At 41.1% G+C, this 238,988-nt stretch overlaps 1 protein-coding gene across 1 annotated transcript; it reads left to right on the plus strand.

Annotated features, from left to right (window-relative positions):
* The first annotated feature begins 64,026 nt into the window (after nucleotides 1-64,026).
* On the plus strand, nucleotides 64,027-221,962 carry BTRC (beta-transducin repeat containing E3 ubiquitin protein ligase). The gene is made up of 15 exons (XM_069459999.1): nucleotides 64,027-64,047; nucleotides 110,529-110,636; nucleotides 144,203-144,280; nucleotides 156,450-156,539; nucleotides 191,993-192,224; nucleotides 195,639-195,825; nucleotides 200,715-200,811; nucleotides 201,467-201,604; nucleotides 202,054-202,172; nucleotides 203,863-204,112; nucleotides 204,603-204,721; nucleotides 205,903-206,013; nucleotides 207,560-207,638; nucleotides 218,528-218,720; nucleotides 221,253-221,962. Exons 1-14 carry the CDS (start codon nucleotides 64,045-64,047, stop codon nucleotides 218,687-218,689), a joined length of 1,773 nt encoding a protein of 590 aa, XP_069316100.1. The 5' UTR covers nucleotides 64,027-64,044; the 3' UTR covers nucleotides 218,690-218,720; nucleotides 221,253-221,962.
* The last annotated feature ends 17,026 nt before the right edge of the window (nucleotides 221,963-238,988 follow it).

Below are 238,988 nucleotides of genomic sequence, written 5' to 3' on the forward strand. Positions count from 1 at the left end.
CTCACGCAGGCACACTCTCGCACATTCACACCCCCCCACACACAGCGGTCCTCACTCATCATGCACACACATGCACCCGTGCTCAACACATGTTCCCTCCTACTCCGCCACCCGTCCGCGTACACCCAGGAGAATCGCAGGCAGCTGTTCACAATAGTCCTGGATCGCCAGGAGTGTGTTGTGAGTACCTGCTAGCAGAGATGAGTGGCTCCATAGTGTGTTGTGGGTGTGTCTTTGTAAATAAAAGATGCAATTTGGAGGAGTGCCGTGAGGGTGGGTGGGGATGGGGGATATCCCAAGACATGATGTGTGTGGCTATGGGGATGAATGTAGTGATGTGTGCATTCGTTCATTCAGTCGTTCACTCAGCCCGGCTAAGGAGGAGGCACTGTGTTCCAGGCACTGTGCTCAGTGAAACAGTGAACGACATGGACACCGTTACTGCTCCAAATCTAGTGGGCTCCAGAGAAGCCATGATGGGAGCGCTGTGTGCTATGGGAGCTGGCAACAGGCAAGGTGACCCAGAGAATTTCTGAGGACGGGGTGCGACCTTAGTGGGGCGAGTATAGACTCTGGTCTGGGGAGCACCCCCAGGACGTAAGCTGCATGTGAGCTGGTTGGAATGTGCCTTGTGGGGTATGTGGATTGGGATGTGGGGGTGCGATCTGTGCGTATGTGGATGGCCGTGTGTGCACAGAAAGGGGCGGGGTGTTCATCATTATCAGAATTATCAGAGCAAACCAGCTCTTTATTACGTGTATAATTTCCCTGTGTCCCATCAGGGCCCTCCGTGCGTGGGGAGCTGGAGTGGAACTAAACCAAATAGGGGATTTAGCAACTTTGAGGGGCTGCAGCAGAGCTTAAAGTGCCGCTGATGAATGATAATGGCAGGCAGGGGACCAGAAGGGTGTCACCAGCAGTGGAGAGGGAATGGAGGAGGGAATGTTAATTGGGCTAGGGGTAGGGGCCAGTGCCTGGTGCCCACCTTCAGCGAGGAGGTCTGTGGACAAGTCCAGGGACTGGCAGGTTCTTGCAATAACCCAGAAGAAGAGAAGAGAGAGGGAGAGGGAATGCTCCGCCCAGTCCTGACTGGAGTAGGAGGTTCAGGCCTGAGGGCCTGGCCTCACAGCCTCCCCTCCTTTAGGGGTATTTTCTGCATCTCATACGTGGAAAATGGCCTGGAAGTTTAGTGGAAAGAAGTCATCTCAATGTTGAGTTCAAATCTCAGTTTCACAGTAGGACTTTGGGCAAGTTACTCCTCTGAGTGATGTAATAACTGGGGTAATAATATCCACCTTGCAGGGTTGTGGTGATGATCAGTAGTAACATTTAAAAACTGAGGCCCCTGCTAAGCACTCAATGAATCATGGTGTTTTATTTAAGATATTAGATCTGTCTGTAGGTCTAAATCACGTACCTGGCAAACAACCCTTGCCTCTCCCACTCTTTAAGATTCAAACCCACCACCCTGAGCAAGAGCGAGACCCTGTCTCTACTGAAAAATAGAAAGAAATTAGCTGGAAAACTAAAAATACATATATATAAAATTATCTGGGCTATTCGGGAGGCTGAGGCAGGAGGATTGCTTGAGCCCAGGAGTTTGAGGTTGCTGTGAGCTAGGCTGATGTCACGGCACTCTAGCCCGGGCAACAGAGTGAGACTCTGTCTCAAAAAAAAAAAAAAAAAAAAAAATTCAAATCCAGCCAACTCCTACCCAGTTCTGCAGGGACACCCCCTTCTCCCTGCTCTGAGAAATGCTTCTTTCTTTCTTTCTTTCTTTTTTTTTTTTTTTTAGCAATCCTTTGGAGAAATATTTCTAAATAACAGTGCCCATTCCTCTGGCTACCCCTCCAAATATGTTTCTATCACCAGTTTCTTTTTCTTCTCTCTTTTATTTATTTTTTCCTGCTTAGCCAAGTAGAAAATAAGTCTAAAGAAACAGGAAAAAGAAAACCTTTAATCCCACCACTCAGAAGCAATTATAAAAATTGCTAACATTTCTTGAGTGCTATATCAGGCATTATTCCAAATGCCTGGATGCCTCATTTCATCCTCACAATAACTTGGGGAAACAGGTACCATCATTATCCCCACTTAGCAGAAGAAGCTGCGGCACAGAAGGTAACTTGCCCAAGATCGCACAGCTAGTAAGTGGTAAGGAAAGATGCACACTCAGGCAAACCACACTTTCCTTCCAGGCTCTTAGCTGTTCTGTTTCTGAGGACTTTCCTTCAGGCTTCCTGTAGCCACTTCCTGTGTTGGTTGAGCCAGACCTCTAGCCTTCACTTTACACATATTTATTACTCGCCTTCTCTGTCCTGAGCATAGTGCCAGGCAGGAGATAGGTACAGGCACTTTCCAGGGCCCAGCTGCCAGCGGCTCGACAGGGCAAGGACCAGAGCACAGTGTTCTTGCCCAGGAATAAAGCAATGCAGAAGCAACAGCAAGAGATGCCCCCAGCAAGGGCCTGGGAAGGAGCCTCCCCGAAGACTGTACCCTCAGCTGAGCCCTCTCCTAATGCCCAATTCTCCTGCCAACTCGCATCACTGCACTTTGGCTCCTCCTGGGGCATGGTCCTGCCACCCAAAGGGCCTGAGGCCCAGGATCTCACAACCCTGGGGCTGTGACAGGCCCACAGACTCACTAGCAGGATTGTTGCAGCAGCCTAAACGCCATGGTGCCCCGCCTTTCTCCCCTCCATCCAGCCAGTCTGCTAGAGGCCATATGACCACCTCAAGCACACTCATGCTAATCTAATCTCAAACTGCCTTTGCAGCCTCTCTTCTCTTACCTCCTTCACACAATTACACCCCAGCTGGAACACTCCCCCTTCTCAACAGCTCTTTCATCCTCTGCTTATCAATACCTCACCTTTCCTTGAGTCCTATGGTAAAAGCCTCTTCCTACAAAATCTTTCCTGACCACCCTTCCTAAGCACAATGGCCACCAGGTCTACCTCTTCCTTTGGGTTCCAGAGTCCTTCTTACTCCCCTCAGGGCATTGATTTTAGGCCGCGTGAAAGCACGATTACTTTTTTGAACTGAAATATAACTTTATATACAGTCAAGTACAATAAGCTTAAGTGAATTTTAAATGAGTTTTTACATACACACGCTAATCTCTAACCAGATGAAAATATAGCACATTTCTAGCATCCCAGAAGGATCTTTTTGCCTCTTTCCCCAGTATCTCCTATTCTAATTTATATTAGAGATTAACTTTACTTGTTATTGAAACTTTTACAAATGAATAATATAATATATACTCGTTGTGTCCAACTTATTTCATGTAACATTGTATCTCTGAGATTTACCTAAATTTTTGCAGTCCATTCTTTCCCCTTGCTTTGTAGTATTCCATTGTGGGAATATACCAAAATGTATAGAAGGGGTAACAACTTCTATTGTTGATAGACATTTGGGATTATTACAAAATCACTTGTTGTGAACATTCTTGTACATGATTTTTGCTGAACATAAGCATTTATTTGATATGAGCCCATATGCAGGAATAGAGTTGCTTAGTTGTAGGATACACATATGTTTGGCTTTAATAAGTACTTTCAAAACCTTTGTTCAAAGTGATTCTACCAACTTACATTCTCATTAGTGCATATGAGTCTAGTTGCTCCAGTATCATCAGACTTTTAAATTTTAGCCATTCCAGCAGATTTCTTTATATTTCAGAATAAGAATGTTTAGCACCTATCGATCAGATATGGCACTAATATCTTAGCATCCATCGCCTCTAATTCTAACAACTCCAGAAAATAGATATTATCTCCATTTTACAAGTGAGGCTCTGAATGACTAATGAGTTGAACAAGATGACATGGGTAATAAGTAATAGAACCTGAATACAAATCCAAAACCATCTGACACCAAAGGCCTGTTTGCCCAAATATATTACGTTGCCTCTCTTCTGCCACTGCCGCGATGCTCTGTAGTGCCTGAGTAAGACTATAAAGCTTTGTTAAATTAGATGAATTGATGTCCATGAAGAGGCTGTGCATGGAAGCAGACAATGAAATGAAGGGAGCTCTTGCTCCCTTTTAGCCCATGTAGGTTCTCTAAATCCAGGGACTGACTACATTCAGTTCACATTAGGAAATCTTGTTCTAAGGAAGGAGAGAAGAAGGGAGGAAGGGAAAGGAAGAGAAGGGAAAGGAAGGGAGGGAGGAAGGAAGGAAAGGAGGGAGGAAGGGAGGAAGGAAGGAAGGAAGGTCCACTATTAAGTAACTTGGACCTCAGTTTCCTTATCTGCAAAAGAGAGATAACAATACTGCCCTGGCTAATGAGAGAATGAGAGGCAGTGCTTTGCCATTCGTAAATTTTGATCTTTTAATTGATAGAATTTTCTAACTATGGCCATTATCTGTGAAGCTTTATAAAATATATGGATTCCTGGGACCCATCCCTAGAGATCCAAATTGGCTTGATCTGGGGTGGGGCCCAGGCATGTACATTTTTAAAGAGCTCCTTAAAAGGTGATTTCTCTTTTTTCTTTTTTAGACATGGGGTCTTGCTATGTTGCCCAGGCTAGTCTCAAACTCCGGGCCTCAAACAATCCTCCTGCCTTGGCCTCCCAAAGTGCTGGGATTGATTACAAGCATGAGCCAACACACCCAGCCACTCTCTGGGTGACTTCAATGCTCAGCTAAGGATGATAACTGCTGGAGGAAAGAAATGTATTATCATCGTTCTTGTTATCTTTTGGGGGATGAATTTGGGGAAACACCTTTCAGGGAAGTCTGTAAAGCACTTAGGTCCATTGTAACTCCTTAAATAAGGACCACTGTCAATGTTTTCATACCCTGATCATCTCTGGCCTGGAGTCTCAGGAGGCAGGTTCATAAGTGTGTGTATGTGGGTGTGTTTAATTTCATGAATACATGCTTGGAAAGGGAAGAGAGAAGAAAACAAATTACAAGGGGTTTCTGTGCTGAGAGAAGGGGGCTAGGGCTAAGAAGAATGAGTAGTCTCATTCCTGGGGGCTCAGGCCTATGCACTTAACCTCAAGAAACAAACAAAAGCTTAGCTTCTTGAGGAAAATGGCAGTTCCTGTCACCCTGATTTGGTCACAGATGTGTGGGAATGGTCAGCTCTTGCCAGCCCCTGACTGCTAAGCTGGTGTGGAGCCCCCTGGAATCTGGCCTGAGAATCTAGCAGCCAACTCTCTTCTTCCTGCTAGTCCCCTGCCCCACTGTAGCCTGGGCATCCCAGGATATTGTCCTTTTCTGAGAGGTCAGAGACGGTCAGAGCAGTGCAAAGACCACCCCCCCCCATTCCCTTTCTGCCCAGGGTCCTCAGTCTCACTGGGCTGAGATCAAGCTCGAGGTCACTTCCACTGTTTATACTCAGTAGGGGGTACCTGGGGCCCTGTGGGGCTAAGCTAGGGCCTCTGCATGTCCTGGAGTGTGAGGGAGCAGAAGTCCTGCTAGGGCTCAGGAAAGGATGTGGGAAGAGAAAAGGGAAGATAAAATAGAGGGCAGGATTAATGAAGTGGCTTCTAAAGCTAATAGCGCATTTACCAACATCTCCTCCTCCGACTCTCCCATCCCAGGGGGACCTGGCCGCAGCCCTGAGGCAGCCTGTCCAGCTCTCAGTTCCCCTCTTTGGGATCCCAGGAATGGAAAGAGGCAAGAAGTTTCTTGGGGGTGAGGGCGACAACCCCTCTTCTCTTTCAGCCCAACCTCTGGAGATGAAAGCCCAGATCTTAGCCCCTCCTTTGAAGCACAGGCCCACCCCCAGACCTGCCCAGCTTGGAAACAGCCAGCGGGAAGTGCATTATCTGACAGTGCTTTGGGGACAGCTCCCCCCATCCAATGCCCAGACTATCTTCAATAGTTTCTTTCAGCTCGTCCCTCTCTCATGCCCTCAGCTCTCCCAGGCCTCCTCCCTAGAAGCTGACCCGGAGCTGGATCCCCAAATAAACAGTAACTAATTGGATTAGGAGCTGATAATATTGTTGACCTTTCTTAATGTGTGCTGGCTGTCTTTTCACCACACTGAGGCTTAATTGTATGGGGTGGGGAGGAGGGTGGGGGACTTCCAGGAGTGAAATGTGACCCCTGTTAACCTCAGATAAAATGGGCTCAGTGTCTTCCCAACTGCCTGTCATCCCCCATGGAGCAGGAACACACACATGCTCCCACTCTCATCAAATAATTACACAGATGATACACACATGCATAGGCATGCATGCAGAGATGCAAACACATCCAGAGGCACATGCACATCCATACATAGTGCACACATGACTTTGAACATGGATCATACAGGTACACAAGTCACACACAGATGACACACGTGCAAAATTACATATATGTTAGACAAGTATATGCATATACACAGAAATGCACATTTGCAAAATCCAAATACAGAGAAACACACAGACAAATACATTTGCCCCACATGATACAAATTCAGAATAGACGGATTCATGAATGCACACAGATACACATGCAAGTAAAGATACACTGACATGCACGCACATACTCATATACATGATGCTTAAGTAAATGAGCATGCAAAATACATGATACATGTGCATACACACATATGCATACCATGCACATACCTTTGCACGTTGGCGGACATCAGAGAAACACACACACTTCAGTGTGCCCCATTCCACACTCCATGTCTTTCACAGTCTCTGCTGCTTCCACTTTCTATTTGTTCCCGGGTTCCCTGGCTGTGTTCCTGAGTTTATGGGTCTCTTGGAGTTCTGGCCCAGCCCCTCTGAGTGTCTCCAAATCTCAACATCTCAACATCTCTGGGGTCCTGTCTCTGGATCTCTCTCATCCTGGGATGCTGAAGTTGAGAAGGACCTGGCTGGAAGGATGGTGGGAGGACATGAAAAGAGAAGCAATTAGAAGGAGAGAGTTGAAGAGGGGGTCCAGGAGGGTCGGGGGAGAGGACGGGGAAAGAGGGGAGCGGCGAGGGGCGGGGAGCGAGGGGCGGGGGAGGGGCGCCTGCCTGCGCACAGCAGATGTTGCCGCTCCTCGGATGGAGCTGTTAATGTAAGTGGAGTTTCTGCAGTGGTAATTAGGAGGGCCCCCATTACCCTGGCGGAGCCGGCTGAGAGCCGATAAAGCCGAGGGGGAGAGGGGCCGACATCAGGGTAATGGGGGAGCAGGGCCATTGAGGAGCTGGAGCCGAGCCGGGGACCGCTCCGCGCGCAGCTGGAGCCCGGCGAAGAGGGCCGCGGAAGGGGGGGGGGCGCGGACCGGGCCTGGAGCCCTGGGAGGGGCCGGGATGAGAGCGGCGAGGGGTGCGGCGCGGCTGGGTCTGCCCTGGGGCTTCGCACCGCCACGCGGAAGAGGCGACCCGGGAGGACGAGGTGCCGCGCGTGGGCCCTATCTGCAAGACGAGGGTGTCAGGGAGGGCTCAAGGCCGGCGTGCCTGCCGCGCGTGCAGCCGTGGGTGGGGAGATCCACGGAGGCCTCTGCGCCTAAATTCAGAGACCCCTGGTGGCCGGACAGAGATGGGGCGTCAGGGTGGGGACATGGATAGAACACCCTTCCCCTCTACGGGCCCGCCCCCTGTGCAAACTCGAGGAACTACGACATTCGTTCAGCGTGACCAAGACATGGACTCCAGAGTAGCCAAGACGAAAGTTAACGTCCAGATCAATAGAAGGCTCCAGAATGTAAGGTCACGGACTTTGGAGGAGACCTGCACTCAGGGGTGGAGGTATAAGCCTTAACTCTTGCCTCGCTGGGGTGAAAGACCAGTCCTCTCTCCACCCCTCACAGGTCGTCTCTCCCTCTCATCCTCCCCTGCACCACCACCCACCCCCGAGCAACGCAACGAGAATGCTGGAAGCGAGTCCAAGCAGCTCTAAGCACCTTGCTTCCCTTCGGGGCTTTTGTAGGAAGAGGAAGAGAGGCAGGGAGGAGGACAGTGACAGCTGGAGACACCTGCAGCTCTGCTCCCCACCCAGGAAACCAGGAGCCCCTCCCAGACCTCCACAATGGGAGACTAGGGTGGGGAGCTCATTCTGCTATCTATGCTCCTCCCGCCTGAGTATTGCAGGATGAGCCCGCGGTGCTTTCTGGGCTGAGAAGTGAGCGAGCCCAGTCTTCTCAGTCAACCGAGAGCCATCTTTACAGAGCAGATCGTGTGGACCCGGGGAAGACTTCCAGGGGCCAAAGAATCTGCAGCCAGGGCAGAGAGAAGGGAATTGTGGGGTCTTTGCAGGCAACTTGCAGCGGAGGGAGCATCACCTCCTTTTCTCATCCCCTCCTCACACGGCCCCCCACCTGCAGCTGCCTTCCAATGCCAAGGTCATTGACCCCTGCTACTCTGCTTTGCCAACTCCCCAAGGACCACATAAGTCCCTCCGTTATGGAAGGGTGGGACAGAGGAGAGGGGCTTCTTTCCCTTCAGGCTTTGGGGAAGGCAAAAGAAAGTCCTGCCACTGCCGACCCCAGAGATAGCCACATCTCCCAGATGACTAAAGGGATATGGTGGCTCTGAAGAGACCAGGGCTGTGGGGAGCTCTAGGCCTGGGGAGAGCCCCGGATGCCCCTCCTCTCTTCAGCTGCACAGCAGAGCAGGGGTTAACGGGGGAAAGGCTGCCAGGATGGAGCAGGCGGTGGCTCCCGCCTCCTCCCCCCCAGCCCCAAGAGTTGCTGACTCTTCTTTTTTGTTCGGGCTGACAGCGAGCACCTGGTGTGCTCGTGCAACAATATTGTTGCTGCCTCCCTCCCCCCAGGCCCCAGGCTCCCCTCTCTCCCCCTCCCCACCCGCCGGCAACCTTCCCCTCTGCCTCCTCTTCCCCTTGCCCCCTCCTGCCGGTGGCCTCCTAGGCGCCCCCCCTCCTCCCACCCACCACAAGCACCGACCCTGCGGTGTCAATAAACACAACATATGCTGCCATTAATGTGAAAATCGTGCCCTCTACTCCATTCATCTCCTCAGCCTGCCCGCCCGGTGGGGGTGGGGGAAGAAAGGTCAACTGGGAAACATTAACTACCCTCTTTTTTGGTCTGCTCCGTCCCCACCCCCACCCCCAGACTTGAGAGAGTGTGGCCGGGATAAGGGTGGGGGGTTTCTGAGACCCCCATTCTCAGACTTGCCCACTGAGCTGCCCCACGGGGAAAGAGGTGAGCGTCCTCATGCAGCCCATCCTGCCTTCAACCGCGGGGTGTAGGGTGGGGCCGGCAGAGTGAGGCAGCTGGCCCTCCCACGGACAGCCATGTTGCCCACGTGGTTCTCCTGGGGGCAGAGGTGGTCATGGGGGGAGGGTCTCCTTCTCCGGCATGTCGCACAGTCATCTCAGCTCCTGGAGACTTTCTGTCTGTCCACACGATTATAAAAGAAACACCAAAAGTATTCTCCAAGTGGGGTTGGGCGTCAGCAAGCCCTTCTGATGGGAGCCAATGCCTCAGTGGCTAAGGGAGTGGCCTGGCCTCAGTCTCCTCAACTAAATCACCGGTTCCAAGACAGCAGGGAATAATAAAGATAAAAATAATATAATAACAACAACAGCTAACATGTATTGAGGCCTTATTTATGTACCAGGCATTGTGCTAAGCACTTTACAGGCTTTATCTAATTTGCTCCCCATAAGACACCTATGGGGAAGTTGTAACAGATATCCCCATTTTACAGCTGAGGAAACAGGCTTGATAAGGATAGCTAGCATGTATTGAGTGCTCACTGCATGCCAGGCCCCATGCTGAGTTCTCTAAGTACCATGTCAATGACCTTGTGAGGTTAGCATCACTTTTAGTGTCATCTTACAGAATCAGGAACTGAGGCTCAGAGAGGTTGAGTAACTTGCCCCAAGTCACACAGCCAATAAGCAGAACTTGGCCAGGAACCCAGGTCTATCTGATAGCAAAGGTTGTGATCTTAATCCCTATACTTTCCTGCCTCCTTTTTCTATTTTTCTCCATCTCCAGCAGTGCCACAGCACAGCCCCTTCAAATCCACCCTGTGTGGGGTTGGACATACAGTAGGGCAATGCAGACAGAAAAGCCAGAGAGTGGCCTGAGCATGAGACAGAGCTGAGACTCATTGTCTGCCCAGCTCCTGCCTTGTTCCTTTTTCATTCCTTGCTGCCCCTGAGTTGTGCCCACCGAGAGCCTGTGTGCTCCCTGTACACCTACCCCCATGCCCAACCCCATTTTGAGGATTCATTGTGGCCAGGCAAAGTGCCCCTTTAGGCTCCCAGAGTACAAAGACGTTGTGCTTGGCTCTGCAGCTCCTCACTTCTGAGACTCCAGTTGCTTTATTGATATTAACTTAACACTCCCCCCAACACTTCCCCACCCGCCCCAACCCAGCCTGACGGGCAGAAATCTGCTGCCTGGGCACCACCCTGACCTCTCTTTTCCTCTTTCATTATCCACTCCAGGCACCAGGGAGCCAGCACCAAAATTAAAACAATAACTAAGCCCGAAGTGGACCCAGCAGCCCCCACTCCCAACCCAAGGGAGGAGGGAAAAAGCCACAAAAATACCTGGAGAGGAGAATAATCAATGGAAGGAGAGGGAGTGACCCAGTCCCATGCCAGCACCCCCTACCTGCCTTAACCCTTTGTCCCCTGCACAGTAACTAGATTCCCCATTTCATCCCTCCCACCCCATCCTAAAAATAAGCAGCAGATGCTGGCAGCTGCTTGGCTATTTGGTGATTTGGAGTTTGACTAAACAAACCTGGAACAATAAGGTCCCCAGAAGCCCCCAGTCAAGGGCTAAGACCCCTACAGGACCTCAGTCTCACCATAGCAGGAAGTTCCTCCATTGGCAAATTCTTAGAGAATTGGCTGATCATTTACTTAGTGACCTGTGCTAAACACTTTATAAAGTACACAACCTTAGTTTGTCCTCACAACAACCCCACAAGGTAGGTATTATTATTCCCAATTTTCAGATGAGAAAACTGAGCCTACACAAGTTAAATGACCTGCCCAAGTTCGTACCAGCTAAAAAGTGACAGAATCCAGCTTCAAATTCAAACTCAGGACTCTGTTTCCAGAGCCTACAATCTAACCATTTGGCTGAGCTGTCTGCATGGATCTCTCCTGAGTGTTACTGGAGTTTGGTTAAACAAGTAGACTTAGTTCAAGGATTCTCTGGCCTTCAGTATCCCAGGCTGTAGAATGCGTGTTGTGACCTCTCCTTTCATGTCAGAGCTGCTGGAAGGAAAGGGCCCAGGTTCTAGCGCTGTGGAGGCCAGCAGAGGGGGCTGCTGTAGCTGAGGTCAAGTGGCGGGAGAGAAGGGAGCTTAGAGAGGCCCGTCCCAGGAAAGTGAAGATTGACAATCCTGTGGCGGCAGGCAGCCCTCCCTTGCAGCCTCATGGACGCCTGTGGGCTAGCACCTCTGGCAGGGGTGCCTCTCCAGGAAGAGGGGGCAGAGTTAGCAGCACGGAACTGTCCTGAGTGTGCTGGGCTCTGCACAGAGGATCTCTCTCGCCACCCTGTCACCTGTCTGCCCTATGCCTCCTCAGCCCCACCTGAAAGAGTCCCTCTCCCTGCTCCACTGGCCCCACACTGGGATCCCCATATCCCCCAGCAGGCCTCTTCCCTGCTTCTCCTCCCCCAACACTCCAACCTCACAAGGACTTCTAACCACCGTGTTGTCTGGTCTAAGGTATGAATAAGTCCTTTTTCACCTTAATTCCACTGACACAAGAATGAGACTTTCCAAAGGCCCTGCACTAGAAAACTGAAGGAAAGACTAGAAGAGCCAACACTTAGGTTACCGTGGCCAGATGCTGTTCTAAGGACGTTAACAAAAATTTGCACTACAATCCTAAGAGGTAGGTACCCCTATTCTATAGAGGAGGAAAAGAGGCCTGAGAATTCATAAGCTCTAGCTGGTAAATGGCACAGCTGGGACTTTAATCCAGGTAGTATGCTCTTATGTAACAGTACTTTTTCCAAAGCAAAAAAAAAAAGACTTTAAAGTCTTTGAACTCTTTCTACATTAGACTGTAAACTCCCTGAGGTCATTCTTGCCCATCATTGCATTCCTATAGGGTGAGGCAAAGTGGGACATCCATAAATGTGCACCAAAGGGATTCAAAGACAACTAAAGGCTTCAGAGAACTGCCTGTCACTCCCCACTGGGCACAGAGGACATGATACTTCCCCTTGCCTCAACCTTGGCTGGCTTGGGTGCTAGACTCAGCCACACTGACTGCTGGCCAGAGGTAGGCTCGGCCAGTACCAGAGCCAGGTCTAATGAGGTCCTCAGGCCTTTCCAGAACCCTTCCCATCTTCTTATTGGTCTCTCTTGACCCAGTCTCAGCCCCTCAGCTGGTCCTTATAGCCCCCCAAATGTCTGAACACCTGTCTCCCAAGACTAGTCGGCCCTCTGGCTGTGCCCTCCAGAGGCCCCCACTCCCCCAGTCCGTGCTCTCGGCCCTGCCTGCCCTCCTGGAGCATGTTCGTGGTTAGGGCTGGCCCTGCCCTTCCGAAGCTCAGCTCCCTCACCCCACAGCCTGGCGTCAAGTTGTTCTGAGGACAAGCGCCCTGGCCCCAGGAGCCCCTTTCCCACAACCTGCCCCCTGCCCACAGCTGACCAAACACTCTCCTTTGCCACCCTCTCCACACAGCCCTCTATTGCTCCTGTTTCTGACTTGAGAGTTTCCTCCAAATCCCCACACTGCCTCCTGTGACCCACTTAGAGTCCTAACGCTCTGGACTTAAAATAGAAAACACTCAACACAAGCTTTTACACTTCCCGCTACCAGCTGAATAAAGGTTGCGTCTTTAGCAAAAACAACATAACCACCTAGTAATAATGATAGTTGCCCGCCAATTCAGAGTGGGTGGCCATTCATTTTGCCCAGCCCTCCAACCCACTTACTACCTGTCCCCAGGCTGTATAAGTGCATGTGGGTCTCTCGGGGTGTGTGACACATGTGGCTATGTACTGTGTGCTTTTGCCTCCTTGGGAAAAACTCCAAAGTGACTGCTTGCCCTGGGCTCATCTGTAATGTGGGGCATTGATCGGGGCCCATTGATAGCTGATTGTTTTCACACGTGACTCGGTCACATTCCTCTAATCTCCATCCTTCTGCTCGGTTTGCATGACAAGAAGTGGCCTCAGTGGAGAGAGGTCACTCACCTCTGACCAGGATATAATTGGAAAAAGAAGGTCATTGCCGCCTTTGCTTCTGGGGCAGATCAGCTTCGTTCCATTTGTGTCACAAGCTCTCGCCAGCACACCCTCTCAATGACATGGAGACAATGGCTGTGCCCCACAATGGAGCCCACAGAGATGTGCTTGACACAACACAAACACACCATGGGACCGGCACTCGCTCTTACTAGGACAGACATGTACAATGACACAGACACAATAGGTGTTCTTAATAAATGCTGATGATAGCACCAGTGATACAGAGGACAATGCATAGCCAGTGACATCCTTGCACAGAGGATGCACAAAGAGATACACAAAGCAATGCTTACCAGGTGACACAGGAACCCAAGGACATATGCACACAGTGACACACAGACATATCCATGAGGGCAAACAGCCCAAGCTGAGCTACCCAACATTCAGAAATATGCAACGGTAAATACCTCTCCTCAGGCAATGCCCGTATGGGAATATATCAGAATTATCTGGGGAGCTTTGACAAAGTGCATGAGTCCAGGAACCCCTGCCTATACATACATACTCCTTACAATGAGTGCACGTGGGTAAACAGGCTTGTGTTGAAAAGCTCCCCCAAGTAATTGATATCCCCTCCAAGGGAGAACCCTTGAACTTCCCCCACCAGGTTTCCCTCTCCAGGGTGGCAGAACTTGCTGGCAGGGGTGTTGGGCTGTATTTTATTTTCTTACTCAGTTTGGGAAGAGACAGGCTCTGGAGCTGGATATGTCAGTGGCCAGGAGATTAGGGTGTCAGACAGAGGCCAGGAACTGAAAGAGTTAAAACTGGGCCGTAGGACATTGATCCCTGGGGGCTTTGGCTGGCCTCATTAGCACAGCACACCCAGAAGGACCCTTCAGGCAGGGACCTTTCATGTCCAGGAGACTCTCCTGCGCCTCCTCACCAGGGTAGGAAGGCCCAAATCCCACACCTCCAATGTCACGTCTGCCACAGCCTTGGGTATCTTCAGGGGGAACATTAGCCAGCCCCAGGCCAGGTGACCCAACCCTTGGGCACTTCCCCACGCCGGGGTCCCAGGGCGCCAAAGCCAACACCATGAAAGCTAGACGGTTCCTTCTATTCAGGGCAGGGGTTGTGGGGAGCCACCCAACACCCACCCTGTCAACGCGGGAGGCCTCCGGGAGCAGGCAGAGGGCACCACGCAGGGATCAGGCTTTGGAGGCGACCGGTCACTCGAGCCCCACCGAGGAGACCCAGAGATCCGCGTGGAGAGCACAGGGTCGCGCCGCCCCCTGGCGGCTCAATGACAGAGTTGAGGCCCGAAGGTGGGCGGCTGTGGGGTCCGGCAGCTCCGGGACAGATTCCTCCTTCCTGGCGTTAAGGGTGGGAAGCATGTTGAAGGGACGCCCCCACGAGGACTGTCCTGCCCTGTCCCTTCCCTCCCGCTTCCGCTGTCCTTCTGTTCCTTTCCTTATTTCTTCTCTTCCTCCTCCCCCAACCTCTTCCACTCTTCCTACCCTTCCCCCTCCTCTGTCCTCACTCCCTCTCCCACCCGCCTTCCTTTCTCTCGTCCTTCCCCCACCCCCTCCCGCCCCCGCGGGGCAGCGCCTCGGTGCGCCCGCTTGGCAGTTAGCCCATTAGATCTCGTACTATTGATCCGCTTCTGAGCAAAGGCTGACAGCCCCCCTCCTGGTCTCCCCAAGTCCCCATTCCTGGTGCCCCCCTCCAGGCAGTCCTGGCCTGCGCTTCCCCCCGCCCCCCACGCGGGCCGCGCGGAAGTCTCGCCCTCACGAAGGACAAGAACAAATGTAATTAAAGCGACTGGCGAGGGGGGTGCGTCCCTACCAGCACTGGCGCGAGCCGGGGTCCCAGCGGCCCGCGCTTGGCCTGTCACCTCTCCACCCCCCGCCCCGTCCCCGCCCCCCGGCGCGGGAGCATTTGGGTTGAGCTGCGCCTGTCCTATAAATCCACATATAATTCTCGCCTTTCCTGTTCAGCTAAGGAAAATAAACGTGTAAGGCTGTTTCTGGGAGCCCAGCTCAGGGACCGCTCTAAATTCTCCTCTTATTGAGTCGGGGCTGGAAATCATTCAGCTCGGCGGCGCGCCCCAGACCCCCCTCCGGCCCGCGCCCGCCGCGCACACGCACGCGCGCACACGGAAGGCAGGCGCTGGGTATATAAATATCTCCAGCTCTCCCCATAGCCGGGCAGATTTATTCCGCTGCCAAGCCTGCAGAAAATTGACTTGTTCATGGAGGCGGCTATTGACACATCACCGGGGGGAGGGTTAGGGGAGAAAGCAGTGGAGCCGGCGCCCCTCCATTATACGTTAATGTAATCAGCAGTGTGCGAAATGACTGCGCGGAAAATAGCATCACTGACATTTATATTAGAGGATATTGATGGCAGGAGCTGTGACCGCATCACTCTGCCTCCCGTTTCCACGGATTGACACAGGAGCCTCTTGTTGGCTCCATCCACGCTCGCCTCCCCTCCCCCTCTCCCCCTCCCGCACTCTCTCTCTCTCTCCACCCACTCTGTGTGTCTCTCCAGCTCTCCCCCTCTCCTTGCCTCATCCCCACCCTCCCTATTCACTCATTTCCCAAATAATTCTTGAGCACCTACTGGGTGCCACGTGCAAGGGTCTCTCCTCCGTGCCTCTCTTCCTAGGTTTCTCCCTCTCTTTCTCCCCCACCGTGCCCTTGCCCTCTTTCTCCCTCCTCCCCAGCGTTGCCTCTCCCCTCCCCGCTGCCTTGGCTCGGTGGCTGGACCGCTGCTGTCACAGCAGATAGATAATTGAAAAATGGGCCTCACCTTTGCAGCCAGCAGGAGTGGTTCAGGCAGTTACCGCCGGGGTTACCTACTCCATCTCAGGCCCAGGCTCCAAAAGAGATTCTGAGGAAATTGGATTTTACATGGATGTTTTATTCGAGCAGAGGCTTTAGTGTATATAAATACAGGCGAGGAGGCCTTGGCGGCAAGGATGAGTGAAGACAGACAATTCCGCCTGGAGCCTCCGGCTCAGGGGAGGCAGGCCAGCCATGCGCTCAGCTCCGGGTTCCAGACCTGGACACGCGTTCCCCTCATCATCCGGAACTGAAAGAGGTTAGTGCCTCTGCACAGCTCCCTAAAAGCTGCCTTGGGAATAAAAAAGCGTGTGGTTGTTGGGGGCTTGGCAGGACTGTATACTGAGAAACAAAGGAAATACACTGGAGAAGTTTGAGGACTGATTTCTTCAATAAATATTTATTGAACCTTTAACTTTTGAATTACTGAGTTTGAGGCACAAGAGTAAGTTAGGCATGGCTGTCGCCTTCAAGAACAGTAAAATAGTTTGGACACTGACGACCTCGGGTTTCTTTCTTAAATTTTTGTTTTGTTTTGTTCTTTTTTTAGGGGATCTCGCTCTGTTGCCCAGGCTAGAGTGCAATGGCACGATCATAGGTCACTGCAGCTTTGAACCCCAGGGCTCAAGGGATCCTCCTGCCTCAGCCTCCTGAGTAGCTAGGACTACAGGTGGGCACCACCACACCAAGCTGATTTTTTCTTAATTGTTTTTAGAAACAAGGTCTTGCAATGTTGCCCAGGCTGAGCTCAAGAGATCCTCCTGCCTCAGGCTCCCATCTGGGGTTTCCAGTTGGGGATAAGGAAAGGGAAAGGTAAAAAAGTGGGTGCTGAGATTACTTTTCTAAGGACCTGAGCAGCTGGGGAGCTTAAATGTAGCAGCAGAAGGGAAACTGGTGGAGTTGGGGGATGAGGGTCCCCCTAACTCCATTCTGCTCTCTGGGCCTGGTTAGCAGAGCATCTGGGGAACTTTTGGACAATGGTGGCCAACAAATCTCTAGGCAAGATCACATCCAAGGTGTTTTCAAGGAATCCTGGTGAAAGCCTCTGGAGGATCATTGAGGACCAAAGTGAGGCCTTCCAGAGAGACCAGGTACAAGGTGGGAAGAGGCCCTGAGTGAGGAGCCCATTAGGGAGGCCTAAATTGAAGGCATATGGGCAAATGAGGGGCATCAAAAGACCAGGGAGGTGGGATGTTGGGGCAGGGGAGAGGAGATGCTTGGGGACCCAGGATAAAGAATTTTCCAGGGTCTGAATGTCCCCTTCCTTGTAGGAAAGCCTCCATTTCATTCCTGGGCAGGGTCTTTTTTATGCCCTGTCTGATCTCTAATTAGAGTCTATGTGGCTGACAGGTACCACCCAAATAATTACTGTTCCTTGGAAGGAGTGTCATGAGCCATCCCATGACCGAAGACTAGAATTAAGGTGAGTGGAGCCAGGCTCAGACTGCTCACTGAAGGGGCAGGGGCTGTTTCTGAGCTCAGAGCAGAGACAACAGCTGCCTTATCCCAGCTACATCACTGAAAGCCAGACTAGCCCTCCCCCAGAGCAACACTACAAAGCCCCCCTTGTCCTCTGTCACATTGTTATACTGTTACATCACCAGCCTTCGGGGGCAGGACAGGTGCTGGATAGATCATGGCCATCCCTCCAGCTGCCCCTTGCACATCCCAGGCACTCCCAGATGGCACTCTGGAAACTCCAATCCAGCTATAGGATGGGAATATTCTGGGGTAACTGACTCCTCTCAAAACTCTCCCTGTCTGACCCCATCAGCATCTGCCCTCTCCCCTAGAGATTACATTCATCCTGACAGTCCCACACAAAGGGAGTCCCTTTCCGGCTCTCAGGGAGCCAGGCCATGCCCACTTGCCTTAGTTACCTGTGCTGCCTCCTCACCTCTGCCCTCGGAGAACCACTCATGTGGTTCTCACTCTTCACCACCCAAATCCATTCCTACATTTGTCTCCCCACATTGTCTATATGTCACTCATTTGACATATAGTCTCTGAGTTCCAGTCTTGCTGTTAGCTTAGGACCCTGCTATGGTTTGAATGTTTGTGTCCATCCAAAATTCATGTTGAAACTTAATCCCCAAAGCAGTAGTACTAAGACGGGGGCCTATAGGAGATGCTTACGTCATGCCCCCACAAATGGGATTAGTGCCCTTTTAAAGGGCTTGAGGGAGCTTTTTGGCCCTTTTCCCCTTTCTACCATATGAGGATGCAGCAAACGGTGCTGTCTATGAAGAAGAGAGTGAGCTTTTACCAGACACCAAATCTGCTGGCACCTTGATCTTGGAGTTCCCAGCCTCCAGAAGTAGCAGATATGATTTTCTATTATTTATAAATTACCCAGTCTCAGGTAATTTGTTATATCCACAGAAACAGACTAAGACAGACCCCTTGAACAGGTTGTGATGACGACATGAGTTCATGCATATGCATGTGTGTGCATGCACATGTGCTCACTTGGGCCTTGTCACCCAGGGCACAGGGGACACCATTCAAGAAGCAGTACTTGATCCTACCCTGCCATCCAAATTAGAAAACTGACATTCAGAAGAAAAATGAAGGAGCAGCCAGGAAAGTGGCTTCCCACAGTCGGAAGGACACCTCTCACTCCTCCAGGCCTTATGAAGATGGGATTCTGGGAGGTCGTTCCTCCAGGATCATCCACCCAGTAAGGAATCAGAGAGGACCCAGGGAAATGGGGGGGGGGGGTGAAGGTACTGGGAAACAGCCACATATGGCTCCCATTTATTGAGACTCAAAGCCTGTGCCTTCTCTCTCCGTATGTGAGAAACCAGTTAGAGGCAGGGTTCAAAGCAGAATGAACCTTTGAAAGGTAGCTAGCCTGTTTCTGGGGGGCAAAAGAAGCTGTCAGGAGCTGGAAGGTTGAAGGTCTGGGTGGAGAAGCCAGGCATGGCAAAGGAAGCATTTCCAGCCTCAGCAACAAAGCCATATTAGCTGTGTGACTGTAGGCAGAGTCACTTGGCCTCTCTGGGCTTCAGAATCCTCATCTGTAAAATGAAAAACTTAAGATTTGTGTCAGCTCTAGTTTCTAAGAATCTAAACTGGTGAGTGAATATGTTTGGACAGCCCAACTTGGGATAAAATAAGGAATTTCAGGGCTGAAGATCCAGACCATTCCAAGAGGGATGAGAGAGGTAATTGAGGGGCCAATGGGCCCTGAAATTTCTCAGAGGACACTTGGTGGCTGGGAACCTGCCACGGCCAGGACAAGTACAGAGCAAGAAAGCAGCCCAACCCTAGGGCAGAGGAAAGGCAGGGATAGATCTAGAAAGAAGTGCTACCTAAATTGTCTCTGCCTCAGGGTCTCTGCTCAGAATCTCATTCTCACAGCCCAGAGACGGTGAGTGGAAACTCCAAGTGGCCAGGCAACAGTCGATCAATCCAAACGAAAGGAAGACTGTGCTTAGAAATCTGTACGCTCTCACGTCCCGTGCTTTGGAAGGGAATGAATGGAAGGGTCTTTGCTTGGTTTCTGCAGAGTTTCTTAGTAGTTTCCTACCTGAGAAATACTAGCATCACTTCGGCTATTCCGATGGAGAAGGGATCACAGCGCCCCTAGTGGTGGAGACTGGCGGTTGGCAGAGGCGACACCAGGAGACTTGCTAGGAGCCAGAGTGTGAAGCAGCTGCAGGGAGGCAGTGGGGGACACTCGGTGTAATGGAGACAACCCCTCCCCCCATCTTGACTCAGAGCAAGATGAAACAGGGCAGGTGACCAGGGAAACTTGGAGCAGAAAGCCACGCTGAAGGATAATCCCTAGAGGGAAAAGGCTAGAAGCCCGCAGCAAAGGCCGCCAGCAGGCAGCAGGCAGGGGAGGAGAGGTGAGGAGAAGGGAGGGAAGATATCCCTTTCCACGGATGTGCCTTGGCCCCTGCCCAGGCAGAGAGGGGCATATTTTCTGTCTTGTCCCAAGCCCCTGCATCTGCCACCTTGTTTACCTCGTGCCTATTTATAGTCTCAGGCTCTATGCCTGGCATGGGACTCTGCAATTTATATGACTATAAACCTCCAAAGGGCACCAAGGGCTGGCAGAGGATGGATAAAGACAGGGGCAGGCCTCCCAAGGTCAAAACGCCCACCCTCCCACCCACACTGACTTTACATCCTGTTCAAGGGCAAGAGGTCATAAGGCCAGGCTCAGGCGAATGAGAGATGGGCAGGAAGCCACAGTCACCTCTTTGACTCTTCCCACCCTGAGCTTGTCCAGTTTAGAATTTGGAGCAAGATAGATTGTTTTTGGTTCCCCCACCCCCAGACTTTGGGAGGGGGTAGGAAAGCTCAGTGTGGGACAGTGGATCTCATCAAGGGATAATCAAATTTGGAGAGAGGGGGTAAGTGCAGCCTTTTGAGGGAGAGGAGGAAAATGGGGACCAACATCCCAACTCCCACCTGACCCACCTCTTAACAGCAGAAAGGAAGAACTATGCCTGGAGCATACCTGGCCCCTGGCTTCCTTCTGGGAGTGACTTTGTTTTTTATTTGGAGGGGGTGACTTTGGAGGCCTGAGAGGGCCCACCTCTCAGGACAGGCAATGCTGGTATGCCCCATGCCTGGGCCCCCAGTCACCAAGGGATTCTTCGAGAGCAGCTCATTCCCTTTAGAAGCAGCCTCTTCTCCGCCTCCAGCTCACCCTCTACTGCAGCTCATCACCCTCTCTGTCGCTTCCAGCCCGCCAGCCCCTATGGGTCCTCACCTCACTGTTCCCCACAAAGTGTCCCATGCTGTGCCTGCTATGCCTGCCCCTCAGCTCACCATCAGGGGGCATGTCCCCCACCCAATGTCTCCACACTAGTCCCCACCCCAAGATTTATCATGTGTGCATTAAGGCTGGACATAGCTCAGCCCTGTGTGTGTGTGTGTGTGTGTGTGTGTGTATGTGAGAATGTGCTAGTAGGTGGGTTAGTCAGAGGCCAAATAGGCATGAACACGAAGGAGGGGAGAAACCCAAAATGACTTCCTTTTTTTTTTTTTCTTTTTGAGACAGAGTCTCTCTCTGTCACCTGGGCCAGAGCGCAGTGGCACCATCATAGCTCACTGCAACCTCAAACTCCTGGGCTCAAGTGATTCTCCTGCCTCAGCCTCCTGAGTAGCTGGGACTATAGGCACGCACCACTATGCCCGGCTAATTTTTCTGTTTTTTTATAGAGATGAGGTCCCTCTCTTGTTCAGGCTGGTCTAGAACTCCTGGCCTCAAGCAATCCTCCCACCTCAGCCTCCCAGAGTGCTAGGATTACACGTGTGAGCCATCGTGCCTGGCCCGAAATGACTTTTTCCTTCCTTGGTTGTTTTGTTATTTTCCTGTCAACCTCTGGTCTGCTAGAGTAAGTCTGAGGACTTGGGGAGGGGCAATGTCTCTCTAAGAGCCCATGTAACCCAGTGGCCATTTCTAGCCCTCTTTGGGCCCTCCACTTGGGTCCACCCACCATCTTGGGTCTCAGGCACCGGGGTCTGGGCTAAACCTGGTGGGAGGCAGACAGAGCTGGGGGCCAGAGATTGCCCAGCTGGAGTCAATCCTCTGGGGGCAGGGGCACTGGAGGACGCTGAACTATCAGTCAATATAGACTCCCAGCTGGGTTTGAGCTTGGTCTTGGCCCTGGGTAAAGCTATACTCCAGGGAAAGAAGGAGGCCACAGGGGATGGGCCCATTCTCAGGCACACACCCCTCTCCCTGCCCTCTGATCCCAGCCCATCCTTAGGGTGGGGATGCAAATGAGTAAGCCAAGTCCTGTCCTTCTCTGAGGAGGGGAGACAGGGAATAGAGAGGATTCCAGATTCTGAGTCCCTTTTGCTCACCTACTATCTGCTTTTATCTAGTGCCTTCTCTGAGGTGGGGGTATCAGGGAGACATAGTCAGGCGTGAAGGTGATGTCTGCAATGGTTAATTTTATGTGTCAACTTGACTGACTTAAAGGATGCCCAGATAGCTGGGAAAACATTATTTCTGGGTGTGTCTGTGAGGGTGCTTCCAGAAGAGATTAGCATTTGAATCATTAGACTGAGCAAGGAAAATCCATCCTCACCAATGTGGCCGGGGTCTAATCTGTTGAAGGCCTGACTAGGACAAAAGGCAGAGGAAGGGAGAATTTGCTCGCTCTGCTTGAGCTGGGCCATCCTCTCCTCCTGCCCTCGGAGCTGGTGTTCCTGGTTGCTGAGCCTTCAGACTTGGACTAGGACTTATACACCAGCTCCCCACATTTCTCAGGCCTTTGGGCTTGGACTAGAACTACACCACCCACTTTCCTGGGCCTCTAGCTTGCAGACAGCAGATCATGGGACTTTTTAGCCCCCGAAATTGTGTGAATCTGCCCATCTGTCTATCTTTCTCCTGTTGGTCTGTTTCTCTGGAGAACCCTGACTAATACAGCACCCGAGGCCCCGGGGAGAAATCAAGGGCCGAGGTGGGGGTGAGGTGCAGTGAGGAGGAGCAGGAGGAGCCAGAGGGACAGGGAGGAGGGCAGAGCTCACCCTCTTGCCCTCTCCCAGAGGGAGGCAGCAGAGGGCCATGGGAATTGCCCCATCCAGCTGTTAGCACTTCACTTTCCTTCATGTGCCCTGTCCACCACAGAGCCCGTATGGAGGGACTCACCTGGTTTGAATGTTTTTATACTTTTAGTCCCTGCTCCTCTGATGGAGAGAGGCCTTGGGGAATCAGCCTGCTCTTAATTTAGCCCTCCCTTGAGCCCCTCTATTCATTCCTAAGCAGGGCTCTCTCCATATCTAGAGCTTAGAAAATATACTTTTGTCTACTCCTCCATCTCCAGACATTCCTCAACCTCCCCAACGCCCTACCTCCCACATGCCCTTGGAGGCCATGACCCAGCCCTGAGCCACCACTCTGGGGAGGCCCAGTCTGCCCAGGGGAGCTGCCTGTGCCCACTGGGCCATAACCACAATGACTAGACATTGTTAGCATCTGACCCCCAGCGCTCCCCAGGGAGTTTCAAGGGCGGGCCCACACTGCTGATGGCTCCTTTCCCCTGCCCCATTTAGGCACTCAGCAAGCCCACTTCCCTGGATATGAGGCCCACGTCTGGCCCTGGAGATGTACAGGAGGACAGTCCTGTGCTGGGGGTCAGGCTAGCACAGTGGCAGCAGCTACATGGAGGAGATCTGAAGTGTGGCCTCTAGTGAAATGGAAAACCAATGCCTTGTAGCCTAGAAACATCCCCTCCCTGCCAGCATGGCCCCTCTGTGGTCCCTTGGCCTGATTGGAAGTGGGGTGGGGAGGGCAGGGGGACACAGGCAGATGGGGAAAGCGGGGAGGGGGTGGGAGGGCACAGATCACAGAAACAAATATGCCAGCTGCGGTGGCTCAAAGTTAGGAAACTGGAAGGAAGCTAGAGACTTAAAGTTAGACCTAGGGCAGAGAGAACATCTCCTGGGTATGGCATGGCGGGAGCTAGGGAAAGAATGGCTTAGTTTGAGGATGATCTGAGCCAAAAGGAAGGTAAGAGTGACCAGAGTTTTAGAGAACAAAGAGGGCCAAGGAGTTCCTTGAACTCTTGCTGGGGTGGAAGTAGCTGAGAGAACCATGGACCTGAACCCCTGGGAGCAGAGCTGATATCCCAACAGAAAGGAGCCCACATGTTAGTAACCAGTATAGACACAAGAAAGGCAGGGTCTGGGAGCGCTGCATTGGTACCTGTCTCTCTTACCCAGTCTCCTGTCATTGGCTTCAAGAAACCTGGGGCCCAGTGTCCACGATGCAAGGCAGACAGGTCCCTTACAGACCATCTGGCCCAGCACCCCTTTTATAGATTAGGAAAGAGGGGAGGGAAGGCCCTAGGTCCTTGACTGTGCCCTATTCGAGTCATCCACCAGCCTAGTTCACAGACCCCAATTTGGCCTCATCCTATAGAATTCCAGGCAGATCTGTCTGCCCCATGGATTTGTCCCTAGATTAAGTGTCCCCTCATACCCCCATTGCTACCTTATGTTTGGACTCCTCCAGATCTGCCTGACTGAGGAGCCCTGGTTGGGAAAGCTCCCCTCCTCTTTCCTATCTCAGACTGGGCTTCTTAGGGGCTCCCTTTGCAACTTGAGATGTCACTGTCTTTCTATTAAAATGTCTTTCCCGCTCTGCCTCTGCCTCTCCCTTTCTCTCTCTCTCTTCTCCAACCCTCCCCCCCACCATCCTTTCTTTAGATAGAGCCCAGAACTGCTGAGACAAATCTCTGAAGCTTCGTGGTTCTGGGCTGTGTTCCTGGTAATTGAGTTGTGCTCCCTGGTCATGATGGGGGAGGGTGGCAGGCAGCTGGTGGGTCCGGTCCTTCTCCTGCCAGCTTAGCCGGCCCCACTGTGATCTGCAGGGAGGGTGAGGAGGGGAAGGGATGGGAGGGGAGGCTTCCTCACCCCCAGCCTTCCTTCTCCGGCTCTCTATCTCCCCCCTCCCCCTCCCTGCTTCATCTCCAGCACAAATCACATGGTGACAGCCCCATCCAACCTTTGGGGAAGGGTTTGTAAATGTGTCTTCCTTAGCTGTGATCTCCAAATTGTTCCTTTTATTGCATTTGTCACGGTGAAGATTAAAGTCCCTGGGTGGCCTGCACCACAAATCACAGAGTCTGCTCAGGGAGCGGCTGCAGGTTGGGAACTGACGGAGGAGGGTCTGGGCCCTGTTACGGGGTATGCATGCATGTGCACACTCGCCAACGCCCAGTCCCGGGTGTGGTGTGGACTTGTTCCCAGGAACAGGAAGATGTGCCCCTGATATTCTGAACTGCTGGCCCCCTTTTAGCACAGTTTGTGACCTCTTTCTCCAGGCTGTCTTCCAGGATCACTCTGCCCGTTCTGTAATTGGCATCACAGTATACATTTGTCTCTCCTGTCTCTTCCATCAGGCAGGAGGGAAAGCTGTGGTCACATCAGAGATATTTCAAGATATCCCTGTGGATCTCTGATCACATTGATCCTTGATCTCATCCTGGCAGCACTCATAAAGGGTCAAGGGCAGCTTGGGTCCAAAGCTCCCAATGGACCCACATCCAGGGCCCAAAAGAAAAGCTGACCTTAGCCTGCTCCAACACCCCCATATCCTGACTTTCTTTCTCATTCTGGAATACTACTGAGTGCAGAGGGTGCACAGCTGAGACAGAGGAAACACAGCTGAGGAACCAAGAGGACAAAAGCTCCCTTGTACACACGCACTGAAAAACAGTCCCTTTCCTACCCCCTTATGAGGTGGGCTTCCTGCCTGTCCCTTATGCACATTCATAACATTCAAATTTATGCTGTAATCTCCGCCGCTCCATATGTATGAGCCTTTGATGGGTGTTTGGGTTTATGGGATGCACCCAGCCCTCCGTTCCCTCACCCGCCCACCGCCTCCAACCACTGCAAAGACGCTCGTACATAATTGACATCGGCAGATTCTTTCATTATACAAGATTTAGCATCTGCTCGGGGATCGCTCGCTCCTCACTCACTATAGATGACTTTTCCCCGCGTTTCCTATTATCAATTCAAATTAGCCCCATTTCCCCACCCGACCAGTGCAGCGTTTACACTTGACAGTGAGGAAACAGCAAGGCTATAATGGGCTCCTCAATTATTTAGGCCCAGTTAGGCCAGGACCCAGGAGGCCCCAACAAGGGGGTATGCTGGGGTGGGGTTATCATGGGGGGAGGATAAGACAGCAACTACTTGGTCTGTTTGGCCTTGAAGCCCCCCCCACCCTCTCATGTTCTCCCCTGCCCCCCCCCACATACCTGGGTCTCTAAGGTGTAAGACAGTCCTTTCCTGTCCTCACCCTCAGCAGCAGCTCTCCCTCTCTGAGTCCCCATCCTGTGTTTGCTCCATGTGATTAGTGGGCCACCAGCACAAACCAAAGAAGAGGTCATTAGCACCTGCCAGGCTGGGCCCTCCCCTTAAGATGTCCCTCTGTGTTAAGGTGTGTCTCCATGAAGATGTGAGGTGGTGCCTAGGGTCTCAGAGATCAGTGGAAGAGACTGAAACCCAGCCACAGTGCCCCAGGAAGAGAGAGGAAGGCAGACCCAGAAATAGAGACACAGGAGAGCCTGAGGGAGCTGAGAGGTGCCGCAGGGGCTTTGGGAGAAGTCACAGGAAAGCGGAAAGTCTTGGGCGAGGCCCTTTCTCAGACCACACGGGTTGTGCAGAGCTGTAATTAGGTCAGTTCTGCCCACCCACTGGTCTGACTAGTCCGGGCCCAGCCTTCCGTAATAACTCTTGGGCCCGGTGGCTATTCAGGAATCACGGGCTCTCTGGAGCCCACTAAATGGCCCAAGTACAGGGGCAGAAGCTCCACATCAACACTGAGGCCCTGATTCCAGTCAACCCTCAGCTCAGCTCAGGCAGGGCCCCAGGCAGTCAGCTGGGCTCTGCACAGCCCTGCGCCCCCTCAGCCACCCTCCCCTTCCCCAGCTCAGATCAGTTTTCAAGGGCAGCAATGGGGGTGTGGCAGGCAGGGGTCCGAGGGGCTCTGGGATTAGAGGTGTCTTTCCCATGCTCGGCTTCTCCAGAATCAAAGAATTCCTCCGTCTGATTGGATTTACCCTAAGTCACAGGCGTGTGGGACCTTTTTTCCCTCAGCAACAGCTGGAAACAGCCCTAAATATGATTAATTAACGCTGTAAAAAGCCCTGGACACAATTAAGATTTATGCGTGTGAGTGTGTGTGTGTGTGTGTGTGTGTGTGTTGTGGGGGTGGGGGGATATGGGGGTGGAGGGTAGAGGCGAGTGGATTACCAACCACCTACACGGCCCTCTGGGAGAGTGGAGTGACATTTCCTCAGAGACATTCCTTCAACATCCATCCCAGGCAGGGGTCATTTTATCCAGCCTCCAGCTTTTGAGCAGATTAGCCCCTTTCTCTGTCCCAGGGGTATGGGGCTATTTTCTGCTCTCTCTTCTCTGATGGGGCGGGCGGTTTCCGGAGTAGATGCCTCATCTCTCTTCTCTCTACCACAGCAGAATGTTCTCTGTTAAACCTCAGTTCCTCCTGCTGGGATTGGGAACACATGGGCAATGCCCTAACATAGCTGCACAGACACAAGCCCAAATGGGACTTAAATAGGCACCTCAAAGAATCTGAAGAAGTGAACCTCCAGTCAAGCCTCCTGCCCTTGGAGATATCTCACTTTAATCCTTAAAGACTCATGTCTCCAAGACAAGACAGAGGTCCCTGGACTCTCCCCTGCACCTCTAAGATGACAAAATCTTATTCAATGGGCCCTCTCCTGCCTCCTGGCCCAAACCCCTGTGGCTGGGTACTCATTCCCTAAGGTGTGGACATCCCAGCTTTGATAAGATGCTGGTGATGTTCACCATTATTTATAATCATGAAAAGGAAGGGGATAGGAGCACAGATAATTCCAGTGAATCATGTGAAGATCAGTTCTTAGGAATCTGAAAGAATACTGGATTTTAATTCATTTCCTTTCATTTATTGCAATTGATTGACCTACTTCTGTTTTGTTGAAATGACTAAGCCCAGGAAGAGACTGGCTAGGTTCTAGCACAGATGGCCAAAGATGAAATGTACCAGAAGAAGTGTGGAAAAGCCCCAGACTCTACATCCCCTCTTGGGACCCTTTTAGGATCCATGCTCTGAGTGCCTGGGGCTCCTGCTGTACCACATGGTCCCCTGCGGAGGAACCCTGGAAGGCTTGGGGATACCTATGGAAAGGGTCTTCACCCATCCTGATGGAGTTCTTAACAAACTTGGACTTAACTCACTGGGACTGTAGTTCAACTTCCTGAAATCAAGGCCAAGTAGGGCCAAGGGAATGTGTAGACCCTCCTTGTCAGTCCCTGCCCCTTGTCTCCCATGAAGAGGATCACCTTTGCCTGGAGGCAGGAGAATGGCAGAGACGAACCTTCAATGACCTCTTCTAGAAACCAGAGCTTTTAGGAGCTTTTGTAGAATTCCTGAATTTTTAGGTGGTGACTGAATAAAGGAGTTAAGGCTCACCCCAGAGCTCTAGAGTGAAAGGTGAGTCTCTGAGAGAAGGAAAGAGAATGAGAGCCCCAATATGGGCTTGTTGTGAGGATCAAAGCAGGAGGGCATGTCCAGGGGTCCCCAGATGCACATGTGATCGCTCTATTACTCAGATAAGGAAATTGAGGCTCTAGGAAGTTAAAAACCTGTCCAGAGCCACACAGCCATGAACTGGTCAATCTGGCTCTTTCCACTCAGGGGTACTGCCTTCCTCGGGAAATCAATACAAACCTGAGGTCACAGGGTAAGGTGTGGGGAGGGCAGGGTTGCCAGATTCAGCAAATAAAAATACAGGATGCCCAGTTAAATTTTAATTTTGGACAAACAACAAATAGTTAAATGTAAGTCTATCCCAAATACAGCATGGGATATATTTATACTAAACATCTATTTGTTAGCCATCTGTATTTTATCTGGCACTTCTAAGGTGGGGTCACAGCCAGGTCCAGCCCCGTCCCCTCTTCCTAAGAAAGTCCTGAGGGAAACAAGTGTCAAGTATGGGATGGTCTGAGCTCAATTAGATTGCTCAGGTGTCCCTGCCAGCCCTTTTCTCCTTTCCTGCAGGGCCGAGAAAGAGCAGGGCTTGGAGTCTGGGCTGCCCTGCCCGCCTCCCAGTTCTTCGCTGGGGAAGTCAGAGATCACACCCATCCACCCATCGAAAGGGATTGGCCCTTATTCATCTCAGCACTGGGCTGCTCAAAGGGCAGAGCAACCCTTAAGTGGGGGGGGGAGGGGCACCAGCACAGCAGGGGTCTCCAAAAATGAAATGAGAAATTAAAGAAAAAAATCAAGAAATTTGAGATGTCAAAAAAGTGTCAAGTAGTCAGTCATCGTGGGAAAAAATGAAAACTTCCTGACATTCACTGTACAAGCTTGAGGGTGGGGTAACTTCTCAAGGTCTAGCCCAGCCCTGCCTTTGGGGCTCCAGCGCCTCCTCTTCGCGTCCCCGGTGAACGTAATCTAGGCGGGTCTGGGAGGGGGCAGATGGTGGGAGCGGCCCCCTCGGACCCTGTAGTGCCCAAACTCTCGCCCCTCTGCCACCCCCCACCTGGTCAGGCCCCTGGGCTGGGCCCCGGTCCCAGGCGCTGCCCTGGCTCCCCTCGGGGTCCCGGGCTCCGTCCTCCGCATCTGGTCCCCTCGGCTCCAGCCGCGGCTCCACCGCCTGCTCCATCGCTCGCTCCCCATCCGGCTCCGTTCCCTCTCCCGGCCCGGTGTGCTCGCTTGCTCGGGGCGTCTCCCTACTGAAGAATTATGTTGCATAAAGCAGCCGCCACCATCTTGAACTGGCAGTGAACTTTGCTTTCTACATATAAATACAGATAGCAATCACACCCCAATCAGCGCAGAGGCTTCAGGGCATCATCTCAGCAACTCTAACTTTCCCATTACGATAATGTGATTTTCACTCAGTCTATAATATCACCAGCCATGAATAAAGCAACTGGCTCTTTCTGTCTCTCTCTTCCCTTCCCCCTTTCTCTGCCTCTCTCCCACCGCCTCAGTCTCCTTTCTTTTCCTCCCTCACGCCCTCTTCTTCTGTCTCTCCTGCAGCCCCTCCTGGTGACTGTCTCCATCTCTGTCGCTGCATCTCTGAGCATCTCAGCCTTCCTGTCCCACTGTCTCTTTCTCTCCCCTATCCTCTGGGACGCACATTCCCTAAATACTAATTGCAGGGATTTGCTGTGCCCCGAGGGCTCAGTTAAGTTCTGCTCCCCAGATCTGCGGTCAACTGCGTTTGCCTGAAGGTGAGAAAATCTGCGGGGTGGGGGTGGCGTGGGGGCAGCCAGCCTGGCTTTCCCGGAGGGGGAGGGGAGGGGAAGGGAGTCTGCTCCTCCCCTCTTCTCTCCCTCTTTCCTAAAGTAGCAGAATGGCTCTCTGCAAGGATTCCCATCAATAATGCCAAATCCAGAGGCTTTGGAACCAAAGGATCCAGCTGGGAAATCTGAAAAATTCCTGCTTAGGGGAAGGTCCTCGAGGCTCCAATTCTGGACATTGGGGAACCCAAACTCAACCAGATTCCAAATGCCAGACTATTGTGAGTAGACACAGCCAATGACAGGGTGCCCTGGAGAGGCCTGGAGAAAAGGAGGAAAACTGACCCAGTCTTCTAGAATCGCTTCTGAGTACAGGTCGGCCCTGAGCCTGGCGGAAGAGTCCAGGCTGAAGCCGCCTTTGCCAGGACATCTGATAAAAGCCTGCAGATCCTTGACCAAGGGGTTAGCTACCTTGTCATAGCTCCTGGAAAGGGCTTCTCATTCCTTCAGGGACATTCCCCAGGTTGGTCGTGGTGCTGGTAGGGGGATTGTCTGTGTCATTCACTTATCTGTCCCCCTGGGTTTGTATCCCCATTCATTCACCTGCTAGCCAGGACCATGGCCAATGCTCTTAACTTACCTAAGCCTCAGTGTCCTCATCTACAAAATGGGTATAGTAATAGTACTTACCTACTGAATAAAATAATGTATGTAACATGCTTAATGCAGTGCCTGCTGCATTGTTAAGTGTTCAGTATATGTTAGCTATTATTATTACAATCGACAATTATAAACACCTGCTGTGTGTGTTAAGCAGGACACCATGGAGATTAGGAGCCTGGAATTTGGAGTCAAACTATCTGAATTTGGCTCCTGGCTTAGCCATTTACCAACTTTGTGGCCTTGGAAAAATCACAGCCTCTGTGAGACTCAGTTTCCTCATCTGTAACAGGAATAATAATAGTCGTTACTTCATAGGGCTGTTGTGAGCATGATTCGGGCTCACCTCGAGCTTGGCACAGTGCTGGCATATGGCAAGACCTCTGGGAATATTAGTGAGTAAGGGCCAGTCACTGGTGGATCCAGCCATAAATGAGGCAAACACTGTCCTGGGTGTCCTGCAGACCACACCCTCTCTGTGGGTTATTGTCTGGGCCCCTGACTGTTTCTATCACACTAGTCCACTGATGACCTTGACATTTCACTCCATGGAAGATGAAGGCTTCATTTCCCCTGGCTGTAAGAACTGTACCTTCTCAGATGCCCACCTGCCTAGGGTGGAACAAGGACTCCTGCCTAGCTCCTTCCCTGGCTGAGGATGAGGACAGAAGTGACCCTTGAATGTACTCTCTTAGGCAGGGGTGGACATCTTTATTCTGTCCGCTCCTGTATTTCTAAGTGGTGGTGGGTCTCTTGGCCTGCCTGCTAGCTTTTAGTTTCTCATGGTTTCTCTCTGAAGGTTCCTTTGGAGGCTTTCCAACCTGATCTCACAGGAGACAGAGGAAAGAAGACTCGACTCACCTCGGCCAGGCCAGCAAGGGGCTCCAGGAGTTATGACCAGCAGAGCTCCCAGCTCTGGGGCCTGGAGAGCTGGTATCACTGAAGCAAACCCAGGGGAGGAAGCTAAGGGCACCGTGTTGGGTCAGTGGCAGCTTTGGGTCTCTTCCCTAATACTTAGCCTCTCTGCCTTGGCTCCAGGAGCAAGGAAGCCACCCTTCAAAATCCAGAGCCATAAGCCTGGAGTGACAGACTGGAGAGAGCCTTCTGAGAGAACTGTCAGGATTTTGTGCCTGATTGGATGGAGGAGATGACTGAGGGGAAGGATTCCTGGGTGACCACCAAGTTTTGCCTCAGGCAGATGGTTGTCCGGTGACGGAGACGGAGAGTAGAACAGGTGGCGTAGGCTTGGGAAGAGTGCAAAAAAGCTGAGTTCTGAGTGGGACATGGATTTAGGGGGCCTGGGGTATGTCTCAATAAAGATATCCAGGAGATTAAGAGAATATTAGGAACAATTTTATCTCCATACATTTCTAAATTAAGATGTCTGGGAGAGAGCTGGAAACACATGTGTGGCGTTCAAGAGAGTTTTGTCAGGTACATGGATTTGAGAGATGGTAATCTGTGGGCGGTAATCAAGGCCACGGGAAGGAGATCAGTTACTTGGGAAAGACAGGTGAGAAGAGGCCCAAGAATGGAGTCGGAGAGAGTGTCAACACGTACAAGAGTGGTTCTCAACCTCGGCAGCACATTTGGACATAATAAGGCGCTTGAAAAACACCAGTGTCTGGGCACCACCCCAGACCAGCTAATTCTGAACCTCTGGGAATGATCTATAAAAGTTCTTCAGGTGATTCTAACATGGAGTTGGGGTTCAGAATCAAAGACTCAGGGAGAAGGCAGAGGAACAGGGCTAGCAAAGGAGACTGAGCAAGAATGTTCAGGAAGATAGGACGAGAAACAGGAAAGCGGGGCATTATGGAGTAAAGAGAGGAGAAAGTTTCAAGAAGGGAGGGTTCAAAAGCATCAAATGATGTGGAATAAATAGTGGTTAACCCCAGTACTTAGCCCATGTTAGGGGCTTCATGTGAATTCACTGAATCCTCCTGGAGACCCCGTGAGGAAGGTATTGTTATTGTCATTGCCATTTTTTTTTTTTTTTTGAGATGGAGTCTCACTCTGTCATCTAGTCTAGGTGCTGTGGCATCACCCTAGCTCACAGTAACCTCAAAGTCCTTCGCTCAAGCAATTCTCCTGCCTCAGCCTCCCGAGTAGCTGAGATTACAGGCACATGCCACCACAACTGGCTAATTTTTTCTATTTTCAGTAGAGACGGGGTCTTATTCTTGCTCAGGCTGGTCTCACACTCCTAAGCTCAAGCAGTCCTCTCTCCATGGCCTCCCAGAGTGCTAGGATTACAGGTGTGAGCCACCGCGCCTGGCCTATAATTGCCATTTTAAAGATAAGGAAACTGAGGCACAAGGATGTTAAGTACTTGCCTAAACTCACACAACTAGTAAGCAGAAACTAGAATTGAAGCCCAGGCAGGCTGCTACCAAGTTTGTGCTACACTGCTGCTCTTGCAGAGGGCCGAGTGAGACATCGTCCATGGGCTTTAGCACGTAGGAGGTCAGTGTAGCCCTCCAAGGGCCGGCTCTCCTCTTCTCTTCCTTCTTTCTGTCTCCTTCCCTATTCTCTCACTGGAGGTCACTATGGCAGCTGCCCTCACCTCCCTGGCCTTCTCCTGGTGCCGGGGCTAGGTGGAGCTGGTTCTCCTTCCTCACTCTTGATGGGACAACAAAGTCTCCCCCTTAAGAGGTGGCCACAGCTGAGCCTTCATCCATGAGCCGGAGTGGGCAGGCACCCTGTGAGTCTCTAGAGTCAGGGAGGGGGGCTTCAGAAGAAACAGTGCATCTGATCCTCCTGGGAAGTGAGTCCACCAAGAAGTAGATTCAGAGACAGACTTTGAGGAGGAAAGAGACTGGAATCCACATTCACCTGGAGGTGATGTCAGTGTGGCCTCCAAGTCCTGGAGCAGTGGTTCTCAACCTGCCCACATGCTAGAATACTTGGGGGCTTTAAAAACATACCACACAAGCGCCACCTCCAGAACAATTGGATCAGGATCTCTGGGAGCGGTGCCCAGGCATTGATGGGTTTTAAGAGCTCCCCAGCTGGTTCCAATGTGTAGTTGGCCTGAGAGCCACAGACTCAAGAAAAGAGCTCCTGATAAGTACAAAAAGACTCTGGTTCTAAACTCTAGCTTTGTCACTTCCTAGCTGGGTGTTCTCGGGCAACCCATCAGACCTCTCTGAGCCTCACTTCCCCTATATCTGTAAAATGGGAATAATAATCTCTGCCCTACGTACCTTACACAAATTGTTATGATGCTCAGGTAGACTGTTGCATGTTGACGTATTTTGTCAGTTATGTAGTGTACTATGTAAAAGTAAGGTGGAATTAACCTATACAGACAAAAAAACCAGCACATGGGTTCACCTTGCACAAGTAGGTGCACTTGAATATGTACACACACACACACACACACACACACAAATATATATACACCACAGAGGGCTGCTGATTATATTTGAAAACAGAACTACAGTTTTCTAGACATGGACTTTTGTTTTTAGCCTTCAGAATATGCCATTAAAATATGGAGAGATGATCTGGGGTGTGTGTGTGTGTTTAAATGATTGCTAAAGTGTGGCATCATTTGAGTCTGCCTGTCAGCCTATCAGAAACGTCATCTATAACCTTCACTGTTTGCAGTTTAATCTCCCCTGCCTCCCCGCGGGCCCTGTTCTGACATTTTAAACCCCATAAATGACAGTAGTGCTCTAAGCCATTTTGAAAAAAGCCAAGCATTTGGAAAAAACACACATAGAGACATACCCCTAAATTCCCCTTCCCCTGAACACATGCTCACTCATGCTCATAAGTAGAATCGCACACACGTTCACACCCCTACACTGGCCAATTTGAGAGAAATCACAGATACTGGCACTGGCCAACAAAGTGCATGTGTGTGACGGCAGGACACAGGTGCACAGAAGCATGGCTGTGTATCTGGCCCATGCACAAACTCTAGTGGACACAAAGCAGGGATACCTTTCTGCCCCCTTCCTTGAGTTGCATCCATTCCTCTGTTCTCTGGCCTTGAAAGGGAAAGGGGACATCCAGGGTCCTTGGAAGGCTTGCATTGGAGGCTATTTCCTATACTTTGGACTCAGAAACCAGTGGGGTGACATGGGAGGCTGAGGGGCCCCAAATCTTGGGATTTAGTGTCAAGCAAGGATGTGTATTAGCAAGCTCAAGGTTCTTCACTCTTGGAAAACCCATGAGTAGAGGGGATACCAAGCAAGTAGCAACCCCCTACGCTGACAACCAGCTCTCCATGTTTGGGGAACCAGAAGGAAAAAGAAAACCTAGAGATACTTAGGAAAGGGATAAACATGTGAGCATAGAAGGACATGGTATAAGATGTTGATTGTGGCCGGGAGTGGTGGCTCACGCCTGTAATCCTAGTGCTCTGGGAGGCCGAGGCGGGTGGATTATTTGAGCTCAGGAGTTCGAGACCAGCCTGAGCAAGAGCGAGAACCCATCTCTACTAAAAATAGAAAGAAATTGCATGGACAGCTAAAAATATGTATAGAAAAAATTATCTGGGCATGGTGGCACATGCCTGTAGTCCCAGCTACTCGGGAGGCTGAGGCAGGAGGATCACTTGAGCCCAGGAGTTTGAGGTTACTGTGAGCTAGGCTGACACCACCACGGCACTCTAGCCTGGGGCAACAGAGTGAAACTCTATCTCAAAAAAAAAAAAAAAAAAGATGTTGATTGTGAACTTCATAAGGACAGGGCTCTGTCAGCTCCCAGATCTATCCCCAGGGCCGACATAGGGCCTACAACATAGCAGAGGCTTGTAAGAATAATGCTTGTTGAATGAATGACTGAAAGAATGTGTAAGCTCTAAGTGGTAAAGGGTGTGTGTGAGAGAGAGAGAGAGAGAGGAAGAGATGGAGATGGGGGTAGGAGATTGGCTAATTAAGGACAGTTTCTTAGAAAAGATGACTTCCGATTTGGCACTGGAAGAAATAGGCCTGTATCACAACTAATATCTACATGTTCCAGGTTAAGTGGCTGACTTTTTTTTTTTTTTTTTTTTTTTTGCCTTAGACCACCTCTGCTTTTGCAGTAAGATCTCCCCACTCACGGACAACAAAAACTCAAATAAAGTAGGAAATGGTAGGCATGGTGAATTAGGATTACCTTTGTGTAGTCCCAAGGACTTTGCAAGCTAAGAAATCTGGGAGCCAAAGCCTTGGACATTTTTCTGAGCTGGTGAACTTTGTTCCTTATGTGCTAGGCATGTGTACCAGCAGAGGACAAGGACTCCAGGCAGCTCTGCTTGATTCTGAGGGCTCTGGGGCTTCTCTGTGGCAGGGCTGGCTCCTATGGCTCTCCCTCCCACCACCTCAAGTCATCATGCACTTTAAGGAACTTGTTTCCAAGGCAACCAATTAGTGTCAGAAAGAGAGGGCTGTGACGTCAGGCAAGGATGCAGGGAGGGGTGAGAAACTCCACCCCCCATATCCCTGGCTCCCAGCTCAGTGTCTGCAGCGTTGAAGGGAAAGCTCCTAAGGAAGGGACGCAGGCCATGGCCCTCCTGAGGAGCACAGTCCTGGGACAGGGCCCAGGAGGAGGGACTGGGTTGCAGAACTGATTCCCCCGGCAGTGCCCCCCCCCACTCCAAAATGCTGATAAGGCTGTGGGCCCAGTGGTAAGACTGTGGCATGCTTAGAAGGGAAGCAGTAGTCTGAGGCCATTGCCCATGCTCCACCCTAGCCCCTAGGAGGGAGAGATTTTAGACTTTATTTGGGAGACCTGTAAACAAGGCCCAGAATGAAGGAGGTCTTGGTTTAAAGGGGAGGAGACCCTGCTATCAGGCCTCACTTGAGACCTTTTTGTCTGCCCCCCGGAAGGGTGGATGTTTCCGTTTATGAGAGAACAGTATATGCTTTAAATAAAAGAGTAGGGCACCAACTGGAACAAATTTGGAGAGTGTAGGAGAGATAATCCAATGGACACATGGCTTACTGATTCTTTCTTAGAGCAGAGAGTAAGATGTAGGGAAAAACTGCAGCAGTTTGAGCTCCTAGATCCTTGGGACGGCTGCTAGGCTTCCTGGGGGACAAGTCCTGCCAATTTGGGAAGGTCGGTCTAATCAGAAGATACAGGGTAGAATGCAAAGGACTTGTCCTTAGGGTAAAAAAAGAAGACTTACATTCATTTATTTGACTTCCTGGCCTAAGTATGCTAAACCCATCACACCAGCTGGGTAAGCCTTCCTGTGAAGATGATGAAGATGACAACAATGATGATGATGATAAACAGCAGCAGCTGTACTTTCCTGGCACTATACTTTACAAAACACTTTCATCCTTGTGGTAGTAGCCACATTGATAAGTAGGGCAGGAATTATCTGCAAGTGTGGTTCAGGGAGCAGACTCAGAGACGGTGACTACTGGGCCAGACCTTTACCAGGATGGCTCTGGGAAGGTGCTGGAAAATGCAGGACTAGGCAGAGGGAGAGACTGGGCTGGGCTGGAGTCTCAAAAAAGGCCTTAGCTAACCGCTGAGGGACCCTGAAGCCGGCATGGCCCTTCAGAATTGTCCTGAGTTGGGGAGAGGTGTCTGGGCCTCTGTATGTCTGTGGTGATCAGTCACTGGATACAGGCTGCCCTGGGAAAGGGACGTGACCTCAGGCAGGGCAGCACTCTTCAGCAGAGGCAAATCCGAGGAAGGCTGACAGGCAAGGGCAGCAGCTGAGGGGAACTGTCCTTCAGTACGGCAGAACGGCTGCACTGCAGCATGGCACCCCTGTAGCAATTACCACTCCCGTTTTGGAGGTGAGGAAACTGAAGTTTGAGAGAGGTGATGACCAGCCTCTTACACAGCTCTTATACAGGCAGAGTTAGAGTGTAGCTGTGGCATCGAGGACTTGCAGTGCAAAACTTCCTCCAGTGTAACCACAGGAGTCAGTCACTGAGGGACCCTCTGCCTCGGCCCCAAGCAGGACAGGCAGTTGCAGCTGAGGGTGCTCTGGGTGGGGGAGCTCAGCGTGCTGTCCCGCTGCCAGATGGGTCAGGGTGCAGAGAGCCTGTGCCAGGCCTCCAGAAGGCCTGCTCAGCTCTGCAAAGGTCCAGGGAGCCCCCTCCTCCTCTGGAAAGTGGAGACTGTGACCTTAATCCCTCCCAGCACAGAGGCCACAGCACTGGCTTCTCCAGGCCACAAGAGAAGCTTTCCTGACAGATGTGTTGGATTGACCAAAAGACAAGGGGCTTTGAGGAGATTAGGCTGTCTGCTCAGTATTTGGCCCATAAGCCCCCAAGAAATGGAAGCTTGGAGGGTCTCTTCAGTGGCTTCTAGAAAGGGCCAGAGTGTTCAGCAGGGGCCCAGCAATGGTCAACCTTCTTGGCCAGCCTCATGGGCAACAAGCAGCCTCAGGCAGGTGTTTGCTGAGGGGGTCAACAGAGGTGAGGGAGGGAGGGGATAAGGTGACAGAAGGCGAGAGACAGCTATGCGCAGGCTGGGAACAGGGAGGGGCCTGGCTCCCTCAGCACCAGCCACCCCACAGAAACTGACAGAAGGAAAAGAGTCCGGGCTTGTTTGCAGGCCGCTGGGGCCAGGCCGTACAGGTCTGTCAAGGATTTGGGAAGTCACTGAAGACTGTGACATATGTGTGTGGGGGCTGCGGTGGGGGCAGTGACACAGTCAGACGTGTGTGGGGAGGGAGGGGAGGAATCTACTCCCTGCCCCATCTTCACACAGGAGTTGCTGGGTTCCCAGGCCTGGAGCAACAACCACTCTTGCTCTGGTTTCTCTCAACTCTCCCTGACTAGGAGGTGAGAAAGGGAGCCCCAGCCGTCACAAAGGAAGGACCCAGAGATGCAAGAGGCAAAGGGACAGGGACCTGATGACAGCCCCAGAGTCTCTGCTGGGAAACTCACAAGGATCTACCAGCTCCTGCCCACAGGGGCACGGTCCTCCTTGCCCTTTTCTAGGGGGCAAGAGTGAGTGGCCACAGCTTCTGTCCCAGGACCCTGATCAGAAAGGGATTGTTTTGGCAGTTTTTTTTTTCTTTCTTTTAGCTCTGCCACCTTTCCCCTCCCCCCACCCCTACGTTTCCCTTCATGACCTTGTGACTCCTCCATTAGGTCTCCTTTCTTCTTGCTTCAAGAAAAAGCCAGGCGGGGAGGGCTGGGGACGGGGAGGGCGGCGAGGCGGGCGAGAGGCTGAGCCAATTGCAGGGCTGCAAGGTGCAAAGCAATCAGCGGAGCGGCTGGTGAGCGGGGTCACTCAGTAGTGTGCACATCAGGGTGAAATCCTTTCAGCTCTTCGCCAAACCCCTAGTGAAAGACAATCAGGCTCGCTGTCACCGAGCTAATTCTGTCTATATAAAAGCAGTAATGAAATTCACGGCAGGATTACCCTCTCCATCCAATGGGCCAGCGTCGTGGTGACATATCTCTCTTATTGCCCGAATGTAACACACCATCTAATTTACGTCGTGTAGCGAGCAGGAATGAAATGTTCATAAAGAATTGCTGCATCTCGTCACCTTAACTGCGGCCCGGGGCTCTGAGGCATCTGTCAGGGAGAGGAGCAGGAGGAGGCAGGGCGGGCGGGGCTCAGGGAGCAGCAGCCAGGGGCAGGGGTTTCTGTGGGCTTGTTGTTTCTTAATAGGGTGAAGTGGAGGCAGAAGGAGGTAGGGGCTGGGCGGGGGTCTACAGAGGAGAGGGAAAGGGAGGGGCACGAAGGGCCTTGGGGAGTGAGGATAAATAAGGGTAGGATGAAGTGGTCTGCAGGGAGAGTTTGGAAGTCTGTGCGAATCTGTGGAGCCAGGGAGCCGGAGAGTACGTGTGCTTGGGTTTGGGTGAGTTTGGGAGGATGAATGTGACTGCCTATGTGGCAAGGGGTTGGTTGGGAAAATGCCCCTCCCAGATACTGCAGGACCCCTGGTAGTCTCTTCCATTCTCTGGAAGTGGAAACCCACCCACCTCTAAAGACTGTCAGAACAAAACTCTCCAGTGAACCAGAGAGGAGCCCTTTTATAAAAGTGAACAAGGAGCAGACAGACGCTAGGAGCAAGTTTTACAAACCTATGAGCTGTCTGTGGGTCCTCCCTCGCCCTCATCTGCAATTGCATGACCCAACCAGCCATCAGCGAGCCTTTTCAACTGCATGCTCCAATATTTTTCTCACCCATTCTTTTCTCCATTGCCATCAGCACACTGAACCCCGCCTCCCAGCCCAAGGTCACTGCTGTCCGTTGCGTGGATGCCTCAGAACCCTCCTCACTGGTCTCCTCATTAGCCCTCTTGCCCCCTCAACTCAGCCAGGTAGTGATCATGTCACCACTGCCATCTCTCAACCTAAAACCTGCAATGGTGCCCACTTGCCCTAAGGATAAAGACCAGACCCTACCTCCCCAGCTTCTTTACCTGTGCTCCCTGTCACAAACTGTGCTCCAGCCACATTGGCCTTTTCCCGTGGTCTGGGTGTGCCATGTTCTAAACAGCCCTGGGGGCTGTGCTCACACCAGTCCCTTTCCTTGGAAGGCTCCCACCAGGGACAGCAGCACCACCCCAGCATGGTCTTAACCCCTACTCCCACTTCAGACACCAGCTGAAACATTGCATCCTGGGGGAAGCCTTCTGTGACTACTCAGATGTGGGTAGCTCTCTCTTAGCATCCTTTACTTCCTTTTGTGACTACTTGATTACAGCTTGTATTTTCCCACTGGACTCTGAGCTCCATGAGGGCAGGGACCATGTCTATTTTACTCACCATTATATCTCCAGCACCCAGCACAGTACCCAGGGACATTATAGGTCTATAAATATTTGTTGGATGAATGAGGGAATGAGGGGCCTGCACAACCACTACAAGGCTAAGAGCCCTGCCCCTTCCTTCCTCCCTCCCTCCCTCCCTTCCTTCCTTCAGCAAACATCTACTGAATGCCATTTGTGTGCCAGGCACTGTCAGAGGCACTGGGGCCATAATGCTGAGCAAGTGAAGACACTGTCCCCGCCCATGAGGAGCTCAGCAGGGGAGAGAGACAGAAAAATAAGACAACCGTGGTGATAAGCCTGTCCTGTGCAGCTTCACTCTGGGGAGGAGCCACATCCTCACCCACTGGCGGAGTCACCCACAAGTGGCTGATCCTCTAGGGTCACTCTCCCCAAACTTCCTCCAGACACAGCTCAGCCACCTTTGGGGGAAAAATACCAGCAAATGAAAGAAACCTTATCAAAGAGTCATAACTGGAATTCTCTTACTAGTGATAACAACAGCAAGAAGCATCTGTTGAGTATCAACTATGTGCCAAGTACCTCATCTCATGTAATCCTCACAACTGTGACATCTAGGTATCTTATCCCTGTTTTAGAGACGAGGAAACTGAAGCTGAGTTTAAATAACTTGCCCAAAAAAAGGTCACACACTTGGCATACAATGGGTACTCACCATTATTTATTGAGTGAATAAATGAATGAGAAGCTAAGTAGAAAAGACAGGACATAAACCTAGACTTTCTAGCTCCAAAGCTCCTGGTCTTTCTACTCCTCAGTCCAAGCAATTAGTTTGGACTCTCAGGGTCTGTATTGGAAAAATGACCTGATGTTGAGCTTTGGATTCATGTTTCCCCAGCTCTTGGCCCTCATCTATCCACCTATGGCTTCCCACAGATACACATGTCACCTCAGATGCCAGATCTAGCCAGGCAGGAAGATTAGGTCTAGAGAAAAACCAGACCTTAAGCCCTCTGGGAGATGCCTATAAGGTGAACCTTTCCCCATCCTGCCCAGTCTTTCTTCAACACCCTAAGCTTGGGGTAACTTATCAAAATGTCTGGGAAAGAGTCTTGTGTGAGATATGGAACATCACTCCTGCATACATAGACTCAATCATGTCTTGTAATATATCCTTTTGTGCCTAAGCTATGTGGTCCTTTCTCATGAATTTAGAGATGTTTACTTACCAGATGGTATGTAACTATGTGTGCATGGTATATGTAGACATGTGTTCATGTATGTATACATATGTATTAATATTAGTAAATCCATCCTTTCATCAGCTCTCTCATAGCCCAGTGGTGTCTACTCCATATATGCAGACACCCGAATCTACACCCTGAAGTCCCCTCCCCACAGACATCTGCCTTGTAGCTGCCTTTTCCATTTGCTTTTCTCCTCCTCTCCTAGAAACTGCATGTGAACTTCCAGCCAATGCTCACAGGCCACAGAGTGGGATTCTGTGCTATGTGCTTCCTCTTATTTTAAGGAAAGTTCTACTCCCTGGCAGTGGGTAACTTTTTCTTTTTATCAAAGCGCTAATGCAAACATGTGTCATCAAAGAGATAATATATGCCTGGCACACAGTAACTTCTCAATTCGTGTTAGCTATTAACATTATTATAGCTCATTTGTCCTCCCTGACCAGAGGGCGTCCCTCCTTCTACCACAGCCCTCCTAGGGCTGGAAGTACGAGTGCCCATATCCACTCCTGCCAGGGAGCTGTGTGAGGCTTGGTGCACTTGTAAGGACCTCCTGGGGTTAGAGGGCTTTTGGCCATTGTCATCTATATTTCTCAGTAGGACAAAAATCTCACACATCCCTGGCAGGCAGGACTCACTCATATTTTTTAAAGTCTCCATAAAATAAGTCTCAGGGGTCTCTGTAGACATTGCATCCAAAACCTTAAATTGCTAAGACACAAATTGTTTCCTAAACCCATCTTTCTGCAGCTGACATGTTTTTTCTTAGGCCAGGCCTGAGGCCAAAGCCACTGGCCAATGCCCACCAGAGAAGTGTAGCTCCAGTCATGACACGTGATAACCCTAACTTCTTTCCTTTGGCCCACATGGTCTAGCCTCCTAGCTAGTGATCAGTTCTGTGGCTCTGCCAGGAGCTGACATTCCAAACCAGATCCACTTCTTCAGGTGAAGCAAGATATCATTCAAGTTGGACAGATATAGAACATTCAGTGGGCAGGTGGAAGGGAGGAGGGAATGAGAGAGAGAGAACACAAACAACCAAAGAATCAATAAGGATTCTCCAGACAATATCTGTCCTTAAATTGGCATAAGGTACTTTTTTCAGGGTCTGTGTAAACCCAGGATTCTGTGCCTAGAGGTATATTAAGATTTAGTTTTATTGGATTGTCTTTGGACAGGTAAGAGAGGGAAGGGAAGATTATAGGAACAAATAAGTAAGAAGAGGTTGGTAATGGAGTAAAAACTGGAATCCAACCCTATCCATGTGTTCATTCGATTCCCACATTTTCCTACCCTCTTTATTCCCACTCCCCTTTCCCCTATCCCTAGACTGACATAAATGATACCTTGATGGCTATTTCAGCTACAACCCCATATATCCAGAGAAGCCTGAGCTCCCCAGCTGCCAGCCAACTCTGATCCCCTAATCCCAAACAGACCAGCTGGTCAGAATTCTCAGGCATGGCAGACCCCAAGTGCAAATTTGGCTTCTGCTACCAATAGTCTCTGACCACGGTCAGATCACTTAATTTCTCTGCATATTGGCCTTAATATTAGCCTCCTGCTCCCTCTACACACACACCACCCCAGATGATAGTAAGAAGCATGCTGAATTTCTTGAAAAACTATTACAGATAATCACCTTCCCATGTCCCATTATTATGACCAGGTCAGAATATAGTCCTCATGAGGATTAGCTTGATCTTGGGTGGGCCAGTCGGCTTTACTGCTGGCCTGGACAGCTGTTTAGTCATCGGTCACCAGGAGAGAGTGAGGATGGATCAGTGCAGCTCAACCTTGCTGCTGAGTGCATGACCCGTTATGATAACAGCAAAGATAATTTTCCAGCCTCCTGGCTTGTCTGGGGGTTTTGTGAGTGCCTACGGATACTGCATGGTTAAAACTGTATCAGCGGAAAGCAATAGCCAGCATCCAACCTGCTTGGAGCTCGGTATGATGGCGAGGGAATGTCTAGCATGGAGATAAAACTGAAAGGCCCCGCAAAATGGAGACTAATTGATGATCTGAAGAAATAGCCATAAATTCCTGTTAACTGTGGGTCAACACTCTTGCTCACCAGGCTTTCCCAAAGCCAGAAACTCAGTTTGGTGGTCACTGCCTGCTCAGTGCCACTAAATTCTCTGGTAATCTGCAGAGATGTGTAATTATGCTGTAGTTAGTGATTGTTCACTAAGTAAACCCTTGGTGTAGTTACCATGTAAGTCAACAGTATTTACAGGATATTTTTTCTGCCTGTAACTCAAAGCCTTACCGAAACAAATTGGAATTGCCTTCTGGAGGCCGTTGTTATAAATTACAGACCCAACATCTGTCCACATCTGCAATGTCTAGACAGCCTGTCTCAGCTACAAGAGAGAAGAAAGACGAAGGAGGGAAAGCGAGGGAGACGTGAGGACTGGCAGAGGGAAGTCTCAGATTCATACAGTTTTCTCTTCAGAGGTTTACCCAAATGCATGCTGTGCTGACTTCTGAAATGCACCTGAATCATTCAGCAGCCCAACACCCAGCTCTGGAGAGTTTGGGGCCTGGTCGTCACCCCTGGATGTGTTGGCCATGCAGCCACTTCTGTTGGGCCACACCTCTGCCCCTACAGGCTCTCAGAGGTCACAGCGGGGCCCGGAAGGTGGAGTTACCAGCACAGAGACTGATCAGGAGAGCTGGCTGCCTTTCCACACCTCCCCCAACCCCCTCCGGCTCTCTGACTCTCACCCCCACCTGGCTCAGCTTTGCGGAGTGGGGCGCGGCATTCATTTGCCTACCTTTCCTGTGGTCCCTCTCCTGCACCCATGATAAGGAGCCTGCCCGTCAGCTGAGTGATTGTATTTTTTTACAGTTCCTAGCACAAACCTTCTCATTTATATGTAAAGCAGCCATTAGTCATAGCTCCGTTCCCACACACTGCCTGATGTACAATCACATTTTGCAGCGGATGAATCTTTCCACACAGCTGCTCTGCTATGAATAATCCGTCTCCAGGCCCATAAATCAGAAAAAAATCATGCACCTCGTTCGCCTGATCCTTACACAAAGTCATATATTTTACATGAGGACGAGCTAAATATTCATGAGTCTTAAAGGCTTTTTTCATAGGCACTTGTTGGGGTTGTTTTCTACTATTGGGGGATACCAAGGTTGTGTTTAGGAGAACTAGGGATTTTAGAGAGGAAGAGGAGGAGGGAGAGAGAAAAATCTGTGTGAGCCTCTGTGTGTGTTTAAGAGAGAGAGGAAAGAAAGAGAGAGAGAGATCGATTGAGATTCCAAGCTAATCTCTCTTAGTCTAGGAGTCATATGGGACAAAGGATGCTCATGTGAGGTCTTAAAAACATGATAAATACTTGTTTACCTGAGCTTCCCTCCTGCTCAGAGCTGTGAATATTGCCTCCCTGACCTTGAAGGTCATTTCATGAATCTTTGCCCTCTGACCTGCAGAGCAATGAATTTGATCCTTCTCTATCTGTGCAGGGAGGTGGCTAGGAGCCCCACCTGAATTTGATAAAAGCAGAATTTGGGATGAGGGAGAAGGGATGGTGGGGAAATCAGCAGATGCAAATGAAACCACTATGGTGCAAACTAAGCTTTCTATCTACACATAATTTAAGGTCTCCAGCAGTTCCCAGAATTCCCTACATGCCCCATTCTTGTCCCAGAGTGCGTTTCAGGTGGCTTTCCTCATCCTCTGCTTTATCCCCCTCCCCTGGTGTGTCTCCTTCCATTCACCCTCTCCAGCATCCCAGGCCCTCATCTCTGCACTCTCTTCTCTCTAAGGCTTCTTCTCAGACGGCCCATGTGCTCTGCCACGGATACTGTCCCTGGACAGCTCCTCAAACTTTCTCTTTCCCTCAAAATGCAAAATCTGACCGCTCCCAGAAGCCTTCTTCCACTAAACAGAGGAGGGAGAGTTACTTGTCTTACTGTGCAAGCCCCACCCTCCCGCCTTCCCTGGCTAACCCACGCATCACACCAACCGCTCTGCTGGCAGGTGCTTTTTCATCTTATTCTGGCGTTCGCTCCGCATTTGTCTGTGTGCTCAGTGGCACTGTCTGTCTGACTCATTAATGCCATGGTCTCCAGGGGTGATGATGTGTCCTCAATTCCCTTGGAAGGGTAGAAAATTCTTCCTAGATTTCACTGACAACATGAGGAACCTATTTCTGGGTAGACATTTCTCGGATTTAGCTCTAGATCTGAGCCCCCAGACCCCTTTAACCTTCAGTGGATCATGATAACACCTTGGGTTCCAGTAGTTGTCCTCAGATGCGGAACTGTATCAAAACTGTCCTGGCACTTCAGTGGGTTACTTCTCCACTTAAAATCACTTCTCTGTTTAACAGATCAGTAAATGAAGGCATAATCTTGGCCAATTACTTTCTCAAAGTCAAATCAAGGAGTGATAACAGGAAGCTGCAATTACTGCTGAGCTGTCTTTGGTGATTTTAACTCTGGCATCAAGCTTTTTCTACCAACTTCCAGGGCCAAAGGCCAGGGATCCAAGCCTCTCCCCATTTCTCTGAGTTCTGTGGGCTTACCTGTTGTTCTGCGGCCTCTTGCTCCTCCTGCCCTCAACCCACTTTTGCTAATGTTCAGAAAGAATTAAGTCAAAGAACTGCCAGAGAGGAGGAAAAAGTCCAAACAATCACAGATGGCAGACTGGCAAATTTAATTTAAAATCATTCTTTATTATCCAAAATATTAAAATTAAAGCTATAATGCCCAAAGGAAAACACAGATTAAAACCCCCAATGTTTCACGGCCTCTTCCTCAGGGGGTCCCCAAAACACTGAGTGAAATGCTTTTGAAAAGAAAGCAGGAGCACAGCAGCAAAGAGCCAGCTGTAGATCACTGAGCCAAACACTCGGTGACTGACCCAATCAGCTTCCCTTAGAGCCAAACACCAACTGTTTCATATGCAATTAATGATTGCCCTGGCAAATTAAAGTGCATCAAGTCATCACAGGCATCGTTGAATGAGAAGACACACAGCAGTCACAGGTATCTCATCCCTGGCATCTACATAATGATCTTACCAGGCTAATCTAGGCTCAGAGATTTAATTCTGCAAAACACCACACACTAAATATTTATATTCATAAAAGGGCTAAGAAAAAAAAATGCCCACATGCTACCTCTAGGCTCCTCATTTATCTAGAATAGGCTGCTAGCTCATTTGCTGGGGTCTATGGTTGGGGGTGAAGGGCATGAGTGAAGTGTTAGTAGAATCCCAGCGTTCCTGGCCCCCAACTTCACCTTTCAAAAGGGGCTCACTGCTGGATGAGCCCAAGAGAGGGCAAAACCCCTCCTTCTCTGGAGATGCCAAAGCAGAAAGGAGGCCCCTTCATATGTCAGGGTCAACAAAGGGGCAGTAAGGGTGTGGTGAGTGGCATGCACCTGTAGTCCCAGCTACTCGGGAGGCTGAAGCAGGAGGATTGCTTGAGCCCAAGAGTTCGAGTCCATTGCGGGCAACATAATGAGACCCTATCTTCTATCTCAAAAAAAAAGAAGAAGAAGAAAAGAAAAGGGTGAGAGATGGAGAACATTTGTTCCCCATTCTTTGGTGCAGAAAATCAAAGTCCGGAGAAGGACCTAAGATGGTTACAGTCCTCCTTTACAAATTCCAAATTCTCCATTGCAAATATAGTTCTAATTTTGGATGCTACTGAGCTTGAACTGTAGAACTGAACAAAAGGGCCTCTCCAAATAATCATAAGCAAACCAACGCTGATGGAAAGGAAATGTGTTTTCTTTGACATTTTGGATTTGTCTGGATTTCCTCTACTGAAGCCTACTTCTGAGCTTATGGCCCTTACTCAAATATTCTCATTTCAGCACACTGCTGGGCCCGAGCACCCCAGCATGTAAGGGACAGGACCTCAGCTGGCTTAGCCTAACCCCTATCCTCATTGGGTTGCCGGGATCACTTCTGTGTCCATCCTGGAGACTGCTCTCCTCCCTCCACTGGCATCTCAAACCCAATTCTTTCAATCTAGCCCCCTCTGCCCTTTCTCTCTCCCTGGTAGAAAACACAGTTGATGGAGCCTGTTTCCTGCGCACACCATGACTTGGAGCCTTCAGCAACTTTTCCAGGGCTCTGCATATTATAATCAAGATGGGATCAACTAATAAAAATTACATTGGTTACAATCCAAAAAGATTAACCAGCCTTAAGGGTTTTATGGCTATGCATTACACTTTTCAATTTTCCTACAATTAAGCTAACAACAAATAATATTGACAAATAAACTGTCAGATCCGCTAGCTGAAGCCCCGCTATGAGAAGGGAGGGTGGTTCTGCATGTCTGGCCATTTCCTACTCATAAGGTCCAGCCTGTGAGTCCTAGCATGCTGGGGTGCTGGCGCTCAAGCCAATCGGGTGGAGGGCTGATGATGAATGGTTGTTGGCCTTGCTCCTAAATAAAGAATTTTAAAAAGATAACAATCCTGACTCCTGCCTTCCCGCCACCTGCAAGGAATTTTCCTGGTTTCTACTGATTTCTCAACTTACAATCCTGGGTAAGGAGACCTATATTCTCAGGCACAACTATATCAACTCATTAATTAGTTTGGAGTCACAAATCCAGGCCCTAAAATAAATTAGACCTAGCACTAGCAAAATTTTGGGCAGGCAAGACCAAGAGTCTCAGTGGAAACCCACTCACGCACATGTGCTGATAGAGGTCTATGGCAAGACAGCTCCCTTCCTGGCTGCCTGGGCACTGGGGAGGGCGAGCAGGGCTGGAGAAAGGAAGAGTTTGTAAGAGGAAAGGGGTTTCTGGAGGCTGTAAGATGTTTTGGGCCCTGTCTGCAAAGCTAAGGCCCAATCACTTCTCCAGTTATTTCTATTACTCAGTGTTGGGGAAGAAGCCAGTGGGAGGAGAGTTTGGGAGACGACTACAGAGGCAACAACAAAGACTGATAATTGTCATGGCTTAATCAGAGTTACTACAGGCCAGGCACTATGATGAGTACTTTCAAACATTAATTTATTTAATCTTCATAGTAATCCTATGAGGTAGATCCTAGTATCTCTCCCCATTTTACAGACGAAGAAACTGAGGCTTAGAGAAGAAATTCAATAACTGATCCAGGAATTGAACCTAGGTTTTGATTCTAGAGCCTGTACTCTTAACCACAAAACCAACGAAAACTGCCAAATGGTTTTCAGTACAAAAAGTGTCTTTTGATAGCAGGATCTATAGTAAGTTCTGATTAAGCTAGAAACAGGACTTCTAGCATCAGAGTCCTGCTTTCTTTGATACTGCATTTAGTTTTCATTTAAATCAACACATTTTGATGAAATTCTAGGCCACATAGGGGAGTGAGAGGATGCTATGTGTTTCTCAGATTATGGCTGGAGGACAATCTTCTTTTTTTTTTTTCTTCCCAATGGCCAAACCCAAGGAGGACAATCTTTAACTAAGTCATCTGGGAAGCTTGTTAAAATGCAGATTCATGGGTCTCACTCAATCTTCTTGATAAGAATCTCTGAATATGGGGCTCATGAAATTCTTGATCAGAATTTCTGAATATGGGACTGTTTAACAAGTTCTCCAGATGAGTCCTAGGCATCTAAAATTGGAAAGCCACCAGTATAAACTACGAACACTGCCCTCAAACAGTTCCTAAGCAAATCTGAACTCCCCACTTTGGCGTGCAGGTCCTCACTAATCTGACTCTACCCAGCCCTTGCCTCCATGCTCCTTGTTCTCTTCAGTCTCATGCACGCCGCCGCCCACTGCGTTGCTTTCTCCTTTCTTTGTACTAATTCACTCTGGTCCCTATGCTCACCTATGCTGCCCACCCCCCACTCCGCCCCGTATTTGCGTTTTACACATCTGGGTTTGGTATGGCCTTTTTCTCTCCTTCTCCCTCTCTTTTTTAATGTAATTTTTATTTAAGTATAATATACATACAAAAAAGTACATAGAATAAGTAAGAGAACAGCTCAATGAATACATCCATGCAACCAGCATGGTGCGTCACTCTTTCTGTCTCTCTCCCCAACACAAATTTGACTCTAAATAGCACTGACGAGTAATTTAAGTTGTTCACCTCTTAACGGCGTAGCAAAAAGGAGAAATTCCACCAAACATCACTCCTTAAAGACTTTTCCTCATAGAAGCTTCTCCCCACCTAAATCTTTCTTCCTTCTTCCCTTCCTTTCTTTCCTTCCACAAATACAGTCAACTTTCCATATCTTCAGGTTCCTATCTGTGGATTTAACCAACTGCCTATTGCAAATATTTGGGGGAAAAAAACAATAAAAATAACAGTACAACAATAAAAATAATACAAATAAAAAACAATATAGTATAACAACAATTTATATAGCATTTACATTGTATTAGGTATTATCAGTAATCTAGAGATGATTTCAAGTATGTGGGAGGATATGCATAGGTTATACGCAAATATTATGCCATTTTATATCAGGGATTTGAGCTTCCAAGGATTTGGGATCCCCAGGGTCCTGGAACCAACCACTGATGGATACTGAGGGCTGCTTGTGTACACTGAGCACCCACCACATTGGGTGCTGGGGAGATGATGATGAACAGGATGAACCTGGCTCCTGCTTCCATGGGGCAGGATAAGTGAAAGACAAGTAAGCAAACAGTAATCACGCCTTGTAATGATTGCTCCGAAGGAACTCACTGGGTGCTGCGGTGCCTAAGGGGTGAGGAAGAGCCAGCCCTGAGACGAGAAGAGAGCAGTGTAGACAGGAGGAACAGCAGAGGCAGAGACTCAGAAGGGACATACTTTGGCCCTAGGGAGGCATTCTCTCTCCTCTGACTTTGATGGCCTCTCTTCAGCCCCCTTCTCCCACCTTCTGAATCTCTTCATTTTTTTTATCAGAAGCTTGTTACCCTGTCTGCCTCTTTTTACACAGAATGATCTACCACCTTCTCTTTCAGCACAATAAAAGTTCAACACAAACCCCAGCTCCTTAGTGAGATACAGAATATGAAAGAATGTGAATTTGTACTTTGATTTTTTTTCCTTTTTTCTTTTTTTTTGTCCCAGAAATGTTTGAGTAGGATTTATCCAACCTAGTCTTTGAAATCAACCCTCAGTCTGTCCTCGGTGGAGTTGTCCTTGAACTAAGTCTACAGGAAGCCTCTAAGCTGCTTCCTTTCTCTGGTTTCTCTCAGTTATCACTGGGAGAATCACAAAGGAGCTCTGTTCTAGAGCTCAGAGATTTAGAATCAAGAGCCGCGTTGGTGGTTTTAGGAGCTGTACTGCATTGTTTCCAAGGGAACACTGGCGCAAATGTCCCTGCATTGAAGGGAGGGGCAGCGCAGTCCATGCCCCAAAGGGTGTGGTGGTATGTCATTTTAGTTCCCACCTAGTGCCAAGGAATTGAATACAACGGTTGACCTGCTGTAACCACAAGCAGACCTGAAGATTCAGGAGGGGCTCCTTGGCCCTGCAGTCTGGCTTCGCCTCCTGCCCAGTGAGAGTGAGGCCTTCGTGCCCGACCCTACTGGGAGGCAGAGCACGTGCTTCCACTTGACTCTTCTCTCTCTTTTCTCCTGGCACCCCTGTCCATCCTCGGATCCTCTTTTATTCCTGTCTCCCTGGTCTGGCCCCTTCTCCAAACGACGCCCTTAGTCGGATTTCCCGACACTGAATAGGGGAGAACGGTGGCAGGTAAAGCCCCGTAAGACAATAATTAGTTCTTTCAAAAGCCCAGCTTTACATACAGTCCTTGGCACATCTCCATATTGTGCAATAACATGGCTTCTTCCTGTTAAATTCTTTATGTCTGGAGAAGGTGATTTCAGACAAACAAACAAAAAATTACTCTGCCGCACTTGGATTCAGGCTGAGGCCTCAAAGCTGAATTCTGGCAAATGAATCTCTGTTGTGTCGTCTCTGGGCTGAGTCCTTGACAGGATTCTCCATCAGGTCCTTGTCATCATCATGATCACCACCACCGTCTAATGTTTACTGAGTCCTTACCATGAGCAGGGGCCTGGTCCAGCTAAATCTGGACTGCTAGCCCGAAGCTGAGGCTCAGTCTCCCCGGCCGTGAATGAAGCAGACCCTGGGGCCAGCACTGGAACCAGCATGGGAGAACCCATCAATAGGGCATGAAGTATGGACAGGTTGTTCTCTGACAGTTGGGACACATTTGGGACAGTTCTCTGTCAGAGACTGGAGAGTGGCATTCAGTCACGTGTCCATTTGATAAGTATGTAGAAAGGAGCTCACTTAGGATAAGGGAACTCTACACTCAGGAAGGCGCTGGGATCAGAAATCCGCACAGAGCTTTATGACCTTATATATTGTAAGCTACGGATATGTTTATGGCTCCAATGATATGATACCTAACATTTGCATCAACATAATCCAGAGGAGGGGGAAGGAGTGGGTGGGGGTACACATGAAACAAAAGCGGTCATAAATCAATATTTTTGAAACTGGGTAATGAGTAAAAGGAAGTTCATTATATTGTGCTCTTTACTTTTCTATATGTTTGAAAGTTTATATAATTGAAAGTCAAAACATTCATGCATATTCTTCTATGCTTTTTTTTTTCTTTTCTTTGAGAGTATGTGTGCGTGTGTGTGTGTGTGTGTGTGTGTGTGTGTTTAATTCTAGGTGTTTTCTTTTCTTGGTTGTTTTGTTATTATTTCTGAATTAAGGTGCTTTTTAAAAAAAATATTTTAGCTGTGGCAAGGACAAACCAAGTCAAATGGGTTTTATTTGCATTTGAGCCAGTGAGAAAAAGACAGTCATGGGCTCCTAGGATCCAGGTACAGTGATGGTAAAAGGGACAATCATAGGAGAATCCCAAGAAGACAGATATTCTGGGATGGGAATCCAGATCTCTTTGGACAGTTGTCCTGGCTCGCTCCTTCCTACTGCTGCCCCTTCTCAGAGTAGTTCCTCTCAAAAAATGTTTCTTGATGCATGGAGGAGATTGTGTTTAAGGAGTAATTCTCTGACATTAAAGTCCTGCCTTTCCCCTACTTCCTGTCCCAAAATGCTCCCAGTCCTCCTGAGGCTGCCAGCCTGGCTATGTGGATTTCTCTCCGGTTGCCTACTGATTTCTGTGTTTGCCTACTAACGTGCCTGCCGTGCCTGCCGTGGAAGCTCCTTCCTACTGAAAGCCCCCCTGCAGTTTTTCCTGGTGCCTGCTTCTGGGGCCTCCCTGAATGACGCGCCCTGCCCTGTGGGTCTGTACACCTTCCAGATCTTATCCACCCCTAAACTGGTCCCATGCCGAAATCTGCCTTTTGCCTTTCCAGAAACACTCTCTGTCCTTCCCCACCTCATTCTGGACCCCGGGAGGCAAACCCAAATGGACAGTATCAAAGGCTCCCTTGCCCTCAGGCTTCTATTTATATTTAGCCAAAAGAACACAGAAGAATTGAGGGCAGGAGGATGCTGGTGTATAATTCTTTCAGATCCCTCCCTGCTGGGTTGCTGTGGAAGTGCTGTGTCCCTTTCTGAAGGCCATAACTATTGTCAAGTGGCCCCCTTCCCCCCGACTACCTTCTCAGGGTCTTGGTAGCCATTCCCTTCCCTTGGCCCTTCAGGTCTAGGAGTGGTATGGCTCCCTGCCTTTGCTAGCCCAGGGGTGTGCACTGCCCCGTGTTGGACTCCCTAAATTCTGCCCACACCTTTGCAAATATGTTCTTAATTAAACCCATCTCAAATTAATCAAGTTTACATGTGCCAGGACTTTGATACTGGCCCATACTGTTGTAAGAAAGCCCTGGTTGGTATATATTTTTTTATGTTTTTGTTTCCTCTACAAAATAAAAAGCTTCTGGAAGGCAGGGCTCATCTCTTACCTATCTTCAGAGTGATAGACGCATAGTGAGTGTGTAATATTCACTCTTAGAACTAATCCCAGCCTTGATCACATCTTCCTCAAATGGCATTTTTGGGAGGGAATGGGGATCGAATGAAAAAATAGCTTCAGATGATGTAAATGTCTGGGAAATTATAGCAGCCAAATAAAAGAATCCACCAACTTGAAGGAATGGTAGTAGGGGAGTCTGGACATAGGTCAGTTAAAGAGAAAACCTGTTCAAACTTTGACTAAAGTATACAAAATAAAGTATGGTAAATACCATTGGTCAAACAGTGCCTAACAAAGCCAATCACAGAAGTCATGGGAAAAACAGCTCTGTCAGCACAAAACTCATTGATTTCCCAAATTGGGAAAAACATATACCAAATATATAAAGTATATTTTTATAACCAAGGTAAATAGTCTTTTTGTTTGTTTAGGCAAGGGTTTCTGCTTTGGATGCTACTGTTAATAAATAAGAGATGTTGTCACTGCATTTAAGCTCTGGAGTTACAGTACCTGTAAGGGAATCCTGACTCCATAAGATATTGCAAGAGTGATTGAAGGTGGCTCCCAAGGCTAGGTCGTACAAGATATTATGGCTTCCGCCTTACTCAGTTGGATTCTCTGGGGGAATTTAGCCACCATGTTGTGAAGACTCTTAAGCAGACCTGGAGAGGTCCGCATCGCAAGGAACTGAAGCCCTCTGCCAACAGTCAGCACCAAATTGCCAGCCGCGTGAGTGAACTGTCTTGGAAGCTGATCCTCTGGCTCCAGTTAAGCCTTCAGGTGACTACAGCTCCAGCTAACATTGACTGCAATCTTGTGAGACACTGGGGTAGAACACTCAGCTAACCTGTTCCTGAATTTCTAACCCATGTGAGACAACAATTTTTCTAAGGTAGCTATGGGTTTGAACTCCTGGGCTCAAGTGATCCTCCCATGTTAGCCTCTCAAGTAGCTGGGATTATAGGTGTGTGCCACCACACCTGGCTAACAAGTGTTTATTATTGTTTTAAGCTCTTAAGTTTAGGGTTACTTGTTATGTGACAATAGATAACTAATACAAATTTATAACCTGGATCTAGTCATGAAGAAATATCAGATAAATCCGAATTAAGGAACATTCTATACAATAACTGGCTTATAATCTTCAAAAGTGTCATGGTCATGAAAGTTAAAGAAAAGATTAAGGAACTGTTCCAGATTGAAGGAGACCAAAGAGATATGGTAATCAAATATAATGGGGGATTCTGAACTGGATCCTTCTAGTATAAAGGACATTGTTTGGGACAATTAGCAAAACTTGAATGGGATCTGATGATTAGATGGTAGCTATGTATCAATGTTAATTTCCTGATTTTGGTGGTTGTATACTAGTGGTGTACAATGTACTTGTTTGTAGGAAATATACACCAAAGTATTTCGGGGTTCTGGGGCTTCAGGCTGGCAACTTACTCTCAAATTGTTCAGGAAAAATCATTTTGTACCGCACTTGCCAGTTCTCTGGACGTTTTAGATTATTTTAAAAATTTAAAAATATACCCCAAATGGACTTAGCTGATAAAAATTACTTTGGTTACAATCCAAATATATTGATTGGCCTTAAGAGTTTCATGGCTACAAATTACACTTTCACAGATCATGTCTGAGGTGGGCATTCCAGGCAGAGAGACTAGCTTGGGAACGGCCAGAAGAGCAGAAGATGGGCAGATGCAGGGAGCGTTAAGGGTGAGTAGATGGGTATGACTTGAACATTCAATACAGAGGAAACAAGAAAGTAGAGAAAAGGTTGGGAGAGTAGGGAGTTTTAATTAAATCCAGCTTGATTATATGTGTATTTAGGAACATTCTACTGTAAGTTTTTTATGGGTATGTAAGCTTTTTATTAATATAAAATATGCATATAGAAAAGCATAAAAATCGTAAGTATGCAGCTCAATGAATTTTTACCCAATGAACACATCTGTGTAATCACCACCCAGACCAAGTAACATCACAACTCCAATTCTCTCAATCCCACCCCCTCTGCACCCCCTTGCCCCATGGATGGAAGTGCAGGTGATGGAGGCCAACTGGCTCCTATGCACACCTGATAGCATCTTCAGCAACTTCTCACATACTTGCATTTCTTAAAAATGGGCTGCCACTAAAAGCAAACAAAACAGAAACATGTACTCCCACCTATGAAGACAAAGTGGTAACAATGAAATAGCAAACAGAGTGTAAAGTAACTAGTCTTTATCCTTTAGAATCCAGTTCAAATATTATTGCTTTTGTAAGTCTTTCCCTATTCCCCAAGCAGAGCTAGTTAACATCCTATATTTGATGCTACTATAGGACTTCCTGCATTCCTCACTTATAGTACTTACTATATGTATTGTATTAATAGTCTTGGTTTTAGTTTTTTCCAGTCTTCTCATAAACAGTGAGGAAGTGAACGTCTCTTTATTTCTCTGTATACCCTTCATGGCAGGGAGTTAATCATCACAATAATAATGATTAACACTTACTGAGTTCTTACTATGTACCAATGCTCTAAGTGCTTTATATGTGTTAATTGACATGATTCTTAGAGAAACCCTGTGAGGTTACAATTAAAATTCTTATTTTATAGAGAAGGAAAATGACACACAAGGAATAGAGGCCAGATTTGAACCCAAGTAGTCTGTCTCCAGAGTACTGTTAACCACTGTGGTATACTGTACTGTATAAAATAAGTTTGCAATGAATGAATGGCTAAGTGAATGAATGGTAAATCATAATTACTCAATTTGTTAATTGAAGTCACCTGGGGCATGAACAGCATTTCGGTTTAAATATATGATTGATAATTTTTTGGAAAGACTTAGTCTAGAACAGGGTTTCTCAACTTGAGTATTATTAACATTTTGGGCTGAATAATTCTTTGTTGTGGGGGCTGTCCTGTGCATCACAAGATGCTTAGCAGCATCTCTGGGCTCTACCTGCTATATGCCAGTAGAAGCCCCCACTCCCTCTAGTTGTGACAACCAAAAATGTCTCCAGACATTGCTATATGTACTCTGGGGGACAAAATTGCCCCCAGCTGAGAATCACTAGTCCAGAAAAACATTAACTTAAGAAAAGCTACTTTTTGATCCAGCAATCACACTTCTAGGCATATATCCCAAGGAATTGGAAACAATATGTGGAAGGACATCCACACTCCCATATTCATTGCAGTATTATTCACAATAGCTAAGATATGAAATCAACCTAAGTGTCCATTAATGGATGAATGGATAAAGAAAATGTGGTATACATACACCATAAAATACTATTCAGCCTTTAAAAAGAAGGAAATTCTGTCATTTGTGAGAACATGGATGAACCTGGAGGACATTATGCTAAGTGAAATAAACCAAGCACAGACAGACAAATACTTCACGCTCTCACTTACAGGTGGAATCTAAATTAAAGTGGAACTCATAGAAGTAAAGAATAGAATGGTGGTTATCACAGGCTGGGGGTGGGAGGAGGAAGGAAACAGGAAGTTGTTGGTCAAAGGGTACAAAGTTTCAGTTACATAGGAGAAATAAGTTTTGAGATCTATTACACAGTAGGGTGACTATAGTCAATAAAAATATATTGTATATTTCAAAATAACTAAGAGTAAATTTCAAATGTCTCACCACAAAAAAGGTTAAGTGAGGTGATGGGTATTGTAATTAGTTTGGTTTCATCATTCCACATTGTATACAATATCAAATCATCACACTGTACCCCATCAATGTACATAATTATGGTTTGTCAATTAAAAATAATATTAATTAAAAAACAAGAGCTACTTTTTGATGGTGCTAATGGAGGAAAGGGAATAAACATAATTCAGAAGAGCAGAAAATGCAAAAATCTCTTCTTTGTGTGGTAGAAATTGCTAGTTGCCTATTGCAACAACTACTAGAAGGGCACTAGCTCAACCTTTCTCCTCCAATTCTGCATTCGCACCTATACGATCCTCCTCCTAGTCTCCCTCTGAGGAGACCAGTCCCTCCGTCTGTCCCAGATCCTGTTCTGTCCTATTTTCTCAGGAACTGGCTCCATCATTATCCCCTCTCTTTTATCTTCAATCTTTCTCTTCTTAATAGATCTTTTCCATCACCATTTAAATGTGCTTAAGTCTCTCACTTTTTTTATTCCCCAAGTTTTTATTTTTGGAAAATTTCAAACCTTCAGAAAAGTTGCAAGAATAGTCCAGCAAATTCCCATAACCCTTCATCTAGATGGACCAATTCTCAACATTTTGTCACATTTGCTTTGGTTTTTTTTTCTCTCTCTACCTTCCTCCCTCCCTCTTTTTCTTTCTCTCTCCTTCCCTCTTTCTCTCTCTCTCTCCTTCCCTCTTTCTCTCTCTCTCTCCATATTAATATATATATACTTTTCTTTTTTCCCAGACCATGTGAGCATTAGCTGCAGGCATCATGATGTTTCACCCTAAATACTTCAGCATGTGTCTTCTGAGAACAGAGACATTCTCTAATACTCTTATTCTCACAATTATCACACTCAGGAAATTTAACATTGATAGCATACTATTATCCAATATAACCCCCTATTCAGTTTCCCCTGATTGTCCCACTAATGTCTTTTACAGCTGTTTTCTCTCTTGTGTGTCACTGTGTGTGTGCATGTGTTGTTCTAGCATCCAGTTGGGGTTCATTCATAGCATTAGTTGTCATACCTCTTCAGTTTCCTCTAAAGTCTCCCTTCTTTCAAAGAAAACAAGGGATGCTTTCCTTAGACCTTCAACTTCTACCCCTAACCACTGTGATACCTCTTCCCTCCTTTCCTTGACAGCCACAGGTTTTGTAAGAAGAGACTCAAGAATCTTCATGTACTCAGCTTCCTTTTTGACTTGCTGCAGTATGGCATCTCTCTCCCCCCATGATCCACACTCACTGGACTCTCCTCCAGCCTCTCTGGTCACTTCTAGAGCTGCTTTGCAGGTTCCTCTTCCTCTGCTCACCCTGTAAATCCTACAGTTCTTCAGGACTCTGTTCTAAACCTGCTGCTCTTTCCACTGTTTGTACTTTCCTTGGGTGATGCCATCCTTTCCTGGAGGAGCTTCAGTTACCACCTGCATGCTGGGGATCCCAATCTGCAGTCCAGGTCTTTCTCTCCGGCTTTATTTCCAAATATCCAATGGCCTCCCCGATGTCTGAATCCATATGGAAGTCTTGCAGGCTCCTGGAAGCAATATGTCTGAAAAAGAAATGATTATCCTCCTACCACCTGCTCCTTCTATTATGCTCCCTGTCTCAAAAAATGGCAACCCTCATTCATCCAGTTTCCTGAGCCAGATACCTAGAAGTCATCTTTGACACATCCCTTTGACATCATCCATAACGTATCTAATGAATCACCAAGTCCCACCAATTCTATCTCCTTGGTATCATAGGAATCCATCTACTTTTTTCTGTTCTCACCACCTCCCTCATTCAGGCTGTCACTGTCTCTCCCAGGAAGATTCCAGCAACTTCATAATCCTTTTCCCAAGCTTCCAGCTGTGCTCCTTTCTAATCTATTCTCCACCCTGGACTCTGAGTGATTTTCTGAAAATACAAATCTGACCATGCTGTAGCCCTGCTTAAAATTTTTCTGTCATTTCCCACAGCTCTCAGGATAAAGTCCAAATGCCTCAACATGGCCTTAAACTGGGGTGAAAGTCAAGATATTTTATAGCTGATAAGTAAGATACAGGGATTGACCCCATTTAGAAAGGATATCAGCTAGTTCACCTAACCAGCTTATGCCACCTAAATCACGGCTTGCTCATAGAGCTTCATGCTATTGTCCTCTGCAATCTTGTCTAGGCCACTCTTCCACTGAAGTCCCACGGATCTTGTTTTTGTACCCAGAATGCATCATGAAAAATGCAGTTACCTTTGCCTGGAATACTCTTTCCTGTGGCTCCACTACCATCCCAACCCAATCCCCAGCCCCCAGAGCTGCCCTGAAGGGTACTGACTGCTTTATCCAGATAGAATGGGCCTTGGCCTGAGGCAGTGGGAGCATCTGAGGAGGGAAGCTAATGTGAATTACAGTTTGCTGTTAAAAATATCTCCTTCTATTTAGGCACAAGAACATAGCGCCTCAATGGGGTCAGCAAATTTTCAGAAGTAAAGAATTAACTCCTGACCTTTTATGAGAACACAGAAGTAACGGGAAGGGGGAAAATCTTTCTTTAACACCCAACTATAACAGTATGTCTCCTGCCAACTAAAATACAAATACCCTTTCCTACCTCCTTTGGATTTCTTGACCCTAGGATTAAGTCCATAAGATAGTCAAAAATTAAATAGTTGTTGGGTTTTTATCAGTGAGTTAATCACTTTTGCTTCCTGTTGACCTTGAGCTTTGATTGGCTGTCCTTGGAAAACGGAGGTGTTTTGGTGGGGGGAGGAGGGGAAAGGGGTAATTCTAGAGTTTGGAAGGCAAGTTAGGCTAGAGGAGGACTCTGGATAGCCAGAGGTCAGCAAGGAGGCACTGGGCATCTAAACTCCAAGGCAGTAGTCTTAAACCTGGCTGCAGATTGGAACCACCTTTTAAAACTACCAGTGCTCAAGGCCTACCACAGATCCATTAAATCAGAATACCACAGAGGGTAGAGTTTGGACATCAATATTTTTATAAAGCTCCTCAAATGACTCTTATTTACTATCAAGGTTGAGAACCCAACTGGGTATGAGAGAGAGGGATGCTATTGGATGAGAAAAAAGCACACGCATATGTGGACTATTTCTGCCTCCAGCCTGCTATGTGTTAAACACTCGTCATACACCACAGGAACGGGGGTTAGAAGAGCAGCTTAGAGTGCTTAAAAGGCATTGTAGGTTCGAGGTTGCTTAGAGAAGTTAAACTTTACAGACTGGCAAAAAAGAGTAGCAAGCTGGAAAAATGCCAAATGTGGTGCAGGTGTAGACTTGTGATCTTTTCTGTGCTGTAATTTGGCACTACATAGTCCAATCAAGTGGCCTTAATAGTCTATGAACCAGGCCAGGCTTGGTGGCTCACACCTGTAATCTTAGCACTCTGCGAGGCCGAGGCGGGCGGATCGTTTGAGCTCAGGAGTTCGAGACCAGCCTGAGCAAGAGGGAGACCTCCGTCTCTACTAAAAATAGAAAGAAATTAGCTGGACAGCTAAAATATATATATAGAAAAAATTAGCCAGGCATGGTGGCACATGCCTGTAGTCCCAGCTACTTGGGAGGCTGAGGCAGAAGGATTGCTTGAGCCCAGGAGTTTGAGGTTGCTGTGAGCTAGGCTGACCATGGCATTCTAGCCAGGGCAACAGAGTGAGACTTTGTCTTTCAAAAAAAAAAAAAAAATGCCTGTGAACCAGCCAGTATGATCTTAAGTATGTATTCCCAAGAGCTTTCTCTTTCAGGGGGTATGTAGGAGGTTAATCATTGCAGTCTTATTTGGGGTGACTAGGAGCTGAAGCCTTTCCTAGGAGAATGGATAGGTAAAATATGGGGATATACACCATCTGACTACTAATATAGCAGTTAGAAGCAACAAGTTAGACATACACAAAGCAACAGGAATGGATCTCAAAATCCATAGGTTCTGGTGCAAAAAGTATGAGACATAATGAGATACATAAAATAATATTATATTTGTGAATTAAAAATATAATTAGTGTACAAAACAATATCTATTTTTCAAGAACCACACAAACAAAAAGATAAACATTGCCTATGGAGGGAGGGAAAAGGGATTGGGCTATGGTGATAAAAAGTAATAAATAATTAGGTAAATATTTTTTAAAAGTAAGATTTAAATCAAACCTTGAAAGATGAGTAAGGAGCTGCAAAATGTCTAACACATGCCAAGGCCAAGAGGCAGGATTATGTTGAGTACATGTGGATGGGAGAAGAATGCGCTGATTGGAGCAGAGGAGTATATTAAAGCAAAATGGGAAGTAAGGCTGGAGAGAGAGAATTGGGTAAGATTATGAAGGTCTTGAAAGCCAGACAAAGGAATTTAAACAAAACTAAAGGAGAAAAGAGAGCCATAGAAGTATTGAGCAAGGAAGAAATGTGATGAAAGTGCAGTCTAAAACAGATTATCAGATGAGATAGAAGGAGAGAACCTGGAGTCCCAAAACTGGATTGGAGGTGTCTATGGCAAACCAAGGAAAAAGGTGATGGTAGCCTGGCTCATAGGTATACATATTTTAGAGTTGCCAGAGACCTTTGTTTCCCAGATGACAAAAGTAGGGCCAAAAAGATTCATTTAAATTGCCCAGTCAGCCCATGAACTGGTAATAGGATGAGCTAGAACTACCTCTTAATTCGCAGACCAATAATAAACTCTCCTAAACCATGTTGGATAGGAGGGTCTTGAAAATCAGGGCAATTCATATTTGGATTTCTCAGTTTGCCTGTCAATTTTCAACAAAGAGGATTTAGCCTTTCTGTGGCCAGCCCCTGCCAGCTCAGTTTCAATCCATATGTATATGGACTGTTTAGCTGGTTGGGCTTTGAACAAACACTCCTTGAGTTGGTTACTAATCCTCACCTCTACATGACTGGGCACAAAGAGAGGACTATCACTGACTGCCCCCCTTATCAGGCAATATTTTCATACTCCTCTCTGGATAACGAAGTTAAACAAGTGACTTTTCAACAGTAGTGAATCTTAGAGTTTAAAAGATCTTATCCCAAAAGGTCTCCCACCCAAACTGAAACCCCCTAGACAATACCTCTGACAAATAGTCACCCTGCCTCTATCAGTTTTCAGGTATGGGGCAGTTCACTCCCTTGTCAGGACAGCTCTAAATACTAGAAAATTCTTTTATATCTTAATCTGAGGCCTATGTTGGTTCAGTGAAAATAGCATGAGACTTGAAGTCAAGCAGATTTAGGTTAGGATCCTGACTATGTAATTTGCTGTATTACTTAATCAAGTTATTTATCTTCGATTAGCCTTATTCTCTTCATCTGTATATTAGGGATAATATCTATTTCACCGAGTTACTATGACGATTAGAGATCATAAATGCAAAATGGCTAGTACAGTGCCTGGCACAAAGAGCTAATAAAGTGATAGCTGTTATTATTATTATTATTCCACCCATTTGTCCCAGTTTGCCCTATGGAGCTACCTACACGTCTTCAAAAGTCTTTCAGATACTTGAAGTTGGTTGTCATCTTATTTTTAAGTGTTCTTTTTTTCAGAGTAAGCATCCACCAATATTTTCTTTCTTGGTCTTCCTGCCCTTGCCTACGTTTCTCCATATGATGTTCATAGAACATGGTGCCCGTATCTGAACCAAATACTCCAGGAGTGAACTGGGTGGTTCAAAACAGAGTAAGACCACAAGCCTCTTTGCCCCAAACACTACTTCTCTTCAAGCTGCCTAGGACTTCTGTAGTTTTTTTTGGTAACCATGTCACATGCCTGCCTTAGTCCTACGAAAACTTCTAGGTAGTTTTCGTACAAATGAGTTTTAAGTCTTCTCTATTTTGCACTTGTGTTGAACTTTTTTTAAAAATTCAAGAGCAAAACTTTTTATTAAATGAAAGTCTATTATGTATTAAATATTATGCTGAGTTCCGTGGACATAGGGATGATTAGGACAAAGTATCAACAGATTAGATATGTAAGATCCACAAGAAAAGGGACTGGATCTGTTATGTTCACTAGTGAATCCTAATTTCTTGAGATGACGTCTGTGTACAGTTATGTGTTTTTATTTATTGAATGAACTAAAGTAGTTACAATGGAGATTTTTCCTATAAGTGAAAAGGCACATTCCTAATTCACTTATTTTATGAATTTAGATATTTTGTACAAGGCTATCATAATCTATCTCATTTCTTTATTATTATTATTACTTTTTTAGAGATGGGGGTTTTGCTCTGTTGCCCAGGCTCAAGGGATCCTGCAGCCTTAGCCTCCCAGAGTAGCTGGGATTACAGGTGGGAGCCACTGCACCAGGTTTATAATCTACCTCACTTTTAACCCAACGCTAGTGCTTTTCCTCCTAAAGTAGACCCGATTTCCAAAATAAACTCATATTGTCACTTTCAAGGCCAAAGACAATATTTACATGCTTTATTTGTTGGATGGTCATTATACTCCACCATTCAAAGTCTTTTGTAAATGCCTGTTTGACCCTTAGAGCGGGGCTTACGTCCCAGGGTTAGCAATTGCAGGCTATGCTGTCTGAGTTCTAAACACCAAGAATTTCATGAGCCGACTTCTATCAGGCTCTTACTCGCTGTAGGGGAGAAAAGATTACTTGGGAGAAGTGAAGGGCGATAGTTTAGGAGGATCTTGAAATTCTGCATGGGTCTGTGAGCTGCTCCCAGGTGCCCACTGGCCCAGCGCCTCTGGGTCACAAACTTCCTGCAGACGCCAGACATACGAAATTTGGGGATGTCCAGCTTTCTAAAACCACAGTTAGGGAGGCCCTAAGACTCCTGATTCCTCTCACAGTTTTTCCCAGTGTTTGGACTACAGGTGAGATACTGGTCGCCATCTTGATAGCAAACGCCAGGAAAGCCGCCACTGGCGTCGCTCGGTAACCACGGAGACACCCGTGCCCCCTCCCGTTTCTCAGCCGTAGAACCTGTAAACTACACTTCCCATCAGCCTATTTCCTCTACTTGACCACGAGTTGTCCAGGTTTGGCTTGTCCGCAGCCGCTGCGCTGCCGCAGTGAACTGCGGGAGTTGCGGTTCGCGGCGTGGCCTCGGTTTTTCCTGAGGGAAGCTCCCGAACTACAAATCCCGTGAACCAGTGGGCTCACGCATGAGCACGAAGCAGCTGGTTCTCCTTGGCCCCCCTGCCAATGCCTGAGAGGTAAGAGAGGGCGGGGGGAAGGAAGAGGAGGCGGGATCCGGGCTCTGCGTTGGCTGCGGCCTGGCATCAAAGGGGCGGCCCCGGCGGAGAGCAGACCCAGTGGCCCCGGCGATTATGGACCCGGCCGAGGCGGTGCTGCAGGAGAAAGCACTCAAGTTTATGGTGAGGGAACGGTGTAGGCCGGGGAACGGCGGAGGCGGGGGCGTTGGCGGCGTCTCCTGAGCTCAGGCCTGGGCCGCCCGCCCACTGCGGGACTTGGCAGCGGGACCCTGGGCCAAGGCCCGTGACTAGGGCGGCCGGAGCGACGGGATGAGAGCTCCGGGAAGGAGGCTGGGGGTTGCGGAGCGGACCCAGGGGTGGGGGCAGCAGCTCCGCCATCTTGTGGATGAGAGGCCAAGTGACAGCGGGAGCTTAATCGAGGAGGGGGCACCAGGCGGCGCGCGGGGCCCAGGAGGGAAAGGGGCGTGGGGACAGTTAGTGAAGAGCGGAGGAAGCCAGTGGAGAGACGCCGTGAGGCCGCTGGCAGGGCCTTCCCGGTGTCAGGGTTACTGCAGGTAAGGCCCGGGAGAGGAGTTGCATTCAGGAGTAGGGAAGGGGAGCACGGGATAGTGGGAAGACAGATATTGTGGGTAGGGGGAGAATAGGCAGGGCTGGATGCAGATGGATTTAAGGGTGGAGGAGGGAGAGGCTGGTGGGAGGCTAGTAGTTTTGTGAAATGAGGAGGGAAGATAGGCTTTGCTTTGAGGGTGGAATCTCAGCTTGGCCAAACTAATGTTGACAAACTGTGGAAGGGAAGAGGCCTTACCTAGGAAGATTAAGGACTGGGAAAGAGGACCTAGGGCTATGGGGACAATACGTTGGAGAGGAAGAGGGTGTTGACTATGAACCAGAATTAAAAATGTCGGGAAAAGGGATATATACTTTGAAAGAAGGTAAATATTATAGTAAGGACAAGTTGATGAAAAGTAAGAGGCCGATTGGTCAGGAAAACATGGGTACAGGAGATTGGGGGCAAAATTAATATCTAATAGGGTAAAGCAAAACAAAACTTAGAGCTAAATTGTGGAGGTAGTAAAATATGGGGCCAGGTGCTGTATCACTTTCTGGGAAAGGAAAGGCCATGGAGATTAGAGTTGCAAAGACCCATAAGAAGTGATGAGATCTGTGGAGAAATTCAGAAGATGAAAAGGGTGACTGTAGGTAGTGGGTTATGTGAGATTAAGTCAGGACTGGTGGTTTACCCGTCAGTTTTAGGTTGAAGCACAGTGCGAGCATGGATTGGACTTTGTGTGTGTGTTTAAACCCATTGAAACCTATTTAACTGTATCATGCATTTCTTTTGCTATGCTTATCTTTGGCAAATTTATATGGTCTGATATTTGATGCTTTTGATCTGATGCTTCTTGTATATCCTAGGTGAAAACCAGACTTTGTGATTACAACTAAAGGATGATGGAATGCGTAGACTTTTAGTTTAACAGGTGGCCTTAGAACATTAATATTATTTTCATTCAAGTCTTGCTTTTTTCAGAAGCAATGGTAACCTGTTACTCCAAATCTTATTCCTTTGTTAAAAAATAGTTATTTTGTGTCTTTGCCTAAAATACCATGACAAATCTAAAAAAATATGGATACTAATCTAATTGAATTTAGGCTGTAAACTGCCCCATTTACAAGAATACTTTTTCAGAGACTGGTCAAATATTAAGAAGAGATCTTGAAATTTTTTTGGACTTTAAAAGTAAATGAAAGTTGCTTCATCTCTATAGCCAGCTTCTAGATTTAAATCAGAGAAGTTCCTTATTTTTGTTTTCCTACCTAGAGGGTTGATTTTTAATCCTGATCCTGACATGTGTCAGATTTATGGAATAATGTGAGTTGTAGATCATAAAGAGACATTATGAGATCATCCTTTTTGCTCCCCATTAAGAAGACCTCAGCCTAGGAATATCCTTAACCACTTCATCTCTGCCTTGTACCAGTGAGTTATGTTTTGATAATGGCCTCCTGATTGAGTTAAGATGAACTTGGAGATGACCATGTAGTAGTTTGCAGTGTTTAGGGCACCATACGTTATTAAATGTTGAATCAGTTTCTATATGGAGAAGCCAATTTTTTCTTTAATTTTAGTTACTTTCATTTTTGACCTTGCCTGCTATTGTGGCTGCTGTTTGAGAAAAGGTCAACTGGAAGAGGGTCACCAAGAATGACACCTTAATCAGAGAAGCAGAGAACAGAGAGTTAGAGGTTTTGTATTCTCTTTCAGCTCAGTAACAGTCTGATCATGAATCTGAGTAAGTTATAACTTCTCATTGGTCCCCTTTGCCCTGCTATAGCATGTTTATTCAGAGTCAGTTTTGAGATAGGAATATATTTTATTTGAATTTGCATCAAGTAATTAGTGCACAGTACACATGGAAAGACTATCCTTTTAATCAAATAGAAAATTTTGTTCAGTATTTGGCTTTGCTCTGGCTTTACCCTTTCCCTCAATTGTGAATCATTAGTGACAACTTTTGTACAGATGCCCTGATATCTATAGTTAAAAAAAAAAAGTAAAATTGGTTTAAAATGCCAACATGAAATGGATACTCTTATGAATTTGCTCATTACCACATTAATGTAGTGCTTTGATTAGGAATTTTACAATAAAATCTTATTAATGAGACTGCTTATTTAGAGTTGACCAGAGTTGCCCTTGGATACTTGTGAAAAATAGTTTAAGCATAATGTTTAATTTCTAAAAACAAAAAAATGATATGAAAACTATAGTTTACATTAAATAACTTGTGTGCTAATGTCTCACATTCAGCGTTAGCAGGTCCTCAAGGACCTTTCCTGATACTTCTTTGGTCAACAAAAGTATAAGTATAAACCTCCGAAAAGATAAGTAGAACTGGAAGAAGACCCGGAAGAGAAATGAAAATGATTGAACATAGGCCTCATATATATATGTAATGTATGAAAGATGAACTGAGGAGGAATTTGAGGCTTATTTTTAAAAATAGACAGGATAAATATATTCTTGTCCAACTAACCCCAGAATCAAGTAGGGGAACTTGAAACTTGAATGACATAATTTTAGGACACATAGAGTTTCTTATAGAACTGATAGATATAAAAGATAATTATTGTTGTGTAACAAAGCACTTCAAAATTTAGTGGCTTAAAAGAGGCAATTTATTATTTCTCTCAAATTTGATGGTTTTTCTGCTTCCTTTGGTGTTGGCTGGGGTGCCAGCATGACTGGAGTGTTCCAAATGGCCACATTCACATGGCTGGCTACTGGCTGAGAATTCAGGTAGAGCTAAATGCCTTCAGTTCTCTATTATGGGCCATTCCTTATGTGGCTGCATGGATTTCCTTAAAGTGTGGTAGTGGCTGGGTTCTTAGAAGGAGGAAATAATCTCTACCAATTGATAGGAAAAGTGGCATGGGTAAACAGGGAGGGGGAATTACTGGGGGCCATCTTTTGAGACTGGCTACCAAAGATGCTATTCTAATTGGATGTTCAGGCTAAAAATACAATTGGGATCAGCCAAGTTTGTGGGTAATAACACTAGAAGTGCTTGGAAGGCATCTCTTTTCTGAGGTTAACTTCTCAAGGAACTAACATGATCTCCTGCATGACTTGCCTTAATGACGTCACTGTAGACATAATACTGGTTGAATTAATGTGATTCAGTAACTTTTCTTATTTACTTGAGAAACATAGGTATTTAAAAACAAATTACATTTTTAAATAAATTTTCAGATTTTTCACTATAATGGACTTTTCTTTTCCTTCGATCATTGAGATTGATTACCAGCTGGTTGGATGGACATTTGAAACTGATTCTTAGTTTAAGTTGTCAGAGTTTCTATGTGTCCTTTGTCTATTTCCAATTTAAATTAGCTTTCAAACAGTTTCTTTTCTGGATACTCTTATGTAGATGTTGGGGTATGAAATTACAAATTAGTAATAATTCTTTTTGCTTATTTTCTAGATTTGTGTTTGTAATAAATATACATAGTAAATTATTGAAAGTGAATTATTAGATGTGGAGTAAAAGCTCTTCTACTTTGAATGGTTTTAGAAATTATTGCTAAATTAGAAAATGAACTTTCTTTTTTTTTTTTTTTTTTTGTTGAGACAGAGTCTCACTTTGTTGCCCAGGCTAGAGTGAGTGCCGTGGCGTCAGCTTAGCTCACAGCAACCTCAGACTCCTCGGCTTAAGCGATCCTACTGCCTCAGCCTCCCGAGTAGCTGGGACTACAGGCATGCGCCACCATGCCCGGCTAATTTTTTCTATATAGATTTTTAGTTGTCCATATAATGTCTTTCTATTTTTAGTAGAGACGGGGTCTCACTCAGGCTGGTCTCGAACTCCTGACCTTGAGCGATCCACCCGCCTCGGCCTCCCAGAGTGCTAGGATTACAGGCGTGAGCCACCGCGCCCGGCCTAGAAAATGAACTTTCAAAAGAGACCACTTGTTTAAATCCTGAAAGAAAGGAAGCAGATAAGAATTCTTTTCCCTTACTGAAGGGAGAACAGGACATTATGTAAGATCTTGATCATATATAGATAAAATTATTTTATGGTAAATGGCATTATAATGAGAAAGGGAAGAATGAGTATCGAGGAAAAAAATCTTGTATTAAAATATTTTAAAATTCCATCTATTTTCTAGCAATATTTTAACACAGCACAGAAGTCCTTTCTAAATGTGTATAGTGAGACTCCATTGAGGATGAAATAGAAAATATTTAACAAAATTTTGCAACTTAGTCAATAAAAAGAAAACTTGCCCCTTCCTTAATAAATTAATCTCAGCATCTTAAAATTGGGAATGGAGGGGGAAAAAATCTCCAGGGATCTTAACAGTTTCAGGTAGTATTCCACAGTATTTACCTTGTACTTGGGGATTCTCTGGATAATTAGAACAGGCTGAAGCATATTTCCTTTAGTTTCCCAAAGCCCAATTGAGAGAGAGTGTTTTAAAGAAGACTCAAATAACAGAAGTGGAAAAGATATTGAGATTAATGTAGAGCTAAGAATATGATTGTTCTCTGAGGCACTACCATCTGAATACCTGGATTGCTTTTATATGTGGCCAGGACTGGAATTGGGAAGCAAGGGAGCAAAAGCCCCGGACCTAGGGGAGAATTCCTGCCTGCCTAAGAAGAACCTTTTGAGTTGGAATTTCTTTCTGGTCTTGCTCCTTCTGTGATTTGGGTCTCCTCTGAGGACATACTTGCCTTCCTACTCCCAGGCTTGTGACCTGAATTGATGCTATGTCAATAACAGGATAACAGTAGAAGTGGGAGAAATTTTTTTTTCTCTTTAATTTAGTCAGCCATGAATAGCTAACAGCTATTACAGTCAGCCCCCTGTATCTGTGGCTTCCACATCTGCTGATTCAACCTAACTTGGGTTGAAAATATTCAGGAAAAAAAAACCACAATAAAAAATAATACAGGGCCCGACGAGGTGTAATCCTAGCACTCTGGGAGGCCAAGTGGGATCACTTGCTTGCTTTAGCTTGGGAGTTTGAGACCAACCTGAGTAAGAGCAAGACCCCATCTCTACTAAAAATACAAAAAATTAGCTGGGCATGGTGCCGAGAGCCTGTAGTTCCAGCTACTCAGGAGGCTGAGGCAGGAGGACTGCTTTAGCTCAGGAGTTTGAGGTTGCTGTGAGCTGTGATGACACCACGACAGTCTAGGCCGGGCAACAAAATGAGACTCTGTCTAAAAAAAATAATAAAATAAAATACAACAATAAAAATAATCCAAATAAAAACTAATACAGTATAACAAGTATTTACATAGCACTTATATTAGATATTATAAACAACCTAGAGATGTTATATGCAAATTCTGTATCATTTTATATAAGGCACTATAAGGGACTTGAGCATCTGTGGATTTTAGTATGGGGGGAGAGTTCTGGAACCAAATTTCTTGCAGATACCAAGGGATGACTGTATTTATTTAGTGTTTACTGTGTGTTGTTCCAAATCCACTGTTCTAAGTTCTTTACTATGTTATTTCACTTAATTTTCCCAATAATCCTGTGAGAGAGATTCACTACTACTATTACCACCATTTTTCATATAGGGAAAATCATTCCAGAGAGGTTAAGTAACCTTGCTCAAAGTTATTCTGCTGGCAAGGAGTCTGAGATTAAACCCAGGCAGTCTGATTTGAGAGGCTCCCTTACAAGTATACTTCATCTTTAAAGAGCAGGAAAACAATGGGATATGATGGCCTATTTCCTTGCTGTCTGGTGGTGGCCAGAGTGGAAGAGTTACCGCCTAAATTTACATATAGCTTTTCTGATATTTGAATTACTGATGAAATACAGAAAGACTTTACAGTTGTCACAGTATCATTGTATCAGTTAGCTATTACTATTTAATAAAGAACCACAAAATATCAGTGGCATACAATAACAGATATTTATTCTCATGAATTTATGGATTTGCTGGGTATTGGATGATCCAGACTGGGCTTAATTGGGTGACTGGGAACTTGGTTACACACTCAGGACTGTTCTGTATGTTATTTTGGGATTCAGACTGAATAGGCAGTGACTTCCCAGGCATAGCTCTTCTCGCAGCCACCACAAAGGCAGGAAGAGAGTAAGCTCTGTTGTTCAAGTGCCTTTCAGTCATTGGTTGTATCACATCTGCTAATATTCCATAGACCAAATGGAGTCACGTGGTCAAGCCCAAAGTTAAGTGGGGGAGAGAATAATTTGCACAATAATCTACTACAGTAGCAATAGTCTACTACAATGATCTAGTACAGTTGATTTATAGAAGAATGGTAAGATGCTTACTAGGATAGCCATTGTTTTTCTTTCTGCTCTTCTTTGTTGGCACTGTCCTGACTAGCACTTTTTCATTTGGTTATTGAATAATACTTGTTGGTTCGATACTCCCAGAATCACAATTTAATGCAGCAGATATCTTTGCATCATGTTATGTGGAAAAAACCATAAATAAACAGAATCTTGACTTTATTCCATAGTGATGCTCTGAAACATTTAACAAGTTCACGATACTATTCTGTTTTGCGGAAGGATAAGGTTGATGTCACTCCAGTGGTATTTGTAACAGAATATGAACTGTAACAGAATTTGTATCAAAGTCATACATAATGTCCGGACAACTCTCTTGGTAGTAGGTTTAGAGTTTTTCAATTTCTTCTCTGCGCCTAAACTTAAAGTTGCAGAGATTTGGTGCTGATATTTTTAGATGTCTGGGGAACTTTCATGCTTTCACTAAAAAGTCATAGAGAATTGTAGCATGTGGATAAATGTTTTTGTAGCACAGATGCATAAATCCTTGTACTGAGGAAGTAGTACACTGAACTGTTAAATGTGGTTATTTGTGAATTATTGGATTATGGGTAATATTTCACAATATTTAATGGAATTCTAAAAATATACTAGTAACCACACAGAAAGAACATTACTGTGGTGATTTTTTTTCTTTAATTCTTTAATGATGTTTTCCAGATTTCTTTCTTTCTTTCTTTTTTTTTTTTTAATATAGACAAGGTCGTGCTCTGTCAGGCTGGAATACAGTGTTGCCATTTTGGCTCACTGTAGCCTTGAACTCCTGGGCTCAAGGGATCCTCCTGCCTCAGCCTCCCAAGTAGCTGGGAGGGCAGGCATGAGCCACCACAACTGGCTATTTTTAAACAAATTTTTCGTAGAGATGGGATCTTGCCATATTGCCCAGGTTGTTCTCAAATTAAAGCTATCCTCCCACCTTGCCCTCCCAAAGTGCTAGTATTATAGGCATGAGTCACTGTACAGATTTTCTACAGTGAATATAAATCATATTTAATCAGAAAAAGTAAAATTGAGCATATCGAGTGTATGTATTTCTAAAACAAATACCTGAAATGAAGACCTGCACTTGATCGTGGGCTACAGTGTAGCAAGTGTACTGGCTATAGTAGGCTGACAGTGGCTGCTTGAACAGACTGCTCGCTCTGAGCTCCAGTTTTCTTAACTGGAAAATGGGCTTTTGTTAGTGTTACCTACTTAAAAAGGGTCTCTCTCTCTCTCTTTTTTTTTTCCCTTTCAGTTCAGTTTAAATTATAAATTGTCATGTATAAGTAAGGTGTTACTTGCTAATTTACACCATAAAATCACTATATGTATCTAATGTTTTCATAGGAAATTTAGGACTGTATGATCCTAAATTGTGCTGAAGCATTGAATTCTCTGTTAAGTAGAGCTTGGCAATAAAGTCTAGAAAAAAATCAGTGGGTTGACAAACTGAAAGTCAGATCACAATAGTGTGCATGTAATGTGATTTGATAAGAAACTGACTACAAACTGAGTGCAAAGCATTGTGTTACATGGGGAGAAGGGGTGATGAGGCAGAAGGGCATGAAGATACAAAGTTGAATAAAACTTCTCTAGAACTTCACAATCTAATGAGACAGGCATTTATAAATATCTCGTAAGGCACACACTTTGGTAAGTGCTAAAATAGAGGTGCTATAGAATTTAAGGGAGGGGAAATTAGTTTTAACTGGAGAGATCTTTAAAAACTTTATAGAAGAAAGCTTCATATTAGATCTTGAAAAATAGTTTTTGACAGCCTTGTGTCTGAAGGGGGCAGTTCCAAGAAAAGAAAGTAGCTTGGGTAAAGGCCAGGAGATGGGCAGCCACAGGATGAGTTACAGGTGGTAGATAGGTATGACTTGAGCATAAGGTGCATAGCAGATAAGAAGGAAAAGATAAATTAGGGGGCTGGGAGTTTGGACTGAATCCAGTTTGATGAAGTCTGTATTTAAGAAGAATATTCTAGTGTACTTTGTGTATGTATGTGTCTATGTAAGCTTTTTATTGAAGCAAAATATACGTACCGAAAAGTATACAAATCATGTTTATATAACTCAGTGAATTTTAACCCATGAACACATCTGTGTAACCATTATCCAGATCAGAAATAGAACATTACCAGTACTCCAGAAATTGCCTGCATGCCCCCTTTGAGTTAACTAACTCCCTACTCCTGAGGAAAACCACTATCTTCTAATACCTGTAGATTAGTTTTACCTTTATTGGTAATCAGCCTTATATAAATGAAATCATTCCAGTATATATTCATTAATGTCTGGTATCTTTTGTCCTATATTGATTGTAAGAAGATTCATTCAGGTTGTTGTGTGTAGTTTGTCCATTCTTGTTGCTGTATAATATTCTACTGTGTGAATATATTTCAGATTATTTAGTCATTCTGTTTTTGATGGACATTTGGGTTATTTCCAGTTTTTGGCTACTTTAAATTGTGCTGTTAGAAATAACCTTGTACCTGTTTTCCTTGAACATGTACATATTTCTGTTGGGTGTATACCTAGGACTACAATTGCTGGGTCATAGGGTATGAAAATTTTTGGCTTTAATAGATACTATGAAACTATTTTTCATTTTACACTTCCTTTAGCAGTGTATGAGAGTTCCAGTTTGCTGCACATTCTTGCAACACTCACTTGATATTGTCTTCTTCATTGTAGCCATTCTGGTGGATAAATTGTACTATCTCACTGTTTTAATTTGCATTTCCTTAATGACTACTGTAAACAAGCACCTTTTTAGGTTTATTAGCTATTTAGACATCCTCTTTTGTGAAGTGTCTATTCAAGTCGTGCCCTTTTTTTTCCCCATTGGGCTGCCTGCCTTTTTCTTATTGATTTTTTTCCTTATATTTTAAAAAATACAAATCCTTTATCAGATATACGGTGTCTTTGTAGGAACAGAATGTTTTGTCTGTTTTCACACTTTTTCATTTAAGGGATCTATAAAAAATTTTAAAGGATTTTGTAGTATCCACGAAGAGTTGACAAGATTTGCAAGTTTGTTTGTTATGTGGTGTTTTTTTTTTTTTTTGGTTAGAGACCGGGTCTTGCACTGTTGCATAGGTTGGAGCACAGTGGCATGATCATATCTTACTCCTGGGCTCAAGCAATCCTCCCACCTGAGCCTCCCGAACAGCTGGGACTACAGGCGTGCGCCACCATGCCCAGCTAATTTTCTTACTTTTTGTAGAGATGAGGTCTCACTGTGTTGCCCAGGCTGGTCTCAAACTCCCTGGCCTCAAGTGATGCTCCCACCTAGGCATCCCAAACCACTGGGATTATAGGTGTGAGCCACTATGCTTAGCCAAGTGAGTTTTTTTCTTACATATCAATATGTAAAAAAGAATTACCACTATTAGCACCATGATTGTAAAAAGAAAGAAAGGACACTTCAGTGCCAACAAGATGGATATAACATCTGAATAAAGGAAACTCTTAAATGTTTTTGTGTTAGGTGGCATAATGGCCCTCTCCCGAAGAAGTCTACATCCTAATTCCATGAAACCGTGAATAGGTTCAGTTATATGGCAAAGGGAAATCATGGTATGGTAGTGGATGGAGTAAAGGTTGCTAATCAGCTGACTTTTAGCTACTTGGGAGGCTGAGGCAGGAGGATCACTTGAGCCCAGGAGTTGGAGGCTGTAGTGAGCTATGATCGTGCCACTGCGCTCCAGCCGAGGCAACAAAGGGAGACTGTCTCAAAAAAAAAAAAAAAAAAAAAAAAAAAAATCACAGGAGTTCCTGAATGGGTAAGAGGGAGGCAGAAGAGGAGATCAGTGATGTCATGTGAGAATTCGCCCACTGTTGCTGACTTTGAAGATGTGGAAGAGAGCCATGAGCCAAGGAATGTGAGGAGCCTGTAGAAGCTGGCAAAGGCAAGCTGGAGCCTTTGGAACAGAACACAGCCCCACCAACATGTTTTTAACTGAGTGAAGCCCATTACACACTTCTGAACTACAGAACTGTAAGATGATAAATTTGTGTTGCTTTAAGCCACTGAGTATGTGGTAATTTGTTAAAGCAGCCACAGAAAACTAATACAGTCTTTCTCACTAGAAGATAGTCACCTTAATTGGTCTGTGTGTGTGTATGATTTGTTAAGAAATAATATATATATATATATTCACTATGTTTACTAGCCTTATTTTTTTTCTCATTTTACCACAGACCCATAACAATTACTTAACAGACTGGTACTGGTCTGTGGATTAGTGTTTGGTAACTACCAGTTGCAGTTCTCTCTTTATATTTTATTTTGAATCAGTCTCAGAATTCAGAAAAGTTGTGAGTGCAATACAAGAGACATTGTTTCCTGAAGCAATTTAGAGTAAGTTGTTTCATCACCACTAAATACTTTAGCATGTATTTTCTACCAGCGAGGACATTCTACACAACTATAACATAACCACCAAAATTTGGAAATTAGCATTGATACAATACAGATACAGATCTGATCCTCAGGCCTTATTCAGATTTTTTTTTTTTTTTTTTTTTTTTTTTTGAGACAGAGTGTCGCTCTGTTGCCTGGGTTGGAGTACTGTGGCATGATTATAGCTCACTACAGCCTCCAACTCCTGGGTTCAAGCTATCCTACTGCCTCAGCCTCCTGAGTAGCTGAGACAACAGGTGTATAACACCACGCCTGGCTAATTTTTTTTCATTTTTAAGAGACAGGGTCTCTTGATGTTGCCCAGGCTGGTCTTGAGCTCCTGGCCTCAAGTGATCCCCTGCCTCAGTCTCGCGAGTCTCTGGGATTACAGGTATGAGCCACCGTGCTTAGCCTTTTGTGAATATTTTAGAAAGGAGTTTATGCTACTGAATATTCACAGTTTTTCTGTGAAGTGCAAGGGATTCTGAAACCTATCCACAAGGTTTCAAGCAAGCCTTGTGACAGTGAGGATGGGAGAGTGACTTGGGAGCATTTTTTTTTTCTGGTGTTCTTTTGTCTTGTGTAGAACATTTGTGGCTTTTAAAAAACTGAGGAGATAGGTAAATGAAAAAATCTGGTTATTCTATATTTTTTTCATAATGCCGAACTAAGTGAGAAACACGGTCATCGTGATGGAGATTGTGATCATGATCAACATTTACTGATCTCTTGTTCCCGGTGGCATAGATCAGTGGTGTGATTTTGAATAACATACTTATTCAGGAAATAATTTAGATAGAGGCAAAGAAGGCTTTCCCTGGAGTAATATATTAATTTGGCCCCATCTATCTGTTCTCCCATCTTTGTAAATCATCCCAAGCAGCAGTCTGTATTACAAGAAGCAAACTAAATGATTGCTAATTAAATGTTTAGTGTTTATTTTAGTTGGTTATTAGCTTGAGGTTAAATTTGTTTAGTGAGTGAATATGGAAGAATTATGTTTTTTACATTTTGAATGCATGCTTGCTGATCATTGGTATGTTACTTCCATTTTATGAAGCTGGTACATAATTTCCTTCTTTTTAATGATTGTAGAGTTTTACAGTTATTGAATCTTTGCTTAGATGGTGTTATGTCAGTACTTTCTTTGCTACCAAGTTCTCAGTTAGGAAATAGTCTCTTGATTATAACTTGTTTCCATGGGAAAATATAGTCCACTTTGAAACAGTTTTCAGAAATATGTTGCTGTAGAAATAAACTGTCAAGTAGTGATTCAGGTTTCGTGTTCAGTGTAATTTAGAAAAGGTGACTTAAGTAGAAGAACATTGATGTATCTGTTTTTAAAATTGCAGTTAATTATAATGACAGCTTATAAGATCTATATTCTCTCTTGGAATGTTGCCTAATTTTACAAATTTTATACAACTTGAGTTAAAAACAAATAATTTAAAAGTGAGTCAAATGAATTAATTGAAAAGAATCTTGCCTCATCAAATCATGCCTCTAACCAACCATATTCAGGCATGGCATTTTGAAAATCAGAATGGATTGCTTCAACTTTTATCAGAGTTTGAGAATAGAAACTCTTTTTATGGAGGTATGTGTCACCCGTGATTATATGGTAGTCTTCTGAATATGGTCCCTTTACCTGACCTCATCAACAAATTGTATATAATCTTTATGTTTATATATGGTCATATTAAAAAGTGTTTCTTAAGTATTCTTATTTATTTATTTATTTTTTTTGAGACAGGGTCTCACACTGTTGCCCAGGCTAGAGTGCTGTGGCCTCAGCATAGCTCACAGCAACCTCAAACTCCTGGGCTCAAGCGATCCTACTGCCTCAGCCTTCCAAGTAGCTGGGACTACAGGCATGCACCACCATGCCTGACTAATTTTTTATATATATATATTTTTAGTTGTCCATGTAATTTCTTTCTATTTTTTTAGTAGAGGCGAGGTCTTGTTCTTGCTCAGGCTGGTCTTGAACTCCTGAGCCCAAACGATCCACCCGCCTCAGCCTCCAGAGTGCTAGGATTACAGACGTGAGCCACCGTGCCCAGCCCTTAAGTATTCTTAAATGTGTTATACTATTATCTTATAGAAAAATATTCATAATCTTTTTGGAAAGCATTCATGTTAAAAAGAATTAGAAATGAGGTTTATCTCATTTGGACCTGTTATTTTTCAATGTATCCTTAAAATGTAGGCATGGTACGTAAGAATTCATAGTATAGGATCAACTGAGAGTTTGATTTAAATATAAATTATACTATGGAAGCTTGCATAAGATACTACATATTTATTTTCCAAAGAAGCTTCTTTAAATGGTTCTGTTAAGTGTAGGAATGTTCTGATGATTATCTTTTTAATTAAAATGAGAAATCTTTGTTTAAAGTGACATTCGTTTTTTTACAGCCTGTTACAGTCTCTGTAACAATCATTTCTTAAGTCTGAACGTTTTATTTCCAGGAATCCATTTATATAAAACTATGTTTAGACTTAATTAAGGAACGATTCTTACAAAGCTTGTAAATAGCCAGGAAAAAAGGGACCGAAAATAAAACTGACATTCACATTTAACAAAATGATTGTTACAAGGTATGTAATAAGCTATAAAAATACAATAAAGCCCTTTTTATAAGAGTTCATATTTTTTGATCCTTGTTTTCAGAGGTATTTAAGAAAAATATCAAAGCTCTGCAAAGTGACATCTGTTGTGCTGAATGGACTAGTAATAACTTCTTTTGCTTGTAACTGACAATACGGAGTTCTACCTGTCTTGTTAGTATGTTTTCTTTGAAACACCTTGTAATCAGTTTAGTTTGGTATGTAAATTTTACATTGTGGTATAGTGAAAACAAGGCCTGGTTCTCTGGTTCTACTTTCTAGAAGTCATAAGATGTTGGGCAAGTTGCTTAACCTCTCTGAGTCTCATTTTGCTCATTTAAAAAGGAAAAATAATAATACCTGCTTTTGTACTTTGGAGAGCTATTGTAAGGACTAAGTAGAATTACAAATAGTGAAAATATTTTGGAAATTATAAAGAACTTTAAGTATCCATCCAGATTATGTTTCTCTTAAAGATGAACTAGGTATAACAACCTTTTTAAATCAGCAAACATCCTTCTATTGTTCACACACCCTGTCACGTACACTTGCACATCCTTTTTGCAATGATGTTTGCTTCTGTTATTTTTTCTGTTTTCCTATATAACTGTAAATTATTGAAACACTGTTGGCATAGTGGAAATTACACAGGAGTTGGAGCCAGAACTGGTCTCCGGTCCTGTCTTTAACTACAGTCACACATTGTTTAATGACTGGGATACTCCTGTTAGGTGATTTTATTGTTGTGCGAAATCATAGAGTGAACTTACAAACTTACATAGTGTAGCATACTACACACCTGGGTTATATGGTATATTCTGTTGCTCCTAGGCTACAACCTGTATAGCATGTTACTATATTCTGAATCCTGTAAGCAATTGTAAGAAAATGGTAAGTATTTGTGTATCTATCTAAACATAGAAAGGGTATAGTAAAATTATGGTATTATAATCTTATGGGACTGCCTTTGTATATGTGGTCCATTGTAGACCAAAATATTGTTATGAGGTGCATGACTATATTTGCTTGTTGTCTCAGCTTGAGTGGTGGTATTAATAGTTAAAATAAAATAACAATGATAATGATGGTAGCAAACACTGATAGCTTAGTATATACCATGCAGGAATCCAGACACTATATAAATTAACTCACTTGATCCTCTTAACTTGTTAGGTATGTATTATTATTCTCGTCTTGATTTACAAATGTGAAAACTGAAGTCCAGAGAGGTTAAGTTACTTCCTCAAGATCGTACAGTTTATGAATGGCACAGCTGGTATTCCTAACTTAGACATTCTAGCTCCAGAGCCATTGTGCTTATTAACCCACTTAAGCACTATCTTGTACTGACCCTGTTCCTCAGTTGCCTCATCTCTAAAATGAAGATAACAATAACTGTTCTATCTCCTTTTACTAAATTTTTTTGTTTTTTGATACAGGGTCTCTCTCTTTCACCCAGGCTAGAGTGCAGTGGCGTCATCATAGCTCACTGCAACCTGAAACTCCTAGACTGAAGTGATCCTCTTGCCTCTGACTCCTGAGTAGCTGGGACTACAGGTGCATGCCACCACGCCTGGCTAATTTTTCTATTTTTTGTAGAGATGGGGTATCCCTCTTGTTCAGGCTGGTCTCCTGGCCTCAAGCAATCCTCCTGCCTCCCCCCGCCACCCCCAACAAAGTACTAGGTGTGAGCCACTGCACCCAGCTACTCAGTTATTTTGACGATCTAGTGAGAGAGTATACATAAAAGCACTTCAATATGTGGGTTTTTTTTGACTGTTATCTTTTGACTTATTTTAGAGAAATATGTTTTTGAAGAGGGGTATGGATGGTATCAGTCTTTTTTCAAATCTACGGAAAATTTTGAGAAAAGCACAGTGATAACTCAGTACCTGGATTGTCAAATTGTTAACATTTTGCCACATTTGGTTTTTCTTTATATATAGTTATAATTTTCTTTCTCAGTCATTTGAGAATTGCAGACATGGTATTTCACCTCTACTTACACATGTATTTTCCAAGAACAAGAGCATTCTCATTTGTAATGACAATACAAGATTCCACTCAGGAAATTAAACACTGATAACATTTTTTTAACTTAATATACAACTCATGTTCAAAACCCTTAGTTGTCCCAAAAGTGTCTTTTACAGCTTTTTTTTTTTTTTTTTTAAATCCGGGATCCAATCACATGTTACATATAATGTCTCTTTAGTCTCCTTTAATTTACAATAGTTCATTAACATTTTTATTCACAAAATTGACATTTTTAAGATTCTAGGGTAGTTCTGTAGAATGTCCCTAATTTGGATTTGTCTGATTGTTTTTTCATGATTAGATTCAGGTAAACAGGTTTTGTCAGGAATATAATACATGCTGTGGTTTCCTTCTTAGTGCATTATTTCAGAAGATACATGTCAGTTTGTTCCATTATTGGTGATATTAAGTTTGATCATGTATTAAGGTTGTATTTACCAGATTTCTCCAATATACAGTAAGAGTATATCGTAATTAATAAGTATTCAGTGGCAGGGGTAGAAAGCAGTGACATCATCACAGCTCACTGCAGCCTCAAACTCCTGACTGAGCTTAAGACGTTCTTCTACCTCAGCCTCCCAAGTAGCTGGGACTATAGATGCATGCCACCACACCTGGGTAATTTTTCTTTTCTTTTCTTTTTGTTGTTGTTGTTGTTGTTGCTCAGGCTGGTCTCGAACTCCTGGGCTCAAGCGCTCCTCCTGCCTTGGCCTTCCAAAGTACTGGGATTATAGTTGTGGGCCACCATGCCCAATGGGCTTTCAGTATTGATGTGATCTCTGTATACACTTCAGCGACTTTGTTCTGTTAAGTCTGTGCAATTAGTAAAGCAAGTGGCAAATTTGTTATGTCATAGAGATATTTTTACTTTTACAGAAGTTGGCCAGTCAGTCCTCCTCCGTTGCTTCCCCTATTAGCAATACTATAAACATCAGATAGGAGAATGACCTTAATATTTGTTTCCCAGAATAAATCACAGCCTTGAAGCAGCTATTTCTTTCTGAATAAAAAGTTTAATTTCACGTCCTGATTAGTGCCAGTATGTGCAGGTGGATATTTATTTTATGTAGCTAAACTGATCTGCCTTTGCCAATTACTTGCCAGTCAGCTGAACTATAACTTCTTATGAGTAGTTGGTGATAAATTATAATTCTCATTAGTAAATTGTGTGTGTGTATGTGTGTGTTTTGTTTTGTTTTTGTTTTTGTTTTGAGACAGAGTCTCACTCCGTTGCCCAGGCTAGAGTGCAGTGGTTTCATCATAGCTCACTACACGCTCAAATTCCTGAACTCAAGCTATCCTCCTGCCTCAGCCTCTCCAGCAGCTGGGAATACAGCCAAGAGCCACCATGCCTGGCTAAGTTTTTGTATTTTTAGTAGCGTTGTGGGGTCTTGGTCTTGCTCTTGCTCTTGCTCATGCTGGTCTCAAACTCCTGAGCTCAAGAGATCCTCCCTTCTTACCCTCCCAGAGTGCTGCCATTACAGGCATGAGCCACCACGCCCAGCCGATGTTTTTTTTTTTTTTTTTTTTTTTTTTGAGACAGAGTCTCACTCTGTTGCCCAGGCTAGAGTGAGTGCCATGGCGTCAGCCTAGCTCACAGCAACCTCAAACTCCTGAGCTCAAAGGATCCTCCTGTCTCAGCCTCCTGAGTAGCTGGGACTACAGGCATGCACCACCATGCCCGGCTAATTTTTTCTATATATATTTTTAGCTGTCCATATAATTTCTTTCTATTTTTTTTTTTTTTAGTAGACATGGGGTCTCGCTCTTGCTCAGGCTGGTCTGGAACTCCTGAGCTCAAACGATCCGCCCACCTCGGCCTCCCAGAGTGCTAGGATTACAGGCGTGAGCCACCGCGCCCGGCCCGATGTTTTTTTAAAAGTAAATATTAATGAGCTGGGGTGGGAACCAGTCACTAAATTTTGGCCACAGTAGGATTTTATTAATAGCTTTTTTCAAAGGCTCAGGTTTGGACTAATAGCCCCAATTAATTAGCAGTAGGAAAGAGTAAGATCTTGTTTTCAATTGATTTGAAAATGTACATAGGACTTAGAAAGAGTAGTTCCTGGTGGAAAAACCCTAAGCAGAGATTCTTTTTCATATTGAGAAATAAAAAATATTATAGTTAAAATTTGAGTGTTTAGAGAGGCTTAAACAGGAGGGAGATAAACTGAAGATAAGACATAGAAGATTTTGAAATTGGAGGGCACTATTGAACTCAATTTTTAGTTGTTTAATTGAAGCCATGGAGTTTTTATAATTTTTTTTTTTTCTTTTTCTTTTTCTCTTTTAATTTCTAACAGTTAAATTTTTTAAATAAAGACAGGGTCTCACTGTGTGGCCTGGGCTGATCAAAACTTTATTTTAAAGTGAAACTGACTTTTATTGAACTTGTATTAAATGTGATGAATTAGAAGGAAGCAAGGTCCTTTTTTCTTAATAAGTAGATCAGTTATTTGCCTTCTTATCTAAAATGTCACCAGATTTTTGTGGGGTCATAGGGTTTAAGAGATCCCTCCAGAGATCATCTAATTCAAGGGTTCTTAACCTTTTTTTGGTTATGGACTGAAAATCTTTTGTATGCCACAGGATTTTCTCCTTGACATGCATGCATGTGCATGCATTTTGTTCACAATTTCAGGAGGTTCAGAGATCCTTGAGTCCTATCTATAGCCCCAGGTTAAGGAACCCTGATTTAGCCTTATGTTTTGGATTATTTTTATTAAAAAGCCTTTGTTGTTGATAAACATCATTTTAATATAACTAGTTGTGATTGTTTTAATAAGGATCTGACTACAAGGTCTGAGCTTCCTCATAAAATCTCATTTTGAGAAGCTAATGAAATGTTGAGTATGTTGTTTGGTTGTGTCAGGAAAAATGGTACAGAGATGACTTGCCTGATGGTTATCAAAAATCCTACTGGAACATCTTGTTCTTAATATTTTCATTCCCCTAGCTACTCAGGCAAGCAGTCGCAATTTATTGCTGTCGATGATGATGGAATTTTACTTGTCAGGGATATATGGATAGATACACTTAAATCCTTTGATTACTATCCGGATTATTTCCAGGATCTTTCTACTTTTATCAGTTTTCTTAAAGAAATAGTATGACCAAGTAAATGCCCAGCAAGGTCAATTTACCCTAGCAAGTGCACTTTACATCTAGGAACATTTGGCATAAACTATTCTATCAAGGTCAACGTTAAACACTGTCAGCATGTTCAGTTATTTATGCTCCGCAGTTGTGGGAGGCCTGGGAAACATTTATCTTCTTCTCTTTTTCTTCATCCTCTTAAGGCAGCGGTCCCCAACCTTTCTGGCACCAGGAACCAGTTTCATGGAAGACAGTTTTTCCATGGATGGTGGTGGGGGTAGGAGGGTGGGAATGGTTTTGGGATGATTCAGGTGCATTACAGTGCATTACATTTATTGTGCAGTCAAACCTCTTTGCTAATGATAATCTGTATTTGCAGCTGCTCCCCAGTGCTAGCATCAGTGCCTCAGCTCTACCTCACATCATTAGATTCTCATAAGGAGCACACAACCTAGATCCTTCGAGTGTACAGTTTACAGTAGGGTTTGCACTCCTATGAGAATCTAGTGCCGCCATTGATCTGATAGGAGGCAGAGCTTATGTGGTGATGCTTGAGATGGGGAATGGCTCTGTAAATACAGACGAAGCTTCACTCTGGCCGGCTGATCGCCTCCTGCTGTGTGGTGTGTTCCTAACAGGCCACAAACTGGACTAGTGCCTTGCCAGTATGTGGTATGCAGCTGGGGGGGCGGAATTGGGGACTGCAGTCTTAAGTTATCAACACTGGGAATGCTATCTATCTAGTTAGCTTATTCAAGAAGGAGTAGCTTGTGATCATTTTAGATCAGCAGTACACTTTGGCCAAAAGACCTGGTTTGGATTTTAATGTATCCCGTATGCCATGTAGAAAAACAATTTTTATAAGGTATCATTAAAAAATATTGTGGAGTACTCCTTCCTTTTAAAAATGAGCAGATGAAGACCCAGAGACTTGTGTGACTTGTCCAAGGTCACAGTTAGATGAAAGCCTGGATTAGAGCACACATTTCCCAAGTCTAAGCCTGGTTGGTGCTTTCGACTCTTTTTGTTTTGTTTGTGGTTCAGCTTGTGTTTCTTCCACTGGATATGATTGATAGATGAATTTAGGGGTGTGTGCCTGTGTGTTTAATTAGTGCTTTTGTGGCTTGTTTAAGAATGCCTTCCCTACTCTAAGATCATGAAAATAGTCTCACATTTTCTACTAGAAGCTTCTTAGTTTTGCCTTTTACATTTAGAACTTTAGTCTTTCTAGAATTGATTTTTATTTGATATGAGGAAGGGATTCCATTTCATTTTTTTCCATATGGTTTTCAATGGCCCATGGCATCATTTACTGGAAGAATATGTATTCTTCACCGATCTTTCTAGAATTGATTTTCATTTGATGTGAGGAAGGGATTCCATTTCATTTTTTTCCATATGGATTTTCAATGGCCCACAGCATCATTTACTGGAAGAATATGTATTCTCCACTGATCTACAGTGCTACCTCCATCATAAATCATGTCCTTAAATGCATTGATCTGTTTTTGGACTCATTCTGTTCTGTTCTGTTCTATTTATCCCTGTATCAGTACCATACTATCTTATTCACATAGCTTTAAAACAAGCCTTTGTATCTGGTAGTTAAGTGCTCATACCTTGTTTTTCTTCTTGGCTATTCATGGCTTTTTATACCTTCACAGGAGTTTTACAGATGCTTTTCAAACTCAGTAATAACAAGTATCTAAAGGCAAACAATAATATGCTTGTTAGCATTCAAGTTAGTTATTGATAGAACCAAAATATGAAGTTATTTCAAAAACTAAATGCTAAAATTTGAGAACTTTAGGCTAGGGAAGATAGCTTTGTTTTGTTTTGTTTTGTTTTGTTAAGAGACAGTTGGATACAGTGAAAGAACACTTTACAGATTACTCTTAATAAACACTTGACCCTTAGACAAATCTTTATTTTTGTTGGAGTTCTTAGCCTTTGGGCCTGGGCCCTCTTCTGTGTCTTGTCTATACTTTGTTCCTAGGTGACCATCTATTCCCTTGGCTTTGAAATACCATTTGTGTGCTGATGACTCCTAACATGCCTGTAATCTCTAATTCAGCCTTCTACTCTGACCTGTAGCTTTGTATATTCAACTGACTATCCACTTGAATGTTGCATAGTCATGATTTTTTGTTTTTGTTTTTGTTTTTTTGCTGGTCTTCCCATCCTAATAAATGGTGTCACCACTTACACAGTTACTGAAGCCCCAAACCTGGGATCACTCTTGAGTGCTCACTTTTCCTTACCCTGATATCCAATCCATCATCTGATTTTATCTGTTCTCCTTCTCAAATTGCATCTAAAATTCATCTACTTCTCTCTGCCTCCACTGCCATCAACTTACTATGGGTTATTATTTCTTTTATGGACAAATGTAATCGTTTTCTAACTATTCTTCTCTTGAAATCCAATCTCCATATAACAGCCCAAGTGATCTTTCAAAAATCTAAATTTAAAACTTTTCACTATCTTCCTTTTGCACTTAGGCCAATGGAAATTTGTCTTCATTTCTTAGCATGGCTACAGCTTTCTTAGTTCAGCCTTCACAAAGTGCTGCTCATTCATCAGGAGCTGATTCAGAGACTCTACAGAAATGGCAATGTTGGCATGTGCCTTAATTTGATAAGCTCTTTTAAAAATAAATTTGAGACATTAGCTATCCAGAACAATAGCCTCCCAACGCATCATAAAAAATTTTTGAGTACTCCTTCCAAGTATTTTTTTTTTTTTTTTTGAGACAGAGTCTCACTCTGTTGCCCGGGCTAGAGTGCTATGGCGTTCAGCCTAGCTCACAGCAACCTCAAACTCCTGGGCTCAAGCAATCCTACTGCCTCAGCCTCCCAAGTAGCTGGGATTACAGGCATGTGTCACCATGCCCGGCTAATTTTTTCTATATATATTTTTAGTTGTCCATATAATTTCTTTCTATTTTTAGTAGAGATGGGGTCTCGCTCTTGCTCAGGCTGGTCTCAAACTCCTGACCTCGAGTGATCCTCCCACCTCGGCCTCCCAGAGTGCTAGGATTACAGGCATGAGCAACTGCACCTGGCCCCAAGTATTTTTATTTTTATTTATTTATTTTTTTTGAGACAGAGTCTCACTCTGTTGCCCAGGCTAGAGTGAGTGCCGTGGCGTCAGCCTAGCTCACAGCAACCTCAAACTCCTGAGCTCAAGCGATCCTCCTGTCTCAGCCTCCCGAGTAGCTGGGACTACAGGCATGCGCCACCATGCCCGGCTAATTTTTTCTATATATATTTTTAGCTGTCCATATAATTTCTTTCTATTTTTAGTAGAGGTGGGGTCTCGCTCTTGCTCAGGCTGGTCTGGAACTCCTGAGCTCAAACGATCCGCCCACCTCGGCCTCCCAGAGTGCTAGGATTACAGGCGTGAGCCACCGCGCCCGGCCAGTATTTTTATTTTTTAATTTACAAATTATAAATTGTATTCATGCTCTATCATTAGTTGCTATATTAAGGCATAATATATACATTTAGGGCAAATATAAATATTAAAAATACATATACAAATGAATAAATATATATGTATAAATTGTGCCCAAATAGTTACATTGATACTGTCTTTGGCTCACTTTTTTCACATACGGTTAGTTCAATATTGTTTTTACCTTGTAAAGTGTCTAATGAAAGGCTATTTAAAGTTTATTTAAAACTATGTAATCTTAAATCCTGAGCATACTACAAGTTTTTGCAATATGCTGAAAGAGAATGAATGAGGGAAGGCACCATTGCTAACTCCTTTATGTTGTAGAGCTTCCAGTCTTCTATTGGAACACTTGGTTCATAAGTGATATTTGACCATATATAACATCAGATCAGGGAATCAAGTGTCAGTTGATATCACAAAAAGCTAAAAAGATTAATCATGTTTTTAACTGGAAAATTAATTTAAAGTTCTAATATTTTCCCCTCTACACTCCAAAGAATCGGCTTGCTTACCTCCTGGCATGTGCACAGCCCATTTTGGAAACCAGCTTGTCTCATACAAAGGATGAACATGCATTGTGGCAGAACTGAGTTCTTTGTCTTTTCTTATTTTCTCTTCAGATTTCATCTATCTTTGAAAGCATCTCGACTGAGAAAATCCTTTGAACAGCATAGCCAATGTAATGCAAACTTCTTATACTGTATAGTATGCCCGTCTAAAACAAAGTGCATGCCCAGGAATCTGGATCTAGGACTTCCAAGGCTTTAGTAACTAAATTACAGATTTTATAGAATATGAACATTATTTAGCTGGGGGAAAAAAGGAGATACTTTCTTCTCAGTTCTATTTAAAAGAACTTACTATTTTTGTAGGGTTACAGGTAGAGATCTGTGACTAAAGTACATTAAATTTTTTTTTATAAAAGAAGGAGACTCTTTGGTAATTTATTTTTTATGATAATGCATTCTTTCCCTGTGGAAATGGTTTAAAAAGCAACTAAATTGGCCGGGTGTAGTGGCTCATGCTAGAGTAATCCTAGCACTCTGGGAGGCCGAGGTGGGTGGATCGCTCGAGGTGAGGAGTTCGAAACCAGCCTGAGCAAGAGCGAGACCCCGTCTCTACTAAAAATAGAAGGAAATTAGCTGGATAACTAAAAATATATAGAAAAAATAAGCCAGGCGTGGTGGCGCATGCCTGTAGTCCCAGCTACTCAGGAGGCTGAGGCAAAAGGATTGCTTGAGCCCAGGAGTCTGAGGTTGCTGTGAGTTAGGCTGACGCCATGGCACTCTAGCCCGGGCAACAGAGTGAGACTCTGTCTCAGAAAAAAAAAAAAAAAAAAAAAGTCAGCTAAATTATTTTTAAATATGAATATTGGAAATTGAATATTTTTAGATCTAATTGCCAATGACTGGTACGGTGAATCTTTATAAAGATAATATTTTGTATCTTGGAGAGTGAAAGACATTTAGATGTCTTATGTATATTGGGATTTATACCCCTTAAAATCTTAGAAAAAGTACTCTTTTTGCAGCACGCAGCTTGCTTGGCTTGTGGATTTCACATAGCTTCTATTGGGGAATTTGGTTTATTCCTGAGATAAGGTTTTTTGGTCCATTTAAAGACTCAACTATCTAGTTTCAGAGGTAAAGCTAAAAGTGGAGTCATCTTCCACTTCTCCCCCTTCCACAAAATACACAGAGTCACAGACTGACTAGTTATGAGTAAAACAAAAGCAAATCGTCTCTTAATCTAGGAACAGAGGGGAGAAATAAAGAAGGCCGTAGCCCAGAAAGAGTGAGGGTTAAAATAATTAACAATCTGAACAGGGTATAACACACTCTTGAGAAGAGTGGTAGGGGCATGTCCCAGTAGCTTGCGGTTCCCTGTAGAGTACATGGCTAGACATGGCAGGAATAGCAATTTGACCAGTGAGTTCCAGGAGGTGTTAACAGCAATAGCATAGATCTGAATGCATGTCTGCTTGTAGCATACTGCCTGGAGATGAGGCCAGAGCTTTTCTTTTAAGGAGCGTTCTGCATGAGTCATAGCAGTTACCAAGAATGCTAGGACACACATGCACAAAAAATTCATAAATTATCCTGTCAAAGTTCATCACAAAAATCCAGTTTCTTGCATGATTCTAACAGCACTAGCACCTAAATTTACATTATCGCACTGTAATAAGATTGCATCATCTTGCTTACAGCCTAGGATCTGTCAGCTTCCGCTAATTTAGAAGTCATTGCAAGGTGGCATTTGCTTGGAGAGTTTAGGCCTCCCAAAAGGGGATCAATAGAACAAATTAAGGAAATAGGATTGTAGAGAGATGGAATTTTGTACATTATTTTAGCCCAATTGGCTGGTTTAATTTTCATGTCTGGGTCTAGCCAGGTAGCCCAGGATTGGAATCCTTTTATTCAATTTTTTTTTTAAGAGACAGGGTCTCACTCTGTCGCCCAGACTGGAGTGCTGTGGCGTGGTCCTAACTTACTTTACTGTAACCTTGAACTCTTGGGCTCAAAGGATCCTCCTGCCTCAGCCTCCTAAGTAAGTAGAGGGGACTACCAGGCATGCACCACCATGCCCGTCTAATTTTTGAATTTTTTGTAAAGACAGGGTTTTGCTGTGTTGCTCAGGCTGGTCTCAAACTCATGGCCTCAAACGGTAACTCCCACCTCACCCTCCCAAAGTGCTAGGATTACGGGCATGAGCCGCTGCGCCTGGCCACTGTGGTACAAAGTATGTGGTATAGAACCATCTTCATTCTTGATCTACTTGAGACAGGTTTTAATGCACACTTTCCTACAGCTCATAATCATGATGGTATTGATATTTTTTGCTTGGAGAAGTCTGTACAAAAATCAGTCACTGCTAATGGTAGACAGTCTTTAGATTTCAGCAGATATCAGGGTTTGTTGATGTTTTTTGTTTTTATATGATGAAAGTCCCTATCAAAGTAATTCTTCCTCTGAAAGATTTTAAAGTTGGGTATTATATTATTTAAATAACATTCTTGTATATAGTCTGTTATTTGCTTTTTCATGGGGAAATCCAGAATCTTTAAGAATACAATCCTAAAATAAAGTTGTTACATATTGGAGAAAGGCAGAATGATTGTGTCGTTATGGCAACTCAAATGGGGAAAATGAAAACAGCACAGAGAAGCTGCATCCTGTTGTCATAGCAACTATAGTTGTGAAAATGATTAAACCTGGTCTAGAAAGGATGTATTGCAGCTTTAGTCCATTGAAAGTATATAATGTAAGAAAAGACAGGAAGAATTGGTTTTAGACAAAAGTTAAATCCCTCTGGTGCCACAAGTTGCTAGTACCACTGTGTATAGACAGTTCTCTGTCCATTGTAATTATAATTTTATTCCTGAAAATTATTTAAAAAATAATATAGGGTGTTTTCCTTTTTTCCTCCTTCCCCCTTTTCTCACCCAGTGCTTAATTTTCGTTCTTTTCCATACCCTCTTGCTGTATCATTTTAGTCTTAAGTATTGAACTGTAACATAAACATCTAATGTCATGACAATTTGTAAAGCATCCAGTGCAGCATCATGGTTGTGTATGAACAGATGGATTTGATGATAAATGATAAGCATCCTCTAGGTGTGAAGAAATTTATTTTAGCTGTTGTCTTTCAAACTTTCTTTGTAATCAGAGCTTCTTAAGTGTTATTTTAAATGCCATTATTCTACTTGCCCATCATAGCAAAATATTTCATCCCAGTGCAGTGGAGACGTGTTAGGAATAAACCTGATGAAAGCTGTGCTCTTTGTTCAGCAGCTGGCTGCTTGCGCAGGTTTTTGTGGTAATGGAATCGGCATCTCTGTATAAGAGTATTGATCTGCTGCTTGGTAGGTGCTGTGTAAAAGAAGTATCCCTGTAACAATGTATTAAAGTGGTTTAAGAGCAGTTTATATTACAAATGAGTCAGAAGAAGACAGAGTTCTGCAAGACTGGACATGTGCTATAAATATCCATAAAACTGAGGATTTTATCTAAAAACTTATGTTGAAATTCCGATATTTTCATCCACATTTAATTGCAAATAGTTGAACATTACCTGAGCATGAGTTGCCTACACGAATGGCATTACCCTTCTTTGCCCTTTAGTAGAGGTTTTTATATTTAATGTTCTTGTGTTGTAGTTGAAAACTGTGGTGTGAAAACAAGTCAGTTAGGAAAAATAATATTGACTGACCAAAGAACAGCATTTTAAAATAATCCATTGAATATTTCCAGTCAGAATCCAAATATAATATTAATGTTGATTTTGCTTATGCATAAGTCAATTTTCATAAATAGCCTCTTAATGTTAAACATTGCCTGGTTTTGCCTGGCTAACCAAAATCTGTTCTTTCATATAGGTATAGAGAAGAAACCTCTTTTTAAAAAGCAGAAAAACGGCTGGGCGCGGTGGCTCACGCCTGTAATCCTAGCACTCTGGGAGGCCGAGGTGGGCGGATCGTTTGAGCTCAGGAGTTCGAGACCAGCCTGAGCAAGAGCGAGACCCCATCTCTACTAAAAATAGAAAGAAATGATATGGACAGCTAAAAATATATATATATAAAAAAAAAATTAGCCGGGCATGGTGGTGCATGCCTGTAGTCCCAGCTACTCGGGAGGCTGAGACAGGAGGATCCCTTGAGCTCAGGAGTTTGAGGTTGCTGTGAGCTAGGCTGACGCCACGGCACTCACTCTAGCCTGGGCAACAGAGTGAGACTCTGTCTCAAAAAAAAAAAATAAATAAAATAAAAAGCAGAAAAAGATGGGGGAGGAAGAGAAGAGAAACAATGATTTTTTTAAAATGATTTGTAAAAAGCTCACTTTTTTCCTTTTATTTAGTATGTATGTGACTTATGACTTATCACACAGCTTAGGCTTTTATTTTTTTTTTTTTGAGACAGAGTCTCACTCTGTTGCCCAGGCTAGAGTGAGTGCCGTGGCGTCAGCCTAGCTCACAGCAACCTCAAACTCCTGAGCTCAAGCAATCCTCCTGTCTCAGCCTCCCGAGTAGCTGGGACTACAGGCATGCACCACCATGCCCGGCTAATTTTTTCTATATATATTTTTAGCTGTCCATATGATTTCTTTCTATTTTTAGTAGAGATGGGGTCTCGCTCTTGCTCAGGCTGGTCTCAAACTCCTGAGCTCAAACGATCCGCCCACCTCGGCCTCCCAGAGTGCTAGGATTACAGGCGTGAGCCACCGCGCCGGGCCAAGCTTAGGCTTTTAAATGGTTCAGATACCCAGCAAACAGTTCAAAGATTGCATTAACAAGTTAGCCAACATTTTGTAAAGGAGTTTGAAAATGAAAGACCATCAGTGTTTATATTCTATTGTGCCAAGATAGGGTAGTGTCATTGGGATTTAACAATATATGGATGTGAATCTCCCTGTCTTCTAACTTATCTTGGAAAAGAAGATTTTATAGCTACTTTGTAAATCTGTTAAAATGTTTTACATTAAAATCTGATCCACTGATTTTTAGATTGGTGTCTAAAGTGGGCAATATCATCAGATTGTACATTTGAGATTTACTATTTTGCATCTTGGCTTATGATAAATTGGATTGGAAAATCAGGTACTTTATTTTCCTGGAAGAAAAAAATTATTAGGTATACTCATCACTCCCCATTTCACAATTTCTTGTCATATTTCACTTGCTTCAGAAATATTCATTTTGTGTCCTTCTTGTGAATATGTAAGTCTTAATACTAATGTCCTGAGAGAAAGGAGAATTTCTTATCTTACCTCAATAATAACCATACCATCATAGAAAATGTCCTCACAACATACCAAGTAATCAAATACCCAATAAACTTACTCTGCTGCTATATTCCATAAACTGGATGGGGAAGGTAGATCATGTTCATTTTTTGTTACTTACCAGGGAACATGACACTTGGTCTTTGAAATGGTTATTTATTTCATATATTGTAGCTGCCAATCAGTCAGTGATTTGCAAACAGTGAAGTAAACACACTGCTGAAAATGAGTTTCTTTTCTCTGCTAGTCTGTGGTGCCCAGGAAATCAGATGTAATATGGTTGCATTTATTTATGTAGGCATTTATTCTCTTTCTAATGAGCAAGTAATTTTCTTTTCTCTACTCCTACACAAAAGTTAAATTAAGGAGTACTCAAGAGGGCTGGGAAACTTGGTTTGCAGTCATTGAAATATTGTTAGATATCAGGGGATCCTTTCATGAGAGAGAGTTTCCTTCTCCTTACGAAAAAAGCTCCCTTTTGAACTCATTGTTAGAGCAAACACATCTGTAGAGGAGGATGATCCGTAAGTTTAGTGTGAGGGTTTGTCTCTTCTCCCTATCAAAGGATTTTACTCTGTGGCTTCTTTTGCACTTTTTGCCTGGGAAGTGAGGGAGAAGAGCTCTGATCTCTCATGTGGCAGCCAGCCTGTCCTTAATATGTGGATTATTAACATGACACTGGCCTTTTTTGAGTCATAGCAACTCCTTTGAACAAACATGTAAATCCATTTGGGGAAAAAAAAGTGTGGCAAATGCCGAGCTTTCTTTTCTTTTTTCTTTTTTGTTTTTCCTCTTCCCTTCTCTTTTCTTTCTTCCCTACCCTCCATCTCTCAGAAATACATAAAGCCTAATCCTCCCAATGAACTCTGTGATCATTTGAAATTTGTGGATAGGCCAACTCCACATCATCAAAAATTGTTGTGTAACCCCATGATTCCCAGGCCTCAGCTGGTGGCCTAGTTATTTCAAATCATATTTAATGCAATAAATTCTAGGGCAATAAAAGAATTTGGACAGTCCCTTAGAGCTTATTGCAGTGGGATTTGACTTGAATTTAATGCAATGAAATTCTAGTGTAACCAAATAATTTTTTTGTGGCATGATTTAAAAGGTCTTTAAGTACATGTGTAGACAATTGAGTGTGTAAAAACTAATCTGAGGTAATTGTAGTTTTATTCTTACCAAGTGAATGAGCACTTAAAAAACAGGAATTCTCTTTATTTAGCATAAGGTTACTTTTAATAATGTGTCAAAGAAAGTGTAAGTGAACATCCTTACTTCTTGTTCTGTTATGAGGAGAATAAAGATACTACCTGGCTGAATGCATAAGTTTGTTTATTAAGACGGTTTCCTATTGATGGGTATTAAAAATGACTTTTATTGGCATAGAAAACATGTGGCATCTAGGCATTATTATGATGCCCTGCTTCCTGCTAATGTTGAATAATTTATGTGATTAAAAACAATTTTTTATTTTATTCTTTCAAATTCAACGGTCTTACAGTAAATTCAGTCATAGACCAGATATTTAGAACTTATGTTGATACAAACGAAAGAAAAGTAAAACACAAATACTGAGTAATTAAGAAAAACAGAACATTGATGTTAGAAAAATTTGGTCATTTTCTTATGCTCTGGAGTTCTTATCTCAAGCCAGTGACTTTTAAGATCTTTTGTTTTCTGCACTGAAGCAGAATAGTGAAAGTGTTTTTATCGAAAGTTATAAAAAAAGTCTACATATTAATTTGCTTTGGGTCATTCTAGTCTCTCTGGTAAATTCATAATTAGGAAGGGCTTTTTAAGACTGTGTTCTAGTCTCCCAGGTACACAGCTACTCCATATCTGGTAAATCTAAATTCATATGTGAGGAGGTTATGTTTTTTTAAAGCATATTATTTACACAATTCACTGGAATGGCTCCTTTGGAAGTTGGGTGGCTCTCTTATGTAATTATGTACTTAGTAACCCTGCTCTACAAAGCAGTAGAAATTCAAGTAAGAATAATTTACTGCTTATGCATAGTTATTAGAATTTTAAAGCATTTGTTTGTTCAAAATTCTAGTTTATCAGTGTGTTATATTTGACTAATTGCCTACTTAATAATGAATTTAGAAGGCAGCCAAATTTTAGCAGTTTTAAATAAGCATCAGGAGCCATTCCCTCTCCCCACTTCTTGTTTAAAAGGATTTCCATCCCTTTTAGTCCAAGTTTTGTGGTGAAACTACTAATTCCTATTTTTTAAAAAATCTATATTAGAAGTATTGTAGATGGACTTAAATCACAGAATTTGGGAATTTTATTGGTGTTAGGCACCACCAGAAATATTTTAATCAACACTTTACCAACAGAGAAGCTGAGGTGCATAGAAATTAAGTGAACTGCTCAAGCCTGCACCAGAACCTGGTGACTTAATTCCTGGATTAGGGTCATGCCTCCTCTTAGTTGTCATGATAATTCAACAATTCATTTCACCAGGGATTTCTTGAACATTTCTGCTATGGATACAACTGTGGGCTAGGCATCTAGAGGTTATAAGAATAGTATGAGTTAATATGGCCTAACGGTAATATCATACTAGTAACATTTTACATTTTAATCTTAATTTGCCTAGTGTTTTCTAGTGTTTGTAAATGTTAACTTGTGGTGGCTAAACCTTTAAATCTCATTGTTTCTACTAGATTATAATCTCTTTAAAAGCAGGGACTCATTTAGCTCTCATAAAGTCAATCTAGTTTTATTTTGGAAGGCTTAAATTAAAAATTTTTTCCTGAGCATTGATGGCATTGTTGGAATAAGTATAGCTTCCCATGGTGTCTACTCTGGGGATAATACTCATTTTAAAATTATATTTCTGTCTTCATCAAGTACTTTTGGTTTCAAGTAACAGATTGCTTCATTCTCCCCGTGAGCAAGAAGGGGCAGGTATTTTAAGGAAACAGAGATAGTTCATGGAACTAAAAGGAAAAAAATGTGTGGTCAGGCCCCACAAGGACCTGGAGCTAGGTATTAGAATACCTTCAGGACTCAAAGCATCGGCTGTTAGCATTTCTGGGATAAATCCCACTTGGTCATGGTGTATGATCCTTTTTGTGTGTTGCTGGATTTTATTTGTCAGTATTTTGTTGAGAATTTTTGGCAGTATGTTCATAAGGGATATTGGTCTGTAATCTCCATTCTGCTATTGAGCCCATCCAATGAGTTTTAAAATTTTGGTTGTTGTCAGTTCTTACATTTCCATTTAGTTATTCTTTATATCTTTTGTTTCTTTGTTGATTCATTCTTTCTTTCAAGAATGTTTGCCCTTAGTTATTGGAACATTTTAATGCTAGCTATATTAAATTCTTTGTCTTTAAAGTTAATTTCAGCATCTGTTTCATTTTGGTATTGGCATCTGTTGATACCAGTTGAAAAATTTCTCCCTTTTTGATATCCTGAATAATATTTGGACTGTATCCTTGACATTTTTAGTATTATTAGACACTGAATTTTGTTTAAATCTGATTAAAAATTTGATATTTTTATTTTATCACTCACTCAACCCAGTTGGATTCAGCCTGCAAGTTTAGCTTTCTGTAGGATTGTGGTTTCAGTCTCTATTACATTATTTTTTTTTTTTTTGAGACAGAGTCTTGCTTTGTTGCCCGGGCTAGAGTGAGTGCCATGGCGTCAGCCTAGCTCACAGCAACCTCAAACTCCTGGGCTTAAGCGATCCTATCGCCTCAGCCTCCCGAGTAGCTGGGACTACAGGCATGCACCACTATGCCCGGCTAATTTTTTCTATATATATTTTAGTTGGCCAGGTAATTTCTTTCTATTTTTTTTTAGTAGAGACGGGGGTCTCGCTCTTGCTCAGGCTGGTCTTGAACTCCTGATCTTGAGCGATCCACCCGCCTCAGCCTCCCAGAGTGCTAGGATTACAGGCGTGAGCCACTGCGCCCGGCCTCTATTACATTTTGAAAGCCTTTGCAGTACTGTTGAGATGTGTTCCATGTGTGTGCCACTCATTGGCCAGTCTGGAATCTGGATGGTGGTCCATCTTGTAGTTTGGTTCTCAAAGTCTATAGCTTGCTGTTTTGGGTTATATTCACCCATGTACAGTTTGTTGGTGAACACAGGAGTTTATTAACCACTTTAAAGGATTGCTTTCTTGAGTTCCTACCTCTTGATTTCTCTAGTACTATCTGGTTCCCTGAGGCTTCCTTATTCAGTCCTCCAGCCAGAAAGCTAGGGCTTTATTTAATCTTGTGTATGTTACTGAATCTGGGGCTAAGTGATGGGAGGATAGAGGAGGGGAAAAAGCAATGAGGTTTTGCTTCACTCTTTTAGGATCACAATTCCTCTGATCAGCAGATTTCCTTACTTCAAAGTGTTAGGCTTTGGTAGGTCTCTCCTTTCGTCATGGGATTGCTTGGAGAAAATGGAGAGGACTTTAAAGAAAAATGAGAGATTTTTACATTCTGTCTGAGTGTTAGGATATCCCTTATTCACTCCTTGAACTACAACTCTAGAGTGCTTTTTCTGGAGCTCTCTTTACCAACACCAATACCCACTTTTGGGTTTCAGATTGTAGTCCAGGATGGTAGATACTGGAAGAATAATAAGATAAATTGATTATTGGTTTAGTGCTATGTAAAAGTCTTCTTTCCCAGTCTACCTGCTAATATTTACATTTCACAGCATATGTATGTATTAATATATACATACGGCCATGCATCTTTTAATGACAGGGATGTTGTCTGAGAAATGTGTCTTTAGGCACATTTGTTATTGTGCAAACTTCATAGAGTGTACTTAAACAAACCTAGATGGTTTAGCCTACTACTTAGTAATTCCCTTAGGGTGGGAGCTTAGGTCTTGTGTTCTTCTTTTACTCAGAGTTTCTATTTTATTTAAATTTAATGTACTGGGAGTCCTCACTTTGCACAGCTCCAATATGTACAGATTTCAGTTATTACAGTTTAGTTAAATAACACTAGTTCCCCAACACCATGGTTTTAATTTCATTTACCACAGTATGTTAACTGAGTATGGTAAAGTACAGACTTCGTTGCTAGTTATGCAGCCCACAGATTACTATGTGAAAAATTGATGCTTATCACTTACTTCAAAATCTGTTAGTGAATAGTCACTGCACATGTTATTAACTTTATGTACAGACAACAAATTGTATAGCGTGTTGTCTTCTTTCCTAGTGGTAAGCCTACCTGATAGTTAACAAAAATAATCAAAAGTGGAAATTGGCCTACAGAGATGAAACAAAGTAACAAAAAAGTAACACTTTAATTGAAATTTGATTGAAATAGAAATGGAGTTATAGAAGAAATAGCTGACCATAGGAATATTGACACTGCTATCATTTGATAGACACTAGATATGCAGCCAGAGGTATTTAGTGAAGGTATACTTAATACATAAATGAGGAAAGTGGTTAATGATGAAAAAGATGAAGATGTCCCAGAGGAAAAAACTATATATTAAAAGATCTCCTGGAGATATTTCATAACATTAAAAGTATTATACAAAGGATAAAATGTTAGAAGCAGATCTAAACTTAGGACAGTTCACCAAGGCATAGAAAAGATGCTTGCTTTATATGTTTGTAGAGATTCTTGAGTCTGTGGCTTGATGATTTTCATTAGGCTTTCTTTGTTTATTTGATTGTTTTTTTTGAGACATGGTCTCACTCTGTTACCAGGGCTACAGTGCAATGGTGTCATCATAGCTCACTGCAGCCTCCATTTCCTGGGCTCAAGTGTTCCTCCTGCCTCAGCCTCTCAAGTAGCTGGAACTACAGGCACATACCAACATGCCTGGCTAATTTTTCTTATTTTTTGTAGAGACCAGGGTCTCACTGAGTTGCCCAGGCTGGTCTTGAACTCCTGGCTGTAAGTGATCCTCCTGCTCCAGCCTCCCACTGTAATCCAAAGACTAGGATTACAGGCATGAGCCAAAGGCTAGGATTACAGGCATGAGCCACGACACCTGGCCTTTCATCAGTTTTTGAAAATTTTTATTATCTTCTTAAGGGTTGCTTTTGCCCCGTTTTCTTTACCTTTTTCCTTCTGGGAGTCCAAATACACGTGTTCACTTTTTCATTGTGTCATTTATATCTCTTATGTTCTTTTCAGGGTTTTTCTTTTATCTCTGGTTCAGTCTAGTGGTTTTTCTACTGACCTATCTTCCTTTTCACTAATTCTCACTTGTTTTGTTTCTAATCTTCTCTTAAAACATCTAATCAATTCTTAATTTCAACGTTTATATTTTTTTAGTTACAGAGTTTTCATGTTATATATTTTCAGTTATAGATTCCAGTTTTCTGGTGCAACTCTTCATTTTTTCATATTTTCTTGAGTATTTTATGCTCATTTTAAAGCCTGTTTTTGGTAATTCCAATATTTATCACATTGGGGGCTGTTTTTTAAAAAATTGTGTTAATATTTGCATAACATAAAATTTGCCGTCTTAGCCATTTTTAAGTGTACAATTCAGTAGTTTAAGTACATTTACATTATTGTGCAACCAACCTCCAGAACTTTCTCTCTTGTAAAACTCAATACCTGTTAAACAATGACTCCCCATTCTTGCACCCTTGTCAGCCCCTGGCAACCATCTTTCTACTTTCTGAATTTGACTACTTTAGATAACTCATATAAGTGGACTCATACAGTACAGTTATGTGCCACATATAATGATGTTGTGAACAATGTCAGACCTTGTGTAGGACAGTGGTCCCATCAGATTATAATGTAGCTGAACTGTTCCTATCACCTAGTAACATCGTAGCTGTTGGGTCATCGTAGTGCCACGCGTTGTTTGCGTGTTTATGGTTATGCTGGTGCAAACAAACCTCCTGTGCTGCCTGTCATATAGTACATATCACTTGATAATGATAATAAACAACTATTACTGATTTGTGTATTTACCATACTATACTATTTATTGTTAGTTTAGAGTGTACTCCTTCTGTTTATAAAAAGAATATTAAAACAGCCTCAGGTCCTTGAGGTGGTATTTCCTAAGAAGGCATTGTTATCAGAGGAGATGACAGCTCCATGTGTGTTAATTGCCCTTGAAGACCTTCCAGTGGGGTAAGATGTGGAGATGGAGGATGATCCTGACTCTATGTGGGCCTAGGCTAACGTGTGCATTTCTGTCTTAGTTTGTAATAAAAAAGTTTAAAAAGTAAAAAGAAATAAAAATTTAAAAGCAGAAAAAAGCTTATAGAATAAGGATATAAAGAAAGAATATATTTTTATACATCTGTACAATGTGTTTATGTTTTAAGTGTTATTACAAAGGAGTCAATGAGTTAAAAATATTAAAATTTATCAGTAAGAAAGTTAAGTAAACTAAGGTTAATTTATAATTGAAGAAAGATGGCCAGATGTCGTGGCTCACACCTTCAATCCTAGCACTCTGGGAGGCCAAAGTGGGAGAATTGCTTGAGGTCAGGAGTTCGAGACCAGCCTGAGCAAGAGGGCGACCCCATCTCTACTAAAAAAATAGAAAAAATTAGCCAGGCACGGTAACAGCGCCCATAGTCCCAGCCACTTGGGAGGCTGAGGCAGGAGGATCATTTGAGCCCAGGAATTTGAGATTGCAGTGAGCTATGTTGATGCCACTGCACTCTAGCCCAGGCAATGGAGTGAGACTCTGCCTCAAAAAATAAAAATTTCATTATTGAATAAAGAAATATATATTTTAAAAATTTCATGTAGCGTAAGTGTACAGTGTTTATAAAGTCTACAACAGTGCATAGTAATGTCTTAAGCCTTCACATTCACTTACCACTCACTCACTGACTCACCCAGAGAAACTTCCAGCCCTACATGCTCCATTCATGGTAATTGCCTTATGCAGGTATACCATTTTTAATGTTTTATACCATATTTTTACTACACCTTTTCTGTGTTTCGATATATTTAGATACATAAATACTAACCATTGTGTTGCAATTGGGTATAGTATTTGGTATAGTGATATGTTGTCCAGGTTTGTAACCTAGGAGCAATAGTCTATCTATACCACATAGCTTAGGTGTGTAGTAAGCTATAACATCTAAGTTTGTGGAAGTACACCCTGTGGTGTTGCCACAACATCAAAATCACCTAATGATACATTTCTCAAGGTATCCTTGTCCTTAAGTGACATATGACTGTATTTGTCTTTTTGTGACACGCTTATATCACTCAGCATAATGTTCTTGAGGTTCATTCATGTTGCAGCATGTGTCAGAGTTTGCTTCCTTTTTTAGACTGAGTAATATTCCATTGTATGCATATACTGCATTTTGTTTTATCTACTCATGCATTGATGCACATTTAAGTTTTTTCCACCTTTTGGCTATTTGAGTCTTTCTGTTTTTATTGCTTTTCTCCAGTGGTTTTTCTTTGTTAATTTGGTCATTTGATTCCTTTGCATTGAATGCTTGATAATTTTTTTTATTGAATGCTAGATTTTTTTTAATGAAAATATTAGAGACTGAATATTGTCCTTCAGAGAGTGTTTAATAATCTTTTCATGTCTGTTTGGTTCAGTTGAGGCATGTCTATTTTTGGTGCCCTTCTTTTTTCTGGTTCGTTGAGTTCTTTCCATGGTGTCAGCTGAAAGCCTGAGTTTTTTACCAGGGTAACTCATCCTAGGTGGGCCCTATACTCCAGTTTTTAGCTCCACAGCATCATGATACTACTAAAATTTACTTTAAATTGGTTTTTCAGCATCTTAGTCTGTGCATATAAAACTTAGGAGTCAGCAAATGCCTGGGGAAAATTGTGGACAGAATGTTGACATCATACATTGCCCTTCTGCCTGGGGTCTTAGCCCCTAAAGTCTTGTCTGGATAAGTTGTTCTCTGATGCCTTCAAACAGTTTTATTTCATTTAGTTTTATGGCTGTCTTTTCTGCATGAAATTTAGTGTGCTAACAATTACATTAAAGCTTTTCAGTAATGTGGCCAAAGGAAAAAAGATAAAAAATAAATTTAAAAAAGCATAGCCAAAAGCAAAATCCCAATATATATTTTTATTAATTAATTTTCCATGTTTTATGTTTAGACATTCTCAAACTACTTCAACGTTGCAAGTAAAATGCAAATAACATTTTTTTCTGTTTTTTTTTTAGTTGCCCAGCTAATTTTTTTCTCTATTTTAGTAGAGATGGGTCTCGCTCTTGCTCAAGCTAGTCTCCAACTCCTGACCTCAAGCGATCTTCTGTCCTTGGCCTCTCAGAGTGCTGGGATTACAGGTGTGAGCCACCTTGCTCAGCCAAATAACATTTTTTTCCATAAACCACTGGAGAATAAGAATCTGACATGATGTCCCATCACCCCTAAATTCTTTGATGTGTATTTCCTACAAACTGGAACATGCTTCTGTATAACCCAATAATAGCCATCAGAATGAAGAAATTAATATTGGTACTTTATTGTCCTCTAATCCAGAGGCCCTATTCAAGTTTCTCTAGAAATCTCAATAAATGTCCTGTATGGCAAAAAGATCTAATCCAGAATCACATGTTGCATTTAGTTGTCATGTCTCTTTAGTCTCCTTTAGTTTGGGGTGAGTATTATAGGTTGGTTATTTTATAGAATGTTTTTCAGATTGGGCTTTTCTGATGTTTTTTCATGATCAGTTCCAGGTTGGGTATCTGACAGGAATATCACAAAGGTGATGCTGTGTTTTTATTGCATACCATTAGTTGACGCATGATTTTAGTTTGTTTCATTATTGGTGATTTTAATGTTAATCACTTGATTAAGATGTCAGTAAGGCTTTTTTCCCACTGTAAAGTTCGTTTCCTTCTCTTTAATGATTAAATATTTTGTGGGGAGGTATTATATCATTATTAGAGTCAGAGATTTCTATTTTATTCAGTGGATTATTATATTAGTTATCTATTACATAACAAATTACCACAAATTCAGTGGCTTATAATAACACACAACACATATTTATTCATATTTTTTGGGGTGGGATTTACAAGTGAGTTATATTTATCCTTTAAATGGCAAATAGTTATAATAAATGCTCCCAAAATACATAGAAACTTCATAATTATTTTTAAGTTTTCATGAGCACCAATATTTCAGAGTGCCAACTCCTAAATTGATGGCTTGCTATACCCTGGCAGTAGTTTAGGCCTCTTCTAGAATTTTCTCACATCTGTGTTTCCTGCCAAATATATATATTTTTTCTTTTGTTTCTCCCTGGCTCTATTGCAGTATAGTCAGCAAATAAAAATTATATTTAAGGTGTACAATGATGTTTTTGTGTTCATATTCATTGTGAAATGATTATCACAAGCCAATTAACATATCCATAACTTAACATACATATAATACCTCAGAGTTTCTTTGTGTCAGGAGTCTGGGCACAGCTGACCATGGTCTTTGCTTCAGGATCTCTCTCAAGGCTATAATCAAGGTGTCCAGGGCTGGGATCTCATTTTAAGGCTTGACTGGGGAAAAATCCACTTACAAGCTTACATGGTCATTGGCAGAATTCTTTTCTTCAAGGGCTATTGGTCTGAGAGCCTCAATTCTTAGCTGGTTGTTGACTCATGGCTACCCTCAGGTTCCTTGCCACCTGGACTGCTACAGTATGATCACTTCATCCAACCATGCAAGCCAAGAAGGCAAAAGAGTATCAGCAAGGTGAAGTTACAGTCTTAATGTAACCTAATCATAAATGGCATCCCACCACCTTTGTCATATTCTCTTAGTTAGGTGCAAGGTACTAGGCTATCCCACTCACAAGGGAATGGGCTTATACAAGAGTATGAATACCAGGAGGTGGGAATTATTGGGGGGCATGTTAGAGTTTGCTTGCCACAGTTATAATTCATTATTATGTTCATTATATAGTTTGATGTTCAAATTGTCCCAGATTTAACTTGTCTCAGCCTTGCATTCTGGCCCCCTGTGTCATTCTGACATGTCTCCACCATTCTTTGAGCCTTGAAGAAGTTATTCTAAGCTCATCTTAAACTTTCCTGTCCAAGCCCGGAATCTGCCATTGTTCTAAGGGGCTCCAGTTCCTTTTAATGGCAGGTAGTACCTTGAATCATTAAAGTACTGCCCATTTCTGTTAAGTTGCTCCCAGGACCTCATTTAATAGATCTGGGGTGGGGGGAGAGAGAGAGAATACATGTGTGCATATATACATACATTATTTATGTAGAAATTTCTTGCTATATATTTTAAGCTTTGAGCTCACAACAGCATCTTCAATTCTAGTTCAGCAACACAGTATTAATATTTATTCTAGCTTTCTGTTAAAACTCCTTCTGATTATGAGAAACCTAGCTCTTATTATCAATATTTGGTCTATCACCTTTATTTGGTCGATCCTCCTATATAACCCATCTCCTGTTGTTCACTCATCTCTCTCTCCATTTCCCACCCCATGCTTCACATGTATGCCTTCCTCACCCTTTTGGGATCTGACAGATTGCACTGGGTTGCCCCTTCCACTCTCTTTACCCCATTGGGTCTAAAGCGCTGCTGGACTACTTCCGCTCCTTCCCTTAATGCATATCTTCTTATGCCCACCTGGGGAACCCTCACTGTGACCCACTCCCCCACCTCCTGCCCACCATGGGTGCACACCCTCATCATCTTGCTCACTGCTGCTGTTCCAGTTCCTATGTGGGAGCCTTCCTTAATGCACTAGGGCTCTATCACCCCCTGGGCTGATTTTTCCCTATCACTCTACCTAGGCCCTGAAACTTTATGCCAGGCCCCTGTCCCCTCAGGGCCACCCTTCTCATGCTCCTTGGTCTCCAAAAGCCTGTGTTGGGCCACTATAGCCACCCCTGCCATTCAGCTTGATGCCTGCTTAGCCTGTACTCACCTAATAGCTGTTGAACTGAATTGTTCAGGTAGGAAAGGAGAAGGGGGAGAGGTATCCATTAAATTTTACTTTGAAAAAACTCACTAGTATTTGTATAGCAAATGCTTTTAACCTAATGTGTTACAACTTACACAGTAGTCAATCACTCCCAGTCCTGTGTAATTATTACAGGTTTATATCTAAGCTTTCATGTCATATTTTTACTTACATTCTAGAAGTTTACTATCACCTCAAAATCATGATTTCTGAACTTATCTACCCCCACACCCAAACTAATTTCAGTTTACCAGGGGATGTCACTGCCACTACTATTTTTCTAGTCATTTAAGTTTGAAATCTTGGAGTTGTTTCTAACTCATCCCCTTCTTTCCTTATAGTCAGTGAATGAGTCCTGTTGATCCTTCTTTTGATGTACATTTGTCATCTTCATGGCCATTACTTTGATGAATACAACAGCCTCTTGGGTGGCCTCTTTTCTTTAGTTTCTATAGTCATTCCAGTGCCCCTCAACCATATTTGGCTCCCCATTTCTTAATAAACAAGATAACTCCATGTCTGAATTTTTAAGTGCCATTTTGATGTAATACTGTCCTAGGTAGTCAGAATATCTAGTTTTGAATCCCATCTTTGCTACCCATCAATTTTTGGTAATTTATTTAACCTCTTTGTGTCTTATTTACTGTACTAGGTTACACAGGTGAATAAGATAATGATTTGTGAAAGAGTCTTATCCAACACATACCTTCCAGTCTAGTTAGAGCAGAGTCAGTAATATAACCAGTGAGTATTATTTTGTCTGTTTTCTCATAACATAAGCATACAAGGCTTCCTTACTTTTCTTTGATATGTAGTTGTCACTGATCTCTCACCATTAAACACACATTTATTGAATGTCTACTGTGACCAGACACTGGAGATAAAAAACAGTAAGACACGAATCACATCTCTGAGGACTACAACTGCTAACGGAGGCAAATATATAATTAACTTATATACACTAAAAAGCACTACAATAAAATTAAAGCCTGTGACTGAACTTTTCTAAATATTAGAAAATTAAACTAATAGCAGCTATCATCTAACATAATTTAGTATGTTATTATATTTTTCTTGGTAGTTACTGTTTGTTAGTAATTAGTCTCTTTAAAATCGAGTGTAAACTTCCCGAGAGCAGGTCTTTGAAGTGGTGAGTCTGTGAATTTTGGAGACAAATACATTGGGATCTTATTTCTGCCATTGCCATTTAGTCTCTGTAACTTCTCTGAACTCAAGTTTACTCTCCTGTTAAAGTGGAAATACTATTAATAATAACTCTTTGACAAGGTCGTAATGATTAAATGAAATAATGTGTTTTAGAGATCTAGTATAATGCCTGGCAAATAATTTATGCCTGATAAACTGTAGTTCTCCTTTCCTTGTGCTCCATTGCTGTCCACTCTGGTATTGAAAAATAAATATTTGATTGGTGGATGACTTTATTGATTCCATGGTCTGTAGTTCATAATGGCTTCCCAGAACATTTTGAAATGCAAGTGGCATTCATGGAAGCCTGTTTTTGGTAATAATACCACTTTATATTTTTTTCTTTTGCACTTTGCAGCTTTTAGAAGCTGCATTTTAGTTTCATCACAACCTTGTGCAGCAAGGTTGGGCATATATGATTATCCTATGTGACAGGTGGGAATTTTATTTTTGAAGTGAACTAAGCTGGGAGTCTTAAGAGGCAACCATTGAATTTGTATAGGTAGAGTCTGAAAGTATTACATGGCCTATGTAATACTGTAGTTCTCTCTGAATTTTTTAGTTGATATAGTATTGAAAAGGGAATTCTTCTATTCTATGGCTTAAGGATACATAAACTCTCAGTGCAGCAATCTTTTTATTGTTGATTATTATAGCTTCTATTACTCCTAGAAGTTGACCAACAGGGACCTGAGTTTAGGAGATTTTGTCATTCAGCTTTCATATAATAAATGCTGAGGCCAGCCCCTTGCCTGCAGGGCCCTCTATCAGTGAAGAGGATCTGTGACATTACTCCAGGCAGCGAAGTGTAGGGGGAGGAGTGGAGATTTTCACTCTTCTCTGTGTAAATGAATTTGTGCCATTGAACCTGATGGGCACTAGATACTATATTCTTCTTGAACCACTGGAGGCCCTTTGTTGCAACATTTTAATCTTTTTTTCTGATTCTTTCAGGTAGTAGAAAACACGTTCAGGCCTTTCTTAAATTGTCCAATGTTCTGTATGCTTTTAAAAAGCTGATGAAGTCACGCAGTTGGATAATAACAATTGTAATATATTATTAGTCTTCAACTTTCTTTGATTTTGCAAAGGAGAGTCAATTGGGGTGAGGTTAGATGACAACTGAGCTGAAGAAACTAATATGTGTTGTGCAGGGAGGGATTTGTGTAGGATGCAAGCACATCTATTAACTAAACTTTGTTGTAGTTTTGAGATTGCCTTTGAGGAGTAGGTGATTCACAAGTTCTTTAACAGTTAATATAAGTTAAATATTTAAACATGAGAATGTGGTGGCTAGATTGTAGCTTAGTTTAGAACCTGATCTGTTTTAATTAAATTTTTTTTCTAAGTGTAGAAAGAAAATAGCAGGAATTTGAATATAATTTGGAAGGAGAAACAGCAACAGCAGCCTAAACTTTAAGTAGAAAACTATGTACTTTTTGGGTATTTTAAAGGTAAGTTTTAAAGGACATTACTTATTAAATGTTGAAGTTGATAAAAAAAAGTCTTACATCTTTGTCAGAAATTCACCAATCAATATAGAATGCATAAGGATAGCGAACAAAATGGTAGTCCTTTCCGCTGTTACTTTATTGCCCAAATTTCCTTTGATTTTCCCCTTCATTTAGAAAATATTCCTAAATGTGAAGATAAAAGGGAAAAAGGTAGAGTAAAAGTTATAGCCTACCCCACTTATTTTGTAATTATATTTTTTCCTCAGTGCTTTTAAGTGGCATTTACCAGTATGGCTAGGATTAATTGTTACAATTCAAACCAATTTGAAAATTAGTTTTTAAATTGAGCCATAATATGTAAAATCTTATGGTAATGTGCACATCTGACTATATTCAAGTGCAATTTTCATACCCACACCAATTGACTTGTAATAATCGGGAATGCATCCTCTGTGTGGTGTTTGCAAGTTAATGCTATTTTGGAAACCACACTGGTATGTCTAGATAGTATCTTTCCTGGGTGTGTGTGGCTCATTATTGATTACAATTTTATTTTGGAATTTTAGTTTAGGGGGTGGAGTAAGCCCTTTCAGATTCTTAGTTGTTAGGAGTTTTGATGGAGGATAGGGATGAATGAATGAGGAACAGCTTAGAATGAGTAACAATAAGGAAACTCAGATAATAATTTATCAAGTACATGTCACAAAAGTAACACAGATTCTTATGTAAAATGGAAAAGACAAATCATTCATAAGAGGAATGCCTTTAAAAACTTACAAAGGAACATTCACAAATACAAATAAATATGTATATTTTAATTAAAAAAAAAAAAGGAGTCCCAAGTCTGTGGATGAAGGGCTTCTGATTAGCTTCTAGACTCAACGGTGCTGTACATCATGCAGGTGGCTTCAGTATGGCTAGAAGTATGTGGTCCACCTGCCCCCTTCTGAAGGGAAGAGGGAGAAGTGACAAACCATCCTCCAGTGCGTCCTCCATTTTCTTCCATTATTTGCTCTTCGGTATTTCCATACTCTTTTTTTTCCCCTCCCATTTATCTTTGTTTTTCTCAAATTCAGTACTTCAGAATGACTATAGAGTTTCTTCTATCCATACTTACCCACAACTTTAGCCAGCTGCTTAATAATGTACATTGTCTCTCATTACCAATGAGAGATAGTCATAATAACAGATTTCTTTTACATTAAGGGTTTTTAATACAGAAGAATTTAAAGTTGAGAGAATTTCAGTAGAATGTAAGTTACATGAAGACAGGGATTTTTGTGATTATTTCATTTATTTATTTATTTTTTGGTTTGTTGTTCTAGTCCTAGGGCCCACAAATAGTACCTATGACAAGGAAGGCATTCAGTAAATATTTATTGACTAAATGATTAAAACATTAGCTTTATGTGGCTGGGAGCAGTGGCTCACACCTGTAATTCTAGCAGCACTTTGGGAAGCGTAAGTGGGAGGATCACTTAAGGCCAGGAGTTCAAGACCAGCCTGAGCAACAACAAAAAATAAAACAAAAAGAAAAAAAGAAAAGAAAAGAAAGAAAAATTAGCCAGGCACACAGTGGTGCATGTGTGTAGTCCCCAGCTGCTTGGGAGGCTGAGGTAGGAGAATCACTTGAGCCCAGGAATTTGAGGTTGCAGTGAGCTATGATGACATCACTGTACTCTAGTCCATGTAACAGAGCAAGACTCTGTCTCAAAAGAAAAAAAAATTAGCCTTAAGAAAACTTCTATGTCATGCACTTAGAAATTATTTTAGTAAAGCATTCTTGATGCTTCCAGTGTAGAACAGCAGTTGAACAGTGTTTCTCAAGGGGAAGGAAGCTTTTTTTTTTTACCTCATTTTCCTCATTCTCTTCTCTTACCTTTTTCCTATATGAGAATCTCTGCTATTAATACTAAGAACCACTGGAAGAGACTGAAATTAGTATACATAATTTTAAGGAGTTACGGAAATGGCAGATGTGGATTGGCAGAGTGAGAGGGAGAAGGCAATTGAAAGTTTAAAGGAGTAGGAGTAAGATGAGAATTTGGGCAAAGTATCAACGTTATATTAATTAATATGTTAATTATATTAATATTAAATATTAGCTAGAGTGCCAGGGTCAATTGGAAGGACAGAGAAGGTGAGTTGACATAGGCAGCAGAAAAATGTTCAGATTGATAGAGTGCTTGGATTTCATGCAGCAGATAGGGGAGCCATTATGAATTATTGATGAAAGCGACATGAAAAGAAAGTGAAGACAATTATTTGTTCTATTTAGCTGCTGTTTGTAAAATGGATTGTAGCTTGAGGTGAAGAAACATTGGAAACAGTGAACAAAGTTGGGAGGTTGTTATAGTAGTTCAAAGCAGCTTAGCTGTTTTACTTGTTATGTTATCCAGCAATGCCTTTAGCAGATACCTTTCTTTTGAAGCCTGATGTCTACTTTATGACCTGGGGACGGATGGAGGCAGGAGGAAGAGTTCTGTACTAGGAAGCAATAGGCCAGGATTCTAGTCCCTACTTCTTTACTGTATAAATTCATGATCATGGACAATTACCAATTTCTCTTGGGCTTCAATTGCCTAAACTATAAAATGAGAATAATGATCTGAAAGCAGGGGTCTAGGTCAGATCAATTTTTGGAGTTCTTTGCAGCCCTTTATCCTTTTATCAACTATAAATGGTGTCAACAATGAATACCACATTTTGCTTCCAAGTATTAATTCCTATAACTATACTGTTCTAAGAAGGAAAAAAACCTATGATATTAAATATTTCAAAATCTGTAATTTAAAGTTAATGTCACCCATATTGACCATAATATTTAAAAATATGCATTCCTGTTTTTATATGTGCTCTGATTAGGTAATTAGTTTTTTGGTTATTATTAGACAGTAATAGCATTCTCAAGTTGGTGGGACAAAACTTGAGTCTCGAGTACTTTTAGAGAAACATGAATAATGTAAAAATTGTTATGAAATGTGTATTGTCTTATAAGCTATAGGTGCAATAATGCCAATATTGTTTATATAGAGTTACTAGAAATTGTACTTTCTACCTTTTTCCCCTACTTAATTCTCTCTCTCTTTCTGTCTCTCTCTATATATATACACACATTTGCATGTACTTTTTTTTTATTTAGAAAGTTTTAATACCAGCAGCTTTTTGAGTTTTCTCTCTATCTCTCTTTCTCTATGTCCCTGTCTCTCTTTTTTCTTTGTTGTTTTCCCTTCTGTTTGGGTTGTTTCTTGCCCCACCCCCACTTTAATCCATCTGGAAAGATGAAGAGGCAGCTGCTATGGTAACTACATTTTTGGTCAATGAATAGCAGTCTAACAAGATACATAAAACATATGCAAACTGTTCAGAGTTGGTTGCTGTCAAAGCCATAGGGATACCATACTTTTTCTTTTCCTTCTTAAGGAAAAAAAATCTTCACTTTCCTATAGTATTTTGTTTTCTATTAAATATTATAATGCCATGGTGAACTCTATTCCTCTTTCTACTTAGTCTGTACCATATTTCACCCTATGGTGAATTTATGGGAAATGAGTTGAGGTATATAGAAGAAAAGAATTGATCAATTGAATTAAGAAATAGATTTCCTTTAGACTCATACATACAAGAATAGGGACAAAAATTTCACCTAAGAATTTGGTTTTTTGACCTATAACTTCTTTTTTACCCCTTGCTTTTTGACCACTAGTGCCCCTTTGCGTTTCTCTCTGGGGTTAGAACCAATAAGTAGTATGTTTCTTGAAGATGTTTCTGTCATAAAGGCCAGCTGCAACTGGAATATTGCATTCAGCCAAGCCTTGAAAATTCCTGTAATCTGTGCCATCCTGTCTCATACTGTCCCATCTCATAGTTGTCCTCTCTCTGCAGTGCTCTATGCCCAGGTCTCTGTGGCTGGGCTGCTCCAGCCTGGCGGACAGCATGCCTTCGCTGCGATGCCTGTATAACCCAGGGACTGGCGCACTCACAGCTTTCCAGGTACTTTCTCTGTCTCTGTGGGTTATTTGCGGGCATTAGTGTGTGTGTCTAATTCATTAGTATGTCCCTCCTCTTTTCCCATGCTTTACTTATATTCACCTTTTCTCCTATATATTGCCTGTATTTCATATCACTCAATACTCCTTTAATGATTAATTTTTAATGTAGGTCCAGAACGATCCACTCTTAAGACATTTTATCATGATTGGTTTGCTAAAATTGACATAGCACAATTTGACTGTCGGTTTTCATATCTAGTGGCAGAATGATAGTAATCTCAATAAATAACAATTCAATATGTAATGTTTGTTCTGGACCTACGTAAAGTCAATTAATGTCATCAGTTGCCTGAGCATCATCTTCTTTTTTTTTTTTTTTTTTTTTTTTTTTTTTTTTTTTACAATTACTGAAAATATAAAGTGCTCTATTCAGAGTATCTCCTGGTTATTATACTACTATATATGTCTTTTTTTCTATAAGCTGTTTTATTTATATCTTGATTAATGGTTCTAGTTTCAAGGTGAAAAGGCCTTTGAGACCTTTGGGTACAATATTCCGCTTGAGACAGTCCAGCTGGTCTTGCATGGATTGATGGATTCTAGTTCTCCTCAGCCTTTCTTAGAGGGCAGGAGATCAGTTCTAGGATGTGAGAGAAAACTATAGAAGAAGAAAATGGAAAATTGTAGACAAAAATGTAAGAAAAAGCTTGGTGCCCATTGCTTACAGATTAGGGTAATCTAGTATGTACTGTGTGATAGTTTTCTTGCCAGAGTGTTATCTGTCCACCTCAGTTATTTGGAATTTATGCTTAGCATTTATAGTAATGCACACCAAATTTGTTTTTATATTTTTTTTTAACCTATGTAGTTCACATTCTATTTAGAAGAATTTTGAAGACAAGCTGTAAGTAGCAGAATGCTTATGACTAAGTCTTACGTAAAAGGGGGGGCTTAAGTATTCCATATTCCTGACCTGTACTAACAGTTGCTAGTCTTTAATGATGCTATTTTACTAATGGTAATGGTAGAAATTTTAATTTTTCCTTTGCAAAATTTAATATTAAACTTCATTTGCTTGTACTGTGAGATACCATATAGTAAAGCGTGTAGGCTCTACAATTAGTCAAATCAGGTCTTAAATGTTGTCTTTGTCACTCGTGGTATGAACTTGAACAAGTTGTTTGCTTATCTGTAAATGTATCCTATAGTAAGGGCATGTAGTAATGGTTCCTGCTTTTTATCATCATCATCATAAACATGATTGCTATCACTAGAGAGTATTAATGTCCAGAGAGTGTCTATTTATTTCAAAGTGAAATTTCTCATGTTTTAATTATGTATCATACTGACATAGGATTCTGCCCTTGAGGAACCTTAGTCTAGCCTATTGGTTTTTTAGATTTTTTTTGCGTTGCAGTGAGTTTAGCCAGTCTGCAAAGTCTGAGAGAACTGTAATTCCCCCACTTCAGAAACCGGTTGCAAGTTTAGGGGCCTCCATGACCACTCACAGGTTTGATAATTTGCTGGAAAGGATTCAGAACTCACTGAAAGCAATTATACTCAACAGTTTATTACAGGGAAAGGATACAGGTTAAAAATAGCCAAAAGAAGAGACACATAGAGCAGAATCTGGGAGGAGTCCCAACTGTAGAACTTACTATCATCCTCCCTTCATGGGAGTTAGGGATGGCTTACGGCCTCCCAGCCACAGTGTGTGACAATAAACGCAGAGCATTACCAACCATGAAACTCACCCAAGCCTTTGGTGTCTAGAGTTTGCATTGAGGGGCAATCACATACTGCCCATGTGGCTGACCTTTAGTCTACAGCCATTTTCCCATAGCTAACACTAATGCCTTTAGTCTCTGTTTCTTTCTGCTGTTGGAACTGATAAGTTGTGCTCAACACCTCCAACATGAATCATATTTGTCCAGTACTAAAGCTATCAGGCAAGGAGTTCCAGGGACCTAGAGACAATCTCCTAGTAGCCAATGGCAAAAACCAGAGCTCTCTTTGGAGAAGGTTAATTCTTTACTACACAGTGATCATGCAGCCCATTGAGAATCTGATAAAAACTATTGATCTTGGATATATAGGCAAAATTTTATTTAACAGTTATACATGATTATTATATTTGTATTGTGAAATGAGCAAGAGAGCTATTAAATCATGGCTGGGTACACTGGCTCGTGCCTGTAATCCTAACACTTTGGGAGGCTGAGGCCAGGAGTTCGAGACCAGCCTGAGCAAGACCCTGTCTCTATAAAAAACAGAAATATTAGTTGGGCATGGTGGGGTGCACTTGTAGTCCTAGCTACACGGGAGGCTAAGACAGGATGGCTTGAGCCCAAGAGTTTGAGATTGCAGTGAACTATGATGATGCCACTGCTCTCTAGCCCTGAGCGACAGCAAGACCCTGTCTCAGAAAGAAAAAAAAAAAAAAAAAATCACATTATCTCCCAAACGGATAAATTCTATGTAGAAAATGTGCAAGTAGCTGTAAGAATATATAACAGAGGGGACTGATTTAACGTGAGGGTTGGGGTGAGGAGGGCCAGGTAATGAATGTTTAAGATCTGAAGAATGAATAGGAATTAACAAGCCAAAAGGGAGGAGAGGAGAGGGAACATTTCAGGCACAAGGAAGAGCCAGTGCAAAGGCTCCAAGGACAGGTGAGCCTTGTTGCATTTAAGGATCCTACTGAAAACAAGATCATTGTTTGAGACAATAAAGAAAAAGGGAGAATGGAGTGAAAAAAGACTAGAGAAGCTGATCACTTAGGACTTGTGGGCCATCGAAAGTAGGTAGTCTTGATGCTAAGATTAGTAAATCACTGAAGGGATTTAAACACCAATTTGATCTAATAAGATTTTCATTACTCTAGCTATGAGAAGTTGCATTTAGATGTATTACTCTGGCTATAAGAAGGATAATTTCAGTAATTGAGGAGAGAGATGATGGCAACTTGGTTTTGGCCTCAGGACCCCTTTGCACTCTTAAAAATTATTAAGTACCCTAAAGTGCTTTTGTTTATGTGGATTTTATCTATTCATATTTACTGTAGTTGAATTTAGAACTGAGAAAAAATTTAAATATTTATTAATTCACTTTAACCTGTGGCATATAATACAAATAACATTTGTATAAAAAATATATTTTCCCCCCAAAATTAAGACTGGCATTGTATTGCATTTTTAAAAATCTCCTTAATATCTGGATTAATAAAAGACAGCTAGAATCTCATATCTGCTTTTGCATTCAATCTGCTGTGGTATGTTATTCGTGTTGAAATATTTGAGGAATATCTGGCCTGGCACAGATACATAGTTTGAAAAGGGAAAGGTATTTTGATATCTTCTTCAGGTAATTGTAATTTCTTAAAGATTAATTGCAGTATAGGATCTGAAATCTAATCAGCGAACTTCCTGTGATATCTTAAAATCCATTGGTCTCAGTTTTTTTCAACAAATCATGCTGGACCAATTGGATATCCATATTCAAAACAATGAACCTCAACTGTTATACTGTACCATATACAAAAATTAAGTTGAGATGGATTATAGACCTAAATATGAGCTAAAATATAAAACTAATCGAAAAATGTGGGAGGAAAAAATCACTTACAACTTTGGGTTAGGCAAAGATTTCTTAGATAAGGCACAAAAAATATGACCCCTTAAAAAAATAACTGATAAATTAGACTTCACTATTTTGAAAACTTCTGCGAGAAAACATTTATAAGATACATATCTAATAAAATACTTGTATTCAGAATACATAAAGAACTCTTACAATAAGATAAACTACCTGATAAAATAATGGGCAGCCAGGCACAGTGGCGTATACTTATAGTTGTAGCCACTCGGGAGGCTGAGACAAGAGGCCACTGCACTTCAGGTGGTGCAATAGTGTCAAAAATAAATAAATGAAATAAAGTAATAGGCAAAAAATTTGAATAGATACACCACCAAAGAGTATATACAAATAGCAAATAAGCACACGAAAAGATGCACAGTATTTTTAGTCATCAGGGAAATGCAAATTTAAACCACAGTGAGATACAACTATCATACATTGCTACCTACATGCTGCTTCCCACCCCTGGATATGGGCATGGGAATTCAGTAGACCCTAGGTAGTCAATATATCCTAGCTTAATTTGAGAAATGTTATATTAGAAAAATTCCTTGAAAGTAGAAGCAATCGCTTATCTATTGACCTCCACCGTGCCCCCTTGAGTGCATTTTAGTAGTTTGGTGCTCAGTGAATATGGATGGTTTGGACCATAATTAGACAAGTTGTAAAAATAATCATACATAATTAAAAATTGTACAAGTTAAAATCTTCTGACTTGGACACCAAGGCACCAAAAAAAAAAAAAAAAATTCAAATTTTTATTTGGCCTAAAGTGATCTTAAGTCTTTAGGCAAAATGAAAGGGTCAGTAGTATAGAATTCTGAACAAATTCACCACCACTGTCAAGATTTTCTCTATCTGATCCTGATCAAAACTTAACAAATATTTATTTTAAAAAATTACCACATCTCCTCATAAGTTACTACTTCTGGAGTATATCTGGAGAAAGATTGGTTTAGAGATTTTTCTGAAAGATTCAAGAATAAATTGGATGTGTGGGCCTGAATTATATTGCAGGAGTGAAATTGTGTGGCATAGGCAGAAAAAGATGCGTAAGCAACATCTTACACATGAAGATCAGTGTATGGTATGGGTGATTAAGAACATGGTCCCTGGTGTCAGATTGCCTGGTATTTGAGCCTGGCTTTGGTATTTTCTAGGTGGGACCTTTGTGTAAGCACTTGACCTATCTATACCTCAAGTTCCTTATCAGTAAAGCGGGGATAATAATAGTATCTATCTTATAGGGGTTGATGTTAGAATTAAATGAGTTGGTTTATATTAAGTCCTTAAAACACTGTCTAGCAGATTGAGTTTTATTAGGAAAAAATGCATGGAGAGGCTGGGCATGGTGGCTCTCATACCTGTAATCCTAGCACTCTGGGAGGCAAAGGCAGGAGGACTGCTTGAGGCCAGGAGTTCAAGACCAGCCTGAGCAAGAGCGAGACCCCGTCTCTACAAAAAATAGAAAAAATTAGCTGCTTGCTGTCTACAAGAAATAGAAAACATCAGTTGGGTGTAGTGGCACGTTTCTGTAGTCCCAGCTAGTCGGAAGGCTGAGGCAAGAGAATCACTTGAGCCTTGGAGTTTGAGGTTTCAGTGGCTGTGATAATGCCACTGCACTCTAGCCAGGGTGATGAAGTGAGACTCTCAAAAAAAAAAAAAAAAAAATGCATGGAGGACTAGTTTTGAAGGCTTCCAGTAAATACTGTTGTCTACTTTGCTATAAAACAGTATGCTAGTAAATCTTATTTTTTTCATAGTGTGTAGTCCAATTCTGTATTGTAAGGAAGCCTACTCTTGGTTCAGGTATTGATGAGAAAATTTTGCTTTCCCAACATTGTTATAACTATGAATATTTATTTTTCTTGGCTTATCTTCAGCAAGATCATTATTATATCTTTTGTAGCAAAAATGGAAGTCATGGGCTTATGTGCAGGTTTTATCCTATTAATTCAATAATTTGTTCTATGTCAGGCTCAGCATACACATGTGCTTGATATTGCTGGTTGACTAATTAGCAGAAACAGAATCTAGTACTTCCTATTCCCACTACAGAAATTATAACAATCTTAGTACATTTGTATCTTTCTGATTTGGTTTTTATTTTTACTTACTTAGATTTTTATTTAGGTAAAATTTACATATAGTGGAAAACACAGCTCTTAAGTGTACTCTTAGATGAGTTTTGACAGATGTATACATTTGTGTAACCTACCTCAATCTCAAAATATATTTAATAGAACATTTCCATAATCTGAGAAAGTTTCCTTACACTCCTTTCCAGTTAGTACATGTCCCCCATGGGCAATTACTGTTCTGATTAGTCACTCAAAATTAGTTTAGCCTATTCTTGAACTTCATATAAATCAGTCATATAAGATGCATTCTTTTGTGTCACTTTTCTTCCTATCAGCATAATGCTTTTGAGATTTATTCATGTTGGGTGTATCAGTAGTTCTTTTTTATTGCTGAATATATTCCATTGTTTTAGTTCACCACAATTTGTTTATACATTTGTTTATTGATAGGTATTCAGATTGTTTCCAGTTTTTTGCGTATTATGAAGAAAGCTACCAAAAACAGTTTTGTGTAAATCTTTCTTTGACATGTATTTTTATTTCTCTTGGGTAAATACCTGAGAGTGGAATTGCTGGGTCATAGAGTAAAGTATATTTTTAAGTTTAAAAGAGATAGTCAAGTAATACTTCAAAGTTGTTTTCCCAGTAGGAATACTTATTTTTAATAATATTGACAAATGTGTTTAAGGAAATGTCTCAGCAATAGCCTCACGGCCTTTTTTTCTAAGCATCTTAAGAAATCAAAATTCTCGTAACAATAGAGAAGGAAAAACTATGAGGCCATTGCTTAATTTGTTGGATTATCCTCAGTAATTCAAATTGAAACTACAACATTGGGATAGTTTGTTCTTTGACGTTTCAAACTGCACATTTTAAGCTAGTGACAGAGAAGATGCTGAAAAATTGCTTAAATAGATTCTATGAGGATACATTTAGTTTGAACATATTTTTATTTTCATCATTCCATTGGTTTATTCTGGAAAGTATATAAGTGATTAAAAGGATTTCTATTGATTAATAGTAGATGTATTTTATGGAATCGTTTGCTAATCCTCAGCAAATAGTGATCTTATAATCTATAATATTAAATGAGAATGAGCAGTGGAGAGAAAGTGCTTAAAAACAGATGAATAGGATTGTTTATTTTTCTTTAGATACTGAAAGAGAAATGAAATTCTAACAATAAGAATATAAGTAGATGTATATGACCTTAGCATATTTTAGGTGTCAAGTATAGCTAGTAATTTTAAGGAAGTCTTGAGCCAAGTGAAAATATGATATTTTAAAATTAGCTAAGGTCCTTTGTCAAAGCTTGCAGTTGTTGGGGGTTAAATTCAGGAGAGATAATGTATATTATTACCTAAAGATGCTTACAAGTTGACTAAATTTTACCATATACAAAGTAAAATGTTAAAATGGAATACTATTAGGGAAATTAAGCATTATTCTGTATATGTGTGGAAGACTTAATTTTACAATTTTTTTTTTTTTTTTTTTTTTTTTTTTTTTTTTTTTTTTGAGACAGAGTCTCACTTTGTTGCCCAGGCTAGAGTGAGTGCCGTGGCGTCAGTCTAGCTCACAGCAACCTCAGACTCCTGGGCTTAAGCGATCCTACTGCCTCAGCCTCCCAAGTAGCTGGGACTACAGGCATGCGCCACCGTGCCCGGCTAATTTTTTCTATATAGATTTTTAGTTGTCCATATAATGTCTTTCTATTTTTAGTAGAGACGGGGTCTCGCTCAGGCTGGTCTCGAACTCCTGACCTTGAGCAATCCACCCGCCTCGGCCTCCCAGAGTGCTAGGATTACAGGCGTGAGCCACCGCGCCCGGCCTTAATTTTACAATTGAGATTTTAGGGGAACATGGATTATCACATTGAAGGTAAATTAACATTCAAATCTTATTACAAAATAATGCCATCAGGAAAATTATCCTATGACAAAAATGCTTATGTAGCCCTAGCTGATGGTCCCTGAATTGAATATGAATAATTTCATATTATACAGCACAATTGCTGTATAATAAAAATTTTAGTTATTTTTTTGTGCATGTGTTAACATTTGACCCATATTTATCCTACCTATATCCCTTATCTTAGGGGTTTGCAGAGAGTGACAATCATGTTTTTGTTTGTTTTGAGGGGAAATTTTTTTTTTGGCTTATAAAACTAATTATTGTTTATTGTGGAATATGTAAATTATTTGGTAAATATTTAAACAAGAGAGTATCACCCATAATCCTTTCACTTTAAGATAATTGTTGTTAACATGTTAGTTACCTTTGATTTGGAATGACTTATCCCTGCATGTGCACACATAGGCGTGTCCAGACAATTGTTTTGTTTTTAAATATTTTTATTACCATTTTAATTATAAAATATACAAATAAAAAATTTAATATTAATTGTAGAAAATACAGAGAAATAGAAAGAAGAAAGGAACTATCTTAAATGTCCTCCCACATATTACCATTTCAGTGATACTTAGTAGTTTCTGAATTTGACCTATATCATATTCTTGCTCAAATTCTACAGTCATCAGCTGGTAACACTGATTTTGGTTACTGTTATCTCTTGGACAGTTGTGCACATGTTTTTAAATTGAACAAAGTTTGAACTTAGCTTATGTCCCACCACCACTTCCCTCTCATACGATTCTTAGCCATTTCAAATTTCACAGTTCCCTGAAGGTGCAGTGTTCTCTTGTGCATCTGTGTCTTTGCATATCCTGTGCTCCCTACCTGCAGAACCTTAAGCTAAACATCTTGTCCCCTCCCTGCTTTTATCTACCTGGCTAATTCCTAATCTTCAATATTCAGCTCAAGTTGAGCTAGGATAAAAGCCCTCCCTGATACTTACTTTCTTTGCCTAAAACTAGTCAGAGCATCTGTACCCAGAGCATGCAATAGGTACCTCTGTCATGGCACTGATAAGCTATTATAATTGTGTATTTTTCTCTCTCTCTTATTAGACTGTGAGTTTCTTGGGAGCAGGACTATGTTTTGTTCATTTCATATTTCCAGTGTGAAGTGTAATATTTGATATTTTTTCTGAATTAATGAATGAATAGACTTAGATACTTTGAAGAAAAGTATCAAATAGCATGTATGTTGTAGAGGAAAGCATTGAATTGCTGAATACACACAAATGTTCTGTATTCAAAAAGAAATCATGATAATTAACCATTCCAAAGACCACACATTTACATGGAAAAGAGAAAAACATGCTGAGTCTGATTTGTGAGCACTCCTCAAATTTTATACATTTGGCTTTTATATATCTCAAACTAGGATGATCACCTCTGAATTGGATTCCGTATGCTTAATTTTCACTCTCATTGCTGAACAAGTGCACATTTCAAGCTATAGTGGCACTGCCAGCCAGCTAACAGATCAGTTTCAATGATGTCAACATCTTTCTTTTCCTAGCAGTATATGTTTATGCAATTATTTTACTATTTTATTGCATTTTACTTTATTCTTTAAAAGAATAAACACTGGGAAAATTGAAATGCAGATAGTGATAAGCAACAGTCTAGAGAAAAGATGGAAATCATTAGCCACATTGAAAGTGACCCCTTATTTGAGCCTTGATTAGGCACAGAGTTTAAAAAGTACATGTGCAAAATCTTGGAAATACCTGATTGAAGTTAATATCCCAAAAAGTATAATTATGGATTTAAAAATATTTACGCTAATATTGAAATCTGTTGTTTCCCCTTCTATTCTTCATAACCTTTGTATACATCTCAGTAAGAAAAATAGAGATGATCTGAATTTGCTACGTTTTACCTTATCCTGGAAATAGTCTGCTTGGGGAGATGACGTCTTGGGCTGATTTGTCTTTCCAGATTCCTGCTTGGTTGTTTAAATAATTACTTCACATTTTATAATAACAGATTCCTCTATTTCTTAGTATTTTGACATGTCTGTGATGCAGCTAATACTCCTTTACAGGGATTACCTAAAGAGTATACCAAATCATCTTCTTGTGAGACAATCAGATTTCCTTTAAAAAAGTTCTTTAAATTTTTCATGATGAATTCTAAAAATTAAATTCTTCACTCCACCAAGAGGGTTTATTGCTTATTTTATTTGTGTTGAATAATGTTGGATTTTTCCTAATTGCATTAACTTCAACAGTACCCTTAATGGCAGAAGGGAGAGTACAGGTACCACAGGGGGACTGAAGTTGCCCCAGTGAAGCACAAACCAGAAGGATGGAGTTGATGAAAACTTTAAGAGGTAATGGGAGCTTCTATGGATATACTATCTGTATGAGACAAATTCTTGCTATGGGCAGTTAAGACTTACCTGTATCCTCTGGAGAGGTACATGTTACTTTCTTTATATTCTGAGATCACCTTATTATTGCCATCTTTGTGCTGAGTAGAGGCCATAGTACCACAGGAGTTCTTTTTGTGATTCTTTTCAGTAATGGTTATTGGATGTTTTGTGACTGCCACAGCCATTTGTACCTTCTTTCACTATTGTTCTGCTTTATATGGTAGTGTTTTATTATTTTGCTGTCTGTCCTTGTGTGCATTTGCAGACTTGGTATTTTATGTCCGCCGCCAAGATGTGGAAATTTGGTAGATCGACAACATTCAGGAAACTGTTTCCCTTGTCATTTTTCATGAAGAAAGAAACTCAAATTATTTACAAGTGCCTCATTAAAAAAAAAAAAAAAAAGTCCAATCTCATGACTTGTTTAGCTGCATAGGCATCTAAGAACTGTAATGCATTACTATTGGGAGCTGATACATATGAGTTTTGTTTTTCCTGAGAGTGATGTTGAGTAGCTTTGAGCTTTTCAATATTCTCTTGACCAGTCCTCTGGAGACCAAGTCTATTATATTTTGAAATAGTTATTTGAGCCTGGGATGTAGTACATCATGATGAAAAGGGATTTTGCAGTGTACCTTCTCCTGCTGGGTTATCTGTCATCTGCCTTTTAAAGTTCTCAGGTGTACCATTCAAATCCTTCAGACCTTTGTTCAAATCCACAAACCTAGTATCTGTGGCTTGGTATAAATTAAACTGAATTTCTGTGCCCTGTAAAATTGACCTGAAGAAAAGGAGTATTCATTTTCATACATGATCCTTTCGTAAAAAGTTCAAATTTTACCCTAATTGGGTCTAATTAGTTGTGTGTGTTGGGTAAGATGATCATAAATAGGGACAGAGTAGCGGGATAAGTCATCTCATTTTATCTTTCCATGTTTCAAACACATACATGTATATATTACACTATTTCCAACTAGTAAATATAAAGCTTTTGTATAGGAACATGAGCAGCTTCATATTTAAAAGAATACATGATTAGTTTTACTAAAATATAGATGCTGTTCATTTAATTTCTACACTTTACATGAGCCATTGTTTTGAGGAGTACCTATTTCTTCACTGATAATAAACCACAAAGGAAAATTCTTGGATAATATTAACGTATTTCCTCTAGATTTTTTAATTGGCTGGCCATTAATTTTTTTAAGCATTTTAGCTGCCCCATAGTACAGTCCTTTGGGGGAATTGTAAAATGAGGATAAAATGGGTACAGGATTCCGTCAACTTGAAAACAACACAGTATTTGACCAGATTCTCTTTTGTATTCCCTACTCTGGTTCTGTTCCAGTAGTCCTGGAAGTATGCCTATGGACTATTTACAGTGAGATTTTAAAACTGAATCATGATTTTGGTGAATAGAAGCCAGAGCATGTGGCTCCAGCATCCCAGCTGGCAGTAAGCTCTCCCTAGGTTTATGAATGTAGTTAGATGGCCCCCAACTGTTTACAAGACAGCAGAGGTGAGATCTTTGATTGACAAGTCAGAAATGCATTAGATCATTCTCTCTGCCAGTCTCTGGTTCATGCTGTTAAAAATGTCAGCCTCCAAGTTTGAATGGCAGCCTGAGGGCCTTAGAAGCTTTTTGTTTTCTGAGATGGAAACACAAATTGGATGTGTGCCTGAGCGCTTCATCCTGGGCTGTAATTTCATCTTTTAGCTAAGAACCACAAGGTACACGAGCAAAGCACCCTGTAAACAATAATACTGTGGAAAAAAAAATAAACAAGGTCGTGTTTCTGGTACGTTGATCCGATGGTGTCCTGACCTCTATCACGTTGAACATCTCCACTCTGATTGCTGTTCCCTTTGGCATTACAATGAGAGAAAGAGAGACTGACATAGAAGGAAAAGATTTAAAGTTGCAGTGTCGTTGCACATTCCTTGTATTGGCTATGAAATATTGAACTGTCAGAATGTGACACTTGGTTTTTTAAGCAACCTTTCTTGTTTGAGGTGTTTGCAGTTTATGCCTTTCTCCTCCATTTGTCCACTTTCATTGATAGGGTTGGAAGTAGTTGCCTTAGATACACGAAAAGGAACAATGTTAGAAGTGGTGCTCATGGAGGCAAATAAACTTAACACTGAAACATAAACACAGGCTGTGAGGTATGGGTAAAGGAGATTAAAGTTGGGTTAGTATTTTACTAATATTGGGGTTTATGGAACATCCTGTTGTAAGGAAGGTACAGGTTAGGTCCCAGTTCTGTTTTTGTGGAGGCAGGAAGTTGGGAAGGCTGTAATGGATACAGATGAGAGATGCAGTGACATAGTTTGTTAAACTGATAGCCAACTATATGGCAGTATTGCCAGTCAAATCAAAATTACCCCAGTTATTTTATTTATTACTCTAATTATCCAGTGTCTTTGACAAGTGGTCAAATTATGAAAGACTTAAAAATTTTGGCAAGAAAAATAAATTTTTAAAAAATGTGCAAAATTTGTATTACTATTTGTATTAATAGTAAAAAGGTTCATGAATAGGTAATATGGAAGAACCATTATGCTTATACTAGTCCAACTTAATGGCACCTGAATAGAAAATCTTTGTTGTGAAAGCCAACATATATTTATTGGAAAATATTTGGTAGTAATATAATGAGTTTTCTATTATGATTTTAAGTTATGCATCTTAAAACAACAAATATATTTTAGAAATTTTCTTTTTCTAAGGAAGCACTGTTGATAGATGTGTGCTTCTGTCTTCATCCATTTTGTGGGCACAGAACTTAACAAGTAAAGTTTTAACTGAGAATGAATGACTTTTGCGATTTTTCTGGAGTATGGAAAAGAGTTTGTGTGTTGATAGTACTTCAATTTATCTTTATTGGTGGTTTTTAAAGACAATTATTTAGCTTTGTCCTCTCCTCTGCAATTGTGAAAGGCAAGAACTGTTCTCTACCATGAATACACAGTAAAATGCACTGGAAAAACGGTGGTAATCACTCCTGACATTTCTTAATTCCTGCTTTGAAGTCATGCTGGAAGGAGAGGAGACAATATTTATAAAATAAAGTCCTGCTCCCTTGTTTATAAAATAAAATAAAATAAATTTTATTTTAAAAAATAAAATAAAATTTTATTTATAAAATAAAGTCCTGCTCCCAGAATTATGTCCTCATTTAAAAATACAGTGCTCAGAAAGTAAGACCAAAGGAAGGGATATTAAGAACTAGTTACTGTTGTTTTTAAGTATTGCTCTGTATTTTTAAAGCATAAATATTGACATAGATTTGCATTTAAGCTATGAGAACCCACTGTCTTGACTCAGTGGGGGAGTTTTCAAAAATCATTCTTGTAGAAATTGATTTCTCATTGGCTGATTTCCAGAGGATGAATGAAAACAAACCATTCTTTTTAATCTTAGAAGAATAAGAGGAATGCAAGTGTTTATCTAAGAAATGAGAGTGGAAATATGTGCATTTATGGAGTCTCCTAAATCTAGTACAGAGAAACTGTACAAAATTTCTTCTTCCCTTGGCATATTATTAATGCATCAATTACAGTGAAAATGCCTCACAGCTTATGGGCTTTTATACAGCTACACCTCCAGAATAATGAGTAGCTTTATTACTTAAACTCCATGCTTGCCTTATGAGCAAAAATCAGTGTATTCATAGAATCATAGAATTTTAGCAGTGGACAGGACATCAAAAGGCCATCTAGTAGTCACATAACACAGGAATCCTTTATGAAGTATGTTTGGCAGGGGTCATCTAATCTTTGATCATTGCATTATTGGTGAGCTGAAACTTCTTGAAGCATCTTGTTTTCTTCTTCTTTCTTGGTCCTGTTAGAAAGTTTTTCCTCAAGAAGGAACTAAACTTCTTGTTCACCCACTGATTGTAATTCTGGCTTTTGTAGTTATATAAAGTAATTGTTCTCTTTTTCATATATTTATATGTTTGAGAATAGCTATCCTGTTGCTTATATCTTCCCCAGGTTAAATGTTTCTGGTTCTGTTAGTGTTTCTTTGGAATTTATTTGTAATCATTCCTGCCATTTTCATAACCTCCTATTTTGGTGTTAGCATTCTGTTGTCTTTCCTTAGGAACATGTCCTACCTTGACAGTATCCTCATTACAATGCATAACTAGAGGCTGTGCTGCAAAAGTCTGTAATAATACAATACGTAAAGAAATGTATAATAATGTAGAATACAGTATAGACACATCTTGTTCTGAACATAATTTGGATAAGATAATGTACTGCCAGAAATTGCATATACTTCTTTGGCATGGATGATAGAAAAATTTCTAGGAACTTAGCTGGGGTTTGTTTCCTCATCTTTTCTTTGAAGCCAGGAAAGCATATGTAAGCACTTTGACAAATGATATAATGTCATGGCATATCTGAGTGGTACAGGTATTTTAAACCTAACTCCAGTTCCTGAAGATGGTGAACATCTGCTTAGAGGTATTGTAGAGCTCCACAATGCACTAATTGAATTACTCTTTTCTGGAGTTGCCGACTGCACTAATTGAATTAGAATCTGTGTGTGTGTGTGTGTGTGTATGTGAATGTAACTGAGATAATTCCAACCTTAACGGGAGAGATTGAGAGACATGACTGATGATGTGTACTGTGCTGCTATCTAATGGCAGCCTATGGAACTACTACATGGTCTCCAGGGAAGAGAGAATGCAGTCATCTGATCCAGTGTGACCTCAGTCTAACCCCATCCAGTTTAGTTCAAAAGGTCCCAGGATGTATTTTTGTAATTCTAAATTGAAGTAAGAATGTGATAAATTTCCTTATTAAAAATTAAGATATGTTTTATTAGGCATTCAAGTTTTTTATGAAATACTAAGTTGTAAATATTCAACTTAATTAAAAATTTCTAACCTTTAATTGGTGACAAAAAATCAAAATTGAGTTAGTGGGTTATGTTCTTTCTCATTTTGCTCTTTATATGTTATAAATGTAAAAAGGAATTACATTTTTGAAATGCCTTAGCATCATAGAAAGGATGAATATAGGGATTGTTTGTATTCTTAAATGGAACTTCTTTCTGGTTCTTAGAAATACTGATGTCAGTTACTTTAAAGGTGTTATCAAATTTTGCTTGTATATGATTATGCTTATAGAAAATGAGAAATTGTTATAGAAAAATATTTTAATTATATCAGTATCAGCAAGTTCTACAAATCTCTATTCTGCTTAATAGTTTAAAATTTAACTTTACTACAAACTTGGGCAAGTTTGAAATTCTCTAAAGTTAAGTAGGTAATTTTGTTCTTTTTTTTAAAAAAAGAATCTTAGTCACAATTTAATGATTTTGTAAAACATCACAAAAATATAATTCTATACAACATTAAAAGCAGATACACTGAGGACAACTCAGCATGAAATATATTTTGATTCAGTTTAACTCTAGGCATTCTCACTTATAAAAATAGTCCTAACAGAAAAATACATGTATATAATCACTTGATTTATGGAATATGTATGTGTACATATAAAACTTCAGTTATAGAAAAGTGCTATTGGTTACCTTTCTGAGCAATTAAAACGATCTCTTTAAATTTTTTCGTATAAAAGAAACAAGTATAAAGCATAGAAAAGTTTTAATTTCTTTGTGATCTTCCTTATTAAGGTAGAGGTTTGAATATGCCAATATTTTGTAGGCTATTTTTTATTGTAAGATTGAGCAACTTAGGTTTTTTGGACAAACAGCTATCATTAAAATCACTAAAACATATGATATGTACTTTTTATATTGGCCTTAAGGGCATTTTCTAAATCAGCAAAATCCTTTTCATAGTGTATAGGTCTAAAGCTTTATAAGTAACATGGCCATTTACAACTAGCCAAAACTCTATTAGGTTTGTATACAGAGTACCTTCTTTGTGTCAGGTACTGTACAAAGTATTGGACATAAATTAAGATTCAGACCCTGTCCTCATGGAGTACTTATAGTTATTTACTAGACATTTATTGAGAACCCGTGTAACAGTCATTATGCATGTAATTTGGGGGGGATTACCACTGTTAATAACCATTAGTCTCTTCTTTTCTTTTTTCCTTTCTTTTTTTGTGATGAGGTCTCTCTGTGTCACCCGGGATGGACTGCAGTGACATCATTATAGCTCACTGCAACCTCAAACTCCTGGGCTCAAGCAATCCTCCTGCTTCAGCCTCCCAAGTAGCTGGAACTACAGGTGCACACCACCATGTCCGGCTAATTTTTCTATTTTTTGTAAAGATAGGTGTCTCACTGTGTTGCTCAGGCAGTCTAAAACTCTTGGCCTCAAGCAGTCCTCCCACCTTCACCTCTCAAAGTGCTAGGATTACAGGCGGGAGCCACTGGGCCCAGCCAATCTCATCAATATTTCTCCCTATTGAGCTAGAGGTCTCGCTTAGTAGCAGTCCTAAGGAAACAGTATATTTACCAGCAAAAAGGGTGATAATGCATACTTCAGACTTGTCTGTCTCTGCCTTTACATACCTTCTAAGTCAGCAGTGATGTTTGTGATAGCTTTACATGTAGCTTAAAGAGATAGGTGACATTTGTTACAGTGCCTCCTTCTGGTAGGTCATAGATCTTAATTCTTATTGTCTTCAGAATTGGTCGTACCCACTTGCGCTTTGGTAGTTAGTTCTAAGCTTCTTCGAAGGCTATAAATGGGGAAGAGTCCACTGCATACAAGGAATAAAGTGCTTCTTTAAACACTCTATTTCTGGAACCTAAATTGTCCTGGGACCAGCTCTTGATATAAAAATTCATAGAAACCTGTTTTTCACAGAGTGTGGTAACTTCTTGCCATGGTGCTGTAGTGTTAAAATTCACATTGGCCAGGTTGTTCTGTAAATTAAACACTGACAGCTACCCTCAGGGGAACAGCCAATGTATTTATGATGATGTGCTGATTACACAAAATACACTGCAAGCAGAAAACAGCTGCAGAGAATAAACCTCTTAAAAAGAATACAATTACAAATAGCACCCTCAGTATTTCTAGTGGTGAGTGTAGAATACAGCATGCTAATGCAGGTTTCTTAGTCTGCCGGAAAACAAAAAATCTGAAGAAGATAAGTTAAATTATGGTTGATTGCACATGTGGTGCCAACATAGCCGTGAACAAATTTCCTTTCTGAAGAGCATGGCTATGAGTGCACAGATTTCAGGTGTGGAGTAGTCTAACCACCACCCGCCCCCTTTGTTAGTAGGTTTTATTGGTGCTTTTCTCATATATAGTAGGGCATGGCCTTGAGGTGATAAGGGTTCCAGACATTTGAAGAATATCACACAATGAATGAACAGGAGGGTATCTAAATTGTGGTTAGAATTTTCTGGTGGAAACTTGATACGTTAGGGTGAGGATATCAATATTTCATTTGAAGATATAGCTCTATATTTTCAATGTTATTAATGGCTTTGAAGATGTTTGCCCCTGGAATTAATAAAAGGAATCATGACTCTGTATCTATGGTAAGGTCTTTCTGATTTCTTAGATTCTATTTTTCAGGAATATGGTGTTTTTAGGACATTGGAATATCTGGGCTATTGTATTTTTTAGGAGAATTAGCTCTCAACTATGTCCCTTTTCATGCCTGCATGTTACTAGTCACATGCATACAGGTAAAAAGATTAGAAAAAATTGTAGTTTTCCGAAACTATTTGAGATTCTCTCTGTTAGAACTTAGGGTCAGTGTCTATAAAGCATATTTCAACTGCTGAGTATCCTAGCTTCTGTTTAAATCAGTAGAAAATATGTTGATCTTTCAAGACATAAATTTATTCAAGCCAACTATAAGGTGTATAGCAGAGGGACATTAGTGATTGGAAACAGTTCACTTCACCCGCCTGAAACTAAGAATAAACTCTTCAGTATATGGATCACTGGTATGTAATAATCGACTATTATTGGTCTGTCTGTTGGTCTCTTTTTAAATCAGTTTGGAACCTCCTGGAGTTATTTTCTTGCTCTGCTGACATCAATCCCATGTGGCAGAGGAGTTGTGTATAATCGCTTTGGTTTAATCAATAGAATAATTGATAAACCAGATAAGATTTAAACTGATTATAGCCCCAACAGAATTCCCCAGAGGCCTTGGACTCTCTTAATTTTGACATGTGTGTTGTGTACCCTGAGGATGAAGTGCAGTTTGAATTATCTGTTTTTATTTGCTTAATGACGGGGAGGGTGTTAAAGTCAAATGTTTAATTAACCCAGCAATGGGCTGCGTTGTCACTTACACACAGCTGATTGAGATATCTCATGGAGAATACTGAATAGGAATGATAATGTGGCACTGGGACGGAAGATTGCTTTTTCAATCCATTTGCTGGGTCACTGCTTTGAATGTCTTATTGGATGAAAGGCATTCAGCCTGGAGAAAAAAATTCAGCATTTAAGTACATTTTGTTCTCATCTCCTCCTCTACCCCCCTCCTTGCACAGAAGTTAACTAAAACAGATATGTTCTAGGTTTAATAAGCCATTCATGTACTAGTAAGAGATCAGGGTAGTCAGTAGCCGCAAGCTACATAATTTCCTGTGGAAACGGAAAAATCCTAGTAGCCTCCAAGGTGTTCTAAATGTGAGCTCTTTTGTCCCTCACATCCTTTCTCCCTTGCCATTATTGTGGGATTGTCTTTGGTTACTTGTCTCTCTCACCTCTTTCTGTAGTGTTGCTAGATGTGCAGCTACCTCTAGGGCCACAGGTAGACTTTTTCTCCTAAAGAAGCAAATTCTCCAGTATATTTTTGCTTTTTCATGCACCTCGCTTCTATTTGGTTATATTTTTGGTAAAGTATTTTAGTGAAACTGTTGAACTATTCAGAGATGAGAATTCGAAGCATATAAAGTCTTGCTCCTTTTGCTCCTGCTGTTATATAAACAGTTGGTGCTGTGTATATTTCATTTTGTTGAGAGCAGTTTGCTTCCTGTATGGACTGAAAACTAGGCCAGGAAACATTCTAATAGCTCACACCAACAAAAATGCAGTCTAGGCAATTGGAGTTTTAATGACGTGCTGCCCACAACAATCCCTGACTAGCTTTATAATCAAATGTGAAATTCTTTGAAGGCATATGAGCAGAACTTAAAAAAAAATATATCGTGACTTTCCTTTTCTGTAGCTTATGTTTCTTCCCTTTATCCCCCAAAGATCTAAACCAGGAATTTACTAATTTTTTTCTTTGCTTTAGTCATTTGTATTCTAGAGAGCACAATAGGGAGAAGGATACAAGATTGATTTTTTATGTGTGTCCTCTTGAAAGCAGAGTCTGGGGCATGACCAAGGGGGGTGGGAAGGTTTGCAGGGGGTTTACAAAGCAATAGAAGCATGCAGCTAGTTTTCCGGCACAGGTTGGACTTTTGCGGGTCAAGGCAGACCAGATGAGTAGCTTATCTTGGGGGACGCAAGTAATAGACCAAATATAGAGCAGCTATTTCAGGAATCATGTAGGTCATTTAATTATCCATTATGATTGAGTGGCTAATGCTCTTTTGGCAATTACATGACCTCTGTTATTCTTGAAACCTTTCCAGGCCCTCGTGGGTTGAATGACCCACCAGTCAGTGCTCTCAGACTTCATTCCACTGAGAAGGAAAGGAGATGTTGGGAACCACTGGCATTTAGAAATGGCCATGCTTTCTTTACTGACCACTACCCAGAATGTCCTTTTTACAGCAGTCAGTGATAGGCAAACTGGTTTTGAAGTCAAGTATTCCTTCATTGTCTGCAGGAGCAAAAGATGTACATTGGTTTCTGCAGGAGGGGATTTTGGCAGGACATACTCTAATGCAAAGTTGGCTAGTATGGTATTCACGGGTTCTGTACTATAAAAATAACTACTATGGTATTAAAATTAATGTTTGATATCTGTTAGTGAAGCAGTTTTTTCATTCTATAACACGGCAAAATGCTATTAATGATAGCTAATAACAGATGTTAAAAGATCATTGATTAAAATTAGCCCAATTTGAATTTCAGTGCTAAAATGATTATTAAATTAAATCAAAAGGCCACTTTAAAATTGAGGTGATGATCAAAGACAGAATAATTTGGGAACATTTGGATTAATGTTTCTCACTTATTTTTTCTTTAAACAAGTATTATTAATATTTCCAAAGAAAACTCTTTATTCCTGCTAAATGATAGTAATTATTTAAGTGGTTTATGGGATAATTCTGAGAAAATAATATAGATTTTTTTGTTATTTAGATTGAGGATAGTTATGGTATGGAAAGTAATGACAGCATAATCAAATTAATTGTAGGATTTGTCAAACGTGACAAACAAAATTCTATATAGTTAGCAAAATGGAAGATTAGAGGTATACAGCCATTTTCTAGCATCCCAATAATTTAAGATCTCAGGCTTAAGATAAATAATTTTGTTAGGGTGACACACAAACATATCCTTTAAGTAGAAACCATTTACATTGCTATAGAAAAAAGCAATTTTTTCTTTTGGAGAAAAAGAAAAATCTGTTACTTACACATCAAAGGGCATTATTTTAAACCACAGCAAAAAAACCCAACAAGGTTTGTTTATCCCTGGGGCAGTAAAATTAGCCATCTTCCTAAATAAATTTATTAAACTACTCCTGGTCAAACTCCAAGTTAATCAGTTTTGGTTTTATTTTCATTTTGTTGTTTTGTGATATTAACAAATGAAAAATTAAAGACACGAATTGGTACTTATAACCTTTAACCCTAGAAATAGAAGGCTTCTCACTTAAATTTTAAATCCTTTAGGCCAATACTACCTTGGTGTCTTGCTTCTCAGAGACCTATGTGAATTCAGTCAATATGAGTTATATTAGCTGTTTTCTGTTTAAAAACATATTTTCCCTCATTCTAGCTTTTTGATTTTTATAGTGGAGATCAGCAGAAAATGAGAAAGCAGGATTTATAGTAAAAGCAAAAGTTACAGATTAAACTCAAGTATTCCAAATAAGGAATATAGTTAGTATTTAGTCTACTTAGCATTTTAAGAAGAAAGGAAGGTGATACAAAGTATGGTGTTTGGGTTTTTTTGGTTTGTTTGTTTTTCCATGTGTTGCTGTTCTTTAAAGCATACCCTTCAAAACCTGTGCTGGGCCTTGTTTTACAGCCTTGGGAACCAAAAATATATAGAAATCAGTGAGAGGAATGGTATTTGCAAATTTAAAGACATGTAAAGACATTAAGACTCTGTATAATTAATGAGGAAGGCCACAGGATAATAATAAATCTATAGAGTAATAATTTCTCAATAATAAGAAAAAAAGAGAGAGATTGATTAAATAAGGGCCAGTTCGTGGTAGAAATATGCACTTAAACTTCTTAAACCAGTCCAATCTGATTTTCAGAAATGTACTTATTTACTTGGGATGGTTTTATTTACAGTCTATCAAGTTTAAAGGAACCTTAAATTTCTTTGAAGATGTTGTTGAATTGTAATAAAATGGTAACCCCAAAGTAAGGAAAAGATCCAAAGTGATGAAAGTCAGGGTAAAAAAAATCAGAAACAAGGACGACAGAAATAATTTGTCAGAAAAAAAGGATTTTGATGTACATTCCAAGTATTCTATAGTTAGCCCTATTTTGAGAAATCAAAAAACCTATATAATGCAGAGGTGTTTGAGTTACAAAAATAAGCAGATGTCCTCATTATAGAAGCAAATGTTATTTGCCTTTTAATTTACACAAAACTATATGCAGAGGAGCTCTGGATTAAATGTGTAAATATGGCAACAAAGAAAATTGTGATATATAAGGATCTGTCCTAAACCCATGATCATGAGGGTAATATCTTGAAGGAAAAAAAAAGGTTTTTAAGATTCATAATAGATTTGAAGGTAAGAGGTAAATTAAACTAGTTATATTTTTATTCACAGAATAGGTATGTTTAGCCTTTTATTTTATATGTCTTTGTATCCCAAATCCCCCTGGTGAATTATTATTTATTTTACCTTGCTTATTTAGCTACTTTGTACATTGTTGTATTTTAAACAGTATAAACGTATGTATCAAACTCATTTTTTTCCAAAAGAATGGTAGTCTTAATTCTGTCAAGAAAAAAAAAACAACTTACAATAGTATATAGATGCCTGCTTTGCAAGCCCATTTGGGATTTTTTAAATATTAAGCCACATTGTTGTAAATAGATATGGTTTTGTGATTGCATTGGTATGTAAAGCAGAATGAAATGTAAAAATATCTACTTGAAAAGGTAAGATGTGAAGTTCCTTTTGTTTTGTTTGTTTGTTTTTAATTCAAGGCTTTAGAGCCAAAAAACCTTTAGTTAAATGGACTATTACTTCTGATGTGGAGCATATTAACATAATTACAAACTCTTTTATATACTCACAGTCATTGCTAGGTTGATGTTCAAACCTTTGATTAAGAAGTCACAAAGCTGAATGTGTTCAGACAGCTGTGTAATATCTCTCCTATTTGCAAAACAGAGATAACTGTTCTAGCTTTTTTTGTCCTCATATTTATTGGCACAAATTTGTCTTTCTCCTACAGTAGACTTTTAATGGTGAAATATTAAAATGTTGTATTGTGATATTTCCTGTGACTTAAAAGTTAACAAAAAGCAACACTGCTCATTCATGTCCTTGCCTTGTCACTCCCTGATGCAGTTCATCTCTTCTATCCTTATCAGAGTATCTCAGTGCTTAGTTGAGCTTGTTTATCTTAAAAGAGCAGGAGGCAGGCTTTTAGAGTGTAAGCTACATGTTCCAGTATAACAGGCACCAATGCTGTTTGACTTGAAAAACATTTGATCTCTTACATTAACAGCCCATGTCACTGTAATAGGGACTACAGCTGGGCTGTTGTTCAGTTTTCTATTATTTTAGCTTTGAAATAACTGTTAATGCTGCTCCAAAATCTCCGTGTATAAAATTGTATGTTGGCTGTCCCCACAGGACTCGTAAGTAAACAAGGTGATATGTGTGGCCAGAGGGAGGATATTTTGTTGGCTTTGTTTTAAATAATAACTGTCCCTATCTAAAGATGGTTGCTTTTTCTAAAAATCCCTGATAGTTTGCTGCATGACTTTGTTTGTATCAATTTGTAGACCTAGCAGTATTTTAAAGCAGATTTTTGTTTGTTACTAATGTATGTGTTCAGTAACTATTAATTATGAACTTTCATTTTTTTCTCTGATAACAAAACATTTAGTTTTTATGAAGCTTAACTTCAAAGATCCTGCACAATTTTTCCAAGTATAGCAATGTGCACAGCAGTTGTTGAAAATGGGCAAGCAAGAAGAGATCTGTTTGCTAGAATTAAAATATTTCTTTATTTAAAAATATTCAGTTGGTACTTTCTGTGCTGGGAATAGTTTGACAGTTGTGGAATCAGGTAGCAGTATTAAAAGAACAGAAATAAAAATTTGTAAAATCAGATTGATTTTCTTTTTTTCCTCTTTAAGAATACCTGCTTTTTAAATAGTGGGTAGGATGACAACAGATAATTTCAATCCTTCCTTTCTTCCTTATTTTCAAGACTCTAGCTTGTTTTCCCATTCTTACTTGTTTCTGATGTGGTATAACCCTGCCAGGCCATCTAGTTACTTTCTTTGAATTTAACCTAAATTATATACATCAGCCAGCATAAGCATAATTGGTTGAAAGGCAGCCATCTATCTGGGGAGTTCTTCTAAATACTGAATGTGTCATGTACTTTGACATGACATATCTGTACTATCTCTGAATACAGAAAGCACTCTCTCTGTTAGCTGTAGGTGTTAAAGCAGTAGTGTATTTTAAGAATGTGTGCTGTGCAAATTCTGGCTTGTGAGGTAATGACAAGTGTTTGCCTGCATAGACAATATATTTTTCCCCCTGAGGTCCCCACATACCTAGTTTCCCTCAAGCTCATCATCTCTGTCAGGTTAATCAATAGGCACCGTATGGCAGAGGGTCAGTAATCAGTGTCATCGTGCCTTTAAATCGTGTTGAAAATTTGCTTAAAGCCTGGGCCAATTAACATCGAGATGATGAATGGATGGGAAGATGGGAAGAGCCTGCCGCTCAGGGGCTTTGTGAGGAGGAGATGCTCAGCTGTTGAGCAGCAGACACCAGCGAATAAAATCAGCCATTCATGTGAGCTCAGTCCACCCACTCTTAATGATAATGTCAATCTAGCAAAATATATACACATTGGAGTTGTCACGAGTTCATAAATCAAAGGAGTTTGTCAAAGGCATTCAGATTAACGAGGCAGCAGCAATAACAAGTCAAATTTGCATAGAGAATTGCTCGAATCTCAGTAAATTATGATCCTGTTTTTCATTTGATTATTTGCTAATGTCTCAAGAGGGAGAATGATTATATTAGCATGCAAAATCTACTCCAGAAGTAGAAATCTGAGGTATAGAAGACCAGCACACTATGACAATTAATCAGTTTCTGCATACTAGCATAAATGCACAAGGCCCAGAAATGAACTTCTTTTTTATTATTATTTCTCCTTGCTACTGATCCAAATGGTTCAGCTTGACAGAGACTTTATATTGCTTTAACAGTGTTCTGAATTGTGCCTGCAGGCAAGACATAGTTATGCAGCTATAACCAACCTATCCATCTGCCAACCAGATTGGAATTCTCCTATCCAAGGCTTCCATTAACCCCCACTGACAGCTCCAAACAGGATTAAGAATTTGGAAGCATAAAAAATAGTTGTTCTTTGCAAATATACACAATCCCTTTGCATTTTGAGAAAGTCTGCATCTGTAGTGTTTTATGATTAGGATTGGACAATGCAGTGGGGGTGGGGGGAACCTACTTGGCAGATTTTTGACTGTCACAAGGAGCAAGGCAGTACTAATGGAAGTCCTGTTTGGTTGTCCCAGAGAGTGCTGTTCATTCTGTCTGGTTCTGAGCACTGTACTTGGATTGGTATATTACTAGAAAAAAGTACTTCTTGAAAGCTGTAACTGGTGTATCTGTTGAAGTCTAACAGTATGGGGATGCTTCGATGTGGTTGTGGTTTAATAGAGTATGTCAAATGATAAACATGCTGGAGAAGCAATGTGCATGAAAACATGCCAAAGAATACTATGAGGACATTTAAGGTCCTCCCTAAAATTGATCCTTGAATGGGATTCTTCAGTCACCTTCTGAACTTAAATGACCTAAGTTTTCCCCATTGTACCCTAGGAAGATTAATTAAACACACACATAAACAATGTTTTTTTTTTTCATGTTGCCTTTCATTGAAGAGTTTGAATGATTTTATCCATGTAGCTAAATTATATTTTAACCTTGTAGAATAATAATTATTCCTAGTTTTGTGAATTGCAAATCATGTATATTTGGGAGATATAATTAGCTTCAACTCATCTAATAAGTTAATGGGGGAAAGTATTGATCCAATTACCAACTTACTAGCAAAGCTCACTCTATTTTGTTTGCAACTAATTGTTAAAAATTGGTCTCAAGATTTTTTTATGTGGATTGTCATTCTACATGATGATGACCAGATGATTACATTTTTAAATGTGTTTAAAATGAGAGTTACAATTCACCACAATTTACCTGCTTTGCTAAAATAATATAAATATCCTGGTTACAGAGTCCTTTGAATTCTCCCATTAAGGAATATGGCATAGGTGCAAAATATTAACTTGTAATTTTGAAGCTGATTACTTTATTAATACTTAGAACATGTGTCTCTTCAAACAGGTTTAAGGTCTGTTGCACCATCCAACCTTGAGCAAGATGCTTACTCAAAGATTATTATGAGTTGTCATGAGTGGCTTGACTTTTTATCACTGTATAAACAAGTTTAGTTTTCATTTGATTGTATAATCAACGCTTAATTTTTCATGTTATCAGGAGTTGTATGTTCAAATGGATAACTGAAAACAGTAAATAAGCCATTTCCTAGGTCCTGGAGAATATTACCCCAGCTATGATCCTGCTGTGTGCTGCCATCAAAAACCTCTCTTTACTTACTGAATTGGACACACACATACACAAGCAAAAACAAAAACAAAAAAACTCTGAAAAGTTAGGAATGCTTTGGTTAAATGTTGGCAAACTTTTTCTATAAAAGGCCAGATAATAAACATTTGAGGCTTTATGGGCCCTGTCGGGACCTATGTTGTGACTGCCCACCTCTGCCCTTGTAGTGTACAAGTAGCCACGGACAAAAGCTAAATGGATAGATGTGGCTATGGGCCAGTAAAACTTTATTTGTAAAAATATGCAGCAGGCCAGAGCTTGCTAACTTCTGCTCTAAATGATCATGTGGGCATTATAAGTAGTGGGACAGCAGGACGGTAGTTGGACTGTCCCTGAAGTTTCTCTGCTATGAAAACCATTTTTTGAGCTAGCTGGACAGTGTGGATGGTATAGGGTTTCAACTATTTATTGAGCACTTATTATCTGTATATTATATAATATGTTGGTGGGTAGAAGGAGCTACAAAGACTTCCCAATAAGCTTTCAATCTTATTGGTTAATTGAGAGTAGCGATGCAAAAATTTATCTAATTAAGTGCCAGCTTCTGTGAATCAAGTTAAAAATGTTAAGGAATTTCCAGTAGAATAAGATGGAGTAGTTGTATGGTGTCTTAGTGAAGATGACAGTAGAACTTCATTTTAAGAATGTGTGGGACCTGAGTAGATTAAATGATTTTCTTATGTTTATATAATAATTGTTGAGTGAACTAGACTAGAATTAAGGATCCTTCCAGCCTGAAAATTTTAAGATCATATCAGATGTTTGTGAGCCTGTGAAGAGACTTGCTTAACTAGGACAGAAAATATATGTTGAGAGAAATAGCCTGGTGTAATGTAGCTGAAAATTCTGGACAGTCCTGAAAACCAGGCCTAGTACTTCATATTTGATTTCATAGAAACAAAGTGCCACTGAAAGTATTTTAGGAAAAGACCTTCATGACAGTAGTGGTGTTTAAGAAAGATTAATCTGGCAATAGTGTTCAATCCAGCAAACATTTTAAAAGTCACATTATGTTCTCTAGCTTTGTGCTAAGCCACTGGAATATGAAGATGAAAAAGAAACTGGCCCTGCCCTGAAGGAACTTACAGTGTATGGGGGAAGGGGGCGGGGTAAGAAGCATGTTCATATAGAGATATAATATAAAGAGATAAATATAAAGAATAAGTGCCAAATTGGAAATGAAGTGTTAATTCAGAGTAATTCCAACTGGGAGTTGAGGATGAGGGTATAAACATAGGCTTCTCAGAGATGGTATTGTTTTAGTTGACTCTTGAATGAGGACTTTTAGTAGATGAAGAGAATGGGAAAGAAGGCTATTACACATTGAAGGAATAGAATTAGCAAAACCACAGGGATGAAAGAGTGCTTTTTTTTTTTTATTTTGGTGAATGATAAATAATGTCATGTAAATGGTACAGAGACTTTCTTTGATGGAAAGTTAATTTGGCTATCTCTTACGTATGCTATACTATGATGTTTGGGCTTATCCTGTTACTGCCAGAGAGCTATAAAGGGGTTTTTTTGTTCTTTTTTTCTTTTTTTTTTTTTTTGACAGGTTCTTGCTCTGTTTCCTAGGCTAGAGTGCAGTGGCCTCATTATAGTAATCATAGTTCACTAGAACCTCAGACTTCTGGGCTCAACCGATCTTCCTGCCTCAGCCTCCTGAGTAGCTGGGACACGGGTGTGTGCCACCATGCCCAGCTAATTTTTTTTACAACTATGATTCTGACAGTAGACTGTATCAGATATAGATTTAAGCAAGGATATCAGAAGGCTATCTCAATAGTAACAGTGCTGGTAAGAGGTTTGGGGGTCTGGACTAGAGTAGAGGCAGTAGAAATGCAAAAGTAGCATCAGATGTATTAAAATAGATGATTCAAATGAAAGTTTTATAGACTGGAAATTGCCTAGATGTGTTCAAAGAAAAAAAAAGGAATGAGTAAAGACTGACTCTGAGGATTTAAGTCTCAGAAAAAGTTGAGAGGAAAGAGCTGATCCAGAAATGGATGAGGATGGTAAAAGAATGCTCTAAATTGAGATGTGTTGGTTTTGAGACAGTTTATTTGAGTTTATCATGTGAATGCTTTTTTTGGTGTGATTACTTTTTCTTTTTTATTCACCCAGGTTACTTCTAGAAACATTTTATCCAAAATGCAACCCTGAGACCTAATGCATGAGCTTTAGCAGTATTTTATATATTGACTTTTCTCTACCCAAACCTCTATTAGTGTGGTGGTAGGTGTTACAACCCAAATGCTTGCAGTTTGAAGTTAAATTCAATTTTGTCAGGGATGCTTTTATTCTTCCCCTTTTAATTATAAGCTAGTAAGTGCTGGGCTAAGAAATAAATATTTGTGTTAATATAAAAGGTGACAAGTTGTGTAGAATCTTTTTCAGAAATATTTTAATATATAGCAGCCCTCCCCCAATAATTCATGGGGGTTACATTCCAAGACCCCCCCAATGGATGCCTGAAACCTTGGATAGTTTTTTCAGGCCAAACCCTGTATATATTGTTTTTTCATATACTCACATACCTATCATAAAGTTTAATTTATAAATTAGGCACAATAAGAGTAACAATAATAAAATAGAACAATTATAACAATATACTATAATAAAAGTTATGTGAATGTAGCTTCTGCCTCTCAGAATATCTTAATGTACTGTATTCACCCTTCTTGTGATGATGTGAAATAATAAAATGCCGACATGATGAGATGAAATGAAGTGAATGACATAGGCATTGTGATGTAGCATTAGGCTACTATTGACCTTCTGACAATACATCAGAAGGGGGATCATCTGCTTCGGGTGATCCTGGATCACAGAGCCTTGACGATGTGGGTGGTTGGATGTCAGGAGCAGACGATGTCGATGACAGGTAGCATGTACAGTGTGGATATGCCGAACAAAGGAATGATTCACGTCCTGGGTAGGACAGAGCAGGATGGCGTGAGGTTTCATCACACTACTCAGAACAGCATGCAATTGAAAACTTACGAATTGTTTATTTCTGGAATTTTCCATTTAATATTTTAGCATTGAACTTGACCACAGTAACTGCAACTATGAAAAGCAAAACCACAGATAAGGGGGCACTACTGTAATGCTGCCATTTGTAGAATATTGTTACTACAAACAATACACATTTAGCAGGTTATTTACTTTAGTAAAATGATCCATCTGAGTATCAGGAATGAGTTGTTCTGAGTGGTTAGGTTTGCTTAGGGTTGGCTTAGGGCTAAGTGATAGAATATAACTTAAATAGATGGAATTTTTTTCTCCTAAAATTTTTCCACTTATCTGACCTTTTTCCCATTTCTTAACATTTTATTTTAGATTTGATTTATTATTTAATTTTTATTTTGACATAATTTCAGATTTATAGATAAATTGAAAAAATAGTTACACCACTTCACACAGATTCACCAAATGTTAACATTACCACATTTGCATTATCTCTGTAAGTATATTTATATACATTCACATACATCCATTTACATATTACTTTTCCGAACCTTTTGAAAGTTATAGACACACGTCCCTTTACCCCTAAAGGTTTTAGTGTATGTTTCCTAAAAGCAAGGACATTGAGGGGAAAAAGCCACAGTACAAATTATTAAAATCAGGAAATTGAATAGATAGACACAATGTGGCATGCAGTGGAATACTATTTGGCAATAAAAAAAGGAAATACTAATAATATGTGCAATAATCTGAATGGATCGTGAATATATTAAGTGAGAAAAGCCAGATTCAAAAGGTTACATACTATGTAATTCCATTTGTATGATATTCTGAAAAAATGAGCCAAAAAGTCAGTAATTTTCAGTAGGGAGAGGATTGACTATAAAGGAGCATTCAAGGGAATTTTGGGAGTGTTGGAATTGTTTCATATCTTGATTGTGGTAGTAGTTACACAACTATAATTTTATCAAAATTTATAAAAACTACATACCAAAAAGTGAATTTTTCTGTATGTAGATGTTTAAAGTAGGGAAATAAGTAGAAAATTGATATTGAGATAGTGCTGTTAGCTTATCTGTGGTTCTTATTCAGATTTTTCCAATTGTTCTAATAATCCATAATGGGAAAAGAAAATCTCAGATCATAAGTTACATTTAGTTGTCATGTTTCTTTAGTTTCCTTTAATCTGAAACAATTCCTTAGTCTTTTTTTATATTTCATGGGCTTGACATTTTTTGTTAAGTACAGACTAGCAGTTTTATAGGATGATCCTCATTTGGGGTTAATCTTATGTTTTCTTATGAGTAGATTTAGGTTTTGTGTTTTTGGCAAGAATACCTCAGAAGTGATGATGTGTTCTCAGTATATATATGGGGAGTCACATAATCTTAAAGTGGTATCTGCCAGATTTCTCCACTATGAAATTACTGTTTTTCCATTTACAATTAATGACTGTCTTGTGGAAAAATATGCTGAGACCATGTAACTGTCCTGCTATTTGTCAAACTTTGACTTGCTAATTTTAGCATCCTTTAATGATTCGTGTATCAATAGTTACCCTTAAATGGAATTTATTGGACATAATTTAGCATGATGACCTAGGGCAATTATGCACATTGCTTCTTGGGATTCCTCACAGATAATGATGTAAGAATTAACTGTGCTGCTGAACTCTTCTGGATGTTGGAGAGTCTTTGAGGACCATTGAGGTGACCACCTAGGTACACATGGCTATTTTCATTACCCGCTACCATCAAGACTGTAGAGCTGTTCATCTTTCTTATTCACTGGCCTTCTACCTCTTCTCTTCACTATTAGGACAGTACCTACTCTTTGCTGTTTAGTGTCGCTGCCTCTATTTTCTGTAACAACAGAGTTGGATTTTTTGTTTTGATTTGATTTCTCATATGGATGGTCCAGAGCAAAAGTGTTGGGTTAATCTATCTAAAAAGAACTAGCCAAAACAATGTGGGTTTTTTCCCCTTTTCCTGTTTAAGAGTTATTCTTAATGCTTAACAATATCATCTATATATTCTTTGCCCTGATGGAGTAGAAAGGAGAAAGGAACTCTTAAGGAGCTCTGTGTTCTGCTAGTAATTACCAGTTAGCTCCCTTTGCCTTTTCATTCTTCAGACATTTTTGTAATACCCAAATACCACTCATCAAAATCAGGTAAAATAAAGGATCAGGAGGAAGGAAATTTTGGATATGGGCTAAATAGTCCGTATTCATCCTATTAGGTCGAGATGACTATTTTTCACTTTATAATTCAGTATGGAGTTTACCAGCAATTATATTTCAGCCCAAGCACCTGTAGAAGAAAAATGCAATTTATAATGTCTTCAGTACAACAAACTTCCAGCAAAATGTTATTAGGATTCCATGTTAAATAATGACATTTCAATAAAACATAATTAATTTTTAAATAGGACCTTACATTGAATTAAACAGGTTTAGATAATCTGATACAATATTTTATTTGAAGGAGGGTGGAACTTCATGACCTGGGGAATAGTCACTTGCAAATTATAAATTATAATTAAATATAAGTTTTTATTATATAATACATTTAATCTTGGCATTTAAAACATCTATGCTTTTAAAAAAAACAAAATTAAATATACACCTTGATTTTAGGGGTTTAATGTTGACTTTTCCCTTTCTTTATTTGATTCTCTCTCTTTTTTTTTTTAAGAGACAGGGTCTTGCTCTGCTGGCCAGACTGGGGTGCGCTGGTACGATCATAGCTCACTGCAGCCTCAAACTCCTGGGCTCCCTCAATCTTCCTGCCTTAGCCTCCCAAGAAGCTAGCTGGGACTACAGGCATGTGCCAGCACACCCAGCTAATTTTTTTTAATTTTTTGAAGAAATGGAGCCTCCTTTTGTTGCCCAGTTTGGTCTCAAACTCCTGGCCTAAAGCAATCTTCCTGCCTCAGCTTCCCAAAGTGTGAGGATTACAGACATGAGCCACCATGCCCAGCCTCGATTCTCTTACAGTAGCATTTATTGCCAGTTTCCTCATTTGTCATGCTTTATAGTCACTAATTCAACTTATCCTTCCTCCATTTTTTGGTAGAACGTTAGAACTTCGAAGTTCTTGAATCTCTGTCCCTTTGTTTGTAACGTAGAATGCTTTTCCTTTTTTTAATTTTAGGGACCTTTATCATAAAATGATCATTACAAATGTAAAATTTCAAGTTAAACCTCGTAAGAGATTTCTGCCCAAAAGGAACACTTTAGGGCACTGGCCTGTCAAACTAACTAAAGGTGGACACACAAAGCACACAGATGTTAGCCACAGAGGTGAAAGGGCCTTAGAGTGACACAGTACATTTTTTATCCTTTGACATCTTTTAAAATGTACTAATACAAACCAAAAAAGTAAAACTTATATGTAGGTTTAAAACACAGTAGTAATTGTATCATAATAATTTCATACTTGTATGAAAATTATCAGATAAACTCATATGTTGGAAATAATTTCTGGACCTAAAAATCAAAGTAACTCTCCAGTTAGAATGTGGTAACTAATGGAACGAATGTATCGACTGCAAGTTTTAAAATATTAATGTTACAGACTGGGCGCAGTGGCTCAGTTTGTAATCCTAGCGTTTTGGGAGGCTGAGTCGGGAGTATTGGTTGAAGTCAGAAGTTCGAGGCCAGATGGGCAACATAGCAAGACTTCATCTCTGAAAAAATTAAAAATTTATACCCAGGTGTGGCACATGCCTGTAAGTCCTAGCTACTGGAGAGGCTGAGGTGGAAGGATCCCACTAGCCCAGAAGTTTGAAGTTACAGTAAGACCCCCCTGTCTCTAAAATAAATAAATAAATAAATAAATATTAATGTTACAAATGTAGTTGTAGGAAATAGAATCCAAATAATATGTAATTTGGATTTTCTGTATTTTGCCTTGCAGACAGCAATTTACACCTGTTGACTGGCAGATTTTTTTGGCAATTCTAAACTCATTTTCAATTGGATTATTGTTCCCCCACCCCCAAGTATATAAAAAACCCCACTGATATCTTAGGGTCTTCTAGCTGCTGTTTGAGGTGATACTGACAAGAAATGAATTCAAATCCTAAACCACTGATTAAATCTTGTTGTTTGTGCTAAGTACTAAGCTACTTTTCTTGAAGAAAAGAAAATCAAATCTGAGAAGAGGAGAAAGAGAAAGAACTATTTTTTAGGACCCAGACTTGGAGATCTGTGCCAACCAAACATTTACTATAGCTGAAAACTAATTATTTGAAAGAGAAAGTAATAATCATGGTTTAAGTTGTCATCAACTAAATGTAGACTGGAATTTTCTTGTGTCCATTGTCAACCTGTGTCAAAGAGTGAGAAACTAGACTTATAGTGAATATGATCTCCTGGGCAGCACTTAAAACATATATGAAAATACTTTCCACCCAGATCCTCACATAATTTATTTATATACATGGGCATATGTTTTCCTTTACATATGTTTATGTCTGTATGTATATAAATCTTCAAATGAATAAATGCATAAATATATGTGGCATTCTAGCTTACAGAATTAGAAATATAATTCAGTTTACTCCCACAGAATAAGGTTGAAGATAATGAGAACTGAATTAAAGCTTACTTTCTTTCACAGAATTCCTCAGAGAGAGAAGACTGTAATAATGGCGAACCCCCTAGGAAGATAATACCAGAGAAGAATTCACTTAGACAGGTATGAAATTCAGTCTTACTTAAAAAGCTACCAACAACAAAACAAAAGACAGGAAGCCCTTGTTTTGCCATTCTTTAATCACTGGAGCTTTAATTAAGACTACTTTAAAGTTAGTTTGGCCATATCCATCAGTTTCAGTAAGGTGACATTGTTTTCCCAAATATTTCAAAAACATCTAGGTGTACAAGCGCAGGACAGCCAGTTGGTTACATATAGTGAATACAAAATAAAAGAGTTCTTATTCAAGAAAAATAAATTTAGGCTAGTCCAAGTGCAGTGGTGTTTACAACTAATTAATCACAACCAGTTGTAGATTGCTTTGTTCCTTCTCCATTCCCACTGCTTCACTTGACTAGCCTAAAAAAAAAATAGTAATAGTGATAACTTTAAATGCTTCTTAAGTGCACATCGTAGAATAAATAGTTGATTTTAAACCTTATTTTCCTGTTAAGATTCTTCATACATTTTTAAAAAATATTAACAATCAAAACATATCTGCCTAATAATAAAGTTAGCTCCTTTTAGTCTGAACAGTATTTTGTTTGCATTTTATAGAAATAAAGGCCATTATTGATGAAAACTTAAAAATATTTTTTGCTCACTGCTGTGCCTCAAACTCCACAAGGTAACACAGTTTACTTGTGAAAGTTCAATGTCATGGTGCTCTCTTTTTAAAACTTAAAATGTCCAAAAACACTGTCTGAAAATCTGTTCTTCCTGCCTGTAGAAATTTCTAACATCTTCCTTACTCATTGGCAACAAAAGCAAATTCTTACAGTGTTGCCAGAGAAAAAGTATGCCACCTATTTATTTTTGGTATAAAATTGGATAAGATGAGCACCAACAGCAGTAAAAATAACATACTTGCATTTATGGCGTTGTTCTTAATTTACTTGAATTTATGACATTGTTCTAGAAATAGGAAGAGAGATCTAATATTTGTTGAACACCCACCATGAACATACTTATTTAATCCTCACAGTAACCCTGTAAAGTTGCTAGATATGATGTGATTTCCAATTTATAGATGAAGAAAATGGAGATTTAAAGAGGTTAGGTGACTTGTCTGGCCAGTCAGTGGTTTAAAACCTGGATTTCAGTGTTTCTACCTCTGCCTTCTGCCTCCAGTTTGCATACAGTGTTAATTTAGAGGGAAAGTGCTTGAAACCATGACACGTTCGTTTTTTATTTACTATATGATAAACGTTTTTTGGATGGGCACTTTTCCCTTTCTCATAAAAATAATTGTTTAGCAAATAGAATTGAGTCATTCCAGGAAGCTTTGTTTAAAAGAAAAAAAAAGAAATGATCAGTAATTGATGTTTAGACAGTTACAGTTTTAGCTGGAAATTCACACCTTATCTGTAAATTGAAATCAATAAAACAATATTGAATAAGATAAATTTAGAAGTTGAAACACTCTCCCCACTATACTGAAACAACTGTCAGAAAACAATGACACGACAAAAAGTTTTGGCAACTTTATTTAAGCTAACAAACGAATTTTCACTCTGCAAAGTTATAAATTAATTTTAATAGGCTGATCCAGATGGTCCATTTGGAAAATGGATAGGCTGATCTGTTGAAAATTAAACTAAATTTATCTCTCTCATACTTCAAACTGAAGCAAGAGAGAGAATCGTGCCTATTAAGTCCAGCACATACAGATGGACCAGCAGGTCACACATGGGACTAATCTGATTCATTTTAAAAATAAATGCATACATTATTGAATCATTTTCCACTTGCAAGATCTGTTGTGTGCAGTTTTTGAAAGAGATTTAATGTTTTTTTCATTGCTATTTTAGCAGGTTCTCTTTGCCCCCTCCACTTTAACAACCTTTTTTTCCTCCGAGTGCTCCAAAATGATTTTTCTAATATCTGTCATTCAGTGTTGAGATCCAAGCTCTGGAGATTAATTAGGTCATGAGGCATTCCCTCCTCCCTTCTTTGTAAAGGGTTTTATCTCCATTCTCTTTGTGAAGAGCATGAACTCAATGTTCTTGGAAAGAGAAATGGCCTTTAGAAACAGGGAAGTAGGAGATCCTCCTGGGGCCCTCAGAGTCTTTTAGCTTCTGGGTGTTTTAACAGCCCCATGAATGCAGATTTGTAAATTTATTGCAGTGCCATCTGGTTTTTTGCTTGAACCAGATTACTGTTGGCTTGTGTCTGTCTATTGTGGTGGTCACTCCCTAGGAGCTTGCCCTCTCAATCTTAGGGAGGAGTGATGAATAGCAGGGGTCAATAGAATCGAGTCACAGGGCAGCTGTCCAGGGCTGCCCTGAACTTGATTACCCCACTGCTGATTTTTTTAAAAGTAGGACATAATATATAAGCTGTTTAGATGCCCTCTTTTATCTATTGCATATGACAATAATGAAGTGCCATTTGTGTTTTGTTTTTGTTTTTTTCCCTGTAGTCAAGTTCTGTAGACAAAAAGATGTCAAGGCCACCTTATACCTAGGGTTGATATAAGCAGGATTTGCATCATATGCGCCAGTCTCTCAACTTTACATCCTTTTGCAGATATTTCTAATGAGATTTCAGGAACTCTTTTACCATTGATTATAAAAAGCTCAGTTATGTTCTTTAATTTAGTGTTGATTTAAACTAACTTTACAGTTCATGTATATTATTCTAAAGTAGAGTTTTGCCTTTGTTGATAGAACATGACTACTACATGTTAATTTGGAGAGCAATTTAAATATTATAAGAGGAGCTAAAGAAAGGGTTATCACTAATTCTTACAGACATTGAAAGAATAATAAGGAATATTATAAACAACTATATGCCAATTATAATATGGATAGACAAATTCTTTAAAAAATACAACTTACCAAACTAACACAAGGTGAAACAAAATTTAAATAGCTCTGTCTATTAAAGAAATTTAATTAATTATCAGAAGGGCTAAATGGTTTCACTGGTGAATTCAACAAAAATTTAAGGAAGAAATGATAACTGATTTTATACAAACCCTTTCAGAAAATAGAGAAGGAAAGAACCCTTCTTGACCTGTATTATAAAGACCACCACTGCAATAATTCCAAAACTTGATGAAGACATTACCAGTAAAAGAACTATTGAAGGAGAAAGTCAAGAGACACTACTCCCTGTGTCACCAAGTTATTTTGTATTCCTGCTTTTCCATTTCATCTCCAACAACTGAAGGTGGGGGAGTTGGAGGGGAAGGTAAAGCAGTGTATCCTTGTAAAGAAAGTTTATTTTCTTAGTTTCAGCATAATCTTTTCATCTCTTGGCATTAGGTAAAGTATGAAGTTTTATTTAAAGGATGTACAAAAAAGTAGCTACAATTTTCTCTTCTAAAATATGAAACCAAGGAAACCATAACCATTGTTTTCATAGATTTTATTCATATCTACAATCAAGGGCAAAGGCATGGGAGGATACATGAAAGTACTTGTTACTTTTTGAAAGTGTAGCATTACAACATGCAACTCTTCTTTGCTTCACTTTGGTGCTAATAGGATCTGTCAGCCCTGCCTTTCTCCGTAATTGAGTAAATTGTGACTGCTGTCTAATCCTTCTCCCATCCCCCATTCCCTTTGTGTATGTGTCCACTTACCATCCTGAGAACGTGGGCAGTGATAAATAAAGCATTGAGTAGGGCTCTCTCAACTCTTTGAAAGCAGCATGATGCCAGCCCTCTAGTTATATTTCTTTAAGTATTTACGTTTTTCTGTATTCTCTCTCTTGTGTAGCTGGAACCCTGGGGATGCAAAGCCATGAGAGAGGCCAAGAAGCTAACAAAGTAGCTGTCTCCCTTGTTAGGTTGTTCCTTTATTCTTTAAAAACAAGATAAAAACCATCTGGCTCAGGGCATTACATTTTCCTCCCCCATGCACCTCTATAGATGGAGACTTCACCTGCAGTGAGGGTTTACATTGATTAGGGAGGGAGCAGTAATTCAAGCTTCCATCCTCTTCAAGGATACTTTGCAGTCTTTAAAGGTGCTGACCCACTGAGTTAAACTGTCAAGGGAGGATAAAAAAGTATCTTCATCCCAGGAGGTAACAGCTGCCAGGTTTTCAACACCTTGCACGCTGCTGGAAAAATGTCACAATTGTCAGCTGAAAGAAAAATGACTCTGTTGTCATCTTCTGTTAATGACTGGGCCTTATAAAAGGAACTACATAAGCCTTTTAGAAGGAATGCTGTTTTCCTTGCCTACAATCCCCCCCTCCCCTCAAAAATTCCTACGTTGTTCTAAACATTGCCTTGGAGTAGATCTACAAAAAAGCAGCAGTGAAGGACTCAAAGTTAAAACAGTCAGGATAAGTATAGAAGTCTGATGGGCACAGCTCCTTTATACAGTTGAATGAGTAGGAGGAGAAAGCACATCACTGACACAGAAAATGACATTATAGTGTGTGTTAACAAAACAACAACAACAACAACAAAAAAGTCATTCTTAAGCCAGTGAACTGAGAGAAAACATACTGTATTTCCATTCTTTGGAGGACAATTTGTTTTCAAGCAGCATCCAGATGGGTAAATACCAAGACATTTCTTTTTTCAAGAGAGCCACTTCTTTTCTTCCTTTAAAAAAAGAAAAAGCTCACAGAATTTACTTCCTTTAATAGCACTGTAATGTTCGTATATGATGGCATTCCCTTCTTTCTGATTTGATTGATGAGAGGAGAACGTTTAATGAAGTCCCTGATATCAGGCAGGCAGGATTTTTTCCCTATTTGTTTTAGGTTAGTCATTTTAATTGTATTGAGTAATTAGAAGGTACACACAGCCAAGGGAGCTTTGTTCTGATAATTGCTCAAGAAAACCCATTCTCTATCTGCCATTGCTTTGTGTTAAGACACTTCTCCCTCTAGTGGCAATAGTAAGCACTTTGGCTTGGCAGTAGGCAAGGTGTAATTGCAATATGACAAACTATGCTTAAGGGACTATTTTGTAAATACTTTCGTTGGGAGGTTGGCATTATTTCATTATATGTTTGTGTTTTTTTTACCCTATGAAACTTCCTACCTCTCTTCCCCGCCCCCCTCCCCCAAGTGCTTTGGGCTTTGCATGGAAGAAAAAAATTGCCTGAGATGTTTATTAAAAAAAAAAAAAAACACAGTGCATTCTGGGTAATGTTTTGCAGCTTGACTTAATTTTAGTCATCTGTTTTAATTACCTATTTATAAAAATGTTTTTTGCATTTGTAGACATTATTTAATACTTTGGAAGAAGTACCTCATTTGAAATAAATAAATAAATTGTACTTATTTTAAATAGGCCATGTAAAAGACCTTAAAGGTAATTAATGTAGGTCTCTTAAGTAAGACAAAAGTGATCTTTCCAAGTCTGATGAAGTGATTTGTTTATATAACTTCTCACTTCTGCTGAATCCTTTAGAGTCTAATAGCATTTTTTAAAAAAAAAAAAAACATAGTTTGGCAATTTGTGCCTAGCTACAAAAACCCTTCTTCCAAAAGGCGCAATTTAATAACCAGCTTTCTTAAAATTACTTTGAGGAAGGAAGACTGTATAGGGGGTTGGTGCTTTGTTTTATTTTTATTTCAATGTAATCATTCTTTGATAAATTGTATAATCACTGACTTAGTAGAAAAAATATTATTGAACTCCTGGGTTGCAATGACCATAAAAAGTATATTTTCATATAGAGAGTTGAGATACTGTGAATAAATTATAAAGGAAACAGTTTTTATGCTGGTCAAAATCCATATGGGCCCAATTCATTTTGTGTTCATTGCTTAATCTGGATGTACCATTAAAAAAAGAGAGAGAGAGAGGAAAAGCCTATTGTGCCCAGCTGCATGAATCTTAAAAAAAAATCTGCCCAAAGAACAACATGGAATTAAATTGGATACAGCTTTGCGGCTATTGAGCGAGGTTCGGTAGCATCTGTGTGGCATTTTTAAAGCCCAGTTCCAGCTTCCATAGAGTCACTTTTTAGTTTGCTTTTTCTATACCATATTCTTGCTTGGGACATGATTTGATGTTACCATATATCGGAAGGTCCCTATCCCTCTAACCGCCACCCCCAATCACTAGCCATTTTCATTATACTATATCTTGTTCTGCTATAGGGCTGCTGAACAGATTTCTTAAGCAGCTTTTTGCAAGGTTAAAAGAATGCAGCCTGGTAACAAGTTTGTGTCATTTTAAATATATACCTTCTAGTAAATAAGGGGAACCCTGGCAATCAATCCCTTTTAGTGTGTTATATGTTTCACCTGACAACTAAACCTTCTATTGATTAGCCATTACTTTGTTAGATAATCCTATGTCATTGAATCCATTGTAAAAAATTAAACTCTTTAAAATGTTTTACCCTAGCAGCAGTGTGAAAATTGAAAACTTGTTCAGAATTACAGCCTGCTTTCACAAAGAAGGTAGTTTTCAGCAAGGCATCTCACTGGTTTATGCTTATGTGCTTTATATACAATATAAAAACGTATTAAAGTACTCCAATGCAAAAGTCTCTGCCTCTGGTTCAGCAATGAAGCTACCTTTTCAAATGTTGCGTGGGGACAGAACCTATCTTGCTTGTGGCTATTATATTCACTAGTTTGATTTCAAGCTGGAAGAAATCTTATAATAGGAAAATAGCGAATGTTTTAGCATTTATTCCAGAGTGGTCAAACAACTGTGACAAGTTTTAGTTTACCAATCTATGTTACTTCCTTGGGAGATAAGCAAGGTCATATGCCCATTTTACAGATGGAATGTCTAGAAAATAAAAGCCTTTAGGTAGCCCTAATCTAGAAACTCCCTTAGGCCTGGCACAGGTTTTCTGAATCTATCTAATGTTCCCCTAAATATGTTATATTTATTCATGGAAGGGAAAGAGAAAAATTTTGAAGGAAAACAAATTAGTTTTTCTACTTTTCATAACTTAATTTTTTTAGAAAAATAGCATTATATTTTTGTCAATTGATTGGACAAACCTCTATAATACTTTTTCCCCTAAAATGTTAACTGCATATGCTTTTTATTTTATATTGAACATTTTCATACAATGAATTATCCAGGTATTAACTGTATAAGTCAATGAATTTTTGATAAATCTATTCCCCCCCACCTGTTTAACCACCACCCAAATCAAGCTGTAGAACATTTTCATTATCTAAGAAAGTTTTCTTGGTCCCTTTCCTACTCAATTTCCCCATCCCCAATGAATCAAACATTGATCAGCTTATTATTACTATAGGTTAGTTTTGCTTTTTCTAGAATTTCATGTAATGGAATGATATATATTTGGGGTCTGACTTTCACTCAGCATAATGTTTATGAGATTTGCCTATGTTGCTATGTATATCAGTACTTTATTCTCTTATATTGTTTTATTCCACTGAATAACTATACTCCAGTTTGTTTTCTATTCTCTTTTTGGTGGCTGTCTTATCTGTTACCATCTTTATAAATGAAATTACTATGAGTGTTCTTATATAAAGGGTTTGGTTAGCCTTAGCTTACAGCTCATTAAATATTCAGATATTTTCTTTTGTAAAGTATCTGTCTTAAGTTTTTAGGCATTTAAAAAATTGCTTTGTCTTTATTACTATTATTTATTTATTTTAATTTAGAAACAAGCTCTCTCTCTATTGCACAGGCTGGAGTGCAGTGCTGTGATCATAGCTCACTGCAGCCCTGAACTCCTAGGCTCAAGTGATCCTCCTACCTCAGCCTCCCAAAGTGCTTGGATTATAGGCATGAGCCAATGCACCCAGCCAGTTATACTATTTAAGTCTATGGTCCACCTCAAATTAATTCTTATGTATGCTCTTAAGTAGAGTTTGGGGTTCATTATTTTAACCACAGATTTATTCAGTTGTTTTGACACCGTTGTTGAGAAGACTTTCTTTCCCCCCATTGAATTACATAGGTTCGTCAAAAACCAGTTGACTATATACAGTAGTCTATGTGAACCTCCTGTATAAAAAAATATTGCTGCTGGATGCAGAGCAGTGGGTGATGGTGGCTGAGTTGCTGACTCACCCCTGTTTCATATCCTGGTAACCAAGGTGGATGAGACAACTGATAGTTGTCTATCCTTGTACCAAATACCCATACTGTCTTGGTGATTATAGTTTTATATGTCTTGAAATCAGGTAGTATGAGTCCTCCAGATTTGTTTTTATTTTGATTTTGTTTTGGCTATCCTAGATTCTTTGTATTTCTATATAGTTAATAAATTTAGAATCAACCTAGCAATTTCTATTAAAAACTCTGTGAGGTTTTGATCTGGATTTTATTGAAACTGTGTATCCATTTGAGTAGAATTAGCATCTTAACATTGAGTCTTCCAGTCATTAAACATGGTATATATGACTCCATTTATTTATGTCTTTTTAATTTTTTCTTAGCAGTGTGTTTTAGTTATTAATGTATATTTCTTGCACATACTAAGTTTATTCCCCGGTAGTCAATGTTTTTAAATGCTATTGTAAATTTTTTTCATTCTCATTATTTATTGCTAGAATAGAGAAATCCAATTGATTTTTGACTGTTGACCTTGTTTTCTGTCATTTATAGATAAAAACAATTTCTTCTTTTCCAACTTATTTGCCTTTTGTTTCTTTTTCTTGCTGTATTTTAATGGCCATGACCTCCAATACAATGTTGAATTGATGTGGTAAGAGTATATCTTTCACCTTGTTCCCAATTTTAGAGGGACAGTATTAAGTCTTGCATGGTTAAGTATGCTAGTCGAAAGTTTTTTAGATGTCCTTTATGAAGTTTTCTTTTATTCATAGCTTGCTGAGGCTTTCTTAAAAAAAATAAATGGTTAACTTAGGCAGATGCTCTTTTTTTAGGTGAGATTTATCATAAAGGTTTTTATCTGCTTTATTCTGTTAATATGGTAAATTCCATTAATTGATTTTATTAAGAATTTTTGTGTCTATGTTAATGAGGGATATTGGTTTATAATTTTCTTTTTAATGACTTTTTCAGGTTTGATATCAGGGTTATACTGGCCTCATAAAATGAGTTGGGTGGTCTTTCCCTCCTCCATTTTCTAAAAGCATTTGTTTATGGTCCTGGTATTGTTTCTAACTTAAAATGTCATAGAATTCACCCATCAATGAAGCCATTTGGACCTGGAGTTTTCTTTGTGGAAAGTTTTTTTAACTTATTTAAATTTATATAAGAAGATTTTTTAATAGCAATTTCAATTTCTTTAATCCATTTAGAGCTATTCAGATTTTCTGTTTCACATTGTGCCAGTTTTGGTAATTTGTGTCTTTCAAGAAATGTTTCCTATTTTTTTTTTTTTTTTTTTTTTGAGACAGAGTCTCACTCTGTTGCCCGGGCTAGAGTGAGTGCCGTGGCGTCAGCCTAGCTCACAGCAACCTCAAACTCCTGGGCTTAAGCGATCCTACTGCCTCAGCCTCCCGAGTAGCTGGGACTACAGGCATGAGCCACCATGCCCGGCTAATTTTTTTGTATATATATATTTTAGTTGTCCATATAATTTCTTTCTATTTTTTAGTAGAGACGGGGGTCTCACTTTGCTCAGGCTGGTCTCGAACTCCTGACCTCGAGCGATCCACCCGCCTCGGCCTCCCAGAGTGCTAGGATTACAGGCGTGAGCCACCGCGCCCGGCCTAATGTTTCCTATTTATTCAACAGGTTGCAATCTGTTAATATCTTTTAATACTGAAATTGTTTCATACTGAGCTAATGAAAGCCTTTTCTTAGGCTGTCTTCTGTGCGCCATTGACATATCTCCATCCTCTTGAGTATTTATAAATTCATCTTATATTTTCCCTGGTCAGTCCTGGAATCAGCCATATTTCCAGGGATCTATGGTTCCCTTTAGAGCAGAATGGTATTTAAAAGGCGAAAGATTTATACGATCTGAAGAGAAACCAGCGTATCAGAATGGTATTTAGAAGCCAAGATTCAAACACTAACTTTTATTTTATATATGTATATATATATATTTTTTTTTTTTTTTTACCATGAGTTCACACTGATACCTCCAATTCCAATTCAAAAATACAGGGTTTGTTCTAAATCTCTCCCTTTCTGTATTTGTAATTTCCTTTTCTAACATAAGAAACCTGGCTTGAGATTTTTTTTTTTCCTTTCAGCACTGTAAACGAGTTGAACGTGTCATTCCCTTGTCTTCTAGCCTTAATTGTTTATGGTGAAAGGCCTGCTGATATTTATATTGTTGCTCCCAGGTATATAACATGCCTTTTTTCTTTGGCTACTTTCAATGTTTTGTCTTTGTCACTGGTTTTCAACAGTTTTGACTTTGATTGGGCTAGGTGTTGTTTTCTTTGTATTTAATCTACCTGGGATTTGCTGATCCTAGCTCAGAAAGCCAATGGTTTTCACTAAATTTGGGAACTATTTAGTTACTATTTTTATAACTTCTTTGGTGCCCCATTCTCTTCTCTCCTCAGACTCCAACTACACATATGCTAGATAACCCAAAATTCTGTCACAGATGACTGAGACCCTTCTTTGTTTTTTCTTTTTCTTTTTTTCTCTCTGTTTTTCAGTTTATATGATTTCAGTTGATGTCTTCAAATTCATTTACCTTTTCTTCTGCCACCTTCAATCTACTTTTAAGCCCATCCAGTGAATTTTTAATTTCAGATAATGTATTTTTCAATTCTAGAATCTCTATTTGATTCATTTTAGGTTTTCATTTTTCTGGTGAAATTTTTCATGTGTTTGTTTATTGTGATCATATCTTTTATTTAAGTCATTGGACACATTATAGCTTCTTTAGAGCTAGAATATATGCTAATTCCTACAGTAGGTCTTTTCAGGGTTGGTTTTTGATTCCTTTTTCTCTTAACTATGGATCCCATTTATCTTCTTTTTCTCGTATCTACTAATTTTTGATTGTGTAATGGACATTATAAAGGGCACATTGCAGAAACTCTGAATTCTTTTATCTTCCTCTGATTAAATTACTGCGTGATCACTGTTACCTTGTATAGAATTGGTTTTACCTTTGTTAAGGTCAGGTGTGTTTTGATTTTGCCCTTAGTCCTAAGGCAGATCCTTTATTCCTAAAACATACTTTTTAATCTCAATTTAAGGTCTTTTTGAGTTTTCAGTGGAAAGCCTGAGATGCTTTTTAAGCCTCTCTAACTTGGTAGGAATCAAATTCTAAACTCTGTCTCCCCTCAGGAGCAGCAGCTGGAATCTCTGCTCAGGTCTTTCAATCTTCAGCTGTTGCTTTCCATTGGAATCCTTGGAGTCTCCCCTTCATGTATATAGTTTGCGGGGTTAGCCATGGATTTGAGAAAAATTTATATGTATTTTTTTTTAGGCTTCCTCCTTCCCCTGTGGTTCTAATTTCTGGGATTTCTCTTCTCAGTTCCTTGCTATGTTAAGCCAAAAGACTGTGGCTTTCTAATTGAATTCTGGTCACCCTGCACCAAGTGGACTGGCAAGTGCCTTTGGGAGAAAAGCACATAAACACATATCTCACCCAGTGTGGTTCTCTTCTTTCAAGATCAGTCTGCACCCACCCCTACCACCCCCTGCCAGTTTCTGCCTACTTTAAGTCAGTCTTTACGTAAGACCACTTATGATCAGCACTAATTTTCACTTATGCCTTTACATAGTTTTTAAGTGTTTTTATATAGTTTATAATTGTTATCTGCTGGAAAATTAATCTGACACAAACATATCTACCATTATTGGAACCAGAATTTTGTGATTAAAGTTTTATTTTATTCAGTAAATACTGATTACTTCATAAATATCTTTTAAAAACAGTAAAGTTCATTTTTTAAAAAGGGTTGAGTTTTATGTGCATGAATAGTAAGTGTTTGTGGAATTAGTCATTACAAAAGAAATGCTGAACCCTGATCCCAGAATTTACTTGTACCAATAGTTTATATGCTGATTTCAAATGCTCCAATTTATTTTTAATATATGTTTTGAGGGCCAGACACCATGGCTCAAGCCCATAATCGCAGCTACTCAGTAGGCTGAAGCAGGAGGATTGCTGGAGCCCAGGAGTTCAAGGCCAGAGTGAGCTATGATCATGCCACTGCATTCCAGCCTGGGTGACAGAGCAAGACCCCATCTTTAAAAAAAAAAAAAAAATCTATTTATATGTTTATTTTGAGAAATAGAATAGAATTTGAAAATTGTGTATGGCAGTATTTCAATATTTTAAAAAATTGTTTCCAAAAAATTCTCTTTACAGACTTACAACAGCTGTGCCAGACTCTGCTTAAACCAAGAAACAGTATGTCTAGCAAGCACTGCTATGAAGACTGAAAATTGTGTGGCCAAAGTAAGTAATATTACTCATCAATATATATCACGTCATAACAGTGCTATCTCTGTAGGCATCTTTACTCGGTATTGCTATTAAAGACTTAAAGGATTGTAGATTTAAGAAAATAATATAGGCTGGGTGTGGTGGCTCATGCCTGTAATTCCAGCACTTTAGGAGGCCAAGGTAGGAGGATTGCTTGAGCACAGGTCAGGGGTTATCTGGTGAGGGCTTCCTCTCTGCTTCATAGATCGTGCCTTCTCACTGCATGCCCACATGATGGAAAGGACTAGCTAGCTCTCTGGGGTCTCGTTTTTAAGGGCACTAAGCCCATCCATGAGGGCTCTGCTTAAATATAATTTACGAAATTTTATTTCTTAAAACATACAATAGTCTCTGGGCCTACTTTGCCAACTGAAAATACAGCATATAAAATATAACCACTGAAATGATCCATGTAGGAAATGTCAGAATTTATTTAAAATTGTGGTTTAAAAAGGTAGAGTTCATCAGTTAAGTGTCTCTTACATACAAATGTCTTAATAATTTCCTACAAAATGTGAGTATAATACATTACATATATTTTTTTCTCAGTCATTTTTCTTACAACTACCAAGTGCTAATTAACCCTATTTCATATCCAGCATTTGTATATAGAAACAGGTATGATTACTTGGTCCTTTAAAAATAATCTCATAAAAATAAAAAATAAAACCACTCTTCCCCCTTTTTGGCCATGCTGCTCTCGGTTTCATCACAAGTGGGTATCTTCTGGCTAAACAAGGTAAAATCTTAGCATGAGCACCAATCCAAGGACAGGGTGACGATTTTAATGAGTTTCATTGAGAGTTGGCCAAGTGAGCATCTGTTCCTTTTGTTTTCTCCATACTTTGTAAGCCAGGATCTCTAAAACTGCGTAGTTAGGTTGGTGTGTGTCTGTATGATGTGAGGTTTATTTGTTTTGTTTTTTTTTTCCCCTTCCCACCTTCTACTTTAGTAGTACACGGTTAGAAATCTTCTGGCATCTGGCATAATGATATAATTTTCTCCATGTTCTTGGGTAAGGAAATAAGTTTGCTCATTGCTGCTCATCAGTGTGTTTCACTTGCTCCTAGATGGTGACCCTCTCATTTCATTCTTGCTTATTTTAACATTACTCTGACACCTATATCCTTTCTTCATCCCCTTAAATACTCTAATAATAATTTCTATTATTTCCTATTGGAACCTAACTAACTTCCTGGTTCCTTTTATTGGCCCATGTCCTGTCTTCTGATTCATTGCTTCAGATTTGAACCAAATAATCAGTTGATCCATAGCAAATAAAAACACGTAGTTGAAAAAATTTCTTTATTGCAGCAGCCTCCAGTGAAGTACTCAGAGCATAAGACTAGTGAAAGAGTTTTCTCTTTTTTATTTACGTGTTGTTATGTGTGTCTCATGATTCTGTAATGTTTCTATTGGCCTCATTTATTGCTTGACCTCTGAGTGGAATAACTTGCTATTATTTTTATAGGTCTACAAACTTGTCCCTATTTCCAGATCTTCACCTTTAGCCCTTAACTGAATACTTTCATCTGCTACATTGATATGGCTGAAATGTTTTCTGAACAAGTATCTGTTATTGATTCAGGTTGTCCTACAATGTAGCCTGAATATCCAACTGTTTCCATGTGAGAACAGCTGTAATATAGTGATATCAACCATTTTTGTCCTTTAGTTGAAAGCAACTAAATTCTGATAAGAGTAACTTTGGTGGGAGATACTAATTATAATCCAAAAAATTACTGAATACTGTTCATGTGAGTTTTAGAGAAAACATTAATACCAGTTATTTCCCTAAAAGCAGCAATTGTTATGTTCAGACCCCTATAGTACCTTGTACGTGACTCTTCTTTGCCAGAAATATCTTAGTCTTACAATAGGTCTATAAAAAGGTTACTTATTACGGTTCTTTTTAGAATAAAAGGAAACAAAGGTATAAGACAAACTGCGGCTACCTTAGGGGGCCTATCCGAGGTCTTTTGAATGTTTAACTTGAAGGAAGAGGCCTAAGAAAAGATTTAAAAATAAAAATTGGGAAGGGGTCAGTTTATCAGTATAACTTAATCCGAGTAATATTTGGAAACATTAAAATGTCTTTTATTTTTTTCAAAATCCTTTCTCCTGATTATAGCCCTGTAGTTCACAAGATTTGTGTTTGGAACATTATGAGCTCTGTATTTATTATAGCTTTAAAAGGACAGTCATTATTAACTGTCAACTTAGTCTTTAAAATCCATAATCGCATTGTACCTAATAGTCAACCTTCATGATGATTTTTAATTGGTAAAGAAAACTAACTGGAAAACAGAAGAGCATTAATTTTTTATGTTATCTTTTTATTGACTTTATTGAAATACTACTGACAATTTTGGTTTTAGGCTTTTCCCTACTTTACCCTTACCTATAGCCACAAACATATGCACAAACACATAGAGTTAAAATTGAGTTATTAGAATACATCTATCTAGATTTCTGGCCCTGATGGGAGAAGTTTTGCTTCTTTATGTTTGGAAAATAAATCCCTTCAGTAGTCCTTTGTAGATGTTCTGTATTTTAGTTGTTGTTGTTTGTTGTTATTGTTTTTTACTTGAGTCTAATAATCTGTTTGAAACTGACTGAGACAGAAAAATGTGATGTTCCTTCCTACTCACTCCAGATTTTGATAGAAGACTTGTTTTATTTATTTCCAAAATTATATCCGCAGGAAACAAGCTGTTTAAATTCAGATTATGCTGAAGCAAAATGGTCCTGGTATGAGAAGCAACGTGCTGTTTTACGAGCACAGAGTCCCTTTTCTCATAACTGATTGATAGTAAATATTTTCCTGAAGAATTATTGCTAACCATGAACAGTGCAACTGTTTCACTTTTTTTCTGTGCTACTTGCTGTACCAGCCATTGTCGGTAATTAAGATCTACAATTCACAATGCAGACGTTTGCACTTCCTCTGGGTCTGCGCTATTTATAAGGCATTTCAGCTGTTCAGAGTTTCTTTTGAGTTTTAAACTATATGTTAACAGGCTTTTTTAATATACTGTTCCACAAGTAGCATGTCAGATGGTCCGTTCTTCTCACAAGCGCCTTTGTCAGGTCTAACCATTAGCTTTGTAGAGAACATACAAAGATTTTCCCATATCATTGAGGCCAGTGTAGTTGGAAAAACTTTAGAATATAACATGTTACAATTTAGGCTTATTCCTGTTTCAAAAAGGCAGAAATGAAGTTCAGAAGTAATATATGTTTTAAAGTCTTTAAATATTCATATGAGTTTAATGTGTTAATTTTACATTGAACTCACACAGGTTCTGAGAAATACACAGTAAAGTGACTTTCCCAAGGTCACTTTGGAATTAGTAAGAGAAGCAAGGGCCCCTCTTATAGGCAAGAGTTTGTGTATTTGTCAAATTAAAGATGTAAGAATACATTTTCCCTAGAGGTACATGCTATTTAAGAATACAGAGGTGGGGCACCAAAAGGGATCAAATTGACTGCACATTTGTTGTGTAATCAGCTTTAGGAACCCTGAGCATATGCCATTGGTGAGGAAAATGTAAGCAGGAATCTTGGTCTGTGTTAAAATTAGTAAAATTCAAACCATTTTCAACCAAGAAGAGAGTTAATTAAAAAAAAAAAAAAAAAAGTCTAGGCCGGGCACGGTGGCTCACGCCTGTAATCCTAGCACTCTGGGAGGCTGAGGTGGGTGGATCGCTCGAGGTCAGGAGTTCGAGACCAGCCTGAGCAAGAGCGAGACCCCCGACTCTACTAAAAATAGAAAGAAATTATCTGGCCAACTAAAATATATATAGAGAAAAAATTAGCCGGGCATGGTGGCACATGCCTGTAGTCCCAGCTACTTGGGAGGCTGAGGCAGGAGGATCACTTGAGCCCAGGAGTTTGAGGTTGCTGTGAGCTAGGCTGACACCATGGCACTCACTCTAGCCCGGGCAACAGAGTGAGACTCTGTCTCAAAAAAAAAAAAAAAAGTCCAGACCCCACCCCAGAATCTTCATGAATTAACACCTTCGAATAAGAGTAACTGCTTCTGCAGTCTCCTCGCTACCTGCATTCATTTTTTTTTTTTTTTTTTTTTTTTTTTTTTTTGAGACAGAGTCTCGCTTTGTTGCCCGGGCTAGAGTGAGTGCCGTGGCGTCAGCCTAGCTCACAGCAACCTCAAACTCCTGGACTTAAGCGATCCTACTGCCTCAGCCTCCCGAGTAGCTGGGACTACAGGCATGCGCCACCATGCCCGGCTAATTTTTTGTATATATATATTTTAGTTGTCCATATAATTTCTTTCTATTTTTAGTAGAGACGGGGTCTCACTCTTGCTCAGGCTGGTCTCGAACTCCTGACCTTGAGCGATCCACCCGCCTCGGCCTCCCAGAGTGCTAGGATTACAGGCGTGAGCCACCGCGCCCGGCCTGCATTCATTGTTAAACATACAGGAAAAAGACACAAGAAACAGAAAACTGTCATCAACATGTGTTTAAAACTTTGCCCCAAATGGGGATCAGACTGGCTGTTTTTAAGCCTGAAGTCCAACTGCATTGATTGTGCACATTGGCCATCAGCATCTTCCAACAGAGCAGATCTGTAGAGAAAGGCAGGACACAAGTTTCAGTGCTAATTTTTGATGGCCCTTGAATAGGGATAGACCTTATATCAAAACCATTCCAAGGCAGTTTTATTGGACAAAACCTAAAACTTTCTGTAGTTCTTTTGAACTACAGTGTTTCTGTAAACTCTTCCTCAATGAACTCTTTATGAACCTTTTTTTAAGATAGCAGCAAGCGGTTCAGCTGTTGGGAACCACTGATATATCTGACTGAGGCGCTTCAAGATGCTAGAACCTATTCACATTTCTATCTAGCCAGGGAGCTAATAAGATCAAGTTTGTCTTTGTGGATTGATCAAGATTAGCATGAGATGAGCCCAGTCAGTGTCCTCCTCAGTGAAAAAGGAAAGGTTAGGGGGAAATGGGGTGAAAGAAGAAAGTTCTTCATCAAGAATGACTGCAGTATTGCCTGCTGATGCATGTCAGATCACCCGCACAGAGAGATCACATGGCTTCTCCAAAAGTCAAACGATCAATTCGCCTCGTTTTGGCTCTGTACTTAATGCACAAACAGTGCGATCTGCGGGGCTGTAATTGCATTGTTAGGGCCAAGGAACAAGCCTGTGCCTTTTCAGCAGACAGCTGGCAGGGAGAGAGGCATGTTGTTAGGAAAGAGAGAGGCAAGGCAAATAAAATTACTGCTAACGCTCAGAGATCGGCAGGAGTCCTACTTGCCTAATCTTACCGGTGGGAGCAAGCGGCTGTTGTAATCCAATTATAGCAGCATAAGCAATTTGTTAGACACTCCGCATAATGTAACAATTTCCCAATAAACTCTGACTTGTAATAACGTCGGCAAGAGTCCGCATAAATCTGCCCGAATGGTGGGGGCTGGAGCATTCGGCTGGGGGCTTGTAATTGGCGCCATCAGCACGTTTTGCGGAGTGCAGTATGGTGCAGTCTTTTAGTGCAGGAATTTTAAGGAGAAAAGCATGGCACACGTTTCTTAGGGGGAAAAAAAGTGGCCATTAAAAGGGGAGCAGCAAGAAGGGCATACTCTTGCCTTCACATTACCTAGGAATCTTAGCGTAGAAAGAAAACAGGAGGAAGCCATGTTTCCTCCTAATACTAAAGAGGGGAGGTGGAGAAAATAGTGTATGGATTAGTTAAATTCTTTTATTTAAAAGGCATCAGTTTCTATTATTTATACCCTCCTCTTCAGCCCCCTAAAATGGTGTTCACGCAACATTTAGCTAATATTTTTACAAAATGTCCTTAGCCAACCAAGCAAGCCTAGAAATACCAAATTCAAATCTGTTCTCTTTTGGAGTTTAGCATTTTCTTTACAACATGAAAATATATTTTCTTTGTGCCCAGGACAGTTCCTTAAATATATTATCTCATTGAATATCAAACCTTTCTGCAGAGTTCTGCCTTCTGCTTTAAGAAACTATTAGTTACTGAAGGGTTTAAATCTCAGCTTGTTTGCTTAGCTGGCTTTACTGTGCTGATTATTTTCTAATCCTCAAATATATTATGAATATCTATGATATTAGGATTAATAATCCTATTGAAAACTTACATTTTATAAGAATACAGTCTTATTTAAAATTATACCTGTTATAATCATTACAGAGATAATTTTGATTCCTAAGTCTAAAATTTTAGAAAAATATTTGTTGTTGTATGGAGCAAAAGAGAACTACCCTTCTTTACCAATTAGTCTTTGTAGTCAGAGAATAGGGTTTCTTATTTATACAAAGTATAGGATAAATAAGATAGGTAAATAAAAAAGCACTAAGTATAGTGCTTATAAATTTAATAGACAGCTTTTCATGCTATTAAGTGTATGTTAAATGTTACCTGCTTTCTTATGCCAACCCAACCTAAGTTGTTGTCAAAATCAAGCCTCTGAAATAAGAACAGGATTCTTTAAAATATCCTGTTGCTGTGGGTATTATCACAATAAATATTTACTTTCCATATAAACATTTCCTCCTACTGAAGCAAATGCTGCCTTGTTTGACTGGAGCTACATCAATAAACTGCAGTGCGTCTAATAAAGCCACTCAGTGTCTGGGTTTAACTAATGGCTGATTTTCATGGCTTTGACAGTGAGCTGTGTGCGTTATTTTCTCCTGATATTGTAAAAATAATGAGAGCAAATTAGAACAATCAGTTTACACAGATAGCTCCTGATTGGAGGCGATGGGCAATATGGCAGCAGGTAATCCATCTTCGGGCTCCTGTCACATTAACTTCAGCAGTGTGAAAAGATCAGGTGGAGTAAGCAGGGATCCTGCCCAATCGGAACACTGAAATTAATGAGAAGAGCATTGTTCTGTGATCAACCTTTTAATTAGCGAGACTAGAAATGAAGGGAGTGATGAAGGCAGCACCACAGCTCAACAGTGCCAGGCACAACTTCTGTAAAGGGAAAGAAAAAAATCTGTGGGTTTTATATTAATATTACCTTTTTCTTGCTGTATACAGGCATTTTATTTCCATTCTAGAGCTGGTTTACAGACTTAAAAAACACTACCTACATTCTAAAGTAATGTCAGAAATATTGTTGATGTAGTAATATCTATAGACTATAATTCTATCAGGAGTCATTTAGGATTTTGATTACCATCACACTTTCTTTGGCATTGTACTCTGGGTTTTAAGTTTTTATTTTCTAAAAATCAGGTAACCAGAGGAATTAAATTTTAAAAAGTTCTGCTTTGTCATCTGCCCCCCACCTCATAACTGCAATTTAGAGTTTTCCTTGCAAGTAACACGAGAGTTTTCTAGTTTGGAGCACTTCTGTCACTTTGAGTTATTCAAAAGAGGAGCAAAATCCAGGCAGTAAACTATGGCATATTTAAATTGTATTCATTTCCTGTTTCTGTTTATTAGGAAATTCACTGTTTTGTTTTTGTATTTCCTTTGCAATTGACTTCTCAGTGTTGGGGCTGTGTTATTTCAGTTTATGTAATTGAGCATTGAATATCAATCCAGTGTGGTGTTTATAAGAGGAAGAGGAAAAAATCTATGCAGTAACTGAGACTAAAGGCTGATTCATCCAGTTAAAGCTCAGATATATGAAAATTATAACCTTGTTAATCACCCCTGTAATATTGGGGGAAAATGGTGTAAGGCTGTGGAAGACATTAATGAGCTAAATTTTCTAAACCAAATCAGCTCCTGTTTTCTAGACCTTTTTTAGAAAGCTTTAACTTTGGAGAAGTATATGAGGCCATCAGGATTTGCAGTATTTTAGTCTTTATATGTGAAGCTTAGTGGCTTACTATAAAAGTAAGTAATGATGTAAGCTATGTAAGTTAATTCAGATATTTTCAAAAGATAGGCAAAATAATTTTTTCTTGATATTAACAGTTAATTAACGTAGGTATTTACTTATAAGTATTAATACATAAAAGCTGGTCATCCGGTACCCATCTGAGTATAGAATTAGTAGGAAAGAGCCTAAAGTATAGTATGAAATATTTAGGTAAGGTATAAGATGATCTTTTTTCATTATAGTTAATAGGACTTTAAAAAATAATATTTATAGCTAATGTAGATTATACATAACTTACAGCTCAAAGATATGCATTTATAGAAACTTAAGTCCCTAATATTAAGCCTCCATGCAAAACTCATAAAAGAAAAGCACCTCACTTCCTCCTAGTACAATCTCCTTACCCGTCCCCCCCAAAATTTCAGGATTCCATTAGAACAGAAATCTGATTTTTGTTTTGTTTTGAGATAGTGAGCTTTTCCTGAAAACATTTATTTAGACTTGTATGTATCAGTATTTTATAATCAGTGACATAGTACCAAATAGTATTTAGGACTCCCTCCAGACAACTCTTTAATAGACTGGCTACTGTGCATATTAATATTTTAAAGCCCACTTGTTATTATTTTGTAGGATACTTTTCTACATTCCTAATCTAAAAGAGAGATTTTTATTCTTAAAAATTTTATGGATTCTTATGAATTTTCATTGGTGTAAACATTCTTCTCTCTCTAGTTTGACAGTTTCAGAAGACTGGGCTCATAAGCTCTCCATGAATAAATATGTTCTTAGTCATATGGTGTAAAAAGATCACTTACAAAGCTTGTGAAACCCGAGCCCTCCTTTTGAACCTTTCACTACCCATGAGCTCAGGATTCATACATGTAAAATTTTATTCTTGTGTCGTGACTTCAGCTTCTGAGGCAAATGAACTATGAATTTAAATGACTCTTCGACTCTGTACCAAGTTTCTATGAAAATAAAATTGTATCTTTCTCTTTTTTCTAAAAGGAAAGTTCCATCTGACTTAGTGTTCCTGTCAATATCTGTTCCCATTGTTAGAGTTCTTTTCCAGAAAGATGTTTCTTAGGATTAGCGTAAAATAAACACCCTGAGTTTTATTTTTTTGTTTGTTTGTTTGTTTTGGTTTTTTTGAGACAGAGTCTTGCTGTGTTGCCCAGGCTGGTCTTAAACTCCTTGGCTCAGGTGATCCTCCAGCCTCAGCCTTCCCAATAGCTAAGACGAGAGGCATGGGCTACTGGTCCCAGCCAGACGTCCCATTTTTTGAGGGCATCTTTTTTGTTTATACTAGTAATCTCAAAAATGTCCAGCTAGGCAAATGGCCAAGAAACGCCCTTTTAAATTCCTTACAGAGCTAGTTAATAATCCCAAGGCTACTAATCCCAATAGGGTTCACCTTAGAGAAATTCTCCTTAGTCTAGTCCTTAGAGGTTACCCAGTACACCTTTATTTACAGTTCTTATGCATACAACCAGAGGAATCTATAAAGGTTATTATAATCCTTTCTTAGGTTTTTTGTCGTTGTTTTTTTTTTTTTTTTTTTTTTGGAGATAGAGTCTCACTTTGTTCCCCGGGCTAGAGTGCCATGGTATCAGCCTAGCTCACAGCAACCTCAAACTCCTGGGCTCAAGCAATCCTGCTGCCTCAGCCTCCTGAGTAGCTGGGACTGCAGGCATGCGCCAGCATGCCCGGCTAATTTTTTATATATATATATATATATATATATGTATTTTTAGTTGTCCTGCTAATTTCTTTATTTTTTTTTTAGTAGAGACGGGGTCTCGCTCTTGCTCAGGCTGGTCTCAAACTCCTGAGCTCAAACAATCTGCCCACCTCGGCCTCCCAAACTGCTAGGATTACAGGCGTGAGCCACCACGCCCAGCCCCCTTTCTCAGTTTTCTTAACTCCTCTACCAGCCCCTATTTTTAGTTTTAGGATATGTTCCCATATAAAGATTGAACAATGTCCATTTTCTTTCTCATGTATGTATCCAAGATGGAAGACCTTTATCTTTTCTTATTTTTCTAGTTTTCTGCTACTTACAAGTTTGAGGAGAAAAGAGAATACATTAATATTTATTGAGCCACTTTGTCTAGGCATCTTGGGCTGGCTATGTGTTATCTGTTTCAATCCTCATGCGAACTTGATGGACACTACCCCATCTTACCTGAAGCTTAGAAAAGTTAAAGTTGTAGGTCAAGTTTTGAACTCAGGATCTGACTTAAGAGGCCTTGCTCAGCAGACTGCCTTTCAAATGGTATTTGGAGGTAACATGTACCTCTCCTACCAGGATGCTTGACTCTCCATTACATAGCACCTATAGCTTTTCTCCATTTGATTTCTGGAGCACTTAAAAAAAAATTTCTTATAGATTCTACTGTAGTTTGTAATCTATAGTACTTTTGACATTTAGCAAATGTTATTTCCTCATGTTCCCCCTACTCCCATCCCTTGCTACTTATAATATATTTTGTTCAGGCTGAACTGAGCCACGTAGTGTATTCAGAAACTTAACTATCTCATTTCTGGGTTACCTAGTCAGTAATTCTATGTAGCTTTTAAATGCTTACTCAATAATAACTACCTACCTTATGAACATGGTATACAGGTCTTTTTCTTTTCTTTTCTTTTCTTTCTTCTTCTTCTTCTTTTTTTTTTTTTTTGAGACAGAGCCTTTCTCTGTTGCTCAGGCTAAGAGTGCAATGGTATCATGATAGCTCACTACGACCTCAAACTCCTGGGCTCAAGTGATCCTCGTGCCTCAGGCTCCCAAGTAGCTGTGACTATAGGCATGCACCACCGTGCCTGGCTGATTTTTTTTTTTCTATTTTTACTAGAGATGGGGTCTCACTCTTTTTCTTGCTCAGGCTGGTCTCAAACACCTGACCTCAAACGATCCTCTGCTTTAGCCTCCGAGAGTGCTAGGATTATAGACATGAGCCACTGCACCCAGCTTTATACAGGTCTTTAAAGGATTTGAGATGACTTCATGGCTCCATATTACAGTATTCTGCGTATCAAATGAGCAAAATAGTATTGAACACCCAACTCAAGATGGTTACTCATACCTTAGTAATTGTTTTAGAGGTTGTTTTGGAGTACACATCTTATCCTATTGTCTGTGTCAGGATTTGCAACATGCTTTGACAGTCCTTTCATACCAAAAAATTTATTTTTCCTGCTTAACCTTTGGTATTAATTTTGTCAATTAAAAAATGTCTCTTCAGGCTTCAAAGCCCAGGTTTGTCTAATTACACTTTAGTAAGTATTTTTATATTTCCATTCTTGATTCTGGATGGTTTGGTGATTGTGAAGACATGATTAGGGTATCAGAATTTAGTTGGACTTTGACATCCTCTGTGTCAGAGAAGAGTCTTAGGATAAAGGTGAGTGATTAGAAGAAACAGGTTCATGAAAAACAAATGAAAACAAAAAAGCAAACAAACATGAATATTATTGCGTGTGTGTGTGTGTGTGTGTGTGTGTGTAACTCTCTAGATATTCTCCAATGGAAAGGACAGAAATTTTTGACAGTTAAAAGGGTGGCATAAATTTCCTGCACAGACTTATAAAAGTATGTAAGAAGTACTTGCTCAGATGGAGAGCCAAGACCATGACAAACAGGAACATTAAAATCTTTCTAGAAGAATTAATGTAAATTTAAATATGTTTTGTACCTCAAGCATCACTTCTCTAACTTTTAATCGACATTTTTCTAGGAATATCTAAGAGCATAAGAAATTTAATTATACAGATTTTTTTTTTAATGTGAGAGCAAGCCAAAAGGGAAATAGAGAAAACTATGTTTAAAAAGAAATGGTTCCTACAGTGTTAACTATGGAGTCTGTAGCGTGACTCTGTAATGGAATATCATGGCAGGGGGTATAATACTGTAAATAAGATGAATATGCCACTTGTGGATTAATAGGCAACCTAAAGAGTGGCTTTATTTACATCTATGTGTGAGGTTCATTTTCAGTTTGTATATTTTCTCTAATTTTTGTGATTGGAGTACTTACAAACCTGACAGTTTAATTAGGGAACTTTTTAAAAAAATCAGTTTCCTTGAATCTTCCTTTATATTTATGTTTTGTAGGGTTAATATAGTGTCATTTTAGACTGTAAAATAGGTTGAAGGATTTTTCTTTAACCTTTTCTCTGGATAATAACTTAAGGAAAAGAGATGGTTTCTGGAATATATTAAGTCCATAAAATACAGCTTTTTAAAAATTTGCTTATGAAAAATAAAGGGTAAATAAAGACATCACAGGTATCCAGATTACAGAAGATTCCATTTGCAGCAATAGTTTTATGAATATGGTATGCTTTTCAAAGCTTTGGGTACCTAGTAATGTAAACTTGAATACATCTAGCCTGGGGCACTTATAGGAGCGACTATCTCAACATTATAATGTAATAACATCCAATAAGTGTAAGTATTAAGCGAGAGTTTTATATAATTAATTTTTAAGTCAGCTGCTTAGGTTACTGTTGATTGCAGCTTAATACTATTAATATTACTTAGTGCTCTTGAAACTTCAAAAGTTTGATATTTAGATTGTTAGATAATCCCTGCTTTCCCTCAATTGAAAATGTATAAGACAAGTTATTTATAAGAGGCAAATTGTATGCCAGAGTAAATGGTCTCATAATAAAGTCTGTATAGGATTAATTTTCACTTACACAAGTTAGATTCTCAAATTATATTTATTGAGTCTGAAAGGCTTCAAACAAAAAAATTTATGAAATATGTTTTTTAAAACACTAAAATCCAGAGATTGTATCATTAAATTTGACAGCCTTTCTGTACCATTACAGGTATTTATTGAACATTTATAATGTGTCAAACATTGAGCTAATGGTTTTATATACATTTTTTCCCTTCAATCATCACAACAACTCATTAGCCATTTAACACCCTATGTTATATACAAAAGAACCAGAACTCAGATCAAGCAACTTACCCAAGGTCAAATTGCTTGTTGCAGAACTGGAATTTGAACCCAGACTGTCTGGCCTCATGGCCTGTTCTTTGAAACCACTGTGTTTGTGAATTTTAGTACATAGAAATTAGAGTATATGTTGCAAATGGGGGTGGATTATCTAAAATGTTCTCTGTGGTGCCTATTAAATGTTAACTGTTTACTATTAATAACTACTAGCCAGGAGTTAGAAATCACAAAAGTAGGCAAATTGGTTATAAAAAGAAAAATCATGATACAATAGTACATTTTAGGTTTGTTATTCTCTTGCACTTACAGTATTTTCCTTTTCAGCATTCTATATAAGATGATAAAAATTAAAAATACCTCAATTAGCAACCACAAAAAAGTAAAACTGTTAATTGAACCTTGTAATCTCCTCTTACTGTCTGTTAGGCTTTTCTTTTCAGGCTTTGATTGTGTGTAATAAAACTGTTGCTTAATTAATGCCAGGATTCTGAAGCCATTGGAGACCACAAAAGAGAGTAAAGTAGAGAAACCAAGAGACAGCATCAAATAGCGTTTTTGTCGTGTTAATTTAGATCTATCATTCTTGTTCTAGTTCATGACGTGCCACTCCCACCAGATACTAGATGGGTGAACTGAAAGAGAAGCTGCAGTGAATCCTGTCTTAGGAAAAACACAACTCCTGATTGAGGTTCTCATCAGGCTAATGAATAACTATTTTCACACAATATTTCACCCCTAGTTTGAGCTGCTCTTAGAATGAGTGTGGCTGTGTTAATGTGACCAGCAGACATAATACAAAACCAAACAAAGGTGGTAAATTGGCATCTTGCTTTTGTGATATGTACAGGAAGGATCTAGAACCGATGTCAATGGTTTACTGTCTTTGGCAGAATGGTGCTTGTCTGTAACCAGAGCACAAGAGGAGAAGGCATACTGACTTGTATTAATCTTCATTTCACATGCTAAAAAACGAAATTGTAACCATTTCCCTAGGAAATTACTAAAGCTCCCTTTAATTATGGACATATTTTTTTAGGGATCCATATGCTTTAAATAAAAAGTTGATAGGACATGTTTGCTAGATTATAACTCAAAAAATATTTTCTTAATTTTGAAGATACAGAAAATTGAACAACACGTAATAGTCTTCCTTAAAATGAATTTACATTAAAGGTGACTCTTTACATTCTCTTCTTTTTCTTTCTCTCATTTTTCTTCCTTGATTCAAGGAACTTATTAATTAGCTGGTTTTATATGTGTATTGATTTGGACAAGAGTGTTGAAAAGCCGTGTTTCTTTCAGGATGGGAAAGATTTGAAATCCAACCATGAAAAATGAAGCCCCTTTTATTTCTGGCTGCATTCCCAGAATGGTTGTGTGTATTATAATTATTGAACTTTTAGCGCCTGCTCAAATTCTGTCTGGATTGTATAGGATTACAACATTATAACTAAATTGTACTTTCTGGTGATATCCAAATGTGAAATAGACGTTGTTAAGTGGAGGCATTGATATCATCATAATTTCCAGTGGTTAAGGTGTCCGTGGAAAAGGGAGTTTACAAACATGGGGAAAAAATACAGGCTTTAAATTGAATAGGTCTCTATTGTTGGGGCTTATTTAATGCTAATAAATAATTGTTTTAGAATGGATGGAACTAGGTTAAATGTTTGCAGCCAAACCTCTCTATTCTCCACCAAAGAGCAAGGTTCTCTTAACACTGACCTACTTTGCTCTTATACAGCACTATAGGTACAGTGGTTATGAAGTCATGAAGAAAAAAGTAGATGAGACCAGAAAGATATTTTAGTAGGAAGTGCTTGGTAGCATGTTTGTTGGTGGAACATAATGTTGCCACAAATCATGAATAAATATTTGGAATTCTCTAATATTATAGCAGTTATAACCATTTTTAAGCCTCCTTTCTAAGTAGATATTTCTCTCCTGGCTTTCTGTACTGTGAACTTTACAAAACTGGCATAGGCAGCCTATTAATTATTCATATCATAGCAACAATTAAAGCAAATTAAAAATAAAAATCGCCATATTGCATTTAACTGTGGGCAGCACCAAACTGTGTCAGCTCTGTAAGGGCCTGTGGTGTTTCCTTAGTTAAAAGTGCTAGAGGGAGCTCTAACCTTGTTCAGAGTGGTGGCATATGGGAACAATTGTCTGTATGTGGCCACAGGATTGAAAGTGAAGATAGAGGCTCAGGCTCTTGTGTGGCAAAAATTTCAATCTTTTTTATTAGAAGTCCCTGTTTCTTTTCATATCAGAAAATAAGGGCTAGGACAGTCTATCTGTAACAAAACAGAACTTTATTCACCTTTGTCTCCCTTTCTATGAATGTAATCATCTCCTCCTAACACTGAATTTGATGCAGTAAATTTTTACAGAGTGAACACACTTGTATAATTACCACCCAGATTTTAAAAAGAAAAGAGAAATAAAAAAGAACATTACTAGAGCCCACTGCAACTTTCAAGTCACTATCCTTCCAAGGGTAACCATTATCCTCACTTCTAACACCGTATATTAGTTTTGCCTATTTTTGAGCCTAATATAAATGGAACCCTACATGAGTACTTACTTTTGCTGTGTGAATTACTTCACTGTTTTTTAGTTATTAATATTGTTGCATATAGTTGTAATTTGTTTATTCTCATTGATATGTAATGTTTCAATGTACATATTAATAAATACCACAATTTATCCATTTTACTGTAGGCAAACATTGGGTTTCTTTCAGATTTTGATAACTACCATAAAATTCTTATATATATCTTTTCATGAATATATACAATGAATGTATTTGAATGAATATGTAACCAGGAGAGGAATTGGAATTTCCAAATTTCCCAATTTATAGGGCAGTAAATGAGAGAGTTCCATTTCCTCACCAACCAACACTTGGTGTTGGCTTTTTCATTGTAGCATTCTAGTGATGTATGGTAGTATCACATATCATGTTTTGAGTTGTTTGTTTAATTGTGGTAAAAAACAGATAACATAATATCTACCATCTTCCAAGTGTACAGTTTAGTAGCGTTAAGTGTATTCACGTTATTGTCACATTGTGTTTTTAATTTAAATTTCCCTGAACACTATTAAAATTGAGCATATTTTTAAATGTTAATTGGCCATTTGGATGTGCAGTTCAAGTCTTTGCTCATTTTTCTACTGGGTTTTACGTATTTTTTGTAAGGATTTGTAGGAGTTCTTTATGTAAATTTTGGATACAAAGTCTTTGTATGTACTGCAAATATTTTCTCCTACTCTGTGCTTGACTTTTTACTTTTTTAATGATGTCTATTGATGAACTGAACAGAGGTTTTAATTTTTATATGGTCCAATTTATTGGTCTTTGCCATGTATAGTTAGTATTTTTACATTCTCCTTTACATTTCTCCTTAAGAAATCTGTTCCTATTCCAATGTCATGAAGATATTATAGTTTTTCTAAAATTTTTATTGTTTTAAAGGTATTTCATGTTTAGATTTATAGTCCATTTTGTTTTTGTGTATGGTATAAGGTAGAGGTGAGAATTCTTTATTTTCAATGTGATACCCAGTTGATACAGCACCATTTATTGAAATGTATGTTTCCCACTGTACTAAATTATTTTCCTTGTCATAAATTATGTGACTATATACCTATGGGCCTTTTATCAAAATCTTGAACTCTGCTAGTAAGTTCTCCAGCTTTGTTGTTATTCTTCAAAATTGGTTATTCTTGGCCATTTTCATTTCCATATAAATTTTAGAATCAACTTGTCAGTACTGCCATCAGTATGACCTTTGCATCGTCTAGTACAGCACTTGTGCATGGAAGGTTCTCAATATATTTATTGAAATATATGGAGAGAGGTGTATTGACATAGATATATAGAAAGATTACCCTATATACAAAAAATTCCCAAATTGAAGTTTCCTCTGATTTTCCCAGAGCCTTTTAGCCTGGCTCTAGTTAGCTGCTCTTACAGTCTAAATCACATCTTAAATTTTCTGTGTTTTCTTGACAGTTCTATCCCTCATCCCATCAGCTAATGGTGTTCACACAAGTTAGCATATTTAAAAAGTATTTCAATTCATAATTCCCCTTCCTGGGGAATTTGGCATGATGTTTTTATAACAACTCTAGGAAATAGGTGGTATTTTTCTACTTTGCAGTTGAAAAATATCGAGGCTTACTAGCTTGTTAACTAGCTTGCTCAGGTCTACGTAGTTTGTGTGTGACAGACATTTGGCTTGAACCTGGGCTTGCCTGACACTGCAGTACTTACCTTTGAAATAATTATCACCTCCAGAAGTAATGCCCTGGCTCCTTGGTATTATCCTTAAGAATACATCCTCCAAAATGTCTTGATTCTTTGGTCCAACCCCCCAAATCCCATTCTCACTGCTATTCTCTTAATGTCCATTCTGATATCAGCACACTCTTTCATCCTTATTTACTTAAAATGTGTAGTCCCCACTAGATTGCTCTCTGTTGAAAAGTGCTATCACCATGCTTCAAATTCTGCTTGTAACTTCCAGTGGAACTTAATTCTTTCAAATGAAAAATCAAAGCTCAGGGCTTGTCCATATTTATTTATTATAGTAGCTAATATGCCATCTTGACCTTGAGGACACTTGATGGCCTTTGGAATCTGAAAGAAAAAAAGTCTCCATGGTACAGAGTCTATGGCCTACAATGCTGAAAATTATACTGGCAAAGAGCAGTAGCCATCTGATCATGACCACTACAACCTTGATAAAGCTTTGAGAGGATTCCAGTAGGGTTTTCATATCTATTTACAGACTCTTCTTATAGCCCTACTATAGTCATGTGTCCCTTATTGATGGGGATACATCATGAGCAATGCATCAAGTGATTTCATCATCATTTGAACATCATAGAGTGTACTTACACAAACCTGGATGATATAGCCTACTACAACTAAGCTGTATGGTATAGCCTATTTCTCCTAGGCTGCAAACCTATGCAGCATGTTAGTGTACTAAATATTGTAGTCAGTTGTAATACAATGGTAAGTATTTGTGTATCTAAACATATCTAAATATAGGAAAGGTACAATAAAAATACAGTAGTAAAATCCTACAGGACTACCACTGTATGAACAGTCATTGACTGAAACATGATTACATAGTGCATGACTATACTTTGATTTGGCCCAAAATAAGACCAGTTGGTATATATAATTTTTTGCCACCATGTGAAATAAAGAGGTCTTTAATAAAGAGGTACATTCATTTATTGGCAGTTTTCTAGAAAACCTTTTCTTAAATACTGGGAACCATAAGGAGGGACGGATAGGGAAATTATCTGGAGAGTAAATGTGAAAGAAATGAGGCATATTGAGACAGAAAATTTCAAGAAGGCATTACTAGGGCTTCAGATCCTAGTGTCAAATATAAAAAAAAAAAAGGTTAAAACTTTAAAAAAAAGTTTAAATTTCTTTTTCCTTTTTTTTTTGGCAGTGAGATCTCTGTCACCTGGGCTAGAGAATGAAGTGGTATCATCATAGCTCACTGCAATCTCAAACTCCTGGCTCAGCCTCGTGAGTAGCTAAGGCTACGCACCACATCGGCTTTTTTTTTTTTAGAGACAAGGTCTTGCTATGTTGCCCAGGCTGATCCTCCCACTTCAAGTGATCCTCCCACCTCTACCTCCTGAAGTGCTAGGGTTACAAGCATGAGCCACCACGCCTGGCCAAAATTTTTTTTAAGTTTTAAATTATTAATTTTAGAATATTTTAAGCATGTAGAAAAGAGAATAATAATGTTACCCATGTACCTGTCACTCAGAATGATAAAAACTCAATTATAAACTCAATAAATCTCAATAAAAACTCTTCACATTAAAAACTCAATTGTTGGCCGGGCGCGGTGGCTCACGCCTGTAATCCTAGCACTCTGGGAGGCCGAGGTGGGCGGATCATTTGAGCTCAGGAGTTCGAGACCAGCCTGAGCAAGAGCGAGACCCCATCTCTACTAAAAATAGAAAGAAATTATATGGACAGCTAAAAATATATATAGAAAAAAAAAAATTAGCCGGGCATGGTGGTGCATGCCTGTAGTCCCAGCCACTCGGGAGGCTGAGACAGGAGGATCCCTTGAGCTCAGGAGTTTGAGGTTGCTGTGAGCTAGGCTGACGCCACGGCATTCACTCTAGCCTGGGCAACAGAGTGAGACTCTGTCTCCAAAAAAAAAAAAAAAAAAAAACTCAATTGTTTAAGAAAAGTTTTGATTTATTCTTGGGATTATGGAATATGTTGTTTACCACAATAGTGTGAAAAACATATATTAGCTACTATATTTTTAAATTTTAGGAATATACTTAAGCTCTGATATGATGTTCTTTTAAGTATAAAAATGTGAAGAATGAATCTCTATTTTTAAATTTATTTAGTCAACTGTATTTTAGCTTAAAATATAACCAGATTATAGACTCAAAATGTTAAGTGCCATAGTAAGCCTCAGATGATCCCATCCACTCATGCCTTTTACAAATGAGGTCCCATGCCAGTAGAGACTTGCCCAAGGTCTCATAGCTAATTAGTGACTTAGACTGGGCCTGAATCTCTTTTACATCATGTTGCCTCGCTTTCGCTATAGGGCTATGTGAAAACACTTATGTCAAGTATAAGAAAGCTTTTTCATGAGTGGTTTGTTTCCAAAGCACCAAATTTCTGTATGTATTCCTTAAGTGGAAAATGAAAATAGAGTAACTAAGGAATGTTTTGCAGTGAGAAAAATTTCATGAGAAAGAGTTGGTACCCGTGAGTTTCATATTTATAGTGTTCAATATAAGCTTAAGGCACACCCAGGTGAAGTGAAAGGTTGGTTAGTAAACCAGAAAATGTCTTTAAGAAACCATTTCGGCCGGGCGCGGTGGCTCACGCCTGTAATCCTAGCACTCTGGGAGGCCGAGGTGGGCGGATCGTTTGAGCTCAGGAGTTCGAGACCAGCCTGAGCAAGAGCGAGACCCCACCTCTACTAAAAATAGAAAGAAATTATATGGACAGCTAAAAATATATATAGAAAAAATTAGCCGGGCATGGTGGCGCATGCCTGTAGTCCCAGCTACTCGGGAGGCTGAGACAGGAGGATCGCTTGAGCTCAGGAGTTTGAGGTTGCTGTGAGCTAGGCTGACGCCACGGCACTCACTCTAGCCTGGGCAACAGAGTGAGACTCTGTCTCAAAAAAAAAAAAAAAAAAAAAGAAACCATTTCATGCTTTAACAAAAGCCAAGTTCTGCATAGAAAAGATACAATTCCTATTTCTAAGTAAGTGCACAAATATTATGGAGGTAACTGTCTTTCTGATTTTCCTTGTCTTATTTCACCTCTCTTCCCAGCACACACACACACCCAAAACCCCTGGTGGGAGTTTGTCTCATTCTGAAAAAAAATTTTTGTGACCCTCAAAATTCAGTTTTGTTTTTTTTTTCCAGAAAAGCCAAAAATCTGCAATCTCTGGTCCCTGAAATCCCCTAAGAATGGTTTCCTTGTGGGGGACATATAAATAACCTTCAAACAAAATTACAAGGTAAAAGAGTTTTTCTGTCAATTTTTGAGAGAAAAGGGGTGGATGATGACAGCCAGAATTTTAGTCTGGTTTCTGCCCTAGCTCTGTCTTTACTGATTACTAAAACAAAGTAGAAAGTCGGAAAGAAGCAAAATGTACTCTGCCCTACAGGATGTTGGCTCTTCAGTTGAAATTGGTAAAATGGATTTTAAAAATTAGAGTAACGCACTTAGAGTCTTGTTACCATTCTGATAATTTCCTTACTATTTTTCCTTCACTAAATTTGGGTGTTATGGGAATACGTTTTAGCAATAGCTCTGAAAGATTGAAAATGAGACCAAAAAAAGCAAAATACGAATCTCTTTTATTCCATATTGCAGAAAATACTTTCAGGTCTTCCTTTTGCTCTTTTCTGTCTTCTCTAATTATTAAGTTTCATGAAACCATAACGTAGTATCAGTCATTATTCCTTTTGGAAGTTCAGTTTTGCTTTGATTCTTAAATTGTTACATAGTAATATTTTACATATTTTATTACATGAAAATATTGAAACCAATCTTCAAAAATGGATTAGATTGGTAAATTTGAGTGCCTATGGACAAAGCATTGACATTAGTGATTGCATCTTTTCTAAATATGTTTACACCACAAGGCGTTTTACCACTGCACTCGCAAAAAGCAATATCCACCCCTTACATTAGTTTGGATTAAAAATTCTGTTTACCTGGGAAGTAAGCTGAGGTGTATTATAAAAAGAAAAAGAATTCTGTTTACCAAATATTTTTGAGCTGTTGCTATATAGATACAAAGACTTACGTCATAATCTTTGCCCTCCAGGGCTTAAAATCTAGTTTGAAAGTGAGGGTTTCTAGACATAAAATTATTACAAAAGCAAAGAAGATTCTATTTATTAAAGTATTAAGCTAATTATAATCAGCAACTGTGTAGATTGTAATCTTTTCTAGTTAGGATCTTAATGACAGTTTATGCCCTCACTATGTGCCAGTTACTTTTCTAAATGCCTTTATATTATCTTATTTTTATCCCAGCATTAACTCTTCCAGGTAATAAGTATCACCATTTTATAGATGAGGAATATCTGGCACAGAGAGGTTAAGTAACTTACCCAAGATCACACTCCAAGTAAATGGTAGATTTTTTTATGATGGTTATTGGAGACATTTGAGCTGGTCTCGATGCTCATGTAAACCTCTTTTGGTTATAGCAAATGCATTTATCCATCTATGCGAAGCAGTCCTGGTCTTCTTAGTCATTGACTTGGAGCTTCATTGTCACTAAAAAGAGGAAGGACCAGAATTTCATTTTAGAAAAAAACTGTACAGTTTATATAACAACTGCATTTTGAAATCTGGTCCGAACTCTACAAATTTATGTGAATCTGAACAAGTTATTTTCATTACTTCTGCTTTAAAAAAAAAAAAAAAGCTGCATCCAAACTGAGCTTTTCTTGGATAAATTAAGAAAACAATTACTGAAGTATTCCAGAGAGAAATGTCTTTAGTCCCTTGATGCTCCAAGGGTTATTAAAGTTTTACCTGCAGATAACCAAGACTTCCAGAAGTTACAAGTCATTTACTTCATTCACTGCAGCTAAGAGAGGCCTGTGCTTCTGCCTCATAGGATTATTTCTTGCTGCATTTAGCATGCATTAACAAGCATTTGGATGAGTTGAATTTCTTCTAGAAAGCTGAGTTGGCTGCTTGAGATCCTATCCAAAAAAACCCCTTGTAGTTTCCAAATCCAGGTTTTAGATAAAGTTTCTCAAAGGCTTTTCGCAGAAGCAAGTTTTACCAAGTCATTGAGGACACAAAAATTGTGTTTTAAGTGTGTCTTAGATTTTCCTACGGCAGCAGGTGCCTCCATCATTCCCTATTATTTATGGTAAAACTTAACTTTCTGATGCTAAATAAAGGGAGGATGTGAGGGGGGAGCTGGGCAGAAGACTCTTACTTTAAATTTTCACCATCACAGTAATTTTGTTTTGGTAATATTAACATTGTTTAACATCCAGTTGAGCAACCTCTACCTGAGGAAGTTATACAGAAAGAGCAACCAGATTCCAGACAATTAAACTTTATTACTTTGCCTGAAACATTATATAGTGGTTTTAAAAAATAGTTTTTCTTCTCCTCTCCCTCTTGATGTTTATTGTTTATTGTGTGGGAGAGGACCTGTTTGTCCAGCAAGCATATTACTCCTCTTAGAGCAGGTGAGCTTGGTAATGTTAGGTCCCTTTTGCATTTGGTTATATTCATTCCCCTACCACCACTACCATTTCTCCTCATCTCCCCATCCCTACTTATTCCCCACTTCATTTCTTCCCTAGCCCATCATTTCTCTCTCCCCTTCCAGTCTCTTCCCTAGCCCTGCTTATCACTTTTTTTTTTTTTTTTTTGGAGACAGAGTCTTGCTCTGTTGCCCAGGCCCCCAGATTCTTGGGCTCAAGCGATCCTGCTGCCTCAGCATCCCGAGTAGCTGGGACTACAGGTGAGCTGGGACTTACAGGTGCGTGCCACCATGCCCGGCTAATTTTTCTTTCTGTTTTTAGTAGAGATGGGTTCTCACTCTTGCTCAGGCTGGTCTTGAACTCCTGACCTCAAGCAATCCTCCCGCCTCAGCGTCCCAGAGTGCTAGGATTACAGGCGTGAGCTTATCACCCTTCCCCTATCTTTTTCCCATCTCTCACCTAACCCACTGCCTAGTCTCCCATTCTCCTTTCCCCCATTCCCCAGTCATTTTTGTCATTTCTTTTATTCCCCTACCCTCTTTCGAGCCCTAGCCCCTTCTCCCTGCTTCCCTTTCTATTTTTCTCCCTCATTTCCTTCCTTGTCTTTCCTCTCACTCCCCAGCTTCCTCTTTGTCTTTCTCTTCTTCCCTCCCCCTCTTTCCCCCATCACAATGACCTATAATGCTATATCCTCCAGGATCCATCTTCTCTAAGGTGTTCAGCAAAGGAAATTACTTTTGACTATTCTGATTAAATTGATTTTATGGACAAAATATCCTCTAGATGGCACAGAAACACCTTCCCTTCATCACATTCTTCAAATAATTGACTAATAATTTTTTTATAAAAACCAGAAAGAGATATATTTATACTCACTAAAATGTGAACATTGTCTGTTTGTTGATAGTGGAAATTATGGGCAATTTTTATATTCTTTGTGCTTCTGTATTTTTCATATTTTCTGAAATGTGTCTATTATAAATGCTATTTTTAAAAAATCAATTGATTTTTTCTTGACCCCCCCCAATAAATTTTTATTTAACGAAAGGAAGATCACTGAATCAGAATTTGATCCTGTAGAGAATATGAATTTGGTTTGCTATTTTAATGTTCAGTTTTCCAAATCCTTTCATCCTTCAAAATGATGGCCCTTTGGACTGTAGCACAAAGTCTTCAGCTCATTGGCACTATTGTAGCACATGATGAATGTTAAATACAGCTGCGCAAGTTAGGCTTCAACTGTAAGTCCCCACCTTTTCTGCCTTTCTTTATCCTCCCCAAATTTAGTTCATATTTTGTTCTTTGTAATATTTCTATTCTATGAGAGTGTTCAGTCTGATAGACTTGGCAATTTATATACAAATTTGTTTTCAGCCCTGTTATTGGTCACAGGCATTGGTGAGCGGCAATTCTACTGTTGTTAGTTATACCCTGTCTCTTGTCCTTGGTATTGTTGGTTATAAAAAGGATAACATTCATTCTGTACTAGGCCATGATACCACCTTTGCCACAATTAACACATTGACTGCCACACTAGTGAAAAAATTTTTTCCTTGAGGCCATGGTGTTTTATTATGAAAAGGGAATGAAAACTTCAAAAAACAAAATGGCCTTTTCTAATTTAGTGAAAAATTTGTTGTTTTCTGTGTGTAAGTTATGTGCAACTCGAAAAATAGTTCTCGAGGCTCCCAAGGTGAAGAGATGTGTGAATTACATATGCTTCATGAGGCTCCGGGCTCAAAACTAGTGTGAGTTAAATACAACTCACATGGCAGTTAATGTGTTAAATGTTAAGATTCTGAGCTCAGATTCAATTGGACCAAAAGGAAAACTTTGATCAGACTATTTCCCTTTGGGTTTGTTGATTAGCCCAGGTGTGGAAGATGAATGTAGGACTAGATGAAGTGTTCTAGGCAACCTGAGTTACTCATTTCCTAGCTTTAATGTACTCATTGTTTCACAAAGGGTTAAATGGTAATGCTGTAGTTAGTGAATGGTTTTCTAGCTGCAGGGGTTTTTGAAAAGAAATCTAGGAATTCTGCAGTTAATTGAATCCTTCAGGCATGGACTCATGGTCATTGAAAAAATTTGAATGAACAAAATTCTCTTGCTTTGCTCCTACGTATAGTTGGTAAAGTGTCTTAGAAGTACAAAATTATCTTTTAAAAGGATTTTATGCCTATTTAAGCTGGTTGGACGTTTTGTATGATAATCATGACATTTAAGAAGATTTTACACAATGTGTTTACTCCCTTGTGCTGCCCTTCTCCCTGTTATTTCTTTTTCTCTCACTTCCCCAAGTCTGCATTACTGGTGCTTTTATCTCATTTTTCCCCATCTTGTGAGCAAAGTTTTAACAGTACGTAGAAAGTTAACTGCCTGGAGTCTTTTAAATATAAGTAACACGCAACCAGTAATAAGCTGTCGGTTGTTTTTTTGCTGCCTGCAAAGAAACATAAACACAGCGCTCATTTCTGGCAGGTTTTTACTGTCAGAGTTTCTCCTATTATATTTATCTTACAATTTGCCAGGGGGTGAAGTTATTAAGTTTTAGCAGCAGCCATCGATCAAGTTCACAAGTTAACACGATAAAGGCTCTGTGCCGCTCCGATCCGGGGAAATGATGATCCTCACTCGGTAATTAACTAAATGAGAAAGTTAAATCTTACTTGAGAGCTGGGAGAGATGAAAGAGAGGTGTTTGTCAGTTTCTCAGTGGAAATTAGAAGCAGTTTTCTGCAATTCCCTAAGCTGCTGCTCTGTCATATTTTACATAAGCACTGGGAAAACGTCTTGTAATTAGTGCTGTCATGGAGGATTTTTTTTTTTTTTTTTTTTTTTTTTTGCTGAAGGATGTTGGAATAATTCATTAGATTATCAAGAAAGGCTTGTGTCCTGAAATGATTAGCACAGTGAAATTTAAACCATTAACGATAACAAGTTTAGAGCTTGCTGCAGTGCAGAGGCACCCGGGGTATGTCTGTGCCTATTTCAATCATTTCTTATAATTAAACATTATGTCCTTTTTTTCCCCATCACTAGGACCCATCCAAAAATCCTTTTAAGGTGGCACTGTCTACATCAGTGGCTTTACCAGCCTTGGAGGTGTGTGTAGTTAGTAGCTATAATGATGCAGCAGTAAATTAAACTGCTGTGAGTTTCTTGGTTTAGAACAAAAGAACCTATCACCCTGGAAGCTACAGACTTGCATGAGGGAGTCTACTAAAGAAACCAGAGTCTCAGTTTTGAAACCTAAAAATGTTAAATGACTATCCTGCCTCTTTAACTACATGAAAAATCAGGAAATAATCAAAATGGCTTTGCTTTGATTTTGGTAAATTTTATGTATGGCTTTTCCTATAATTAGTAAATACAAAAAAAGATTGGCAAATGTCCCATCTTTAAATAATTATATACACTGGGACAGTGTGAGTTCATTTCCTAGTGAGTTTTATTTAAAAGAATTGGGATGGTTGTAAGCTTTTCCGTGTTGGTTATTAGAAATCAGTGAGATTCATCCTTCTGCTGACAAATCTGCCCCTTCCTGTCTTCCACGTTCACTAATCAGATCTGACATGTTTATGAGTTCACCTAATATGTAATCATATTTAGTAGAAGCTGTTAAAATATTAATACAATAATCCCACTGAGAACTGTGATGTTTACTTCTCTTGAAATGTATGCTCCATTCTGTACATCCAGCCACTATTTTCATTTGCATTCCCACTCCCCACACTACCCCAAAAAGGATAATGGATTGCTTTGGTCACTGAGAGTTATAAAGTTCAAGAACTAAAAATTAGAACATTAAAAGTTATGATCCCACTTTTGAGCATTCATTACCTTTTCTCTGCGTATTCAATTTATGGCTAAATTCTTTCAAATGTTCTTGAAATCCCCTTGTAAAGGGATGCTCATATACCAGTGGGCTGTGTCCATCTCTGCCTTCCTTTTCTTTCCCGCCCTAGCTCTTTAGGAGTTCTAGAACTGTTCTGGGGTCTCTGTCATCACCATGTCCATTCCGATGTGTGCTTACTTACCTCTGTTTCCGTACTAATCAAAACGTAGACAATCCCATTTCCTCTCAATTCAACCAAGTCAGTGTTGACTTACTTTTTTTTTAAGATGCTTTTACAAAGAAGTCAAGGGAAAATAATGGAAAAAACAACATTAAAATCAATATTTTTGGATTCTTATTTAACTAAATCCTAGCAATAGCCTATAGAGAATATAATATAAATCTTTAAAAATCTCTCCCTTTCCTTTGCAAAACCCTTACAAGTTTTGCCTTGTTTCTCTGAGCCATAGGAACAAGGATCCTCATTTTATCCCCGTCGAGGCTAATGTACCAGACTAAATATCTAACGGATCAGCCCTTTAGAGGAAGTAAATCATTATACTAAAATAAATGTATACTATAACCCAAACTTAAAAGTCTCAAGCCCTTTCTTCTTCTTCCTCTTTTGTGAGGCTAAAATACCTTTCTTCTAAATACTTCCTAATCTGCCTCTTCTAATCCTAAACATGATTACCTTTTACCTGGATTATTTTATTGGCTTTCTAATTGAGCCTCCTTCCTTTGCTTTTGAAACTTGGTCTTGTTACCTCTTCCCCACCTCCCTAGTCCCTGGTGCATTTTTTATGTGGCTGCTAGTGTAAATATTTCTAAGGCACAATCAGATGATGTCATACTTGACTACTTCAGAACCTCCAGGGGATCTCCTTTACACTTCAGATGAAATCCAGACTCCTTAGCATGGCGCAGGGGGCCTTATATGATCTGGCCCCAGGCCACCTCATTTCCATCATTTCACCCCTTGTTCAGTCTGCCCCAGCCACACTGGCCTTCTTTCTGAACATACTTTTCCACTTACTCTCCCTTTTATCTGGGAAACTCTTCCCCCAGATCTTTACAAGACTGACTTCTCATCTTTCAGATCTCAGACTAAATGTCACCTCCTTCAGAGTCATTTCTTGACCACCCCAGTTAAAGTAGGCTACACTATTCATTCACTATGTTGTTATCTTATTTTGTTTTCTTCACAATCCTTATTGGTTTCTGAAATTAACATATTTATTATGTATTCTCCACCCACTCCCCCCAGGGAAGGCCAAGAAACTTTGTATGCCTGTTCACTGCAGTTTCTCTAGCATCGGATAAAGTGCCCAGCACTGAGTAGTCACTCAATAAATGGTTGTTGGTTGATTGATAATGCTGAAGTTCCAGCCTTAGTCACAATTCTTGTCCTATCCCTTCTAGGCTGCAGCCTCATCCCCTGTACAACCTTTGCCCATTTTATTCTTAAATTAATTCATCATCTTAATCATTATGTCCCATTTCCCCTACCATAGTTTCCAATGCCAGAGCCTTTCCTCAAAGCCAAAAAAGATCCTTTTCTCTTTTACTTCTCTCTTGTTATAATTACTTTCTTCATCTAGTCCTTGCAGCCCCAGTTCTAAATGGTATCCTTTGTCTGGAACCTTTTTCTCTCTCTACTTACCACACCTTTCCTTTTGGTTAAAGCAGAGTTTGCATGAACCATTGTAGAAACATCTGTTATTTCACCGTAAGTTCAGCCAGTCCATGATGTATTTTTCCAACCTATATATAGGTAGCAAAGTCAGCACACTTAATATTACAGTGTTGGTTGGTGGTTAGGTCAGTTGATCTGCAAGTGTGTATTTTCCTCTCCAGGCCCAGGCTGCAGCTTCAGAGAAATTCATGGTAATTTTGAAAGTGGTACATGTAATATCATTTCAAGGGGGAAAATATTAGCCCTTAGCCTTTGAGAGCTAAGCTGGAGGACAGTTATAAATACTTAACTCCTTTCATTTTGTGTGTTTGTCACCCGACAGCTTATTTCTTTCTTTCTTTTCTAGACAAGTGTTCACTGTAAATAGAAAAGCAGAAGAGGAGATGTGCAGGGGTGGCGGAAACTTAGTGTTACCATTAAACTGAGGCTGTTTGTCAGCTTTCGTAGACATTTGGACAGTAGTGGTTGAGTCATCAGGCTTTTGTTGGGAAAGCCAAATCAATTCTACTGCCACCAGTAACCATTACCCTCTCTCCCATACCCTCTAATATACAACCTTTTGATTTTTTTAATAATTGAACTTTTTCATTGTGCCCTTGTGGATTTTCAGAAGTTCTCAAATTGAAATTTTGCTGCATTTACTTTAGACATTTGTAGAAAAATCTGTATTAGAGAATGGTAGAAGAAAGGGGCTTGAAAACAAAGATGTTTATCTCCTGAATTTTCTACAAATGTAACATCTTAGTTACAAATGAAATATATATTAGAGTATTATTTATTCTTTAGAGTACTCTATCCTTAGAATTTTTTGAAATCAACTTTATTAAGATATAATTTACATACAATAAAATACACCCATTTTAAGTATGTAGTTCAGTGAATTTTGACAATTATTTAACATATACACTTGTGTAATAATCAAGATAGAGAACATTCTCATTGCCTCAGAAAGTTCCTTTGTGGCCTCCTCTAGTCAATCCCATCCCCACATCCAGCCCTAGGCAACCACTGATCTGTTTCTCTCACTAAAATTATATTTGTTGTTCCTAAAGTTTCATACAAGTAGAATCATAAAGTATATGCTCTTTTATACCTGGCTTCTTTTGTTCAGCATGTTTTTGAGATTCATCCTTATCATTTTGTGTATCTGTAGTTAACTCCTTTTATTTCTAAGTACTATTCCATTATACAGATATATCACAGTTTATCAGTTCATCTCTTGATGGGTATTTGGATTATTACAGTTTGGATTATTCTGAAGACAGCAACAGTGAACGTTAATTTACAAGTCTTTGTGTGAAACTATGTTTCATTTTAAGAGGGTAAATGCCTAGGAGTGGAATTGCTGGGTCATATGGTGAGTATATGTTTAATTTTACAAAAAACTCGTCAACCTGTTTTCCAAAGTGGTTCTACCATTATAAACATTGCCAGCAATGTATGAGAGATCCAGTCTGCTTCTCTTTCTTGCCAGTACTTGGAATGGTCAGTCTTTTTAATTTTAGCCATTCTAGTAAGCATGTATTACTATCTTGTGATTTTAATTTACATTTCCCTAATTACTGATGATGTTGAACATGTTTTCATATGCGTATTGGCCATTTATGAATCATGGGTCTTTTTTTGTGAAGTGTCTATTCAAATCTTTTGCCCATTAAAAAAAACCAAGGTTACTTATTTTCTTATTATTGAGTTCTAAGAGTTCTTTATATATTTTGGATTCAAACCCTTTGTCAAATACATATTTTGCAAATATTTTCTCACAGTTTGTGATTTGTCTTTTTTATTTTCTGAACTATTTCTTTTAGAAATCAGAAGTTTTAAATTTTGCCACATGCCAATTTATTGATTTTTTTTTTTAATTTTTCAATGTTTGCCTATCCCAAGGGTACAAAGATTTTCTTTTCTTTATTTAGAGGTTTTATTATTTTAGCTTTTGTATGTAAATCCAAAATCCTTAGCTAGGTGTGGTGGCATATCCCTGTAGTCCCAGCTACTCAGGAGGCTGAGGCAGGAGGATCGCTTGAGCCCAGAAGTTTGAGGTTGCAGTGAGCTGTGATGATGCCACTGCACTCTAGTCTGGGCAACAGCATGAGACTTTGCTTCAAATGAATTGTTTCAACATCATTTGTTTAAAGAGACTATCCTTTCTCCATTGAATTATCTTGATACCATTCTTAAAACTCAGCCACATGTGTGTCTATTTCTGGACTCTCTATTCTGTTCCATTGATCTGTACTTTTGTCCTTACACCAAAGCACACTATCTTGATTACTACTCCCTGTCCTGAAATTCAGTACTCTGAGTCCTTCATCTTTTTTTTTTTATGAGTATTTTGTCTAAGTATTGATCCTTTACATTTCTATATGAATTTTAGAATCAGCGTGTTAGTTTGCCTGCTGATACTTTGGTTAATATTGCACCAACTCTGTAGATCAATTTGGGAAGAATGAACATCTTAACAATATTGAGTCCAATTTATAAACATAATGTATCTCTCCATTTATTTAAATTCTTTTAAAAATTTCCCTCAGCAATGTTTTATAATTTTTGGTTTATAGGCATTACATAAATTTTGTCAAATTTATACCTAAATATTATGTTTTTATGCTACTGTAAATGTATTGGCACATGGTTTTCAAAAAATATTTTTTTTTAATGAAATTAGTATAGTGATTACTCTTAGGTGGCTAGTGACCCAAAAAGGGACACAAAAGGGCGCCTGTAAGGCATGTGATAATCTGCTTCTTGATCTGGGTGCTGATTACATGGGTATGTTCACCTTGTGAAAATACATTGAGCTGCAAACTTAAGATTATGCACTTTTGTGTATGTTATACTTCAATAAAAATTAAAATGGAAAAAATACATAGTGAGAAAGAAGAATGTATTTCAATAAGAGGGGGAAAGCCCAACTCCAGCAGTGTCTTAAGTTCATTAAGAATGTCGATTTATTGAGCATTTCACTGTGTGCTAGGTGGTGTGCTAAGCATCCTTTTCATGGGGTTTTATATTTGATCCTCACAAAACTCCAATGAAGTAGATCCTGTTATTACCCCATTTTACAGATGAGGGAAACAGAGACTCAGAAAGATCAAGTTATTTATTCCATGTCACACAGCTGGTAAATTGAGGAGGTAGAATTTGAAATTAGGTCTTTTTATTCCAGGGCCAAAGCTCCTTTAAAACAATACACTATGGGGCAGTGGTTAGGAGTAACCCATTTGAAGTGTTAATGGGTCTCAGGCAGGTATGTGTGTTTCTGCCTCACAAAAATATACTCTTATTTTCAGGGGCAGTTACTAAAATGCAGCTAGAATAGCCCAGAATAATTCATAGATTCATGAAATCTCAGTTTGTACTTCATTTCCAATAGCCAAATATTTTAAGTCCCTTTTATGATTTGATCATTGAAAACATAAGAATGTCTTGACTAAACTTCAGCTCCTGCAGTAGGATAACCAAACTGATTATATCCTAGGCAGTTTTATCTGTTAACAGTCTAATAGCAGCTGAACAAAACATGACTCCGCATGATTATAGAAATATCTGGTTTGGCCTGGGCACAGTGGCTCACGCCTGTAATCCTAGCACTTTGGGAGGCTGAGGTAGGAGGATCACTTGAGGCCAGGAGTTTGAGACCAGCCTGGGCAACATAGCAAGATCCCATCTCTACAAAATGTAAGAAATATTAGCTAGCCGTGGTGGCACATGCCTGTAGTCATAGCTGCTCTGGAGGCTGAGGCAAGAGCATCCCTTGCCAGGAGTTTGAGGTTGCAGTGAATGACCTATGATGATGCTGCTGCACCCTATCCCAGGCTATAGAGCAAAACACTGTTAAATTAAAGAATATTTAAATAATTTATTTAAAGAATAAGCAGAATCATTTCATTAATTTGTTGGTTGTTGTTCTCTGGTACTGGCATTTCTGGTCTTTAACCAGAAAACAGTACTCTGTTAGTACCCAACTAAGGTTCATTTCCACCTTTTAAAAGACAAACAGCAAATATATAAAAGATGATGGAGTGGGAGGTTTTGGTTGTTGGGATGAGAAGTGGCATTTGGTCAAGCTTGTAAACCCACCTATTTATTTGTTAGCTCCGTAAATCTTACTCCACATTTCATGAGTTTTCCTTTTCTGAGATGCAAACAAATAACCTACACAAAAAGCAGCCCTGAAGTCCCTGAAGGCCTGTGTCCAACGAGGTTCTTATTAATCATTTTTAGTCTACATCGTAGACAACAGTGGCATTTATGGTAGAAAACATCCAGCTCTGAACACCAGGGCTTGCTGTTTACAGGTGTCTGCTCTTTCTATGTAAATAGAATGGCATTAGGCCATTCTTGAAAATACACTTTCAGCTGTGTATCTTTATTTTGTAAAGAGGCCTGCATATAGGATTTAACATTGAGAAAATAAGGCAAGCCTGTGCCTTAAATAGCCAACGTGGATTATCTAAACTTGGAACAGTTTTATGGCATGTTCCACATACAGTGTGTCTAAGCAGGAATGAACACTATGGTTAAATGGGTCTCCATGCCAGATTGGGGTTACCTTAGGCATATATGCCAAAGATCCATCAAATTACTTTGAGAAGTACCTAGTTTTACTCCTTTGTGGTTATCCTGTAAAGAAAATCATACTTTCTTCAGAGTAGCAAAAGTTTCTGTTGATTCCTGAATCTTCTTACAGTGTCCCCCAGCTTCAAAACTGAGTATGATCCTTGTCTCCTCTTCTTTTCCTCATATCCATATCCAGTCTATCAGCAAATTCAGTTGGATCTGCCTTCAGAATATACACTGAATCCCGTTTTTTCTCGCCACTTCTACAGCTACTGCTATAGTCCAGGAGATTGTCATCTCTTCTATGGACTGTTAAAGTAGTCTCTTAATTGGCCTCCTTATTTCCATTTAGGTCCCTATGTTCTATTCTCCACACAGCCATGGTCCTTTTAAAAGGTGTCAGATTGTGACACTTTCATGCTTCTGGGTGTTTATCCATATGGCCTCTGTGTAGCTTCTCATCCTCCATACCTCTCTCTCCAGCAGAGTAGCCTGAGGTTCTTATATGGTGACTCTACGAAGTCTCTATGAAGGAGTAAGCAGAAGCTGCCTGGGCTTAGAAATCCCAGAATGGGACTTTCTCCACATTCTGTTAGTCAAAGCCCAGATTCTAAAGGATAGGACATAAAGTCCAACTTTTGATGGGAGGAACAGCATTCGTGTACAGGGAGCACTAGATTGTTCGGGGCCATCTTTGGAGATTAGCTACTAGAGCTGAATGACCTGGATTATTTGTCCCAGACTACTTCTGCAACCTTTTTTCTCTTTGCTCATCATATTCCCGCCACACCAGGCCTTCTTGTTCCTCGAACATGCCAGGCAGACTGCCACCCAGGACCTTTGCTTTCAAAATTCCCATTGCCTAGACCATTCTTCCCTCATGTAACAAAATGTCTAGTTCCCACATTTTTTTCATGTCTTAGTTCAAATGTCACCTCTTTCTGCAAACTATCTAATTGCTTAGACTTAAAAAACTGTACTATTTTTTTAAATTGTTTATAGCAAATCACCACAAACTCAGTAACTTAAAACAATACCCATTCATTAGCTTATAGTTCTGTGGGTCTGAAGTCTGTCACAGTGTGGCTGCTTTCTGTACTGTGGGAATCACAAGGCTGAAATCAATCAAGGTGTTGACTGAGTTCTCATTGGAAGCTCTTGGGGAAAATCCTCTTCTCAGCTTATTCTTGTTGGCAGAATTCAGTTCCTTGCCATTGTAGGACTGAGGTCTCCACTTTTCCTTACTGGCTGTCAGCCAAGGGCTATTCTCTGCAGCTAGAGCCTGACCACATTCCTGGCCACATGGCCCCCTTCCTCTTCTGCAACCAATTGGAGAAAACTCTTTTTTTAAAATTGGTACATTTATTAAACATAAACTAATGGTCCTTTGCTCAAATGTCATTGTGTTTGTGTGCTGACTTCCATAAAATGTAACTAACTATAAGGGACTCTTCACAAATATACTCCGGACAGAAGTAAAAAGGTAAACGGAAATGACTGACAAGACAGTGCCATTTCAGACATAGTTCCTTTAAAATTAATACTTACTAGAAAATGGAGTTTGATATTATTTACAATTATGCCAGCATTCACAGAGGCACACCATGAGGCATTTTTTCATACTTCCCAAAGAGTTTTATATTTCAGCTTTGAAGGTCAGTTAGCAGAGCCAGACTTGTTCTTAATAGGTAGAATTTTTATGTTCATTCAATCAAAGTCTCTTACCCCTTTCTGGGCCTATTCATTGCAGATAGTTATAGAAGCTATAACCAGATTCTTCGTATCATGCATTGTGATGCCCAGTCTTCATATGTTGACCAATTTCTTTAAGATAAAAGGCGTGACTTGCAGCAAGGCCATGTAGATGAGGAAGTTTCATATGGAGGAGATCACATCCTCATGTATATTCTGTTTAATCTCCTCTGGGTCCAGCTTCAGCGCAAGCCTCTCTGCTTTTAAAGACCTTGTGTGATTAGATCAGACTCACCTGCATAATCTCCCTACCTTAACATCAACTGATTTAGGTCCTTATTTTAATCACAGCAGTACCTATATTACTGTTTATTTGAATAACAGAAAAGGTCTGTGTACATCAGGAGCCAAGAATCTTGGGGGATCCTCTTACAATTTTGCCTACCACAGTAACATACCTGTTTTTCTGTCCCTTCATCCTGCTTTATTTTCCCCCATAGCACTATCTTCATTATATTTTCTACTCATTTGCTTATGTTTTTAATGTGTCTCCCACACTGGAATATATGTTATTGATGATAGAGACTGTCATTTCTGTGCATTGTTGTATTCCTAGCACCAACATCAGGTTTGGCACATTGTAGATGCATGGGAGACTTCTTATTTGACAGTTAAAAAATAAGTGGTGAGCAAGTAATTGTATAAATGTCCAGTAACTGGTATATATAACAAAAAGCAAATTAGTTTTGTTGCTTGCTATAATAATAATAATAATAATGTGCTTTCAACTTTCAGTTATCATCTGTGTATCTTCAAATAATATCTTTCTGTGAACTTTTAGAAATTGGATGCTTAGTCTTCCAGCAATATACCTGATTACTGACTTACCATGGTATGTTCACAGATGTCCAAATACTATTTAATAGAACAACAAACTGGGCTCAATCATATAGACATAGCGTGCCAGATCAGAAAGTCATATATATATATATCCCTCGTTTTCAGTACTAATTATAATATGTTTCTTTTAATCCCTGCCTTCTACAGACAAAACTTGCCAATGGCACTTCCAGCATGATTGTGCCCAAGCAACGAAAACTCTCTGCAAGCTATGAAAAGGAAAAGGAACTGTGTGTCAAATATTTTGAGCAGTGGTCAGAGTCCGATCAAGTGGAATTTGTGGAACATCTTATATCCCAAATGTGTCATTACCAACATGGGCACATAAACTCATATCTTAAACCTATGTTGCAGAGGGATTTCATAACTGCTCTGCCAGGTATGTCTACAGGTGTTTATAAACTATTAATTTGCTGCAGTGGTAATGGAACTGGATCTCTAGCTATCCATCTCTCTTTTTAAAAGACTTTATTGGCTTGATTTTATCAATTGGGTCCTTTAATTGTACCTTCTTGATATAAATATAAAAAAACACCAAACTCTAGAAATAAAGATTCCACTTTTACCTGTATTCTCTTTATTGCATATCCTGCTATCCACCTCCCCCACTTATTTATTTATTTAACTTTTTGAGACGGGGTCTCCCTTTGTTGCTCTGGGTACAGTATATCATAGCTCACTGTAGCCTTGAACTCCTGGGCTCAAGTGATCCTCGTGCCTCAGCCTCCCAAGTAGCTGGGACTACAGATGCACACCACCACGTCCAGCTAATTTTTGTATTTTTTGTAGAGATGGGATCTTGCTATTGCCCAGGCTGGTTCAAACTCCTGGACTCAAGCGATCCTCCCGCCTTGGCCTCCCTAAGTGTTAGGATTACAAGTGTGAGCCACCATGCCTGGCCAAGAAGCATTTTTACTTGGGTGTTTTTTTAAAAAAGAAGGGTATCTCAGGAGCCTTATAGTGGTGTTAAATAAATAAATATAGAGATAAAAGAAAATGATATTTAAAATACTTTTTTCTTGGAGGATGCTGTGGTTTTTCTGAATGCTTAATGGTGACCTAGAACACTACAAAGTCATCTGTATTTGGGGGAAATGCTATCTCAGGAAAATACAGGATTCTCATGCATTAAAAGTTTATTTTAAAAGAAAAAATAGTACAAAAATGAGTGAATCTTACCTAAAATGTCATATCTTGTTGGGGGGGGATGGGTTTTCTGATTATAGGAAATTTATAAATTTTCTTCCATGGAAGTTATAGGAAATTTAGAAAATACAAAAAAGCATAAAATATAAAAATAATATTTCCCAGAAAGTCACCATTCAGAGAGAACTACAAATGTGCTACTAGTATTTTGGCATGTAGCCTTTCTGGTTTTTCCAGGTGTATCTATTTCCTTATAAAGCTGTGATCATAAATGTTTTGTAACATTTTTTCTTCATACATTCTTTTAATGTATTTTCCTAAATGTGTGTTCTTTTAAAACATACTTTTCAGTTGTTGCACAGCATTCTTTACAATGGTTGATGCACATATTATTTAACCCTTTATTGAACAATTTAGGTAGTTTTAGATTTTTTTTTTTCCTATTATAAACTATGCTATAGTGAACATTCTTATATATCAATCTTGTGGGCATTCTAGGAAAAAAATATGAGAAGTGGAATTGCTATCTTAAAGAGTATGAACATTTTTAAGGCTTTTAATACATGCTGCCAAACTGTCCTCTAAGAAAAATAGACCAACTTGTAGCCTCTCCAGAACTGTATGTTACTATTAATACTTTGTTTTATATTTGCAAATTATATCTTTTAAAAAGTTTTTTTTCCTACATTACAAATTTCTACTGCCCTTTAAAACAAAAGAAATGCCTATTTATATCTTTAAAACAACCACTTTAAAACTGAATTTTACCTATATCTTTTGTTAAATAGAGTAGATTTTTGCCCCTTTACTCATTGGACTTTGTTTTAGCCATAGGCAAACAGTTTTATTTATGCCAACGATCTGTGTGTACCTCATTATTTTGTTCTCCCCAATCACTGAGACATGCTGCTTTCTCAAGCTTATACCACTAAGAATTGAACAGGAGTTGATTAGACCTGTGTATCCTTTGCCTAATATTGATTCCTAGTGTGTATCTGCTGACCACTCTATGAGGTATTAAATCATCGGTCTAATGCTTTATGGCCATTTAAACTTACAAACTTGTACCATCTTGGCTATGTTTAGTAAACCAGACTACTTCAAAAAATGCCTGTAATCCATTAATGTAATGGGTTTGTTTGGAATGTTAGGTGAAATTACTTCCAAAGAATTATTATAGGTTCATAGTGAGTGATCAGGAGCAGTTTGATGGCAGCCATTAAAAATACAGGAATGCATTTTGGAAACTTCTGATGGTGTAGAGAATTTCAACATAAAGATTCAGAAATTATACCATCACTGTGTTTTGCATGAAGAACTAATTATTATATCCTTAATTGGCTTATAGTCATGTTCCTTTAATAAGAATTAGGTGATGGATGCCTCCATCTGCTTATGCTTAAATATGAACATGTGATGCCAGCCAAACAAGATCCATTTAATGCTTTCTTTCCAAAGTCTGCTGAAAAGTGTGACTGATATCCATACAATCTTTATAATTAGAATAATGTTTAAGCATATTTGGATTGTTGCTAATGGCATCCAAGTGCATCTCTATGATTCAAGGGAAAGGCAAAAATTGAAATACGGTGCTCTCTTTCCTGTTTAAGTTTGTGCCTAAGGGAGTCACAGTATGAAGGGATGTTTCTGAACTATTTAAGTCTTTAAAAAACCTCTGATATGTAACCTGTAAAGAGGAATAACTGAATGTTTTTGTCTCACTTGTCAATTTAGAACAGCAATCAAAAGAAGGTTTTAGTGAGATCATCCTATTTTATAGGATCTTTTCTTCTGATGCCTCAGTACATATTTGGTTAGAGGAGAATTTAATTGGGAAGCCCATCTGGTTTACACCCCAAAGATCTACTCTCCACTGTTTTCCTCTCCATATCCTACAAAATATTCTCTGAAATGCTAACCAAGTTATCTATTGGTCTGGGATTTTTTTTTTTTTTTTTTTTTTTTTTTGCTCAACTGTCCTTTAGGTTTTATAGCAGCAGCTTTTCTCAAATACAGTTTTGTTTTTTTTTTTTTAACATCTGAAATTAAACTCATCCTTGAACTTAAACATACCTCTCTTTCTCTCGGGATGTTCCCATAACAATCTGTACTTCCTTCTCTCCTTTCTGCATGTCCAAAATTCTATAACCAGCACATTCTGACTTAGTGCCTCTCCCCCAGTACATTTAAAGGATATTTCTTTTACTGAACAGCTTTGGAACTGCAGCAGTAATAGAAACAGAATGAGAAATGGACCTAATATAGAGATTTGGGGGGGTCTGAATCACAGAGTTTGAGATGCCATCCATAGAACATCCCCTAGTGCTAAAATCCATATAGATAGATGTGAATTGTTTTCTGGAATCCTTTTTATTTTTAATGTCTTGGGGGGGTTGCTGGTTGTTAGCTTTAACTTCCTTATCTAAAGGAAGATGGAAAATACTGTTCATTTCTGTAACCTTATGGAAAAATTATTGACACTCATTTTACCCAAGCCTCTATTTGAAAAAGAAACTGAACCACACTAGGGACAATGATGTGCCTTCATAACACAGCAAATGCTTTTCTGTTTTAAAGGACCTTTTGTAAAAAATCATTCATCACCGCCTATGATCTTTTTCTTTGCCTCTTCCTCCCCCACTGAAAGCTCGGGGTTTGGATCATATTGCTGAGAACATTCTGTCATACCTGGATGCCAAATCACTATGTGCTGCTGAACTAGTGTGTAAGGAATGGTACCGAGTGACATCTGATGGCATGTTATGGAAGAAGCTCATCGAGAGAATGGTCAGGACAGATTCTCTGTGGAGAGGCCTGGCAGAACGAAGAGGGTGGTGAGCCTTTTAGCTTTCTTACTGTTACAGAGCATCAAGACCTGGCCATTCAGAGTCATTGGAAGATTGTTAGGAATCACTGAGACCACTTGTCATTTAAAACAGTGATTTTGCTGATTTGTAGCTAAAATGTAACAGAATAGTTCATTAGTTCATGAACTCAGCAGTTTTTCTTCTGACCAGTCATTCATAATATTGTGTTAATATTGCTTCACAAAAATAATGGAAAACTGCCCAGCCCTCCTGTTTAAAGCATTCTGTTCTCTGGGCAGAAATTGGTATCATGCAAAAGGGATGGTGGGCAATTTATAATGCAAGTAGATGTCTTTGAATAATACAGAAATCATCAAATCTTTCCCCTAAAATAATCCAGGACAAATGATTTTTTTTTTCCTTCAGGCGATTTCTTGCCTTTATCCTATGCCTCTGGTATTTTATCACCTTTGTAATCAAAAATTATTTTTTATGCCCAGCTAGATTAAGAATTCTAGCCATCAGAAAAAGTGAAAAATGAAATTTAGTATAAATTATTGTTTCTTCTTAAGACTTATATTTTCTCAAGATTTCTTGCTTAATTCTGAATTCCCTGAAGCATCTTAAAGCTAGCAGCCTAGGGGACTTCTCCAATTTTATTGTTGTTCTCTTAACATAATGGCACCATTTCTTTAAAACTTCTGGAAGATGCCTTTCTTTTTAGAATTTTCTCTAAGACTATGTCTTTAGAATGTCACTATAAGAAAGTTAGGTGTGGTTATACTTTAAGTCAGGTTTAAGAAAAGAAAAAGTATTCATAAATAAGGGTGCTGTTACATATTTTAGTTGATAGAAGAAAAATGGTAAGTAGGTATATGTGTGCTCAGTTATATCCTTCCAAGTTAATTTTATCAATTGTTTGTCTTGGATTGTAAAGAGGTATGAAATATTTCAGAATGGAGAATACTTTTTAAAAGATAAATGCTCATATGGATCTGCTTTCTCTATTTAGAATTTTCATAAAAATGTCATTGGCTTTTTTCCTTTGGTCTTTGAAATTCATTAACACATAAATATTATGACTTAAATGTTATACGAAGTGCTTCAGAGATTTTTGTCATTCTAGCTGTTAGGAAGACTTACTAAATTTTGCTCTCAAATTCAATTAAAGTAATCAAAAACCAGGCAATTCTTTGACTATGTAACAATTGTATAAATAAAAGAAGGTTAGAATGTTATTTCTTCTCAAATATGTTTTTTATTCTCACTTATTTCACTATTTAAAAAAATAAAAATCTTATCTTTCATACTTTGGAAGTAAACTCTTTAATAGTATAACAAAGCAAATAAGAATACAGTTATATGACATTCAGAGTCTATCATTTTGCCCAGAGTGCCAGGATGAGCCTTTGAAATAGCAACAAACAACTGCTTACATGGGAAAATTTTAGGGCAGTTGGGGTAGACATCTGAGGAGTCCTCAGAAAACAGAAAAACTGTCCTCCAGATTAACTCCTGACCTGAAATTTCAGTGATGGAGATTCATTCCCTTAGCTACAAAAGTTTTGTTCCCTGTTAAAATCCACTGTGTTCCCATTTATACTGTAAATGACAGTAAACCTTCCTCAGACATTGGGCATTTATTAAGTCCTTTTTTGAAGGCTGGGAAAACAGGAAGTAAGTGGGCAGTTCTTGGCAGATGGATATGAAAATTGCCAAAGGGTACAATAGGCTCCACAATTTTGCCTAGGGTTGGCACCAGACAGCAAGATCGGTTATGTTAGTTACAAAGAAAAAAATAAGATCATTGACAAAGATGGCTTTTGGGCCTTTTAACACATTGACTACCACACTAGAAAAAAAAATTTTTCCTTGGGAGCCACAGTGTTTTATTAAGAAAATAGAATAAAAACTTTGGGCCAGGCATGGTCGCTCACGCCTGTAATCCTAGCACTCTGGGAGGTGGAGGTGGGAGGATCAATTGAGGTCAAGAATTCGAGATCAGCCTGAGCAAGAGTGAGACCTCGTCTCTACTAAAAATAGAAAAATTAGCTGGGTGTGGTGGCACATGCCTGTAGTCCCAGCTACTTGGGAGGCTGAGGCAGGAGGATCACTTGAGCCCAGGAATTTGAGGTTGCTGTGAGCTAGGCTGACACTACAGCACTCTAGCCTGGGCAACAGAGCAAGACTCTGTCTCCAAAAAAAAAATAAAAAGAATAAAAACTTTGAAAACAAAATGATCCTTTCTAATTTAATGAAAAATTTGTTATTTTTTTCTGTGCATGAATTATATGCAACATGAAAAGTAGTTCTCACGGCTCCCAGTTTGGAGAGACTTGTGAGTTACATAGGCTTCACAAGGCCCTGGACTCAAAACTAATGTGAGTTAAATGCAACTCACATGGCAGTTAATGTGTTAAAAGGGTATGTGAAGGTGTACCTGGGAAATAATTCAGGGTCCAGTACTGATTATCTCTCTCTCCCCTATCTCTTCAAGCACAGACACCCATTCCTGCTCTTTTAAGTATTCTTTAGAGTTCTGACTATAGTCCACTGTCTTTGGCCACATTTGTCCTCTTAACTTGATATACCCCATGAAAATAGAAATACTCATCCACTCCATGTAGACCTCCTCCAGTATTCCCCTGACTTTCTTATTGCTGCTTCTGTTTCTACATGTTGCCTTTCTTCCTGTGTCAGTTGTCCTCCCTTGCTTTAAAAAAGAATTAATTTGTGATCAGTTTCTCTTCTTTCAAGTTGTCTTACCAAGCCTATTATGTCAGTAATGTCTGTTATACCTTTTCCCATTTGCTATCTTTGAAAGTTTCTTCCATTTCTTCCAACCTCTAGTAAGCAAATACATACAGTTTTCTAACAAAAGCTCTGGGTCTCTAAGATTTAACTTCCACTTTGTTGTGATTTTTTTATATTTAGGTGGATTTGACAGTCTAGGACATGAACTCCATCATTTTCTTTCTTGACTAATCCTGAAAAATGCTCTCTCTGCTCAGTAATGGTAACTCTTACAATAAAAGACCACTTGGGAAAAGTCCATTTTCTTAATCAGCAGATCACATTTTATGATAACATTCTAAATTTAATATTTAACATTTATCATATACTCACATTCTTACAGGTACTAGGCATTTCACGTAGAAGTGGTCCCTGTTGTCAGCGAGTTTCCATCGTGGAAGGTTTTGACTTAAAACGTAGATACAGACTGAGAAGCCAGTTTTCAACACCTATCCACTCCTTTTTCTAACACCTTTGATTTGAAGAAATACAGACATTTTACCAAGATGTGACAAATGCATTGAGATAGAAAACAAGCTCAAAAGTTTATATGAGTTCTGTTTCCTTAGGAGATAGAGATAGTATCATTGCATATGGAGAAAATCCTGGAGTGCCTGTATACGATTGCCAGAGATTAAAAAGAAGACAGGAATCTCAGGAATGGTGGGCATTGAGAAACAGTAAAGTAGTTAAGAGTATGGGCTCAGGAGTCAAACCTAAAATCTTTGCATTCAAAATCTATTATTTGCCTGCAAAGTGTTTATAGAATAAGATTGTTCAAAGAAGGGTACCTTTAATCCTGGATTATTTTATAATGTATATTGTTTGCCCTTTTCCTTATGCTGGTGTATTATGTTTTATTAGGCCACTTTTTAAAAACTATTACTTTTGCTTCTCCATTGCAGAATTTTCTTTTCTGTATTAACATGAAAGTTAGAGCCAAAACCTTCCTGACAGGAAATTTTCTCAACTAATTTTCAAGGTGTATAATAGGGAGAGGGCAGGGGAGAAGCACTCCTGGGGACATCGAACAATTAATTATATTGTAATGGAGCTATAGAGGGAGGAGTGGATGACTGGCCCAGAGAAAACATGATTTCTCTGGTGCCAGGATTACACTCAGAGGCATTTCTGCCTATCTCCACTTTGCAAGGCACGGTGCCAGTGAGAACAGCAGTTAGTACACCCATAGTGGGGTTTACTAGCTGCCACACCGTGTTTGGTGGGTTCTTAACTTCAGGATGAGGAATTAAATTTTTTGCCCAGCAGGAAGTGATTGCCATTTACTGATTTTTTTTTGTAACAAAGATCTAACTTGGGATATGAGTATTCCAAAGATGTGCTGTCATAAGGAAGGAGATGCTAACAAATATTGCTCACTGGAATCAGAAAAGGCAGTAAAATGCATATATAGCCAGGAACACACCTGTGAAAGTCAATTTCATGACTTAGACTTGACAGCACAGTGCTGTTAGGTATTTCTTTTCATCTTTTCATCTTCTTCCCTACCTGCTGCTGGACACTCTTGCGATCCCTTTGTTTTCTGTTGAAAGGAACTGAATTGCTCCTTTCAAATCGTAGCTGTCTGGGTGACTGAGCAACCTCATCCCACACAAATAAAGACCTAGAAAAAGTGATCTCTGTGACAGAGGCATTGCTGCTGCCCACAATGCTGGGCTCCACTGACATAGCTTTTCTCAGTGAAACAAAGTGACACTGTGGCATGTGCCAGTTCAAAGTAATAGTTACTGTTACAAAGAAATTTTCAAAATATGAGGCCAGTAAATCTATACAGAAATCTAATAGACCAATGGGTGAATTCTGATTATATATATCCCATTTGTCTGTGACATTATAATATTCCTAAAGGCCTGATACTCTGATTCTACATTAAAAATAATCATGTTTTACCCAAAAGCAAATCAATGTTGATAGAATTTCTTAGAACCCAGAAAGTTTCTCCTTTACATGGGACTCCTAAAAATTAGGCTTAACTTCGCACTTCCCCAGGCTAGTTGTGGAGATTATGTGGAATGGTAACTGTGAAAATATTTGAAGAAATGTGAAACTCCTTGTAAATGTGTAATATGATTTTCATTTGGGAAATATTTGTTGTTTTGTAGGGGACAGTATTTATTCAAAAACAAACCTCCTGATGGGAATGCTCCTCCCAACTCTTTTTATAGAGCACTTTATCCTAAAATTATACAAGACATTGAGGTAAGAATCTACGTATTTGGGGGTATTTGCCAAATGGTAGAGAATTATCAGCATTCTTTAGTCACAGTATTGTTAGGGCAAACCCATTAAGGTTTATTGATGTGGGTTAAAAATCTCTTTACAAGTGAGTAGGGTGAGTGAAATATAATAACTTGCTAGGCAAAATTTTTAAAGCTTTTAAAAATTGTTTACTGATAGATAAATAGATGAGAGGAAATGACACATTCATGCAATAGCAGTGAGACTGTTAAATTTGCACTCATAAGCTGATATTTAAATATTTTCTGAATTGAGTCTCCATGGAAGCTCATGGGTAGAAATGGCCACCACATATAAAAGAAGAGTACTGAGCACATACCCTCACATAGTACAAAGCTGGCCCTCTCTTGGGGGGTAGTCTCCTTCCACCAGATTTATTATGTATTGATTGAGTTATATGTAGGAGAGGCCTAGAAAATAAATCTTTAATTACCTTGCAAATGGAAAAGTGTTTTATACATTTAAATAGTAGCTTTTTAAAGCCATAATTTTAGTTTGCCTTAAGTTTTATATCTCCCATAGAATGAGGCATTGAGCCATTGGTTGCTATTAAAGTCAGAGAAGAGTTTGGTTCTGGTCCTTTCCTAATTACTGCCTCTTTACCATTCCTTCTCAGACAATAGAATCTAATTGGAGATGTGGAAGACATAGTTTACAAAGAATCCACTGCCGAAGTGAAACAAGCAAAGGAGTTTACTGTTTACAGTATGATGATCAGAAAATAGTAAGCGGCCTTCGAGACAACACAATCAAGGTGAGGTTTCTTCAGTTGCGGGAGGGTAGCTACCACACTCATCATGCAATCCAAGTCATAAACTCTAAGCATTATTTCTAGAAAGTAAGTAAAAATTTTAGATTGTTTTCAGTCCCAAAAAGCCAAAATAATTTCCTTAAAGGACAGACATCTGCTTGCCCCCAAAAGAGTTAAATTCTCTTCTTGAAGTGCACGGAATGGGCTTATTACTCATTTGGCCTTCACGTAATTATAGGCTACCCCTGTCCCTTAATGAAAAGGATAAAGTTTGCATTAGGACTGAGGCCGTATATATATATAACTGCTTAGCTATACTTACAGAGAAGAATGCATTCCACACTACGGTAGGCTGTGATTCTTTTGGCGGAATCAAACACATAATAGGGCCAACAAGTCTCCACAGCACTCCATTATCACGGTGATCAAAAGGATCTTGTTTGCCATCCTAGATCTGGGATAAAAGCACATTGGAATGCAAGCGAATTCTCACAGGCCACACGGGTTCTGTCCTGTGTCTCCAGTATGATGAGAGGGTGATCATAACTGGATCATCGGATTCCACGGTCAGGTAGAAAATTTCAAATGCTCTTTTGAACTCTGAAACATAAGCTCTGCTCTGTTCTTTGTCATAGATAGTAATTTTATATATATCTGCATGAATACAGTTCTGAAACTAAAAAAGAATAAACCATCAGGCCCTCCCCGCCAGCACCTATCATTTTTGTCGGTCTAGAACTAGAAAACTTGATTTAGGAATGATTGCAGTAGATTTACATTTTTGTGCATTTAAGAAACTATACATTCTATTTTAATTTGGAGAATCATCCATTATAGAAACTTTTCTTATCTTTATGGTAAACCATGCATTCCTTACAAAAACCACCTCACGGGGAAATGACATGAATGCAATGAAGCCTTCTTTTCAGGAGGTTATAACTATAGCACAGGCCTGTAGTATCTCCTTTAAAATGTGTACAGGTGAGCGGGTGCTCTCTCTTTGCCAGCCCCTCCTCTGCCATCCCTGCAGTTTTTAATTGTGATCTTCACTCAGGGAGGGGCCTTCAATTTCCAGAGGCAACGGTGATTTGATGACACAGCCATTATGCAGCTGGAGTCCGGGAAGCTTGAGTTCTGGGTACCAGCCGCACTGCTGGAAACCTCTGTTAGGAATTTTGCCTTAAGCTAAAAGATTTAGCAAACATAATGCATCAAAAGTACTTAAAAAAAAAAAACCTAGAAAAAAAGCAGTTAACTGCATTGTTAGATTCTCTGAAGTTAAATGTTTACCATTCCAAGTTATCCTCTGTGAATAGAAAAGGCTGTTCCTATTTTTTGTCTTATGACTTAAAGGCATAGCAAACTCAGTCCTTGCAGTTATCGATATTTAACATTTATTGGTGCTTGTGGAGTGCCTTATGGAAACTGAAACATAGTAGATGCTAACATCATTTATAGGGTAAGGGGGAAAATGATTTTCTAAAAAGGGGGCTAAACCAAGAAAAGAGAATAAAATGTTTTTAAACCCAAAATAGATAACACAAAAATAGGGTAATCAAAGTAAAATATATCGTCACACAAAATTCTCAAGTTATCTAAGCATCCGACACTCTTCTGTGAAGCCCATGTTTATAGTGGGAGGGCTGTTCTTGACCCCAAACTCCTTCAAAGCTCAGAAATGGGGGCTTAGACTTAGAGTCTGGGTAATCTTGGCCCTTGACCTGTGTAATGAAACCTAAGATCCAGGGTAATCAACTCAAATGCACATTACTTCTTGTGTGGCAGACGCATCTTGGCCTATGTCAGTTCTGATTCCTGAGAGCTGTTGATGGGGTGGGCACTAATACTGCTGATATTAATCAGATTCCCCACTTAAACTGCAGCTTATTAATGGTATCAATTTAAATGTCAGCAGTTCTATAATCTTCATGTCTGGGCCAAATTATTAAATGATGATGGCTGCTGCCTCATCCCTACCCGCCACACCTTGCCCACATTTCAAGCAGTGTGTCTTAAGGATTTCACACTGGCAGCATCTCCTCCCCTTCCTTCTCCCAGTCTCCCAGTGCAGCCTTTTCTCATCTACCACTTCCCCATGGTCTATCAGTACTCTTTACCATAGCTCCACCTCAGTGCTGCAAAAGAAGAGTAAAGTTATAACCCTTCCCATGAAAATATGGACAGTGGCGGGGAGCATGATGGTCAAAGACGGGTAACAAATTTTAGGTGAATGCCATCTAAATCTCAGATATTCCTTCCAGAGTGTGGGATGTAAATACAGGTGAAATGCTGAACACACTGATTCACCATTGTGAAGCAGTTCTGCACTTGCGTTTCAATAATGGCATGATGGTGACCTGCTCCAAAGACCGTTCCATTGCTGTGTGGGATATGGCCTCCCCAACAGACATTACTCTCCGGAGGGTGCTGGTCGGACACCGAGCTGCTGTCAATGTTGTAGACTTTGATGACAAGTACATAGTTTCTGCATCTGGGGATCGAACTATAAAGGTAATAAGGCATTTTTCACTAAGTCCCCAACTTAGAATAGGGGAGTTCATGTGAAAGATTTGATCAAGGGCAATTTCATATTTAAACATCATTGTAGAATAAGAAAATATTTAACTCAGAGACTAGTCTATGGGTAAAATAGTAATAAGTGAGACAAGTTGTGCAACAATTTTGACTAGGTATTTTATACCTATAAATAATGGTGAGTGTGAGAAGAGCAGGGGTAAATTTAGGTTCAAGAAAGTATATCTGGAAGACCAGACTAACCCCGTAAGAGTAAATCAATTTGAGGAATTCTCATATCATAGCAGCCAGCTACATATTAGCCCTATATTACCGTGAATTAAAATTCGTGTCTTTATTTGTTTGAGAAGTTGACTTCCCCCTAATGGCTCAGTCCTGTATTCTACTTCCCCAAGACTACCATTGCCATAGATTTTTATCAGTAAAAGCACCAGAATCAATTCCTCGATACTACTCTCTGTTTCAGGTATGGAACACAAGTACTTGTGAATTTGTAAGGACCTTAAATGGACACAAACGAGGCATTGCCTGTTTGCAGTACAGAGACAGGCTGGTAGTGAGTGGCTCTTCTGACAACACTATCAGGTGAGCACCAGGTGCCCTGTCCCAGAAAGGATGGTTAGTACCCTCCAATTCGTTATTTGTGCACAGATCATACCAACCTTCAACTGTGTTATGTTTAAAATCATCTGTTTTTTCTTTCTGTAGCTTCTTAAAAGGTCAAATGTTTGCCCCAAGCAGAGAGGCACACAACAAAGCCTTTTGCTAATGTGTTTCCTTCCTATCATAGTTTCATCACCAGCTAGACCTATTTCAGAGGTACTGCTTGAATAAGGAAGTGAGCAAGTAAGACAGGTAGTTGGAAGTTGAAGGCCCTTTTTAAATTTCTCCTGTCTACAAGTTAAAGTGCTAATAAATAGCTAGAGGCCTCTTCTCTTTGCCATTGTTTTTAAGAAAAGAAAAAAAGATTTGTTTCCCTACTAGAAATTGTGCAGTTTTATCTTAGCATTACATAATTGGCCAGAGAGTAACCTGTCTTTGAAATTATGAAGATTTCACAGTTGAAGTATTTTTTGGTGTTTTCCCTTCACAAAGATGAATGACACAGATAAGATTAGAATTTGGAAGATTTATTCATCCTCTCCCTTCGTTCACTGAAGTACTAAGAGGATGAAGAGGCCATTAGAACAACAAACAGAGCTACTGTTTTGTCTAAGGAAATTATCATTCCTAGAAATCACTTGGATTGGTCTGAAAGCATATAATTTTTAAAATTAGAACACAGAAGTTTTTGAGAACTGACTTGGTATTTCCATTATATGAGAAAGACTTTCCTGGACAGTGGGTGAAAGCAGAGTGTCTCAGTGGCAGAGGTGCTTTGTGAGGGCAGGAGTCACCAACATTCTGGTTCTCATTTGGAGTGGTGATTTCAGGAAGCATAATTTTTGGCTTCTTTGTTTCCCTTTCAGACAACTGTGTGTGTTGAATTCATCCTTTTTATGTCTGGGAGAACCTGGTTACAGAATTATATAAAGCATTGTGCTTTGAAAATACATATTACATTTGAACTTAAACCATACATTTTTCTGCCTGAGTCATAATGGCAGAAAGGAAATAAATTACATCGAAAGCAATACATTTTTGTATGGGTGGTGATTGATTTTACTTTTGTGGATTTTTAAAAGATGTATGAGGTATATTATTATACCATTCCAGGCTTTGGAAAGAATACATGAAAATTCACTTGACTCAATTTTCTTTTCCAGATTATGGGACATAGAATGTGGTGCATGTTTGCGAGTGTTAGAAGGCCATGAGGAATTGGTGCGTTGTATTCGATTTGATAACAAGAGGATAGTCAGTGGGGCCTATGATGGGTGAGTTTGCTAACAGAGTTTTTTAAAGGCCACATCTTTTTTTTTTTTTTTAAATCCTAAGGGGGTACAAATGTTTTTGTTACATGGATAGCTTTTATAATGCTTTAGTCAGGGCTGATAAAAAATCCACATCTTTATCCTTCCTGGTTTGTGATGTTAAACATAACCTTTCCTTGTCTGTAAAAGCTTTTAGATTTTATAGAAAGTACCTGATCCAATATTCCTTTCTCTAATCTACCTCTCCTTTGTTTACTCTTTTCTAAAATATTCTTCCCAACCATTTTATTGTACTTGTTTGTACAAGTACATGATTTTCATTAATATTTTGGTTACTTGGTTATATGTTTGTCTACTTTGCCCTATAAAGCAAAGAACCAGACAAACCCAGTATAACAGGATATGCATGTAAAATGGTAACTTATTAACAAAATAGAAACACTAGAGGGCAGTATTTTGGGACCTTAGTGTGGTAGGGTCTTGAATTTTGATCTCTTTGAATAATTTCTAAAAGTATAGCTCTGTTGTCATTACTTCTGCTAGCATTTCATTTAGAATGAGTTCAGTCATCTTGACTTTCTTCTAATTTTAGTGGTAGTGGGATCCATTCATGTTGTTAATATATGGTGTCTGCTAAGCACAGAATAAATGCATACAAAAGTGTATTCACTTATGAAGGACTCTTTATCATTACTTCTTGTCAGAGTACCTGATTTGGGAGGTGAGGGGTGGCCAGCTACAGTTCAGATATCAGCAGCTTTTTAAATATAGGAAACTACTTAAAATGTTCTCTTAGTTCACAGAGCTGGCTGTACTGACACATTAAGCCAACTCAAGCAGCAGGAAGTGTAGCCGACTCACTTCCTGTGCTTCAAGTCAGCCATCATTGTCATACCCTTGGGAAATTGTTCAGGGTGTGATGACATGTTCTGGGTGGGTCAAGGCTATATTTTCTCATTGCCCTGGCTTTGATCTGTACCTACCTTTCTTAGGATTTGTCTGTTACATACCTTGAGGAAACCTGGCCTATAATTGATTTTTGAAAGGGCTAGACTTTTCTTCTTTAAATCAAAATATGAGGGTTCACTTATATAAATTCCAGTGCTTTTAAGTGGACCCCAGTCCCCTGGTACATGTGACCTGGGCCACTCTTAGAACTGACCAGAAAGAGGATGCCTCAGAGTTAATAGATTTCTAGGTCTAAGTAATCTCTTATCAATAAGAGGTCTGCACAAGATCTCCTCTTGATCCCAAAGTATGGCATAACTTTACCACTATCTATCTTCAAGTTGGTTAAAGCTAACCTGTTTCTCGTTTTTAGGTTAATCACGTACATTTTCCCCTGTTAACACCAATAACCTGTACCCAAGAATGAATGCAAGAACCAAGTCTACAAAACAAAAAAGTTTATATATGTTCCTGTGAGCTGGATTTATCGTATAAACTATATTCACCATCCATATTTATTGTCATGACTTTTTGCTGTTCTTCCCTGTATTCTCTTAATTTTGCTCTTAACTGAAATTTTTGTCCCCTTTTTTATCTTTAGAAAAATTAAAGTGTGGGATCTTGTGGCTGCTTTGGACCCTCGTGCTCCTGCTGGGACACTCTGTCTACGGACCCTTGTGGTAAGAGCCTTGTTGTTCAGAGGAGGTTGCAGAGTAGGTAGGGGAAGAAATTAAATGTTGATGTGCTATGGAATATAGATTTGGATTTAATAGTTAAAACTTCACAAAACCTTCTACTAAGTGAAAAGGCAACCAATACATGACAATAAAATATGTTTATATAATGCCTTTCATCCAAAAGTGCTTTAGAGACTATATATGGAGAGGAATGTGGCAGCTGTTTAACAGCTGCACAGCAGCCCTACACAACAGTTTAGTACAGGAAGTGAATAAGAATTCCATATCCACCAGAAACAGCAGGAGGTACTAAGGGAGTGAGAATATGATTATTCAAATTGGAACCTGTCCAAAATCTAAGGACCTGCACACCTGTGCCTTCAAATAGTGCCCTAGGAATTTGCATGAACCCCCTGGTCAGCCCCTTAGTTCTGCATCCTATTCAAGGGCTAATGCCTCCAGCAACTTGAATGCCATCTTTTTTTTCCCCATACACCACCTTGTCTGAACCATTTGACACTTGGGGAAAGAAGTGATTCAAAAGGAGGAATGTCACCTTCAAAAACACTAAATTCTTTATTGTGTTGTTAGCCAAGGGCTCAGATTGGTAAATGCTGCTTCGATTAGAAGATTAGATGGGACATCAGGATCAGGATGGACAGAATCTTTTGCACAACTCAGGGAAAAGATGAAGCATTTGAAGCCCATTTGAAATCCTTACTCTGAACATTTAGACAGCCTTGGCTCTGGAGAAGAGAAAGGGTTACATTTCCTGTCTTCCTTGTTGGATTTAAAGTTCATGTTTTGGCCAGACATACTGGTTCATGCCTGTAATCCCACCACTCTGGGAAGCCGTAGCAGGTGGATTGCTTGAGGCCAGGGGTTTGAGACCAGCCTGAACAAGAGTGAGACCCCGTCATTATAAAATATAGAAAAATTAGCCAGGCATGGTGGCATGCATCTGTAGTCCCAGCTACTTGGAAGGCTGAAGCAGGAGGATCGCTTAAGCCCAGGAGTTTAAGGTTGCAGTGAACTATGATGACACCAGTGCGTTCTAGAGCCCAGGCAGCAGAGTAAGATCCCGTCTCAAAACAGATATAATTAATTTTTTTAAAAACTCATTTTTTTTAGCACCAAACATACTTTACCTGCATATTTCACACATATCTTTTTAAATGGGCACTTTATTTTTTTTCCCCAGAGGCAGGGTCTTGCCATGTTGCCCAGACTGGAGTGCAGTGGCTGTTCATAGGTGCAATTGTAGCATGCTGCAGCCTCAAACTCCTAGTCTCAAGCAGTCCTTCTGCCTCAGCCTCCCAAATAGCTGACACTATAGGTGTGTACCGCCCAGCCTAAAATGTGTACTTTCATTCATTTATAATTAGGCTGACTAAATCTGGTTTTTGACGTTTAATTATCTTCCATGAAACTGGTCCCTGGTGCCAAAAAGGTTGGAGACCACTGATAAGTCATACAATATGTAGCCTTTTGTATTTGTTTTTTTTTATTTTCACTTCCTTTGAGATTCATCCATATTGTTACATGTACAAATTCTTTGTCACTTTTTATTGCTGAATAGTATTCCATTGTGTGGATAAACCAGCTTGTTTATTCATGAACCAGTTTAAGGACATTTGGAATCCAGTTTTTGTTGATTCTGAGTAAAGCCCATGAAAACATTCGGTATGGGCTCTTCTAAGTACATATTGTTTTCATTTCTCTTGGGTAGATATCTAGGAGTGTGATTTCTGGATCCTAAGATAAGTATATGTTTAACACATTGACCACCATGTGAGTTGTATTTAACTCAGGATAGTTTTGAGCCCAGGGCCTCATGAAGCAAAACCTTGCAGTTGGTTCATGAAAATCTTGATGTTCTTATTGTTACAATTAATATTGACAATTTAATTCTAAAAATGTGGATTGTGTTGCATATAATCACGCACAGAAAACAATAAAAAACAACAAATTAGAAAGGATCTTTTTGTTTATTAAAATACTGTGGCCCCAGGGAAAAATTTTTTTTCTAGTGTGGCAGTCAATGTGTTAAATTTAAAAGAAACTGCCAAGCTATTTCCCAAAGTGGCATTATGGGATTCTGCAAATGTAAAGCATTTTGCATTTTCACTAACAATGTATAAGAGTTCCATTTTTCCATATCCTTGCCAGCAATTGGTATTGTCAATATTTTTTAAAATTACAGCCATTTGAGTGTGTGTGTATCGATATCTCATTGTAGTTTTAATTTGCATTTCTATTGTAGCTAATTATGTTGAATATACTTTCGTATGTTATCTTTCTTTTATGAAGTTGGTGTTCAGATCTTGTGATCATTTTATTTATTGAGTTATTTTTTCAAATAGATTTATTGAGGTATAATTGGCATACACTAAAGTGGACATATTGAAAGTGTACCATGTTGTAAATTTTGACAAATGTATAGCCTAGTGAAATCGTAGATGATGAAGATATCCCCATGCTCCTTGATAATCCCTCCTTCCCTTCCCATTCCATCCTGTCCTGCTCCAATCTCCAGGTAACCACTGATCTGCTATCTGTCAGCATTGATTAGTTTGCATTTTCTAGAGTTTTATGAAAATGGAATCATATAGTATGTACTTTTTTGCCTGTCTCTTTTTACTAAGCATAATTATTTTGAGACTCAACCACATTGTTGATGTGTATTAATAGTTCATTTATTTTTAAAAATTGCTGAGTAGTATTCCGTTGTATGGTTATACCACAGTTTATTTATCCATTTGCCAGTTGATGAACATTTGGGTTGTTTCACATTTTTTTCTATTACAAATATAATTTCTATAAACATTTATGTACAAGTCTTGGGATGAATATATGCTTTTATTTCTCCAGGGTAAATAACTATGAGCAGGATGACTAGATTATATGGTATATAGTGAGTGTATGTTTAATATTTTTAGAAACTCCCAGACTGTTTTCCAAAGTGGTGGTGCCATCTTACATTACAGTATAAAATGTGTGAGAGTTCCAGTTATTCCATATCCTCACCAATACTGAGCGCACAGTCTTTTCAATTTTATTCATTCTAGTAAATATGGTACCAATAGTAGTACTTCATTGTGGTTTTAATTTGTATATCCCTAATGATTAGTAATGTTGAGCATCTATTCATGTGCTTATTTGCCATTTGTATATATACTTTGATGAAGTGTCTGTTTAAATGTCTTTTGCTCATTTTTAATTGAGTGGTTTTCTTATTAAGTTGAACTTCTTGTACGTATTCTGGATTGCAAGTCCTTTATCCCTGCAGTGTGGACTAGTACTGGTGTGCAGCCTGTTAGGGACCCAGCTACAGAATTCCACTGCCCCACCCCATGGAAAAATTGGCTTCCATGAAACCAGTCCCTGGTGCCAAAAAGGTTGGAGACCGGTACAGTTTGTCGGATATATGATTTGCAACTATTTTCTCCCAGTCCATGGCTTATTTCTTCATTTTCTTAAAAATGTTCTTCCAAAAGCAGTTCTTAATTTTAAGTCCATTGTATCAGCTTTTTCTGTTATGGCTTGTATTATTTGCTATTATATCTTTAAAAATCTTTGACTAATTTAGAGTCACAAAGATCTTCCATATGTTTTCTTCTAGAAGCTTTATAGTTTTGGGTTTACATTTTGGTCTATATGGTCTGTTCTGAGTTAATTTTTCTATATGGTACAAGGTATAGATTAAAGGTTTTTTTGTTGTTTTTTGGGTTTTTTTGCTTATGGATATCCAGTTGTTCCAGCACCATTTGTTCAAGAGACTGTCCTTTCTTCTTTAAATTGCCTTTTGCAGCTTTGTCAAAAATGAATCAACCATATGCAAGTCTACTTCTAAAAACTCTGTTCTATTCCATTGATCTTTTTGTCTCTCTTGATGCCAGTACCATTCTATCTTGATTATTGCAGCTTTTTAGTAATTCTTGAAGTCAAGTAGTATGAGTCCTTCACCTTTGTCTTTGTCAAAGTTTTTTGAGTCCTTTGAATTTTAATGTGAATTTAAAAAATCAATTTGCCAATTTCAACCCAAAGAAAGTCTGCTGGGATTTTTACAGGAATTTTGTTGACTCTAGATCAATTTGAAGAATATTGACTTCCCCAAAATATTGAGTGTTTGAATATAGTATGTCTCTCCATCAGTTTAGGTCTTTTTAAATTTCTCAGCAATGTTGTAGCTTTCAGTGTGAAGGTCTTGCATGTCTTTTGTCAGGTTTATTCCTAAGTGTTTCGTATTTTTAATGCTGTTGGAATTGGTATTTTTAAACCTCAATTTCTGATTGTTCATTGCAAATATGTAGAAATACACTTTTACTTCTTTCTCAATCTGTGTACCTTTTATTTCTCTTTCTTGTTTTATTGCTCTGGCTAGGACCTCCAGTACAATGTTAAAAAGAATTGGTAAGAGTGAATGTCCTTTTCTTGTCCATGATCTTGGGCAAAAGGCATTCAGTCTGTCACCATTTTATATATGTGTGTGTGTGTGTGTGTGTGTGTGTGGATGTATGTCAGCTATAGGTTTTTCATAGGTACTCATTATCAGGGGATTGGAAGTTCCTTTCTTTTGAGAGTTTTTATTAGAAATCGATGTTGGATTTTGTTTAACACTTTGCACTCATTTAGATTATCATATGGTTTTTCACTTTGATTCTGTTAATTAGTGCATTACATTGATTTTTTAGTGTTAAACCCTTTGCGTTGCTGGTATAATCTCTAGTTGTTCATGGTGTATAATCCTTTTTATATGTTGTTGAATTCGTTTTGTTATTATCTTTTTAAGGATTTGTGTCTGTGTTCATGAGGGTACTGGTTTGTTGCTTTATTTTCTTATGTCTCTGGTTGACTATCCTGGTGATGTTGGCCTTTTAAAATTATTATTATTATTATTTTTATTTTATTTTTTTGAGACAGAGTCTTTGCTTTGTTGCCCGGGCTAGAGTGAGTGCCGTGGCGTCAGCCTAGCTCACAGCAACCTCAAACTCCTGGGCTTACACGATCCTACTGCCTCAGCCTCCCGAGTAGCTGGGACTACAGGCATGCGCCACTATGCCCGGCTACTTTTTCTATATATATTTTAGTTGGCCAGATAATTTCTTTCTATTTTTAGTAGAGACGGGGTCTCGCTCTTGCTCAGGCTGGTCTCGAACTCCTGACCTCGAGCGATCCACCCGCCTCGGCCTCCCAGAGTGCTAGGATTACAGGCGTGAGCCACCACGCCCAGCCTAAAATTATTTTGAAAGTGTTTCTTCCTCTATTTGCTGAAAGAGTTTGTATATAAGATATGATATTATCTTCTTTAAATGTTTGATAGCATTCACCAATGAAATGTCTGGATCTGGAGTTTTCTTTGTGTAATTGAATTTAATTACAAATTCAATTTATTTAGTAGATAGAGTACTGTTCAGGTTTAATGTTTCTTCAGGAATCAGTTTGTTTTGTTGTGTTTTTGAGACAGAGTCTTGCTCTGTTGCCCAGGCTTGATGCAGTGGTGTCATCACAGCTCACTACAACCTCAAACTCCTGGGCTCAAGCAATACTCCTGCCTCAACCTCCCAAGTAGCTGGGACTACAAGGCGCTCACCAGGACACCTGACTAATTTTCCTATTTTTAGTAGAGATGGAGTCTCACTCTTGCTCAGGCTGGTCTCAAACTCCTGAGCTCAAGCGATCCTCCCACCTTGGCCTCCCAGAGTGCTAGGATTACAGGCATGAGCCACTGTGCCCAGTCTGGAGTCCGTTTTAATACTTCATCTTTCAAGCAATTTGGCCATTTCATCTAAGTTATCAACTTTATTGAAATAAAGTTATTAATCATATTGCCTTATTTTCATTTTAATGTCTATAGAATCCAAGTCATGTTTCCTTTTTCTTTTTCATTGATTTTTCTAGCTTCTTAAGGTGGAAACTTAGAGCATTGATTTTGGAGTTTCTTTTTAGTATAAACAGTTGAAGCTATAAATGTGGTTAGAGATAACTTTCATCCTAAAAATGTCAATTAAGTTAAATTGGTTTATAATGTTCAGGTGTTCTGTATGCTTAGTGACTATTAGTTTGTTTTTGAGATAGGGTCCCAGGCTGGTCTCAAACTCTTGGGCTCAGGGGATCCTCCTGCCTCAGTCACCCAAGTAGTTGAGATTACCGGCACATGCCACCATACCTGGCATGATTTTCTATTTGCTTTACCAGTTATTGAGAGATGAATTTTGATGTGTCCCACTATAATTCTAAATTTGTGTATTTCTCCTTTCAGTTCTAACAGCTTTTGCTTCATGTATTTTTCAGCAGTTTTATTGGGTTGATGCACACTTAGGATAATTATGTCTTAGTGATATACTGACCTTTTTAACATGAAATGTCTCTCTTTAATTTTTACAGTATTCTTTGAGGAATAAAAACTTTGAAATTATATATAAAATCTCCTTTTTATGATTAGTGTTTTATGGTAGATTTTATTGTATTCTTTTACTGTTTACATACCTGTGTCTTTATTTTTAAAATGAATTTCTCATATTCAACATATAGGTGGGCCTTGTTTTTTTTATCTAGTCTGACCATCTCTGCCTTTAATTGGCATGTTTGGACCATTCACATTTAATGTAATTTTGATGTGACTGTGTTTAAATTTATCATGATGCTATTTATTTTCTAATTTCTCACTTTTGTTCTCTTTTCCCCTCCTGTTTTCCTGGTCTTTTTTAGGAGTTCAATTTATCTCTATTTTGGGGTTATTAGTTATATCTCTCTATTTTGTGGGGGTGTGATCTAAGCTTTACAATATGTATCTTTAATTTATTATAGTCTACTATCAAATAATATCACATCACTTTGTGTATGACATAAGAAATTTCAAGCACTATACTTCCATTTCTCCCTTTCCCATCCTTTGTGCTATTGTTGTTACAGATTTTACTTCCACATATATTATAATCTCTATAATACATTGTTATTTTAGCTTTAAACAATCAACTATCTTTTAAAGAAATCTTTAAATGGAAAAAAAAGATTATTTTTATGCATGCATTTACCTTTTCTGTTGCCCTCTATTCCTTTGTATAAATCCATGTTTCCATTGGATATCATTTCCTCTGCTTAAAGAACTTATTTTTATGTATTCAGGTGTACTAGTGACAAATACTTTCAGCTATTATTTGCCTGAAAAGGTTTTTATTTTGCCTTCATTTTTGAAAGATGTTTTTGCTGGCTAAGGAATTCTAGGTTGACAGCATCTTTCAGCACTTCAATGGTGTCATTCCAGGCTGGGCGCAGCCGCTCATGCCTATAATCCCAGCACTTTGGGAGGCCAAGAAGGGAGGATCGCTTGAGCCCAGGAGTTTGAGGTTGTAGTGAGCTATGATGATGCCACTTTTAGCCAGGGCAACAAAGCAAGACCTTGTCTCAAAAAAAAAAAAAAAAGCAAAAAAGCTCTTATCCATTTTCTTCTGTCTCGGTTTCTGACAAGAAGTTTGAAGTCATTTATCTTCATTCCTCTATACATAATGTATCTTTTTCCTCTGGCTGCTTTTAAGGTTTTCTCTTTATCACTGCTTTCCAGAAATTTGATTATGATGTATCTTGGTGTGGTTTTCTTTGTATTTTTCCTGCTTCAGCTTTAAAAACCAAGTTTGTCAGAGTGGATCAAAGAACAAGACTGAGCTATATGTTGTCTATAAGAAACCTACTTAAAGACACACATAGATTAAAAGTAAATTGTTAGAGAAAGATATACCGTATGTTATGGGCTGAACTGTGCCCACGTAAAATTTGTTAGAGTCTTAACCCCCACTACCTCAAAATGTGGCTATATTTGGAGATAAGGGTTTTAAAGAAGTGACTGAGCTGGGCACAGCGAAGCACACCTCTAGGCCCAGGTACCTGGGTACTTAAGCCCAGGAGTTGGAGACCAGCCTGAGCAACATAACAAGACTCCTTCTCTATAAAAAATAAAATAGGGTAATTACGGTTAAACATGGTCATTAGGGAAGGCCCTAAATCAATATTACTAGTGTCCTTAGAAGAGGAGGAGATTAAGACAAGCTGAGGGAAGGCCATGTGGAGATAAAGGGAGAAGATGGCCATCTACAAGCCAAGGGGAGAAACCTCAGAATGAAAACCAACCCTGCTGACACCTTAGGAAATAAATTTATGTTTTTTTAAGCCACCCAGGGTGTGGTACTTTGTTATGGCAACCCTAGCAAACGAATATTGCAGGCCAATACTCATCAGAAGAAAGCTAGAGTAGCTATACTGATTTAAGACAGAGCAGACTTCAGAGCAAGTGATATTATGAAGGATAAAGTTGCATGATGATAAAAGAGGCCAATTCTCCAACAAGACATAACAGTCCTTAATGTGTAAGCATCTAACAACAGAGTATCACAACACATGAGGCAAAAATCTGATAGAACTCCAAGGAAAAATAGATGAATTCACTATTATAGTTGGAGACTTCACCCCCTATCAGTAATGGACAGATCTAGCAGGCAACAAAATCAGTAAGAAAATAGTTGAACTCAGCAACACCATCAATCAACTGGATATAATTGACATCTATAGAATGCTTCATGCAACAACAGCAGAATACACATTCCTCTTAAACTCCCATGGAACATTCACCAGAACAGACCACAGTCTAGGACATAAAATACAGTTTAACAAATTTTTAAAAATAGAAATCATGTAGTGTATGTTCTCAGATCACAGTGGAATTCAGTAACACTGGAAAATCCCAAAATATGTAGAAGGTTGTACAATATACTTCTAAATAACACATGCATCCAGGAAGAAATCTCAAGAGAAAGTGAAAAGTATTTTAAAATAAATTAAAATGAAAATAGAACTTATCAAAATTTGTAGGATACAGTGAAAGCAGTACTTAGAGGGAAATTTATAGTATTGAAAGCCTGTATTAGAAAAGAAAGATCTAAAATCAGTAATCTAAGCTTCCACTTGTGAAAACTAAAAGAAGAGCAAATTAAATTCAAAGTAAGGAGCTGGCCAGTTGCAGTGGCTCGCACCTGTACTCCCAGCATTTTGGGAGGCCAAGGAAGGGCTACTGCTTGAGCCCAGGGGTTTGAGACCAGCCTGGGCAACATAGCAAGACTGTGTCTCTACCAAAAAAAAAAAAAAATTAGCCAGGCATGGTCGCATGTGCCTGCAGTCTCAGCTACTTGGGAGGCTGAGGCAGGAGGATTACTTGAGCCCAGGAGTTCGAGGTTGCAATGAGCTATGATCACAACACTGCACTCCAGCCTGGGCAGCAGAGTAAGACCCTGTCTCCAAATAAATAAATTGACAGTAATGTGCCAGTAAAATGAAGTAACTCTTAAATTTAAAAGAAAATCCTCAGCAAAATATTAACAGATCAAATCCAGCAATGTGTTAAAAAGAGTTGTACACTGGCAACCAAATAAGATTTGTTCTCCGTATGCAAGGCTGGTTCAGCATTCAGAAATCAATATAATCCATCATATCAACAGGCTAAAGAAGACAAATCCACATGATTGTATCAGTATATGCAGTAAAACCATTTGACAAAATCCAATACCCATTCACAATTAAAAAAAAAAATCTTGGCAAACTCAGAACAGAGAGGACTTCCTTGACTTTATTTTTAAAAATGCAAATTAAAAGTGTAATAGAGGCTGGGCGTGGTGGCTCACGCCTGTAGTCCTAGCACTCTGGGAGGCCGAGGTTGGAGGACTGCTTGAGCTCAGGAGTTCGAGACCAGCCTGAGCAAGAGTGAGACTACATCTCTACAAAAAACAGAAAAATTAGGCAGGTGTGGTGGTGCATGCCTGTGCATGCAGATCACTTGAGCCCAGGAGTCTGAGGTTGCAGTGAGCTGTGATGACACCACTCGCTGCATTCTATCCTAGGAAGCAGAGCAAGACCTTGTCTCCATTTAAAAAAACTAATAGATACCTACTCCATGGCCCAGCATTTGTACTCCTAGGTGAAACAGGTGCATATATCCATCAAAAGACGTGTACCTAAATGTTCATAGCAGCTTTACTTAAAATAGCCAAAAACTATAATCAGTCCATATGTCCACCAACAAGAGAATTATAATATGTTCATACATTGGAATATCAACCAGTAATAAGAAAGAACGAACTACTGTTTTACATGCAGAAAGGAATCTTATAGATATAATGATGAGCAAAAGAAGCCAGGAACAAAAGAATACCTACTGTATGAGTGCGTTTACATGAAATCCAAGAACAGACTAAGTGAATTAATAATGGTAACATTGACTGGTAGGGGTTGTGAGATTACTTTCCAGGATACTGGAAACATTCTACATCTTGATTGGGGTGGAGGTTATTGCCAGTGGTGTACTAGAACAGGCTGATACCCTCTTATGAGAGCCAACTGTTAGGTACTCATGAATTGTACAAGCTGGTTTCAAGCATGGGTAGCTTGAAACTGGCCGTGGTAAGGATTTTTATGCTATGAAAATCTACCAGTGGTTTTACAGATCGGGGAAGTTTGGTTGATAAATATTTATCAGCACACTTACTGCTCGCCAGCTCTTGGCCTCTGATTGTAGAAGGAACTTAGAGAGGAGAAGGCCAGGGAGATCCTTCTTTCATTCAGCCTAAGCCAAGGAAAGCTGGCAGTGAGAAACTAGCATGCTATTTAACATGTTTTGGCCAAAGAATGTTACATTGTTTACAGCTGCCTAGTATTTGACTTTTTCATCCTACCTTTAACCAAAGTTTAAGTTTTCTCTGTATATTTTGAAAACTACTAAATGGTAGAGAAAAAATTAGCAGTATACCATCGCCTTTCCATAGACTTCTTTTGATGTGTTGCTGAATTTATGTCCTTTTGATTTTGAGTAGTTCAGATTCTTACCCTTTTTGTTTCTGCTGCTTTAGGAGCATTCCGGAAGAGTTTTCCGACTCCAGTTTGATGAATTCCAGATTGTCAGCAGTTCACATGATGACACAATCCTCATCTGGGACTTCCTAAATGATCCAGCTGCCCAAGCAGAACCTCCCCGTTCCCCTTCTCGAACATACACCTACATCTCCAGATAAATAACCATACACTGACCTCATACTTGCCCAGGTATGGAAGGAGTTATGCACATAGCGCTGTGCATAGGAGATGGGGTGCTGGGAGTAAGCTGTTGCGGATTCATGGAGCTTTCTCATGCCCTTCAACCCACCAAGCCCTGTAAAGCAGAGGAAGCAGACAATGTGAGACAGGGCTGGAGCTGCCACAGTGGGTGGTGCCTTTCACCAAGGTAGCCAGCTTCAGTTCTAGATGATTCTGGGATCCCACTTGTGTGGTAGCACTAATCATTCCTGCCCTAGTTATCTAGGAGGATTGTTATAAAAATAAAATGAGATTTAAATAGATTTGAAAACTAAGTACTGTAATGATCCAAAAGCCTGTGATTTTGTAGTTCCCAGATCAGATAGTACCCACAATAGAGGCTGGGCCAGAGGCTCACGCCTGTAATCCTAACACTCTGAGAGGACAAGGTGGCAGGAACATGTGAGGCCAGAAGTTTGAAACCATCCTGAACAAGAACGAGACCCCGTCTCTGCAAAAAATAGAAAAATTAGTGCATAAGAATTATGACTCACACCTAGTAGTCCCAGCTACTCGGGAGGCTGAGGCAGGGGCATCATTTGATCCCAGGAGTTTGAGGCTTCAGTGAGCTATGATGACGCCACAGCACTATAGCCCAGGTAATAGAGCGAGACTCTATATCCAAAAAGATAAAAACAAAACCACACACGCACACACACATAGAGACCCTTTAAGCCAAGTAGATAATCTAATGTGTGAATGGAAATATCTCTTGGTGAAATTTCACACTGACATCTTGGCAGCTCTGCCTTGTTAGTATCTTTCAATTATAAAAAGTAGCTTTTTTAGGCCGGGCACAGTGGCTCACGCCTGTAATCCTAGCACTATGGGAGGCTGAAGCAGGTAGATCGTTTGAGCTTAGGAGTTTGAGACCAGCCTGAGCAAAAGCGAGACCCCGTCTCTACTGAAAAAATAGAAAGAAATTATATGGACAACTAAAAATATACATAGAAAACATTAGCCGGGCATGGTGGCGCATGCCTGTAGTCCCGGCTGCTCGGGAGGCTGAGGCAGGAGGATTGCTTGAGCCCAGGAGTTTGAGGTTGCTGTGAGCTAGGCTGACGCCACGGCACTGTAGCCAGGGCAACAGAGGGAGACTCTGTCTCAAAAAAGAAAAAATAGCTTTTTTATCCTTATCCCTACTCTCCACCCCCTCCATGATGAAGTCCTGTCTTTTGACCTCAGAAGTGGCTCTGAAGTTGGTGAGAACCCAGTGTACCTCCCACTTAGGTCTCCAACCTCTCACTCAAACGGGAAGATTCTAAAAATACCCAGGTTGTCCGTACACATTACAGCGTATTCAGGTCATACCTGATGGCCGAACCAGTTCACGTGTGCTGAGTTATCACCAGTTTGGGAAGCTGCACTAGCTACTGGTGCACGTTGCTGGTGTTAGGATTTCTCATTTCCCACACTTGACTCAGCTCTCGTGGCAGTACACATTCACTACACTTTTCGGCGCTCTTTTTGCGGTGTTCCTGCTGAGGGGGGTGGTTCACACCCAACTGGGCTCGCCTCAGCATCCCCTGCTCTCACAGAAGACATGTTGCTTGCGTGTTCCTCAACGGAGTCACATCAACTGTGTGCCCTTGGACGGGTAGCTTCCCAGAGCCTGCAGGGCCTACTCACAGAGCTCTCGTGAGGGCTGCATGGAGATACCGTGTGGAAAATTGTTAGTGCTCAGCACAACACCTAGCACATAACCCACCCCCAGTAAAAAGTGTCCATTATTATCAATATTGTAATCACCATATAGCTATGTCCTCTTTTGCCAAAATTCTCTCTTCCTTAGACTTCTATGGCATTTTGCCATTTTTACTATTCTTCCTGGCTCTCTGATGGTTTGTGTCTCCTTCCCCCTTCATTCCTAAAACATAGACACCCCCCTGAGAGCCTGTCTCTGGCTTTTCTTCCTTATCTAAGCTCCCCTCCTTGGGAATAAGCTTGCCGTGTCTCTTCCCACAGTGTCAGCTCTCATCTCGATGTAGATGGCGCTCAAATTTCCATCTCCGGTTCTACCTCTGCCTTACTCTCTAGGCCACGTGACCAGCTGTCAGCTACATATCTGTCCTTGAAGGTACCGGGAGCACTTCTGGTGTTCGCATCCTCAGTCAGACTGTTCCCTCAACTCCCTTCACTTCCATTGGTGGCACCACTGTTTTTATGGCTATTTGGGGTAGAGCACCCTGAGCCATCCTGCTCTGCCATTCCAGGGAGCAGGGGAAAGCTACACCAACTGTGGTCACTTTGGCCTCAAGACATCACTTAGTTTGAACAGCACAGCCCTGAGCACGTCAGGGAGCCATGCCTTTTGTGTAAGTCCCCTTATCAGGCCAGGCAGCCTTTGACAGACTCCTGCATGGCATGGATGGAGAGCAGGCGTTAGGAAGAACCCTAAACCTTTTTTCCAGTTGGCAACTAAGTGAATGTTCCTTTCAACTTTAGAGCAGGTAAGAAATACAGGGAAAGGGGCTAATGACTGTCCACTCTGTTTTCACACAGGACTCATTCAAGTTGCGGTATTTAACATATCTGCCGACACCAGGACGAGCAACAACAGTAACAACCAAACTACTACCCGGTTTCCCCGGACTAGCCGAGGAGCAGGGCTTTGAGACTCCCGTTGGGACACAGTTGGTCTGCAGTCGGCCCAGGACGGTCTACTCAGCACGGCTGACTGCTTCAGTGCTGCTACCAGAAGATGTCTTCTATCTTTCGTGAATGATTGGAACTTTTAAACCTCCCCTCCCCTCATCTTTTCCCCTCTGCACCTATTTTTTCCCCATTTGGTTCCAGACAAAGATGACTTATAAATATATTTAGTGTTTTGCCAGAATCTCTCTTGCTTTGCCATTAAGCAGAAGAACTAGTTTCCCTGTATAGGCTACTACTGGGAGAGACCCACTTCTAGGGGAGAGGTGTATGCACCTTCAATCCAGACAGCGCCCAGTGTCTCCCTGGCCAGAGCAGCCCAGCCCCACCATGCTCAGGAGGAGACAGAGCTCTCTCTGTATGGCCTCCAGGGCAAGGAAAGAAAACAAGAATATACACGCCGGAAGATCTGGGCCTCCTGCCTCCCTTCTCTTTCTCTGTTTCTGTCCCTCTTCCCTGCTACCCTCCCAACCACCCCCCAGCCTGTTTCTGTACTCCACCTGAGAAGAAAGTATTTGAAGAGAGTGTCCTCAGTTAACATGAGGCAGATCAGCTAGAAAATGCAGCACTTGGAAGAGTTAAATACTATTCAGTCAAAATTCCAAACCCAGGCTTTTGCTGCAAGTGACCCCGTGGCAACAGTGGATTCTTGGACATGATACTCTCATCATACTTGCAACTCTTCTCTCTTCTTCTTCCTTCCACCCAAAGGTGGGGGTGGTGGGGGCAGAAATTTCCTGGGCTCCATCAATGGCTGCATCTTTTCTGGACTCAGCAGTCTCCTCGATTCCATGTAGAGTGTGGAAAGGAGTTGCTGATTGCATTTCCTCTCATTAACAATTAGGTGTGTAATAAAAGGCATTGTACTTCATCTTAAATCACTGGTAAGGCTCAGCCTACAGAAAGGTTTGAGATGGCCAGAGCCAGTCGCACGGTGCATTCTGCATAATGGTTCCCATCTCAGATTTCCTCATCAGGGCCTGTGCACACCCAGGCGCCTGTATCTTGCCAAGACCACAGTCGGAGTAGCTTAAGAGATGGTCAGGAGTAAAAACTGATTTTCTTTTTCATTTAGGCCAGTAAGTATCATCTCTCAAAAATTAATCTAACCATCTCATCCTTCCACCACAGAACCTTCCCTCTGCTTCACCCACACCTGGTATGTGCAAAAGGGCAAAGCTGCCTGAGAGAAAGGATCAGGGTGAAGTTTGGCACACAGGGTTTATTAATGGGGCAGAAACTGCCTTCTCTTTCTTTTCTTCCTCCTCCTGAACTTATTTTGCTCTCCACTCTCCCCAACCAATAAAATTTCTCTGGCAGTTGGTAAACAACATAGACAAATGGACCTCAGCAAAGGCCAGGCTCACCTAGCCACTTGGAAGGCAGGTGTGTGGGCCTCCAAGCCAGCGGGCTTCAGGCACAAGGACACTTGTGCCATGCCGACCTGAGAGCACAGGAAATACTATTACTGTGCACCCAGCTTGTTTGCCCAGCACGCGTGGATCTGCACAAGCCATCTCGGGTATCACGGGCAGGCCTGGCCAACACCCTGAGGCCATAGTACAGTCTCACATTTCCCTTGGAAGCTGACCAATCAGGCCCGTTGTTTTTGTTCCTAAACAAAGTAATTGAGTTTAAGAAAGCCACTTTTTAACCCACTGCTATAAAAATAACAAAGTGAGAGCCAGTTGCAAGTGACCTAAAGCCAGGCCACCGTTAGCTCAGCAGAGGGGAGCGGGGAGAGAGGAAGAAGCCCCTGCACTTTTCCTTCTGATCTGCAAGGAGGTAACCCTCTCCCAAAATGTGTCCAGACTGAATGTTGTTACTACATACTGAGAAGCAGGTTATGCATAAGCATTTTACCTTTTCCCTTTCCTGCTTATGAGTACTTTGAAGCTTTTAGTTCCAGGTTGAGAAAATATTTCCCAGTATAGTGTTACGTCATTGCCTGAGAAATATTTTCAGTATAATTCCCTTCTCAGCTATCCAAATACTACAGAGAAATGTTTTCTACTTAGCCACTTCAGGGTTCCTTGTCTATTGTGTTGACTATTAATGGCTTTTTGATTGGTTAAGGATTTTGCTACAGATGAAGGTAGAGAGGGCTGTCAGCCCTGAAAAACACACAGGTCAGACACAAAAGAGGCATCAGTTTCGAGCCATCTCAAAATATCGTCCAATAGCCATAACTATACCAGCCCTTCTCTTATATGCTGCTGTTCGAAAGTGGGAGCTGTTGAATATTCATCAGTGCCTGGGGTTTCACTCTCCCGTCTAGGTTCAGTTGAAGGTATATTGTTTCTAAGACCGTATTGAAACTTGTCCAGTACGTTATAAATGAGATCAAGGGTGGACCCCACAGATGTGGAGCCATTAGCTCAGTTGAGGATATTCTCCAAGTTGTCCTCTCTGCTGCTGATGGAAATGGGAATGAAGTTAAGTGGTCTGAAAAACTTGAATCGTTCACATTTCTCAGCTCTGGGGGTCATTTACTAGTTCATTGTAGAAGAAATAATCAGGTAAGTAGAAGTTCATTTCCAGAGAAGGTAAACCCCACTTACCATCTCTGCGTGATTTCAGTGGGAATTGATTATTACTAAGCCCCAACTGGGCTAGAATAAATGTAAAGTTTGACCTTTTTAAAAAGAAAAGAGAAACAAAGAAAGTCTCAACACATTTAAAGGAATGGTAGAAAAGGAGCTGAAGGTGTCCCTTGGCTCTGAAATGAAATGTCCCAATTAAAGATTAGTCTCTTCTCATTAAAATTCACTTCTCAATGTAGGGCCTGAAAGAACCTTTCGTAAAGAAGGCTGAGACCCCTTTGAAGTGGGTGAGGAGCGTGTGCATGCACCTACACCTGTTGTGGACACATGTGACCTCTTGGTTCACACTGGGGCTGCTTGGACAAGACCAGCATGCCTTGCTGCACGTGTGTGTATTTCACTGCTGAAAACATCTTTTTACTTTCTTATGTGCAATTTGAAAGTGGACGTGAATTATGTATGAGAGGCCTTTTACACTTGTCCTTTGGCAAAATTCTTTTTGGTGTCTCCTTCAGAGACAGGGATTCTCTTTGGAACTCTATTGACAAGTAATAAAGTCTGGCCCTCATAACTTGTTTCTGAACTGGAAAAGACCCTGAGACCCCTAAATCATTCTGGTTTTTGCTTGAGTAAGAACAATCCTTTTTTATTTTTCTTTTGTACAATCTAAAGCTGCAGGAAAAAGAAAGGCACTCTTCCTTTGCCGCCTCCTGGTACCATTCCTTGGTCTGAGCCTGTGGTTGGTCTACTCCTTATTTAGCACTTGCTTGTGTGTGGAGACAAAGGGCTTAGGGAAGAGGGAGGATGGGGAATACTGGAAATAATTAGGGCTTTTTTTTTTTCTTTCCTACAATTGGATTAGATACCTTGATATTGTTGACCTGCTTAGCATCTTCCTTTTGCCTTAGATGTCAATACCCTCTGAAGTGGAGCAGTCCAACCCAGAATAGTGCAGCTCTGAGGGCTGGGCTGCAAGCTGGATTCTGAAGTAATCCAAAGTACTTACAGGTAGAAAATGGGATGCTTAGGTACCCACCTCCTGTGACCATCACATTCTTTGATGGTCACATTTATCACATCACTTTAATCCGCACTTCGGAACTCCTTCCCCGTCTGGATTTCAGCAGACTTCCAAGTGCACCCAATGGCTACAGCCTGAGTTGATCTCCCTGGGCTTCATCCACACAGCTGATCACTGACAGACCAGAGCCCCTTACTTTAACCACAGTCTCAACATAGTTCTGGAAAGACAGCCATCTCTTAAGGGAATAAGACTGAGTTTTGCTTGCTGTTATCTTCACCTGTAGTTCATTTGTGATGGCAGGATCCTTGGAGCCAAGGAGAGAAATCAAAAGAGCATGATTATGGTTGCCTAATTTCAGGTGGAACTTACTGCATTGATACCTAGAAACCCATTCTATTAGAAGTTGAGTACCTCTGATCCGAAATTTCCTGGAGGCAGATAACATCTGAAATATGTGCTTTCCAACCAGCCCACTGGCTCTCTTAGCTCCTGATTGGCACTGTGTGTGTTTTATTAAGGATCAGTACAGTAAATAGTATTGTAAAGTGTTATCTCCCCTCCTAACACTTCCCCTTCTTGGACACTGAAGGGAAAGACCAACTAGGAGGTCAGACCTCTGGTTACCAAGGAAACTAACACCTTCCCAAATCAGTGATCACTCAAGCCCAACTCAGACTGATCTCAGGGGTGGCCGGTAGACTCCAGCTATGGGGACAGGCCTGGCAACAATTGTGAGCTTCCCTGAGAGCTTTCAGTTGGTTCAGTTCTTTGTTCTCTAGATTCTTAAGTACTGACTGCTTTGACTTTTGTGATTATGTTATGGTGATGTGTAGTCAATGTACCAATATGTTCACAGCCTAGGATCATGGTAATAGAGTGTGTTTTGGTTTTTTTAACTGTTCAGAAAAAAGTAACTTAAATTACAAATATAAGATTAAAGTGAATTTTCTAAGTGTCTTGTCTCTTTGCCCCAACATCAACAGGACATTAAGTTTTTTAATGTACAAATTGAGGGAGGAGAGAGTACACAGATTTAATACATTTTAAGATAGTCTGACATGAGAAAAACAGCTTGAGAGGTCAGGGCTAGATGATTGAATAAGTACAGGGTCCCTGGCGTACAAGTCCTACTCCATGTTGATTTTTTTCCCTCCCTCTGGAGACAGAGTCTTGCTTTGTTGCCCCAGGTAGAGGGCAGTGGCATCATCCTAGCTCACAGCAACCTCAAACTCCTGGGCTTAAGCGATCATCTTGCCTCAGCTTCCCAAGTAGCTGGGCCTACATACCCGTGCCACAACGCCCAGCTAATTTTTCTATTTTTGGTAGAGATGGGATCTCACTCTTGCTCAGGCTGGTCTCAAACTCCTGAGCTCAAGCGATCCTCCCACCTCAGCCTCCCAGAGTGCTGGGATAACAGGCGTGAGCCATGGCACATGATCTCCATGTCAAATTGGAGCCAAAGTGATGTCTAATTTTCAAATTGGTCACCATGGCCAACCACAACCCAACCTGAGCCCAGAATTTGGGTTTCTCTCTGCCCCTCAGCAGTAAGAAAATTTGGGTTTCCCATGTGTCCTACTTGATCAGTTTATAGACAGGTGAGCTCACATCTGGGAGCAATTTCAGGGACACTCCAACAAGCTGTGAGAACGAAGGCACCATTGGCCATCTGGGGGATAACATTGCTGCTCCCAAGTGAACCCTCCCTGCCTCCCTGCTTAAACCAAACCTATGTATATAAGTACAAGATTGCAGGCAATGACAAAAGGGGACTCTTCACTCTTCATCCTCTTCCCACCCCCTCTCTAGTGGCACAAACACCACCCTTCTCAAAATTGACCCATCCTTGTCTTAGAAGCTTAGAATAGTAAAAGCCCTTAGACCTATGGGCTTTTGGTATTAATAATCCTCCCCACTTGACCAGGCCCCTGGCTTCCATCAGCCTGTGTATCACTTTTATCTGGACTCCACTGGTCCTTAGAGCAGTCTTAGACTGTGGTTGACATCAGGGCCCCTATGCAGAACTATCCCTGCTCTAGCTAGAAGAATGTCAGAGCATCAGGTACACCCAGCCTTTTGGAGATGAGGAAACTTAGCAAGAAAAGGGACCCAAGTTGCCCAAGACCACGCTGAAGTCTCCTCCCCAGCAGCTATGAATAGGCAGTGCCCTAGAGAGCTAAGTCAGGGAGGTAGGAGTCAGGAGAGACCACTCTGGGGCCGCTAGCATCTACTCAGCTATGTCCCTCACCAGCTGGGCTCCTGAGCACAGAATTGAGCCGAGGCTGAGCCTAAGGGTTTATGGACCTCACCCTCAAACCCAGTGTCAGATCTCATCCCCCAGCAAAGGTGGGGTTCGGGCTTGCCCTGGGAAGACTCGCCTCTAGCCACTGCTTCCTAACCCCAAGCTGGGCCTAGAATCCCTCTCCCCTTTAAACCTATAGCTGTGCCACCATCAGCAGTGACTAGGGGGAGGAGACCTCTCTTCTTCCTGATTGGCTCTTGCCAATTAAGAGCATTTTATTAGGCTGCTAATTAAAGGCACTTTGTTAGCAGCGGGAGAGGCCGGGTGGGTGCCTGGTGAGATGGAGCTGCAGCCAGGAGAAATTGTTTCCCCCCACCCCCCATGGAAGCAGAGCCTCTCAGGGAAGCCTCTCAGGCCCCCACCCTCTCCCGCTGCACCTGCCACACCCCTTGCTTTCAGTTAGCAGCTCTGAGGGGAGTGAGGCGTGAGATTGCCAAGCCCAGGTTGGAGAGCCCCAGCACCACTTCAGGCCACCGGACACCCTCAGCGGCTGTCCAGATCCCCAGGCACCGCGTGAGTCTAGGCCTGGGGGAGGAGAGGCTGGGCAGCCCAGCGGGGAGTGCTCTCTCCCCACTACGGAATGGCCCTTTACTCCCCAGGCATGTCATGAATGTCGCATGGTCTCATCACTGAGGCCATCCCCAGCGAACTGCTAGGTGATGACCGATCACTTAGTCACATAGTATGAGTCTCCATGCCCCCTTCCTCATCAAAGGCTCATGATTTTATGTAGGAAATGTGCCTTTCCCACCAGCCACCTTGCAAGAGCAGAGCCCATTTAGAAACCTGAGTACGTCCAGGGGGACGAGGGGCTGATGGTTTTATACTCCCAGCCACGCAGACCCTTGAGAGACTCTTTTGGTCCTGAGCTCATGTCACATTTGAGGCACTTCCCCTGAATGGTCCAAATGAGACCCCCCAGGCAAGCCCCCTCGGAGGAGGGCCTGGCTATGACCTAGCACATGGGGGCTGGCAGGCATTGTCACCCAGGGACACCCCTTCTCCAGAGCCCTGCCTGTCCCATCTTGTGCCCTCCTCACCCCCTCACTTAACTGCAGAATTAGCACCGGCCCAGGCTGGGCGGGCGGATTTATGGCGAGGCCTGCCTCCCTCCATTTAACCTGAGGCCAGCCCGGGCTCCAGACACTAAATTAGATTTTTGACAATTAGAGAGACTAATGGGCACATAGCCATCCCCAGAGCCAGATATCCAGCAAGGCAGTCCTTTAATATCCACCACTGGCCAGCTGCCCCTCCCCCAGCTGCCCTGCTCTCCTCCCGTGGGTGGGCATCTCTCTCCCCATCCCCTGCTCTCTGCCCCGACTCTACCAGGCTCCACACACAGTCCGGAAGGTTCTCTGGTTCCCCTCCCTCTCTTCCTTACTCTCTCCTTCCAGCCCCTTGCCCAGTGCCAGCTTGACTTTGGGACTCTGCCCGTCTCCTTCCTTGTCCTTCAGCTTCCTCCTTGCCCTCTGGTCAGTTTCTCTCCAGCCCCACTTTCCCCAGGGCCCATCCGTCTGTAATCTGTCCGTCTGCCCTGAGCAGACTGCAAGCCCCTTGAGGGCAGGGGCTTGTGCCCTGTCAGGATCCTAAATGCTCAACACCCGGTAGGCGCTTTCTAAGTGATGTTTCCTGAGTCTCTGCCTCCTTCTCCCCTCCCTCTGAGCCGCTGGGTCTCCCAGGCCCGCTGCAGCCACCCCCCTGGTCCCAGGCCCACCCTGGCTCCAGCCTGGCTCTCCGTGGCCGTGCCGCGCCCTCTTCCCCGTGGTCCTGCAGCTCTGGCCGGTCTTAGGCTGGGCTGGTAATGAGATTGCTGTAAGTGGTGTTGCGGGGGGCTGCTCACATTCACTCAGGCAGACTCATAGCTCTGTCAGGCTGATTGGTCCTGAGTGGAGGCGCAAACGGCCCCCCACGGACATGCCGCGATTGGTTATAAAATTACAAGCATTTGTTCTGCTGTCAGTGTCCTTCCCTCCCTCCCCTCTGCCTGCCTGCCTGGGCTCCCACCATTCCCACCCAGCCCTCTCTCCCCTGGGGTCAGCCCACACACTCTGAAGGACCTGGCCAGGGGCCACCACAGCGGATGGGGCCAAGAGGTGGAGGCCACCGAGCCCCCCATGAGGGCAAGCCTTCATGCCCTGGCCCTGGAATAGTCCCAGTGCAGGCTGGCCTCAGCGTGACCTGACCCTGTGCTCAGGGTAGCCTATTCCCTGAGGGTAAGTGGAGTGGGGCCCCGGGGCATACAGGCCTGGGCATTCTTAGGAGAGAAAGAAGTGTCCTGAGCCTCAGGACTCCTTGGGGCAACCAGTCGCCAGGACCTTAGATGTGGTCCCAGGTGGCAGCATGGGTAAGGGGTGGCTAGGGCCTACCCTGCTGCAGGAGAGAGCAGCAGGAACCAGGTCGGCCAGCGGAGCCCAGCTCTCCTCCCGACAGGCGGCCAGACCCCTGCCCTGCACCCTGACCTCCAGCTAAGGACACAGCAGCGCTTGGGAGAGTCCACCCCACTCCGCCCCAGTTCCTGAAGCCTGGGCCAAACCAAAAAGCCCATACGGCCCACGGGAGCTTTGCTATGGTCACGGGTCTGTAGGCTGAGTCCCCCTGGCCTGGCCCCTCACCCACCCTCTAGGGCCTTGGCAGGGGCCCAGTTACCTCAAGCCAGTGTGCCTTGAAGTCCAGCTTAGAGCCATTGTGCTGTCACAGAGGTACCCACTGCTTGCCGGCCCCGCTCCCCGCCCCAGACGCAGACACCAGCCGGGGCCCTCTCACCCCGGCGAGCAGCCTCCTTCCCACCCTCCCTTCTCCAGCCAGGCCCCAGCCGCTGGCTCAGGCTGTCCTATCTGGAGGGTTCCCTGTAACCAGCTGGGGGTGCTGAGAGGAGAGTTCCCCAGCTCAGAGTGGGGAGTTTAGGGAGGGTCATCTCCTGGCTGTGGGCCGCAAGGTGCCTTCCTGCCACCCGTCATTCATTCGCAGCCCAGAATGTATTTGCTGTAATTACATCTTTAATTAGGGTGGTGATGGCTCATTGTTCACCAACGATGATGGATCGGGTCCTGCTTGCCGTCCTCCCTCTGCCCAGCACCCTCCAGGGCAGCTCTCCCCCAACTTTGGGGAAGATCCGGCATCTTCCCACTGGATCCCAGGCATGGAAGCCTGGAGCAGCCATGACCTCTACCCCAAGGGTGATAGTGTCCTTTTGGGGCCCTGGGGGCTCCCAAGAGACTGGTTAGACCCTGATACCTTCACCCAGGGCTCCTTGCAAAAAGGCTGCAGGTCTCCTAGTGGCCACCAGAGGTCTCCTTGGTCCAAACTGGCCAGGCCAGGGCTGGCCTGACATTGCCCCTCCTGCTCCCATACACACACAGACCTCAGCACCGCCCCAGACTGGGCCCTGGGCTGCACACTGCTCACCCACAGGAGCTGACAAGCTCAGACAGCCTCATAACTGGCAGCGAGGGGCGCGTGTGGGGGTGGCCCTATCTCCAGGCTGGCCTGAGAACTCACCGGCCTCTCGGACCAAGGTAGGGTCTCCACTTCCTGCACACCCAGCCCGCCTGGCCGCGTGTGCAAGCCCCAGTCCGCACGCGGTGGGAGTTCAGTGACTCAGAGCGAATGGGTGAGTCGGGGAGAGGAAATCCGTGCTCCTCATTGGAGGCCACAGGCGGTGGGGCCTACGTTGAGCAGCAAAGGCCCGGCCCAGTTAAAACCCCAGCTTGGCTCCCTACTGGCTGCGAGACCCTGGGTGAGTTCCCCAGCCTCTAAGTGTTCCCTCATTCATAAACTGGAGATGAGCAGAGCACCCTACCACAAAACGTGGCTGCCCGGACCCACCATGGCACTGCGGGAAAGGGGGCTGGGCAGCTGCGGGGAGCCCCCACCGTGGCTCGGCTGCTGGGCACGGGGAGCCGGGAGGCAGGCTGCACCTTGGTGTGAGGAAGACCTTGCCACCTCCAGGCTGTGCCCGGCGCGGAATGGGGGGCAGGGCCATGACGAGGGTGCTCAGCGCTGCACAGGACATACCCGTCAGAAGGTGGGGGGGCTCTTCCCCAGCGTGGGCAGAATCTGGTCTGTGGGGGGCCCTGGTTGAGGGAGGCAGCCATGCCCTGGCCTGACACAGGGGCAGGGGGTGCAGGGAGGGAAAGCCTCAAATGTCCAGCAGGGGCGTTGAGCCTGTACCTTGTCTTTTTAAAATTTTTATGGATACATAATAGTTGTAATGGCTTATCTTTAAGGGGGCTGGTGAGCACAAGTGGGCATCCGGAAGGGGGTGGGAGGGAGGCAGATGGGGTGTGCTTTCTGCCCTGTTTACTTCCAGCCCGACAATCCTGTGACTCCCCTCCCTCCATGAGGCCTGTCATTTCCAACAGAGCCTCCCGCAGCCCAGGGTGGCCTCTCAGCATCCCCTCTGCCCCAGTGGCCCTCTCCACCCCGCAGGGACCCCCTCCCCAGGGTGGAAGCTCAGGCTGGAAGGATGAGCCATACCAAGAGCGGTAAGTATGCGCGACATTACATATGTATATTGGAGAGTAAATAACCCCAAAAAGCGCCTTGTAAATAGACTCCAAGTTTATCCTTTATTAATGAGGCACCGAGTGCCCCGCTGTTTTAGAGCAGCGAGACTTTCATAATATCAAAACCTAAATTACACTTGCGTCTCTCGTCCCAGGGACGAGCATCTTTCGGCTCCGTTTGCAGAGTGAGTAAGCAGGAATCCCTCCCTGCCTGCCCGGGATTTGTTGGCACCTTTCTTCTGGCTGGAGTGAGGGTGGGAGGATGTGTACACACACACACACACACACACACCCCCCAAGTCCCCAGAGAGCTCTGTGTCTAAGGCCTCAGGGTCCCATGGGTGAGGGGCACCTGGGATGCCACCTCCTTCCTTCCTGATACAGAATCAGGGCTTGCTGCAGGCTCTAGGGTTTGGAGGGGTGGGGTGGGGTGGGGACACAGGGCAGTGGACACTTACAAGCTCTCTGACCAAGTTACTCCTCATGTCTCAACTTTAGTTTCCCCACGTGTAAAATAAAGATAATACCTTCCTCACAGGATGGTCTCAAGGACGCAGGGAGATGACAATGGATTAGACATGCTTGGGGGTTGGTGCACAGTAGGTGCTTGGAAAATGTGAGTGGTGATGATGACGATGATGATGGCGGCGGTGACTAATTCCCCTCTTTGAGATGGGACATCAGTGTCTTCCGTTTGATTCCTGGAATGGACCATGTGTGGGGCCACAAGCTCCAGCCCCATCATGGCACCAAGGTCTGGGCTGGGACGGGGTACCAGGCCCCCTCTCGCCCCCAGCATATTCAATACCTGACCTCCAGTGCCCCCACCCCTGGGTGCAGCTGGGGCCAGGGGCCTGGACCCTCTTGGCCCCCTTGATGCCCCAGGCCTGAGACCCCTCCAGGCTCTTTGGAGACCATGTCTGCCCTGCCCTAGGCCTGGGCCAGGCCAGCTAGGTGGGCAGGTGGGCAAGTGGGTGCGGTGTGGGCAGGATTTACAGCCTGGCCGGCCAGGTTCCTGGTGCTCCAGTGGGCGTCGTGTCGAATCTGTCCCATTATATGGACAGTTGAGTTTAATAGTCATTGTGTGCTCGCTTGGAGCCCAGCAAACATCTCAGGGCGACACCCCCTCCATGAGAGCTGCCGCTCCCCAGCCACACGGCCCATCCGTACAGTAAATTAAAAATATGAATCACTTCTTCCCACTGCCTCCCCAAACGCTCATCTTGTCAGCCTCTATGTTGCCTTCATTTGTATTACCTTAATTTAATGTTAATTATGGTCTTCATTTACAAGGAACAAGCGAGCCCTGCTCTGCCAGGGGACCATCCCCCTACCCCCTCCCCCTCAGCCCAGGAGGGAGAGGCTGGGGGGGAAGGGGAATTTGGGGGGTTGCAGAAGTGAGGAGGGGAGTTATGGGGAGGGTATGAAATGAATTCTGGGCCAGTGGCTTGTGGCCATTCTGGGAGGGACAAAGAGGACCCCCACCTCCCCCCATACACCATACACGCTGTCTTCAATCATTCATTCAACAGCAATTTATTGAGCACATAATATGTGCCAGACAACCAGGGACCAGAGAGATGGGGGTTGTCTCTCTCTCTTTCTCTCTAATAAGAGTGAATGGGGTCCCCTCTGCCATCCCGAAGTGAGTGTGCATCAGGAAGACACATCCAGCATCATCAGGAAGACATATCCGTGCCCCAGGTGGGCTGTACCTGACCTAGCCCAGAGGGCATAAGACATAGACTAGGGGGGATCTGCTTTCCCTTCCAAGCTCCCCTCTTGGCTACCAGTGGCATCCTTGCCCCAATCTCCTTCACACCTTGTCCAGGCAGGAAGTTCTTTCTGGAGTCTTTCCTAAGTCCCTCTTGCTGAAGATCAGCCTAGGCTCAGAGCCTGCGTGGGGCCAGGAGTGGAAAGGTGACTCTCAGGCTACACTGTCTCTGGAGGGTTGGGAGGAAGGCATTGTGGGGACCACTACCCATCACCCCACCACCCAGCCCTGCAGACTCTCCCAACATCCTTGTGTCTGGGAGGCCTGAGTGTGATCATTTTGCTGTCCCTGTGCTGCCAATGAAACACAGTCACATACAAGCCTGTACAGTCTGTGGGGGGCACAATAAATGTTGGTGGCTGATGTCACACATGTACACACAGGGAGCTGGCAGAGGGCCACCTGCACTCAAGCTGCCATTAACCAGGAACCGCCCCCCTCCACCCCCCAATACAAGGCTCCTAGACTGGGGAAGAGGATCTCCAGCTGGGAATATCTGCTTGACAGATGAGGCTGTTCTGAGTGTGTGTCTGCATGTGTGTCCGTCTCCAACGAGCCTTGATCCACGCATGGGACATGTGTCCCCCTAGGATCAGTGTGTCCCCTCAGGTTCCATGTGCACGTGTGTATGTGCATGAGCGTGTGTCCAGCAGGTCCATGTGCATGTGTGCTCGCCTGTGGTCATGTACTGCACCCCCCCCCGCCCCTGCTGTCAGCGGCGCTGATGACATTGGCGCAGAGGAAAGTGATGACAAATGCCCGTTATCAGCGAACGAGGCCGATGACAAATGGGCGGGCGCCCGAGCAGCCCCATTACGCTGTAATAACAGAAGATGGATGGCCTGCCCCCCCCACCCCCACTCCTACCCACCCTGCGCCGGTAACGGGAGCCGATCCGGCTCCGCCCGCCCCGGAGGGAGGCCAGACGCTGCCACCCGGCCGCCAATCACGGCGGGGCCCGAGACACCCAGGCCGGGGAGCCGGGAGAGCACTCGGCCGCCCGCGGCGGAGGAACAAAGCGGTGCGCTCAGCGAGCGCAGGGGGCGCACCGGGCGTCCGGCCTGCCTGCGGCCAGGACACGCAGCTGTGCACACACATGGCCCGCACACGCGCCAGACGCCTGTGTCCTTACACGGCGCACCTGCAGCTCTTGTCCAGGCACAACCCCGACCTCATGTTATCACCCACACATCCTTTTGTGCCATGCACGCGAATACATCTGCCACCCAGATCTCGGTGTACACCCGCCAACATAAATTCTGCCGCACACAGCCATCCACACCCATGTACCTTCAATTCGTGCACACACCTACAGAAACCACTTATGTCCAAGCACATGCATGCTCCTGACATGATCCCACATGCATGGGTACAGAAATATGTATACCCATAAGCAGAAATGCTTGTGCATGAACATAAGCCCTCCACAACTGCTCTGTGCACACAATTCAGTGTCCAGAGACACCCACACACACATGCGAAAGACGCCCACAGCTGCATCAACAAATATTAACTGAGCCCTGACCATGTACCTGCCAGCTAGGTGCTGGGGCAGTTACAATGATGAATTTAAAACCATCCCTGTCTTCTAGAACATTTAGTTTTCAGGAGGGGGGCCAATGGCTATGCGTGAAAGCAGAAGGTAATATGTGCTTTGATCCAAATACATAGTTTGTGATGTGAGATTTCCAACTGGAAAATCAGGAGAGTCTTCCTGGAGGAGGTGGCTAAAGGAAGAGTGAATTTTCTAGAGGAATTGAATCCTGAACAAAAGGTATGGAAACAGGAAACTATGGGGAGTGTTTGGGGCCAAGGAGTTCAAGGTGCCAGGAGTCCATGTGAGTGGTGTTGGGTGAGGGTGGTGGGGATGAGATCTTTCAGACAGACTGGGACCAGGTGGCTGGAAGCCAGGAAGCCATCGAGGAGGCTGAGACAGGTCCACATGAGAGATCCATGAGGCCTGAGCTAGCCCAAGACATATAAAAGCAAAGGAGAAGACCAGGAAGTCAATGAATGGGAATGTAAGTGCCCGGAGGTGCCAGGCAGGCTGACTGCACACACTGGGCCCTGCGCTGTCCACGGGCCCTGCTCTTAGAAGAGCCCCAGGTGTGGTTGGATGCTCTGCTGCCTCTGCCTTGAAAGTCTGTATACTTTTTAAATAAAGAGCCCTGTATTTTCATTTTGCACTGGGCCACAAAAATTATGTAGCCAGGGACCTCTCAGGTTTCCAGATTGAGCTGGGAAGCCAGCAGGAGTAGGCTCAGGGGAGAAGGTGAATTTGGTTTGGGATGGGGGTTATCGGAGAGGCTGGAAGTGGAGTGAGGGATTGAGGCGATAAGGGAAGATTCGGAGTCTCCATTCCCAAAGCAGGTGTTGCTGCCTTGCACCCGCCTCTGCCGGTGCTCGCTTCTGCTCTGCAGGGAGGCTGCACACTGCCACAGGCCAATGGGGCTGTCCCTCAAACATACCTATCCTAAGTACTCCTCTTGCTAAAGTACAAGATCCCCTGTTTCCCCAGTGCCTGGCACATGGTAATCACTCAGTACCTGTTTGTTGAATGAATAAATGAATCCACCTGTTTGTTGAATGAATAAGTGAATTCACCTGTTTGTTGAATGAATAAGTAAATTCACATACATATACACAAGGGCATCCAGTGTCCCCACCATGAGACGTACATGCAGGCCTGAATATGTTTCCCTATCCCATTGCCATTGCCCCACACTTCCTCTACTGTCACCCTGTGTCTAATTTGGGGGCAGAATGCCGTTGCCTCAGTGGCACTCTCCCTGGGTATCTCGTTTGCAGTCAGAGCTGGGCAGAAGTCAAGGAGAAGCAGACAGAGGAAGAAGCACAGGCCCTGGGGTGGTGGGGTGGAGGAGAAGCTATCATTTGGGGCCAGAAGACCTGAATTCAAGTCTCAGCTCCTCTTTCTGCTGATTGCTTCTCTCTGAGCTTCAGCTGTTTCATCCACACAATGGGACTATATGACTGAAACGCACCTGGATGCTGCATGGACCATTAGGGGAGGTCTAGTAAAGCAAGTCAGCGTTGAGAGGGCTCTGGGTCCCTGAGGTGTGGAAAATAGACGAGGGGCCCAGGGAATGACCCAGGTAACCTCAAACGGGGGGGGGGTTGGCACTCCTGAGAAGAGGTGGCTTTGGTCCACTCTCAATAGGAACCAGATGATATAGGAGTTGAGACTCAGGCCCCTGCCTTGTACAATCCGCATAAAAGCAAGAACACGGGGCAAATATAGGGTGTCCCCCCCAAGACCAAATAAACACTCTGACCTCAGGCAGCTTGGGGTGGGAGGAGGCAGAAGACCCCAGAGATGGGCTCCAGGAGGGAGCCAGGTGGAGGGGGTGGAGGGCGCCAAGGTTCCACCCTATTTTTCTCCAAGGGCACCCTGACTTCTGCCTGGCCAGGATTCCACCTGCCAACTTTGGCTCCCCAATATGTGACTTTCTCCTGCTACAGAATGTAAGGGGAATGTAGGCCCAAGACCCTCCCACCAGTCTTCCTCACCCTCATGGCACCCACTTTGGGTCTTTCCAAAATGTCCTGGCCGCTGCCTCCTCTCGCCGATTTCAGCTGTGTTAACCATCACCTCTCAGACCTGTCTCAGGCCCTCGGGAAGCTCCCAGCAAGGAGACTGCTGTGAAAGGCACCAAGATTAGAGGGAGATGCCGGCTGGAAAGGGATGGGCCGGCTAATGGGCCTCCTCCCTCCTCCCCTTACCAGTTCACTTTTTCTGTAGCGTTATTGACCCGTCATTAGTTATCCGTCCAAGGTCGACGGGCCTGGCCCGGCCATAAATCATGGCGGCTGGAGGGGAGCTACGGGAGGAGCGATGGTTCCCGGGATACAGCGCAGAGTTCAGTCCCCAACACAGCCCGGGAGGAGGCGCAGACGACCCGATCTCGGGAGAGCTTCCCCCAGAGGGCTGGGCCCGCGTCCCCTAACTCCTCCGTCCTCCCCTGGGCTTCTCCAGCGCTGCCTCTCCGTCCATCACTCACTCTTTTCTCCTCTCCCCAGCTCTCTCCTCTCCCCGAGCTCTCGCACAAGGTTGGCGAGGAAGGGCGGGGGCCTGGAGGTGCTGGTTCCCGCTCATTCGGTCATCTCGCCCCACCTGGTAGCTCAGTTTAGAGCTTACAAGAGCAAGGACAGAACTCCCCTTCGGGAAAACTGAGGCACAGAGTCCTGATCAGGGGTGAATGTGGGGAGGAAGGCCCCACTCGATGCAGCACCAAGGTCGCCAGTCGGGATCCGCAGTCCGCTCCCCTGCCGGGTGATGGGGAGGGTTACCAACTCTCGGGAAGGGCGCGCGGTGCCCACATCCCCATCCGGCCGCCTCCTCCAGGGGAGCGGGGATCGCGCTGCAGCAGCGTAGTCGGGACTCTTCCACCCCCAGCCCCCACCCCCGAGCTCGAAGAGAAGCCCGAAAGCCGGGTTCGCGGGTCTCCTCCCCGGTGCCCACCGCACCCTCAACCACACCCCCATCCCCGGGCTTCCCGCGCGGCCGGGCCTCTTCACCGGTCCTCGGGCGCCCTCTGCTGGCGGCTCTCGGGAAGCGCCCGTCGGCCTCTATGCCCGCCCCGCCCCCAGCCCGACACACAGAGTGGCAGCCACCCAGCCCTGCCCCCAGAGACCCGGCCGGCTGAATACCCCTGTCCCCGAGGATGCCCCACGGAGTACTCCTCCGTCCCGCCATCCCCCTGCTGCAGGGCAGCCGCTCCCATTCCAGATCCATCCCAGAGGCCCGTTTGTCTCTGCTCCTGGAGGGTGGAGGGAGTTGGGACCAGAGAGAGGAATCTGAAGCGTCCAGTAGAGAGAACATCTCTTGCCCACGGAGCCAGGCTGGGAGGGGGCACCGGCATCTGCAGTTCGAATTTACGCTTTGCAGAGAAGCAGGGGGCATCTCCCCGCAGTCCTCCCTCTTCACTCAGTGGTCCTGCAGCCTCCATGGGCACTTGGTGGGGGGAGTGTCAGGGGGCCCTCAAGGTGTGTGGACCTGGGTTCTCAGGGGCTCTGAGGTAGGGGCTGTAGTCCCTGACCCTGAGGTGAGAAGCTGTGGCTGTACAGCACTCCAGGACCGTTCCCTGGCAGGGAGAGGAAGGGCATGGCCTCTGGGTTCTCTCCTATGGGGACACACCACCTTCCCCATCAGGCAGCTTAAGAGGAAGGGAGCAGGCCAGGGGGTGATTCCTTTCCAATGTGGTGTCTGGCTGGCTGGCAGGCAGGGAGGGTGGCCTGATCAGAGGCCCTGGACAAAGTGGCTCCAAAGCACTCCCTTACAGTGCTGAGTCCAAGGTCATGATGATGAGACAGGATTCCCCAGGGGAAGCCTAGAGCTGGGGAGAGGGGACGTCGCAGGCCAGGCCAGGCCCCCATCAGGCCCTGTGGTGGAGGCCATGTGGGGACAAGTCAGCCAT

This window comes from Eulemur rufifrons, chromosome 28 (genome assembly GCF_041146395.1).
Source record: "Eulemur rufifrons isolate Redbay chromosome 28, OSU_ERuf_1, whole genome shotgun sequence".
Taxonomy (NCBI): domain Eukaryota; kingdom Metazoa; phylum Chordata; class Mammalia; order Primates; family Lemuridae; genus Eulemur; species Eulemur rufifrons.

Coding starts and splice junctions, on each gene's coding strand:
- BTRC (XM_069459999.1), top strand. Junction 144,281..156,449: donor AGAAGAATTCACTTAGACAG/GTATGAAATTCA, acceptor TTCTCTTTACAG/ACTTACAACAGCTGTGCCAG. Junction 201,605..202,053: donor TTCGAGACAACACAATCAAG/GTGAGGTTTCTT, acceptor TTGCCATCCTAG/ATCTGGGATAAAAGCACATT.